This window comes from Theropithecus gelada, chromosome 9 (genome assembly GCF_003255815.1).
Source record: "Theropithecus gelada isolate Dixy chromosome 9, Tgel_1.0, whole genome shotgun sequence".
NCBI lineage: Eukaryota > Metazoa > Chordata > Mammalia > Primates > Cercopithecidae > Theropithecus > Theropithecus gelada.
In genome coordinates this window covers 64,010,457-64,297,543 of record NC_037677.1, presented here as the reverse complement: position 1 = coordinate 64,297,543, position 287,087 = coordinate 64,010,457, and the positions used below count along the sequence as shown (strand labels likewise).

General features: G+C 50.1%; 1 protein-coding gene and 1 pseudogene across 7 annotated transcripts; both read left to right on the top strand.

Moving 5' to 3' along the window:
• The first annotated feature begins 89,891 nt into the window (after window positions 1-89,891).
• Window positions 89,892-90,801, top strand: LOC112631939 (annotated as a pseudogene).
• Window positions 90,802-115,403: 24,602 nt separating this feature from the next.
• On the top strand, window positions 115,404-273,999 carry COL13A1 (collagen type XIII alpha 1 chain). 7 transcript variants are annotated; one of them, XM_025396670.1, is made up of 40 exons: window positions 115,404-116,279; window positions 135,937-136,006; window positions 181,602-181,609; window positions 185,953-185,979; window positions 188,845-188,880; window positions 194,192-194,242; window positions 201,439-201,474; window positions 202,283-202,309; window positions 203,401-203,427; window positions 208,431-208,457; window positions 208,554-208,580; window positions 209,429-209,455; window positions 211,677-211,733; window positions 212,898-212,963; window positions 216,925-217,032; window positions 219,119-219,145; window positions 219,935-219,970; window positions 231,455-231,499; window positions 232,398-232,430; window positions 233,157-233,183; window positions 235,982-236,035; window positions 236,820-236,906; window positions 237,870-237,923; window positions 239,060-239,104; window positions 239,915-239,983; window positions 241,202-241,225; window positions 243,095-243,157; window positions 244,192-244,236; window positions 244,544-244,696; window positions 246,728-246,772; window positions 249,799-249,840; window positions 251,145-251,171; window positions 252,025-252,105; window positions 255,402-255,437; window positions 258,537-258,590; window positions 260,092-260,145; window positions 261,728-261,763; window positions 267,719-267,805; window positions 271,801-271,839; window positions 273,533-273,999. In XM_025396670.1, exons 1-40 carry the CDS (start codon window positions 115,986-115,988, stop codon window positions 273,533-273,535), a joined length of 2,154 nt encoding a protein of 717 aa, XP_025252455.1. In that variant the 5' UTR covers window positions 115,404-115,985; the 3' UTR covers window positions 273,536-273,999. The 7 variants fall into 7 exon arrangements, with proteins under 7 accessions (XP_025252455.1, XP_025252456.1, XP_025252457.1 ...); XM_025396671.1 differs by lacking the exon at window positions 212,898-212,963; XM_025396672.1 differs by lacking the exons at window positions 211,677-211,733; window positions 255,402-255,437.
• Window positions 274,000-287,087: the final 13,088 nt, after the last annotated feature.

The window sequence follows — 287,087 nt, the reverse complement described above, 5'->3', positions numbered from 1 at the left end:
TGATAGGGGAGGCTGTGAACCTAGCCTAGCTTTGCACTGCCTTGTCCATCGAGCCCAGTATCATTTACAGAGCATCTGGAAGCCCTTCCAATAGTCTATATCCAGATGTTCCAGGTGTAGTCACAGTGGGCAACTCTGAATTCTCCTTCCACCCTCTCATATCTGAGCTCTGATCATTGGTTTCTTTCCCTGACATGTCTTTCCAGGGACATCCCTGTTCTTCCAGCTCTGCTCAAACTCTGCTGAAGGACTTTGGTTCTCTGCCCTTCACATCGTTTCCCTGAGACGTTGCATTCCTCTGCTATCACTCTGATCCTAATAGTCACAGTGAACAAGGTGGGATACACTTGATTGAGATGTTAACAGGTATTTTTCTCCTAGGGGTTTGCTCTGCACTCCCCATTCCAGCCACCGAGCCTGGATTAGGAAGAGGGGCAGGATAGACGGTGAGTGGAAACAATGGAGTCTGCCTGACTTTGTACCCCGCAAACCCCAGACCTTAGTAGATATGAGAGGTTGTAAGGGCTTATTGGAAACGTGGGAGCAAGGTCTGGAATGGCAGCAGGCGGTGAACATTGAGGAGGGGCTTCCCTGGAGAGTTCCGGGAGGCACCAAGATTGTAAGAGGGAAGGACTGGGTAGCAAGTTCAGGCAGACAGCCTGCCTGGCTTCCCACACCCAGGTGAGGCCCAGATCTGAGAAATAGCTCCTGGGCCTTGGCACTTTGCAGGGAAGAGGCAGGGGAAGGCAGGTATAAGGGTCAGTTTGGTGATGAGTTTCAGGATGTGTCCACTGAGGCATGACTCTGTGGGGCAAATGCTTCAGGGAGACATCAATGCCTCTCAGCACCTGAGGTTATACAAGCCCCCGTAACTCAGACTCCCCTTGGGGAAAACTGGGAGGTTGCCCCAAATTCAATGAGATTGTGTCTACCACCACAACTGAGTGGGGAGCTCAAGCCAGCCATTAAATTGCTGTAGAAAGATAAATTATTTTGCCTTGGATGGCTGAGTTACAGCCCGAGCATGGAACCCACTGCACTAACACTGGCAGGTCCTGGGCAGCGTGTTCTTTGATCCTCACCATTAGCTTCAGGGGGCACATGCTGTGATTCTTCCCATTTTACAGACAAGAAACTGAGCCACAGAGGCATCGAGCAACTTGCCCAGGGTTACAGAGTTGGCACGAGGAAGTGGTCCAGATGCAAGCCTGTGTCTGTTTGACTCCTGAGTCCGTGCTCCTCTCTGTCCCTCCCTGCACCACTCCACTTAGAAGGACACGAGGTGAATTTAAACATCTTAGTCACAGTGTTGGTGGTTAGCCAGTGGGTCTATGCACGCCTTTGTCAAAAACATGTGCTCTAGCCTGTGTTTTCTCTGTACCATCAATGTTTGGATTCTCCAGAAACCCAAGCCCAGGGTATCCCTCGTCATCTGTCTTTCTGCCCTCATCACAGGTTTGGGAGCAGATCCACACCACTACAGCTGTGACTTGGAAGGAACACAGCCATCATTGATGTCACCGCAGTCCCTGCAATTCTGTAGCACAGTGTTGATTTCATTGTACCACAATGTAGCTCTAGGAGGCAGGACAGGATTCGTGCCCATTTTATAGACAAACATGCTGGGGTTCAGGGCTTGACCTAGGCCCTATCGAGGATAGTAATATGGTTTGGATGTCTGTCCACTCCAAATCTCATGTTGAAATGTGATTCCCAGTGTTGGAGGTGGGACCTGGTGGGAGGTGATTGGATCGTGGGGGTGGATCCTCATGAATGGCTTAGCACCATCCCCTTGGTGATGAGTGATTTCTCACTCTGAGTTCACATGAGATCTGGTTGTTTAAAAGTGTGTGGCACCTCCTCTACCCTCTTGCTCCTGCTCGCATCAGGTAAGACATGTCTGCTCTCACTTCACCTTCCACAGTGAGTGAAAGCTCCCCGAGGCCTCCCAGAAGTCAAGAAAATGCTGATATTATACTTCCTTTATAGCCTGCAGAACCGTAAGCCAATTAAACATCTTTTCTTTATAAATTACCCAGTCTCTGGTAGTTCTTTACAGCAATGCAAACATGGCCTAACACCAATAGAGAGGAGCTGGAACTCAAAGCAAGTTCTTTTTTTTCCCCCAAACTTGGCTGAAGGTGCAAATCTCCTGGTGTGTTTCCTTGGGTCCCAATTCAGACCTTAAAATCAGGATTTGAGAGAAGAGGGTGCACAGTCCCTGCCTCTTCAGATAAAGCTCTCTTGCCAGAGATTTGCAAATTTATTTGAAGCCTTGGAACATTTTATTTCAAAAATCTTTATGCTGGAGAAAAAACCCAGTGGATCCAAGGGGTGGGTGACACCACCCTCCATCCTACTCAGAGCCCCAAGGGTGCCTCTGGGCCGAGGTCAAGCACCATGAACCACACTGTCATTCAGATTCCAAGTCTGCCACTCATCAACAGTGGTCCCAACAATTTTTGCCAACTTCCCTGTGCCTCAATTTCCTCATACGTACAATGGGAAAATAATGTTATCTGCCTTGCAGAATTGTGAGGATCAAATGGGCAAATGTCTGTTAAATACTGAGAATAGTGCCTAGTGCCTGGCATATAAGAAGTGCTAAATAAATAAATGTCATTCACTGGGGCACTGTGTCTTGGCTGACTTTTTTTTTTTTTTTTTTTAAGACAGTGTCTCCCTCTGCTGCCCAGGCTGGAGTGCAGTGGCCTGGTCTCAGCTCACTTCAGCCTCCACCTCCTGTGTTCAAATGATTCTCATGCCTCAGCCTCCTGAGTAGCTGCGATGACAGGTGTGCACCACCATGCCTAGCTAATTTTTTTGTATTTTTAGTACAGATAGGGTTTCCCTGAATTAGCCATGCTGGTCTGGAACTCTTGGCCTCAAATGATCCACCTACCTCCGCCTCCCAAAGTGCTGGAATTACAGGCATAAGCCACTGTGCCTGGCCTTGGCTGATTATTTTTTGAGGACTGAATCCATGTGTTGGCTGATTTAAATGGTTGCCTTGGTTAAAGGAATAATTAAATGGCATCATCCTAATGAATTAGAAAGAAAAATAGTCAAAGCAATTGTAAGATTTAATTGGTCTGTTTGGGGTGTTTTAAAATAATACTGATCAGTTTGCAGTGGGTGTGGTTGCTTTGCACGGGGTAACCAGCCACCTCTGCAGGCTTAAGCAGGCTGGGACGTGAGCAGATCTGCTTCCAGCCCCCACCAGGCTTCCGGGAGAAGTTCCCGTGGAGGCAGACAGACATCAGACGGAGGCCCCGTCGCTGGTGTTTCCTTGGTTGCTCAGGACCTCTCAGAGCTGCTGTCAGGTCAGATCCTGGAAACCCTGAGTGGTTTCCCAGCTGAGGCCTTTGAGTGCTGCTAGTTCGTTCTGCCCTGTTTCCTCTGGGGGAGCTGAGCAAAGGGATGGATTATTCACTTCCCTCCTCTCTTCCCCAATGGGGTTCTTTTTAGAAGGGGTGACTTGGTCAGTTCTGGGCAGGAAGGGTGATGAAGGAGGACAAGGCCAATTATTTTCCACCTCCCACTCTCTTTTCTGAGCGCCCTAAGAAGTGGCTGGAGAGGGGACATCCAGGACCTGGGGTGGTTCCAGGACAGAGGCCTATGGCTGCTGTAGTTGCCCTGGGGTTGGCTGGAGCCAGGAGTTCTCTGGAGAGGCACAGAGGGAACTTCACGGGAAACCACATTTACATCCAGGTGAAATCGGTTAGGCTGATCATCAAAGCGGTAGGATGGATCCCAGAGAGGAAATGAGAGATCTGTCATGTTGCTTAACTCCCTGGTCAGTGGCTTCTATTGCCTTGAGGATAAGGTCTCCAATCCTACAGGCCTGCCCTGCCTGACTAGGCTGCACACCCACCTTGTCATGTGAGGGCCCCTGTGCTGCCAGCTCAGCTCCAGGCCCCTCCTGGATGCTCCTTCTGCCTCAGGGCCTTTGCACATTGTTGCTCTTCCGACCCTTTACCTTCTACAACTCCTCCTCAAGCTTCAGGCCTCAGGTGAAAGTCACTCTTTGTGAGAAGCCCTCCCTGACATTCCTTCCCCAGCCCCCATCCAGACCAGACGAGGATATTTGCTCTTCCCCTTATCGTGTATACTCCTTCAATTTCTCCTTCAGGGCCTAAGCACAGTTGTAACTCTTTATTTAGTGTCCATCATTCCTTTTTTAAGAGGACAGTAGCCATGTCTGCCTGATTCGCCATGACATTACCAGTCCAATGACAAGGACATAGTAGGTATTTCTAAATATGTGGTAAATGATGGATGGGCATTTTGGCCCACCCGTTCTAACGGGTAACTTGAAGATGGCAGAAGTTACAGGGAACCAGCATATGGCTTCGCATTTGGAAGATCTTTCTAGTAGAGTTGGCCAAGAACCAAATGAATGCATTGCTTTAGGGAGTAGTGAGCTCCCTGTCGCTGGAGGAGTGCAAACTGAGACTGAGTGACTGTATGTGGAAACACTTAAGAAGGAATCTGAGTTTCTGGTGTGGAGTGAGTATAGACCCTGGAACAATCTTTCCAACCTTGTGAAGGTGAGATTCTAAGGTGGCAATGGGGTGATGGGGATGGACTGGCATCTTCTGAAGTTCCCTCTGTGCCTCTCCAGAGAGGTCCTGGCTCCAGCCAACCCCAGGGCAACTATAGCAGCCAGAAGCCTCTATCCTGGAACCACCCAGGTCCTGGATGTCCCCTCCCCAGCCACTTCTTAGGGCCTTCGAAGAAGACAGTGGGAGGTGGAAAATGGTTGGCCTTGTCCTCCCTCATCAACCTTCCTGCCCAGAGCTGATCAAGCCACCAGACTGGCATGGACTGGTTGCCATAGAAGTCCCTGGTTTTCTTTAGTCCAGAGAGGGAGAACTACCTCCTTGTCTCAGGCTTGTTCCTGAGTGACTGCCCAATCAGTAAGCGGGAACTTCTAAAGTCAGAGTGGCCAACACAGTACCCATAGGGGCCAGGCTTAGAACATACATAAGTGGGGATACCCAGGTGCCTAAAAATGAGGGTAAAGCACTGTGGCAAGGATACATGGTTATCAGAGAGGCTACAGGGTGTGGTGGGGACTATGGCAAATTGGAGGGCACAGACCCAATTTAAAGGGGTCACCTCAGGCGCTGGAGAGATGTAAACCTGATACTGTCTAGATATTTAGCTTTTTAAAGAGAAGCAGGACATATGATTTTTTATATAAAATCTAATTTACTTTCTTTCTTTTTTTTTTGGTTGAGACAGAGTCTCGCTCTATTGCCCAGGCTGGAGTTCACTAGCACTATCTTGGCTCACTGCAACCTCTGCCTCCCAGGTTCAAGCGATCCTCCTGCCTCTGCCTCCCTAGTAGCTGGGACTACAGGCATGTGCCACCACGCCTAGCTAATTTTTGTATTTTTAGTAGAGATGGGTTGCACCATGTTGGCCACGCTGGTCTTGAACTCCTGACCTCAGGTGATTCACCTGCCTTGGCCTCCCAAAGTGCTGGGATTACAGGTGTGAGCCATCACACCCAGCTCCAAATCTCCTAATTTTCTTTTCTTTCTTTTTTTTTTTTTTTTTAAGATGGAGTCTCGCTTTGTCATCCAGGCTGGAGTGCAGTGGCACGATCTCTGTTCATTGCAGCCTCCGCCTCTCAGGATCAAGAGATTCTCCTGCCTCAGCCACCCGAGTAGCTGGGATTACAGCCATGCATCACCACACTTGGCTAATTTTTGTATTTTTAGTAGAGATGGGGTTTCACCATGTTGGCCAGGCTGGTCTCAAATTCCTGACCTCAGGTGATCTGCCCTCCTTGGCCTCCCAAAGTGCTGAGATTACAGGTGTGAGCCTCCGCACCCGGCCAAAATTTCCTAATTTTCAAGTGTTGGCAACTTGTGAGTCAGACAAAATGCATCTAGAGGCTACATTTGACCCTCTGTTCTGATTCTAAGATTCTAAGATCTGGGGATGACTTCTCCTTGTCCTCAAAACAACTGAACAACTTCTCCTTTCCTACCAGATTCCCCTTGGCCCCTGCAGTCCTGAGTGAGAGGTGCCAGCTCACAGCTCTGTCTTGAGAGCATCTCCTCTCCTTCCTTCACTATTCGGTTCAGGGCTCTCGCCAGGTCTGCTCTGCAAGGCTGATCACCCATCCTCCAGCTGCTGGGACTCTTAGCTGTGGATGGCTCACAGCTGCATTCGGAGACTGCCTCCCTCTGGGTCACATCTGCTGCCATGGGTGACTACAACCAATGACAATCTGATAGTAGGATATGAAGACCCACCCCGTACCTCAATTTGGGACAATGCTGGAGGACCATCTCAGCTGCAGAGACTCCCCATAGGATGGCTGAGGCCTCAGGTGCAACCTCATCATGGTTCACCTCCTCCCTTTCCCAGTCCTGCCTCGCTTGGCTCCTTCTACAGGGAGCACCTACAGAAGGCCTAAGGAACCAAGTGAGGCAGGACTTGTTCTTTCTGCACAAATCTCTGCATTAGTATTTTCAAAGAGTCCCATCTAAAACACCCAGCCTACCCACTCTTCTCGGAGACCTAATTTTTTTCTTATCAAAGCTTCTCTCAGGAAAGGCTCTTATATGCTTGTTCACATGGAGGTATCCATGGTTGATAATAGCTCAATGGATTTCTTTTTCCAGAGTCATCAGCTATTTTGAGAATCCTATGTTCAAAGGGTGGATGAACTTTCAGGGTAATGAGGGAAGATTGGGGCATTTCTGATTTATCAGTGAACCGGGGCTGCACCACGCCAACAGCCTAAAGTAAGACAGGGTGATTCTAAGCCTCATAGATGTTGATTGGTGAGGCTGGCTCTTGAGATCTGCCATCCTGGGGCTTTTAAAGGGAGAATCAGCAAGGTGTGACAAATAGGGACCCGGCTAGCTGTGTGACTCCTCCTTTCTGGAGCTCAGTTTCTTCAACTGATTGATGGTAATACTCATTATAAAATTGTATCCATACATGAGCTTAATTAAGAAGAAGATATTAATATAGTCATTTTTGGACACACCGAAAAGTTCCATGTAAATGCCTTGGAATGGAGACTCCCAAACTTCCCTTTTCATAGCACCCTTAGTGTCACAGTAATTTGTTTTATTACGTATGTGCCCCCAAGACCAAAAGAAACACCAAAAAGATCCATTATTAAGTAGTTAGGTCTGAATAAATCAATGTGTATGTCTGTCCTAACAACTTTGTAGCCATCTAAAAAATACACATAAAGGAAAATATATTTTTATTCCATTCTTAACCACAGTTATTTTCTAATGGGATGTATAATATGTTGGGTACTGCACAGCTTCCCAAACCTTGGAATCACGTCGGACGCCATCACCTCATTTCCTGGTCCACAATGATTTGCACATGGTATTTGCTTTTTATCACAGCAACCACCAAAACACTTGGCAAAGATATGATGTCACTGAAAGGAATGTAGCAGGCCCTAATGCTGAAACTGGTAGTGTGCGGAGCATCCAGCAGGTGTCACTGTGTTTCCCACAAAATTTAAAATATCCCCGCAGCCACTCCGTGAACTGGCGATGGTGCCCCCGGGGGCCTCAGTGCAAGGTTTGGGAGTGGTGGCCTCAGGTATTCACCATGGCTGTATTCAGAGAGTAAACTTTTGGATAATCTTTACTTCTTTCTTTCTACTTTTTCCTCATCCCTTACATAACAAGCATCTAACAATACGTAAATAAGAGCCAAATCAGAGAGATGGTTGTGCAACATTGTGAGTGTATTTTAATGTTGCTAATGATAAATTTTTTGTCATGTATCTTCTCCAACAACAAAAAAAACTATTTTAAAAAATCAGAGCAGCCAGGCTTGGTGGCTCACACCTGTAATCCCAGCACTTTGGGAGGCCAAGGCGGGCAGATCACGAGGTCAGGAGATCGAGATCATCCTGGCCAACATGGTGAAACCCCGTCTCTACTAAAAACACAAAAATTAGCTGGGCATGGTGGTGCGCGCCTGTAGTTCCAGCTATTTGGGAGGCTGAGGCAGGAGAATTGCTTCAATCCAGGAGGCGGAGGTTGCAGTGAGCCGAGCACGCCACTGCACTCCAGCCTGGACGACAGAGCGAGCCTCCTCCTCAAAAAAAAAAAAAAAAATCAGAGAAAAGGTAAGATTTACATACTTTTTTAAACTTCGAACCCCCTCAGGGAAGTTGGATGGGATGAGGCAAGGGCAGGATCTATGAGCTGGGATGCTGTAGGGCATCCCAGCAGCCAAGGCTCTCAGCCTTGCATCCACCCAGCCCTGCACTCACCTACCCAGCTATCCACGCTAACTGGCTGCCTGCTTCCCAGGGAAACACTGGGTCTTCTGTCTCCTGCTTTGGGGCTATTTCCATTACTAAAGGAAATGAGATTCATGATGCTCCTGAAGTCCAGTCTCCTTAGGAGTTCCTTTTATGAAGGTTAGTGGAAACCTCAAAGTTTTTATTTACCTGAAATATATATTTTTGAAATGATAATTTTGGAAGATAATTTTGCTGCATATAAAACTCTGGGCTGATGATCAATCTTTTCCTCAGCATTTGGAAGGTATTTCCCCTTATGTTTTAGCCTCTCCCATGGCTGATAACTGGCAATCTAATTGTAATTTTTTGGTAGATGAGTGGTCTTTTCTGTCTGACTGCTGTTAAGATTTTCTCTTTATCTTTGGTGGTCTAAAATCTCCCTTCAGTAGGACATGGTGTGGATTTCTTTTTATCCATTCTATTGGATGTATGATATATATATGTTAGAAACGTATCTTCCTTTCAGTATGGCAATTCCTCAAGGATCTAGAACTAGAAATGCCATTTGACCCAGCGATCCCATTATTGGGTATATATTCAAAGGATTATAAATCATGCTACTATAAAGACACATGCACACATATGTTTATTGCGGCACTATTCACAATAGCAAAGACTTGGAACCAACCCAATGTCCATCAATGATAGACTGGATTAAGAAAATGTGGCATACACACCATGGAATTCTATGCAGCCATAAAAAAGGATGAGTTCATGTCCTTTGCAGGGACATGGATGCAGTTGGAAACCATCATCCTCAGTAAACTATTGCAAGGACAGAAAACCAAACACTGCATGTTCTCACTCATAGGTGGGAATTGAACAAAGAGAACACTTGGACAGAGGGAGGGGAACATCACACATCGGGGCCTGTCAGGGTGTGGGGGACTGGGGGAGGGATAGCATTAGGAGAAATCCCTAATGTAAATGACGAGTTAATGGGTGCAGCAAACCATGTATACATATGCAACAAACCTGCATGTTTTGCACATGTACCCTAGAACTTCAAGTAAGAAAAAAAAAAAAAAAAGAAATGTTCTTCTTTTATCTGTAGATCTGTGTATCTAATTCTCAAGCATTCTTTCAAAATGTTCCCTCTCTTCTATGCTTTCTATTGTCTCCTTTCAGGACTCTGATTACACCTGTGTCACATACTTTTTTATTCTATTGTCTACATCTCTGAACCTTTCAAGTATGCTCTTTCTCTCTCTGTGTTGTTTTCAGGGCTCTTTCTTTCTTTCCTTTTTCTTTTTCTTTCTTTCTTTCTTTCTTTCTTTCTTTTTTTTTTTTTTTTTTTTTTTTGAGACAGAGTCTCGCTCTGTTGCCCAGGCTGGAGTGCAGTGGCATGATCTCGGCTCACTGCAACCTCCACCTCCTGGGTTCAAGCAATTCTCCTGTCTCAGCCTCCCAAGTAGCTGGGACCATAGGTGGGTGCCACCACACCTGGCCAATTTTTATATTTTCAGTAGAGACAGGGTTTTGCTATGTGGGCCAGGCTGCTCTCGAACTCCTGACCTCAAGTGATCCACCTGCCTCGGCCTCCCAAAGTGCTGGGATTACAGGTGTGAGCTACTGAGCCTGGTAGCTTCTAGTAATATTAATATCTAACATAGTGTATTGTCAAAACTAAGACATTAAGGTTAGTAAAATATCATTAACTAAACTACAGAGTTTATTTGGATTTTCTGTTTTCAGAACTTTGTCTAATCTGCTGCTTAGCCATTTACTGTTTTGTCTGTTTGCTTTCAATACTGAGGGTGCAATTGTCATTTTGAGTGAGAAATGCTTCTTTTTGAAGGGCTGTCTTATAAATTATGAGACTTTTAGCATCCTTTGGTTTCCCCAACTAAAAGTCCGAGTTCAATTAATGCCCCAGACCTTTCCAAATAACATGAGGCGGGGGAAGGCAAGAAGTACCTACCACACTTGGTTGAAAACAATTTGAGGGAAAATAAACACTAAATTCAACCCAAAATGTGTTAGCTCAGACTGCCATAGCAAATACCATGCAGTGGGTGGCTTCACAACAAATTCATTTCTCGCAGGTCTGGACACTGGAAAGTCCAACAAGGTGCAGCAGTTTGGTTCCTGGTGAGGGCTCTTTCCTGGTGAGAAAGTGAGGACCAGCTTCTCACTGTGTCTTCCCATGGCAAAGAGGTCTCTCTCTCTTCCTCTTCCTAGAAAGCTGCCAGTCCCGTTAGATAGTGCCCCACCCACATGACCTCAATTAACCTTAATGAGTTCCTAAAAGCTCATCTCCAAATATAGGGGGAGACACAATTCAGTTCACGGCATAATGCAAATCAGAAGGCAAATTTTGGTATACGATACACGCAAGATTATATACCACCTAGGAAGGTGTAGACCTAGAGCTCCATTCTTAAATAAATAGATAAGTAAATAGGAGAAGGCACTGAATTTAAAACATAATCTCCAGGCCGGGCGCAGTGGCTCACGCCTGTAAATCCAGCACTTTGGGAAGCGGAAGTGGGTGGATCACAAGGTCAGGAGTTTGAGACCAGCCTGGCCAATGTGGTGAAACCCCATCTCTACTAAAAATACAAAAATTAGCAGAGCGTGGTGGTGCGCGCCTGTAATCCCAGCTACTCAGGAGGCAGAGGCGGGAGAATTGCTTGAACTCGGGAGGTGGAGGTTGCAGTGAGCCAAGATCGCACCAGTGCACTCCAGCCTGGGCAATAGAGTGAGACTCTGGTTCGGAAATAAATAAATAAATACATAAATAAAACAAAATATAATCTCCAGTCATCAGGGAGTTTAAAGTCTATTTGGGAAAACAATATAAAAATCTGAAAGTTCAAAAAAACAAAGCATTAAACAAAAGTTTGAGATCCTTGTAGAATAAATGCCACAGGGTACTCTAGCTTAGGGTGAAGAAACAGCAGCTTTCTTAATGTAATTAAAATATGAGCTATGGCATCTCTCTCCATCTATTCACTCTCTCCCCTGTTACACTGGGAGCTGATAGAGAATGCTGGAATATATGTGATACAGCATCCACCTTTGTCTGAATATGAGCTACCTGGTACATAATTTCATACTGATGCCTCCTCTATATATGTATTTAAGAGCTATACCTTATGTCTAAAAGCTTTTCATTTTGAAATAATTTCTAGATTTATAGAAGAGTTGAAAAGACAGTATGGAGAATTCTCTGTACCATTCTTCCAGCTTCTGGTAATATTAATATCTTACATAGCTATATTGTCAAAACTAAGACCTTAAGGTCAGTAAAATACCATTAACTAAACTACAGAGTTTATCTGGATTTTCTGTTTTCCGCTAATGTCTTTCTGTTTTTCTGTTTCAGGATCCAATCAATGACATTACATTGCATTTAATTGTCATGTCTCTTTAGGTCCCCAGTTTGTGATGGTTTTGCAGCCTTTCTTTGTCTTTCATGGTCCGGATGCTTTTGAGGAATGCTGGCCTGATGTTTTGTAAAATAGCCCCCAAGTTGGATTTTTCTGATGTTTTCTTATGGTTTGACTGAGTTATGGACATCTGGAGGAAGAATACCACAGAGGTAATGTACCCTTCTTATGGCATCCCACTAGAGAGTACATGATGTCAATGTCTTATCACTAATGATGTTAACCTTGATCACTTGGTTAAGTGGCATCTGCCAGGTTTCTCCTTGATCAGTGTTACTATTTTTCCTTTTCCCTAGCTATTACTTAGAAGAGAAACATAAATCCAGCCTGTCTCAAGGAGAGGAGAGCTAAGCTAAACTCCCATACAGAGGCGCATCAAAGAATTTGTGGACATATGTTAAAGCCCCCACAGTAATTAATAAGTATTTGAAGGGTGATAATTTGAAGCTATGCAAATATCCTCTTTCTGTAGTTTGCCCACTAATTTTAGCATTAGTCAATGGATCTTGACTGCAGAGGTCATTACTATCATCTTCTAATTGTACTTCTCTATTGCCCTCATTCACTCTTCATTTATTAATTAGAATTCTTCTTTAAGAAAAGGGTTCTCCCAGCCAGGTGCTGTGGCTCACGCCTGTTATCCCAGCACTTTGGGAAGCTGAGGCGGACAGATCACTTGAGACCAGGAGTTCAAGACCAACCTGGGCAACATGGCAAAACCCCATCTCTACTCGAAATACAAAAATTAGTCAGGCATTGTGGCTCACACCTGTAGTCCTAGCTACTGTGGAGGCTGAGGAACGAGACCCAATTGAACCTGGGAGGCAGAGGTTGCAGTGAGCCGAGATCGCACCACTGTACTCCAGCCTGGACAACAGAGCGAGAACCTGTCTCAAAAAACAAAAACCAAAACAAAACAACAACAACAAAAAAAAAAACAAAAACAGGGTTCTCCCTTCTCCAGCATTTATTATTAAATCATTTATTTATATCAGATTTTTTGTTGCTCAAATTGTTACAGCTTTGGCTATAGGAAGCTCATTCAGTGTGGCTCTTGTGCCTTTTGATTTTTTTTTTTTTTTTTTTTAATGTGAAGTACTTTCTGGCACAAGATGCTTTAGGTTCATCTTATACTTTTTCTGCCCTTGATGTAGCATCACACATTTTATTGAGGTTCCTTTTATTGGACATTGGTAATTAGAAACTAATACCTGGGCACGGAGTGTCCTTATTGCCCCTGGATGTCATTGCTTCTAGTTCCTCTCAGTGGACAGAGCTAGAAAATACCTGCATGTATACTAATCCATGTAAATACATACCTCCATCTACCAGGTATCTTTCTATCTATCTACTAGGATTCGAATGTTTGGCCTCTTCAAAACTCATGTTGAAACTTAATCCCCAATGTGGCAGTATTGAGAGGTGAACCCTCTAAGAGGTGATTGGCTCATGAGGGCTGCCCTCATGATGGATTAATTCACTCATGGATTACTAGATTAATGGGTTATCATGGGAGCAGTTCTGGTGGCTTTACAAGAAGAAGAAGAGAGACCTGAGCTAGCATGCTGTGCACTGCCTCAGGACTCTGCAGAGAGCCCACCAGTAAGGAGGCTTTCACCAAATGTGGCCCCTAGACCTTGGACCTCCCAACCTCCAGAACTGTAAGAAATAAATTTCTTTTCTTTGTAAATTCTGCAGCCTCAGGCATTCAGAACAGATAGCAACAGAAAACAGACTGAGACACTACTTCTCTCTCTCTCTTTCGCTATCAAAATAAATATGAGTTCACACTGATATCTCAGACTCCAACCCAACATACATTGAGTTCTTAATTTGGACAATCATACATTCTTTCACCAACAGTTCAGTTTGGTTCATTTGTAGTCTGTCACCCATTTCAAGTGTACCATCTGTTGAGTTTTGACAAATGTATATACACCATGTAACTGCCACCACCACAATCAAGAGAGAGAGCATTTCTATCACCCTCAAAGGATCCGTTATGCCATTTTCCAATAAATCCTCACCCCAACCCCAGACAATCATTGTCTTCCATCACTATAGATTAGATTTGTCTTTTCTAGAATTAAAATCAGAATGGTACCTATGTATTCTTTTGTGCCTGGCTTCATTTGTTCACTGTATTAATTTCCTAGGGCTGCTTTAACAAAGTACTACAGACTGGGTGGCTTAAAACAACAGAAATGTATTCTCTCACAGTTCAGGAGGCCAGAAGTCTGAAATTATGTTGTCGATAGAGTTGGTTCCTTCTGGGGGCTCTGAGGGAGAGTCCATCCCATGCCTGTCTTCTGGTTTCTAGGTTGCTGGCAATTCGTGGAACAGTTTGATCTGTGGCTGTGTAACCCTAATCCCTGTGTCCATCTTCACATGCTGTTCTTCTCTATTCCCATGTGCCTTTCAGGACATTTAGCATAACTTCATCTTAACCTGATTACATCTGCAAAGGCTATTTCTAAATAAGGTCACATGTCAAGTACCAGGGGTTAGGATTGCAACATATCTTAAAGGGGGACACAATTCAAAACACTCAGCATAACATATGAGATTCATACACGCCACTGTGTGTACACGTAGTTTGTTACTTTTTATGGATCAGTAGTGTTGCATAGCATGTATATACCACAATTTGCTTATCCATTCCCTTGTTGTGAACACATGAGCAGTTTCCTATTATGGCTTATTATGTTTTGGCCTGTTATGAACGAAGCTGTCCTGAACATTGAGGCGCAAGTCTTCATGTGGACACATGTTTACATTTCTCTTGAGTAAATTCCCAGGAATGGAATGACTGGGTTTTGGAGTATGTACACTTAACTCTTTAAGAAATTGTCAAACTTACCCCCAAGGTGGTTGTAGTACTTTACATTCCTACCAACAACTTATGAGAGAGTTCCAGTTGCTTCACATCCTCAACAGTGCTTGGTATTGTCAATCTTTCCATTTTAACCATCTGGGTAAGGCTGTGGTGGGAACTTAACTTGTTGTGATTTTAATTCACGTTTCTCCTATGACTAATCAAGTTGAGCAACTTTTCATGTGTTTATTGTCCATTTGCCTATTTTCTTCTGTAGGATACAGTAAATTCCTCTTCAAAGTTTAGCCTGGTAACTTCCTTTAAAATTCAAGAGGGAGAAAAAGTGCAATGAGTTCTGAGTTCCTCTTCAAAGAACCAATACATCAGTATGTTCAGCTTCCCTGTTGTTTGTTCTCTATTTTAAAGTTTGACTTCTTCGTTCTTTACCCTCGTTGCCCCTAGTTTTAGTAAACAACGACTTCCTAACCTCTATCACCTGTTCTGTCCTTAGGCATCCTTAGTCACCTGCTCTGTAACTGTCCTTCCCGCTGAAACTACTCACTCCACCCATACCCCTGCTGTCTTTAAAACAGCCAGTTGGAATTAGCTTAGACCGTGCAGTCCAACCCTAACCAATAGGAGAAAGACACAGCAACAGGGACTAGCTGCTTTAGGATGAGAACCCCTTCCCCTCTCTTGTCTGGTGTGCTCTCGCCATTGCCCCGATTTACCCAATAGAAGTAAATTGCCTTGCTAAGAAAACTTTTGCCTGAGTGCTATTTTCACTTTGTGGCACTGAGCATTTACTTCCAACACTTCCGTGAAGTGTCTATTCAACATTTTTACCCATGTTTTATTGGGCTGCTTTTCTTATTATGAGTTTTGAAAGTTCTTGATATATTCTGAACATAAGCCTTTTGTTGGATATACATATTGTATTTTTTCCCTGTGGGTGGCTTGCCTTTTCGTTTTCTTTCTTTCTCTTTCTTTCTCTTTCTTTCTTTTTCTTTCTTTCTTTCTCTCTCTCTCTTTCTTTCTCCTTCCTTCCTTCCTTCCCTCCTTCCTTCTTTCTTTCTTTCTTTCTCCTTCCTTCCTTTCTTTCTTTCTTTCTTTCTTTCTTTCTTTCTTTCTTTCTTTCTTTCTTTCTTTCTTTCTTTCTTTCTTTCTTTTCTTTCTTTCTTTCTCTCTCTCTTTCTTTCTTCCTTTCCTTCTTTCTCTTTCCTTCCTTCCTTCCTTCCTTCCTTCCTTCCTTCCTTCCTTCCTTCCTTCCTTCCTTCCTTCCTTCCTCTTCTTTTCTTTTTTTTTTTTTCAGGATCTAGCTCTATTGCTTAGGCTGGAGTACAGTGGCACAATCATGATTCATTGAAGCCTAGCCCTCCCAGGCCCAAGCAATCCTTTCACCTCAACCTCCCAAGTCGCTGGAACCACAGGCACATGTCACCACACCTGGCTAATTTTTTAAGTGTTTTGTAGAGATGGGGTCTCCTTATGTTGCCCAGGTTGGATCTTTACATTTTCTTAAGATATCTTTCCAAGAGCAGAAAAAATCCATTTTAATTAAGTCCAATTTATGAATTTTTTAATTTTATGGTTTATGCTCTTTTGTGTCCTACCTCAAGGGCACAAAAACTCTCTCCTATATATTCTTCTAGAAGTTCTAGGTTTTGTGCTTTGGTCTGTGCCTATTGAGTATTTTTATGCATGGTGTTAAGCAGTGAGGCAGAAGTTGGAATTTTTTTTTCTTCTATGGCTATCCAATTGTTCCAGCACCATTTGTTGAAAAGGAAATTCTTTCCACATTAAAGTATCTTAGAATCTTTGTCAAATCAATTTATTACCAGATGCGCATGAATTTATTTCTGGATTTTCTATTCTGTTTCTATTGATCTATAAAATATGTCTATTCTTATGCTAATATTACATGATCTTGGTTACCTTAGCTTAAAATAAGTCTTGAATCAGTTTAAATTTCTAACTTTGCTCTTCTTTTCAATACTCTTTTGGCTACTACAGATTCTTTGTATTTCTATATAAATTTTAGAATCAGCTTGTTAATTTCTACCCCAAAAAAGCCTTCTGGGATTTTATTAGGTTTACATTTTTGAAAGGAAAAAATAAATCTTGGGGCCCTCAAATCACTAAGCTAAAAGGAAAAGTCAAGCTGGGAACTGCTTAAGGCCAACCTGCCTCCCATTCTATTCAAAGTCATCCTTTTGCTCACTGAGATAAATGCATATCTGATTGCCTCCTTTGGAAAAGCTAATCAGAAACTCAAAAGACGCAACCATCTGTCTCTTATCTACCTGTGACCTGGAAGCTCCCTCCCCACTTCAAGTGTCCTGCCTTTCTGGATGGAACAAACGTACACCTTACATATATTGATTGATGTCTCATGTCTCCCTAAAATGTATAAAACCAAGCTGTTCCCCAACCACCTGGGGCACTTGTTTTCAGGACTTCCTGAGGCTATCTCACAGGCGTGTGTCCTTAACTTTGGCAAAATAGACTTCCTAAATTGACTGAGATCTGTCTCAGATATTTGGGGTTCACACATTAAATCTGTAGAATAGGGAATAATTGACATGTTTACAGTATTGAATCTTCTGATCTATGAGCACAAAATAATTTCCATTTGTTTGGTAGTTTTCAGTGTATAGGTCTTACACATATTTCATTCCATTTATTTCTAAGTATGTTTGGATACTATTGTAAGTGGCATTTTTCCACTTCAACTTCCAGTTGTTCATTGCTAGTATATAGAAATGTAATTGATTTTTATATAGTAACCTTGTATCCTGCAACCTTGCTCACCTCACCTATCATTTTAGTAACTTATTTGTATGTTTCTTCAGATTTCCAATGTATGCAATTGCAATGCTTGAAATAAAGACAGTTGTACTTCTTCTTTTCCAATCTGGATGCTTTTATTCTTAACTTATTGCAGAGGCTAAGACTTCCTGCAAAATATTGAACAGAAATAATGATGGGAGACATCTTTTTCAATAAAAGATGCCAAAATAATAGGATAGCTGTATGAAAACAAATAGGTAAAGAAACAAACAAACACACAAAAAAAACCCCCAAAGACTCAATGATTCCTAGCCTTGTGTGAGCACTGGGAATTCAGACCACTGAACTCTGAATTCTCCCACCCTGTTCTGCATTCCAGAAAATGCCTCCATGTGGAAAATTGGGGTAAGGTTGATCTGATCTGTTTGTATTCTTTCAAGTCCTGGGTTTTCTATTAAACTACATCTTAAAACAGTTGTTCTATACATTTCCACCCCAGTTTTCTAGTTGTTTACTAAGGGAGAAAAAGTCTAGACCTTGCTATCTTTTCATGGCATAGTCATTTTTGTTAGTCTCCTATTCTTTGCTTATTTTTTTGGTTCTGTGAACCCAGAAAATCTGAGACAGGTCTCAGTTAATTTAGAAAGTTTATTTTGCCAGAGTTGAGGATGTGGCCACAACACAGCCTCAGGAGGTCCTGATGACATGCGCCCAAGGTGGTCGGGGCACAGCTTGATTTTATACATTTTAGGAGACATGAGACATCAATCAATATATGTAAGAAGTACATTGGTTTGGTCTGGAAAGGTGGGACCATTGAAGCAAAGGCAGGAAGGCTCAAAGTCGGGGAAGGAGCTTCCAGGTCACAGATAGGTGATAGACAAACACATTCTTTTGAGTTTCTGATTAGCCTTTCCAAAGGAGGCAAATCAGACATGCATCTATCTCAGTGAGCAGATGAGTGACTTTTAATAGGATGGGAGGCAGTTTTGCCCCAAGCAGTTTCCAGCGTGAGTTTTCCTTAGTGATTTTGGGGGCCCAAGATGTTTTCCTTTCACAGTTCCATCTTGTATTTCTTTAAATATTTCAAACACAGTTATTTAATTGTCTATATCTGAGAATTCCAACATTTGTAGTCTTTGAGGGTTTAAATCTGTGGTGCCTTGTATCCTTATGTGTTTGGTAATTTGTGACTGTGACTTAGTCTTTGGGCGTCACAAGCCTCTCAGGTGGGAACACTTTCCTCTAGAGGTGATTTTTGCTTGTTTGGCTGAGAGTCAGAGAAGTACTTATGACCTGGAACCTCTGTCCCAGACTTTATTTAGGAGTGTCCGTTTCAGCTCCTCCAACTTGCAGGTGGCTCTCTGCTGTTGCCAATAGGTGTATTTACCCTCAGATCAACATCACTGATATGGACAGGAGGCAGGGAAATAGTGGGTAGAAGAGGGTGGGGTCCCTGGTGAGGGCTCCATCCTCAAGCCTGGACCTGAGATGAGATGATGCATTCCTGTTTTCCCACCTGAATGTTGCCTTTTCCAAAACCACCATGACCTGCCATGCCCCTAACTCTGTACCCATAAAAACACCAAACTCCACTGAAAGAGGAGCAGAGTGGCATGGCAGAGGAGAGAAGAGAAGTATCTGAATGTTGAAAGAAGAGGCAGCTGGACATTGGAGACTGTGGTTGGAGAGGAGTTCTTCTGGGGATGGTCAGAGAAGGAAGATTGTCTTCCCACTCCATCCCCTTTCCAGCTCCCTATCCCATTGAGAGCCACTTCCATCACTCAATAAAATCCTCTGCATTCTGTTCCTGTGACTCGATTCTTCCCGAATGCCAGACAAGAATTTGGGATGCACTGGGTGTGGAACCCATAAAGGCTGTCGCACTGACTCTTCACTGAGCTGTTTAACATTTAAGCAGTTCATGGACGGCAAAGCTAAAAGAGCATTGTTTGTAACACATGCCCTTTGGGGCTCCAGAGGTTGCGGGCAACCCCTAGACGCTGCCGGGAGCTGGGACAGGGTTTGTTCCTGCCAGCGCCCAAAGGCACTTGCCCTGGCTCCTGCACCCACTCACCTGTGTGCTTTCCTTAACTACAAGGGGTTTGAGGGTGATGTCCAAGTAAATAAGCCCACCCTCTCACAAATCCCACAAGGGGGTCAAAGGAACTCTCCCATCTCATCACCTTTGGGTTTCAGCTCCTTGGGAGTTTTTTCCTTTTTTGAATATTTCCCTAACATTCTGCAAGCTCAGAAATGTGTTTTACAATGTGTGTTATCACATATCCAGGCTCCAGTTCTTTAGCAAGAGGACCTTTCTAAATATCTAGTTTGCCATAATGTTGGAGTCAGAAGTCCTAGTCTTCCACTCTCCATCCATCCTTTCATCCATCCGTCACTGATTTTTCTCTGTATTCCTTACTCATTCTCCTTTAGGCACCCCTGTTGTCCCCAGTTCTTTAATGCTTCAGAGAAAACAGAAGATCATTCCCTTTCAGGAGTGACACAGTTGAGAAAACAACTCTAACACATTGACCCTCCCTAAAAATACCCTTCCTCACCTGCCAGCCCTCACCTCCTGCATAGCCATGCTTTATCCTGGCGTCTCAGGACCAGTGTTGGAGGAGCTTTCAGCAAGGAGAAAATGCCCTGCCGGCTTCACCCTATGATTGTGACCCTATGTCCTGGAGTTCATGGGCCCAGGGTCACTCTAATGGGGTTGTGGGGAAGGGCACAGAACCAGGGGTGGGTAGCACTAGGGTGGGGACATGCTGGGATGTTTGGGTCTTGAGAACAGAATCAGCAGGTGCAGCCTGGGCCAGAACAGTCCTGACAACATATGCTCCCGGTCTCTGGAACAAGCCTCGCTTGTTAAAAGAGGAAAACAAAATAGCCCATCCTTCTCTGCGTATGGTTCACACATGTTTGAAGCTGTGTGACTTCTCGAGGGTCCTGGTGGCGGCCATTGTGTAGTGTTTGGTCAGGCTGGCTGCCAGCCCATGCCCTGTCCCTGGCACCCCCGCCCCTCCATCCCAGTTTCTGTGGCAGTAAATCACTCACATGCTGTCTCTGAAGGGAGAGGTCTGGGACCTCCTGGGCTGGGCAGACAGAGGGCTCCTGGTACAAACATGCTCTGCTTCTTCCCACCAGCAGACAAGTGGCCTCTGCAGTTGAAAAGGATTTGCAGGACGGTGGGGGAGATTGTTGGGGTGCTAAAGGAAGAGAGATAATATGAAGCTTGCTCTGTCCAGAGGCCTGCAGGATAAGGTGGGAACAAAGGTCAGTATTTCCTTGGAAAGTCAGTACTTTTCAAACTTAAACGTGTACGGGAATCACCTGGAGGTCTTGCTCAGGTGCAGACTCTAATTTGGAAGGTCTAGGGTGGGGCCTGAGATTCTGCTGTTCTGAGAGGCTCCCAGGTGTTGCCCATGCTGCTAGGCCAGAGGCTGTAAGTAGCAGGGCTAAAGGGGCATTTGCCAACCTAAAGGGAAATTTGAGAGAGGCTGGGTGGAGCTGCACCATAGAATCACTGGGGACGCTTTAAGATAATGTCTGGCCCCACCCCAACCAACTGAAGCGGACTCTGCTTGTACTGGGACACCTGTGTGTTTTCTTTTTTGTTTTGTTTTGTTTTTTTTGAGACAGAGTTTCGCTCTGTTGCCCGGGCTGGAGTGCAGTGGCGCGTTCTCGGCTCACTGCAAGCTCCGCCTCCCAGGTTCATGCCATTCTCCTGCTTCAGCCTCCCAAGTAGCTGGGACTACAGGTGCCCGCCACCACACCCAGCTAATTTTTTGTATTTTTAGTAAAGACGGGGTTTCACCGTGTTAGCCAGGATGGTCGCCATCTCCTGACCTCGTGATCCGCCCGCCTTGGCCTCCTGAAGTGCTGGGAGTACAGGCGTGAGCCACCGCGCCTGGTCGTGTTTTCTTTTTTAATATTCCACTCCCCACCCACCCCAGGTGGTTTGAATATGCAGCCAGGATTGAGAACCACTAGGCTAGATTATGGAAGATCATTCCCCACTTTAAAATTAGAGATCTGTGACCAACTAATTTGCTGTCATGGTGGGATGGCTGGAAATGACTTAACATTATGCTCTTCCCAGGAGCAGCTTCATATTCACCAAGGGTTGGGAGGGGAGTTTGGCCTGGAAGGAATGACAATGGCGGACCTCCAGGGGGAGAACAAAGGACTGGCCGCGTCTTGCCGAAATGGCCATGCTATGTGATCTTGTCTCAGCAATTTCATGCCTTGAGCCTCCGTGTCTTGGCCCTGACCAGCACAACTCCTGTTTTGTTCTGTCTGTTCAGCCCGGAATTCCCAAAGGGCTTGGAGTTTTCTACTGCTCTGGAAGGTTCTCTTCCCCTCTCATCTCTTCTGAGTGAAAAAGGCAGCTGGGAGGCCCCCTGCCCTTCTCCCCTCCAGTGATCCCAAGCCATGGCTGAGAATAGTGGGAATGAGGTGCTAATGCCCCCGTCTTGAGTAGATTTCCCCCCCCCCACCCCGGCACACACATCTGGTTTCCATTTTCTTCTGCAGCAGGCCCCATTGAGCAGAGCCTTCCTCTTTGAATCTCTTGAAAAATCATGCCCAGAGGCCAGGTTCAGCCCCCATGCTGACCCCAGCCCTCAATGCAGCAGGAGTCCTTTCTCAGGGACCCTTGGCCCAGTCTTCCGCATGGTCTTTGGGAGGCAGGCGGGGCCCTCACCAGAGGGGAGAGCTAAAGGCCGGGGTGGGGTGGGGGACATTAGAGGAGTGCTGGCTCCCTGGAGAAGTGGGGAAGCAGGAAGGTTTGGGAACACCTGAAAAGAACAGGAGTACATGAGCCACCAGGAAAAATGAGTGCCTGCTGCCTCCAGCTGGGAGGACTGCAAGCTCTTCTTGCTCTCACCCAGACCCCTGGGCACAGAGACAGTAAGGGCCAAGTGGGGATGGAATGGGGACTCTTGGGGTCAGATTCTACCTTAAGAGATGTCAGGGTCATAAAGACAACACACTGGTCGTGCTCACTGACTGGGGAATGTCCCCAGTGTCCCTCCTGTCTTGCATAGCACACTGTGGTGGTCAGGGGCACTGGCTCTGGATAGCACAAGACTGGGCTGAATTTTGGCCCTGAATTCACCCTAGGTGGGTCATGGAACTTATGAGTCAGTTTAATCTTCTGTGAATTAGGAGTATTAGAGTAGAAATTGAATTATAGTAGATACACAAGCAAAGCATTCAGCCTAACACATAGGAAACAGTTAATAAATGGTAGCAAACATCTATTATCCATTTATTCATTTAACCACACGTTGACAATTTGTCTATCTGCCCGTCTATCTCTCTGCCTGTCCATCTCTCTGTCCACTCATCTCTTTATCCATCCATCCATCCATCCATCCATCCATCCATCCATCCATCCATATCTTTAACCAGACATCCAACCATCCATCCATCATCCATCCCTCCATCCATCCATCCATCCATCCATCCATCCATCCATCCATCCATCCAATCCATATGATGGCAGGGATATTAGGGTTCATCCGTTCCAGGAGGTCTCCCACCTGGAAAGCTTGTTAGCTGGGCTGGTCCTAGACCCTCCCTCAGAAGTTCTAATTTAATAAATCTGTGAGGACCCAGGAATTCACATGTTAAACAAGCTTCCCAGGTCATACTGATGCAGGTGGTCCTTAAGCCACTCTCAAGAAACACTGACCTAGCACCTCACCTCATTTTACCAAGGAGGAAATTGAGGCAGAGAGGGTGACTTCCTGGCTGGGCTTTCTCCCCTCCGCTACGGCCGCCATGAGTGTGGTGTGTGGGGGCAAGTGTGACCAAGAGCCCTGGGAGGGCAGCAGAGGGTGGCTGGCAGCCCACCACACGGCCCCCTCACCCTCTTGCCTGCCCCTGCCCACAGACACTGCCCTGACTCCCACACTGAGCCTGTCAGGGACCAGGGATTTATTCCTGCAGGCCAGCTTTTCACCCTTTCTTTCCTGGGTTATTTATGTCCCTTGCCTTTTATCTCCCGCCCGGCTGGCCCGCAAGGCCCATTATGTCGCTTTGGCTGTGGCCGCATCAATCTCTGGCCCTGGGAGCCAGGCCCCCAGCCCATCTCATCATTTATTTCCCAGGTCTCCCTGATGCTCAGCTGGCAGCTGTCCTGGTGTGTGGATGACCCTGGCTGGCGTCCTCCTCAGAGAGGACCTTTGTCGGTGGGTCTTGGGATTGTCGGGTCAAATGGGCCATGGGCAGCTTGTCTGAGGCCCCAGGAGTGCTGTGACCTTTCAGGAATTAGCATGGCGGTAGGGGCAGTGTTCTGGTTGTCAGGACTTCAGAGTCCCAGCCTGAACTCTGCCAGTGACTCCCTGGGTGATGTTAGACAAGGAGCAGTAACTAGATAGGACAATCCAGGTCGTAGCTTCCAATGCTTCCAGATGTGTGACAAGTGCTTCCCAAACTGTGTCTTATAAATTTTCTTCTTTTTTTTTTTTTTTTTTTGAGATGGAGTCTCATTCTGTCGCCCAGGCTCTGGAGTGCAGTGGTGTGATCTCGGCTCACTGCAACCTCTGTCGCCTGGGTTCAAGCGATTCTCCTGCCTCAGCCTCCCGAGTAGCTGGGATTACAGGCGCCTGCCATCATGCCTGGCTAATTTTTTTTTGTATTTTTAATAGAGACGGGGTTTCACCATGTTGGCCAGGATGGTCTCAATCTCCTGACCTTGTGATCTGCCCGCCTCAGCCTCCCAAAGTGCTAGCATTACAGGTGTGAGCCACTGTGCCTGGCCGTGTCTTATAAATTAATAAACATTTATTAAAAAGGCAGAGACAATTCCATAACCAAACTCTGGAAAACTCTAGCTTGAACAGAGGTGTCGTGAGTTGAATGGTGCTCCCCAAAAGATATGTCCATGTCTTTACCCCAGGAACTTGTGAAAGTGACCTTATTTGGAAAGAGTGTACTCACAGATGTAATCGAGGATCTCACGATGAGATTCCCCTGGATTTAGGGTGGGCTCCAATCCAGTGATGAGTAAAAGGTGAGGGAGACACGCAGGGTAAAGGGCATATTAGGAGAGAGGCAGAGACTGGAGTCATGCAGCCCCAAACCAAAAGATGCCTGGAGCCATCAGGAGCTGGAAGAGACAGGAGAGAATTCTCTCCTAGGGCCTTTTGAGGAAGGACAGTCCTACCTATTCCTTGATTTCAGACCTCTGGCCTCCAGAATGGTGAGAGATAAATTTCTGTTGTTTTTAGGACACCACTTTTGTGGTAATATGTTATGGTAGCCCTAGGAAGCTGATACAAGAGAGAAACAGTTTTGTATGCTGCAGGACTTGCCAGGGCCTTTAGTAGCAAATGTGCATTAGGAAGCACTAGGGCTGCAGCGTCAAACTGTGACATGAAGCACCTGGCTGGGGAGCTCCCCTCAGGACTTGTGTCTTGAAGAGCACATTTTGGGGGATGCTGACCTATGACTTGGTGGGAGAGGTTGGGGAAGAAGGGAAAGTGTGGGGGGACCTGCTTGGTCTAATCTTTTTGGAAACGAGGTGGGGGTCATAGGGTCTGGGGCTCTGTCCCAGATGCAATGAAGTGAGGGATTTAGGATCACAGGCAAAGGAAGTCACCTTGCAGCTCAATCCACTCCCAGAGGAAGTTTGGGTTAGAGGGGTGCAGAGAGGAAGCCGCTGGAGGAATCTTCCCAGCCCACCTTTCCAGCCTGCAGGCCAAGTCACCACCTGTCCTGAAATCCTTTCCCGCCTGCCAAGGATAGGGTGGTGGGGGCTCCTGCACCTTAGATGTCTCTATTCTGAAGAACCAGGCTTGTTTGCAAGCCCAGGGAGCTAAGGGTTAATAATAGTCGCCATAATGATAATTCCAGGTATGATTTATTGAGAGATTACCACTGCCAGACCCTGTGCTGAGTGCTTTATGCATATTAATTAATTAATTCCTCACAACTCTATTAGTCCATTTTATAGATGCAGAGATGGAGGCACAGAGAGGTTGAGTAGCTTGCTCCAAGTCACACAGCTAGTAAATAGGAGATCCAGTATTTAAATCCAGGTTGTCTGACAGTTCTCAACCATGAAGTCACACTGCCTTACCCCAGATGCAGGAACTGTGGGAGAGAATGCTCTTGCATTCATTCACTCAACATTATTGCTTGCCTGCACCCTGCCAATTGCTGGGCCAAGCCTTCAGGCCACAGCGCTGAGCCTGGGAATATTCCAGGACCCAGTGGGTCCTTACACAGCATGGTGGGGAGGCAGCCAGGACACCAAAGATGTCAGTGATGGCAGTGCTGGGGACAATGGCCACGGGGTGTTGGTAGGGGCTTCCAATCCAGCCTCAGCGCTCAGGGACTGTGCCCTGGACTCAGTTTCTCTTTTGTTCACTGAACTAGGTATTCATGGGCAAATGGGAGTCAGCCCAAAGGAAGGAGGTTCAAGCTGAAAGACGTGAGAAGGCTTCATCCTGAAGTAGCATGCTGTCTTCCAGGGGCTGCATCTACTTGGCCATAGCTAAGAGGATGGGATGGGGTTTGGGAATGGAGCCCTTTCCCACCGCCTGCCAGGGAATCGGGCGGTCCAGAAGTCTGAAGTGGGCACAGATGAGACACTCAGCCTCCAGTCTCCAGCATCACTCCCTCACACAAGGCTCTGCCGAGTGACAATAGCTCCATTTATTCACTCATTTTGTGCCAGACATTTTGCTAAGCGTGTTACATAAATGGCCTTCTTTAATCTTCACTGAAACTCCGTGGGGTGCAGTTACTGTTAACTCCATTTAACACGGGAGAAATCAAGGCTCCTTGTGGTTGTGCTACTCGACTGTGCTGGGGGTTGCACGTGGTCTGTTCGACAGAGCCCTAGATTTAACCAGGGATGACATTCAACATATTTCACACTAGGGGCTTTGGAGACTCTGACCCCTCAGTTAAGATGCCACCCAGAAGCTTGCCGGGGTGCACCAGCTGAACATCAACTCTACTCGTAACCAAAACAAGCACTTGGAATCATGCTGGGAATATAGTAAGCACCAGAAAAACGTAGCTATTCCTTTTCTTGTTTTCTTTATTAATCACCCTGTCTGGGATTATGGGGAAAGCAGACCATTCTGTTCCATCTCTCCTCCCATTTTTTTCCTGGTACATTTTTCAAAGCTCTTGTTTACAGGCTATTTTGCTGCTCAAGAATCTTCAATGGCTCCCCTTTGCCTACAGAAAAACTCTTAACTCCTCTGCCCAACAGTCACGGCTCCCCTTGGTTGGCTCCAAGCTCCCTGTCCAGGTGGACTTCGGCCTGCCCTCTAAGGATGTCCTTCTCCCCCAGGCTGCCTCTTGGCTAGGCCCCGACACGCCATGTGCTTTCCTTCCCGGGGCCCTCACTGAGCCATGAGCCCTCCTGAAATACCTCCTCACCCTCTTCATTGACCTAACTTCAAGGCTGCTGAAATTCTGCCTCCACCAAGAAACCTCTGAATACTCCGCCACTCAGAGGGCTCCCATTTTTAAATGTCCTACAGCTCTCTCTGTTCTGCTAACACTTGTTCGCATGCCACGTGGCAACTATTTTTGGTCTGCTTCCCGCAGCCCAATCACAAAATCAACCTCGGTGTCAGGAGTCAGCACTTCCCAGACTTTTATGTGCCATGAATCACCTGGGGATCTTGTGAAGCTGCAGCTCCCAGGTCAGGAGGCCTGAGGTGGGGCCCAAGACCCTGCATTTCTAAAAAGCTCCCAGGTGACGCTGTGTCCTGGGGCCACACTTGAAGCACAAGCCTGAGGCAATCTGGCAGGGCCTCTGTCCCTTGGTTCTCAGCCCTGGGACCTGACAAAAATACTTCTCCTGGGCCCTACCCCTAGAGTCTCTGCTTATTGGTGGGGAGCCAGCCAGGTACTGGTGTGTTTACAGAGCTTTTCAGGTGACTGTGAGGGGCAGATAGGACAGAGCCACTGAGCTGGCACCATCCCTCACCCCAACAGGTGTGTGTTTTTACGTGGTCCGGCATTCTCAGATTAGACCCTGTTGGAGGGTAGGAAGCTAGTTCCTTAGGCATGGGGCAGGCTGGGGCAACCAGAGCCCTACAGTGTTTTCGTGGGTGGGTGCCCACTAACCACTGGGGAACTTTGAGGGGATGGAGGGAGAGCATCCGCCCTGCACGGTCCCAGCCAAAGGCATATCTGAACCCACTGACACCATCCACCCCAAGGCACAGACAGGTGACCACTCAGGAAGGACCAGGAGGGGAGTCCCAGGAGCGGTTTGGCCAGAAACTCCCTCCTTCTGCCGGTCGGCCTGGCTGGGTACCCGGGAGCCGAGGACTCCGGTCCTGGCACCCAGGAAACCGCCACTGTGCCGAGTTAGAAGGCGCAGGACGCCCTCTGCTGGGAGGTTTGAGCATTTCCCCCCGGGACTCAGGTGGAATGGAAGAAATCAGGGGAGGGAAGGGAGAGCTGTTCTGTGTCTCTTCTTTGTCTTCCTATTTCAGGGTCTGCAGAACCAAAATCCAGTTTAGACGAAGGATCACAGGTTGAGACTCTGAAGCGTGGGACGGATTTGCTCACGCAGCCAAATCGCACTGAGGCTCTTTCTGTCCCTTTCACCCTTTCCTTCTCGTTATCATCACCGTCAACACCGATCCTCCTGCGCTGGCTCAGGCTTCGCGGCAACAGGATTGAAAACACAGCTTTTGTTCTGTGTCTCCAAGAAGGCTCAGCTGCTCTGAGCACCCACAGTTCCTGGTCCGGACTCCCTTGTGGTTTATAACGCACTTGAGTCAATGCGGGGTCAGTGTTAGGATCAGTGGTGATGAGAGTTAGAATTCAGTCTGGGGCTAGGGCCATCGGGCGTTCTTACAAAGTCAGGGATCAGACTGCATTCAGAGTCCGGTCACCAGGTAAGCACCAGAAGGTAGGTCCGGCTCACTAAAGGCTATGGCCAAACCTCTGCCCACAGTGAAGGAGGCCCGTGTCTGGGAGACCAAGGCAGAAGAGGAAGACCGAGAAAGCAGAACATGTCTCTGTTTCCTCCAGCTCCCCCAGGATGGCTGCTCTGAGCTTTCACGATGCTATGGCCCCGTAGTTCAGGGGTCAGCACGTAGTGCACCAACAGCCAGCCCTCTGGGCTTGACTCCATGGTGGGCCCACCCTGTGGCTTTCTCTCAGGGTGCAGTGTCTTACTGTAATATCTATCAACTTTGTCATAAATGCATGTTCTTAGCCCAGGGGAGGGTGAGCTATACTGAGGGGAAGGGGCCCAGCATTGTTTTAGGGTGGAGAGTCAACATATGAACACGTGTGGTCATTGATGATACCGTAGACCAGGGGCATGAAACCTGGGGCTTGAGGGTGGGCACTGCAGGCCACTGAGGGTCCACAAACCCACCTGGAATTGTGTGGGATTTGTGTGTGTCCAATTTTATGTGGTTTTCCATCAGATTCTCAAAGGACCATAACCAAAAAATTAGTTTAGAATCCTTGCCTAGGCCTATTCTTCCTTTTATTTTATTTACTTGGAGACAGGGTCTTGTTTGTCGCCCAGGATGGAGTACAGTGGCACAATCACGGCTCATTGCAGCCTCGACCTTCCGGGCTCAATCGATCCTCCCACCTCAGCCACCTGAATAGCTGGGACCACAGATACACACTTCCACACCTGCTGATTTTTGTACTTTTTCATAGAAATGGGGCTTCACCATGTTGCCCAGGCTGATCTCGAACTCCTGGACTCAAGCAATCTTCCCACCTGGGTCTCTCAAATTGCCGGGATTACAGGCATGAGCCACTGCACCTCGCCCTTATCTTTTTTTAAAAAACACTTTAAAAATAGCTTTATCGAGATATAACTGATAGAGCATAAATTGCATACATTTAAAGTGTTCAACTTAATAAAAAATGTTGACATATGTATACATTGTGAAATGATCACCACAATCAAGATAGTGAACATCCTTATCACCCTCAAAAGTTGATCTGCTTTCTGTCACTATAGATGAATTCAAATTTTTCTAGAATGTTCTATCAATGGCTGCATACAGTGTATACTTTCTTGGGTCCAATTTCTTTTATTCTGCCTAATTATTTTGGTGGCCATCCACATTATCATGTGTGTCAGCAGTTCATGGCTTTTTATCACTGAGTGGTATTCCATTGTGTGGATGGGCCACAATTTGTATTTCCATTCATCTGCTGATGGACGTTTGAGTTGTTCCCAGTTTTTGGTTATTACAAAGAAAGCTGCTATGAGCATTCATGCATACATGGGCAAATGCTTTCATTTCTCTTGGGTGGAAAGAAGTTGTTACAAACTGTTTTCTGTAATGGAATGTCATCTTACATTCTCCGCAGCAGCATGTGTGAGTTCCAGTTGCTCCATATGCTGGCCAACACTCACTAGAGTTAGTCTCTTTAAGCTGTTTTTAGACACTCTAGTGGGTGTTTAATTCGCGTTTTCCTAATGACTAATGGTATTGAGCATCTTTTCACGTGCTTATTTGTTATCCACATATCTTCTTTGGTGAAATGTCAGTTCAAATATTTTGCCCACTGGAAAAATTGGGTTTGACTGGGTGCAGTGGCTCACAACTGTAATCCCAGCACTTTTGAGAGGCCGAGGCAGGCAGATCACCTGAGGTCAGGAGTTCAAAATCAGCCTGGCCATCATGGTGAAACCCTGTCTCTACAAAAATACAAAAATTAGCTGGGCATGATGGCGGGTGCCTGTAATCCCAGCTACCCGGGAGGCAGAGGCAGGAGAACAACTTGAACCCGGGAGGCGGAGGTTGCAGTGAGCCGAGATCACACCATTGCACTCCAGCTTGGGTAACAGAGCGAGACTTCATCTCAAAAAAAAAAAAAATTAAAATTAATAAATAAATAATTTAAAATGGGGTTGTTTGCTGTTTGATTGAGTTGTAATAGTTATTTATATAGTCTAGACACAAGGCCTTTGCTGGATAAATTTGTTGCAAATATTTTTCCCAGTGTGTGGTTTGCTATTTCATTTTCATAAGCATATCTTTTTGAAGAGCAAACTTTTAAAATTTTGAAGCCCAATGTATTTATTTATTTTAATAGTTTGTGCTTTTTGCATTATATTTATAAAACCTTTTCCAAATCCAAGTCACTAGGGTTCATCCTATGTTTTCTTCTAAAAGTTTTGTAAATTTAGCTCTTACGTTTAGGTCTACATTCTTTTTAGCTAACTTTTATATATGGTGCAAGTTATGAATCCAAGTTCTTGATGAATTCAAGTTCTTATTTATTTATTTATTTTTTGCATGTGGGTATCTAATTGTCTAACTGCTCCAGCACCATTTGTTGAAAAGATTGTCTTTCATGCATTGCCTGGCACCTCTGTCAAAAATCAGTTGACCACATATAAGTTGATCTACTTTTAGATTTTATTACTTTCTCCCAGATACAGGTCTCCTTCTCTGTGGGCGGATGTTTGGCCATAGCCTTTACTGAGATGGACCTGTCCACTGGTGCTTACCTGGCGATTGGACTGTGTACCTGGGCTGCCTTCTGATTCTGTAAGAATGACTGCTATCTCTAGTTCCAGACTAAATGTCCGCTATTGATGTATTGTCTGTCTTCATACCAATACCCTATTGTATTGATTACTATAGCTTTTAATAAGTCATACAATCACCTAGAGTAAGTCTTTCAATATTGTTCTTTTTCAAAGTTGTTTTGGCTGTTCTAGATCCTTTGTATTTCCATCTAACTTTGGAATCAGTTGGTCAATTTCTACCAAAAATCCTACTGGGATTTTAATGGGGATTTTATTGATTCTATATATCAATTCGGTGGAAATATTGTCTTATAATATTGTCTTCCAATCCAAGAACACAGTATATCTCTCAATTTATTTAGCTTTTTAATTTCACTCGGCAATGCTTTGTAGTTCTCAGTGTAAGGTCTTACACATCTTTTGCAGATTTATCCCTAAGTATTTCATACTTTTTCATTCTATTGTAAATGGTAGTATTTTATTTTATTTTATTTTACTTTACTTTGTTTTATTTTATTTTATTTTATTTGAGATAGAGTTTTGCTCTTGTTGCCCAGGCTGTAGTGCAGTGGTGCCATCTCGGCTCACTAGAACCTCCACCTCCTGGGTTCGAGAAATTCTCCTCCCTCAGCCTCCCAAGTAGCTGGGATTACAGGTGCCCATCACCATGCCTGGCTAATTTTTTGTATTTTTAATAGAGACGGGGTTTCACCAAGTTGGCCAGGTTAGTCTTGAACTCCTGACCTCAGGTGATCCACCCGCATCGGCCTCCCAAAGTTCTGGGACTACAGGCATAAGCCACCAAGCCTGGCCTATGGTAGTATTTTAAATTTCAATTTCTAATTCTTAGTTGCTAGTATATTCAAAATACAATTGATTTTTGTATATTGATCTTAAATTCTATAACCTTCCTACTCACTTATTAATTCTAGTACCTTTTTTGTAAATTTTATATGATTTTCTTTTTTTTTTTTTCTTTGAGACAAAGTGTCATTCTTGTCGCCCAGGCTGGAGTGCAGTGGTGCAGTCTCAGCTCACTGCAACCTCCGCCTCCTGCCTCAGTCTCCCAAGTAGCTGGGATCCCAAGTAGCCTACAGGATTTTCTATGTAGACACTCATGTTGTCTGTAAATAAAGAGTTTACTTCTTCCCTTCCAATCTGGGTGTTTTAAATTTCTTTTTCTTGCCTTATTACACTGGCTATAACCCCAGTGCAATGTTAAGTAGGAATGGCAAAAGTGGATATCCTTGCCTTGTTTCCAGTCATGGGTAGCAGGAAAGTTTTCAAGCATTTACTCCTCCTTGGCTTTTATTGGCCCTGGCAGGGGTGACCTTTTATAACTGGTTGGAGGACCCCGATGTTTGCCCTGGGCATTGTGCCCTTCTTTCCAGTGTTTTGGTGCAAGCCCTGTTGAGCATGAAAGTGCCCTGGGGACAGGGATGGTATATTTGACTCCAGCTCTCCACACCGTGCCTGGCATGGTGCTCAGCTTGACAAATTCTCATTGCCAACCAGGGCCTGTTTGTACTGCTGTCCACCCCATCCCCTTTGCTTTCCTCCTGGACAAAGGCAGCCATCCTTCCCTCCTTTCCTTCTCTTCCCCTTCAGAAACCTGAATGGAAGGAGACATGAAAGGAAAGCACTCAAGTTGCACCAGCATCAGGTTCCTTCTATGCAGCATCCTCATTCGAAAATAAACCTGAGGGGGTAAGGGAAGGGGAGCGGTGACAGAGACAGGAGAGAGCTGTTATCATAGCTCTGCTTCCAGGCTGTATTTTTAGGGCTGGCATTTAGGTTTGGCCTGGGGACAAGGGGCTGGAAAATGCAAGGCATTTCCTCTTCCTGTCAGCTGAGACACAGTATGTGTGTGAGTGTGTGGACAGGGCCCTGCCATCTTCCCACTTAGCGCCTTCAGAATAGCAAACAAAGTACACTTCCTCCGCAGGCCTGCTGCGCTCCTGGTGTTGGCCTTTCCAGACCAGTCTCATCTTGAGACTGTATCAAGGCTCCTCCCCGAACTATGAGCTAGGCTGATTCCTGCAGGGAGAGGAGGAGAAACGCTTGTTCCCTCGGAGGGATGAGCTGCTGTCACAGTGCTAGGCAGCTTTCAGCCATGGGAGGGACGAGACTCTGAGGTCCTGGTGGGAATATTTTGGAAGGTCTCAATGACAACATAACAGGTTCATTTGTTGACTTGTTTATTCATTACTGCATACGTGAGCTACTTAACCACTCTGTGCCTCAGTTTCCCCACAGGGATGTCACTAAAACCTGCTTCATAAGGGCGCTGAGAGGATTCAGTGAGTTAATACTGGATGTAAAGTGGCGACATGCTTAAAACATCACTTGTCAGGTAGGAAGGGCTGACGAAAGGTTGGCTGTCATTATCTGAGTACTTACTGCACGCCACCCTTGAGCTTGGGCAGGGGCAGGGGCTTCAGTGGTGAATGAGACAGGTACTGTCTCTCACCTTTTGAAGTTTGCTCAGTTGGAGACCTGGCTGCTGCCTTTGAGAACTGTACGTTTTCCACCACAACTTTGGACCAGGGTCCTGGAAACACATGGAGTGAAAGGTCTTTTTTACCACTGCAAGGTGACAAACTAGTCAGAGATACGACGATGTTGGTGTTATTTGCACTTTGTGGAGCTCTGGCTGGCTTTGTTTCTTTTTTGCTCTGTGAAGTCGTTTCACATCTTGGGGACTCGTTTTCCTCACTTGTAAAATGGGAGGGAGAATACATACAGTGGGATATTACTCTGCCTTGACAAGGAATGAAATTCTGACACATGCTACAACATGGAGGAACCTGGAGGACATGATGCCAAATGAAGTAAACCAGTCCCAGAGAGACAAATACTGTATGATTTCACTTGTGGGTAACTAGAATAGTCAAATTCAGAGAGACCGAAGGTAGAATGGTGGTAACTGGGGGAGTTTTTGTTTAGTGGGTACAGAGTTTCAGTTTTGCAAGATGCAAAGAATTGTGGAGATAGTGATGATGGATGCATAACATTATGAATGTATTCAATACCACTGAACTGTACATCTAAAATAGTTAAATTGGTAAATTTGATTATATGCATTTTACTTTTTTTTTTTTTTGAGACAGAGTCTCAATCTGTCGTCCGGGCTGGAGTGTAGTGGCACGATCTCAACTCACAGCAACCTCTGCCTCCTGGGTTCAAGCAATTCTCCTGGCTCAGCCTCCCAAGTAGCTGGAACTACAGGCACATGCCACCATACCCAGCTAATTTTTGTATTTTTAGTAGAGACAGGGTTTCACCATGTTGGCCAGGATGGTCTCGATCTCTTGACCTTGTGATCCATCCGCCTTGGCCTCCCAAAGTGCTGGGATTACAGGTGTGAGCCCACACCCGGCCTACTGTAATTTTTTAATTTGGAAAAAAATGAGGAGAACAGTTAAAGTAGATGATTACTTAGGTCTGTTCTAATCCTTCCTCCTATAAACCAAAATATCTCTTTCTTTCCCTTCCTATTGTCTTTCTCTTTCACACACAGTTACCAGGGCTGCCCACTCCAGAGCACAGGTTGTGCACTGCACACCTCCAGGGAGTGCCCTTCCTCAAGACTGCAGCATGGGTGGCACAGCCTGTTCAACTGCACGATCCAGTCTGTTTCTGATCTACCTGGTCAGAAGGGGGTCTCTCGTGTCCATTTCCTGAGTTTATGCAAAGTAGAAAAAAAACTCAGCTTCAACTAGAAACAGCAAACAAAACACACTTATCTGATCTTCCCCCTTTGTATCATTTATTACATTTAGAAGATTGTTTTATGGTTGGTTTCTTCTGCCTGAGATTTAGCAAGTGCTTGTTGACATTCCCAGTCATTCATTTCACAAATATTTCCCAAGCACTCACAGTGTGCTGGGCACTGTGGAGGTGCTGGACACAGCTGAGCCTGGAGTCCCTCGTCTCATGGCACATGCGTTATAGTTCCAGGAGGCAGACCAGAAACAGGCAAACAAATAGGAAGCCAGCGTACAAGAGCGTTAAGTGCCATGTAGACAATGACTGATGGTCCTGGGCAGGATGGCGTGAGGGGTTGCTTTAGACTGTGATAAAGGAAGGCTTCCTGGGGGAGGTGACATTTGAATTGTCACCTGAATGACAGGAAGGAGCCAGCCAAGTGTATGTGGGGGCAAAGTCCTTTCGGGTCTCCTCACATCAGGCCTGACAGGGAAGGGGTGAAGCCACCTGTTGCTCTTGGCCTCTCTTCCTCACTCCTTGCCCCATCTTCTCCACTTCCCTCCACCTGAGGAAAAGTCCCCAGAGGCCTTCCATTCAGAGAACAGAGAAGCCTTTGCAGGAGGGGGCTCAGAAATCTCCATCCAGACTGGAGCCTCTCCTCCATCCTTCCCCTTCCTACAGAGCCAAGCAGAGAGAAAGGAGTCGTTCAGGTCTCTCTCCTGAGTAGATGATTGGGGTGGATCTCCTCTGTCAAGCCAAATGTTACAGGGATTTGGGAAGGCCACCTAGGAGGGGGAAGCCCGGCTTACTCAAAGGCTGCCCTGGCTGGGATGGTGGCATAACCAGGATCACTAGATCAGGCTGACAAAGAACAAAATTGCCTCCACCATCTACAAGAATGGTGGTGGGGGCACCCTGTTGGAGCAGATGGCCATGAGTTCAAATCGTGTCTCAGCCTCTTACTGGCTGGGTGACTTTGAGGAGGCAACTTCACCTCTGTCTCAGTCTCCTCATTTGTAATAGGGGTGCTGTGAGGACTAGGAGAGTTTACCCATACTGTGCTTAGGGCAGCATTTGGTGCACAAAGCACGTGCGTTCGGTTTGACGTCATTTTTCAGGAGGGTTTCTATCCACTGCAGAGTTGTCTTCCATTCGTCAGCAATCTCTTTTCCACCTCTATGAACACAGTCTTGGTACATTCACAGGAGGCTTGATCTGGAAGAGACAGAGCTACACACAGGTCAGGGGTGTGCCTGATGGGAGTTTCTGGTATGTGAGAGAGTGGGACAGCCTATGTGGGACAGTGTTTTCCTGACTGTGTGGACCGGTGTTTTGAGCTTGAATATGTGGGTATCTACATTTGCTTCTCTAATCAAGAAAGAGTTCCTTACTGCATTCTACTAGCAAAGCCCATCCCTCCATCCATCCATCCACCCATCCCTCTATCCATCCATCCATCCATCCATCCATCCATCCATCCATCCATCCATCCATCCATCCATCCATCCATCCATCTATCCATCCATCCATCCAACAAATATTCCCGAGCACTTATTTGTGCTAGCTTTGCAAAGGTAAGTACCTTATCCCAGGTTCCCCTGGAAACACGGCCTGTGGTCAAATTTATGTGCTAATGTTTTATTGTGGGGTGCAACCCCCAGCAGCAAGAGTGAGAAGGGAGAAAAATAAGGCAGAGGGGAAGGAAAGCAAAACCCAGCTGTTCCCTTGGCATGATTTGAGGGCTTCAGGGCAGCCATGGCTTCTGAAAGGAAAGTTTTGAGTTGCGCATGTCTTCTGTGGGGCTTTCTTTGCTTCTTTTTAAAACATTTATTAAATAATGATAAAATATACATAGACTAAAACTTAACATTTTAATCATTTTTAGGTATACAGTTTAGTGGCATTAAGCACATTTACATTGTTGTATAGCCATGGCTACCATCTATCTCCAGAACTTTTCCAACTTGCAAAACTGAAACCCTGAACCCATTAAACATTAATACCCCCATTCCTCCTTCCCCTCCAGCCCCTGGCAACCACCATTCTGCTTTCTATATATGTGAATTTGGCTACTCTGGTTACCTCATATAAAAGGAATCATACAGTATTTTTCTATTTGTGGCTGGCTTATTCCACTTAGCATAATATCCTCCAGGTTCATCCATGTTTTAGCATGTGTCAGAATTTCCTACCTTTTTAAGGCTGGATAGGATTCCACTGTATGGATAGACCACGTTTTGTTTATCCGTTTATGTTTGTTGGGTGGTTGGGTTCCTTCCACCTTTTGGCTGCTGTGAGTAATGCTGCTATGAACATGGGTGTACACAGATCTGTTTGAGTCCCCGCTTCCAATTCTTTTACTTCTACAGATTCAGAAGTAGCATGGCTGGACCATATGGTAATTCGATGTTTAATTTTTTTAAGGAACCTCCATCCTGTTTTCCAAAGTGGCTGTGCCATTTTATATTCCACAGGGCTTTCTTTTTTTTTAGACACAAGGTCTTGCTCTGCCACCCAGGCTGAAGTGCAGTGGTGTAATACTAGCTCACTGCAGCCTTGAACTCCTGGGCTCAAGCAATCTTCCTGCCTTGGCCTCCCAATACTACAGTTATGTACCATCACCCTCAGCTCTGTAGGGCTTTCTCTTAAGGAGCAGCTGTGTTGTGAATGTCAGATGTCCTTGCTACCCATTGTCACACTGACTTTGAGGTAGTGTCATTATCCCCCCTTTACAGAAAAGGACACTGAGCCCCAGAGTCTAAGGCGGGCAGCTGCTGGTCTGTCTGTTCAGCCTCCATTCTCCCTACCCCTGGTTACAGCTTCTCAATTTTCCATTGGGAGCCACTCCTCTACTCACAATGTACACCGAGTCACTGGGGGCTGCCCCCACTCCTTGGCTCCAGGGGCAAACCAGACATTCCATTTTCCTTGGACATAGTGCTTGGTTCAGTAGGAGTTTCATGACTCAAACCTGGCCAGCAGAGCCTATGATCACCTTCTGGAAATTAGCCAAGAGCTTGGGGAAGTGGTGTTAGCTTTCAACTGGGATTGCTAAGCAGATGGAATGTGAACCTTCAGCTGCTGGTAGCCACTTCTGCCACCCCTTAGGATAACTGAAACCGAGCAAGAAGCCAACCTAGAGACATGGAACCAAGAGCTGAAGAGATAGACTCCAAACAATGTCACCTGAGCACCTGGATTTACTGGTGAAGGTACTAGATATGCTCCTGGACTTTTCAATTACATGAGCCAGTAGCTTTCCTTCTTAGCTTAAGCAACTGAGTTGAAGTTCTCTCTCTTGCAGGATTTTTTTTTTTTTTTTTTTTTTTTTTGACAGAGTCTCACTTTATCACCCAAGCTGGAGTGCCGTGGCGCAATCTCAGCTTACTGCAACCTTAGCTGACTGCAACCCCCATCTCCCAGGCTCAAGCAATTCTCCTTCCTCAGCCTCCCAAATAGCTGGGATTACATTAACCACACATGGCTAATTTTTGTAATTTTAGTAGAGGTGGGGTTTCGCCATGTTGGCCAGGCTGGTCTCCAACTCCTGACCTCAGGTGGTCACCCACCTTGGCCTCCCAAAGTGCTGGGATTGCAGGTGTGAGCCACTGCGCCCGGCCTCTTGCAGGATTCTTGAAGGGAATCCTGACTAGTTCAGGGAGTTTAAGAAACTTGCTCAAGATCAGCCAGGAAATGGTGGTGCCAAGAACTCAAACCCCTAACAGAGTTTCCGACTTAGATCCGGATCCCGGCTCAGGATCAAGACTAACCGTTGTTGGACTCTTCTCCAGAACTCTAGGATTGGCATCCCGAGACGGGAGCTAGATCTTGGCTGAAGCACTGTAGGAACCAGTGCACTCACAAAGCACAGAACTCATGAGCTGAACCTATTCAGGAATTGGCAGGTTACTACCCAAGGGCCAAATCCAGCCCACCTGTTGTTTTTGTACAGTCCACAAGCTAAGAATTCTTTTTACATTTTTAAATGGTTGGAAAAAATCAAAAGAAGAATATTCTGTGGCATATGCAAATTACATGAAATTCAAGTTTCAGTGTCCATAAATACTGTTTCATTGGAACGCAGTCATATTCATTCATTTGCATGTTGTCTATTGCTGCTTTGTGCTTCAAGAGCAGAGTTGCGTAGTCATCGCAGAGACTGCCTAACATTTTAGTATCTGGCCTATATAGAAAAAGTTTTCCCGTTGCTGCCAAGCCCTGAGCTTCCCTCTTTCTGTGGCTCTTTTCCCAAGCTACTCATTTGGTCCTTTCCTGCTTCCCCTTCCTCCAGTCCTGGTTCTTAAAGAGGCAGGACCTCTGTGAAATCAGCGAATGCACGGGAAACTCCCAGCACAGAGCCTGGTGCACTGTTAGTGCTCAGTCATTGAAAGGTATTGGGAAGGAACCTGAGTCAGCTGTGCAGCACATATGTGCAACCTCTGCATCCTGTCTCTGCTGCTCACTCCCTGTGTGACCTTGGGCTAGTTGCTTCCTGTGAAATAGGAACAAGAATAGTCCCTACCTCATAGGGCCCTGGTGAAGATCAAATTAGTCATTGCATGTAAAGTGCTTCCAAGAGTGCTGGGCACACAGTAAACATTTGATAGAATCCTAATTGTAATTGTTTTTCTCGTTGGCTTAATCTCCATGGAGGATCTTGGGATCTGCCTACCATTGAACTGGGCCCATGTTTGGCCCAGGGCCCCCGAGAAAGGCCAAGGCTATGCAGGGAGCAGAGAGCTGGCCTCCTGATTCAGAGCCTTGGCAGGCTGGGGCTTCCTGACACCCCTAGCAGGAGGCAGCCAGGGGCTGAGATGGGGGCTTAAAAAGCAGGAGATCCTGGGCTTGGCCCTCCCAGCAAAGGGATGTGTGTGTCTATCTGTAGCTGGATGAGACACTCATTTTAGGGAAAAAAAGGGAAATAGGCCCACCCAAAATGGCTAAAGGCAGCCCCATCTGTGGTGGGCAGTTTCCATGGCTGAGAAGACCACAGAGCCACTGGGGCTGCCTTGGCCTCCGCCTTGAGGGCAGGAACCAGCTGAGCCCTCATCGCACTTTGCTCTGCCCACTCCTGTCCCAGAAGCTCCTCTTCTGGTGAACCAGGGCCTGGGACAAGCAGCCCAGAGAAGCCGGAGCCCTGAGCCAGTACGGCAGGCTCTAGTGGGGGAAGTGGGCAGAAGCGTGATGGAGTTGGGTGATCAGGGAAGAGCTTCCAGTTCTCAGCTCCAGGCTGTCCCCTCTTGTCCCCGTTCACTGGGTCTCTTAGGCTCCAAGCCTGGGCTGAGTGGAAATAGGCAGAATTGAAGGGTCCTGGGGCTTCTGCCCAGGCTCAAGGCCGCCCAGAGGTTCTGGAAGTCCTGTGGGAGGGGCACCTCCGTGAACCGGCTGCCTCCTGCCAGGCCTCAGCTTTGTCAAGGCCTCAGTGAGGGGTGAGCTGAGTGGCTGGGCTTGGCTGTCCCCCTCTCCCTCACCTGGCCCAGCCCTGGCACAGCCCCGGCCCCCTTCCCAGCCACTCACTGCAGTATGTTCCCAGCCAGAGCCCGGTTCTGCAGCTCCCAGAGGGGTATGAGCATCCACTCCTTCACCAGGAGGGCAGGACAGGCAAGAGGTACTTCCCAGGCCATGTCAGCACCTGTCCATTTTTAGGAGACACACTTCTAGACAGAGGCACTCACACTCCCCACCCATGCAGAGAAGCACACGCCCCTTAGCTGTCACACACGCAGGGCCACTCGGACACACGTGCCTCCCCTCACATGCACACGTCCTGCTGACACCACCTGACCTAACTGTGTCCGAAGCTCTCGGCTCACTCCTGGGCTTGTCTGAAGGCCAGAGCAGGCTGACGTCAGCCTTCCGGAGTGACTGTGAGAAGCAGGGCCAGGGGACATCACACAGAGGCCACCAGAAGGTCAACAGATTCTTATACATCATTTGGGCCAGTGGCTCCTGCCTCTTGAGGCACGCCTTAGGGGCCTCTGTGAAAAATTCTCAGGTTCAGTTCCCACCCCAGACTTGGTAAATCAGAATCTCTGTGATGATGGCGACTGAGGTGGGGGACTGGGAAATAACAGACTCTCTAGGGGTTCTGACGCTGGATACACTTTGTAACCTGATCTAGTCCAACCCCCTTACTGCTCCAATTCAGGAACTGAGGCTGAGGGAGGGAGAGTGGCCCGTCCAAAGTCACACAGCAGTTGCCTAGGCCAGCCAGGACTAGAACCCAGGACTCCCCACTGCCCAACCCCAGGCTTCAGGTCTGCAGAGATCCCCATGTCCTTCCCTGCTCCCACCAGCCCTGAGTGTCCCCCTGGCCTTCCTCCCAGTAAGGTCAGCTGGCTTTCATGTTCTGCAGTGCCCAGCAGGGCCAGGGCCAGGGCTAGCCTGCAGCCAGCAATCCTCTGGAACAGAGGCTGGGTGACTGTCTTCAGCCCCCTTCCTACGCAGAGGGCCCCTGCTCGGGAGGCCTGCTTTAGAGAAGGGGAAGGCTGGGCTCCCTGCAATCACATATGTTTGCCCCAATATGCTGAGCCCCCCACCCTACTCCTGGGGGAGGCCGGAAAGGCAAGTCCTCACGCTGCCCAAACATCTGGACTGTGCAGAGAGAGCCAAGATGCGCCATGCAGATGTCTTCAAAGCTGATGCCTGGTGTCAGCAGAGAATAGACATCTGGGTGGAAGGCCGGGGCTTGTGCTGGAGGGCAGGGTAGATTGCGTCCAGTGATGCAGAGCGGTGTTGGCACAAAGCTGGGGGTGGGAGTGTGGCCCGGTGACTTCACTCCCCCACCTGGTTGGCCTTTTTAAGCGGGAGTCAGATCCCCAGGGCGGCAGCCAGGTGATGTTAACATAGTAGCTACCACTTGTTGAGTACTCACCACATGCCAGGTACTGTTCTGCATTTTGCATGTATTACCTCATTTAACCCTGGAAACATCCCTGTGGGGCAGGTACCATTACTGTCCCCCTTCTCCAGGCCACTGAAGCACAGGGAGGTCATATCACTGGCCCAGGCTCACCCAGCAAGCCAGTGGCAGTGCCAGGCTCACACAGAAGCCCATGCAGGTCACCTCTGAACAGCCCTGCTCCATCCCATAAGTGACCCCCCAGTGGTTTCTGGGACCAATCCCAGCGTGCCCTGCTTTCAAATGATATTACATTTGCATATGGGGGCATTTTGCCTAGAGAAAATGGGTTTCTAGGGAGCGTCCCTTTTCCTGTGTTTGGAACTTAGGGAAAGGATCCCCTAGGAAGCCAAGCCAGGCCCTCCTCCTGGGCCAGTGGGCAGCTGCTGCCAAGTCTCCCAGGGCTTCTGAGACCAGAGGCTGCTTCCTGAAGGAAAAGTGAGCTCCCTGTGGCTGAGGCCAGCTGTGGCCAGCAGGGCTATTTATTTTTCTGTTCCTAAGCCTTTAAGTCATCTGTTTACATAGGCAGTAGAAGGAGTTGGGCTTAGTGTCCCTGCCTGGTGCCCTCCCTCCCTCCCTCTATCCTGGGCTTTGCAGGCTGAGCCAGGGACCCCCAGAGCCAGTGGTGGTAGTGGTGGGGGGTGTGGTGGGGAAGCTCCGGGGCCTAGAACTACAGGGCCATTGGGAGACTCTGCACTCAGGGCTCTGGCTGAGATGATGACCAGGCCTAGCCACTGCCTCCCCGGCTTCCCACCCTTTCTCCCCAGATCCCGTGGAAGTCCTCAGAGCCTGGCGCCTCACTTGCTGTGCCTCCTCACCCATGGCAGGCATCCAGGCTCTGAGCTCTCCGCTTCCCTCAGCTCAGCTGGCTCTCCAGAGCAGCCAGACATCAGCCATCCAGCCCATGAGAACACCCACCAGCCAGCCCCCACCTTGCCAGGAATGGGAGTGGGGAACCTTCCCTGGCTCTGAGTCCCCGGAGGAGCAGGCCCTGGCCCGCCCCCTCCACAGGCATGTTTTGAGGCCTAGAGCAGCCATGTTCTGGGGCAGGGTCACAGACACAGGGGAAGAAGACGAGGTTTCCATCCTGAGAGGAGCAGGGGAGAGGGATGCACGTGTGTAACCCCAGGACCCCTCACACAGGTGTCCGTAGAAACTTGATAGAAATGCCTGGAGGCCCTGAGGGAGGTGGTTTCTCTGAGCGGGTGACATTGAGTGACTCTACATGGGTGGGCGACTTCTCCATTGGAGAAAGCGAGCTTCATTGCATGCAGGAGGAAGGAGGCCCCCAAATCTATGGTGCAGCTGAGGGAGAGCCGGCAGAGCACGCAGGAGGCCACCGGGGTGTGTGGCCAGAGAGGTGGGCAGGGCCAGCGCACCTGGGGCCTGAATGTCCCCAGACAGAGGCCACTGGGAGCAACGGAGTGCTTGGGACAACGGAGTGACAACATTGCAATGCTGGTTAAGAAGGAAATCCACAGCAGCAAGGGGAGGGGCAGGAAGACCCCCCAGGAGGACTGAGAGTGAGACAAGGTGAGATAGGCCACGGCAGACAGGAAAGCAGACTGCAGAGATGTTCATGATGAGACTTCTCTCCCTCCAGAGGGGACTTAGGGAAGGGATGCAGACGGAGAGAGAACCAGGGCCCTCCTCTCTCTGTACCACACCTGTGCCCGTCTGCTCATTCAGGCCATGGGCACGGTTCTGACGCTTGAGGAATCAGAGCCCACACCCGGGTCAGTTGGGCAGCATGAGCTTCTCATTCTGGTTAGCAACTATGAACTAAACACCTGCTCTGTGCCAGGCCTGGGGTTGGCAGGGAGAGGGCAGTGGAGGGGAGAGATAGAGGGCCTGTTGGGGTGGGGGGGAATAAGGAGCTGAATGAAATTGTGTCCCCACCCACAGAAAGGCAGGACTAGGGCAGCCAGCCTTGGCCTGAGGCAGCAGCGCCAGGGTGACTGGGGACAGAGGAACTCGGGGTTTGGCCCTCAGCTATGTGCTGGATTTACAAGTAGAGACAAGGTGGGCAGCATTCCAGGGAGGAACAGGCTGAACAAAGGCCCAGAGGTAGAGTTCAGAGTGTGACAGGCACAGACAGATGCCACAGCCCCGCTCCTTCCCGAGGCTGGCCCTGGACCTCAAGGTCATCTTCTGGCCTGGGGCGGTGGTCATGGAGGATCCAGGATATCTAGATTCAAGTGCTCTCCCTGCCATCTGGGCTGCCTCCTTCCCATGGACCTGGGACCTGCCCTCCCAGACTCTCTTCCTTCTTGTTTTCTTTTGTCCCATCCTCCTCATCCCTCCCACATTGGGGCTGGGAGCTCATTCTAGGCCTTGCCTTTCCACGATACCTGTTCCCTCAGGGACACCCCCGGGATGAGCAGGACTTAGCTAGGAGAAGAAGAACAGAGCATTTAGGCAGGAGAAACAGCATGATCAAAGCCCCGGGGTGGGCAAGAGCTTGGCGAGTTGGAGGAATTGAAAGGCAGTGTGGCTGGGGTGTAGTTGGAGACAGAGACAGATCTCCAGGCTCTGCCATGATTCATTTCCAGAACATTCAGCCTCTCCACCAGCAAAATGTCAAGAAAAAGCAGCTCTGTCTCCAGAGAGGTAAACTGAGGCACTGAATGTGGTTGAGGGAAGGTGTCTCCCCTCATGCCTGGGGCTCGTCTCTTCTTCTGGGCACTGTGTTTTTTGGAGGAGTGGACTCTCAACTGAGGCTCAGAGAGAATCTAATGCCTGATGATCTGAGGTAGAAGAGTTTTATCCCAAAACCATCACCACCCAACCCTCCACCCCATCTATGGAAAAATTGTCTTCCGTGAAACTGATCCCTGGTGCCAAAAGGTTGGGGACCACGGCTCTAGAGCACAGTGGGTAGCGGGGGTGTGGCCTTTTCTGGAAGGAAGGGTCCAGGATCCCCTGGGTGCCCTGCCCTGGGGACTGAGGTCTGGCTTCCAGGGATATCAGCTGTCCTTTCAAGGGACCGGGTCACTGGTCAGGCCTATTGGCTTTCTCAGGAAGCCTGAGAGCTATGGAACATTCCCACTCTGTGAGGTCCTGCAGGGCAGCTCTCTGCAGAGGAAACAGAGCAGCCCCCAGCTTGCTGGCCAATCCCCCTCTTCCTAGGACCCTCTGAGAAGCAGAGAGGGAGGACAGCCCCTGGGATGCCCAGGAGCAGGAGAGGGAGCTGCAGGGAGGGGCTAATGGCAACCTTTGAACCCTACCCTCTGTTGGAAACTGCCCAGGAGGGACTCCAGACATTTGGCTTCCAGGGCTAGATTTAGTTCTGACTCACTGGGTGACTTTAGACAGCTCACGTAATCTCTCTGTGCCTGAGTTTCTTCTCAAGAAAATTGCAAGAAAAAGTCTTGTTTTTCTCTTCCTTCATCTTCCCAGTCAAAGGGAAGGTGAAATAAATGATGGGTGTTCCTGTTATCCTTTGTTATTATGCAAACGATTGGGTGCTACTAAGGGTGCAGGACAGACAGATAAATCCAAAACCCTTGAATCTGCCTTTGAGACCAAATACAAACACGACTGCATGAGTGCATGCAGCACGCACACTCACACACACACGCAGGCATGCACCAACACATGCACACACACGCAAACAGAGAGGCATGCACCAACACACACACACATGCACACACAGAGGCATGCATGAACATGCACACACACACAGAGGCATGTACCAACACACACACAAGCACACACAAAGGCATATACCAACACATGCAGACACACACAGGCCTGCATGAACATTCACACACACAGAGGCATGCACCAACACATGTACACACACATAGAGGCATGCACCAACACACACACACACATGCACACACAGAGGCATGCATGAACATGCACACAAACACAAAGGCATGCACCAACACACACATAAGCGCACACAGAGGCATATGCCAACACATGCACACACATACACACAGAGGCATGCACCAACACACACACATGCATGCACGCAGAGGCATGCATGAACATGCACACACACAGAGGCATGTACCAACACACACACAAGCACACACAGAGACATATACCAATACATGCACACAAACACAGGCATGCATGAACATGCACACACACAGAGGCATGCACCAACACACACAAGCACACACAGAGGCATACACCAACACATGCACACACACACAGAGACATGCACCAACACACACATGCATGCACACACAGAGGCATGCATGAACATGCACATGTACACAGAGGCATGCACCAACACACAAGCACACACAGAGGCATGCACCAACACACACCCACACACAAGCATGCATGAACATGCACACACACACAGAGGCATGCATCAGCACACACACATGCAAGCTCACACAGAGGCGTGCATGAACACACACACTCACCCAGAAGGATGCATGAACATGTGCACACACAGAGGCATGCACAAACACACACAGGCATGCACGAATATGCACACACACAGACATGCAACAACACACGCACACACACAGACGCATGCATGAACATGTACACACACACAGAGGCATGCATGAACATGTACACACACAGGCATGCACAAACACACACACAGGAATGCATGAACATGCACACACACAGAGGCATGCATGAACACACGCACACACACAGTCTGCTTTTCCTTCCACTCCAATTTTGCCAATTCAGTTAGATTTTGATACTGAGACCCAAGAAGAGGCTCCAGGTTAGGAGTTCCTGGTGCTAAGTCACAGCACTGGGTGCATGTGTGCAGAGGCAGTATATGACTGTTGCATCAGCCATGGAGGTGGCTGAATTTGTGGTAGTAATGGAGATAAAATTGTGGCTTTGTGGTTCCAGTAATCATCTCAATTTCACTTTTTTTAGACATGACTAATATCTTCTTCCAACCCACTCCTCCTAACCAAAGAAGCTCATTCATAAGTTTAGAGCCAAGGTCAAGGAGGCCTGGAGAAGTGAATTCACTTGTCCAGGGTTCCACAGTTGGTTTTAGGGAGGGGACAATGCGTCCAGGGCCCTTCCCCCACTTGGCTGCCCTGTGACACACACACACCTCTGTTGAGAAGCCCTGGAGGTGGCTCACTATGACCCAGGGTGTGTCTGAGACCAAGCTGGGAGCAGAAAAGAGGCTGAGACCAGGAGCAGGAAGTGGCTGGAAGCAGAGTGGGACTTGAGAGTGAGCAACTGGCCCCTAACTGGGTGACTATGCACTTGACAGTTCCTGGCAGGGCGGGGGCGAGCCAGCAGAGCAGCTGTGGCCTGAGAGCTGGCCTTAGACCCGACCTGGCCCTGGGAGGCAGACTGGCATGCCCCGGGCTTCCTCTCCAGCAGCCAGCCCTTTCCACAAAGGGCACTCTTAGCCCGACAGCTGATGACCAGGCCTTTGCAGGGTGAGAGAGCCCAGTGATGAGGCCAACCAAGTACCCTCTCATCTCCCTCTGCAGACAATCCACAGTGGCCTGTGGCCCCACACCTGTTCCCTGGAATGCCTGCAGGGGCCTGGGCAGGGCCTTCTCTCTTCCTTAGCCTCTCCTAAGGTAGGAAGAGTCCCCTCCACTAAGCACCATCATTCTCTTTCTGTCTCCCCGCCACATTGCCCCTTGATTTGAAGTAGATATTGGGAATGGAGACACTGTTCCTGATGCAGAGAAGGGCCTGAGGAAATACTCTCTGCCTGAAATACCTAAATTCATTCTTGCACTTCTATTGCTTTCAAGGATCTGCAGTGGCAGGACTCGATAACAGCAAAGCTGCCCATGGCTGTCCCTGGGACTCCCTTTTAAAACAAAGACCGGTTACTCTGGAGACAAGCACAGGTAAGCGGCTGGGTAATGAGAAGTGGTTGGCCAGTCTGTCTCCATAATATTAACAAGGTCATCACAACAATAACTCATTCATACACCACTTACCCTTTGCAAAACACTCTTCTTAGCACCTCTCACATATAATATATTTAATCCTCGTGACCCAATAAGGTAGGTATTATCATATTATTCCCATTTGATGGATGAGGAAAACAAGGCACAGAGATGTTAAGAGCTTTGCCTGAAGTCACACAGCCAGGGGTTTGGATACCAGTAGGCTGGCTCCACAGCCCTTGCTCTTAAGCACTTACGCAGCCTCTGGACTCAGGAGGTTCAACAGCCACATTGTGAACCTGTTGAATCCTTATTTGGCTCCAAAAACTCTTCCTGGATGGTACAAAAGCCCATGCCAGGCTGGGCACTGTGGGTCACACCTGTAATCTCAGCACTTTGGGAGGCCAAGGAGGGAGGATCACTTGAGCCCAGTCTAGGAGTTCAAGACCAGCCTAGCTAACAGAGCAAGACCTCGTGTCCTACAAAAAAATATAAAAACTTAGCTGGACATGGTGGTGTGTGCCCATAAGCCTAGCTACTAGGGAGGCAGAGGCAGGAAGATTGCTCGAGGCAGGAAGATCGCACCCGGGAGTTCCAGGCTGCAGTGAACTATGACAGTGCCACTGCTCTCCAGCCTGGGTGACAGAGAAGGCCCTGTCTTAAAAATAAAACTAAATAAAAAAAAATTTAAAAGCCCATGCCAGCATCGATTCACATCAGAACTCTTTTGTAAAAGTTCTATATAGTGGCTCCTTTTAGGCTTTTACTGGCCTCCCCTGCTGCGCCCCTGCTCCCCAGCCCTCCCTCTCCCAGGCCCCAGCCCTGCGTCCCCCACTGGAGCCATGGCACCCGCAGAAGCCTGGCTCTGTGGGGCTCACAATTACGCCCTCCCTGTGGAAAGCCACCCGCTGATTCCTCTCCCTACTCTGAGTCCTCCCCCTGCTCCGCATCCTCCCCAAACAGCTGAGCCTGTGCAATGTGAGAGGGGAGAGGACTTGCCAGAGGTTTCTGGAAAGTCTCCAGAGGTCACTCTAGCCTGGCTCAAGTAGGTTGGGTCCTGACCACCGCTCTGAATAGCTACTCTCCTGCCCTGGGTCCACTCCCTCAGCACAGAGCAGACTAATTGGTGGGTGGGGAGCAATGGAGGCATAGAGGCTGGTCTGCCCCTGAAGGAGGCAACGGAGGAGCCAAGCATTTGACTCAGCAACTGCCGGGTATCCAATGCCAAAGAGATGGAGTGGAGCATGGAGACTCTCTGGCTCAACCCTCCCACTCAACAGCTGGTCACCAGCCACACCCCCAACCTGCCAGCCTCCTATCCCTCCCATCCCACCACCAACTCACCCAGCCAATACCCAGCCCACCCAGCACTCAGCGTGCTCCCTAACCCCCAGCCTGACCCAGTACACTTACCCCACTCCCCTACAACCTCCTGGCCTACCCCACATCAACACCCTTCCTGGTGATCTCTGGTCTGCACCCACACCCCTGTCAGCAGTCCTACTCCTGTCTAGCCCCCAGCCTACCCACCCACTCGCTGGCCAGCCCACTCAGCACCCAGGGACCTCCCCACCATGAGTTCAGCCCCTAACTGCCCCGGGTCCCTGACTACTCACCTGCGACATCAGCCAAGTTCCAGCCCGCCCACCCTATGCGCAGCCTGCCCACATCCCCACTTCATAAACCAGAGGCGCTCTTTCCAGATCCGACTCCATCCAAGCTCCAAGAAAGGCAGGTTTGCCAGTTCTTCCAGGACTGTCCAAGAATTATTCTAGAAGCTTCAGACTTGAATGGAGATATTTTCTCCTCAGGTCAGGGAAGAGCACAGCAGACGGGGTGGGGGCACCTGAGAGAGCGTGCCTCTGTGCCCCTGGTGGCTCCAGAGCTGCCCCTCTGGGACAACACGAGGTAGCCTCCTGCACCTGCTAACCCCTTCTACTGCAAAACTCTTGGAAAAACAGGAAGTTTCCAAAACTAGGAGCCAGGCTGAAGGGGTCCCCAGCAGATGAAGTTCAAGAGGCCCCAGCAAGATAGGCAGCACTTCCAGCTCTGAACATGCCAGAAAAAAGAAGGCAGAGGGGAGCGATGGAAAGGTGCTGGGCAAGATCAGGAGGCCTGGAGGCCTCGCCTGGGCCCCGCTCTTGGGTGAGCCTGGGCCCTGGGCTGTGAAAGTCCAGGTTTCTGGGTTTAGACACTCACTGTGTGGTTTTGGGCAAGTCACCAGGCCTCTCTGAGGCTCTTAATACAAGAGTGTTGACTGAGAGGATCTCTAACCTTCCCAGGCACAGCCCTGCTGCTGGCCCTGGACTGGGGAGTCCTTGCCAGGAGCTCGGCCAGGCTCCTGGTCCCCTCTGCCTTGGGCGTTCTGGTTCCAACCACAGGGTTCCTGCTTCACCCACTGACCAAGCCCCGCTTGTACCTGGTTCCTGCATGATCCTTCGTGGCTGAGCAGGCAGGGAGGCCTCCCTGTGAACTTCCAGAGCTGAGGATGCAATCAGCAACATCACCACAGCCAGATTCTCTAGCCCAGGGAGGGCAAATAGGCTTTATTTCATGTGTCTGCACCCACTGACTGCCAGTAGCTGCCTGGGGCATAGTTCTGAGATCCTAGGCTCAGTGAGAAAGTGCCAAGGTCAACTAGTGATGTCTGCATAGGCACCTGAAGAGCGAAAGGGGTGTGAACGCCAGGAACTTGGGAGCCCTGAGGAAGGGCCAGGCTGGCCTCTGGGGTTCTTTCCTAGTGTTAGCCCCAAGCCTACAATTCAGCCTTATTTGAACGCGTCTTCTCTCAGTTGTACACAGGAAATTAAAGGAGAGCAGTGAGTCTACTAGATCAGATGCCAGTTAGGAGATAGCGCGATCTTCCCCACAAGATGCAAAGATGCTGTGGAATGTGGCCTTTTGTGGACCCTTTTTGTGCTTTTACACTTTAAAAAATTTATGTTTGTGTGTGTGTGTGTGTGTGTGTGTGTGTGTGTGTGTGTGTGAAAATGAAAGCTCCATGAGGGCAGTCTTGTTGTTTCCAACTGAATGAATTGCTTGCCATGGAGAACCTCGGTGTGTTACTCATCCTTCATTCACTCCTCCCTTCCTGCCTCATTCACTCACTCCAAAATCATTCACCCATTCATTCATTCATTCATTCATTCATTCGTTCGCTCGCTCTTTCATGCAGCAAACATTCACAGGGGCCCCATCTCACCCCCACTGCCAGGGGAGTCTCTGTTCATCCTTCTCAACGAGACCAGGGAGGATCTAGTGCTAGGAAAGTCTGGAGATATGATAAAAGGAGCCATCTCTGTAGGGCTAAGGCCCATCAGGGACTCACTGCGTGGGTGTAACCTTTTCGTTTCCTCACCTGCACATGGCCAGCGGACAGCATGAGAAGGAAAAGGGAGGCAATGTCAAAGCACAGGGCAAGCAGGACACTTCCTGGCCTTGGTAACATGAGTGCTGCTTCCCACCCAGAACCAAGCTGGGGGCAGAGGAGTCAGGCTGAGGCTTCAAGAAAACCTGGCCAGCATCCAGGGGCTGCAGCCGAGCTGGCCCCAGCTCAAGTCTCCAGGTGAAGAATGCATCCCGAGGACTTGGCCTGGCGGGGCACCTCCCGCATTGTTGCAGTGGGGTCAGTTTATGTGTGAGCGAGCACGTGCAGGTGCCTATGAGGGATTTGTGTGTTTACATGTGTGTGCATGTGTGTGCTTATCTGAATGCATATTCACACTGCACAGTATTCCCCAGCAGCATGGGCAGGCAGGGTGGGGGGGTTCCAGCTGGCAGACCCTTCCTTAAAAGGAAGCATTTGCCCTGCCCTTCCCACTCCTCCCCTACATCACAGTCTCCTCCTACACCCTGCAGTCCACCTCCATTTTTGGAGGTCCCTTTAGTACAGTAGCAAGGACTGAAACTTCCTGGGTTTGAGTGACTGGCCACATGGCCTCAGGCAAGTGAGTTTCCCCATAGGCAAAATGGGGGTCTTGGGTTATTCTGGGGACAAGGAAGCACAGTGCATGTAAAGCACACCACTCAGCGCCTGCCCCGTTCTTCCTGCCCTGGCGTTATGCTAAACAACAGGGTCTCCACTCGGCCAGATGGGGAGGGGAAGGGGAGGAGAAGAGACCCATTTCCCAAAAATATTGACTTCGACCTTGAACCCAAGCAGCTGGTCAGAGCTGGTGGCCTCTTTCTGGGATTGTTTATGTAGTTTTCCTTGTAAACACAAAGAATGGAAAACAAACCCCCAAATATTTAAAAATAAATAAATAAATAAGGAATTGTTTGTTGGTGGCATAGACAGGACCTGGGGCAGATGGGGGCAGCCATTGAGGCATTACCCTGGGATTAAATGCTTGAGTGCCCTGGGGCCCGAGCCCAAGACTCTCTGCCCCCACCTCCTCCCCTTCTGGTTACACATCCCTGTTGTTCCCACCTTCTGGGAGAGGCCTGAATCCTGCAGCACTGTCATCTGGCCACTTCTGTGAAGAGAGCAAAGGGCGTCTGCCGGGAATCAGCCTGGCTCTGTCCACCTCTGCGTGACCTTGGGCGAGTCACTTTCCCTCCGTGCGCCTCAGTTTCCAAGGATCTCTAAGGTCCCTTTAAGCAAGCATCGACATCCTTGATTCCCTCTGAGCTCAGAGCATGGTTATGACAGCACTTTGACTAGAGTAAAGAATCCCATCAAGAGATGCTCATTAGCACGATATTGGGGGATGGAAATAGCTCTGCTCTTGGCTGCTGGGAAGGATTCTTATTAGAAATCTTTGAACTTTCTGTTTTGGGATTGTTTGGGCCAGATCTGGGCCTGGATGCAATCTGAAATATTTGTTGGTGATCTGTGCAAGGAGAGGATCTGGCTCCTTCCTGCCTAGGGGACTGTGGCGCGTCACAGAACTGTGTCTCCCCCTACAAATGCACCCACCTCCACCGCCACACACACACCCAGGAGAATGACATTACTTTCTCTAGTCCTTCTGAATGCTGAGCTCGGGGGCTGGGAAGGCCACCCTGAGGTCTCTGGTCTCACTCTGGCCCAGAGCAGAGCCAGCCTGGGAGGGGAGGGCACTATGACCCTCTGTCCCAGTCAGATTTTTTCATAGCCTAGGCCACCTGCAACTTTGGTTTTCAAAGGCATGTTTCAAATGAATGATGTAGGCTTTGAGTCATTGCTCTGAGATGGAAGTACAGGGATGGGGAGAGTGTGGGCTTTGACAAGACAGCAGAGGGTGGGTAGTTCGGAGACATGGATTCACCATGTGTCCTTGGACAGGTTGCACTCCTCACTTCTAGGTCTCAGCATTCTCACTGTTCTTTGTTCTTTTATATATAATGCGTAGTTACTGAGCAACTACTTTGTACCAGGTGTCATGCCAGGCATTGTGGGTACATTAGTGAACAGAATTCAACCTGTGCCCTTGAAGAGGTACAGGGATAAGCACTCCATCGCACCTGTATTATCCCTCCCCACTCCTGCCTCCATTGCAGACATCACCAATCAACCACAGCATGCTTTAACACTGGAGCCCAGACATAACCTCAGGATCTCTTTGAACTAAGCACTCCAGTGTTTCCAACTACTACCAGGTGGGGACTAGACCCTGCTATGCCTTCTTCACAGGGTTGCACAGAGAATAAAAACAAGATTGTAGCTGGGTGAGGGAAATGTGCTCTAAAATCAGGTCCAAGTGCAAAGTTTTTCCCTAAGCCCTATAAGCATGGAGAGCAGCTGATAGGGCAGGAGGGTGCTTCCTTCTTCAAATATCCTTGAGAATTAAGCCAAAGGGCCAGGAGCAGTTTATATGCAAAGACCATGTCTGTCCCCAGTGTCCAACACACAGACTGGCACCCACTCTCTGTTCCATAAATCCTTGTTAGATAAATGAATGCATCTTCACGTCCCTGCCGAGGTGGGCAGTCACCTACCAGGGCAGGCGGCCATGTTTGCTTGCTCCTTTCTGGAATAAGTCAGCCCAGCCTACAAACAGACAACTCTTCAGAAGGCAGATCCAAGGCCCCTGGTGCAGATAACTGCAGTCAAATACACCCCACCCCCACCCCAGGCCTCGTTCAAGCTTTTCTTCTTTCTTGGCCTTAACAAGGTGGAGCATGTCTGTTTGGCACCTTCTCCCTTCTCACTCACTTGCTAGATAACCAGGGATTCAGGCTGACTGTGGAAATCTCTGGGGTGTCTGGGACCTGAGGCTGCTCCCACAATGTGACAACACCTGGAGGGAACGGAGGCTGGGGAGGGAGGCTGCTCGCCAGCCCCCACTGGCTAGGCTCCACTGGCCTGCTTCTTTCCAAGGCAGACAGGTGAGGACAGAGGAGGTGGTTTCCCCTCAGGGGAAATGGAGTCTGGGCTTGGTGGGGCCTCTGCTCTGTGTGTTATGAACTGGAATCTCATATAGGAATGTAGCTCTGCAGACTTTAAAGCCCTCTCCCATCCTGTAGCTGATGTGAACCGTATAGGGCCCCATGAGAAAAGCCATGAAACATTGTTACTGCTGCTCTGCCTATGGGGAAGCTGGCCCAGAGAGGCGAAGTGACTCACCTTGGGTCACACTGCCTTTCAAGACCAGCTGCACATTCATCATGTCTGCCATCTGCAGAGAAACCTGGAGATGCCATCGGCCTGAAGTCCATAGAAGGCTGCCCTGTAGGAGCATTAGGGCACTTTGCACAAGTGTCCAGGCTCTGGAGGCAGGGCTGCCTGGACCCAAATCTTGCTCCTACCACCCTCAAGTTGTAGGAGCTTAGACACATGGCTTAATCCATGAGACTCATTCTCCCCCTTCAAAAGCGGGGAAAATATTACCCACTTCACGAGGGTTTTGGAAAATTATATATTCCTTTCTCTTTCTTTCCACAAACATGTATTGAGATTTATTGTGTGCCAGTGAGGTACAAAGATGAACTTGTCACCACCTCTGCCCTTGAGCTTAAAGTCTACATATAGATCGACAAATAATAAAATATAATGTGGCTGGGGCCGTGATTTCACACACAGATCCGGAGATACTGAGGAAAGAGAGACTAACTGGGGTTGGGCACACTTTGGTACAGGGATGACCACTCCATCAACCTGTATTATCCCTCCCCACTCCTGCCCCCATGGCAGACATCACTAATCAGCCACAGTACAGTTTGACACTGAACCCAGTCATAACCTCAGGATCTCAAGGGGACTGAGGTACTGAAGGGTGAGTAGGAGCTTGCCAGGTAGACACAGTGGGTTGGAAGGATATTTGGGGAAGAGGAAACAGCCTTGAAAAGACACGGAGATGTGGAGAAACATGGCATGTCTTGACAATGGGGGAAGGTTTGGTGTGGCTGGTACATAAGCTTCACAGAGATAAGGCTGAAGGAGTTGTCAGGCTGGAGTGCGAGGGACACAGCAGAGGGGGACAGTGGGAGGATTTCCTGCAGGAGAAGGCTGGGAGGCTTCCAACCTGGCCCTCTTCTGAGGCCAAGAGTCAGGCCAGGAGCTACTGTAGAGATTCCAGCATCCTTGGGACATCAAGGAAGGGAGGGGGTCAGAGGAAGGACTAAGAACTAGGGTCTGATCCAGGAGCAGACACCAGGCCACTGATGGCCCTCAGTGTTAGGGTGACCTAGAAAACTCCCACTGCACAGAAGCAGCATGATGGGCTCAGGAGTAGCAGTTCACCCTGCATGATCTTGTTCCAAGGCTTCCATTTCCAGACATCTGGCCACCAAAGGAAGGTGGCCTCCTGGGTGGTGAAGACCAGAAACCTCACTTTCCAGAGGGGAAGCCTGGAAATTGAGAAAGCTCAGTGAGCCCTCCAATGGCACAGGGCAGATCTGAGGCCGAGGGCAGACGGCATGGAGGGTTTCCAGGGCTGTCAATGCTGGAGCCTTGGCCCTCATCTTGTCAGGGAGGACTGAGAACAGGGCCAAGGAGGAAAAGCCATTGAGGGGGCCTAATGGGCAGCAATGGGTGGCAGCACCCAAAGCAGAAGGTATTGGCCACCCAGAGAACAAGCTTTGGGGCTTTTGTTTGCAAAGCCCAGGCTCTAAATGGGTCATTGTGCTGATTACCTTGTGGGGTGGGAAGCGGGGTGGGACTGGAGGAGAACAGAGCAAAAGGTGGGAGCAATTGTTGAGGAGCAGATTTGGAGAAAGCCCCCTCCTTCACCCCCAGGCTGGGAAGAGAGGGTGTTTATGGCAACTGAGGCTGTGAAGACCAAAGCCCACTCTCGTGCAGGGCCTCTGAGAGACCCCTAAAATCTCTCGGGGGCCCTGCCTGGGAGTGTGCTTTCTTCCTCTTCCTGCGGAGACAGGAAGAGTGCACGTTAGGAACTAATGCCCCGAGAGCTGCCGCCAGCGACCCCTGGAAACAAATGAAGCAGCCACCTTCAATGGGTCATGGGAGTTGGATAATGAGGACACGTTCCAGATCCTTGTGATCCTAGAGAGACAGGAGCCCCTTAAAACATGAGCTTTGATGCCTTTTCCTCCTTCCCTGGGGAACCCAAGGTCATCTCTGGAAATAATGACTCTTTTTTAAGGCCTGTCTTAGTCCGTTTGAGCTGTTATAACAAAATACCACAGACTGGGTAATTTATAAATGACAGAAATGTATGGCTTACAGTTGTGGAGGGCTGGGAAGTCTGAGATCAAGCTACCAGTAGATTCAGTGTCTGGTGAGAGGTGTGCTCTCTGCTTCCAAGATGGGGTAGGGGTGCGATGCAGGGGCGGAAGGGAGCAGGTATGGGGTCAGCACACTCACATCAGTGCCTTATCTACCAGGCAGTCAAGTTGGTGTCTTCAAGGGCGGAAGTAAGTTGTAAAAGTGGCTCAAAACTTCAGCGAGCATATTTTGGGTTTTAAATCAACTGCTATGTCTTGAGGCAACCTCCTGGTGGGTGAGAGTGGGGCTCTGGAACTTCTAAGCACATAGTTAGATGAACTTACCCTGTAGGGAGTGTCTGGTGAAGAGGAGGTAAAAGGCTGTCATTGCATTTCTACAGGACAGAGTAAGAAGTGGGGGAAAGGAGGAAAGAAAAAAGAAGAGAGATGAAAAAATAATTAAACTATCTCTTAGAAAAATGGGGGTACTTGGTTATGTTATAACTGAACACTGGGGAGGCAGCAAAACATCACAGAAAGAGAATTAAACTTGATGTTTCATGACCTGGCTGTGAGTCTTTGCTCTGCTATTTATGTGCTCTGTGTCCTGGGACATACCTAGAGTAAGCAGGAATCACTGCTGCAGGGCTAGGATTGGAAGACAAGTAACATGCTGAGAAAAGAGCCTCAAAACACACACAGAAAAAGGACCAGATCCACAATAGATCTGGAATCATAAGTCAATAAGTGAAGGGTAAATGACGCAATAGAAAAGCAGGCAAATGCTCTGAGCATACAACATGAAGAAACACAAATGATCAACACGTACACAAAAGCAAGCTCTCCCTCATTAGTAACCAGGGAAATTTAAATGCAGTAGTAATTTTCATCAGATTGGCAAAAGGGCAAACTTAATTGTGGTCAAAGAAAAGTAGACAAGGGTGTGGGGTAGGGACCCACACACCTGTGAGTGGAAGTATAAACAGTCACTTTCTACGGCAATTTTGCTGTAATCTATTAAACCTGAAAATGGGCATAGCCCATGACCCAACAATCACACTTCTCGGAACCTATTCTAGGTGCCTACGCTGAAGAAACACTAGCACGTGTATGGGATTTTCATTACAATATTGATAGTAAAATAAAAGTGGAAAGCAAAATATTCCCAGGAGGAAATAGCTAGCTGAAATGTGACCTATTCCACAATGGAACACAATTCACTAGTTAAAAGACGATCCCTTTGTACCTACATAGATAGATCTCAAAATCACTGTTGAGTGGGAAAAAATACTGTCATTCCCCACTTCTCTGCAGTTTTACTTTCTGCAGTTTCAGCTACTCATGGTCAATTACAGTGTGAAAATAGGTGAGAACAGTACAATAAGATATTTTGAGAAAGAGAGGGAATACATTCACATAACTTTTACTGTAGTATGCTGTCATAATTGTTCTATTATATTACAATTTTATTGTTAGTAATCTTTTACTGTGTCTAATTTATACATTAAACTTTATCATAGGTATGTATGTATAGGAAAAAACATAGTGTATCTAGGATTTGACATGGTTTCAGGCATCCACTGGGGGTCTTGGAGGGGATCCCCCTGGATAAGGGGTAACTATTGTATAAATAGATATAATATAATCCCAAGTCAGGATTCCTTTGTACTTTAAGTAACCAAACAGCCAACCTACTATGGCATAAACGAAAAGGCATTTATTTTTCTCAAATAACATAGAGTTCGGAAGTAGCAATGGCTACATTTGGGTCAGCGGCTCTCCAACACATCTGTGATTCTCTGGCTTTTCTCTTTTGCTCGTTGCTACATGGTCATGAAATGGCTACTGCAACTTCAGACATCACATTTGCATTCAGTGCAGGAAGAAGGGGAAAGTGAAAGGATTTTCTCTTCTTTTCTTTTTTTTTTTTTTGAGGCGGAGTCTCGCTCTGTTGCCTAGGCTGGAGTGCAGTGGCGTGATCTCATCTCACTGCAACCTCTGCCTCCCAGGTTCAAGCGATTCTCCTGCCTCAGCCTCCCAAGAAGCTGGAACTACAGGCGCACTCCACCACGCCCGGCTAATTTTTTGTATTTTTAGTAGAGACGGAGTTTCACCATGTTAGACAAGATGGTCTTGATCTCCTGACCTCGTGATCCGCCTGCCTTGGCCTCCCAAAGTGCTGGGATTACAGGTGTGAGCCACCATCCCCGGCACAGGATTTTCTCTTTACAAAACTTTAGCTCTTGGGTAAGGGAAGCCCTTCCCAGAGAATTCTCCTTACATCTCATTAGCAAGAGCTGGGTCATCTGCCAACCTTCGGACCATTCTGTTAAAGCGGGGAGATTATCAAAATTCATTTAGATCAGTCGTGATTCATGCTCTAGAAATTAGAAGAGGGATTTACTCTTCCCTATAGCAGGAGAGTTCTGCCCACTACTTGAATATCCGTTTCTGTTAGCACAGAAGAAAGGGCTGCCCCAGCTGTTGGGTGGGTAAGGGATGGTGTTTACCGCAGATACAATTTATGTGGAAAAGAAAACACACCCACGTGTACAACATTACCTGTTTGGTTTTTTTTTTTTTTTGTCAAGTACATACAGAGGTTATCACAGAAGGAGGCAGTGGCAGTGAAACGGTGGGAGTGGGGAATGGGCTTGGGTGTGGTGCTCAAAGGGCCTTTGGTTTTATCAGAGATTCTTTCATTTTTAAAAGGGAGACTGTATTCAGGTATCACTTGGGTAACTAAAAGTCAGTTTCTAAAAGTCCTGTCAAAGACTGGCTTTGGCGTCCCCAGATTTGGCCCAATCCCAACAGAGCCCAACACTACAGAAGCAAAGACTTGGTACTCCAAAAAGTTCGACTGGGGAGGGGAGCCTGGAGAGGAGGGAGGAAATTGCCTGAGTAGCCAATCATGTAAGGCGAGCAGCCCTTTCAGCAGGACTGTCTTTGACAGACAGGAAGTCAGCCCACCGGTATTTCCTTGCAAATTCTCAGGCCTCCCTCCGGGGCTCTTCCCTTGTTCTTCAAACAGAAACTGCAGTCTCTGATTAAACCACCTGTCAACTACCCACAAATGCAGCTGGTGTCCTTAAAACCGCTTACAAGGCACTCAGGGGTGCAAGTGGTGGCCAGGATTGATGGGGCGCTGGCTGGACAGGCTCAGCGGAGTCATGAAAGAGCTCCCAGGGGCACTTGGCGTCACTGGGGCCACCTGGATGTGGGAGATCCGTGCCAGACAGAGCACAGCGCAGTCTGCTCATTGCCACAGTCCAGCCTTGTGCTTCCTATTACCCCATCTTACAGGTCAGGAAACAGAGGTTCAGGGAACGGGGTTGCCCAAGTGCACACAGCACGGAGGCTCTCAGAGTAGCTGCCAGCCCATAGAACAGCGCCTCCTGGGAAAGCTGGAAAGGGAAATGGGAGAAGAACCAGAGGGCAGTGGAGTTCTTGGGTATGAGCTCCTCCAAAGCCCACTTCTGTCACTTCCTCCTTATGACCACAGCACCTCACTGCTATCCCAAGCCCAAGGTCCTGCCAGAAAGATTTAACATCTAAGAAGGTCCTTGGAAATCAATGAATCTGGTGTGGATTTCCAGGAATGGATGGCTAAAAACCAGCTTTAAAAAATGAAATTAATAAACTGGAAAATATCAGCATGTACTTCTTATAATCAGGGTCCATATCATTTTGTGAAGTTTGTGTATCTATGTTTGTGCCCAGACAGTGGCAAAAGGGTTTCTCACTGTGAATTGAACCCAAAAAAGGAAAGTCACTGATTTGGTCTGTGTGGTTCATTTCACAGATGGGAAGACTGAGGCCTAGGCATGTGTATGGCTTGCACAGGGCCATGCAATCCTCTGGGGACAAAGCCCCAGGCACCTGAGGCCGAAAGTGGCTTCAAGCTGCTTCCCTGGTTATTGGGCTCCAGGCCTCACAGGTCCCCTGAAGGGTGCAGGGGTTACAGAAGCTCTTCTTGCCCCATTTCCACGTGGGAGCTGCTTATTTACCCAGCTCTGCTCCTGGGTCCCCAATTAGGTGAGTCCTGTTCATTTGCAGCTCTTGCTAAACACTCTTGCTATGGTGAGCACCTGGCTGAAGTCCTCACTGTTCTGTGAGGCCTGTAGCTCCCTCTCCTTACCTCATTCCACATACTTGGCTCACCCTGAAGCAACTCTCTTTCTTTCTTGGTCTTCTCAGAGTGGCTGGGTGTGGTCTGGCGCTGGCTGGTAAAGCCCTTGGCTAACAGGAACCAGGCCCTGTGTTTCCAGTGGGAGGGCATCTGCTGAGGCTGGCTCAGGACCCAGTAACCTGAGTTCTACGCCTACTGTGCCTCCACCGCACTCCATGACATTAGACAAGTCACAACATCTCTAAGCCTCTGTTTCCCTTTCTGTAAAATAACTTAATATACCCCACCCAGCACCCCTCACTGCAAGGATCAGATGAAATCATCTGTGATGTAAAAGTCTACTGTCTTGAACATCAGCTGTTTTCACCTGACCAGCATCCGTTCTTTCCCCTTCTCCTTTTCTGCTCATGGTCCCTGGTTTTCCTTTGGGGAACCACTTCTCTCAAAGTCAGTCCCTGAGGTGGCTGTGGCTGGCCCCCCACTCCTCCACTCCCCAGAGTCACACACTCGGCCCATGCTTGGCAAATCAGCATGCTCTACCCTTCTGACCTGAGGAGCACATGAAACAAATCAGACAGACAAGACTGAGTGACGGGACTGCTGCCAGCACTGCTGCTGGGGCTGCTGAGTTGATGAACGAGCTTGGAGCCTCGGAAGCTGTCATTTGAAGAGCAGACTTGATGCAAATGGGGTGCAGGAGACGTGGGAGTGGGAGGCTCTTGACCTTGCCTGGGCCTCTCCATCTAGATGGACCTAAAGCAAACCCTACTCCCAGCCTTTTCAGCCTCTCAGAGTCAGTGAATTCTCCTTTCGGTGTCAGCCAGTTGGGAATGAGTTTCTTTCATTGGCAATTGGGAATCCTGACTCATTTAGTGGCCAAAACATAAAAAGGGCTAAATTAAAAAAAAAGGAGAATTTCTCCCTTTTGGGCCTCTTTGGCCCCTCCTGGTCAGCAGATAGCCTCCCTCCCTTTCTGGTCAGGGGTCAGGGGATCAGGGGACACCTTCCATGCTGTGCACCTCCTTAGACCCTCTGCATTCACTGGCTGGAGAAGGGCCAGCGCACCTCTCCCATGAACCCATGCCAGACAGACTGGAAGGGAAGGTCATCAGCTGGCCATCATTGGTTTGGACATTGATTTCCTAAGTGTAGGACTCCAACCTACCCAGTTCTGCCCCATCCTACTATAAGTGATCCATTCTTTCTGTGGGAAGCCCACCAGTCCTGCAGTCCACTTTGACCATCTCAACCATGCAGCATCCACACGATGCCTCAGAAATTCCTCACACTCACCAAGCTGCCCAAGTCTGTGTCTGCTCTGGTCCTGCCCCCTCCTCTCTGCTTCTTTCCCCTCCTCCCTGACCTCCTCCCATCTCCCTCTGTGGGGTCTGTCCCTCCTTGCTTCCTGCCTGGCCCTATCTAGGCAGCCTCTGCTCTGGCTTTCAAAGGCCTGTCAGTGCATTCTGCATGGCACCCTTGCCAGTGCAGGCAAGGAGAGCCTTGTGTTCCACTCCGGCTGCTGGGACTGCCTGTTGGTGGGGACACCCTCTCCCGTCCCCTCCTGACAGGTGATGGCAATTAGTCATCCTGATCTTTCACACTGGATTCAAGTACTGTTCCCGGTGTGGACTGTGCTCCAGACTAGAGGTGATATCCTAACACCTCCCCTCCTGCGGGACAGGCAGACATCTCCAAGGCTCATTCTGAGATGGGCACAGGTTATGATCTCACGATCTGTGGCCAGCATCAGCTTGAGACACAGTCATGTGTAGGGTTGCCAAACTGTTGTCCATCTGAAATTAAAATTGAACTGGCGTCCTGTTATTTTTTGTTTTGACTAAATCTGGCAACCCTGGTCAGTCGGCTAACGCTGGTGAGGTTGCAGTCAGTTGTAGAGGAGGACTCCTCACCCACAAACCCTAGAACAGGTACCCATGGAGTTTTTACACCTGCAACACTTTTAAAAAGAGGATAGAAAGATGGATATTCTCGAAGACAAATTATTGTCTATTTAGAGGTGGATGAGCTTCCAGGACTCTCCCAGCCCTGAGCCCCATAACTCCAGGCTCTCACATCTGTGTTTTGGGAATATGGCTGTATTTAAAATACCGTGAACTCTGAGGTCTGCCCCAGGCCTTTTTTCTCTCAGGAGTCAAGCTCAGGATTTCACGGCTGCCTGTGAGAGCTACAGAAAGCAACTGGCAGTGACCCTAAATGCCAAAGGGCCTGGAGATTGAATGAGGTGGAGGGAAGATCGCAACAGACTTTAGCAGGGAGGGAAATCAACTTTAAGATAAGTTTCTGCATATTGAATCCTAATTTTTCATTCAATTTAATTGTTAAATTAGAGACAGATTCCTCTGGAGGGGAAATTTTGACTCCCAAAATGTAAGATGTAATGAAATGACTTAAAAAAAAAAAAAAGCTAAATCGCATATTTTAAGAGAAAATATCTTCCAGCATGATAATGGTAATATTCAAAATATATTTCCAAGCATAAACACAAAGTGATTACAAGTGTGTTTGGCCCATAGTTCCAAAACAGCCAGTGACGTCTTAATTGAGCAGAAGACTAAGCTCATAAACCTCTTTTTCTCAATTTCCTACAGCAGCAAACATTGCTGCGTTTCTTGGCTGTGTGGGTTGCATTTCAGGACACGCTGGGAGCGGCTGCCTCCAAGGTGTGATCCAAGTTTCTGTAAGCAAAGTCAGGTGGAGGTGTCAAGTTAGCAGTCAGGCAGCAGGTCCACAGGCAGCACAGGTGACAGGGCAGGGGAGCAGCTCTGCAGACAGAGCTCATAATGGGATGTGTGGCCGCAGGGAGGAAGGGACAGAGGGGCTCAAAGAATATCCTACAGAAGGTAGATCTCTAGGTTTTGTATTTAGAACCAGTCTCTAGATGAACAATAACACAAAAGCACATTTCTGTTCATTGTGTTTCTACATTTGGGGTACATCTATAAACAGGAAGACCAAAGCAGGAAGCTGTGGGCATGGAAAAGAACTTTGCAGCACCTAGCAGTCCAGGCTCCAAGAGGAAAAGAGAACTCCTTCATGACTTACTATCGTGTGAGGAAAATCTGTGCATAGAGCCAGCCTAGTCTAGGAGCCAAAGGAAGGCAGAGAGAGCGAACAGGCAGCTTTGGCCATGGTTTTGATATTTGCAAGTTTGGACCACAATATGTCTCTCTGTTTCTCTTTCCCGCCCTCCCTGGCTCCATCACCCCCAGTGTCCCCCATCTTTTCCACTTCAGTCTCCTCTGTTTCCAGCAGTCAGAGGACGGGGGTGTAGCCTGGGCCGCACCATCCCTTGGCTCTGTCTGTGTGGTGTGTGTGGTGGGTGCAGTGGGGGTGGGTTTGTGGCTCATGAAGATGAAAATTGTTCTTCCCAGTTTGGAATGCTGGCCTCATATGTGGGATGCTAAGATTTATCTGGAAACAGTATACTGTGAAGAGTTCTGGGATTTTGACTTAGTGGGAGAGAAGGGTTCGGGTAGGGAATTGGGAGAGGTTTTTAGGCCTTTCTTCTTGCTGTGAAGAAAAGATCAATGAGCAAATGACACACCCACCTCAGCAGAAAGACGGAAATAGAAGGATCTGGTTCATGGCCGAACTCACAACTGAGTATATAGATGATGAGTGAAGGGTCAATTCGGAAGAATTCTGGGAGGGAGGAGGAGGGAGATTATGGGAGAGCTGGAAGCTTCTGGAGAAAGGAGGGAGTCTGAGATTCTGGATGAGAAGCATGAGGGAGACAAGACTGTTTCAGAGACCAGGCAAGATTTTGAAAGAGTGATTCCAGGAGTCAGGGAGGATGGACACAGGTTTTGGGAGAAAGGCAGTGCCATCGGAATGGTGGGGGAGAAGTGCTGCAGAAGGCTCATGTTACCGGAAGAAGCAAAGCTTCCCTCCGACCCAGGACACAATGGCACTGCAGCCACGCAAGGCGGAGTTAGCCTGGTCTCCATGCCTTGTGGCGTAGACCAGCTCTTCATTCATTCATTCTTTCCTTTACTCATCAGAGTGCTCACTGTGTGCTGGGCCTTATGCTTCCTGCCCTCAGGAAGCTCCCAGGCTGGTGGGAGAGCCCAGCTTCAGTGAAAACTTCCCACAGTACAGAGTGAGGCAGTCTGGATGAATCAATCATCGTTCAAGAGCTGGCAAGAGAACCCAGGGTAGGCCCAGCCCTTGCAAAGTGGAGGACAGCCCAGTTAGTCTGTGAGCTCCTTCCAGGCTTGGGTGAGCTGGCCTGGACTCCTAACCCCTGTATGGCCCACCTAAAGATTCAAGGTGGGTCTTCTTGCCCACTCCAGGGGTCCCATCCTAGACACCAGGGCCCTTTTGTCCCTAGTTACCCAGGACTCCCCACCCCAGCCTTGTTTGTTCACAGTAGCATGTGCACTCTGGGACTTCCCCTCTGCAGATCTTCCCTCACTCTGCACAATCCTTCAGGTTTTTTCTGATTCACTAGAAACTCACCTGAAACACTCACTCCTCTTGAAGGCCGATAGTGGATGAAACCTTCACACCTGACCACTCTCAATCATCTTTGTTGTCATTGTCATCATCATCATGATGTGTTTTGCTTTACAAAACTTCTTGGCCAGGAGCAATGGCTCACGCCTGTAATCCTAGCACTTTGGGAGGCCGAGAAGGGTGAATCATTTGAGGCCAGGAGTTCGAGACCAACCTGGCCAACATGGCGAAATCCCATCTCTACTAAAAACACGAAAATTAGCTGGGCATGGTGGTGCGCACCCATAATCTTGGTTACTAGGGAGGCTGAGGCGGGAGAAACCAGGAGGCAGAGGTTGCAGTGAGCCGAGATCATGCCACTGCATTCCAGCTTGGGTGGCAGAGCAAGATTCTGTCTCAAAAAAACAAAAATAAAAACAAAAAAACTTAATAACTTTAGTTTCAAACAACCCAGTGAAGCAGATAAGCAGAGAATGTTGCTTCTATCTACAGGAGGGAAAAGCTGAGGCTCAGAGAGGTTAAAAGACTTGCCAACAGTCACACAACTGGAGTGGAAAAGGCAGAGTTTGAACCTGCATCCAAAGCCCTTTCTGATTCAAGATACAGGTGGTATGGCAGAACAGTGGGGAAAGTATAATGTTTTCTATAAATGGTGCAGGAATAACTAAGATCCATGAGTAAAATGTAATTTCTACCTAACACAGTAAACAAAACTACTCCAAGTGGCTTAAAAAGTTAAATGTCAAAAACAAAAATTTGTGTTTTTAAATAAAAATATAAGTGAATATCTTTATGATCTTGAAAAGTATGGAAGGATTTTTAAAAATAAGGCCTTAAAAGTACTAATATTAAGATAAAAGAAAGATTAAGTCAAGCACATTAAAACTAAGACTGTTCATCAAAAGACAGGCAACTGGATATCTACATGCAAATAAATAATGTTGAACCCCAAACTCACACCAGATGCAGAAATTGACTCAATGAATCCAAAACCTAAAGAACTAAAACTATAAACTCCTAGAGGAAAACATAGGTGTTAATCTTTGCGACCTTGGATTAGACAATGGTTTCTTAGATGTGACTCCAAAAGCATAAGCAATAAAAGAAAGAAACCAGATACATTGGACTGCATCAAAGTTAAAAAATTTGTGCTTCACAGAACATCATCAAGAAAATTAAAAGACAACCCATAGTATGGAAGAAATTATTTGTAAATCATACATCTGAAAAGATAAATGACTATATTGTGTAATATAATATATATAGATTATATTATATAGTCTAGATTGTATCTAGACTATAAAATAACCATTACAACTCAAAAACTAAAAAAAAACCAAAAAGATCTGAACACTTCTCCAAAAAAAAAGCTACACAAACAGCCAACAAGTACATAAAAAGATTCTCAACATTGTTAGCCTTCAAGGAAATGGAAATCAAAATCACAATAAGTTACCCCTTCACACCCACCAGGATGGCTATCATCAAAAAGACAGAAAATAATGAGTATTAGCCAGGATGTGGAGAAATTGGAACCCTCCCATACACTTCTGGTGGTTATGTGAAATGATGAGGCCATTTTTGAAAACAGTTTGGAAAACACTCAAATTGTTAAACAGAGTTAATACATGATCCAGCAATTCCACTCTTGGGGATATACCAAACAGAAATGAAAACATAGGTCCACACAAAACTTGTACAAAAATATATAAAGCAACATTATTTATCACAGCCCCAAGGTGGAAACAACCCAAATACCTATCAATTGATGAATGGATAAACAAAATGTGGCGTACTATACAATACATTATTTGGCAATGGAGAAGAATGAAGCGTTAATATCTGCTACAACATGGATGAACTTTGAAGACATCATGCTATGTGAAAGAAGCCAGTCATGAAAGACCACGTATTGTATGATGTGATTTATATAAAAGATCCAGAATTGGCAAATGTATAGAAACACAAAGTAGGTTAGGGGCTGCCAGGACTAGGAGGCAAGGACAGGTGGATAGTGGGCTGGGGGCGATAGGGTATAGAGTTTCTTTTTGGGGCGATGAAAATATTTTAAAGCTAATCATGGTGATGGTTTCATAACTCTGCGAATATACTAAATACTGTTGAATTATACACTTCAAATTAGTGAATGGTGTGATATGTAAATTATAGCTCAATTTTAACTTTTTAGTTTCAAAAAACAACTAAAGAAAGTAAGAAGACAGATCACAAACCAGAGGGAACCCTTTCCAGTTGGGGGAAACATCAGATCCCATGACATTGAGTGGCGATGTGCCTTTCAGCAGATGACTTTAGAGGACTTCTGAACCACACCATTGGGTGGTACCTAGGCCTGGCCTTCTCCTCTTAGGCCATTGGCAAGCTGCACCATGTTGAAAAAGTTTGGGGTTCATGGTATGCCCAACACCTTGGACTCACTTGTCCTTTCTTAGCAAAGGAGAGTCATTTCTAGGAAAGTGGAAAACCTTGATCAAATCAGCACAGAACAGGCCACTTCAAGTAGAGGTGAGAATCCAGCCGAAGGAGGCATTCAACTATAGGCAGAGTAATACTAATGGCTTGTTGAGTTGGCTTAGCTGATGCTTCAGAATCCTTCTCCTGAGCTTGGGTCCTAAGAATACGATTACATGTTGCTCTGAGGCGTGTCTTGCTGACACTGGACTGATTCCACTCTCAGCACCTAATAACCTGCCCACATACACATACTCCATCCATACGCCGAGTCATATGATGGGGCTTGGAAGTCAAAAGCAGGATGACAAGGGAGAGCAAACCCCTCACCAGGCTCTTCCGGGTCTAGCTGTGCCTTCCAAAACCTGTTGTGGTAACGTGTAACCCCTGTACCCAGCAGTGGACAGGTTAAGTCAGCCCTGCAAATACATCCAACAGGCTAGCAACCAGAGACCAGGGCACCAGCTCACACTGTCCTAGAGGCCCTGGAGAGTAAAGATGGGCATTCTTCCCCCAGAGGGGAAAGGCTGGGCAAAGGGCATTGCTGTCCCTCTCCCAGACTCATGCCCCCTGTGTCCCTCTTCTCTGCCTCTTGCATCCTAGTTACCCTGACATAGGCCTATCTGGAGCGAAAGCCCACACCCTAGCTTGCAACTGCTGGGCCAAGCAGGCAACTTGGGCATTCTGTGATCAACTCTCTGGATGCTTTCTAAAGGTATGCCCTCTATCTGTCTGTCTGTCTGTCTATCTATCTATCTATCTATCTATCTATCTTCATCTATCTATTATGTATCTATCATCTGTCTTTCTATTACCTATCATTTATCCATCAACAATCTATCTATAATCTATCATCTATTTTTCTATTATTTATCACTAGTATCTACTAATATCTACCTATCTATCTTATAAAGCTGGCCCAAGCAGGGGGAAAGATTCACCATGACAAAATAACATAAAGTAAAACCTGAGTATTCCTTCTCTGTTAAATTTGGCTTATTTCCTTCTAGGCTTTTCACTTAGTATATGCAGACACATCTAATATCTATCTATACATCTACTTTCTTTTAAAGATGGTGTCACTTTTTCAGAGAGAGTCGTTTGTTCTTTGCTTGCATTCACTGAATGGTCAGTAGCCACTGCTCTGTGGGATGGTTAAACCCAGGCCTGCAGACTTAACCTGGGGAGTGAGGGAGAAGAGGCAGTCCTGGGGAACAGGCCCAGACCTTACACATTCTATTGCTCACAAGGTTTGCTTTGCTTCCCCTGTCTGGTCTCAAGGAGACTCACCTCAGGGTGAGGGGAATACCAAGTTCATTTCCAGAAGCTCTTCCAGCTTTGGCTTCTCTGAAGTAGCTATTATTATACAATTTATACATTAGAGTAAACTTACTGTAAATTAGCCATTTAACTCCCATATGCCTATGGGTGGGTGCTGGTCCACTCCCATTTTGAAGATAGGAAACTCAGGCACAGTGAATTGGTTGACTTCAAAGTCATACAGCAGTGCAAGACACCATCAGGACCGGAACTTGGGTCAGAGTAGTGCATGCATTTAGCCACCACACCGCCATCAGCTCCTGATCACCAGAGCACAAGTCAGTGGCCCTGGGTAGGCACAGGCCAGGATGCAGAAGACAGGCTGTGCTTGGGCTGGTAAGAACCTCAGCCAGGGCCACCAGATCCTCGTCTACACAGTAAAGCAAGCCAGACAGGTCCTCCCAGAGAGAGCCGGGCCTGACCCCGAGGGTCTGTGTAGCTAGTGGGCAGCCCAACAGCTACACTCCCTGTGCTGGGAAGAGGGCAGACACAGGGCCCAGGCTCAGCAGCCCTCTGGAGCAGCATCAGTGATTTTAGTTCATTCAACACAGCGTCTGAGCCTCCTGGAGTTTCCCAGTGGGAGTGGAGGTCTGCCTGAGCCAGGCTGCCCAGCCTCCAGAAAGAGACCCGAAGACAACCCTCCTGTGGCTCAGAGGCTCAGACGAGGGTTCATTCCAGGAAGGAGTCTGTCTACCCAGGAGACTCCAGGTCAGGACCCAGCTGCCTCTGCTGGAAAAGCACCCCTCCCCAGAGACAGCCATCCCACACAGACCAGCGTGGCCCGGTGAACTCACCCTGGATCCATGTCTTCAATTATTTACTTACACCCCCGCCACCCCAGTTATCCATATCATCTGGCTGGCCTGAGACCAAGTCACTTTCCTCCTGGTCTTGTCTGCGGTGACAGGACAGGGAGAGGACATGCCGTAGCTCCGGGCACATCCACAGTGGGACTGGGAAGCCTCAGCCCGGGCTTTCTGTCTTCTTCTTGCTCCTCCACCACCACCAGCACCCCTGTCTGCCTGCAATTGAACCCAGATGCCAGGAAATATCTTGGTTGTATGGCTGAAGTGAAAACACATGGGTAGGGTGAAAACCCTTCTCTGTTACAGCTTCATTACTGTCATCCCCGGAAACTTGCAGATGCAGAGCGAGACTTCTGAGCCCGGTGTCTGGCACTGTGTGTGCAGGAAGTACAGCCTGGACCCGCCATGGGCAGTATGCACATGGCCTGCTGGCTGCTGGCACACAGCCGAGTTCAACTAGATTGCGGGAGAGCAGGGGGAGGGACAGAAACTCCTCTAGCCTCTGATCCCTATTTTTCTTGGCCATTCAAAAAAACTCAGGATCCCAGATCCCAGTCCTGGCCCTGACACTCACTGGCTGTGTGACTTCAGGTAAGTCACATCACTTCTCTGAGCCTCATCTGTAAAGTGGCAATAAAACGCCGCCTTCTCGGAGTTGCTGCAGTGTAGCAAAGGTAGTTTTGGGAGGAGAAAACCAGTCTGAGGGTATACGGGAGTTACAAAGCAGAGCTGCAGTCCCTAGCCCACAATGCCAAAACCCCAAAAGCTCTGAGAACCAAAGATTTTGTAGCTCATTTGGCAGCAAAACCTGAGCTGAACTGACATGAAGCTATTTATTGCAGGTATTTATCCCCCTTAGTGTAAATATTCATGTTTTGCTGCAAAAATATTACAATGTTTGATGAGACCTTGGTAGGGGAGGGATGTGTTTCTCTATAGCACATCTCAGTTTCTAAAGTTCTGAAAGCTGAAACACATCCCGACACAGAATAGGGTTTAACTAGGGAGCTGATAACCTGTTCTTAGAAATGAAGGGGAAATTTATTTGTTGTTTTAGAAGGTTAAAAAAAAAGTAGAACGAATAGAGTTAGGCCAGATTTGAGGCCTTTTTTAGAAGCCACCACCCTGTCAAGCTCACATGTCAGCTGGGATCGACTCAGGAATAATTAATAGTGCCATTTATCAATAGTGCCATTTATAGTGCATCAGATGTTGTGATGACGCTTCATAATTGTTGTCTGTTGTAAGCTCGCAACAGCCCTGGGAGGTGTTTCTATGATTTTTATTTTGAGACAGAGTCTTACTCTGTCATTCAGGCTGGAGTACAGTAGCACGATCTCGGCCCATTGCAACCTCCATCTCCCAGGTTCAAGGGATTCTCGTGCCTCAGCCTCCTGAGTAGCTGGGATTACAGGCATGCCCCATTACGCCCGGCTAATTTTTGTACATTTTTTGTAGAGACAGGGTTTCCCCATGTTGCCCAGGCTGGTCTTGAACTCCTGAGCTTGAGCAATCCACCCACCTCAGCCTCCCAAAGTGCTGGGATTACAGGCATGAGCCACTGTGCCTGGCCTCTATGTTCTTCTTGTTCTACGGATGGGGAAATGGAAGCTCAGGAAGGAAAGTGACTTGCTTATGCCTGCGAAGCTGCTGAGAGGCAGATTCAAACCTTGTCTGACTCGGGGGGACTCCAAGCTTGTAAAACAGTGGAGCAAGAAAGGGGATCTCTTTGGGACAGGGGGAGGACACCCCATCCAGATCACAGTGGAGGGTTCCCCTGTTAAGCCCGGACCTTCACCACCTTCCATCACGTCTGCCCCTCCCTCTCCTCCTACAGGGACCACCACCCCCAATTGTGCCTGAGACTTACCTCCTTTTCCCCTCTGTGGGATTATATGCTCCCAGATTCCCCCTGGTCCCACCCTGTTGGCTACAATTTTGAACGAGCTCATCCACGAAACAGGCCTCTTAACTTCGCAGGACTCTTGCACAGACCACACAAGGTCATGGATATAAGTGGGCCTGTTAGGCTTGGGGTGCCATGGACCACTGCAGGGGGATTAGGCAGCTGCCCTGGGGAAGCAACAGGAGACGCACCAGAGGGGTCTCCCAAGGTCTCAGGCTGACCCCTGGACCATTTCCTCCACAAAATCCATGCTTGTGACCTCCTGCCTCCTCTCCACTGACAGCCACCTGAACCCGGGTTGGCTTTGTTTTTTAATTACACAAGTGAATCATGAACACATTCTCATTAGAAAAAAAATACACAAGTACACAGGGTGAACAGTGAAAATTCAACTTTACCTCTGCCCTTTCAAGCCTATTCTCTCCCTGGGGTAACCACTGTTTACAACTGAGTATGTATCATCGCAGTCCATTTTCTTGGCGTTTATTTACACACATATATCATTTGGATTTGTTTTGGGCGTTTTATATACACACCTCACATAGTGTTCTGCAGCTGGCTGTTTTCTGCTTACCATATGTCTTGGAGATCTTCCCTCGTCAGTTCATATAAGTCTGCCTCATCCATTTTAATGGCTGCCTCCTAGCCGCCTGCGGATGCATGGGGGCTTCTATCACCATTTCCCCACTGGTGAACACACAGCTCATCCATAAGTGAACATTTGGGTGTGTCTGTCATCATGGCCATAGGTTGTCTGCAATGAACATCCCTTATGTAGACTGAGTGCCCGCTGGTGATTACTTTCTGGAAGAGGAACAGCTGCATCAAAGAGTGTGACATTTTTCAATGGTGGCTAGCTTTGCCAAACTGCTCTTTAAAAGGCTGGATTAACTTAGGTCTCACTAATTGCACATGAGAGTTTGGGGCAGCAGTTCTGCCGGTTGACTGGGTCCAGAGCTTCCTGGCAGGTGACTGAGATGGCTGGCACCCACTCTCCCTTGGAGAAGTCAGCTGGGGCTCTGGAATGAGCAGGCCCCTCTGCAGCAGCGTGTTGGGCGGGGGTGAGTGTTGCTTGTGTATGGATCATAGAAGTGGCAATCAATACCGTGATTAGACAGAGTGGGTAAAAGCAGAGGATTTGGAGCCAAACGGATTTCTGTTTGCGTCCTGGCTGCATCACCCGTGAACGATCTCCAACAAATGTGACTTCTGTGAATCATTTTATCTAAAAAAGTGGAGCAGCAATGACCACATCAGATTTATTGTAAGGCACAGAGCTATTGTAAGGCTTAACCGTGATGATATACGAAGAGCACTTAGTATAGTCCCTGCATATAGTAAATGGGAGTAAATGGAAACTGATGTTTTTATTATGACTATCATTGTAATTACTGTGAATATAATGGTGATGACTGTTAATATCCTGATTGTTAATATCCTGATGATTGTTAATTCCAGAAACAGGCCCCTTTCCTCTTGGTGGGGGGTCCTCTCATCCCCCACCCATGTGAGTCCCTGAGCCCTGTGCAAGCCTGGGCAGCCTGTCAGTTGGTTAGTGGCTGTCTCAGTGCCTGCTGTGTGCAGAGGTCAGAACCCACAAGGCATGGGTGATGGTACCCAGGAGGCAGGACAAGCTGTTCTGGCTTCCAAGCTAGAAGGGTAGATAGGACACAACCGGATAAACACCACTAAACAGAGGTGGGGAGTCTTACAAACAGAGGCGCGTGCCAATGCAGCTTCTCCGAGATAAACACATCAGAGCCAGCTCACTAGGTGGGAATGGAGGGAGTGGGTGGGTGCAGAGTGAATGGGTTGAAGGTGGAGGCAGGAGAGAGTGAAGCCAGACAGAAAGGCAAAATGAAGGGCTTAAGTGAGGTGGGGTTGGGGGAGCAGCTTAGAAGGTGGCCTGTGCTCTTGGCAGCAACTGTGGAGGAGAGGAAGGGGCCATGGACCAGCTGGCCATCAGAGTCTTCCATTCAATTCCCTGCTCTGCCTCTTGCCAGCTGTTGGCCTTGGGGAAATCTTGCTTCTTTTCTGCGTCTTGGTTTGAGCATCTGTAAAACAGGCCATGCAGGGGCTGGTTCAACTTGAGTGCTCGATTCAGAGTCCTTTTCTGCTCTGAGCACTCTCATGTTGAATTTGAGTCACTGCGGCCATCACCCTCACCCCTCCCAAGTACCAGCACTTAACAGTCTACACACTATATTCCCATCTGTTTCCTCATGCAGTCTGCCCAACAGCCTTGTGTGCAGGTGGAGTTGAGATTCGAGTCTCGTTTTACACATGAGAGACCTGGAGCTCATAGAGGTCACAGGAAGTCAGAGATGACTTCCTGGAGGCTGGAACAGAGTAGAGGGGTAGCATCTTGCCCTGCCAGGTGCCGTCCCAGCAACTGCCAAGCTGAGGACCAAGTTGCAGATGGTGAGACAGACTGAACCACTCAGTGTCCCCACATATAACACCCGTGGTTGCTGCTGAGCCTTGGCCACACGCTCCATGCCAGGCTCTTTGCCCACGTGGTCTTCTCTAGTCCTCACAGCAACTCTGAGGCAGGTATGGTTGTAAGGTCCGCTGTACAGATGAGGCGGTAAGGCTCAGAGAGGCTGAATAATTGCCCCAAATCACCAAGCCAGTGAGCAGCACAGCTGCCTTCTGAAGAGTCCCAAAGATTTACCCTTCCTTTGCTCCTGCCTGAAGGGAGAGCTCATGCCCTCACTAACCCCTGAGAGACCCACTCATCACCTATTTCATTCCAACTCATCTTCAAGGCCCAGCTCCCTTGCCACCTCCAAGAAGCCCTCCCTGACCACTCTGGCGACTCCCAGGCATTCACCCTTCTCTTTCCCCTGCACTCACTTATAGGACCTTCCTGTCTGGATCTCCCTGGTGATCTTAATCACAAGGCACTCGGGAGGAAGGGAATTCTCCTCTGTGGCTGGGGCTTGTCTTTCCATTATGGGTTTACCTCTTTCTAAATAACTATTTTTTAATGCAATGGCAAAAGAAAAGTGTGTTTATTATAAAAATAAAAAGTGGGCCAGCCGCGGTGGCTCACGCCTGTAATCACAACACTTTGGGAGGCTGAGGTGGCCGGATCACCTGAGATTAGGAGTTCAAGACCAGCCTGGGCAACATGGTGAAACTCCATCTCTACTAAAAATACAAAAATTAGCCAGGTGTGGTGGTGCATGCCTGTAATCCCAGCTACTCAGGAGGCTGAGGCAGGAGAATTGCTTTAACCTGGCAGGTGGAGTTTGTAGTGAGCCGAGATCGCACCACTGCACTCCAGTCTGGGCCACAGAGCAAGACTCCATCTCAAAAATAAATAAATAAATAAAAAATAAAAAGTGTACAGAACCAGTAGGCTAATGGTTTTCCTTTCTTTAACTCCACCATGTAAGGTAGGACCAATCATTCTGCAAACCTGAAGTGCTGTCTTAGAGTGGGCTCCCCAAGAATCCGACTATGAGATGAGAATTTGAGTGCAAGTCATGTATTTGTGAGGTTTATTTGGAATCGTTGACTGGTACTTGAGTGCGGAAGTGAGACAGGGAATGGAAGTTGCCCAAAAAAGAGTGTGTTTCCAACAGGTGACCACTGTAGGCAACTGGGGCTCAGTCTTACTGGGAGTTCTGGGAGGCAGCACTGAACACATACGTAGGAGGAAAACAGTTTTTCCTTCTATATTCTCAGCACCTGCAATGCCAAATATCTGGAGTTTTTTCCCCATACCAACCAGTTCTCCAACTTTCGGTATACCGACTGAGTCTCACAATTCAATTATGGCACTAGCTACCCAGAGTTAGTGCAGAGCCCATGGGTTAAGGGTTCAGTCTCACAAGATTTCCCCCCACTTCAGATGCCAACTGCAAGGTGGTCCTCAGGTAACCCATACTTCTGTCCCACTTGGCTCCAAATCGGGTTCCTGTGATCCACTCGTTGGGTTCCGTAATTTGCTATCGTGGCTCCCAGAGCCATCGTGGCTCACAGAAAGTGTTCAGAGAAAGGTGTTTACAGTTTATTATAAAGGATATAATAACAGCTACAGATGAACAGCCAAATGAAGGGATCCATAGGGTGAGTTCCAAAAGAGTCCTGAGCACAGGAGCTTCTGTGCCCATGGATTTGGGGAGCACCACCCGCCGGCACATGGATGTGTTCAGTGTCCTGGAAGTTCTCCAAACCCTGTACTTTAGGGATTTTTATGTAGGCTTTATCACATAGGCATGATATTTGAACTCAATCTCCAGCCTCTCTCCCCTCCCAGGAGGAGGGAAGGTGGGGATGAAAGTTCCCAGATTCTAATCATAGCCGTGTCTTTCTGGTGACCACCCCGATCCTGAAGTTATGCAGGAACCCATCAAGAATGGCCTTATTGAAACAAAAATGCTTCTAGCCCCAGGAAATTCTGAAGGATTTAGGAGCTCTGAGTCAGGAACTGACACAGATTACAACATTAGAATAAAACATTTTATTAGAATATTAGAATAAATATAGAATAAATATTAGAATATTATTAGAATAAAAGATGATCCTAGATTATTAGAATAAACAATGTTCCTAGCACCCCATCATTTAAGACATTACAAAGGTTTTAGGAGCTCTGTCCAGAAGCTGGAATGAAGCCCAAAATATTTATTTCTTATTATTTCACAATTTCATAGCATGCCTCATGGTTACCTTCCCCAAGGGACAACAGACCTGGGGTGTTTATCTGCCAGTTCCCAACAGTCATGGGTTGAGGGCACTTCCACGGGGGAATGGATTCCCTGGCACTTCTGGGCTGCCACATGGGCAGGGCAGGCTCCAGCAGTCACAGAGAACCCTGAGGCAAAGAGACAAGGTGCTGGAAGTTCTGGGGAGCTGGACACCAGCAGCATCTGCCACAGGTACCTGTGTGTACCAGGCTCATGGAGACACAGCAGTGAGAAAAGTCGACCAGGTGTCCACACACAGGGATCTTGTAGCCTAATGGGGCAAACAGATATTTATGAAACATGATGCAAGCATGTAATAACAGATATCATTATAAATGAGCTGAAGGAAACGTTTGTGGGTCTGGCGACAGATGGCCAGGACTGGACTCCCAAGTCTGCCACCAGTTTAGAACAAGTTACTTAGGCTCTCTAGGGCTCAGTTTCCTCAACTGTAAAGTGGGAATTATAAATGTAGCAACATCTTAGGGTTGTTTTGAGTTCATTTAAATTAATACACATAAAACTTTCAGCACAAGGGGGTCACAGAGGACACTCAATGATTGCTAGCTGGTGTTATGATCGTCATGATTGATGTCATTACACTTCAAAGAGCAGTTTGGCCAAGTCTGGGGCTGCAGGGGCTTCTATTGGCTTCTCATGGGGCCCCAGTGCCACGGAGCAAAAAGAGAGTGCTGGCTGGGCACGGTGGCTCACGCCTGTAATCCCAGCATGTTGGGAGGCCAAGGCCAGTGGATCAGCTGAGGTCAGAAGTTCGAGACCAGCCTGACCAAAATGGTGAAACCCAATCTCTACTAAAAATACAAAATTAGCCAGACGTGGCAGTGCACACCTGTAATCCCAGCTACTTGGGAGACTGAGGCAGGAGAATCACTTGAACCTGGAAGGTAGAGGTTGCAGTAAGCTGAGATCACACCATTGCACCCCAGCCTGGGCAACAAGAGCGAAACTCCATCTCAAAAAAAAAAAAAAAAAAAAGGAGACTGCTGAGGCCAGTAGGAAAATGGCTCTGTCATGGCACCCTGATGGCCCTTCACACATCCACACAGGCAAAGGCTTCGACTTCAATTAACCTAAGATCAACAAGAGCCATCATTTATCTGGTACCTTATGCTGGGATTTGATTGAGGCTTTACTCATTTAATTGTCACAATAACCCTATGAGGTAGGTATTTGCTTCAGAGGTTAAGTAACGTGCACAGAGAGGTTAAGTAAGTTGCTTAAGGTCTCACAGTTCATAAAGGCAGAGCTTGGAGTGAGCACCTAGGACTAAATGCTCAGCTGCTGATGGGAGGAAAAGGTGGGGAGAGGCATTCTCAGACAGGAGTCTGGTTCACTGTGGCCTGGGCTGGTCCTGCGTGGGTCTCGAGGTCTGCTTGGTCGGGGTGGAGAGAAGTATGCTCCATGTCCTGGCCCTAAGCTGGGCCCTTTCTATCGCTCACAGGAAGGGAGGAAGAGCCAGGGCCTAAGCCCACTTGGCCACACAGCCCTGCTCCTTGCTAACCCGGCTGACCCTAGAACCCAAGGCGAGAAAACAAGGAGCTGCCCTCCCCTGGCCCCATCTGCCGGCAGTCCCTGGTTGTGGTCACTGGTGGTCTCTGGTGGCTGGGCTTGCTGCCGGCAGGCAGCTCACACAGCTGCTGTGCACAGCAGCCAGACTCCCCCAGCAGCTCCCCAGGGCCAAGAGAATGTTCCAGGACAGCTTGGAGTCATTAGGCACTCTCTGCTTACTGCTCGTGGTGAAAGGCCGGCTTCAGATCCGGGACCTCTTCTGCTGCCCGCCTTTCTCTCAATCCCTGGAATAGCCGGCGAGCCCCCACAGCCCTGTGGGGAAGGGGGCAGGGATGATGTTCAGCTGTCCAACATCGCTCCCGTCCCTAGCTTTGTTCCACTCTGCTCCCCCATGGCTTCTGTTCCCACTGTCCAGTTTAAGCTACTTTGGCCCTTGGAAGACAATGAAAGGAAAGCTGGGCTCCAGTGTTGAGTCTGCTGTGTGACTTTGAGCAGGTCATATAACCTCTCTGGGTGTCTGTCTATTTTGCTTGTCAGCGGGAACTTCTGGTCCCTGCTTTCCCTCCCCTTTTGTGGAGATGAGGAAAGCATGTGAAAAACATTGACATGAGAAAACAGATGCTTGCAGAGGCTGGAACACATGTTATCTGAGGGTTCAGGCCTTGGTCACCTCAGAGAACGCTGAAGCACACGGCTGAATGAGTGCTCAGGAGCATCCACCTTATTTTAAAAGGGGGAAACTGAGGCCCAGTCAGTAACTGAGAAATCTGGGGTTGGAAGCTGGCCTTCTTTCCACTGCCCCACCTTGTCATTTGATTAAAGTGATGAGGAACATTTGCTTAGAAGGCATTGTGTGCTGGACAGTGTCTGCGAGCTTGCCATGGACTATGTCCACTAATTTTTATAATAAGAGGAGGGGATTAGTGGCATCTAGTCAGGAGTGGGACTGCAATGGTGGGCTGTGTTTACCTAAGTAGTAGTGTTTTCTAGGCCCAGGAAACCTAAGAGAAATCTGTCTGCTTTGCAGACATAGATGGAAAAGATTATCTTTCAGGACCTTGCTGTCCAGTTGGATGAGAGACAATATAAGGATGCTTTCTGGGACTGAAGGAGCACGTATGCCTTCTGGGCCCAGTGTGGCTGTGATGGGGCATGAAGGAGTGGGTGCTTCTTCCACACTGCTTCTCAGCTTGTGCTGGGAGAGGGGGTAGCACAGGGCAAGGTGGCAAAGTCTCCAGTTAGTGCCAGTCACAAACTTTCGCAGGGGAGGAGGCACTGATAGAAAGCAGGGACAATAAACCCAGGGAAATCACCAACTCCATTTTGAATCCCAGCTCCACCATTCACTAGCTGTGCAACTCTGGACACATGACATAACATCTCGAAGCCTCAGTTTCCCTACCTGTAAAACAACCCCTTGCTAGGATTTGCAATAACTAGTGGAAAGCATTGGACACTCAGCGAGCTGGGAGCTACCATGGAGCCATTGAAGCAAGGACATTGAAGTGGGTGTGGTCAGCTCAGTCTGGGGAAGGAAACGTGAGCTATGCCGAGGACGGCTGGGAAGGGGCAGGTAGCAGGTAGCAGGGCTCTTCCGGTCTCTCCCACACCCTCGTGGTGGGAGCTGGCCACTGCTCAGACACCTCTTGGCCAGGGGCTCCTGAGCCTAGTTCAGCCAGACAAGCTCTGGCAGAGACCCCACTTTCTCCTCCAAACAATGTCATTCTCCCAGCCAAGGGCAGCAAGTGGTGGGCCAGGAAACTGACAGCACCAGGTAGGCTTCCTGGCTCCCTTGCCCTGTCCAGCCCAGCCCAGCTCTCCATGTTGGGGTACATCCCCAAGTCTTGTCTGGCTGCCAAAAGTCTCTCAAGCAGAAACAGAGTTACACCACCACCGCCTCTCACGTCCTCAGCCTCTGGCTGGTCAGACTCTCGGGAGGGGCCTGGCAGCTCAGGTGGCTCTGCACCTTCTGTCATTGAGCTAACGGACCCTAAGGAAGGCAGAACTGAGTCACTCTCCTCTTCTTCAGGCAAAGGCCGGGAGCTGAGGGCTCTGGCCTAGGGATCCCTAGCTCATCTCTGAGGCTCTGAGACATAGATCCCCTCTCAGCATGGTCCTGTGAGCATGTGCATGGGTGTGTGCACGTGGACATGTGTGTTTGTGTGTGCATGTGAATGTGTGTGCGAGTGCGCACATGCATGTGTGTGAATGTGCATGTGTGTGCGTGTGAATGTGCACACAAGGATGTGGGTGTGTACACATGAATGCATATGGTGCAAGTGTGGGCAGGGAATCTGGAGACTGGAACTTCCAGGGCTGCTGGTGGCTGCAGCAGGCCGAGTGTGGTAAGCTGACCTCCTCTCACTCTCCTGGCATCCACTGAGTCCCAGAGCTGGGCACTGCCATGGGTGCCGCGGCAACCATGTGTATGAGAAAGCCCCCATCTCTCCCTCTTGGGGTCACGTTCTGGTGAGGGGAGACAGGAACACACAAATAAACAAACAACACGGTGTCAGAGAATAATGCAGACTGAGAGGAAAATGGAATGGGGGCTGTGGTGGGCATCCTGTCCTTTTCTTCTTCCTCCTCTTCTCTGATTTTGGGAGTGCAGGCGGGAATGAAAAGTGAGGAGTGAGAGCAAGGAGGTGATGAAACACTTAGGCATGGTGGGTGAGGGCTGTGTGAAGACCCACATGCTGACACTTCCTGGGCTTGTCAGCTTGTCCCCTGAGACGCTCCCCTGGGATGAAGGACAGGAAGCCCGGGTGTTGCCCCTGGGGTCTGGTGGCTCTCGCTCCCATCAGGCAGAGCTGCTATCCTTGGCTTGTCCGGAAGCCAAAGGCATCCCCACTCTTCCATTTCCGAGTCTGGTAGTTTGCTGCTGGGGAGAAAAATGAAGAAAAAAGGGGGAAAATCCCATTTCAATTCTTTGGTCAAAGCACAAGTTTCTCTTCTCCCTTTCTTCCTTTCCTCCCTCCGTCCCTTTTTTTTCTTTTATTTTCTTTCTGTCCCTCAAGAGTAGAAAGAACCAGGGAATATAAACAAAAAGGCTCTTAGAATGAATCAGGCCATCTTGTTCTGAAACCCCAGGAAACCCCTAGAAGCTGGGATCTGAGCAAAGGGACAAACGGAGCTGCAAGGCCAGTGGAGGTGGGAACTGGGCTGAGTCAGGGAAGGTCTGTGGGTTCCGCGCAGCCCCCGAAACAGCTGCCTCTTGGGGTCCAGATGTACTACCAGAAGGAAGGTCCAAGAGAGGCCAGAGGGGAGGGCCGAGGCCGCCTGGAGCTCACTGCGTTCCTGCCAGGGTGAGTCACTGCCAGGACGCCCTGCTGTGCCGATTTGCAGCAACAGCCTTGGTGTTCCAGGATTATTGGGCCCCCTCCAGATAGGTCCCTCCAACCCACAAAGAGCTCTCCTTTACACATGGATGCCCAAAGGACTGTCATAATCACTCAGCCCATTTATGGCTTTGTTTTCTTCCAAAATGTAGCCCCCTGCAAGGAAAAAGCCCCAGCCATATCGGTCACTTACTCTTTGATATAAATGAGTCATCCAGCCCTTTTCCAGTGGCAGGTTTGGATGAGAAGAAGAAACAGAGCATGAGGATGCTGCATTTCACAGAGCCAGGGTCTCACTTTCATGGAGGTTGGGGGTTGCGTGAGGGGGACGATCCAGAAAAGGCAGAGGAGGAGCTGGACACAGCATCCTCAGACTCAGGTTGGGCCAACACCACCCTGAATGAAACCAAGGCTTTGCAAGACCAACATAAACCAGAGCTCAGCAAGCTTATTTTCTCATGAAGAGTGAATTCTGTGAAAGACAGAGCTAAGTCTTATCAAGCACTGACTATAGGTACCAGCTACCTCCCAAGTGCTGTTCCTGCAGTAACGGAATTCTCACAACACCCAGAGAGAGAATGGACACTCAGAACCAGCTGGAGCAAGAGGCAGCGCTGGGAGAGGGACCCGCACCTGCCGCTTCTGGAGGGCTTGCCTTTCCCACCACACTCCGCAGCCTCTGGAACCAGATTGCTTGCAGCACAGGTGGGCTGATTCCAGGGCCTTATGACCCTGCAAGGCTGGAGGTTGTAAGGCTTAGAGATGGGAAATGAGCTGACCAAGATCGCACAGCAAAATACCATGTGGGCACCCCACAGCCTCACCGCTGCCCAGATTGGTATAGCAAGCATGCCCTTGTCTGGGTCACCAATGACTTGCTATTGAATGAATGAATGAACCAACGAACAAAGAAATGGGAACAGAGGCTCAGGGAGGCTCCATGTCTTACCCAAGAGTATATGTTCGGGATTCTCAGGGCAAGCCTCCTCAGAACCAGCTGTCCCAGTCCTGCCCAGCCTCTATACAGCACTTGGCTTCTTCTCCTAGCAATTCTCCTATTTTGTCCCATTTGAGTTCACAGCCTCCAGAGCGACACGGGGCCTTGACTTCCTGTTCCTGATGGGCAGGGAAGGTCATGCAGCTCATTAGTGGTGGTGAGGTTGATACTGTGTCTCCATCTCTAGCCAATCATACCAAACAGTGGTTAGTCTCTGTGACCCTGTCCCCGCCATGCCTGGACCCTGAAATCAAAGGGGTTTTCTTGACCCTAAAGGACAGCCAAGCCCGATTCAGGAAGAGTGGCTTGAACATCCACCCATTTCTCCACGCCGTGCCTCCCCTTTCCAAGCTGTATTTTAGCGTTGTGCACCCAGACGTTCAGACTTCATGGTCAGCTCATTAAGGAATCATGGGTGCAAATGGCCTGTTGACCTCAAGGGAGAAAGTAGAGGGTTTTCCAGGAAAGGGGTGCTGGTGAGAAGATCTCCCCCCACACTTGTGGCTCATCTTCAGTGAGTTGGATGCCCAGAGGCACTTCCTCTACAAGGTGTCGGCGCCTCCCTGTTTCCTGAGCTATGGCAGCTCAGAGGCGCAAAGCAAAGGTTTCCAGCCTAGAGAGCGCAACACTGCACCTTTGCCAGCCATAGCCCATAGCTGCTTATTCCGTCTCATCAAAGTGCAATCAACAAGCACTCACTGGACACCTACTGCATGTCAGGCACTGTGCTGGGCCCCCTAGATCCAAAGCTGGGTAAGACACCAGACTGCCCTGGGTCAGTCTTAGGTTCCCATCCTGATGGCAGGGACCACCTGCCATCTCTCCTAGCATCATGCACTGGGGCTGGACGGGCCTCTTGGGGGAGGCCAGTATAGAGAGGATGATGGGTTAGATTGCATTTATCTCCATTGTTGAAGGGATTTCTTTCAGACATCTTGAGTTCTTCCAGCCTAAAGCCTGGAGGTTTTTTTTTGATTGTGGAAGTGTACGGGGAGCAGGGTCTTGGAAGGAGCATGGGATCTTGGAAGGAAGAGACCAGAGAAAGAGCTTTCTCACTAGAGGCACAACAGAGAGGTTAGGAGGGCAGGCTGTGGAGTCAGACAACCTTATCTGAAACCGTGGCTTCTCATCAAGTTGTGTGGCCATAAGTGAGTTACTGAGCCTTGCTGAACCTTAGTCTTCTCATCTGTAAAATGTGGGCAATAAGAATACCTCCCTTATAGAATTGTTGTGAGCCTGAACAGAGCTAATATGTGCAAGGGCTTAGTTCAGTACCTGGCACATATTGAGGGCTGGATAAATAGGAGCTAGTATTTTCCCATCGGAATGGAGGAAATATTCCAGCTCCAATACCATCACTGGATATCAGACCTTGAGGCACCCTCTAAAGCAGTTATTCCATTATGGCCATTCTACAAAATGGAAGACTGATGCCAAGATATGGGAAGCAGCCTGCCAATGGTCACATGGGTTGGTAATGAAATGCAACATTAGGGACAAAATCCCAGTCTGCTGACTCCCCAGTTGGTGCCTTTTTCACTCTCTTTTGCCCAGAGTTTCTGGTAGAGTGGACTCAAAGAACCCCTTAAATCCACATCCCAGGCCCCTCTTCTTCTCCAGCTCCCAGCAGACTGGGGAGATCGATGGGCTGTGCCCCCCGGCCATGAGAGTCTCAGAAGCTGATTCCACTCGGAGCCAAGGAAGTCTGGAGTGTGCAGAGGTGTCTCTCCAGGCCCTGCAGCCGGGAGTGACATCAGCAAGGCACAAACATCAAGGAGCAGCAGCTGCCTGCCTGGAGCCCTAGTCCTGTCCTCTCCCAGCCTCCCTCTGGTCCATCCCCATGGCTGTCTGTGCTGGGATCCTGGGAGATGGGGGGAAGCCAGACGTTGATGGTGACAAGTGAGGCAGTCATTGTGCCTCCAGCACCTGAGCACAAGCTTCCCTCCTAAGATGAGACTGCGGAAGCTGGCCCAAAGCCTGGGTTCTGGACTGGGGGTCCCATCACGGGGCATTTGGCACCCAAGGGAAATGTGGGTACAGACAAAACATCCCCTCTTGCATCTGGAGTCTTGTCTCTGGCCAAACCTTTTTCCTGCTCCTTCTCCCTTGCCACCACCTCACATTTGTCAAAATTCCAGCTTGATGACATGAAATTCACACATATGGCCAAGGAGGAAGCAGAGGGAGACATGGTTATCATCACCCTGGCCCATAGGAAGTGGAGAGTCAACTTACTGTCTTGAGGAGCCACTAGCCCCGAGTGCTGGTGCAGGCTCTGCACAAATCCCCCATGTGGCCTGGGACAAGTCAAAGCTCCACCCTGGGACTGTCTCTGCAGCCAGCATTCCTTTAGTGGCTCTTCTAGGGCTGATACTCTAGTACTCTTTAATGATGCCTGCCAGGAAGCCTCAACTGATAACCAAATACTAAGCCCTCAACCCATGCTGTGTACCTACTAACTGCTTTACCCTGGTCTTCTGGTAGGATAGGTATATCAGCTAGCTAGTGCCTCAATAATACTGCATAACAAATGACCCCAAACTCAGTGGCTTAACACAACAATCAGTTATTCTCGAGTAGGTTCGCTGTGGCTCTGCTAATCCGAGCTGGGCTTGGCAAAGGGGCTATGCCTCAGGCTGCTTCTTGTTGCAGGTCTCTGGGTCAGCTGGGGACGTTTTGCTCCCAGAGACACTGTACCTCTCATCCTCCCAGGACAAGGAGATAGCTAGGACATACTCCTCTCATGGCAGCTATCGAAGCAGAAGAGAAAAGCAGGAACACAGGAAGCTTCCCAAGGAGCCAGTAAATTTTCACTTCTGCCCAGAGTCAAGAAGCAGACACACAGGCTCCACCATGATGATGCCATGGCGAGGCCTGGCTGGCGAGGCCTGGCTGGCAAGGCCAGTGAAGATCAGTGCCAATCATCTAATCTACTGCATGAAAATGATTCAGCCTCTTTGATATGAAAGTTAGATTGTCCTTTCCTTTTTTCTTTCTTTGTCGCACTGGAAGAGATGTAATACAAATACGTCCCCTCACTTCCTCATCTGAGGATTCGAGAGTTGAGTATTAGATCCTCCCTATCCTCAAGCAAAAGAAATGCGTTTTTCAATTTCTGGGAAGGTCGTCAGGTGAAAGAAGTGAACAGAGGGTTTAAGATAGGGAGGGATTTCCCCAGAGTCTAAGATCAGAGGTTGGGGAAAGTTTGGAACCCAATTGTGGGAAGGTTGCCTGAGAAGAGTCAAGTGAGCTGACTTGGCAGGAGGCTTCATTGAGAAATAATGTTTGAGGGTCCAGGAGCCACATGGGCTCTGAGACACCACCTGACAACCTCAGAGCAAGAAATTCCCGTCACTCTGGCACAGACCAACAATGGTTGACCCATGACTTTGTTTGAGTTCCTTATGAACTGATCATCAGTCCAGAGAGAAACAACCCCAGGACACTGGGCTTTGCTGAGCTCACGGCTGATGAAAATTCCATCACCCACCCTCTAAGGTACCCAGGAGCAGGCCTGCCCCATCACCGGTGGGGTTAGGATCAGTGTACAAATGGTGTCCCACATACCGTATGCTAGAAGTTTTCTCCTCACCATCTGATTCAATCTGGGAAACATCTGTCCCCAAGGGGTCTCCCAGTCCCCCACCTACAGGGGCAATCCAAGAAGGCTAAGACACGGCCCTTGCCTGCTCAGAGTCCTCCGCCCAGATGGGAAACCTAGCCTATGTTCAGGAAGTATCAAAAAGCCACATCAGAAGAAATGTCTCCTTAGAGCTACCGAAGACCTTCACAAGGCATAAGTGATCACCAGGGCACTGGAGAAGCAGCATTGACGGAAGCATAGGAATGTGAGGATAGAGAAACGGCTGCGCATGGAGCTCCTTCAGGTTATTTGTTCCACACCTACCACAGGCCAGGCTCTGTAACAGCATCCAGAGCCAGTGCTGAATGAGATTTGGTTTCTGCTTCCCAGATACTCACCATCTTAAAAGAGAGATCCAGGGAGGCTTCACGGGAGGAAAGGGATTTCACCTACATTTGAAAGAACAGGAAAAATTGGAGTAGACAGAGGGAGAGGTGGATGCTTTCCAAGCAGAAGAAAGCAATCCCTGGAAGGAGAGAGGGACTTCCTTCCACAGGAAATTCAGCTTGCAAGAGTTCCACAGGAAAGAGTGATGGGTGGTTAAAAGGAGTACCCCTCTAATGGTGACATTTTGGTAAGTATGGCAACTAGAGGAGAAGGGCCTATCAGATACCAACCATGCCGCCCACATCCGTAGTCACCCCCTTGCGTGGTTCTGGTCCCTGCTGATGGTCATGGCCTGGACACATGTTTCAGCGGCTTCTCAGCTCCATGTCATGCTCTTTCCACATTTTTTCCTCCTAAAGCCACGGTTTCTGCTTCTGGAAATATAATTCCCCTTCTGAGAGAAGTGCTATGGAAACCTCACCACAAATACACTCCCTTCCCTGATAGTACTAATTGAAGGAAAGGGCTGGTGGAAAAATGATTTTACGGAAACACAGTTTTTGTTATTTTAAAGTTAATCCACTTACTCGAGTGAACTAACCATGAGGCCCTCCACAGCAATGGTCTGTAGGGGACCTGCTAGAAGAGATTGATTGTGGATTCATTCAGTCATTCAACATTTTACTGGGCAGCCACCATGGGCCAGAGGCTGGGCGTACAAGGTTAAGTCAGTCTCAGTGTCTGCCTTTAAGAAGCTCAGTATGAGGGGGCGAGAGACACATTCCCATGAGTATCAAGCAGAGTGGTCACTATAGCAACAGCCCTGTGCATGGAGTATTACCAGAGCACAAAAGAGGAGAACTGAACAAGGTTGGAGGGTGGGATCACCAGGGAAAGCTTCCAGGAGGAGGAAAAGGGGAATTCATGCTTTTGGAGAAATAATAGATGCTTGCAGGAGAAAAGCTGGGGGGTAGGATGGAGCCGGCAGAGAGGTAACTTGTGCAAAAGTCATAATATGCAGAAAGGCCCAAAGGGGAGAAAAAGCAGGATGAATCAAGAAAACACTCCCAAATTGGAGCTGCTGGGATGTAACATGAAGACGGGTAGTGGCAATTGTTGGGTCTGGAGAAGTCAGCAGAAGCCAGACCCTGGAGGCCTGCAAGCCTTGGTAAGAGTTTGGACTTCATCATGTAAACATGAAAGGTTCTAAGCAGGGGAGAGATATAGATGATTTTGTGTTTTAGAAAGGGTGCTGGTGCAGAAGTGGCATGAAGGATGCGTGGAAGCTGGGGGATCAGCTGGGAGTAGGAGAGAAATGTCAGGAGCCTGTCCTAGGGAAGTGGTCTGGGGAATGGAGAGAAGGGAATGTATATAAGAAACACTTAGGGAGCTAAAATAGTAAGTCTTGGTGGTTTTCGGATATAAGGAGAGGAGAAAGAGGGAGAATTTTAGGATGACAACCAGACTTACAGCATGAGTGGAAGGTGCTACCCTTGACTGAGATGAAGAATTCTGGATGAAGGAAGTTTAGGAGGGGAAAACTAGGATCCTTTTCAGGTATGGGGTTGGAGGAACTGTGGGTAGGACTTCCAGTGGCAATGACCAGCCAGCAGGTGAATATCTGAACTCACCCCTGTGGAGGAAGATGCAGGCTGGAGTTAAGACCTGAGAGGCATGAACTTTAGGAAGCACAGAAGGGGATGGACCCACCTATGTGTTCATCAAGGTGATATAGGCTGCAAAGAACAGAACATACTCAAAAGTTGCTCAAACAATACGAGCATTTATTTATTTATTTCATTTGAATACATTTGGAAGTAGGTGTTTAATCCATTTGGAAGTAGCTTCTTCATCATCTCAACATGATATTGGAGACCCAGATCTTTACCTATTTCAGCTCTGCCATCTCAGTTCATCCGTAAGCATATGCCTTGTGCTAACATAGAAGGCAGATGACATGCCCAAAGGATGTGTAGCGCCAGGGGAAGAGGTTAGGAAACAATTTGTTCACAGATGAAATGCCTGTCTTTGGCTGTGTTTAGCAGGATACAAGAAAGGAATAGGCTCAGAAAAGAAATGGCTGGTTAAGAAGCAGAATTGAAAAGGGAATTAAATGTCCACTAGTTAGTGCTTGTGGGGTTGGAAGAGGCAACTGTTTCTTAGCGCTAAGGCTGATTTAAATTTATCCTGTGTGGACTTCTGCTGTGGAAAATGATGGAATAACAGATACTGGGACTAGCAGTCACCCGCCATAAACAAGTAGAACACTGGATAAAATATATGAAACAGCTGTTTCCAGACATTGACTAACCCTCAGAATGGGACTGTGTTCCCTGAGAGAAAGTAAACAAATAAGATGAACTCCATGATCAACCTGACTTTTTGCCTAGAGGCATTTAGCAGACCATGGCTCTAGGACGAAGAAGGAGAGCAGAGCACAGAAGCCTCACTGTTTTGAGGAGACAGAGATCACAATTCCGAGAACTGTGCAGCGGGAATTTGCGGAGCAGAATACTGAAGAGACATATGCAGAGAAAGAGCTTCAGAAACTGCATAGGAGGCACTTTGAGTCTTTGGCTAAAACTTAGGTGTGCATGCGTAGGATGAGATTCCACGAGGTTGGATAAAGAAGAAATATTGGAGAAAGAGTACTTATTTGGGAGTTGTAAGCTGAACAATGTTCTGTGCTCGGAGTTGGGAGATGTTCAAGTTCAGGCCAATCAGAGTGGAGAGACCTCAGAATATTTAATGGAAAACTCAGGAAGGCTGCACTGTAGGAGTAAAGCTAAACTAACAAGCCTCCATCCTAGAGTGAAGGCTATCCTAGACCCATCCTATGTTTAAAGACAAGTCTTGAAAGGACTAAACCAATCTTCAAATAAGTTGTGGAATAAAACTCAACACTCTTTAAAGAAAGATAACAGGCCAGGCGTAGTGGCTCACGCCTGTAATCCCAAGCACTTTGGGAGGCCAAGGTGGGCAGATCACTTGAAGTCAGGAGTTCGAGACCAGCCTGGCCAACATGGCAAAACCCCGTCTCTACTAAAAATACAAAACTTATCCGGGCTTGGTGGCACGTGCCTGTAATCCCAGCTACTCAGGAGGCTGAGGCAGGAGAATCGCTTGAACCTAGGAGGCAGAGGTTGCAGTGAGTCAAGATCATGCCACTGCACTCCAGCTTAGGTGACAGAGCAAGACTCTCTCAAAAAAATATATCTTTGAAAAAATAATGGCCAAACATTTTCCAAGTTTGATGAAAACTATAAACTCATAGATCCAAGACACTCAATGAATTTTAATCAGGATAAACACAAAGAAAACTATACCAAGGCACATCAAATCAAAATGTTAAAAACAAATGATGGAGCAAAAAACTTGAAATGCAGCCAGAGAAAAATCTTAGCCTGGTGGCAAGGATCAAATTGATGATGTCATTGTCATATCCATTATTGAAAATTGTGAATGGACTAAGAGATGAATCTTTTTTATTAGACATGCTGACTCAGGCAAAGAGAATGGAGGAAATGTGCTCACACTTAAGTCTGATAGGTTTAAATTATTTACAATAAAGTACCCCAAAACTTATTGGCTTAAAGAAAGTAGAGTTCCCAGCACTTTGGGAGGCCAAGGCAGGCGGATCACCAGGTCAGGAGATCTAGACCATCCTGGCTAACACAGTGAAACCCCGTCTCTACTAAAAATACAAAAAATTAGCCGTGTATGGTGGCGGGCGCCTGTAGTCCCAGCTACTCGGGAGGCTGAGGTAGGAGAATGGCGTGAACCCGGGAGGCGGAGCTTGCAGTGAGCCGAGATCATGCCACTGTGCTCCAGCCTGGGCGACAGAGCAAGATTCTGTCTAAAAAAAAAAAAAAAGAAGAAAGAAAGAAAAGAAAAAAGAAACTAGAGGTCAATGTGTACAAGAAAGAGGTTCAGAAAATTTTAAATGTATGTTTAAAGTTAAAACTATGGATGAGGCTACTGGTATATGCATTTGTCCAGAATCAGATAAGAAGACTGTTACATTTTAAAGTTAGTTATATTGCACCTCCCCCTCCCCGCAAAATATCAGGCTCTTAGACTTAAACTTTGTTCAAGATTTAACTCTTGGGCTTGCAAAATTCTACAGTTTGAGAAAACTACTCAGCCCCCAAGAAGGGCATATTTTCCATGCTTACCTTATCCTAGGAGGATAATGGGGGGGGGGGGGGAATGTACTTTCCAGAATAGCAAATTGTGTAGCTCCAAAATCACACCTGCATGATGACACTTAAAAGCTAGAAGGCAGAAGGAGAGTCTTTTACTCATCTCCCTCTTTTTATCAGAGAGAGAAACCTTTCTCAAAACACCCAGGAGCGCTGCTGGGCCTGCAGGTCTCTGCTGAGCCTCTGTTCCACAGGATGGGGTTTGTTAAAGTTGTTAAGAATAAGGCCTACTTTAAGAGGTACCAAGTGAAATTTAGAAGATGATGACAGGGTAAAACTGATTACTATGCTCAGAAACACTGGTGATACAGGATAAAAATAAACATGACACACCCAAATACAGGATGATAGTCTGTGTAACAAACAGAGATATCATTTGTCAGATTGCTTACTCCCATCTAGAAGGGGATATGATAGCCTGCACAGCATATGCACATGAACTGCCAAAATATGGCGTGAAGATTGGCCTGACAAATGATGCTGCAACGTATTGTACTGGCCTGCTGCTGGCCCACAGTCTTCTCAGTCAGTTTGGCATGGGTAAGATCTGTGAACGCCAAGTGGAGGTGACTGCAGATGAATACAATGTGGAAGGCATTGATGGTCAGCCAGGTGCCTTTACCTGCTATTTGGATGCAGGCCTTGCTAGAACTACCACTGGCAATAAAGTTTTGGGGGCCCTGAAGGGAGGTGTGGATGGAGGCTTGTCTATCGCTCACAGTACCAAATGATTCCCTGGTTATGATTCTGAAAGCAAGGATTTTAATGCAGAAGTACACCAGAAGCATATCATGGGCCAGCACGTTGGAGATTACTCTTGCTACTTAATGGAGGAAGATGAAGATGCTCACAAAAAAATAGTTCTGTCAATACATAAAGAACAGCGTAACCCCAGACATCATGGAGGAGATGTATAAGAAAGTTCATGCTGCCATGTATAAGAAAGTTCATACGAGAGAATCCAGCCTAGGAGAAGAAGCCCAAGAAAGAAGTTAAAAAGAAGAGGTGGTACTATGCCAGAATGTCCCTTGCTCAGAAGAAAGATCAGGTAGCTCAAAAGAAGGCAAGCTTTTTCAGAGTTCAAGAGTGGACTGCTGAGAGCTAACCCAATTTTCTATGAGAATTTTTCAGATAAAGACAATAAACTTATTGACAGCAACAACAACAACAACAACAACAACAAATCAATAACACCCGGCAGGCTACTCCTCAGGTCCCATTGGCGGAAATTAGATCGTATAACAACATTTCACCAACATTCATGGAACTTCACGTATAGGGTCAAGAAAAGGCAGTCTTACTAGCTCCTAGTAACAAGTTGCCCCAAAACGTTAGTAGTTTAAAGCAACAAGCATTTATTTTGTCACCACTTCTGAGGTTTAGGAATCTGGGCACAGCTTAGCTGGATGATTCTGACTCAAGCTCTCTTGTGAGGCTGCTGTCAAACTGATGGACAGGGCTGTAGTCATCTCAAGTTGGGGAGACTCCACTTCCAAGAGGGCTCACTCATATGGCTGCTAATTGGAGTCCTTCATTCCTCACTGGCTATTGGCTGGAAGACTCAGTTCCGTGCCAAGTGGGCCTCTCGAGACACTTGAAAGTCTGAGTGTTCTCAATATACGGCAGCTGGCTTCTCCCAGAGTAAGTGATCCATGAGACAGAATGAGAGAAAGACCAAGTGGAAACTGCACTGTCTTTTATAAGCTAATCTTGGACGTGACATACCATCACTTCAGTCAGATTCTATTGGTCACATTGTCCAACTGGTACAATGGGGGAGGTGGCTATGCAAGGTGAACTCCATGAGATGGGCATCTTTGGGGACCATCTTGGAAGTTGGCTACCACAGAGCTCTTGAAGGAGACAGAGAAGACAGCGAGAGACCTCAAGTGAGCCTAAAGAGCCTGCTATCACAAGCCACGGAGAGGAGCGTTCCAGAAGAGAAGCATTCAATACTTTTTAAAATTAACAGTGAGAACCAGCAGCTAAGCATTGAGAAATACTCATTGGATTTGTCAATCAGGATCATTACATTCAGAGCAGTTACGAGCAACTCCTGTTGACCAGTTTGCTGTGGACTGAGGTTTGAGTAAATGCTGGGCAAGTGGAGCACTGCAGGTGTAGACTACAGGCAACCCTTGAACAACATGGGTTTGAACTGCATGAGTCCACTTATAAGCAGATTTTCTTCCACCTCTGCCACCATTTAGAAAGCAAGACCCATACTCTTTCTTCCTCCTCCTCCCACTCCTCCCCAGCCTACTCATAGTGAAGATGGTAAGGATGAAGACCTTTATGATGATCCTCTTCCACTTAATGAATAGTAAATATGTTTTCTCATTTTTATGATTTTCTTAACATTTTCTTCTCTCTAGCTTACTTTGTTATAAAGATACAGTATATAATAAATATGACATACAAAATATGTGTTCATAAACCATTTATGTTTTAGGTAGAGCTTCTGGGCAACAGTAGCCTATTAGTGGTTAAATTTAGGGGGAGTCAAAAGTTATATGCATATTTTTGACTGCACAGCAGGTAAGCACTCCTAGGCACCACATAGTTCAAGGGTCAACACTACTTTTTAAAGAGGGCTGGATGAGAAGGGGAGAAGGGATATTTGGATAAAAGCTAGAGGAGGACAGGGGAAGATTTCATTTTTTGGATGTGAGAGCTCAAGTATATTTTTAGGCAGAGGGGAAGCAGCCAGTGGACTGGGAGAGTCCAGTCCTGGAAGATCCAGGAGAGGGAAGGATGACTGATTAGGTAGCCTCTTGGAGGAGGCAGGAGAATTGGAGGTCAGGTGGGCAGACACAGGTGGGCTGGTTGGCTTTGAACAGAGAGACACCTCATCCTCTGAGGCTGCAGGGAAGGAGGCAGGATGAGTCTGGCTGGGGCAAGACCTGATGGTGAGGATGCCTGGGAATTGAGAATTCATACCTGATGACCTCAATTTTCTTGGAAAGAGGAGGAGGTAAGGTTGTAGTGAGTTGAGAGTGAACAATGATGTCAATTACCATGGTGATTGCTTACATATGAAGGAAGGTTCAGAAACAGTCGGTTCTCATAAGCAGGGCAAGCCCTTCCCTTGTGATCTCATGTATACTTTCTATCTCTCAGCAAACTCATTTATCACAGCCAGTGATGTCTTTAGACAGCACCTGTCTGAGTTATCACAGGTATGGGTTAGCGGAATGGAAATGAATGAGGTGGAGGTATCAGAACTCAGTGGGTGTGAAGAATCATGACATCTTAGCAAGGCAGAGACCTCTGAGTTCTCATGAGATGTTCCATCCAAGGGCCTGTCTCACCATCAATAGTTCATCCATCCTCTGCATCATCATCCCCTGACAGTGAACTTGCTACCTTTAAGGAAGTCTTTCCTTTTCCAAACATTTTCAAATCCTTAAGCTTTTCCTTCAGTAGTGAAGTCTCACTCTCTGATTTCCTAAGGTCCTACAGGGAATCCTAGAGCAAGTCCTACCTGGAAGCCCTTCAGAGATCTTAGTCTCTTCTCTATAACAAATGTTCCATTTTTCCCACCCTCCCTTATCTCACAGGATTTCCTGACCCCTCACCAGAACCGCCTTCTCCCCCAGATTTCCTCCAGGGCAATATTGGTCCCCAAGATTCAGCCATGACCTGGCTCACCTGCCTTCCTCCGAGCTCCCCAAAGTGCTTGCCTGGCAATTCGCAGCCACCCAATGTTCATGTGTAATTGATGGAAACTTATTTGAAATTCTTACTCTCCCAGGATGGTTTGATCAGACTGGTGGTCTTGAAGGTCTTCTCATCATCATTCTCTGTCCAGACGTCAGGTTCCCTTGGCATCTTTGCTGTCAACAGCCTACCCAAGTGAGGGGTTCATTTCAGACCATGTGCTCAAATACATTTCTGTACCCAGACCCCTTCCTAAGCGTAAGTCAAATAGGTGATCAAAGACTGTATTTGGGCATGCAGAAAGAGGCTCCAGATTCTCATTTTGGATCTGTCTGTGACTGGTAGCAGGACTTCATAGGTCCTGTCTGAGTTTCAGGGGAAACTTGACAGAAGTTAGTGTTTGAAAATATTAACCAATGTTTTTCCCCTCTGACATTTCTCCTTTACACAGTTTGCCCCTTTCCTTCTCATCATCACCCAAATTCTGTCCTGTGCTCATTGTCTCAGAGAAGAGGTGTGACCCCAGAAAGCAGAGCAAGGAGTCTCTTGACTTTGAGTTGGAAAGTCTGGGGCCAGTGAGGCAGAAGAAAATCCCCATACCAGCAAAATCTGGAAGAAAACATGAGCAAGGCAATGCTTCCATCTCTCAGATTTGTAAAGGAGCCCCATCTTGGGGGTGGAGTGGGAAGTTGAGAGACGTCAGGAGCCACAGGAGTATAGATAATGGTGGTTTCCAGAAGAGGGTCCCAGAGAGAACTGGAGGACCTGAGAGGAGACGAGACCTGGGTCCCATTATCCAGAGAGCACAGGGAGGTGGTAAGACCCCAGGCAAGAGAAATAGCTTCATGGACTGTTCCAGCAGCAAAGTCCTAGTCAGTCCGCAGAGCTTTCCCAAACACTAGCATGGACCTGAAGAACAGAATGACCCCATTGCTCATAAGAGCAGTGTGGGACTAGACAAGAAGAGCAGATCAGCAAGGGCCCTGCAAAGGGACAACCTGCAGGGACCAATGAACAAGGACAGGCACAGTGATGGGCATCACAAATGACATTGAAGACCAGGTGCCTGGATGCCACTTGAGCCTCCAGAAAGTTAGATGCCACCATGGAAAAGGAGAGAGACTCCATATTGACAGTGATCATGTTTCTACCATGGTGGCAGAATAAGGCCTTGAAATCTAAATTGAGTGGCAAGAATAGAGACAGTCCTGCTTCTTCACTCCTGAGTTGGTGAACTGGAATTCATAACTGCACTATGTTGTTCCCATCATTCCACCCCCCTCACCCTTGCACAATGAGCACCTTGGCTGGCGGGAAGCAGGTGGAGACCTCACAGAGTTAGAGGGTGTGTGGGTCACAGCCAAGGAATGAGAAGAGAAACAGAAGCCAGGAGTCAGCCTTGGCAGAGTGGGTTGGAGGACAGAGGCTGGTGAAAGCGCCTGGCCTTCCACGTGGTGGAAGTTCTGTTCACACCCTTTCCAGAAACTGAGGGTAAGAGGCTTAGGCTGGGGCCATCTGAGCAGGGAGGAGAGAAAGCTCAGAGGTCGGGGGTGCTGGGATGGAAAGACAGGGGACACATGGGAGTCAAGTCTCTTTATCCTCTGGATAAAGGAATTGACTTTATCCAGGACTTGAAATAAAGAGTTAATTGAAAATTGATTTGGAGACACAAAGTAGATCTTTCTGTATTTCAGTGATGACTGAGTTGAGAGGCTCTGGGAATGTCTGAAGTACCCCGTTTTTCAGTCCCTCAAGCTCCCTTCTCCCTGGCCACGTTGAGATGCCTCACCTCTCAGACTCGTACATGGAGAGTGAACTCTCTGCCCCATCACGCTATGCTGCATATAATCCCCTATCCTTTGCTTCCCACTCCACCCTATTCCAGATCCCTCCTGGCTCCCCAGTACCTTTCACCATCAAATGAATTGTTTTTGCAGAATTGCCCCTGAGCAGCCTTATCCATACCTGGACCTGCTGTAGATGATGAGATTGTGGACTTTGAGTTGATGCTATAATGGGATGAGGCTTTTGAGGAGCTTAGGAAGGGGTGAGTGTATTTTGCACATAGGAGGGTCTTGCATCATTGCAGCTAGAGGGAGCACTATGGTAGTTAGCCTCCATTGATCTTCATATTCTGATATTCATGCCTTTGGTGGTCCTCTCCCACATTAAATCAGGACTGACCTCTGTGACCAATGGAACGCAGCAGAAGTGAGAGTGTGTGGCATCCAAGGGCAGACGATAAAAGACATTGCAGCCTCCATCTTGGTCTCCTGGATACCTTGCATTGGAGGTAGACAGCAGCCGTGTCTTGAGGATACTCAAGAAGCCTTGGAGCCCACATGGAGAGGAACTGAGTCCTGCCGTGAAACGCCATTGAGCCACCTTAGAAGTGGATCCTCAAGCCTTTAGATAAGTATAGCCTGGACTGACATCTGACTGCAGCCTCACATGAGACCCAAGCTAGAACTTCAGCCAAGTCACAAATAATTTCTGATGCATAGAAACTGTGAAATATCATGAATGATTATTTTTTGTTTTAAATCACCAAGTTTTGGGGGATTTGTTATGCAGTATTTAATCACTAATTCATCACCATCTGGTATCAGAGCTTCCAATGTTTTTATCCCTCCTAAATAAAGAACAGAGAAGTTGTGTGGTGGTCCCAGGTCACACAGCAGAGCTACCAGCTTCAATACAATATTCAACTTCTATGTTCTTATATAGAGTTCCTATATCCGCTTCACCTCTTTACCTACCTCTCTCCTTTTTAGACCATACCTTCGCTTAGCCCATGCTCCTATGTCCCCACCATCATCACCTCTTTTGGAAACAGGTTTATTTCTCCCCTCTTCTCAAATCCTTTGTGCTCAAAACCTAACCACCTACAATGTGGAGATGGTAACGATCACAGCTTGTGTCTAATGTCATCCAACATGGCCAATTTGTGACAGGTAGACTTAGTAGCTGCAATATTTGCTAGCAGTTTTTCACGTACCAGGCTGGTTCAGAAACCACCGTGATGCTTCAAGATACATAATTCTTTTTTTTAATAGACTTTATTTTTTTTTATTTTTTAATTTGTATTGTTATACTTTAAGTTCTAGGGTACATGTGCACAACATGCAGGCTTGTTACACATGTATACATGTGCCATGTTGGTGTGCTGCTCCCATTAACTCATCATTTACATTAGGTATTCCTCCTAATGCTATCCCTCCTCCCTCCCCCCACCCCACGACAGGCCCCGATGTGTGATGTTCCCCACCCTGTGTCCGGGTGTTCTCATTGTTCAATTCCCACCTGTGAGTGACAATATGCGGTGTTTGGTTTCCTGTCCTTGCGATAGTTTGCTCAGAATGAGGGTTTCCAGCTTCATCCATTTTCCTTCAAAGGACATGAACTCATCCTTTTTTATGGTTGCATAGTATTCCATGGTATATATGTGCCACATTTTCTTAATCTAGTCTATCATTGATAGACATTTGGGTTGGTTCCAAGTCTTTCCTATTGTGAATAGTGCCGCAATAAACATATGTGTGCATGTGTCTTTGTGGTAGAGGGAATCCTCCCTAACTCATTTTATAAGGCCAGCATCATCCTGATACCAAAGCCTGGCAGAGATACAACAACAAAAAAAAGAATTTTAGACCAATATTCCTGATGAACATCGATGCAAAAATCTTCAATAAAATACTGGCAAACTGAATCCAGCAGCACATCAAAAAGCTTATCCACCACGATCAAATTGACTTCACCCCTGGGATGCAAGGCTGTTTCAACATACGCAAATCAATAAATGTAATCCATCATATAAACAGAATCAAAGACAAAAACCACATGATTATCTCAATAGATGCAGAAAAGACCTTTGACAAAATTCAACAGCCCTTCATGCTAAAAACTCTCAATAAACTAGGTATTGATGGGATGTATCTCAAAATAATAAGAGCTATTTATGACAAACCCACAGCCAATATCATACTGAATGGGCAAAACTGGAAGCATTCCCTTTGAAAACTGGCACAAGACAGGGATGCCCTCTCTCACGACTCCTATTCAACATAGTGTTGGAAGTTCTGGCCAGGGCAATCAGGCAGGAGAAAGAAATAAAGAGTATTCAATTAGGAAAAGAGGAAGTCAAATTGTCCTTGTTTGCAGATGACATGATTATATATTTAGAAAACCCCGTCGTCTCAGCCAAAAATCTCCTTAAGCTGATAGGCAACTTCAGCAAAGTCTCAGGATACAAAATCAATGTGCAAAAATCACAAGCATTCCTATACACCAATAACAGACAAACAGAGATCCAAATCATGAGTGAACTCCCATTCACAACTGCTTCAAAGACAATAAAATACCTAGGAATCCAACTTACAATGGATGTGAAGGACCTCTTCAAGGAGAACTACAAATCACTGCTCAATGAAATAAAAGAGGACATAAACAAATGGAAGAACATTCCATGCTCATGGATAGGAAGAATCAACATTATTAAAATGGCCATACTGCCCAAGGCGATTTATACATTCAATGCCATTCCCATCAAGCTACCAATGACTTTCTTCACCAAATTGGCAAAAAACTACTTTAAAGTTCACATGGAACCAGAAAAGAGCCCACATTGCCAAGACAATCCTAAGCCAAAAGAACAAAGCTGGAGGCATCACGCTACCTGACTTCAAACTATACTACAAGGCTACAGTAACCAAAACAGCATGGTACTGGTATCAGAACAGAGATATAGACCAATGGAACAGAACAGAGCCCTCAGAAATAATACCACACATCTACAACCATCTGATCTTTGACAAACCTGACAAAAACAAGAAATGGGGAAAGGATTCCCTATTTAATAAATGGTGCTGGGAAAACTGGCTAGCCATATGTAGAAAGCTGAAACTGGATCCCTTCCTTACACCTTACACAAAAATTAATTCGAGATGGATTAAAGACTTAAATGTTAGACCTAAAATCATAAAAACCCCAGAAGAAAACCTAGGCAATACCATTCAGGACATAGGCATGGGCAAGGACTTCATGACTAACACACCAAAAGCAAAGGCAACAAAAGCCAAAATAGACTAATGGGATCTAATTAAACTAAAGAGCTTCTGCACAGCAAAAGAAACTACCATCAGAGTGAATAAGCAACCTACAGAATGGGAGAAAACTTTTGCAATCTATCCATCTAACAAAGGGCTAATATCCAGAATCTACAAAGAACTGAAACAAATTTGCAAGAAAAAATCAAACAACCTCATCAAAAAGTGGGTGAAGGATATGAACAGACACTTCTCAAAAGAAGACATTTATGCAGCCAACAGACACATGAAAAAATGCTCATCATCACTGGCCATCAGAGAAATGCAAATCAAAACCACAATGAGATGCCATCTCACACCAGTTAGAATGGTGACCATTAAAAAGTCAAACAACAACAGGTGCTGGAGAGGATGTGGAGAAATAGGAACACTTTTACACTGTTGGTGGGAGTGTAAACTAGTTCAACCATTGTGGAAAACAGTGTGGCGATTCCTCAAGGATCTAGAACTAGAAATACCATTTGACCCAGCAATCTCATTACTGGGTATATACCCAGAGGATTATAAATCATGCTACTATAAAGACATGTAATTCTTGGCTTCGCTTTGAGCTTGTCAGATTGGCTCAAAGAAAGAAGAGTCCTAACCAAAAACACAAGAACTTAATTAGGAAGAAGGGCCATAATGTGACCCATGAAGGCTCAGTTTCAACCCTTCACCCCCTGAGTATGATGTTTTCACAATCCCCTTTGAGTTTTAGAGGCAGAAACCCAGTGGTGGAAACATGGCCAGAGGAAGACGGGAAGAAGGGATAAACATGTGGCTTTGGATCATTCTGTGTCTCAGCTCCCATTGCCCCTCAGCCCAGAAATCTCGCATCCTCTCCCCAGAGTGAAGCTCTCACCCTTGAAGGGTAAGCCCCAAGCCACCCCTCACCATGAATCCTGCCAACCCTACCTCCCCACATACCCCTTTCCCCAAAATTCTGAAAACACAGGGCTCCAACCCCAATTCTCACTTGCCCTTACTTCTCTCCACCTTGTGTAATAGTTCATTTCTTTCATATCCTACCTCCCCCAACTCTGAGCTCCTTGAGAAACAAGAGCTGCATCTAATTCATACCATTGCTCACGGAGGGCCTGATCAAACCTGGGCCTGGCTGAAGATGTTCAGAAGTATCTGCTGAATTGGGCTCAAAGCTACACAGTGGAACAGTTGGCATGTGGTCCCTCGAGTTATGGGATTAATTTGAATTCTGTAGGAAGAACTTCTCTGTTGGGTTAAACTTGGCTGGCTGGGGCAAAATTGGGGCAGGCAGGCAGGCAGAGCAAATAGTATGTGGAATGAAAAATACGTAGCAAAGCCCTTTGGTTTATTTAGCCATTTGAGGAAGGACCTGAGTGGGAATGTGCAGCAGAGCCGTGCCTTCTCCTGGGAAACATTCCCAACAGCCAGGCCCAGTTTCCCCAGGGAGTAACCCATGCATAGCTCCCTGCTGATGCCCTCATAAGGGGGGAACTTGCCTGCCATTCTCTTCTGCCTCCCTTTGGAGCACCTCCTTCTCCAGCATTTCACAGTAATGACCATGTTCCTACCTAGGTGGAAGAGATCACCTGACCATATGACTTTGACCCATTATGGACAACTGGTTTTTTCTTCTTAACAGGCCCCATGTTTCAGCACCCCCAAGCAGAAGCATTTGGCAGGGAAACAGCTTTCTCGTTGAAAGCCTGAGCTTGGCACAAAACACATCAGGAGTTTTTAGGTCAGGCAAGGTGGGGGTGGAGGTAAGTCAACTGCCCGCCCTATTGTTAGGACTCTCTGGGTTGCCAGTGACTGAAAACCCAACTCATCAGGCTTGAGCCAAAAGAGAATTCATTGAACCATACTCCCAAAAAGCCCAACATAGCTCAAGCTTCAGGTGCAGCTTGTTCCAGGATTTCAAATTGTCACTAGGGAGCAGTCTTGGTCCATTTCTCAGCCCTACTCTCTTCCAGTTGTCTTCATTTTCAGGCTTCAAGTTGGGGTAAGATGGCTGTCAGCAGCTCCAGGCAATACCTCCCAAGGTCAAATTCAGCAAGCCGGGCTGAAGTCCTAGGTGGTACAGGCATATAGTTCCAGATACTTGAGAGAGTTATGTGGGAGAATCACTTGAACCTAGGAGTTTGTCAAACCTGGGCAACACAGTGAGACCCCATCTCTAAAAACAAAATAAAACAAAAAATCCAATTCAGCAACTAGTTTGGGGCAGGCTTTCTATTACTTGCAACCCAAAGCATTCTAACTGATTCACTCAGTATACTAGTGAGCTGCTTCCAAGTCTAGGCAGCCCGTGAAAATAGCTGTATAAAGAGATGCCTGCCCCAGGTGTGACCAATAGAAGGTGGAGGGCTACCCCCCAAAGAGTTCCTGGGAGGAGCCAGAGGTGTGGAGAGGCAGACTTTCCTTTTGAGATCCAGTGCTCCTGAGCATTTGAGAAGATGCTCAACATACAGCACTCTTTTAAGGTCCTGTGGCAAGAGGGTTAGACTTCCTCAGGTGGGCAGGTGTGTGCCTGCATCCCCAGGTGCCCTGTGGATGAAGTGTCTGGACTCTGATGGGGAAAGTGGGAAAGGGAAGAGCTTAGATGCAGCTGGTGAAATGCCTCATTTCTAAGCTTCCTGGTTTCTGTGGCCACCCATGTGATGGCAAGTAGTCAGGTGTGTACACGTGGGTCTGAGAGCCCAGGCAGGGACAGGTTCCTTTTTGTCAAGAGTCAGCTTCTGCTCCTGATGCGTCCTGCAGGGCCAGCTTGAATCTCAGTATAGTGGGTGCTGGAATGTACCACCCAGAGTCCCTCTGGGGTAGGGTGACAGCTGCTGATGGCTCATACATAGTTTAAGGGATCAGCTGCACACAAGACCACGCTCCCCCCTGGGGTAGCCTGCACCTTAGGACTCGTGCTGGGGTGTAGATACAGACAGCCAGTATTTACACAGAGAGCCAGAGTTGGGCTCAATCCAGGCCAACTCTGAAGGGCATCCCAGCTACGAGCTCCCCTCAGGGTTGGCTGAGACCTCTCTTGCTACCACACTACAATTAACCTTCATCCTCTGTCCAGGCCTTCCCATGTTCCCCAGTATATCCCCTGCATGCAAATCTCTGTGTCAGAGTCCACCTCCTCAAGAGCCCAAGCCATGGCACCAGGTGAGGCAGGCGGTGTGTGTGAAGCCTGATATGAGAGACTGGATCCCAATCACTTCTTTTCCTGAACTGATGGGAATAGTACTAAAGAAGGAGTTGAGAAGCATAGACCCTCTTGTTTATGTTTTTTGGGATTTGTTTTGTTTTGTTTTTTTGTTTTTGAGATGGAGTCTCACTCTGTTGTACTCCACTCACTCTGGAGTGCAATGGCATGACCTCGGCTCACTGCAACCTCCGCCTCCCTGGTTCAAGCAATTCTCCTGCCTCAGCCTCCTGAGTAGCTGGGACTACAGGTGCCTGCCACCACACCCAGCTAATTTTTGTATTTTTAATAGAGATGAGGTTTCACCATGCTGGCCAGGCTGGTCTCAAACTCCCGACCTCAGACGATCCGCCTGCCTTGTCTTCCCAAAGTGCTGGGATTACAGGTGCGAGCCCCCACGCTGGGCTTCTTTATGTTTTTATTAAAATTAAAAGAACTTTCTATTATTAGAGAAACAATGTATGCTCACTGAAAAAAAAAAAAAACTGGAAAATTCCAAAAAGCCAAGTAAATTAATCATGTAATTAAAAGACCCACATCCTTCCATGAAACACAATGATGACTTTGTGCATTTGAATTTGAAACTATGTATGGAGTCCTTCCTACATTCTAGGCCATTCAGGCTCCCAACAACCCACGAGGTAGACCTCATTATTCCCATTTTGCCAATGAGACTTGAGACACTTAGAACCGTGGAGTTACAAGAGGGCAAACAGCAAGCGGACAGAGCTTCCGACTGCAAGTTCAGAGCTTTCCCCATCGCACCCCAGACCACCAAGTTGATGTCAGTGTTTCTGAGCGTGTTCTTCAATGGGGAAGAGGGTGGCAGATATGGAAGAAAGTTCCTAGGCCAAAAAATGGGACCCTCCCTCTCGTCCCGGTTCTGCCATTTACTTGCTGGTTGATCTTAGGTATTTTCTCCTGAATGGGGCGTCTGTGTAGGGAAGGCTGTGGAGTCTATGCGCAATGTGTTGGGCACTATGGAAATGGATAGGGTTAGCAAGTGCAGTGGCTCTGGTTGCCTGAAGAGGGCACCACTGAAAAGAAAAAGCCCTAAAATGGGGGGGGTTGGGACACCCCTCCTCCAACAGAAGACAATATTCCCATAGTGGATCCCCCATGGGCCTCCCAGGGGCACTGGGGAAGGGGACTCCAGGGGCTGCAGGAGCCTCCAACAAAGCCAGAACCGTGACAGGGTGGAGCCACAGACCTGGAACCTGGTGCGTCTGTGTAAAAGGCTTAATTTATCTTTTGTAATTCTCTTTGGCCAAGGGAGACGACAGGGGAATGTTTTACTTTCTTTCTTTTTTTTTTAAAGAAAACTTTCCATTGTGGAAATGGCATGTGTTTATTTTTAAAAATCCAGCCACAGGGATATATAACTTCTGGGGGAGGGAGACAGCTCAAGGGCCAAGACTGACCCTCCTGCTGTGAAAGTTGGGTCTGGGTTTCTTTTGCCATTTGGTGCTTCCCTCCTAGGCCTCTTTCCTTTAAGCAGAACAGAAATCTTGCTCGTGGATGTGAAGGAGAATGATCAAGAGGAGAGGTGAATTCCAGATAATTAAAATATTACTACAATAATGGTGACTGACATTTATCAGGCACTTACCCTGCACCAGGCACTCGGCTAGGAGCTTTGCAAATTGAATATTGTGCGAAGTATTCATAATAGCCCAAGGAAATAGCTTTCATTGTCTCTATTTTACAGGTAAGAAAATCCAGTCTCAGAGAAGTAGTTACCAGTCCAGGCTGGTAATGCAAGAATTACGCACAGGCTTGACTGACTGCAAAGTCATAACTATAATCTTCTATTGTGGCAGAATCTTGGACCTCTGTGGTCACTACTGTCAGCACGAGCCCACTGTGTGGGAGGACAGACCGAACCCCAAGGAAGAGGCGGGGGCCTTTCTTCTCTCCACACGGGGGATGCTAGGACCAGTCCGCCCCCTAGCTTCTTTGGTGGGATGCACAGAAGTTTACTTCCTCTGTCTTGGCCGCAGGCCTTCCTATGGAAAATGCTCTCTTGGGTAGCAGGGGATAAAAGGAGGCTGCTGAGCAAGGGGTTGGATCAAAAGCCTTGCTGTGAAGGTGGGGGAGGCAGTTTCCCCTAACTGTGGTGACTTGGAGGTGGGATCCAGGGCCAAGGCCACTTTGCTTCCCACCCTCCCTTCCTAACAGTGTAACCTTGGGTGAGTTACATAACCTCTGTGTATCTGGGTTTTCTCATCTGTTAAATGGAGAAATAGAAATACCTACTCTTGTGGAGATTTCATCTTGCGAGATGATGTGTATAATAAAGCACTTAGAACAGTCCATAGTAATGCTTAACAAAAATTAGTTATTATTATTCTCCAAAAGTGACTCATTTTCACCAAGTAGACCATGGTGAACAAATGTTCACAGATATACACAGCTGAAGTATAAATGGTCACACATAAGACACAGTGCTTTTTTATGATCGTTCTTCTACTGACCAAAAATGCAGCCCCTACCCTCAAGTTCATCTTGCTTGTTGTTTTAACCTGGCTACTCCTCTTGACTAGAGGCACTTGGAATTCTCAAAAGAACCTGATGGGGTTAGGGACCCCAAGTCTCTCTGTTACAGAAGGTTTCAGTATAATTCTGAAGCTCTATGGGATACCACCTGTGGTCCTTCTACCCCTCCAGGTCCAGGTTTAGCTAGGAGTTACCCAGCTTAAAAAAGAACAGCACCTGCCATTTTGGAAGACTTTGTTCTCTCTGTCTGCACCCCCAATACCCTGCCCTTTCTAGATGGTCCTTTCTTGGGTCGTTTGAGCCTGTGTTTCTAGGCTGGCAAAGCCTTGGCATCTTCATGATCCTCACTAGCAATCACACCACCAACGTGACATCATCACCAACGTCATCCATCAATGCCACCATCTAATCTAAACCATGATTACCATCACTTCTTTTAGCAGCAACACCATCCCATCCCACAACCACCTCCATCACTGATATTGTCTTTACCATTTTCATCTTCCTTTCAGCCATTGTCACTGTCAGGATCTCTCTCACATGATCATCTTTGCACTTTCAAGATCACCTATGCTCAGGGCCAGACAGAACCCTTTGGTAGTAAGTGACAGAAATTCAAGTTGACTGACTTAAGAAAAGAGATGGAAAGGATTGTGGTTCACATATCTAAACTAGAAAGGGTGAGACTGTCCGAGGGATGACTGTGCCCAAGGGACTCAAACACTAACAGAAAGCTTTCATTTTCTCCATCTCTCATCTACACTTCTCTCCAGAGTCCATTTTATTCTCTTCTGCAGACAAACTCCTGTCTATGTGAGCTTCATGGATTTATACGCAGCTGCATAGTGACTCAAAAGCAAATGAATTTCTATCTCCCAAGCTCTGATTGAAAAATCCTAATGGAAGTCCCTGATTGGTTTCACTTAGTCATCCTTTGGGCCAATCATAGTGGCTAGAAATGTGTGGTTCTGTGATTGACCCTGCTTGGTCGTGTGCCTAGTAAAAACATGGCAACTGGGGGAAACTTGGTGAACAGGTGAGTACTCTACTTTATGTTAACATACATCCCATTCACCACCATCACCAGCACCACCAGCACCACCGCCATCACCACCATCACCACCCTCACTGCCACCGCCATCACCACCATCACCATTATCACCACTACCACCATCACCACCGCCACCACCACCACCACCACCACCATTATCTCGACTATTGCCATCACTGCTACCACCACCATCACCACTACCACCATTACCGTCATCATCACTATCACCACCACCACTACTGTCACCACCATCTCCACCACCATCACCACCACTACCACCATCACCACCACCATTATCTCCACTACTGCCATCACCACCATTACCACTACTATCATTACTATCATCACTATCACCACCACCACCACCATCATCACTAGCATCACCGCCACCACCACCCGCCATCACTGCCACTGCCATCACCATCACCACCACCTGCCATTGCCACCACCACTGCATCACCACCACCATTATCACCACTACTGCCATCACCACCACCACCACTATCACCACCACCACCGCCACGATCGCCACCATCATCACTCTTTTTCTGGGAACTATAATGTGCCCAGCCTTGAGCTTCACATGTGAACTACATCAAATTTGAGTTTGATGAAATCTCCAACCCTGCAGGAATTTGGTGTCTCTGGAAACAATAAAGTTGACTGGTTCAAGGAGCTAGACTTCTAGTCCTTGGCCACAGGATGGGAGCAAAGAGGGAAGCTGTAGGGACAGCATCTGACACCTCTTCAGCACTGGCCCTAAGCCCTGAACAGACCCAGAGTCCTTGGAAGCTAACAAGGCTGTGCTGTGATGGCCTGGCCACTTGGCAAATAGCTGCCTGTGCCCAGCCAGGAGCTGGAGTCATTCCTTCATACTCACAAAGTTCCCACCCCAGCCCACTGCCCTGTGCTCTACCAGAGCCCTCAGCACATCTTCCCTGTTTCCTCAGGGGCTGGGACTTGCTTTTGGCTCTATGCCCCCTACTCCTGCTCCACCTCTGAGCAAACATCTGTTTCCAGACATTGTCCTAGAGCCTAATAAAGTCTCGGAAAGGCCCAAGTTAATATATCCACAGACCTGCCTGTCAGCGGCTAGCTAATGTCAGGAACGGAGCACTCGAGGAAAGCAAGACCCTTCATTTCCTGATGGGGGTGGAGTGTACAGGAAAGATAAACAGGGCTTCCCTCCCCATTTCAGAAATGACCTTAACAAAGCAACAGTTTTTAAGAAAAAGAGAAAAGAGAAAAATGGCCTTTGTAATGAGGTTTACAGGAACAAATGTTTCAGGTGGTTCTGCCTTCACAGCTACTGCTGGGGAAAGAGCACAACCAAGCAGCTCTTTCAACTCAAGAGCTCAGTCATGAGTGCAAAGCCTCCTGTGGATTCATTGGCCATTGGCCACAGTCCAGACACTGGGCTGAGCCCGAACCTGGGGGCTATGAGTTGCCTGGCAGGGAAAAGACCTGCCCTGAGTGGCAGGTCTGGCAGGGTGACCTTGGACCACATTCTGCCTCTCTGTATTCAGTTTCTGCAGATGCCACATACTAGTGGAGCCTTGGAGGATTGACAAGGGTCCTTCTGGGCAAGGGGTGGGGGTACCCACACTTCAAACCAGAAGAGTAGCCCCTAAGATGAGATCTGACTACTGAGTTCCGTGGTCAAGACCAAGAGTTCCACAGTGGTGGGGGTGGGCAGAGGGTCGGGGGACAGGAAAGAGAGCAGAGACACAATGCTATAACTTGCATACCTCACCACCACCACTACTGTCACCACCATCTCCACCACCATCACCACCACTACCACCATCACCACCACCATTACCACTACTATCATTACTATCATCACTATCACCACCACCACCACCATCACTACCATCACCGCCACCACCACCCGCCATCACTGTCACTGCCATCACCATCACCACCACCCAAATAATCCTCTAGACAGATAGGAGGTAAGCGAGGATCTGGATCAGTAAACTAATTGGGCTCTTCATTATCCATCGGTCATCAACCAGAAACATCTGTCTCTTAAACCACAGTTGCCCACCGTTCTGACAGCTCTTCCTGCCTGTCAAGGAGAGCTCAAGTCCTGGGTTCCTTCTCTGAGCACGTAATTGGGGCGCCCTTCCACTAACTCTGAGGCCAGATTTTGAGCCCTTGTTTCCATGGACTGACAGCCCTGAGGGTCTGTGTTTTACTCTCACTCCTTAACTGATTGTTCTTTCTCCAAAAAGCTGCAAATGGGGCCCTAATGGCTGCATTTTCTTGTGGTTTCTGATGCCTGGTTGCAGCACCACCATCACCATCATCTCTTCTGTATTCTGCACTTGGTTAGGGTCTTGCACACATGATCTCATTTGAGTCTTCCAGCATTCCCCTAAATAAGAATTCATCTTCCCCTGCCTGGGCAGAAGGCTGACTTCCAGAGAGGTTAAGACATTTACCAAAAGGCACGCAATTTGTAGATAAAGAAGCAAAGCTTCTGGTGCTTTGTTTCAGCTCAACCTGAGTTAGCAAAATGGTTTCATCTCAAGTACTAATCTCAATAGATTGATAATAGCTTTCTGCTTTGAGGTGCATAAGGGATTGTGTGTGTGTGTGTGTGTGTGTGTGTGTGTGTGTGTATGGTGGGAGTGGTGTTCTGTAGTTGATTAGTGATGTCTGCCAGTGGTGTGGGAATGGAAGTATTGGCATGTATGTGAAACACAACTAGACCATACCACTTAAGAAGAATGGAAGGGCAGGTGTTTGGGACTATTGGGGTTCAGGAGGTCACATGATACATCCCAGGCAAAGATGGACCACATAACCTTGGAACTTCTGCTCTATTCTCCCAGTCCCTTTCTCTGTCTGGATGCTGCCATGCTCCAAGGACCAGCTCAGAATTCACCTCTTCCAGGAAGCCTTCCTGAACCTTCACTCCAAATCTAAGTCTCCACCCACTTCCCTTCTCTGAGTCCCAAGGCACTAATCATCTGCCTGCTTGCTTGGCCTTCAGCTTACGCTGCCTGGCACTGCAGTTCTTTCTTCTGCACACATAAGTCCCCACAGATGCCCCTCAGGACTGTGAGTTCTGTGAGTACCTAACTCTGGGTTTTGCTCCCACTAGGAGGCTCAATAATAAATGCAGACTGATTTATATAAGTGACCTAGACCGTGCAAATGGGCAAGCAGTAACCTTCCTCTGCACTGCCAGAACACAGGGCTTGAGAGGAGGCAAGAACCCCTGTTTGGTTTTTATTGTACATGCCCAGTCTCTACAGTCATTATAATGGCAAGTTTGGCTCCCGTAAACCTAGTCCTGACTCAGCACTTTGCATCCACTATTGCATCCAATCCTCACAATGACTCTAGGAGATAGGAATTCTTCTTCTTATAGTTCATACTTTAAAAAACAGATGCATAGAGGCCACATAATTTGCAAGGTCACATAGGTAGTACACAGTGGAGCCAGAACCTGAAACTACCTGAAATAGTCTTCAAGTGAATAGAAAATTAGTTTCAGAGTCATGTACACCAGACCTTGGAATAAGGCCAGGTAGGTGCCAGGTAGGAGACTTCTGCTGAATTATTTTCAAACCATCTAGGTCCAGAGGGATATGGGCTGCTTAGTACCTCCAGCTTCTCCTGGAAGAAGTCAACAAAAGACAGTGGGTCTGGGCAGCATCTGGGCACTGGGGTTGACAGCTGGGCATGGGCTTTGCTAACCACAACATTCCCCAAATCCTACTTTTCAGAGTCAAATAATCCTCTAGACAGATCCAGTAGCCCACCCCACCAGGCATTCATTCTTGCTCAGGTAAACACTTACGTCTGTGGACTTTACATCCTGGTATTCATGACATTGATTAGTTTCTTCCCACATGACTCTGGGCTTGGCCAGGTGACTTGTTCTGGCCAATGAGACATTAGCAATTGTCACACAAGCAGAGGCATGATAAGCAGTCTTGGAACTCTCCTCATGAAAGCCAGCCCTCATGCTGGCTCAGGATAGACTATAGCCATACTGCCTAGAGCAGAACCTTTTAGCTGAGCCCGGTTAATACACATAATCATAAGAAATAATAAATCATTGTTTAAGCCACTAAGTTTTGGAGCAGTTCATTATGCAGCTATAGATGACTGACATACTGTCGCTAGTTATGGCTACCATCATTCTTAGACATGGTTGGGGCCCTGACCATGCTGGCTCAGGATAGACTATAGCTGTATACCTAAAGCAGAAGAACCTTTTAGCTGAGCCCTGTCAATACACAGAATCATAAGAAATAATAAATCATTGTTTAAACCACTAAGTTTTGGAGCAGTTTGTTATGCAGCTATAGATGGCTGACATACTGTCCCTACTTGTGGCTACCATCATTCCTAGACATGGTTGGAGTGCTGACCATTCAGAAGCACCTACGTGCTCTTGTATATACATCTCGACCGAAGCAGATTACACACATAGAGCTCAGCACACATCCCTTTCTGCCAACGCACACAAACACTCATACACACACACAGGGAATGGCTTGGAGCTAACTCATGTGTACCTTGAGGCAGCCCTGGTCACCCACAGTATTTGCACTCCCCTACACATGCCTGCTTGCCTGTGCATGCAGAAATGTGCACTATCTTCTGTGTCACAAAATACAACAGCAGAAAATGCATGTACCACAAAATCTTACATTGATGGCAGATGGGGGTCACACACACATACATATGTGCACATGGTCTCTCACGGCCTGAAACCATAAGCACCCAAAGGTGCAGAAAACAGGAGAGTGGAGAGGCCTTCAGTCCTTTCCCTCTGCACTCCACATTTCAGCCTTGGTGAACCACTTGGCTTCCCCAAAGCACTATGCACTTTTTCACCTCCAGGCCTTTGCACAGGCAGGTCCCCCTGTTTGGCATGCCTTCCCTACACCCCATTCACCTGGCCACTCTACTCACCCTTCAGGTATTATGTCCCAAGCCTAGTAGGGGCTACTTTTCTACGCTCCCACTATTTCCTGCATGGTAGTTGGTCTTCACCACCAGCCTTGTTTCATTTATGAGTGTGTCTCCAGCACCAGCACAAAGCCTGGCACTAGACAGCACTCCATAAATATTTGTTGAATGAATGGATTTTTGAGCTGGGAAGGCCGTTAGCCATTCCACTTCTTCTTTCCTCCCTCATCCATCAATCTCTACATGTTATATAAGAAGAAGTAGATGCACAGCTTAGGTAACAGAGCTAGGAGAAAGCCAGAGCTAGAATCCATCCATTCATTCCACCCTTTGCTCACTCTTTCCTTCATTCCACCATGCCTTGGGCATCTACCCTGTGCTGAGTGCTGAGGATATGGGGATGAGTACAGTCATCCCTGCCCTCTGGGAACTCACAGCTCAGGAGGAGACAGATGCAAGTCACAGTTAGAAGCGGCTTAAGCTACAGCAAACAGACTCAGAATAACAGCGGCTCAAATGAACTCAGTTATTTCTCATTTATGTGAAAGTCTAGGCTTCTTTGGCAACTCGACTCCATGAAGCCACCAGGGGCCCAGGTACCCTTCTATCTTGTTGCTTGATGCAGGAGTCAGAAGCAGAGCTAGAAAACTGAGTGTCATGCCAGGGATCATAAAGCCTGGGACAGAAGTAAGAAACAGAAAGTCTGGAGCTCCTTGGGGAGGCGCTGGCAGGTCCCCGTCCACACCTCCATGGTTTTGCCTGTTCTGGCTACAGTATGGGAAAGTTGGGCTTGTTTTAAGACCTAGGCTTGGGCTGGGCACAGTGGCTTACGCCTGTAATCCCAACACTTTGGGAGGCCGAGGTAGGTGGATCAAAAGCTCAAGACCAGCCTGACCAACAGGGTGAAACCCCATCTCTACTAAAAATGCAAAAATTAGCCGGGCATGGTTGCACATGCTTGTAATTCCAACTACTCGGGAGGCTGAGGAAGGAGAATCGCTTGAACCCAGGAGGTGGAGGCTTCAGTGAGCCGAGACTGCACCACTGCACTCCAGCCTGGGTGACAGAGCAAGACTCCATCTCGAAACAAACAAAAACAAACAAACAAAAAACAAAAACAAAAAAACCTTAGGCTTGGGGTAGACAACAGAAGCAGAGAGGTCAGAGAGGAGGAACAGATCCGAAAAAAAGGGAAGGAGGTGGAATCTCCAGGACTAGTCCCAACTCAAGTGAGTGAGGGAAGAGAGGGCAGGGAGAAAGCAAACATCCCAGCTGAGCACAGGGTGATGCCATATATGGCACCGAGGGAACAAAGGGCAGGGAGGGTGTGGGGAAGCTGAGTGTGAGGTGGAGGGGAGGGGCGCTTCAAGAGCCATCGTGAGCAAGCTGTGCGTGGGACATGAACTGTGTGTTTGAGTGGGAGAGTTGTCCGCAGAGAGACAGAAACTGGAGCCTACGATGGACAAGTTCTCCCAGGGTGAGCGCTTAGTCCAGGCTCTTCCCTAGATGGACCTCCCAATCCCTCGGGAAGCTTTTAGAAGCAGACAGGAACCTGGATTTCCTTGCCATCTCCTCCTAACAACCACAAAGAGATTCTGACTCAGAAAGGTAGCCTGAGGCCCTATATGTGACTGGGTTCTTATACATGCAAGAAAAGAAACCCAACTCAAACTGGCTGGAGCAGAAAGGACTCTTGTCACCAGGCTTCTGGCATACTTTGATTGAAGGGATTCGATGATGTCTTCAGGACTCAGTCGCTCTCCACCTCTGTTTGCCTCCGTGTTGGCTTCATCCTCATTTATCAACAGTGGCAAGACAGCTGCAGCAGCTCCAGCTCATCCCTTTAGAAAGCCCTTCCAAGGAAATAGCTGTCGTTCCCAGTCACTCTAGTCCAACTCTCACTGGCCTGAACTGGGCCACATGTCCTCGCTGACCTAATCACAGTAGCCAGGGGAGATAAGAGAGGCCAACTGGTGAGGTTACTTCCTATTCATATGCCAGGTATGGAGTTAACCCCACCAGAGCCATATGTCCTGGGGAGAAGGTTCCCCAAAGGAAACTGAGGCACAGTTACTAGGAAAAGGGGGACTAGGCTCAGGGCAAATAAAGTGATGGGTGTTGGCTCCCCTGTGGCCTCTACAGGGGACCTGGGACAGGTCCTGGCCATGGAAGCTTTCCATGGGGAAGAAATGGGAGAGGCAGGTCAACAGCCATGGGCAGAACAGTCAAGCAGAGGACAGAGGACCTGCGGCCTTCTGGAGGAGGGCTGACCTTCGCTTTTGTCATGGGGAGCAGAAGAGGAATCTTTGGGGAAGCCTGAAAAGCTGGTGGGAGAGGCAGTGGGAGACAGCACAGCTGGGCCTCGGAGATGCCACGGTGGCAGTTTGGGTTTCAGGAAGGAGTTTGATGCTGTCAAAGCCACAGTGGAGGAAAAGAAATGGGGTTTGCTCAGTAAAAATGGGCTGGGAGCAAATGGTAGGATTTTAAGGTGTAGAAAACGGAAGAGAGAAGGGTGGCCTTCCTGGCAGAGGGTCTAGCAGGAGCAAAAAAGTGGAAAAACACAGAAAAGACTTGAAGAACAGTGCAGGTTGTATGCCTGGGGCATTTTTTCTTCATTTTTGTCTAGGCGTGTAACCAAGACCACAGTTCAAAATCAAAGTCTTTGGGTTAGCATTGGAGGCCCTCTCTCTTCTGACTGCAAACAAGAAAATCTATTTCCTGGGTGTTTTTCCTGAGGCATCTGAATCCCCGCCTTTCTTCTGGGAGCCCTGAAGCACCGTTTATGGTCTTTACATGTTTTGTGGATTTTCGCTATTTTGCCTTTTGTGGCAGTTTTATGTGAACATGACTTGTCTTCCTTAACCAACTGTTTTTAAAGCTCCTGGAAGGCACTCTTTTCACCTCAGTGTCCCCAGGTCCTGGCCCTCACCTATGAAGAAAGAAGGGTTCAAGATAAGCCACATGAGGCTGTAACTTGTGCCTGGGGTAGACAATGCTCTACCTGAAGGAAAAATATCCCAGGGTAAGAATTCTAAGCAGTGTAGGAAGAAGAAAAGAAGAAGAGGGATACCTGGGGATCAGGCCCCTCAACACAGGCTAACTCCTGCTGCTCACAAGCTGCTACTCTCAGCTATCAGTTGGGGGAAAAATGGAGGTTAACTGTGATCCATTTGCTTTCTCTGGGATGGAAACTTCTTCCTGTTTCACAACTGGGAGCCCAGAGCTAGCTGTGTCTGAGATGGCCCTAGCAGCCACGAGTTCCAGAGAAGGAGGCTAATGCCCTTCATTGAGTGCCTGCAGGGTGCCGGCACTGTGTTCACTGCTTTACATGCATTACCTCATTCAGTCCTTCCAGATGCGTAGATGCTTTTATTATCAGCCCATCTTATAAATGAGAAAACTGAGCCTCAGAGATGTTCAGCAACTTCCACATTGACAAAAGGGAGATTTACACCCGGGTTTCTCTGACTCCAGAGTCCCCCTTGAAGCTCCAGGGTTTGCAATGCTGGGGTCAGGTCAGGCTGGCGCAGCACCCTCCTCCTTCAGTTCCCAGTCGCAAGGATGCTCCAGCTCCAAATGTTTAGATTTCACTGCCTGAGCATTCCTGAGGGCCTCCAAAGTCCTGAAAGGGAAAAGATCAGTTTGCAGGATAAGGAGGGAATGAAACTAACTCCTCACCTCAGTTCCTCCATTCAGACTAGCCTGGGAGGGAAGCAGGGGAAGTCCAAAGTCCCTGAATTTCCGGGCCTGTACCTCCCAGTGCAGAAACTCTCCAGCGCCCCCTGGTGTTCCTCAATACCATCGAGTTCTCCCAAGGATTCCTCTGTAGAGTGGACTGGAACATCCCATCACAGGGATGGAGAAAACAGAGTGCCGTTGCCCTCTGAAGCCATCAGGGAAATCCTAGAACTGGAACTGGAACCCAGAGCTCCTGGCCACCGGCTCTTTCAGCAGCATCACCTTCTACTCCTGTTGTCCTCCATAGTGGCTGACTGGCCCAGCAGTCAATGTCACCTTTATTATATATGATCTAAGTACTTACTATATTACAAGTCCAATACACACTATTAAGTGTGCCACACTCTATTAGAAGCGCAATGATACTGTATTATATATCAAGTTCCATCAGGTCAATATAGAAAATGGGAAGTTTCTACTGGCATTCCTTGTTATTTTGAAATGGAATCCCAGCACCACTGCTGCCCCCATCTCCACTGCATATTTGAAAGCCCAGTCCTCTCTCCTCTGCCCGCTGTTCCCGCAAGATAGGCTTTCTCCCCAAAACTCAGTCCCACCACCTCATTCACAGGAATGTCAACAGGCACAAGGAGATAAAGTCTCTTGGGATACAAATGCTACTTAATGTGGGGGGTGGAGGAGGTGACAAGAGAAGAGAGAAAACTACCAAATGCCCTTCAGGCCACCAGTTTTTCTCTAATGGAGTATAGGAAATGACAGCAGGAGAGAGCCTGGTTAGCTCTAAGCCTCCCACAGGGATGGAGCCAGAGTTTATGTAGGAATTGCTCACCTTTGATGACTGTGATGATTGGGGCAGGCTGGTCTCACCACAAAGTGATAGACGGCCGGGGTCTCAGATTAGTGGCAGGCAAGAAGCGGAGATGTCAGGACTGGTAGGCAGCCCCACTGAGCCACCTCTCAGATACCTGGAATAAGCTCTTCTGCTCAGTTTTCAGTTTCTCATACTACCTCAGGTCTTGGTCCTGAAAGAGAGAAAGGGGTGTCGGCTCTGCTGCCCCCTGGAGGGCTGACTTTTCACCCCAGAGTAAAGATGTGGTTGGCCGCCTGGCACTGGAGGAGCTGCAGATCTCAGGAGGTACAGAGTCCGCAGGGAGTTGGTTGTGGGGGAGAAGGAGGGGGTAAGAGGTTGAGGGCTTGGGGGTAGAGGAGCAGTGGCTGAAGGGATCAGGTAGTCCTGATCAGGACGTGGAGATTCACCCACAAGCCCTGACAATAACTCAGCCAGGTTCCTGGAGGGTCTCAAGGGCTGGGAAAGGTGGAGTGGTGCCTGCCCCACTGCCTCCGTGGAAGGCCAAACGAGCCCTCGGTGTGAATCCGGAGAATGAGAAGTGCAGCCCCAGCTCCACTCCACACCCCCTTCCCGCCTATAAATAACCCAAGTGTCACTTCAAAGAGGACCGGGAGCGCGGGAGAGGGGCTCCCGGGCCGGCGGGCTGGGGCCGCCGGACCTGCTCACCACGCCCCCCACCCCGGGCGAGTTTGCATAAATAAACAAATTCAAGCCGTCGGCCCCGCGGGAGGTGGAGGAGGAGTGAGGAGGAGGAGGAGGAGGGAGGGGGGCGGGAGAGATTAGTTTGGGAAGTAGCACGGATTGCTCATCCGATCCGTGCAGCCGCAGGGAGTGTGTCAAGTTACAGAGGCGCCGGAATCGGCCCCAGCGCTCCTCGCCAGCCGCCACTACCCACCTCTGCCCATGGGGCCCTCCATGTGCGCCCCTTCGACCGGGGACTGAAACTGGCTGGCCCGGGAGACACGAGGCGCCCAGGAGGACTGACAGCGCGGCACCAACTGCTCTGCAGACTCTTGAAGGGAAAGACTGGGCGGAGAGAAGGAGAGCCGGTCAGATTCCCCTAACTTTCCTGGACTTGGAACGTTCTTCGAAATAACTTTTTTTCTCACCTAGGTGTACCCCAATTACCGCTGGTTGTGCTTTTTCGGCCCTTCCCCTCCTACTGCTAATTTTTCCGTCCTCTTTGCCGGGAGCAACGGAAAGGGACGTTTTCCAGCGATACAAGCCCTTTCCCCCTTGCCCCGCAGTTTGGATACAGCCTTTTGGCAGCAGCTGTCGCCTTTATTTATTCTATTTATTTATTTATTGGTTCTCAAGACGTGAGAGGATGGTAGCGGAGAGCACCCACAAAGCGGCAGCCACTGGTGCCTGCGGCCCTAGGGAGTTGGGCGCGCCCGGGACGGTGGCTCTGGCGGCGGCGCGGGCGGAGCGCGGCGCACGGCTGCCGAGTCCAGGGTCGTGCGGGCTGCTGGCGCTGGCCCTCTGCTCGCTGGCACTCAGCCTGCTCGCCCACTTTCGGACGGCGGAGCTGCAGGCCCGGGTGCTGCGCCTGGAAGCGGAGCGCGGGGAGCAGCAAATGGAGACGGCTATTTTGGGACGAGTGAACCAACTGCTGGACGAGGTCTGTGCTCTTTGTTGCTGGCTTTTATTCCTCCCCGCGGCGCCCCCTCGCGCAGCCTCCAGACTGTTCAGCCGGTGTCCGCGGGCGCTAGCTGTCTGCGAGCCCCGGGTTCGTGCGAGTTGCCTGCGGGAGGGGTCGGGGACACGGACAGACGCTGCCCTGCCAGGGATTCGGAGGACCTGGTGGGCAAGAGCATGACCCCGCGACTCCCGCCTCCGGCAAGCTCTCCCGGCGTTCAGCGCTGGGAGCGTCCTGGGCGCGCCGGGCAGGTGGAGGAAGGCTGAGTGCGCGGAGGCTAGCAAGCTCCACTCCTCCCTTTCGGGACCTGGCGGGGTGGTGTGACAGCCGCCCCGCGCCCACGCAGCGGGAAGCGCGCCCAGAGGCCCAGGCTGAGGCTTACTGAGCCCCGTGGCCCTCCCCCTCCACCCCTTAAGGACGGGGGTTTGCGGGAAGAGGGGACAGTTCTTGCAGGGGGTGGTGCCCTGGTCTCTGCTCACTGGCCCAGGCCGCTACGATCCAAGTGTGGGTCGCCTGACTCTGCTGTCCTTGGCCGCAAATTAGTCCACACCTTCTTGTTCCTAAACCAGGTTTCTTATTTTTCTGGAAAAAGGATGCTTTCTCCCATTCTCCAAATTTTCTTGATCCAAGTAGATTAAACGCTACTAGTGTATCAGGTAGCTATGGCAATCTTGGGAATACAGAAAAAGGCTGTCCCCTCCCCAGGAAGGAGGGACATGCAGCCTCTTTGTGCCACCAGAGGAAAGGCTGGGCCTTGGCAGGGTGAGGCCTGATAATCTGTGGGAATCTGGACAGCACAGGAGATCCAGGGCCCAGATGGAGAGGAGGACAGGCAGGTGGGGGCTGCAGCAGTCTGGGAAGAGGTCCTGGAGCAGGTCCTGACCATGGAAGGTCCTGACCATGGAAGGTTTCCATGGGGAAGAAATGGGAGAGGATCTCTTACTTAGCTGGAGGGAGTGTGCAACAGTAAAGACCACAGTGGTAGAGTCCAGAAACCCTGGGTTTTTATCTCCACTCTGCTACTTGGAAACTTGGGACAAACGCTCCAACCCCTCTGAACATGCAAAACAGTGCTGATGTAGCAAACACTGGAGCACAGCTCTACCTGTGGTGGGTGGGGTGCTGTGAGCATTTTGGCAAGATGTACCTATTCCCTACAGCCAGGCTCCTCTCAGCTGCCTCTGCCAGGCTCTCACCTGCTGGAGCAGTTCTCCAGGGTGGCCAAGGAGAAGGAGATTGCAGAGCCAGAGCAGAGAGGGCGGTCACAGGGCAAGCTTACTGGCGCTAGTGGTGCACCCATGACTGCTGCTGTCAGCTCATTCCCACGCCCTGCCAGCCTCCAGGGAATCCGGAGAGCTCCATCGGGTCGCCCATGGTCCCCTGGGCCTGGGGTGGAGGTGGGGCATCTCTGGGCTCAGGCAGTGTGAGCCCAGACTGGCTGGGTGGTGAAGAGGGTGTCAGGGCAGTGAGAGCTCCTCCAGGTATCTTGGGGGTCCTGGCTGCTGAGGGATAAAGCGTCTGATTTTCAGGGTTTAGCGCAGCCCCTCTGTCCATGCTTTCCCCTTCCCAGACCTTCCTGCTGGCCTGACCATGCCCTGGCCTTTCCTAGCTCCTTGCTTCCGCTGCTTCAGACTTAGCCATGCCAAGTCGTATACTCTAGGGGCCTTGGGGCTATATGGTGGATACTATTGTATCCAACATGCTCACTCCTTCCCTCCAAGCTGCAGCTCCCTATTTACCCTACTGAATGTAATCTTTTCAACTACTAGATATCAAAGTTATCCCAGAGAACATCTGAACTGAACCCCATTTTTAAGGTGGGGAAATTGAGCCCAGAGTCACATAGTGAGGTCCAGGACTAGAACCTCAGCCTCCTGGCCCTGTATACAATGTTCTTTGCACTGTATCCTGCCACCATTTTTTTTTTTTTTTTTTTTTTTTTTGTCTATTCTCATTCATTCATTCAGTAAATGTTTATTGAGAGCCTGCTGTGGATCAGGTATTGTGGGAGACACTTTTGCCCTCCTAAACTTACAGGGAAGTAGTGCACAAAGAAGAAAATGGGTAGTGACCATGTCGTGTACAAAGAAAAAAAAAAGCTACAATAGTGAAAGAAGAGAGGGGCCTGGGGAATGCATTACATGCAGCATTATCTGATGGTGGTGGCAGTCATGGCAGCCTTCCTTAGGGAAGTGATTTTCAAATGAAGAACTGAAGGATGAATAGGAGTTTGCCAGGCAAAAGTGGGTGAGTGAAGCCTTGTTCTAACGGGACAAAGGGAACAGTCTTTGAGGCTGGAGGCCAGAGGGAATTGGGAGAAGTGCGGGAAGTCCAGGACCCCGGAGGACTGGGAGGGTGAGGAAGTAGGAGATGTGGCTGGAGAGAGACGGGCAGCTCAGGTCAAGAGGGGCCTTAGAGAAAGTTAGATCGAAATAAGAGTAACAGGGAGACATTGAAGGGTTTTGAGCAAGGCAGTTATGCCCCTAGAGTGAGTGCTTATGGCTGGCAAACCAGTAAGGCCAAACAGGAGGCTGCTGCAGGCCAGAGGGGACAATGAATGGGGGTGAAAGTAGGATCAGAGAGGGGTGACTGGAAATGGTGGCTGAGGTCAATAGGGGAAGATGCTGGAGCCAGATGAAGGGAACTGTGCCACAGGTGGATGGTGTGAGTGGCCTTATCTGTGGGTGCCTTCTCTGTGCTCCTGGAGGGACACCCTAGTGTTGGACTGTCCAATACAGAAACTGCTATTCATATGCAACCTCATTACTTTTAAACAAACTAAAATTAAATAAAATTTAAATTTTAGCTTGTCTGTTGCAACAGCCTGGTTTCAAGTGTTCAGTGGACACTGCAGCTAGAGACTATGGAGCTGGACAGTAGAGAGAAAGAATATGCACATCCTCGCAGAAAGTTCTATTGGCTAGTGCTGTGCTATGAGCAGCTTCCAGGCCTGCAAAGCAACTTGAGGGGACCATCCTGGGCCTTTCCCTGTATAGGTGTGTTCTCCCAGGTCTGAGCAAAGGGCAGAGGAGAGGAATGGGTAAGGCAGAGAATTGGGACAGGTAGAAACCTGCCACGGGAGAGGAAAATTCAGAGACAAGAGAGGGGAAATGATTTTCTTACAAAACAATTCTCCAAAATGGAGGTGCAGAAGGTGCCTGTCCTCACGGGGCACACAGGCATCTGATGAGTCTGGGGGCCAAGACCAGGATTCTAGCTGGGCTTTGCCAGTCGTGTGGCCTTAGGCAAACCATGCTACACTCCTGCACTTCGGGTTCATCTTCCATAAAATCTAGGCCCTGCCTCCCTCCTGGGATTGGGGACAGATCGGAGACTTCACTAAAAGATGCCATCACCAAAGACCATGCACAAGATGAGATGAGTGCTCAGGGAGGGCTCTTAGGGACCTGGGGCAGGCAATCGTTGGAGCAGGCAGGACTGGGCCACTTCCTAAAGAATGGGAGAAGGACACTGGGGAGGGCAAGCCTGGTGAGGCACACGGCCTGTGCAATGAACTGGGGGTGGGGCTCCAGGGCACACGCATGTCACCCATGCCAATGGGGAAAGCAGGTGATGTGGCAAAGACTGTGTCTATGAGGCAGAAGGAAGAGGGAGCTGCAGGGAGGGCCGGCCAAGGGGACCCAGGAGGACAGGAGGCCTGAGAGGGGAGCCAGAGGCAGATCCGAGGGGACCAGCCCACGACGGGGGTTGTGCAGAGCCGGGACTGGAGGATGGCGGGAGCCGGCTCTGTGGGGAACCAGGAGTGTGCTTTCCAGACCTCAGGCCCCAGCTCTTCCCCCATCAGTGCCTCTCTCCTGGTCTGGGACCGTTAACGAGCAGTCCAGCTGCCTGTTATTTGATTTGCTTGCTGTGAGAAAGAAGCTGGAATGTCCCAAATGGAGAAAATCAGATGACACCCAGGACTGGGCAGCCGTGTGCAGTGAATGAGAAAGGAGTGGAATTTAAAAGAGCCAAATGCTGGGCCGGGTGCGGTGGCTCACGCCTGTAATCCCAGCAGTTTGGGAGGCCAAGGTGAGTGGATCACCTGAGGTCAGGAGTTTGAGACCAGACTGCCAACATGGTGAAACCCCAGCTCTACTAAAAAATACAAAAATTAGCTGGACATGGTGGCGGGCACCTATAATCCCAGCTACGCGGGAGGCTGAGGCAGGAGAATCGCTTGAACTGGGAGGCGGAGGTTGCAGTGACCTGAGATCGAGCCATTGCACTCCAGCATGGGCGACAGAGCAAGACTCCATCTCAAAAAAAAAAAAAAAAAAAAGCCAAATCCATTTTCTAGGCCCAAGGGGAAGCAGAGGAGGGTCTCAGCAGCCACTTTTAAGGTGAGTTTTGGGAGATGCCAGTTAGACTCCTCACCCCCAATGATAACATCATAAACTGTACTAGAAACGTCCCATAGTTATAGGGTACATACAGGGGCCAATGCTATGCGTGTTACCATTATATCTCTTTCAATCCTCGCAACTTCCCTAAGGGACTGACATTCACACCACCCCGTTTTACAGATGAGAAGACTGATGTCACTGTACCTCCCTCCCACTATCTCTGATTCATTCCTTTGAATGTTAAAGAATCTCCTGGGAGAGGAAGTGGTTAAAACTTCCAGACTAAAATGTTGAGGAACCCCAGGCACACTCCTTCATCCCTAAAAATAACAACAATTATAATAACGTGAATCATGTTTATACGGTGTATGATTTGGTGCAAAAGTAATTTCAGTTTTTGCCATTGAAAGTAATGGCAAAGAGATATAGGGGACAGATATAGGGGAGGGATCAAAGCAGCAGCTGAAAGATTGGGGCTCTGGATGGGGTCCTTTAGGACTGAAATGCTGGGATGAGGATGGGAAGAAACTCTTAAAGGGGAAGTGCATGTGTGCTAGGGTGGGTAACCTGTGCACAGTGTCCTGTGCTGACCACAGCTGCCTGGACCTCAGTATATGGACAGACTCTGGATCCAGGTTTCCTCAAATGCAGCCAGCACAAGATGGTACCAGAGGAGTCAGGGGTGGGATCCAGCGCCCAGCAGGCATCTCTCCTCCACCACACCTTCCCCTTTCCAGACAATTAACTAGGTCAGCAGTGGCCCATACATGGCTTGGGTGTGCACTACTCCCCATCTCAGGGCTCTCAGCAGACATTATTAATCAATTGCTGTACACTTTTCCATGGAGCTTACATGCAACCTCAGAATCCTTTTCAACAGTGTTCCAGGAAGCTGCTACTTACTAATGAGGGTTAGTGTTCAAGATGAAGAGCTATTTCATAAGTCTAGATTTCGTTTTTTTAATAACAGGTGCTTGCTATAAAGGCAGGGAGAGTTATTAGAGCTCTGCAGCGTCTCCAAAGGCCTTCGAACTAGGAGATAACTCTGAACAGACTGAGGACCTCAGGAGACAGCCAACCCTCATAGGAAGGTGGTGGGGAAAACCAAAAGCACCTCAAACACCATTCCATCTGCCCTAAGCACAGCTTTACGGTTGGGTAACTCCCAGAAAGCTGCCTTTTCCCCTTCTTCTTAATCACTCTAGACTTGCCCCACTGCCCTCTGGAAAGCCTCCTCGAACCACTCCAACCCAATATGGCTTCCTCCCTGCTCCCACTTCCTGTGGCTCTTCCTTGGTTGTGCCAGACATTTAGCTCAGAGAAGGAAAATAGACATAGCATGTGGTGTTGCTTTCCTTATCCCAAACCATAGAAGGTGCTACTCATCACTCAACCCACTCTTTCCCCTTCAGCCTAGGTAGGCCTCAGAATCCTTCTCAGCACAGTCCTCCAGTGGCACAGAGAACGGCAACCCAGGCTGCCACTCCTGTCCATTAGAGTCAGTGCACAAGAGGAAATCCATTTGCCATTCATGGCTCAACCCAACCACATTGTACAACGGTCTCTCTATGTGACCACACAGGACCCGATGACAGCAATAGAGGCATGCAGTCTTGGGTCCCTTATTAAGTCTAGCCCAGGACTTTGCATATAGTAGGCAGCTCTCACAAATTAGCTGTTGACATAAGGTCCCCCTGCTAGAGGCTGGGGAAGGTTTCTTAGTCAGCCTTCCTCGCAATGTCCCCGGCCGTGGACCCAACTGTAGGCTCAGCATTTGCTCCAGGGGTGTTTCTCAGCAACCAGCAGAGGATGAGATGATTGACTTCTGTGTGTCCAGGCTGCAAGATGCATCCTGGCTGGGAGAGCAGAAAAGGCTCGGTGATGTGTTCCCCACTGGGCAGAGAAGCTGGGAGCACCCACCCCCTCCCATCCTCTACTCTCAAGGTCAGGAGCTTCATTTTTACCTGCCCCAGCTGCCTGCCAAGGTTTTTCTTTACAGAGTCAGGGGGTGGCCAAATGGTGAAGCAGACAACACCATGGCATTTGAACCCCTGCCACTAACTGTGTGACCTGAACCTCAGTACCCTGATCTGAAAAATGGAGATGATGACATCCTCCTTACAGGGTTGTTGTAGGATTAAATGAAATCATTTGGCTAATGGCAACTGTAACCATTGCCACCTCTCTCATCATTGGAGGAGATAATATGGGGCTGCATGCACCTTGTCCACAACTTTTATTGGTGGCTGATATTTATTGAGTTTACACTGTGTATTGAGCTTACACTTACACTGTGTACCAGGGACTATTCAAAGACCTTTACATCTATTGATTCACTAAATTCTCACAATAATCCTATGAAGTGGTTACTACTGTTACTATTCCCTTCTTACAGAAGAAAGAATAGAGGCACAGAGAAGTTAAGCAACTTTCCCATGGTCACACAGTATGTGAGTAGCATAACTAGGCCTTGAAATCCGGCAGTGTGGCCCAGAGCTGGCATCCTCAGCCACTAGGATATACTTGTCTGTATGAAGTGTCCTACCTCTCTAACTCTGCTGAGGCCAGTCAAACCAGCCAGGGGCTGGGGATCTGTTCAGTTTGGCTCCCAGAGGCAGTGTTTACTGAACTGCCTTGGCGTCAGGGCTGCACCACCATCTTTGTTGTAGGAAAGACATTGTGAGTGTTGCTAATTACATCAGGCCTTGGTGATGAGCACCCTGAGGGAAGCCCTTGTCCAGCCTTGGCCTCTGGAATGCTTGGGTTTCCCAAGATGGATGGGTTTGTTCTTGTCTCTCAGACTCTGACCTGGCCACTAGGAAGTTTAGCAGCAAATCTGGGGTTCAGCCAGTGGCAAAGGCTTTTGTATGAGCCTTGATCCCAGATCCTATTTGATCACTCTGCCTTTGCTGTTCTTCTACCTTACTGTATAGTGTCTGTCTGTCTTTGTATCAGCTGCCTGAAGTCTCCCTTTTAGAGCCAGAGAGGGGTAAAAGTTCTGAAGTAACTAAACATTTTAAAGTTACTCTCCCCTCCTTCTCTGATCCAGATGTCCTGAAAGGCTTGCACTTGTACGGGTGATGCTGGTTGCACTAGAATCGCCTGGGGAGCTTTCAAAACACGCCAGGTCAATTGTTCCCAATACCTGCTACAGATGTCCATGGGTAGGGCTTGGCCGTAAGTGTCTAACGAGCTCCACGGGTGATCGTGTTCTGCGGCTGGGCCTGGCAGGCCCTGAGAATGAGAGAGAGAGAGAGAGAGAGAGAGAGAGAGACAGGGTCTGTGTGGCCCAGTGCTTGGAGCTCCCTGTTCAGTGAAACCCAGACCTCCTTACGTGGGTCCCAAGCAGTGCTTGAGGGGCTGAGGGGCAGTGACGAGGCTCACGGTGAGATGTCAACAAAAGTCTCCTTGTGCACTGGGAGGTTTGAAGAAGGGCAAGCAGCAGGCTTTTCACTGTTGTTTCCCAAAAACAAAATCAACTGAGGTTTGCCCTCCAGGAAGCCTCAGAAATCCTTCTTCCACCTCTTTGGGTTGGGTTCTGCCCCTCCCAGAAACAGTCTATTGAGCCCTCAGTCAGAGGAAGTCAGCAGGCTTCTCCAGGGGAAACTGAGGCCTGGGTCTGGGGAGGCTAGGGTGGATGGGGTCACCAGCTGCGCTGGGTGTTGTCTGGGCTGCTGGCAGGCCCCAGCAGCAGCCCCTGCTGACACTCCCGCTCTCCCATCCACAGCCCTGGGTGTGGGGCCTCCTTGCAGAAATGCTGCCTGTGGCAGAAGGGGTGGGCCTGCTGGCAGGGGGTGCTCCCCTGGTCCTTCAAAGAGCAAGGGCCAGTCGAGCACAAAGGGGCGGAACTGCCTGCCAGAGAGCCTGGGCACGGCCTTTGAGGGGACACTGGGCCCCTGTCTCCCTGCCTGGCAGCTATTGTGGGTTTGCCTGAAACACCACATGGCTGGGGTCCATGTAGGCTGGGCCTCTGCCTCCTTGGCCCTTTCCCATCCTCACTCCCACCCCAGCCTTGCCTGCCTCCTCAAGTCTTGGTCATTCTCCTTTGAGCATTTGTCCAGGCATTTCCCTCTGCCCACACTCTCCTTCCTCCTGCCCGCCCCACCCTCCCTTCAGGCACTTTGGTTTTTTATCTGTTCTTTGGGTTGCAGCAGAAGAACCTTGCTGCCCCTAAAAGCTGTTGTGGGACCTGAACTTCTGCCATAGAAGGACTTTGCACCTGTGGCCCTCTGTCAGGCTGCAGATGCTCTGTGAAGGCACCTCTATAGCACCAGGTCGTGCTCTGATAAGGTGGCCTATAGGGCAGGTCAGAAAGGTTGACCTCTTGGGACAAGGATGCAGAAAGGGGGCTGGGTTAAAGGGGCATTTGCCAGGGCTCTTCCAGGAATAGCTTCATCCACCTCCCCTTGAACTGGCATTTGAGGTTTCCTGGAGTTGGGGGAAGCTCTGTGACACGGGAGGTCAGAGGGTGCTCCTGACACCTCCAGCCTCAGCCAACTCCATAGAATTAGGAAGGGCCTTCATAAGTCAGGTGCTGCTCTAGGAATTTCCTACAGCAGCCTTGGTCCTCAAGCTTACACCTCAGTGACGGGGAGCTCACTACCTTATATGGCTGACTGTTCCATGGTAGGACATCTCTGGCTCTTAATATCATCAGAGCCCCAGCCAATCTCTACACCCACCAACCCGCAACTCCAGCATGTCTTAAAAGCACCTCAAACTCTACCTGTCTAAACTGAGCAGGAAATCCACCCCTCACCAGCATCCCTTCATATGTGAGCACACTGGCCTCCAGCCACACCACCGCGGCCCTCCTGTCCACACCTTCTCAGCTTCTGCAGACCTGTCCGCTCCTCTCCATCCCTGCCTGCCCTCCCCAGCCCGACTCCCTAACTCATCTGCTCTCACCCATGCTGTCCTGACTCTCTTATCCACACAGCAGCCAGAGGGGACCTTTTAGAAAACTAAACGCAATGATGCCATCTCCCTGATTGAACTCTTCAGTAACTCCCTGTTGCTCTCAGGCTAGAGAACACATTGCTAAATGCGACCCATGTAGCCTTCAGGTACAGCCCTTATTACCCTCTCCAGCCTCATGGCTCACCTGCCCTTGCTTCTGGAGTCCAGCTACACGGTGGAGCACAGATTCTGGAACCAGGTTGCTGGGTTCAAGACCAGCTCTGCCAATTACTGACGATGCGACCTTGGGCAAGTTATTCAAGCTCTCTGTGCCTTAGGTTACACCTCTGTAAAATAAGGGTTATGATAATAAGAGTACTTTTATGAGGGTTGTTTTTAGGATTAAAAAAAGTTAAGACATAAAGTGCTTTGAGTAGTGACTGGTACTCCAGTAATAGATCATCCAATCTCCTTGAAAGAGCCAAGTTTCACCTCTCACAGGCCTAGAGTCAAGGTGTGGGCTCTGAGCCAGGCTTCCTGGGTTCAAATTCTGCCTCTGTCCTTTCAGGCTGTATTCTGTCTTGGCAGGTTACTTGGCCCCTCTCTCTCTTAGTTTCCTTGCTCATGAAATGGGTTGCAGTGAGTGCTGGGTGAATAACATTAAGCTGGTGCAAAAGTAATTGCTTTTAATTGCTATTAAAAGTAATGGCAAAAACTGCAATTACTTTTGCACCAACCTAATACATGCAAGATGCTTGCCTGGCTCCTAAGAAGCACATTATTGGGTTAGCTTTCAGCCACTCCCGTGTGCCTGGGCCCCTCACCTGGTGAGTTACTGCTCAGCTTCAGATCTTGGCTCATGTCTCACTTTTCTGCCATAACCCAGACTAGTCCATGCCCCAGCTGGCTCTCAGCTCCTTGCCCCTTTTGGCCACAGGTCTCATGACAACGGCTGCTCCACATTGATGTGTGTGGTTTGTAGGCTTTTCTGTTCCCCTCCCTAGAGGATAAACTTCGTGGGAGCAGCCTCAGTGTCTGCTTTGCATAGCAAGGTTCCCAACATTAACCGCTAGCACATCGTAGATAGTCAATACCCACTTGTGAAAGGCAGGAAAGGAGGAAAAAGGTCCCCAACATTCACCCCAGGACTCTTACTCTCTGCCCTTTCCTTCTTTGTGGTTGGGGGCCCCTGCCTCATCCTGCATCAGGCCCAGAGATGACCCCTGGACCCCTGAGATCCTCGAGGTCCTGAGCCCCTTGCCAATCTGCCCCCTACGCACACCATCAGCTCCTTGACTCCCTGTGGCAGCAGCAGGGTCTCAGGTTAGCTAGAAGGAAGGACTTCCTCATATGAAGGCTGCAAAGCTCACATGGGGTATGTGCCTCCTGTCCCTGACTTTTTTCTGAACCGTAGAACCTGGGGCCACATCTGTCTGTGGTTCTGGTGAGACAGGGAGGCAGAGGGAGACAGAGGCAGTATGTGCTATCCGGAGGACCTGCAGGCCCCTGTTTCATGACCGGAGTCTGTGATCAGGCACCAAGTCCACTGCATGAAGAGAACTGTTGAGGTAGGGAGAAGACAGCTCCTAAGGCACCCCTGTGGCACCCCCTCGCTGTCCCCAGCACACAGGCCCCTGCAGCAGCCCTGGCAAGTTCAGTTTTGGTGGTTGTGGGTTGGATGTCTTGATTTCCTCCGCTTTGATTTCACCCTGCCAAGCTGCCTGTGCCCTGGGGCACGTGGCTACATGTGGGCTCGTCCCTTTAACCCCTTCTGTGGAGACATCCCTCTCCTGCAGTCCCTGGGATGTAGCCCATGGAGCCAGCACTGAGCAGCCAGGTCCTGCCTCTATAACTCCTCACGGGAATGCCCTCCCTACCCCATGCCCATTTATCCCAATTCTGCCAAAGCCCACCTCCTCCTGGGACTACAAGGATGAGTCCTAGAGGGCTGACCTAAAAGTAAGTAATTCGGTTCGAGTGTGGATCGAGACATCTGACCTGGGCCCGTGACATCCGAGGGCCAGCTCAGTCTGCAATGGGGCAGCCAGCCCAGCAGCAGTTATGCTGCAGGATGATCAAAAGGCCTCTAGCAGATGGGATCAAGCCCCCGTCCTGTGCCAGGCATTATGATCAGAGTGCTGGCACAGGGGCTGGAGCTTTGCCTGCTGTGGTAATTTCAGTGGGCAGCTCCTCTTCCTTCAACTCCTAGTTCTCAGGGTCAAAAGGCAGGGCTGCAGGTCAGACCCTCCTCACTCACCCTCCCTTTCCGGGAGAGGGGCTCTGAGTTTCCCAGGAGGAGGAGGGACGTGGCAAGTGGGAAACTTGACCACTTGTCGCAGAGGTACACGCCATGGGGCCAGGGCAGCAAGGGTCAGGCCAGCCTCATTACAGCAGGTGGGAGGAGGCAGGCCCGGCACTGACTTAAGAGAGAAGTGGCCTTCACCTGGCCACCAAGCAAAACAAGCTGGCAAAACAGGTGCTCACCCTCCTCACATCTGGATACCTCTGCTTGTTTTCTAGCCTCATCCCATTTTGTCCTGCCAGCTGTCTTGTGTAGTCTAGCAGATCACTTAGATTATCCCCATTTTATGGATGAGAAAATCAAGGTCCAGAGGGGTTATAGATTTTGCTTAATACACAGTTAGTAGGAGAGTTGGGACTAGGCCTCAAGGCTCTGGCACTCCCAAGTGTAGTCAAGCTGATATGATAAGATTTCAACACTGCCAAGCTCTGCCTACAATAGATGCTTCACTGGAGTTTGGGGGCCATCTGTGCCAACCCAAAAGAGAGTCCCACTCCAGTCTCCAAGGGAATAGGAGGCATGCACTAATAATATCAAAAATCAATCATTCAATGATAGTTTCCTCCTAAAGTGCTTAGCACAGTGGCTGATATATGGAGTTCAATGTGCATAGCTGTTATAATTAATATTAACTCTTGTTTAATAATTCAACCCAAAATTGATCAATACTCCGTGGTTTCCAGGCACTTGCCTCTGTGTTGTCTCATTCAGTCTCCACATCAGCACTCAGGAGGCCGGCAGGGGGTGGTGGGTCATATCCCTATTTTGTAGATTCCCCTGAAGGGAGGTGCCAGGCTCAAGGTCACAGCTGCAGGTCTCACCTGGCTTCTCCATCTGGGCTGTGTCTATCCCACAGCTTGGACCACTCCACATATTGCAGAGGCCCAGGTTGGGCAGGGACCCTTTAAGATCCCTGAGGCAGGGAGGGAGTGTCCCCTAAACCCAAGGCCAGGCTGGAGCCACATTCTCTGGGGGGAGTGAGTAGCCGCCTGGCATTTTCCCTTTGATACTGATACAGGCATTTTAATAGCTGCGACCGATCAGGCGGGTGATGTTTCAGCCCTGGCCACACAGGGCATTCCAGGAGGCCCTAGCTGCCAACAGGGGCAAAGCAGGAAGGTTTTTCTACCCAGCATAGCTAGGGGTCCACCCTAGGGCCTCATCCTGGGGACGTCTCACCATGGGTCTCAAAGTCAGATGTCAATGGGGGCCAGGCTAGTGGCCTAAGTAGGTGAAGCTGGCTTTGGAGAGAGAATACTTTGGTGGCCTAGATGGCACATATCCATCTGAAAGGGGCAACCATCACGCAGCATCACCTGATTGTACATGCTCAGTGTTGCCAGGTCTCCCATCATGCAAGAGAGACCAGAGATCAGAACTGGATGTGAAATCCCCTGATGTGTGAACAACCAATATTTATTGAGCACCTACTATGTGCCAAGCCTTGTTTTAGGTGCAGTGAATAGAACAGAACAAAGTATCCAGGTCCTTGTTGAACTTACATTCTAGTGGTACAAAGAGACAATAAGTAAGATAAATAAGAAAAAAAAAAAATCCTAAGGAGGAAATAAAACAAGGGGGTGTGCTGGGGGAGGAATAATTTTTGGGGAGGGGGTGCAGGAGGCAAGGAAGGCCTAACAGCATGCCTGGTAGGTAGCTGGGAAGAGAGGTAGCTGGGAAGAGAACACTCAGGCAGAGAGCCCAGTAAGTGTGAAGGCCCTGAGGTAGAAGAAAGCCCAGCATGTTTGAGAGCTTCAGAGGCCTGTGAGATTACCCTGGCTGCCATGTTGAGAAAGGTCTGCAGGGGCACTGGCAGAAGTCGAGTATTCATTAGAATGCTATCACAGTAATTAGGCCAGAGACGACGAGCTTTGGACCAGGTGGTAGTCATGGAGTTGGTGAGAAGGGGTCAGATCTCAGACGTGTCTGGCAGGTAAAGAACTGGAATTGCTAGTAGAATGGGTGTAGGGTGAGAGAAATAGACATCAATGATAATTGTGAGGTTTTGAGCAACTGGTGGGATGGGGAAGTTGATGGTAGGGGCAGGTCCAGGGAGGAGTTGGGAGAGTCTATGAGAAGCTCAGTTTTGCCAGGCTAATTCTGAGATGCCTATGAATGGCCATATCAAGCCGGCAGCCAGATAGATGTATCTGAAGTTTTGGAGGAAGGAATAGGTTGGAGGGCATCATCCTGCATAGATGGCTTTGAAGCCATCAGACTGGATGAGGTACCCTAGGGAGCCAGTGTCTAGAGAAAGAAGTGAGACCCTGGATATGAACCCTGTGATCTCCAACATTTAGACATCAAGTAGATAAGAAGGAATCAGCACGAGACTGAGAGGGCACAGCCAGGGTGGTAGAAGGGAAATGGGGAGAGTGCATGTCCTGGGAGCCAAGGGCAGGAAGTGCCCTGAGGAGCAGGAGGGGTGAGCAAAGGCTGCAGCCTGACTGAGAGGAGGCAAGAGGACTGTCCACCAGATTTGGCAACCCGGAGGTCATTGGCAACCTGCAGGAGAGTTCCTAAGGGATGGCAGAGGAAGAGCCAGGTAGGAGTGGTCCAGGAGAGACGTAGGAGGCAGCGAAGGTTGTCATCCAGGAGTTTGTCTAGGGAAAGAGCTAACCAGAGTCAACAGAGGATTATTCTTCTCTTTTCCTTTTTTATGCTGGGAAGAACAACAGCATATTTGCATAATGATTCCGTGAGAATGGGCTAACTACAGCTAAATCCAGCTTGCAGCCTGTTTTTATAAATATATATTTTTTATGGGAGCACAGCCACACTGATTTGTTTCCAAACTGTGGCTGCTTTGGCCTCCGATGGAAGAATGGAATAGGTGTGGCAGAGATCATGTGGCTCACACAGCCTCAAATATTTACATTTGCCAGTCCCTGATGTAAATGATCCAATCTAGAGGAGGGGATTGATGAAGCAGGAAGGCAGGGGACTTGCTGGCTACAGGAGGGGTTGGCCCTCGTGGAAGCACAGATGGGGAGCTCAGGAGGAGAGAAGGGTGCTGGCAGGCGCAGATGCAGATGGACGGCACGTGTAGTGGTGGCTGCCTCTGGAAGTCCTCTGCTGCTTGCTTTTCTTCTCAAGGTCTTCAGTTGACAATGAAGTTGGGGGAGGGGGTGTTGGTGGTTTGGGGAGAGGAAGTGTGAAAATTCCTAGGACAGTGCAATGGTGAAGCGTTGAGGGAAGCACAGAATGATTGCTGGGCTTCCGTTTGAGATCTAGATCACAAATTTAAAGTAAGATCAGTCAGCGAGGTTGTGTGTTTCTCCCACTTTACCCCGCTGCCTGTGTGCAGGGGTAGGGTAGGAGGAGATGTTGGATCTAGCTAGGCTTGTGGCTTAGTGAAGGGGGAGGGTGTCGAGGCAGTGAAGGGTGCAGACAGGGAGTGGTGATAATCACTGTCCGCAGAATTTGAGCCGGGCGCGGAGGGAAGTGACACATGGTGGTGATGGACAGTAAAAAGCTGGTAGGACCCACAGGTTGAAGGTCCTGTGGGATTTGAGGGTCCCTGGGACTAGGGTGTTAGGTCCTTGGGAAATGGAGATCCGTGGGCAGAGTGTTGAAGCCTAGACTGTGGCTGGGTTGTGGTACTGTTGAGATTCAATACTCTTTCAAAATAAACTCTGGGCAGGCCAAGAAAACACACCCCAATCTGACCTTGTTTTCTAGCTGTGCCTGTGGTAGCTTTGCCTGCTCAGATGTCTCCATTCCTCCAGTCAAGGCTCCCGACTTCCAGGTCCACCCTTCCCACCTGCCTTCTCTCCCAAACTCCAGAGCTGCCTGTGCCTACCCCCGCTGGGCTCCACAAACTTGCCAACTTCCCACAACCTGCTCTTGCTTCTGTTATGTCCCAGGGGTGGCATGTTGGCTGCCCAAGGCAGGGCCTGGCTCCCACCACCACTCCAAGTCCATCCTGTGCCTAGTTCCTTCTTCCTCCCACGTCTCTTCATTGGGTGATGACTACGACATCCTCCAGAGAGGACCTCAGCCCCAACGGTCTCACTGGTCTATACTCAACGGGCTGCTGGAGTGACCTTTATATCACCCAAATTTGACCACATGACCTCCTTGCTTAAAACCTTCGAAGGGTTCCTCCATGCTAGAATCCTTACCTGGGCACATAAGACCTGGTTATTAGTCAGGGTTCTCCAGAGAAACAGAAGCAATAGGCTGTACATAGATGCACAGAAAATGAGTTATCAGAAGAGACTGGCTCATGTGATTATGGAGATGAGATGTCCCTCAATCTGCCATCTTCAAGAAAGAGGCCCAGGAAAGCCAGTGGTGTAGCTCCACTTAAACCTGAAGGCCTGAGAGCCAGGAGAGCCAATGGTGTAAATTCCAGTCCAAGTCTCAAGGGCCAAGAACCAATTGTGGTGCAGGGGGAGTCGATGTTCAAGGGGAGGAGAAGATGGATAGTCCAGCTCAAGCAGAGAGAGCAGTCTTCCTCCCTCTACCTTATTCTACTCAGGCCCTCAACAGATCAGATAATGCCCACCCACTATGGTGAGGACACTCTTCTTTCCTGAGTCTACTAATTCCAGTGTTAATCAACATACCTAGAAAGAATGTTTTCCCAGCTATCTGGGCATCCTTAGCCCAGGCAAGTTAACAGATAAAATTAACCCTCACAGCCCCCACTCTCCACTCAACACCCAGGCCCTCCAAAGTCTACAGTCCCCTGGACACATCTGAGCATGCTTCTCCCACACCAAACTCAGCTGTTTGCTGATGGACTGTGTCTCATTCTCTATTTTACTCAGTCTCACCAATAGTAGGCACTCAATAAATATAGGAGCTGTTGAACAAAAGCATTGAACTTGAAGTTAGAGGACCCGGAATTTAGGCCCTCTGTGGTTTACTTGTTTAAGGCAATTGCCTTTCCCTTTCTGGGTCTTAGTTTCCAGGATTATACAATGGGGCTGACTTCTGGCCTGCCTGTTGCACGGGTAGTGATGAGGGTCAGGTGAAGTCTCAGGAAATGTGAAAGTCACATGGAGGTCTGCCTTAGGTTGGGTTCCCAAGGGAACAGTCTCCAAAGTGGAGGTCTATGAGTAGATGACTTACTTATTTGACTTATTGGCATCAACATAGGAGGGGGAGTGAGGGAAGTAGAGTTGGGCAGAGGAGGGGCTGAACTGTGATACAGTCATGACAGAGGCCCCAGCTGGTCCTGTGGGAGCTCCATAGCTGGGGTGGCCCTAGAGTCAGTCCAAATTGAGGCGGAGGGGCCAGGTCTGCGTTCCTCCCATCTATCAGTAATTAAATATGGATTGCCTTTGGGGGACGGTATGACCCTGATCAAGGCTGCTTCCTTGGGCTAAGAGCAGCTCCCAGAAAGAGGCTCAGCCATCAGCAGCCAACACTCCCAACAGCTAAACCACTGGTCTAATCCTGGGAGACTGGACGGCCCACCACAGCACCCACAAGCTGTGGTGCTTTATGGCTGTCAACAAGCCCGGAACCAGTGGCAGGGATCCATGTTACACATTCAAAATCTCTGCCCCTGCCTTAATGACCTGCCTTCCTGCCCCCCACATTCCTATCCCCTGTCCTCACTCAGATCACTCCAGCCACACTTCGCCCCTTCCTGTTCCTCAGATGCTCCATGCACAATCCTGTCTCTGGGCCTTCGCCTCTGCTGTTCCCTCTGCCTGGAACACACTTCCTCCGGGTACCAAAGGATTCATTTTCTTACTTCCTCCAGGTACTACATGACTCATTTTCTTACTTTCCTCTGGGTCTTTGCTCAAAGTCCCCTCAAAGAGAGACCTTCCCTGATCCCCTGGTATGAAAAGACCACTTTACATAACGCTCTGTCCCCTTGCCTTACTTCATTTTTCTCCCAGCATTTATCACTGCCTGTTACATATTTTTTGTTTTTTTATTGATATTTTCTTCCAAGAGAAGTTATGCCCCTCTAGGGGTGTGCCCCATGGGGACGGAGCAGGGGCGCCACCCACTCATGCCACAAGCTCTGTCTCCAGCCCAACCCTGTGATGGCAGCTTGCTTAGTGCTGCTGCTGAGTGGGTGACATATCTGATGGTTACAACCTTTAGCCAAAATGCTGCCGACTCCTCTGGTCTTGGCTTGTCAGTCATTGACTGGTTTTGTCCTTGAGCAGACCTGTGTCATGCACCTTCTGGGTGCCAGGCCCCCAGGTGATTGGTGGGGAGGGATGTGGAGGCGGGTTCATGCAGTCCCTTACAGGAAAGCAGCATTCATGAGCCAGGCTCAGAGCTGGGCACCAGAGGGGCTATGAGCAGGCTTTGTCCTGGGGGCTCATTTGTTGGCCCCACGGCTGCTCTGTGCCCACTTGTAGTTTGGCTTCAACATCCGTCCACCTAATTGTTACTCAGCCTCCCCTTTCTAAGTGAAGGTCCCCACTTTGGGGTGTTTCCCTTCTTCTGGTTGCCTTGATCTTGACCCCCTTCTGCTCTCAGAGCCCCCGCCTCCATCTGTCACTGTGTTCCCTCCCCAGGCATTTGCACTCACCTTCCTCCAGCAGGTGGAGCGGGCTTTGTGCCAGGAGGCCAGAGTTCACACCTCAGATCCTCTACATCCTGACTGTACGACCCTCAGTAAATCACTCCGCTTGCTCTGAATCCTTGTGAAACTTTCTGACCTTCCCTCTCCATCCCCAAACCAGAGGTGATATCACCCTTATGACACCTCTCATATTACTTTCTTCACCTCCCTTGTGGCCCACACTGAGTGGCAAAATTGCACAGTAGTGAGGAAGCAAATAGCTCTGGCTGTCACCCTAACTGGTCAACATTGTCAGGGTGGGGACTACTGCACATCACGTGCAGTCAGTCCTGGCCAGCCAGAGCACAGGCTTCATGTGGCCAGATCTCTCAGTTAGTTTTTCAAGAGAAATTACAAATGCAGATTTGCACATGAAACCACTCACTTCAAAATATTGGCAACAAATTCAATAATAATAACGATTTAAAGTTCACTGTGGGAACCAAATAAAATACATTGAAAGTCCTATTTGACCCTAGGGCTACCAGCTTCCTATGGCTTCATGAGCATCAGAGTGTGGGTTTGAATCCCAGCTCTGTTCCTTACTTCAACCTTGACCTTGGCCAGGTGCAGTCTCCTCTCTGTGCTTCAAGTTCCTCACCTGTGAAATGAATATGGTAATAGCTAACATTCATTGAGAACTTCCTGGGTATCAGGTGCCATTCTTTCTATGCATTAATCTTTCTAACTTCACAGTAATCCAATGAAGTGAGGACTCTTATTAGCCCAGAGTCTGAGAACTGTGGTTAGTCCAGTCAGCCTGGCTCTAGAGGTGTCCCTGTTAACTGCTAGTCTGGCCAACTTTGTTGCAAGGATCAAGTAAGAGTCCTTACGAGACCCTTGTTACATTGCCCTGTGCAGCGTAAGCCTGCAGAGTTGACACACAGGGGCATCCTGCATGCATGGTCATTATGCATGCTCCTCTCCACTTGCCATCATGAACATGACAACTCCTTGAGGGTTGGGATATTCTACCTCTTTGATGCTCCCACCTCTTTGGAGCCTTCCAGGTTGGCTCAGTAATTTGAAGGGAAGTGAGGAAGATATTTGGCAGAGGGGTGAAGACAGCCTTGCCATCCCCCTACTCCTGTACCCCTGCCCAGTCTGCAAATGCTAGCTTTGTAAGGGACACCAGAAGAACAGAAGGCACTGTCCCTGCCCAGGGGTCCATCAGGGGCCCAGTCCAGGGCAGGAAACTCTTAGCAGAGAGCTGAGAAAAGCATGTCATTGTACACATGAGCGTGAGGTGCGGGAAGATGCAACTGGTTTTTAGGGTCCTGTGTTTGGGGTTAATTTCTTTAAGAGTGCTCCAAAGACATCAGACATTGTGATTACCAGGATGGGCTTTCTTGTCTCCTTTTTATTACCCAGTTGTACGGAGGCCAGTGGAAGGCCATTAACTGCCTGTCTTTGATCCAGGAAGAGTTCTGCCAGCTCCCCCTATGTGACCCCTTCCCCCTCTTGCTGCCCTCCTCGTCAGCCCACAGCTGCTTTCCAGGGCTTGGTGTCTACGAGCTCCTGGTGACTCCTCTTGTCTGTCTCCTTGTACAGAAATGGAAGCTCCACTCAAGGAGGCGCCGGGAGGCCCCAAAGACATCTCCAGGATGTAACTGCCCGCCAGGTAAGCAGCCCTGCAAACAGGTGACAGTGGGTGTTCCCAGGACTGAGACCAGAGGTTCTTCCTGGTGGCCATGCTCTAGCCTCACCTCACTCAGGCCATCACTTTTCATTTGAAAGACAGGAGTGACAATATCTGTGGCTGCCTTCCATCTACTCACTGATTGGCCTGCCTGCCCGGCATCCATCAGTCCACCCACCATTCGTTTGTTCATAGAGTCTTTTATGGGCCTGACACTCTTTGAACCAGGTTGTGGGGAAGTCAGATAAGATGATGGGCATGGCTCTTTCGAAAGTTATGAAGTGCTATGCAACGTCACAGGGACCATCAGCCTCCCAAGGGGCGGCACCTTGCTTCCTGTATTCATCATTGTGTCCCCAGCTTCCCAGGTATGCAAAAATGTTTGTTACCTGAATGAATGACCCCATAATTGTGAGACCTTATTTTCTATAGCTAGCTGGATTAGGGCAATGCATGTTCACTATATGGCTTCTAGGCTACATGCAACACACACGTGCTTACATGCAAGGAATGAAGGCACAAGCCAAAGGTTGCAAGACAAGGCTGTGTAATACAGTGAACTGGTCTAATCTAGAACAAAAACCTGCTTTTGCCACTTACTAGCTCTGTGTGGGCAGACCCCTGACCTGGCTATTCTAGCACTTTCCTCTGTATCCTTGGGCCTGCTCCTCAACTATGTCTATTCATCTGTGTAACAGCTATGTACTAAGGACCTGCTGGGCACCATGCAGTGTGTTGGATTCAAGTGCATTGTCCACCGTGAATGCAAATGATAAGTTACAGCTCATGAGAACTTTTCTAGGTGCCTGTTACTTTTCTAGGTGCCTGTTATTGTTAAGCCATGAGAATAACAGATGAGGAAGTTTCACTATTTCCTTGAGGAAGTAGAATGGGCTGTACCTCTTTGGCGGTGGGGAAGGAAGGCCTAAAGAAGAGTTGGGGAAGACAAGGTATCACATTTAAGTAATGGCAGAGAGTTCTGGTCTGCTACCGGCCTCTGCCAGCTCAGCGTGTGGCCTCCTCAATATCCATGGTGGCAGGTGGCATTTGCAGGGTGCTCACTAGGCTCTCTGGCAGGCCTTCCTCTGGCCCCAGAAGCCAAGGGGCTCAAGTAACCCTCATCAAGGTCCCCAAGCCAGGGAAGAGAGGCCAACAGATGTTAAGCATATGGGAAACGAGGGACCGCATTTGCTGGAGAGTGAATGGGCTGTGGTGGGAGTCACAGTTACAGGATGCTGCCCTGGGAGACAAGGAGACTGTGAAATGATTCAGCTGGACCCGGTGAGAAGAGGGTCGTCTGGGTTAATTAAAAGGGTGTCCAGAAGCCCTGGGAAGCTCCCTCCCTCCCTCTGGGCCCTGAAGATTGGGCCCGGGGGTCTGGGAAAGCTTTCGGGAGAGGAATGCCAAGATTAATGAGATGGGGTGGAGGTGAGGGTTGGGTGATGGGGCCTGGGCAGAGAGACCATTTGCATCAGGGCTGTGGGACAGCCCATGTTTCCAAGGATCGTGTCTGTTGCCCTTATAACTCTTGGACAATGACAACCGATTTTTGCTCAGCATATAGAATGCTGGTTAAGGGCAGGATATTTGGAGCCACAGAAGATGTAGGTTTGAATTCCATTTCCAACATGGACCAGGCTTATAACCTTCAGAGAGTTATTTAACCTCTTTGTGCCTCAGTTGCCTTGTCTGAAAACAGGGACAATAGACACCGGCAAGGTAGAGATTCCTCGAGATAATCCTGGAAACTGCTTAGCATCTTCTCTGATTCCTAGTAAGCACGATTATTGTTATTTTCTCAACTGCCTCTCGCACTTCAAAGATGCAGAGAAATCCTTATCAAATGCCATGTCCTAGTGTTGGGGGCACATTTGTGACCAGGCAGAGGCTTGTCTTTCTCCCTTCCTTGCCTCACTGGGGAAAGCACATCAGTTATCTGGTGACCTTCAAGTGTCCTGTCCATCATCAGAGTGGGTGGCTTTCAATAGGTTTCAAAATTGTGCTTCAGAAAGTCGGGCTCAGGTAGTCCTGGGAGGCTGGGAGCTGGGGAGGAATGTGGCAGGAGGGGCAAGGACTTGGAAGAGCACTTCTCTTCTCCCTGCCTTCTGGGAGTCTGTGCGGAACCCATGGGTCCTGGGCAGTGAGGAGAAGACCATGAAGCAGCTCAGAGGGTCGGGGGAGGAGGAAACGCCATGGGGAGAAGAAAGGGCTTGACACTGGTCCTCAGCAGGGACTGAGTTGGCCAGGCGTGGAGGGAGAGTGAGCAGGGGCTCCTGGGAGGGATACCTCTGCATGTTGAGAATTTCTCAGAAGGCAGTTTGACCCAAAACATACACCAGAGCCAGTGGGCAACACCCGAAGAATTTAAACAGAAGGCCCCAAACTCAGGCAAAATCAGAGGGAACTAAGATGCTCTTCCAGCCTTTTGTAACTGAGGAAGGGAAGGACTGGAATGGCCACACGGAAGCATCTCACGTCATGGAATCGCGGCAAAATCTCCTAGGATGGGCTGGGTCCTGCTGGGTCCCCTGCCCTGCCTCTCTCTGACCTGAGGCTTCTCATGCCTTGGTATGGTAACCTTCTCAACACCAAACCCAACCTATTATAAATAATAGCAGTTACTGCCGCTATGTCCCACTTGAGCACCTACTATGTGCCAGGCACAGGACTGAGCACTTCATGTGCATCAGTAACCCTCCTCAAAATACTAAAAGTAGGTAGAAGGGAGTTCAGTTCTGACACTCTGGCATGTTTGAACATCCTCAAATTTGCAAAGAGAACGTCACTGTCGTTCTTGCCCTTACATCATGCATTTCTGATTATTTCCTGAGGGTTGGAATTTATAAACCACTTTAAGGCTCCTGATCCTCACAGAAGGACTCATACAATTGTCAAGTGCCACATACAAATTCAAAGCTTGATTCACTTGTGTTTTGCCAGCACCTAATACTGTACCCCATACATAGTAGATGCTCTGTGAATATTCAATAAATGAGCATCAGTAGTCATTGCTGATGACTGGCTGCTTCCTGGTGTTCTCCATCTGCCATCAGATTGGTTTCAGACATCTTATCCCCCACCCCACCCCAAATCTTGCCTGATGCTGAATTCACTGCTATTGGGACAAAACAAACACACTCTTCCTGGCCACTGTGGTTGCTGAGATGGAAGCCTGGATCCTCAAACCGGTGCCTGCCCTCTGTGGCCAGCTAGGCCAAGCCGGAGTCCTGCGGTGGGTGTGTTCTTCCTTGTGGCAGCCTTGGGCCCCTGGGCGGCACCCAGAAGTCCTGGGACACATAATCATGGGCAGAAAACCTGCCTCTTTCCCTTTCTATCTGACCTTGCCAGCATCCTCCTGGGATCCTCCCTGTCCAAAAATAGCCATCTACTGGCTAAGATCTGGCTGCATCCTGCTTCTGGGCTGCATGCGCTGTTTGCCAAGGGAGTGATGGGCTTGCAGGCCTGAGAGGGATGCCAAAGGTCAACCCTCAGTTAGGAGGGTCATGGCTGCTAGAAGTTCAGAGGAATAGGTGTGGGCCATTTGCAAAGCATATGGCCTGGTGGGACAGAAGAAGGGTCTTGGGAACAGATATACATACCGTGAGACTTCCTAGGCCACTTGAGAAAAATACAAAGACCAAGGAAACTTTCCCATTCTCTGTCCCTTTTCTTATTAACAAACGAGGAGCAGGACATTATAGGTCTAGCCAGCAAGGAAGCAGCTACTTCAGGCCCGCCGCGCTGGGGCTGGGTGGGGCTGGCCTCTGTCAAGTCCAGGGTGGGGCAGGCAGTATGAAGGATGACACGTTTTTGCACCCAGAGGGAAGAATGGCTGGCTCAGCTGCTAAAGGAAATCACTTCGCTGTCTGAGCCTCATCTCCTAGGGAAAGGGTAGGCCAGAGTCATACCCTGAATGCCAGGCCAAAGGGCTTGGACTGCAGCAGTGGTGGCATGGGGGTGATGTGGTCAGGCTTGTGCACTAGCGCCACGACCAGCACTGCAGAGGGGATGGATGAAAGCAGAGAAGTCGCCTTCAGCCAGCCTAATGGGAGAGGCCACAGCTGCCTTGCGGGTCAGTGAGCTGGTGAGGGGTGCATGAAGTGCCCAGGAGCCAAAGGAGCTGGGGGCTCTGGGAAAACTTCACCAAGGAGTGGCCTTGGAGGTTGTTCATAAGGATCAAATAAGCAAGTGGGAAGGCGTATCCTTAGGGCATCATAGACTCCCTATGGCGTCCGCATAGACATCATAACAAGAGACCCCCAAATACAAGGACTTAGACAAGGCGGAGGTGGAGGTCTTCCTTCCCTAGCAGGCCAGGGCTGAGAGCTGGCTCTGCCGTGTTGATCTTGTGGCATCCTCCTCTGGCAGGTGCTTCGGTTCTCGCCACCCCATGACCAGCACGAAAGGGGAAGGGGACAAGTGGAGTATGTGCTCAAACCCTCAAGAGCCAAACTTGAAAAAAGAGACACCGATCACTTCTGCTCCCATCCCATTGGCCAGAACTTAGTCATGTGGTTACCCCCAGGTTCAAGGGAGGCCAGGCAATATTTTTTGTGGGTGGCAATATGCCCAGATAGAACTTTATTACAATGGTGGGTGGGAGAACAGATATTGAAGAACAACTAGCATACTGCGCAGAGGATATTCCAGGCTGGCTGAGGGACTGTCATGGACAAAAACTCTGAGGAGCGAGATAAAGGCAGTAAGTTTGGGAATGACATGCAGTTGAAGAAATCTGGAGCACAGAGCAGTAACGAGAAATGAGGGTGGGAGGAGATGTCAAGACTGCAAAGGGCCAGGCTGAGGCTGCCTGGCTCTCTCTGTCCAGTAGGAGGCAAATGATTTCATCCAGAGGGTGATTGATTGGTAATGGCTGACAGATTGACTGGGGGACTGTGCTGAGTCAACTTCTGAGGCTGTATCCAGGTTCAGCAGAAAATGTGGTAATCGCTTATTGATGTCTGCTCTGCATGCAGGAGTGGTGGAGAGCATTGCCTCTGCCCTGGCTGTGCTGTCTTCACAGGACATGATGTGGATGATGTGGCATCAGAGAAGGTTTGGGAAGCAGGGATGTCACCTGATCCAATTTGTATTCTAGAACAATAACTAGCAATGATGTGGAGGCTGGCCTGGAGGGGAGAGCAGCCCCTTCCAGCAACGAAAGTCTGCAATCCTATGCATAGGGCTTTATTTTCTTATGAGCTGCTATTTACATTCAGGTTGTAATGGCCTCTCCAGCCTGGGTTGTTTTTCCATAGCTGGTGAGAGCTGATGCCCACACATCCTGAACCCTACTCTCTGGCTAGCCTTGCCCTATTTTCCCTGGCACCAGACTTTGCCCCCAATAGCATCATGACATTTACATGGGCAGGACCTGTAGCCAGAGCTGTGGTCACAAACCAGGCTCCTCTTACCTCCCCTGTGCTGCAGCAGAGCAGACCCATAACCCCCTTCTTTGTGGTCCTTCTTATTTCAGACTTGGCTTATTTCAGATCTCAGGAATCTGCAGACCAAAGTGTCCTTTGTTTCCATCAATGAAGAAAAGATTCAAGAGTTGATGGTTATTTTAGGGAGAATATTTAAACTAAAGATATGCTGTTTCAGGTAGCTCTAAAATCCTGCTTTACATGCAAATAATTGATGGGCTACTTCGGGGTCATTCTTGCTATTTCTTAAAGCAGATCCCCTGGGGCTAGCCTCCTAAGACACCCTACTGTTTGATTGCTGTTATCGTCAATATTCAGACTCCCCCTTGTTCTGCTGCAGCCAGAGGGGTGTGCTTTCCCCTGCGATGTTAGCCTCAGTCCTCCCCACCCCCATCTCTTCCTCCTGACTTTGCAGCCCCGCCGCATGTCCCATCTGGCCTCCCAGACACCCAGGTGCAAACCCACAATAGCAACATCAGTGCCCCCTTCACCTTCATCCACTGCACTCCATCAGCCAGGTTCTGTCAACTCCACTCCTTTGCTCAAAAACCATCCATGGCTCCCCAGTGCTCATACCCCCCATCCCAAAGATAAACCCACTTTGGCTCTCTAGCCTGATCTCTGACCAGTCTTCTGCTGTCCTCCTTTTCTTTCAGTAAAACTGGGCTGCTCCCCTGCCGGACCCTACAGTGTCCCACTTGCACACATCAACTCATGCTATTCTGGTATCTTTGTTCTCAGTTTCTACCTGGTGAACTCTTCACTCCTCCATGTAAGCTACATCGTCCCTGCAGCTCCTTCCATCCTCTCCTCCCCACTTGGCCTTGGCCATGAGTTCTGCTATTTGATGAGTATGTTAACATAATGCCTGGTGTATGCTCGACGTACAATCCAGGCAAAACCGCCTACTGGGACAAGTAATTTGTCCTAAAATGAGAAGTGCAAACAGACCAAGATGTATACACCTGCAGAGGTTTCTCCCTGGCTGCTAGCATTAATCATTTGCTTTAGACGGTGTAGGTGCTGGAGAGCAGCCTGCAATATGAGTCGCTTACACAGCGAGAGTAGCTTTTGTGGGTTTCCAGCCAGGGAGAGTCTTCCCACTTACAAATCACACTGGGCAGCTTCCTTGCCATCTCTGCCTGGATCCTCAAAGGGCCCACGATGAAACCCAGCACCTTCCCCCCACCTGGCCCTTTCCAACATTCCTGACCTCTCCCAGCATCTAAGCCATGACCTGGGCATCAGGCTGAACACCACCGTTTCCCTCACACCCCGTCAATCACCAAGTCTCATTCATCCCACTCCGTCAATTTCCTCCATCTCCACCATCATCACCCTTGTTCAGGCTACTGCCACCTCTCACCTTATTCGTTGCTGTGGCCCCCAACTGACCTCCTCCAAACACTTCTTTACACAGAAGCCAGAATGGCATTTTTAACATTGATACATAACTCCAGTTAACCAAAGTACTTCAATACTTTCCATCACTCTTAGGATAAAGCCGTAAATCCCTAACACAGCTTATTACTCACCCTGACCCCCCTCACCATGATCCCTTCTGCATTCCCAGCAGGCCCCCTGGCAGCACTGGTGCTGCTGGTTGTCTGACCACATTTAGAGTGACAGACCATGGCTGAAGGGAGCCCTGGCCAATAGAAATCAGCCAATCCATAAAGCTTAGACTCTTGGCTCCAAATGAAGGCCCTTCCTTCGCCGTTGTAGCCCCGTTTCAGGCAACTGGCCTGCTCCACAAGGAAGATTGGCCGTCACCTTGGAGAGAGCCCTGGGTTTAAGGAGCACCCCCCACCCCTCACAGCCATGGCTCTCTATGCCCCTCATGGAGTAGAGGGTCAGGTAATTGGCATGGGTGAGGCCAAAATGACCACAGCTGCTGGGAGACCAGGTGCTGCGCGGCTGCTAAAATGCTCCACCATCTGCCCCTGGAAGAGCCTTTTCTCTCAAGGCCCTCTGGCTCTGCGTTTCAGAAATGCCTGGAGAATTCTCCAAAGTTCATTTCTTCCCCATTTCCTCCCAAAAGCACTTCCAGATCCCCAGCCCTCCTGGACGCTGCTGATAATGTGTTTCTCCTAGATCCGCTCTGATAACACCGGGGTGGTCGGCTGAGATTTGCAGGGAAATAAAAATAAGGAAATGGAGGGTTCCGGAAAGGCCAGAAGAGCCCTGGACTGGGAATCAGTCCCAGACCTTGAGGGACTCTGAGCAGATTGCTCTCCTCTCTCTGGGCTTTGGTTTCCTCGCTGATACAAAAAGGTGAATGACTGAGAAATCTTTGGCAGTATCTGGTAAAGATTTGCGTCCAATAGAGCAGCTCCCTTCCTAGGCACTTCTGAGAGACACACTCATCTGTGCATAAAAGAAGAAGAGATACTCGCTGCGACACTATTTGTAGTAAGAAAAAAGGAAAAGAGAAGAAAAGCCTAAATATTTGTCAGCAGGAGTGTGCAGAGATATGTTGTGCAGTATTAAATTGCAGTACTTTCATCAATGAAAATCCACACACAGTAAACAGGATACACGAGACCTTGAGATCCAGCAATTCCATGGCTGGATCTCCTCCTCTGGAGGGAAAAAAGCAAATGACAAGAGAATATTTACAATATAAGGCATTTATCTAAAGTTAAAAACATAAAGACAATACAATACAATCTTCAATCACTATATGCATATATAGTGCACATAGTAAACATGTAAAGAAATGCATGGAAATGGTAAACATCAAATTCAGCAGGGAGGCAGGATTGGGTAGAGATTGGGGGGCTTAGGGAGGTTCAGCTCCATGGGTAGCTATTAGGCTGGGTGGTGGGTACACCAGGTTCAGTGTACATTTTTTATAATAACTTTATTGAGATGTAATTCACATATACAATTGGTCAATTTAAAGTGTACAATGTGAAGGCTTTTCATACATTCACAGAGTTGTGCACCCATTGCCACAATCAGTTCTAGGACATTTTATCGTCCCAAAAAAGAAACCCCATTCCTTTTAGCAGCCATCCTTCATTTTCGCCCGCCCTCCCACCCCCAGCCCCATGCAAGCGTTAATCTACTCTCCATCTTTATGAATTTTGCATAATGTTTTTAAGGTTCATCCATGTTGTAGCATGTATCAGTACTTCATTCCTTTTTATTGCCAAATAATACATTATATTGCTTTTAAACCTCTCTCAATGTCTGAAATATTTCAAGATAAAACATCTTTAAATCATAGAGTTAATGAACGGATATTGTTGAATTAGGGAATGTTGAAGGAATCCTTCATGCCTGCCTCCGTACCTAATTGGCAGTCTTCACCAGCAAGGATGTATCATTGCTCTGCTGCCTAAATCCCGTGTGTGTGCGCCCTTGGCCACCTGTGGGCTGGCAGCAATGGTTCCAACCCTGCCAGGACCCAGATCCAGGGAGTCAAGCCCTGCTCAGCTGGACTCCAACACCTGACCCCCTCTGTGGTGCTCTGAAGTGCCCTTTCTCTTCCTCTGCCGTGGTCAGTGTCAGTTCCTCTGAGATGCCTCCCCTGAATCTCCCCGACACAGCTGGGGGCCCTTTTTCTCAGTTCCTAGAGCTAGAAAACTAACTCACCATGGGGTGGCTATTTGGTCCCCTGGTGAGAGAGCAGCAGCCAGGCTTACAGCCCTGCAAGCTCCTTAAGTTTCTGAGCATCAGTCCTCACCCCAGTAAAATGAAGATGTTGGTGCTTGCCTGATAGACTGGAGGTGGTAGGGAGATAAGTTATGTATGAACTTTTCAGGGGTGGTGAAGGATTTGCTTTTATGCCTCTGACCCACTCATTGGACAGGAAGATTGTCCTGGGCACGAGCTGTGCTGTCTGCAGGAAGGAGCAATGGACTGGCTTCAGGAGTTGCAATACCCACTGCCCTGGCAGAGGCAGGCTAACCCGGCAGTTACAGGTGTGGGCTCTGAACTCCAAGTAAATCCCAGTAGTCCCAGTTCCACTCCTTATTAGTCACGGTACTGTGGATGGGTTACTCTTTTGACCTCATGTAAAATGGGAATGACAGCACCTACCTTATCAGGCTGATGGGCTCAATGTGGGGCCCGACACACACTTGGCTGGAAATGATTGTTAGTTGCCATGATGATGGTGATGATGACACGAGTGGAAAAGGGCTTTGGGTGACATGGGGCTGTAAGGAGAGATCATAGCCTTTGCCCAGTTGCATTCAGTCATGTGAGGTCCCGAAGGCAATGCCATGTTTGCCACTGAATGCAAGGAGGTAATGTGGCATGGCTGCTCAAAGTGTTGGCTTACTCCTACTTCCCTGTCTGCCCTGTGGAAGGCTAGGCCCTTCCAACACTACGAAAAATGCTGGATGTCCTATTTATGAGACACTGTGCTAAGGCACGGCAAGAGATGGGTGAAAGGTATACCCGCCCTTAAGGATGTGATGTGGGATTTGTCGCAAGGTTAGAGGCCTTAGTTGGAATCCCAGCTCTGTCTAGCTCTCCAACACTACAAAAGCCACCTACCCTCTTGGAGTTTTCACTTGTTCAACTCTTACATGTAAATAAGGATCTTACAGGGTTATTGTGAAAGTTCTTGGTCAACCATGGAGATACAAATAGAGGATATTTGGCCGACCTCGTGGCACAATGGTAGTGCGTCTGACTCCAGATGGAGGATATTATGGGAGGGGAGTTGGACTGGTGCACAATCCAGTTATTTTGTGGAAGGTAGACCTTGTTGAGTGCTGTGGGATATAAACAAAGGGCTGTGGACAGTGCAGGGGAAGGGTGAATTACAAGTGCAGGTGACCATTGATTCTTTGGAGGGGACACTGGAACTTGCTGGTGATACTTAGTGTTGGAGGGCCTTGGAACCCCCAGTTTATGAAGAAGGATTCGCCCTCCTTCGCCCCACTCCATCCAACCACCATGCAGAGCAGGAGCTTCTGGAGAGTGGGACATGCCTTAAAGGCTGTGTTTGTGCCCCCTCTCCAGACAGAGTCGAGCATCCTCTCTCCGCATCCTGAGAGGGAATGGGCTACATTTGTAGCAGCTGTCGTTGGGATGGAAGTGATTCTGGATTTTGCAGGAACTCCATTGTCCAAGGAACTCTGCAGGGAGAGTCAACAGGAGAACATGGGGCAGCTGCAAGTGCCTCGAAGGTAGACCACAGCATGCACTCTCTGGTCACCTCTCCCTGTCTGTCAGACTGCCTATCTCAGAGAGGCCAGCAGAGGAGAGCTGGGGAAGAAAGACACCATCCTGTTCCAGCTCCTGAGGGCGTCATTCACTCCTGCGATGATTCCATGTGTTTGTATCACATCCTCACCCATCAGAAGCCTTTCCCTTAACACCTGCCCTGTGAGGGTGGAAACTGTGGCCAGAGGAGTTAAGTGAAGAAGGACTGCCCTTCTGGGCAGTTACAATAACTGGAAGTTGCAATAACTGGATTGTGCACCCCCACCTCCCCGCTCCTCACCTCAGCCCAGGCCAGGAATCAGCAGCCAGACTTCTGGACTGGCTATGTGCTCTTTAGAGCTCCAGGATAAACATGGGCTACATCAACAAGCAGCCCAGGTCCACCTCTGGGTAGATGACTGCTCCAGGCCCTGTGTTCAGTGCCGTGGGTTGCAAGATGATCAGGCACAGTTCCTCAGTCCAGGACTGGGCAAGTGCTAAACGAAAGCATAGCCATCTCATTTGGAAAATGCAAGACAAGAAGTGACTACTCCTGAAGGGAGGAATCAGAAAAGGCTGCATGGAAGAAGTGGCATTTGAAGGAATCCCTGAATGGCAAGTAAGGTTTCAGTAAATGAGAATGTACATAAGGACATTTTAAAACAATGAAACAGCACAATAAAGAATAGAGACCTGAACAACTGTGTTTGTTCCACACACACCTCCGCACCCCACACCCCACTCTGGGAAATGAGGAATCATCTGGAGTGGTTGTAGTAAGCTCACGTGGAGGGATGGAGTAGGAGGTACGGCTGGAAAGAAAAGTTGGGGGTTGGGGAGGCAGACTGTGGAGGGAGTTGGACACCACCCCTCCACAATCGAAGGCCAGCTTCTATTCGGTGGGTAGCAGGAAACCACGGAAGTTTTCTCAGAGGGATGTGATGTATCCAGCTGTGTATAGCTCAGTGTAGAGGGTGAATTAGGGGCAGGAGAGAAGCTGGGAATGGGCAGCAATCGCCTCTCTAAGGCAGCAATCCCCAGTCTTTTTGGCACCAGGGGCCAGTTTTTCCATGTACGGGGATGGGGAGATGACTTCAGGATGAAATTGACCTCAGATCAGCAGATATTAGTTCGATTCTCACAAGGAACATGCAACCTAGATTCCTCGCATGCACAGTCTGCAATAGGGTTTGTGCTCCCATGAGAATGTATTGCCACTGCTGACCTCCTGCTGTGAGGCCCGGTTCTTAACAGGTCACAGTCCAGTCCTGATCTATGGCCCAGCGCTTGGGGACTCCGCCCTAAGAGAAGACACAGAGCAGCAGAGGAAGCAGGTGGGGGGGTGACGAGAGTGAGGTTGCAGAGGTAACATTAGCAAGTTCTAGCTACCTACTAGGTGTGGGCCAAGGAAGGGTTGAGGCAATTATGAGCCTCTGAGCCCAGGTAACAAATAATAACCATGGCATATATTCGACAGATGACCTTGGACCTTGTGCTTTAAATACAATATCACTTACATTCTGATCAAGCAGCCTGTGATGTAAGGCTATGGCTATCTGCATTTCAAAAATGAAGAAACTACGGCTCAGAGATGTTCAGGGGTTGCCTGAGGTCCGCGGCTAAGGGACAGAGGCAGGACTTGAACCCAGGACTTTGAATGCCAGCGCCTTTGCCTTCCGGACAAGGCAGAGCAGAAGGGGGGTGGGTTAGAGAGGAAGGGTCAAAGTTCTGTTTGGGACAAGCTGGAGGTTGGGAGGTGGGGGATGCAGGATGCCTCGTGGAAGTGCTGAGGGCCCTGGAATGGCTCGTCCAGAGGGAGAGGGGTGAGAAGCCCATTCAGATCTTGTGGACTTAGAGAAGAAAGACCTTACCTGTAGCCATCATCCAGGGACAATGCTCAGGGAAGATGCTTTACCGGTAGCCATGTGACACTGCTCACAGAAGAGAGAGAACAGGGTTGCATCTTGCTGGAGAGCTGGCCAGAAGCACCGAGGTGGGAGACTTTCTGCCCCACGACATGCCCAGAGCCCAGGGCCCTCTGCCCCTTCACCCAGGACTCACGATCCTGCCCACAGCACCCATGGGTGCTGTGCAGCTTGTCCCAGGCTGCTGGGGGCAGAGGAGCTCCCTGCCCTAGACCCAGTGGAGGGTCCCTTGATCTTGCCACCACCAGCTCTGCCCTGAAGGAGAAGGTTCTGCTATAGTGATGCTAAAGGAATGCCAGATGTTCCTTTGGAGGAAAGGGGCAGCAAGCAGGAAGAGCCCACGACCTCTGCTTGGGCAGTTGTAAGGGACTAGAAGGTGGGACATGCCACACCCATGGATGCAGTCCCTGGCTCTTCCTCCTGGACCCATCCAGGCTGCCCACTCTCTCGATGTCTACCCCCACTCTTGTCATAACCCAGTCAGCCTCTCCCTTGTTCTCCTGCCAAGTTCCTGTTCAGCCACTGAGGCGACTTGGGTGGCCCCTGCTGGCAGTGGCACTCTTGTCCCCACACACCTGGCCCTCTTCACTGCACCCTCCTACCAGCTGTCCAGGTTACGACTCACACTGCCTCATTCTCCTGATGAGGACCCTGAAGCTCAGAATTCTTTGCTTGAGGATATCTGGTTAGGCAGTGGCATGGTTGGGACTGGAAATAAGCTCTGAAACATCAGAAGGCAAATGCCCCCCCAGGGACCTGAGTGCTACCCTGGAACACAGTAGGAAACCGAGGACTCGGCAGTGGCCGTGATGCTTGTCCAGGGAGTGTGGAGTCAGATAAGGCTGGAGGACGTTAATTAGTAATGATAACAACAACATCTATTAAGGACTTACTCTGTGCCGGGCACTGTGATAAGCACTTTATTGCATTGTCTCATTTGATCCTCATAATTACTTTATGTGGCAGGTACTATTATTATCTCCATTTCCACAGAAGACTGGGGCCCAAAGAGGTTCTGTAACGGGGCCAAGCCCACAGAGCTAGTGTGTGTTGAAGCCAGAATTTAAATAGTCTGAGTCTGGGCAAACCAAAGCAGCATCAGAACGTCCCCCCGCCAACCCCTTGCCATCTCTCTCACTCCCTCACTCGCCACCAAACAGTTCTTGAGCACTGGCTCTGTGCCATGCCCGATCCTCAGGAGACAGAGAAGAGCTCACAGTCCAGGGAGGGGAACACGCAGGTAATGCAGTGGCTGCTGCAGAGACCCAGGGCTCCAGTGGGGCCAGGCGGTGCCCAGTGTGGGCTACAGTCCTAGGGCTGCATCCTCTAGGATTCCAGCCCTGTGAGTCTGGCCCCAAGCAAGGCAGAGCCAAGGCAGGGACACAGGTCTAGAACCTGTGTGATGTGACAGTGGCTTGTGCAGCTGGCGTTTGGCCCTGAGACGTCAGATCTGGGACTCAGAAGGAACTCCACAGCTCAGCTGACTCAGCTTCCTGGTGAGAGGCACCCCCACCATGCAAAGGGGAGCTGGCTGTGCACATATAGGCAGGGGAGGGAGGGAAGGGTCAGAGCTCCAGTTGCTCGTTCTCTTTCCAGCTCACTTCACAAACTTACTTCCTCCCACCCCTCCAGACTGTGGCAGGTACGCCAGGCAGGGCACGGTTGGAATATCTCCAGTGGGCAAGGTGTGTGGCTGACGGAGCTGGAGATGGGCAAATCTGGGGCACACCGAACTCCATCCTTGGTAGGCTGGCTCCTCAGCCTCGTGGAGACCTAGGGAGCCTCCTGGAACCTAGAATGAGGACCAAGCATGGGCAAAGTCTCCCTCAGTGCCTGCCTGCCTCTTTAAACCCCAACTGGGGAGGAAATGCCAGCCACAGAAAGATGCCCAGCAGGCGGTGGGGGTATAAGTGAATGCCAGCTCCCCACATAGTTATGTGAGCTGTCACGGGGTGACCTGGCATACCACGACAGGCCGGAGGGAGGGTGGGGCAGGTCCCAACCTCCCAGGGGCAGCATGTACTGGGCAGCTGTGCTGTGTGTTTCTGAGACCTGCCTGTTTGTGGGCATGGAGGAGTCTCCATGCCAGGGCTCCGGCTCCAAGGCGCCCACGGCGCAAGATCTTTGACAGCCTGAATGTCCTCTTTGTTGTCCTGTAGGCTTAGAACCTGGATGTGAGTCCTTCTCAATGAAGAACTTACTTTCCCTCAGGGTGTTCGGGAATCTGGACAATGAGGGCCCATCTACATCCCATGGGGACCTTACCAATGATTCTGGCTGATGTCAGTTCTGATTGGTGGGTCTCTGTACAGTTTTAGTTCCAAATGCTTGACCACATCAGCTCCGGCTGTATCATTCTTCGCTCATTGGCACTCAGAGGCACTGGTACGTCAGCCAACGCCACAAGCTCCTGACGCCTTCTGAGGCTAAGAGCTCCAGCCAAGCTGGGCACCTGGTTCCGGATTCATCTGTCCATTAGACAGCCTGTCCTTCCTGACAGGTGACACCACTGCTGTTCATTAAAAGAGAGCAAAAGATGCTGCCACATCCCTGAAACTGATTGGACCCCGAAGCCACCACCCACCACGCAACTATTTCTAGGGATGAAGTCAGATCCAGCCTCTTCTGCACTTACCCTGGGGCATTTTCCCCTTGCCTCTTCTCCTCGCTTCTGTGGAGGATGGCAGAATCCTCGGGGAGCTGGAAGTGGGCCTTGACCCTCCCTCTTCGTCATCCTCCATGCTGTCCCCCTTGTGGAGTGGCCCCCTAAGGCAGTGGGATCATGTTCCTGTGGAACAGCAAATCCTGCCAAATAAATAAATAAACGCAGAGAAGCAGCCAGATTTCATTATCCAAAGGAAGCTGAAGCTGGGGCCAATTTCTGATGTTCATTTTAGTGGCACTGTAGTGGGGCTGGATGTTCCTCAGAGAATTTGCCCACTTTAAAAGCCCCTGTGATGTGATGAGCCACTTTCTCAATCTTGGGAAGCTCCAAGATCTCCCAGCCCTTCTCCATTGCCGTGGCCATCCTGGTCTTGTCATCCGGTGAGCACAGGAGGCCGGGGCCCTGTGGGTTGGTCGCCCCTGGACATTCCACCCACAGTGCCTTGTGCAGGGCAAGGTCTGCCCCTGCTCCAAGGCATCCAGGCAGCCCCTCCTCATGTGGCAAGGGGCCACAGGAGACAGCAGCAGCCGCAGCCTGGTGCCTTCCCGGTCCCACTTGTGTCCAAGCTGTACAGGCCTAGACAGGATCTGGTAGGAACCTGGGCTTTAGAGACAGAGCCTGAGGCCGAGAGAAGGCAAGGGTTCTTCTAGGGTCACCCAGCCATTACTGGAAACACCTAGCCTAACAAAGTGGCAGGATTATCTGCTGGCTGAGTTCTGGGATCCAACTGTGTTACAATGGGCAAGTGACTTGACCTCTCGGAGCCGCAGCTTTCTTACCTCTATCTAGGATGGGGATAATGACAACCTGTACCTCCATGCACCATCCTGAGATGAAGGAGATGTATGTAAAGCACATGGTACAGTCCCTGGCATGGGGAGGAGTTTAATCACTGGTATTGAACTGCTGGTAGTCAGCTTTCCTGAACCCCTGGCCAGGACTCTCTTGACCACACACCTTGCCCTTCCTCCTGAGCCTCTGAAACACCACTGCCCTGGGGACTGGCCCTTTCCAGAGGAATTTGTTCAGACAGGGGCTCCTCTAAGCTGCTTTTTGAATGCAGCAAATGCTGCTACCTCCACTAAGCCTCTGCTGTATACAGAGCACCAGGCACGCGGGTATATACAGGCCTTTGTACAAGGGTTCAGATCCACCTTGGGAAATGGGGTGAGGCGTGGCTTCTGTGCACACTGTGTGGCCCTGAGTCTCTGGGCCTCAGCTCTCATTTCTGTAAAATGGGGCTGAGACAGCCTCACTGAGTAGCTCAGCGAAGCTAGTGAGTTCCTGTGTATGAAGCTCCACTGAAAGCTCGAGTGGACCGCTATCTGCTACACATATGCCAATGGTTATTTTTGCATTTACACGATAATGGACAAGACCCGACCCTGTGTCTAGAAACCCATCCCCTGATTGGGCCTCTGAGCAGTGTCCACAGGAAATATTTCACCAGTTATATCCTGCAATCTGGATGTGTCAGCTGTGGTGTTTGGAGAATGCGATGGTCTTCGAAGCCTCCAGGGGAAAGGTGACCCATTATTCATTCATTCATTCATTCATTCATTCAACAAATACTTGTGGAGTGCTTGCCATATGCAGGGGCACCGAACTCTAGTGATATGAGGACCAGCTTGACAGAAGTCTTGACCTCTTCATGCTTCCAGTGTAATGAGAGAAATCAACAAAATAAGCACATAAAGAAATAAACAAGAAAATATCCACCGATTATTATGAAGAAAATAAAGATAATTTTAAAGGATTTCCGCCCCCCACACCCAGCTTTACTGAGGTACAATTTACAATTAAAAACTGCATATATTTAAGGCTGACCATGTGATCTGGGGGATATTTTCGATAGGGCATGATGGGGGGCAGTGTTATCTGTGAGAAGGTGACATCTGAATGACAAGGGGAGCCTACCACACAGAGCTAACAGATGATTCTGAGCATGAGAAGTGCTGTGCCTGAACTTGTCATAGCATAAAGCACTAGAAGAGTGTCCATGAGATAAATTGATGAGATAATTAAATCAGAGGATGGGGAATGAGCGTGCTGGTTAGCAGGAACAGCTGGTGCAAAATCCCCGAGGTCAGAACGAATTTGGCATGTCTGAAGAAGAGAAAGGTCAGAGTGGCCAGGTGAAATGAGTGACAGGGAGAGAGCAGAGAGAGAGAGCTCAGGGAGGGCACGAGCCAGTCCTGTGGCGCCTTGTGTGACTCTGGCCTGTGGCATTTGTACATTTCACCCTCAATGAGCCAGGAAGCCACGGGAAGGTTTTAGGAGGGGGAGCCACAGGCTCTGGGCTACATTTTCCAGTCCTCTTGGCACTGGCAGAGAATGGATTATAGAGGCAGAGTGGAGAGGAGCCAACAGGTGTCCTGGACAATTGTGGTGTCCAGGTGAGAGGCGGCGGTGACAGAGGAAATGGGGAGAGTGTGCAGACTTGGGGTATGTGCTAGAGGTGACTCTGGCAGGCCTTGCTGATGGGCTGGCTGTCGGGTGAAAGACGGAGAGAAGCCAGCCAGAGCTGAAGGCCTCTTGACTTGAGCTGTTGACTGGGTTGGGCTGTGAAGCCACCGGAGCTGGAGAATGCTTAGCCCAGGTGCTGGGGGTCAGGGGCAGGTTTCCTGGAGAGATGGGGACAGGGCTGGAGGGACAGAGAGTGGCATTGAAGGAGCCCGGTGACTCAGGGACTCGGGGTCCTGTAAGTTGTGCGTCCCCCAGCGTGGAGTCCACTTGCTAGAGTGAACAGTTTGTTTAATTGCTGGTTCCCTTTCCACTTCACCAGCTCCTGCCCAGCATAGGAGCGAGAGGGGCTGGATGGAGGAGGCAGAGCCTGTGGCCTGTCTGCCTGGCTGAGGGGGGCCCTCTGGAGTCAGATGTCCTGAGTTCCCCTCCCCACCTCAGCAGCTTCGCAGTGCATTTCCTTGCTCACTAAATCCTGAAATACTAGGATGATGGGGCCCCCTTTGAAACTTGAGTGAGGTAAGTTTAGGACAAATTAAAGGAAGTCCTGCTTCTCACAGCAACTTAGGACCTCAGGGGACTCATTACCCTGAGAGGTGGTCCAGGCTGGGAATGTCATGGGATTCCTGAGGGATCCGGGCAAAAGAACAAAATGAGGGGCCCTCAAAGGCCCCTGAGAGGAAACCTGGGATCTGTGTGACCTTTAGGTTGACGTCAGGGAGGGAAACTGGTCTCTTGAGGCTTTTGCTGGCAACAGAGTCGGGAACCATCCTAATCCAATCCAGTGTTCCCCTGCCCCCTGGCTCTCAAACCCTGGGCGCCAGAGCTGGAAGCGGCCCCAGGCTCTGCCCCATCCAGTCCTCTGTCAGGAGAACACTCCTCTGTCTCCCCTCAGCCTGAAGCCCTGCAGTGGCGCCAGTGGCTTCACGACCACATCCAGCACGCCCCATCGGGCCCCATCCCTCCCGACTGCCCCCCTGTCCCACCTCCCTGGACTCCCTGCAGCACAGCCAGCCTGGGGCTTAGGAGCAGAGCTCTCATCACTGGGCCTTCGCCCCTGCTCTTCCCTCTGCCAGGGGGATCTCCACCTTTGCTTGTTAACTCTCCCCTACCCTTCCGATTTGGCCTTAGTTGTAAACTCCTAGATAGCCATCCCTGATTCCCACCCCTGCCCCCACCTCCCCAATTTCAGGTCACCTGCCACAGCCAAAAGCTTCCTTAGAGCCAGCCTGGCCTCCAAGCATAAACCTATCCCGCTGTGTCATCGAGGACTAGTTTCACATCTGTCTCCCCTCTGTACAGGTAGCTCTGTGTCTTCCCAGCACCTGGCATGGAATAAATGCTCTTCAATAATCATTTAAGGTGTCAGGCTCAGAGAATGGAATTGCCATGCACAAAAACACAGCATCATTCATGTATCATTCAACACATATTATTGAGCACTCACTCCATGCCATGCCTTTGCTAGGTGCTGGCAACCCAAGGGTGAGCAAGACATGCCCCCTGCCCTCATGGAACTTACGGTTCAGTCAGGGAGGCAGCCTCCACCGATTGCCCCAGCAAATGTAAAATTGCAATAGCGATCAGCACCACCAAAAGGTAATGCAAGGTTTTATGAGAAACTAGAAAAAAATCCTCAGTCAGGGAGGCCTAGGGAGGTCTCTCTAAGGAAGCGTCCTTGAGCAGAGAGATCTGGCAAGGGAGTAGCAATTGACCAGGTAAAGGGCAGGGAAAGTGTTCCAGGCAGAGGGAACAGCAAGGGCAGAGACCCTGCAGTGGGAAGGGAGGATGAGGAACTGAGGCAGGAGCAGTGTGGCCTGGCAGGGAGCTTCGGGGCAGAGACTGGTATGAGATGAGATTCAGTTGGAATATGCAGGGCTTTGCGGACCACGTTAAGGCTTTTGTCTATTCTAAGAGCAATGGGGAACCACCAAAGAGTACTGAGCAGGGCCATGACCTAACTAGACTGGTATTATGAAAGCTCAGACCAGTTGATATGGTTTTGCTGTGTCCCCACTCAAATCTCATCTTGAATTGTAGCTCCCATAATTCCCACGTGTTGTGGGAGGGACCCGGTGGGAGATGATTGGCTCATGGGGGTGGTTTCCCCCATACTGCTCTTGTGGTAGTGAATAAGTCTCATGAGATCTGATGCTTTTGTAAGGGGAAACCCTTTTCACTTGATTCTCATTTCCCTCTTGCCTGCCACCACATTAAGACGTGCCTTTCGCCTTCCATCAGGGTTGTGGGGCCTCCCCAGCCATGTAGAACTGTGAGTCCATTAAACCTCTTTTTCTTTATAAATTATTCAATCTCAGGTATGTCTTTATCAGCAGCGTAAAAACGGACCAATACACTGGCTTCTGTACAGAGCAGGAACAAGAACCAGGGGCTCTGACACTAAGTCCTTATAGGATGTCCATATTCTGTAGCCTCTGTAGCCCTACTCCCTACCCCAGGTCACTACATCTCCAAGGACCTCCCCTACTCCAAAGCATTGATCTGCCCATGCTCATTCTGGCACTGACATCATCCCCACCCAAAGGCGAGGGCTGGGCTTCAGTGCGAGCTTTCCTGGGCATTTGGTACAACTGTGCTCCATGAGGCTGTAGTGTACACTACACGCTTGTCTCCAGTAGCCAGGACAGGCTGTGCATGCCCAAATGCTGGCCTCAGTGTGCTGCCAGGGGCCAGAGTCAGCACCAGCACCCACTGGATGAGGACTTTTTCACCCAGAGTTTGCTCCGTTGAAGAGCAGAGAGCCCAGCTCCCTACCAAGCCTGCTGGGTTCCACTGTGTGAGGGTTTCCGACAGGGTCCCACAGTGGCCCAGCAGCAGCATTTATGCCAGAGCAGCAGCCTTTACATGCCTCGGGTCTACACTCGTGGAAGTTGGCGTCAGGACCCAGTTAGGTTAATCCTCCAGGTTGCCTGGGCTGCAGAAACACAGTGAGAGTAAACTGTTTATGTTCTCCGGCTGCTGAGCCTGGGACTAAAGGCCTTCTGCAAAGAAATCATGGCTCTTAGGCTGTCAGTGCTGGAGCGGGGGCTATCTCTTCCGGCATCCACTGTCACAGCAGGAGAGGGGGCCCAGAGAGGTCAGATTTGCACCATGTCATGTTGCTCAAGTGGTCAGAAAATTCAGCTTCCACGTGGAGGCCGTCGGTCTACATGATAGCTGGTGTGATAATGTTAAACTCTTACCCCTCCACCCACAGCCTTGGAGCGAGAAGAGGAGGAGGAGTTAAACGGTGAGAGTGCAAAATCTGGATTTCAGATCCCAGCAACCCTGGGTTCAAATCCTGCCTTTGTTACTTGTCAGCTGTGGCCCCTTGGGCAAATTTTTCAACCTCTAGGGTCTTTTTTCATCTACACTGCAGCGTTCATTATGACTGCCACTAACCACACGTGACTCTACATTTAAATTAATTCAAATTAAATAAAATTTAAAATGCAATTCATCAGGTACCCCAGCCATATTTCAAGTGTTACTGTGGCTAGTGGCTACTATATTGGACAGCACACACATAGAACATTTCCATTATTGCAAAAGGTTCTATCCAACAGCTTTGAGCTGTAAAATGAGGATAATGAGAAGGTTTGTTCTATGGACTGTGGTGAAGATTAAATGAGATAATGTACATAAAGCAACCTGGCGTAGCACCCAACATATATTAAGTGCTCAGCTAATGTTTGCTATGATGGTGATGGTGGTGATGGGGTTGGTGAAGTCCATTTGCTTCTGTGTACATTTTCAGTGTCCTGCTGTGTCCACGATGAGAGGTGCTACAGCCCAGTAAAAACGTGCTAGAGTTAGGCAGCCGTGCACCTGGATTTATGTATCAATAAGAAGGTGTTGATCATCTGCTGTGGGCCAGGCACTGTGATCACACACGGTGGGCCAGGTGCTGTGGTAGGTTTGTGATATGTCACAAAGTCAAACAAGACATAGTCTTTATCCTCCAGGAGAGATGCCCACAAATAAAGTATAGAATGCAGAAAACACCCAAGGAGAGTCTGAAGAAAAAGGAAAGGAATAGCAAGCCCTGAGGGCTTCCCAGAAGAGGTGGCATTTGCTCTAGGTCTTAAAGGAGGTGTAGGATTTAAGCTGGAGAGGGCAGGAGGACATTGCAAACAAAGGGAACAGCATGGGCTGTCAGGAAGGGCCTGAAAAGTTCTCTGTGCTTGGAAATGATGGCCAGCTCAGAGTGGCTGTCTAGGGAGGATGGGTCATAGGCCCAGTGCTCAGCAAATGCCAGACACTCCGTAAGTATTTGTGGGATCCGCGAGTGGAATGAAGCTCATAACTGTAACTCTGGGCAAGTTATCTGACCTCCCTATGCCTCCTGCCTGCTCACACTTCACCAGCTTCTCACCCTGGCCCCAGCAAGCCTGTGGAGATACAGAGAGATGAGACGAGAACATGCTTCCATCACAAACATAAGGTGGTCTGACTTTGTGCCTCAGTTTCCCACCTGTAAAATAGGATAATAATAGTAGTCACTTCCTTGGACCATTGTAAGGATTAAAGGAGTTAAGAGTGGCATGTTTAGAACAGTAGCAAGTACAAAGTGACCCTAAAGAAGGATCAACTAGCAATGTTGGCATGGCGACGACAGATATCCTTGCTTTTGTCATGGAGAAGGGAAGTGTGGGCTGACCCGTTTGAGTAGGACTTAAAAGTTTCTAAAATCATGTTGGCCCATCACACCTGGCCTGCCTTAAAGGATTTTTGAGACCATAAAGTACATATGCCAGGTGAATGCAAACTGGAGAGGGTGGTGCCCCAGACTGTCAATTACAGCAGCAATGGGGAGGCAGATGGGGTTGAGGTTTGCTCCTGAGCTGATTTACTGTCTGCAGTGGTTTTGCTCTGGAGAGCCTGGGCTCTGTTTTGGGAAATCCAGGAGGTGACTTTTCCTCAGGATCTTGAGAGATGAGTAGGAGCTTGCTGGAAAGGCCAGCAAGAGAACCATACTATGTTAAGGTCCTGTACCTAACTAGTTATAGGATTCTCTATCCGATAGAGACAAAACCCATCCAGACCTGCCTTGCTTGACATCTGACACCCTCAAGATGCCTCCAAGACTTCACTGTGCTTTCTTGCTGAGCCTTGTCCTCTTCTCTTTTCTCTTTTTCTTTTCTTTTATTTTCTTTTATTTATTTTCTTTTATTTTTTGAGACAGAGACTTACTCTGTCACCCAGGCTGGAGTGCAGTGGCATGATCTCCACTCACTGCAACCTCCGCCTCCCAGGTTCAAGTGATTCTCCTGCCTCAGCCTTCCAAGTAGCTGGGATTACAGGCACCCACCCCCATGCCCGGCTAATTTTTGTATTTTTCGTAAAGATAGGGATTCACCATGTTGGCCAGGCTGGTCTTGAACTCTTGACCTCAGGTGATCACCCACCTCAGCCTGCCAAAGTGCTGGGATTACAGGCGTGAGCCACCACACCAGCCCTCGTCCTCTTTTCTTATACCTCCTGAGTACCCCCACCCCTGCAGCTGCAGCAAAGTAGGCATCCCCAACCCACTAGCCTGCGTCATTACTTCCCCTCCCTCAGCCTGCAGCCCCTCCGCAGTGGGAACCAGATTCAGGTGCCTCCCTGGGAAGCGTTTCTTGCCTCCCACAAGGCCCCTGCATCACCTCTTAGCAGTAACCTTGCTCCCTGATTTGGAAAAAGACATTTCAGCCTTTTTCCAAACCAATTCTGACCTCACCTGCAGCGGAATCACCTGCTCAAATGAAAATGCAGATGCCCAGGTCAGACCTACAACATCAAAATCTCTAATCCTGTGGTCTGCAAATCTGCATTTAGATAGCAATTCAGGTAATCCTTTTGCTCAATGAGTTCAGAAAGTCACTGAACTGCTCAATTTCACTGTAGCATATCTTTTTGTTTGCATCTTTTTCCCTCCACTAGACAGGGGTTTCCTGGGGGCGGGGACAGGGATAGTGCCTTGCTGTCTGTTTCCCCAAGGCCTGGCGCAAGGCCAGTGCCCAGGCAGTTCTGAATGAACCATTCCTGGACATGACACGGTTCCCGTGCCCTCCCTCCTTCCAGCCCATGCCGGAAATAAACTTTTATGAAGGCTTTTGTGAGTAGTCTGTGATCTCTCTGGGAGGCCATGCATGTCTCTCTTAACCAAGAGAGGAACCTAGAGGAAGAGCAGCCCAGCCCTTGGTAACAAGGGACTAGGGGTGGCCCCAGGACAGGGTCCTGGATGAAGAAGGGTCTGGTGGCACTGGAGGGGCTGGGGGAGAGTGTCCTGGTTCTTAATCAACAGGAAGGGCCTCTGCCTCCAGGATCACTTTTCAGCCCAGCTGCTTGGACATAACCTGAGCTGGGGTTGGGGTTGGGGGGAGGGGCGGTGACAGACAGACAGGCTGATGGGGAGGCCAGCACTGGGACAGACGACCAGCCCAGCACGCCTGCCCGCCCAACTCCCGCACACCCCCACTGCCCCGGGAAGGTGCATCCAGGGAGAAGGCTCAGCTGGTGAGCTCAGAACACCCTTCTGCTCCCCTCCCCCACCCTGCCCTCCCCTTCTTCTGCTCTCTCCAAGCTCAGGGACATTCAATCCTTCCTTTGATGGACAGCCAAGAAAAGACTTCTTCCACATCCTAAATTTGTTAGCACCAGCTAATCGTCTTAACCTTCCTCCCTCCTGTGCTCCCAATAGGCGCCTCCTTAAAGACACAGGGTGCTTTCTGATTCTCAGAGGGTAGCACCAGGAGGGACCAAATCCCCACAGGGGCAGAGGAAGTTTCCCTGGAGGTCCCTCCTCTGTCGTGGCTGCTGGTGAGCCGCGGTGTGCAGGCACATGGGGCAGGAGCAGTGACGGCGGCTGCAGCTGAACCTGAGGCTTGGCAGCTTAGAACCCCCTGATTCAAGTGGGGGTGCTTCCCAGCGGCAGTCACTGCCCTCATTAGGGGCTCACCCCAGGGTGCTGCTAGAAAACTGAAGTTAGCCAAATCCCAGGTAAAGCCCAGCAGAAGGACACTCTTTCTTGACCCTCACCTGCTTCTTCATCTTCTCTATTGTGTCTCTCTGTAGCCTCTTCCTTCTCTTCCTCCTCATTATAGCTTCCATCTACTTTACAGGGTGCCAGACGGCATGCTTAGGGCCTGACCGCAGCTCCTTCAGAACCCTAACAGCTAGAAATTCTTATACTCATTTTGCCGATGAGAAAATTGAGGCTCAGAGAAGTGAAATGATGTGTCTCTGTATATAAGGTAATCCCATATGAGTTAGGGCTGGGGTGTGGACCACCGTCCACAGTGTTGCTGTTGACCACCATACCATTCTGTCTCTAAATCACACATTTCTGAACTGCTCACACATGCACGCACATTAGATAAAAGTGACCTACTGCGATCTATTAAATTAGGTCACCCCATAAACATCTCTTACAGGACCAGGCACATAGTAGGCCCTCAGCACGAGTACCCCTTCCTCCCTCCCATCCCCTCATCTCTCTCCCCATTCTGTCTCTCTCCTCCTGCTTTTTCTCCTTGCCTCCAGGCTTATGACACAGGTGAGAAGAGCCAGGACAGAAGGGAATGTGGCTGTGGCCTACAGACCTTGTCCTGGCCCTAAGCCTCCCAATAAATAACGAGGTCTGTATATAAGCCTCCGGCTCTGCAGCATCTCAGCTTGGGAGGAATGGCGTTTGCTGGCGGAGGGATTAGGAGTCCTGGGAGGAAGGGACAAGGGCCTCCCTCCGAAGCAGCAGGGGAGAGCCTCTGATTCACTCTCTTTCTCCTTTCCATCTGTGGCCCCACAGAAACAGCAAAGAAACCTGAAGAAAACCTAACAACTTTGCCGTCAAGGTCCTCAGTGGGTGTGGGGCTGGTCTGGGAGGGAGGAGTTCCCCTTCCTCCAAAGGGCTGGACCCTGACCCGAAGGCATAAGAAACCCTTCTGAGACCCAGCATGCTCAGAACACAGGCAGGAAACTGCACTTCTTGCCCCCTGGCCCACCTCCTTCCTCTTCCCAGCTTGTCTGGGTCCCTAGAATGGGGGTTGTCTGGCCAGATAGAGTCTCTAGTCATTTGCTCAAGACCTCTGAGTCACGGAGGTGAAGAAGCCTCTGGGACCAGCTGAGGCTGAGGGGCTCTGGGGGAGGGGTCAGTACAATTGCAGAGGCTGCCAGGAAGATGGATCAGATGGCCACATCTGATCTGAGTGTCGCAAAGCAGTCCAGCTGAGGTTGCTGGCGAAGTGTGAGCAAGCTGCCGGCCTGAGCTGAATTAAAATCATCCTATACCCGCAGGGTGGCTTAGTAATAAGAAGCAAAGCTGCCATTTCCCAAGCACTTATTAAGTGCAAGACCCTTACGTATGTGTATATGTTTCCAACAACCTTGCAAGCTGGTACTATTAATTCCACTTTATAAAGAGCCTGAGGCTCAGAGAAATTAACAGAAACTTACCTGGGGCTCTGCAGCTATTAAGAGTTGCTGGGATCTGAACCTAGGTCTGTTTGGCTCCGAAGCTCATCCCCAAGGATACCCCTGAGAAAACCTGCGATACAGAAGATCACTCAGTGTGTAAGCAAAACACTACTGAGTGACAGCAAGAGCAGCCAACAGGTGTGGACCCACGCACCATCCTCTCACCTGTCGCCTGACTCACCTGCTTTCCCCATGCCACACTTCTGCTGTGTCTTTCTGGAGGCAAATGGACAAGGATGTTTCTTGGACCAGAAAGGGATGCCCTCCCCTTATGAAAACAAGTGGAAGCATTCCCCACAGAAGAGCCAGCTGGTACCAAGGGGGTCACTTAAGGAAAAGTGAGGGCCTAAGAGTCCTCTCCACAACTCACCTTCTCCTTGTGGCTCAGGTGCTACCTAGCATGGATATTTGCATAGCCAAGGGCTGCAGCCTGCAGCCTGCCTTTGCTTCTGTGGTGCTGTCCCCATGGGATTTCCTGCCGCTGCCTCTGTACTGACACCCAGGGTGCCTTGATACCCCCGTGCTCCACCTGACCCATGTGGGCAATTCATCTCCACCTCCCCTCTGGCTCAGACAGGCTGGAATTCTCTTAACAAGTTTACCAAACCCAAAGAGAAGTGTTTAAACCATTTTTTAAAATGTCTTAGAATTTTCAAAGGTTCTGACATCACAGTGCTTACAGAGAACAGGTTTCTGACCCTAAACCGGTAGAAGGTCACTTCCAGGTCTCAACTCCATTATTCTGTCCCATCAGAGACAGAAGCAGCTGCCCTTGCCTTCAATCCCTTTCCCGCTTCCTCCAGGAGGGTCCTGGGGCTGTCATAGAGGCCCAGCTGCCTAGCCTGGTGCAGGGGACAGGGAGCGGGGGTGGTGGGCGCTTTGGCAGCAGTGCCCCCTGATCATTTCCCACTGCCCCATCATGGAGGCCCATGGTCCCAGTCGCCAGCCGGCTCGGCAGCCTCTCTGCTCTGTCTTTGGAGAGAGTGGTCGTATGATGCCCACACAATGGCATGTTTTTATTTTTATTTACTTTTAAGAAAAAGAGAGGATATTGTTTCCTTCTTTCTCACATCTCCTTTTGATCTTAGCTCTGGCCCTAATTCTGTGGGACTCCCTGACCCTCACAACATGTGGTGCCAACTGTGTGTAGCCTTCTGTTGTGTTCAGGGACTAGAGACAATGATGGCAGCTCCTGCTGTCTTGCCAGGCTGCCTCGACCTGTCCCAGGGTAGACCTCTGCTGCGATTCCCTTAGTGACTCCTTTACAGGTATTTTTCTCATCTGCAGAAGTCACAATGTCCCTGGCCTTTTTCCAGGCCTCCCCACCCGGTGTGGGCTGCCCAGGTGATTCCAACTTCCCTGAACCCAGTGCCTTCTGGGATGGGGCTGAAACGGGGCCCCATGGCCAGCTCCAGAGTAAGGTCAGAGGTCAGGAGAGTAGGACGAGTTGGTCATCCTGGGCTCCTCTTAATGATTTATTAGCCACTGTTCCCATTAGGAGCTGTTAGCACATCAAAGCAGGATTTGCAGATCCTGGATGCATAGCGACTGTGACAGACATTAGCTGGTGGCTGCCCTGGAGCCATAAAACTCCCACTGGGTGAGCTGGAGGTGGAGGGAGGCGCTGATCACTTTGGTTCTCAACTACAGCAAAGGCAGACGAGATCCAAATGTCCACGGCTGAGATCTAAATGTCCACGTTTCTAAAATGAATTTGTATATTAACTCATGAAATCACTGAGTTTGGCACTCTAGGTAAGTTTAGACTGTGTGACACAGTACAATACAGGGCAAAAGGCAGATTCTGGAATCCATAAGATCTGGGTTCAAATCCCAGCTCTGGCATCAAGAAATTGCAGGAAGTTGGGTTCTCTCAAAGCCTCGGCCCTGTCTCTAGTGGCATGAGGATAACAATCCTCTTAAGAGACATCAGGAGAGGACCTGGAGCCACATGTTAAACTGCCTGGCATGAGGTGACACTCGAGAAACAGAGTTTCTTACCCCACGGCGCATGTCTAATGCAGGGGCCTTCCAGCGGCCTCCTGCGTCTGAAGGAAGCCACCTAGTGAGAGGTCTCTGCCATCCTGCTCAGGGTACCGCTCTTCTTAGTGCTGTCTTTTACCGATGGGCAAAGGGTGGGCTGTTCTCCTTGTGATGCTGAGGGGGGCTGAGGCAGACCAGGTTCCCTGGGAAGCTGACTGTCAGCTAACCGACTCTACGTACACACCATTGAAAGGGGAGGGGAAAAGAGAGAAGTGAAAGGCAGCAGACCTGGGCAATGGAAGACAATGAGCTGTGCCAAGTCTCAGTGATGGCCTCAGCCCACCCAGGTAACTCTGGAACTGGGATGGCCCCTCAGAGTTGCCCCAAGGGGGCGAGGCCATGAAGGGGGTTCTTGGACAAGGTGGCTCTCTTTAGCCAAGGCACTCCTGCAGAGGACTGACGCCTGAGAGCTACTGCAGGCAGCACCCTAGCACATGAAGGGACAAGTCCTTCATTCCCTAAACGGGAACCTGGATGGCACGGCACAGCAGGCACTACAGGGGCCTTTCTACAGGGACCAGCACATGGGCCGGGGGTCCTGAGAGCAGAGCTCCATCTCCGCCTTCACTAAGGGGAGCCAGGCACCCCTCAGGAGAATCGAGGTCCTGGGAGTTTCTGTCGCATTCCTGCGTATGCTTCACAACTGTAGGTTTGAGAAAATGGGAGTGTTGGGCTCAATGAAGACATCTGTTCAACTTTGACTCTGATTTCTGAAGATTTCTCAGGTTCAGAGAAGTGGGAGAATCAGGGAAATCAGGAAGGGAGCTCCCCCTCCACCCCTGAACCAAAATAATTTTGCCAAAGTCTGGACACCCCAAAGGTTTCCCAGTGCCGTTGGGAAAAATGCCAAGCTCCTCCCTGCCCTGGCCTTCAAGATTCCCTAAGGTCTGGCCCCTGCCTGCCTTTCCTGCTTCATTTCATGTCCGTTTCTTTTCTTCTCCTGAAACTCCAGGGCAGAGCTGCTTAATAGAACTTTCTGCAAGGACAATATTTTCTACCTGCGCTGTCTAATACAGTAGCCACAGCTATGTGTGGCTATTCAGCACTTGAAATGTGGTTAGTGAGGCTGAGGAACTGAACTGAATTTTTTATTTTATTTTAATTTTATTGTGGTTTTGTTTTGGTTTTTGTTTTGAGACGGAATCTCACTCTGTTGTCCAGTCTGGAGTGCAGCAGTGCAATCTCAGCTCACTGCAACCTCCGCCTCCCTGGTTCAAGCGATTCTCCTGTCTCAGTCTCCCAAGTAGGTGGGATTACAGGCTTGCACCACCATCCCCACCTAATTTTTGTATTTTTAGTAGCGGTGGGGTTTTGTCACGTTGGCCAGGCTGGTCTCGAACTTCTGATCTCAAGTGATCCACCCACCCAGGCCTCCCAAAGTGCTGGGATTATAGGTGTGAGCCACCGTTCCTGGCCTACTTCAAGTTTATTTTAAGGGCCACAGGTGGCTGGCAGGTACTTAATAGACATCACAGCTCCAACCACAGAGGATTTTTTTCAGTTTCCCACCCCAGGGCCTTTGCACTTGCTATGCTGGTGTGCAGTGACCATCCCTTGGACTCTCTCGTGCTACCTCCTCATTATCTAGGTTTTGACTCCAATACCACCTCCTCGCAAAGGCCTTCCTCAGTCATCCAGGCTAAAGCATTTTCTCAAATTCCAGCCCCCTCCACTCTATAGCAGTCATCAGTGTGTACATTTTCCCATTTATTTATTTCTGTTTATTGTCTATCACCTACAGCTAGAAATAATAATAATATATAAGCCAATATTTGTATGGTGCTTATTATGTGTCAGGTACTGGTTTATCGCTTCATGTATATTATCTCATCTAATTCCTTTAACTCTCCTGTGAGACAGGAGAGTTGCTGCTTTGTCCCCATTTTGCAGACGGGGACAGTAGAGCTCAGAGGTGGGCTTGCCCAAGGCCACCTGCTAGAAGATGTCTTTTCTACCTCTGTAGTCCCAGCACCAACATAGAGCAGTGCCAGACATATCGAGCAACGGCTCAGTACGTGGCCCTTGACTGCCGGTCTGGCTAAGACTCAGCAGGGTGGGGTGGCTGGGCTGGTGTGGACCCAGGAAACCCTCTGATCTTGGGCGTGGGAATCAGCCTTGCAGCCCCATGGAACCCCTGGTTGGGATAATAGGCTGGGGGCAAGGACAAGGGCGGTGCCGAGTGTGGCCTGCAGATCACTTGTCCCATTTTGGGAGACCCCACTGGGCTGGGAGGGGAGAGGAATGGACCTCGCTGGGCAAAACTGGCAAACCCTTCTCCCAGGCAGTGAATGCTGCTAGTGGCCAAGGTGGACTCGGCCCATTGCTGGGGCTGGGGCTGCGGCTTTCCCAGTGCCTTAACAGAAAGGGACCAGAGCTGTGGAGACCACCCAGACTTTTCATCTGCAGAGAGTTCTGACATCCGCCTGGCCTCCCCAGCAGAGCCCTCGCCTGGGGCTGTCCAGCTGCAGGGGGGCGTGGAAGGAGTTCTGTGCAGCCCAGCAGTGGGGAGATATCTTCCTAGCGATCAGCATCTGATAACACGGTCTGGTCTCCCCGGGGTGCCCCTGCCTCCTCTAAAAAGCATCTTCTCTTAATTAAAAAGTCAGACAGGGCCTTCTGTCTGGAAGGGACATTCCATGAGGAGGGGAAGCCACCAGAGAGGTCTCACCCTCCTCTTGGTCCTGCTGTTTCCATTTCCTATGGATACTGCACCCCCCATGTCCCATCCCCCACCCGGCACCCCAGGCTTCTAGGTGTGAGAGAGCTTTGCACAAGGAGCCTGAAACACAACTGCCATTTCCAATGAGGCCCCTTATCTGCTGGGTGACCCAGACTCAGCTTCTTAACCTTCTAGCCTCCAATTCCTCATTCCTGTGAGGGAACACATGCGCCCCTCTATGATTGCCATAGGATCTAGGGAAGTACGATGCTCTCAACTTTCAAGACTTTATACATGTGAGGTTAATGCAAGTATAAAAAACCATAATGATGTTCATACAAAGGTTTCATATAGGCTTACTCCCTTACGCTCAGAAAACAATTTATCAAAGGAAAACTGCTAGATGCATAAAGATATTCACTGCAGCATAGAATATAAAAAACACAGAAACTTCATGATCTAGTAAGCAACTCAAAGGTAAATTATAGGTAAATTATGGTATATGATCTTTAAATGCAGCCATGTTAAAGATGTCATTTCCAAAGCTGCCCTGATGCAGGAACGTGTCTGCCTTGTCATGGTAAATGAAGGAAGCAGCGGACCATATTCTGTGCACACCGATTTCTGCTCTGTGAACATAGGTATGCGTGTGGATGAGGATCAGAGGGGGGAAGAGAAAATGGAAACAGTTGTGTGAGAGTGGAGGTGGGGGATTAGGGATGATGGCTTTTCTTTCACAAAATGTCCTTTAATGTTCTTACAGAGCCATTTGAACAATAAATATATGTCAGAAAAACAAACCAAAAAAATTCTTAAAGCAAAGCCAAATGTAAAATCCAAAGTGTTTCCACTCTTCTCAGCTCAGATGGATCCAGTTTCTGGACTTCTTGGCCTCCTGAGCACCCCACATCCCCAGCAGGTACACAGGAGGCCATGCAGCTCACTGTGCGGCCCGGGCCTCAGTCTTCAGCCTACATGGTCTGGTGTGTGAGACATCAGAACTTGGCTTCATCCTTTCGTTTTCCCTTTGCCCCTTCTCGTACCACATGCTTAAGGCCCTTTCTGTTCAAAAGACAGTGGTTTCAGCCCGGTGCTGTGGCTGGCGCTTGTAATCCCAACAATCTGGGAAGTCGAGGCTGGTAGATCGCTGGAGTTCAGGAGTTCAAGACCAGCCTAGGCAACACGGCGAAACCCCATCTCTACAAAAAATTTTAAAACAGTAAATTAGCCGGGTGTGGTGGTGTGCGCCAGCATTCCCAGCTACTCGGGAGGCTGAGGTGGGAGGGTCACTTGAGCCTGGGAGGTTGAGGCTGCAGGGAACCGAGATCACGCGACTGCCCTCCAGTCTTTTGAAACCCTGTCTCAAAAAAAAAAAAAAAAAAAAAAGTCACCAGACTCTGGTTAGAGGTTCTACATCCTCAGTTATGAAAATTCTTTCATTTGCAGTTGTACTGAGACCTTCTGAGGATACCAAGTACGTTTCCTCACAGGGACCAGCTGTGATTGGTTGCGGTTGCCAAGAAGTACAAGAAACAGCGCTGAAATAGATCAGTTATGTCTGCCATGGGCCCTAGATAGAGGAATGGTATATGTCCCGTGGTATCTGCCATTCCAGAATAGACAGGTACTCAACGCAGGGCTCGGACTTCTGGGCTTTCATCTCAACCCTGCCAGTGCTTTCCTGGAGAACCTTGGGTACCGTACAGCTTTGTCATGTGCGTAAGGAAAAGCGGAGGCTCCCCGTTCTCCAGGCCGTGTGCTGGTCTGGAAAGAGGATGGACTCTGCAGTCTCATAGACCCAGGCAAGAATCCCAGCTCCACCGTTTACTCGCGATTTGACCTTGGGCAATCTGTGTAACCGAGGGAGCCTGGGTGTTTACCAAGATAGGCCGAGTTATAAAGATTAGAAATAGTAAATAGACACAGTGCCCAGTCTACTGCTGGCACACAGTAGGTGTTAGGATAGCTGTTATCCTGGCCATTTGTGACATTCAGAGGGGTTGGTGGTGCTGTTCAGCCAGGTGGCATGGAAGCAGGCCATGGGGCTGCCAGGCTGCCACCCATGAGGCTGTGTGTTTCTTTATTTCTTCCTGGCCCACAGTTACACATGCACGCCTTCACCATGCCCTCCCGGACTAATGACGCAGCTGCCTGAGACAGGATTCATTGAGAGACAGGGACAAAAATGATGTTTCACTTGATTGTGCTATTATAAGTTAAACACTCCATATTATGATGAACTTATAACATTTGCGAATTCCTAATTGCTGTGTATGTTTTTAATTGTGTCCAATTTAAAGTAAGGTTTAAGAAAAATAGATATCCAGGGGTGATTAAGTACCTTACTAATTGTTAATTATGCCCTGTCCCTGCTTCACGGAGTCCTGCTTTACCTCCGGGCCTGAGGAAAGCAGCCTCCTAACTCACCTGGCATCCTGGGGCGGCGGACTTATGTGGGGCTTGTCTTCAGCTCTGGGCCCCATGCCCAGTAGAAGGAGGGAGGCAAGAGGGAGGGATGCAAGCACGCTTGAAGGTGGTGTACCCAAACAATTCCACTCTTGGTCAAACTAACTCTCACGTACTAGTTCAGTGTCCAAACACTGTTATGACATTGCTCCTTCACAGATCTGGAGTCAGGTGATAGCCAGTGGGCCCACCCATCTGTTCATTTAATTACTCAGTCATGCATTCAGCAAGGATTGACTGAGCCCACCCTCTGGGCCAGAAGTTCTGGGCTGTGGAATTGGAGCAATTCAGGCCTGGAAGGTCCCCAGAGATTGTGTATTGCAAATTAGCAGCTTAAGGACCAAATGCAGCTCTTTCACAGGTTTTGTTTGGCCTGCAGAGTGGTTTTTAAATGTTCTTAAATTAGTATCAGCATTTAGAAATAAGATTTTGCAGAAAATATCTGATTCTCAACTTTTCTTGAATAGTTTCAAGATCTGCCAATAGTAGGTCTACATCCTCAACTGGCAATACTTGGTTGCAGCTGAGGGGTATCCAATCCATTGTAGGCACACAGGCAAGCCCTTAGCACTTTGCCAGTCTCCACCATGCCCTATTGCACGACACCTGGCCTACTTCATTCATTTATGTGACCTGCCTGGCTCCTTGTAGGCACTGGAGTTTGTGGCACCTAATCTCCCTCAACTCTTCTTAGAGTAGTGACTAAAGAATTAAGGACTGTGCCCATGATAAGTCTTACAGTTTAACAACAGACAAGGTAGAAAAACATGGACATGGAACATAGAACTGAGATCTACACATAGAAATGAGAATAATTCACTGAATATTTTGATGTCATGGGGTTGTGGTAAATCAAAGCCAGCTGAGTGAGGAAGAGGATGTTAAGCCGTGATGTGCATACTGCAACCTCTGCTGGAGAACTGTGGATGCCTTTTGGATGTGGAAAAGGGAGCAAGGCTTGCATAAACACTGATTTCCTGGGAAAGGCCTGAGGTGAGAGGCTGGGGGTGGAGCAGGAAGTCCCTCCCCTTAAGAAGATATCTCTAGGTCCTGTGGGAGGATCTCACTGTTTCTGGGAGACTCAGTCAAGGATGACAAGTTCAAGTATGGAGACTACAGATTGTTATCAAAATAGAGTTGAGGGGTCAGAGCCAGCACAGTGCAATGGGCTAGGCCCGCCTCTGATTGATTTCCACCTCGCCCACACAAGGGCTGACTTGAGAGAGAACCTTTCCACCTTCCCTGGGCCCACGGTCCCTATCTGTGTGTGGCAGCCCAGCCCCTCTGCCCTGTGCTGGAGGCCTGGCCAGGAAACTGTTCAGCCTGAGAACAATGCCTGCCCTTGGCCTGAATCTGTAAAATTGGGACTGCAGTCTCTACAAGCAAGACCTACCCCAAGGTTTCCACACTCAGGACTTAATGATTCTGACCCCAACCTGGAAGTGACAGGGGCCCAAGGAAGTAAGAAAATGTGCAATTTGTCCCAACAGTTCAAAGCTGATGGTTTAAATCTGTACTATTTCACTCACATGGTCACCCAGCCCCATCCAGCCTGCTCTGCTTTGCTCAGCACACCCTGAGCCCTGCCTGTGTTCTTTGCGGGTTCCAGGATTTTAAGGGCTCATCTGAGAGGCAGGGCAACAGGGTGATTAAAGGCCTGGTAGGAACCGGGCCACACAGCAGGAGGTGAGCGGCGGACAAGCAAGCGAAGCTTCCTCTGAATTGACAGCTGCTCCCACATTGTTCACATTATGACCTGAGCTGTGCTCCCGGTCGGATCAGGGGAGGCGTTAGATCCTCACAGGAATGAGAACACTATTGTGAACTGTGTATATGAGGGATCTAGGTTGCACAATCCTTATGGGCCAAGGTGGAACAGTTTCATCCTGAACCCATCCCTCCCACCCCAAAAAATTGTCTTCTAGGAAGCCAGTCCCTGGTGCCAAAAAGGTTAGGGACTGCTGCCCTAGAGTCAGCCTGCCCCTCACCAGCTTGGGATGCAAGGCAGGAGATGCTGCCTCTCTCTGTCTCAGCCTCCTGATGTTCACCTTAAAAGGCTTATAAGCGTTACATATGGTAATACCTGTGAAGCATTAAGATTGACGCCTGGTTGACTGGGCGCAGTGGCTCACGCCTGTAATCCCAGCACTTTGGGAGGCCAAGGCAGGCAGATCATGAGGTCAGGAGTTCGAGACTCGCCTGGCCAATATGGTAAAACCCTGTCTCTACTAAAAATACAAAATATAGCCAGGCATGGTGGCGCATGCCTGTAGTCGCAGCTACTCAAGAGGCTGAGACAGAAGAATTGCTTGAACCCAGGAGGCAGAGGTTGCAGTGAGCCGAGATCGTGCCACTGCACTCCAGCCTGGGCGACAGAGCAAGACTCTGTCTCAAAAAAAAAAAAAAAAAAAAAAAAAATTGGTGCCTGGCACATGAGAAGAGCTCTTATTAGCCATTCTTCTGGTTAGAACACAGAGGGCCGTATCATATGCTTCTGGGATTGGATGCCGTTATTTCTGACTTCATAACCATAACAATTGTCATAGTTATGTTTATTGAGTGCTTACTCTAAGCCAGGGATGGTGCTAAATATCTTACTTGTATTCTTTCATTTATCACCCAAATCCAGTGAGGTAGATACTCTTATTACCCCCATTTTACAGAGGATACTGGTCTCAGAGAGGTTAAGCAGCTTGCCCAAGGTAACACAGCTAGTAAGTAGTAAAGTAGAAATTCGAACCTCTGGCTGTTTGGCTGCAAAACCTGTGTTCTTGTCCAGGATTCTGGGCAGTTCCCCATTCCTTCTAAGTAAAAGGAAGAACAGTGAAACTATGAGACTGTGTGCATGTGTCTGGTTGAAGTTCCTCCTAAGATGGTCAGTGTCCGGATGGGGTTCGTGATCAGTCCTCAATGGGGGCCTCTGGGAGCCAACTTCAGGCAAGAGATGAGCGTGGTCTGAACTTTGCCCAGGAATGAGGTCACATGGTCCTCAAAGGAACTTGAAAGGACCCATTGCAAGTTTTCCTTCTCAGCAGTCTAACCATCTCCCCCCACCACTAAGTCTTGTTGACTCTTAATTTGCTTTTGCAGCTGAAGCAATAAATGTAAAGGTTAAGAAAGAAAACTTTAGGGTGTAGCTGATTCCAAATGCGGCTCTGCCAATTTACTAGCTGTGTGACCTTGGACAAATTACTTAACTTCTCTGCGCAGCCACAAGAGCCCCATCTGCAAAACGGCACATAATAGTACTAAACCTGCCTGTCAGGGCAGTGAGATGATGCATGTCTTCGGGGCTAAGGGCATGCCTGGATTTCAATTGTATGACTATGGGCCAGAACTTTGACCTCTCTGTGGCTCAGTTTCCTCCTCTGTTAAGTGTGGACAATAGCACACCTTGTATAGTTACCTTATAGGGCTACTGGGAAGAGAAAATTATATGATGTGTAAGGAGCTTGGCGCTGGTTAGAGGTTAGCATGATGCCAAACCAAAATGGGTTATTAATATTAGGTTGATGCAAAAGTAATTGCGGGTTTTGCCATTCCTTTGAATAGCAACATAATAAATGTGACTTTAAAATCAGAAAGCTCGTCCTTCAGAGATACAGGCCTAGTTGTCAAAGCAAGACCTATGAAGCCTGCAGCCCCTCCCAGGCCTCTGAGGGGTGGCGTTCGGCATGAGTCTGACCTGAGCTGTGACCCTTCGCCAGCCCCTCCTCTCTGCTCCTCCGGCAGTCGCCTGGCAGGGCCCTGGCCAGCAGAGCCATGATGTGACGTTTGAGCTTCCCCAGTCAGGTCCTTGCACAGGAACACTGGCGAGATCCGGTGTCAGGAAGAAGTCCCGGGTCAGAGGTGTGATGCCCAGAGACTTGTCTTCCCTTCAGGGACCTGAGTGACACCTCAGTGGAAGAAAGCAGCCCTGACTTGGGACTCAAGGGCTGGGGCTGGCGGTCAAGGGTCTTGTAAAGGACCACTTGCCCCTCCCAGTCCAGTCACTGGTCACAAGGCCCAGAGCCACAGGCGGGGGAGCTGCCCAGAGGGCTGCAGCCAGAGGAGACTGGAGTTTGGGAATTCCAGACAGCACATTTCCTTTCTGCATCTCAGTCCCTCACTCAGAAAATGGGGCTGCTGACTCCTGCCCCAGCCTTTCAGGGCTGTTTTGTGACTCAAATGAGAAAAGGTACAACAAAGCCCTGAGAAGGAAGAAGGACTGAATGTCAGCCACAGAATGCCCCCAGGCAGGAGCTTGCTTGGGAGTGGAGACCAACATGGGGCCAGCCTCACCCCAGAACCAGCTGCACTCCCGGCTCTAAGCTGGATGGAAGGCAGAGTCAGGGGGCCTGCACCTCGTGGGCAACTTGGGGGCTGCAGTCTCACTCTGGGGTTCCTGGCCTCAGTCTGCAGGAAGCAGTAGGCGTGGTGACCAGCAGATGAGCCATGCTCCGGGGAAAAGCTGCCACAGTCCCCCAGGATGACGTGTCAGGGGACTCAGATGGGGCGGTCTCCTGAGCTAGAAAAGAAGCCCCCAAGGTCAGGGCCAATGGGTGACCTTTACAGCCTCTTGCACAGCAGCCATGCATAGCTGGTGTTGAGCAGGTGTTGAGAACGGGCAGGAGGGAGACACAGCTCCAGTGTGCCAGGACACAATCTTCTTTACCCCTTCATACTGCACTGAGCCATGCTTCCAAGCGCCTGCCTTCTGCTGAAGAATGAGAAAAATAATTCTGGGTAACTCAGCCACTTCCTGCTCAACCCTTAGCCTTTCAGGTTCTCATCATTCCCCTCTCTCCCTTTTATTCACCCAGAATTACAGCTGGGTGGGGGAGGGGACCAGCTCAGGAGGGGCACAGGGGTGGCCTGGCGCCATCTTCTGTCTGGGTTGTCCTTCCTCTTTCCAGGGGCTGGGCATCAGCCTCTATCCTCCTGGGCAGAACCCTGCAGCCAGGTTCCCCATGCCCTCCTTGCCTGTGGCCTTCTGCAGCCATTTTCCTGAGCCCCAGGGCTGCTAGCCCCCATTCCAAGGGATGTGGGACTCTGGCATCAAGGGAGCTGCAGGGGTGGTAAGGGGACCTCCTGTCCCTCTGCCTGCTCAAACCATCTCTCACCAGAGCCATCTCCATGAGGCCTCCTGGCCCCAGGCATGTACCCTCACCCGTTGCTAGCTAGGCTGGGGAACAGCTTCCCTGGAAACACAGGACTGCATCAGGAAGGAGAGGAGGCCGGAGGGACTTTAAGGTTCTGTTGGGAGGAGAAAGGGAGAATGGATGCAGAGGAGGTAACCAAGAACGTCTGCTACCCAGGCACACCCTCCCGTGTCCACAGAAGGAGTCGTCCCAGGTGTTGGGCATCTGAGCCTCCCCCGTCCCACCGGCCCTCAGGCACTTGCCAAACAGTGCAAGGAGCAAGGAAGTGAAGGGGGCACCTCCAGATTGAAAGCAGGGGTTAGCCAAGGGAAGAGTGTCAAGAAGACCCTGGAGCCGGACCAGAAGACCATGGAGCCGGACCAAGTGCCCCACCAGGTTGCCAGGCGTGAAGTCCACTTCCATGGAGTTTACAGGAAGGTGGCCACTCAGGTTGCCCTCAGGTGGCTCCAGGGGTGGCAGTGGCACAGCTAGTAGTGTGGGGTCCTCTGAGGACCTCCTGGGGCCAGGGCATGAACTAAGCTGGAGGGGATCTTACTGGCTCCTGTCCCTTCCTTGCTCGTACCTTCCAGTCTCTCTGCCAACCTTAGCAGCTGAACAGGGATGGGAGAGAGGGTTGCAGTCAATGCTAGTCCCCACGCCTGGTATGAGATGTGTCTGGGGAGTCCAGGACACCCAGCCTCTCCACCTCTGTCTCTGCCACTCCCCAAGGCTAGACCCAGTCCTGCCTGATTAGTTAGAAAAGGGTCCTCCTGCTTCACCTACTTGCTTCCCGAGTCTCACCTCCAGATGGCTCTAGTTTCCAGGATGACTAATAGGTTCCATATCATGTGCCAATTTCTGCTGATTGATAGTGGCTGTGTTGCAAAGAATTGTGAAACCTTGTCTAGGCTCATTAAGGAGCTGTGATTGATTATCAATGTCAGCCATGAGTGCCGGAAGAGAGACTGTAGGTGTGTGTGATTTAAACTGCTGCCTACTTCTCCCAGAACCTGTTACACCCCATCAACCTGGGCTGGAAAGGTCTGTGGGTGTCTTGTGGCTGAGAGACGTCATTATAGGACAGATGTGAGCTGTGGCGTGCTGGCAAACATTTAGTAAGTGGCTCTCGGGGTAAGGTGGGGCTGCTGTGTAGCTTTTGCCAATTTCTGTGGTGTGAATACTCCCACCACGGCCAATTTCCAGCGCCAGTGTGAAGTCACTGGGCGCCAAGTTAGGAAGAGATGTGCACAGTTGGCTTTTGCAAGACTGCACAAACTGGCTCTGTCTGAATAGTCAGACGTTTTTCCTAAGAAATGTAAAGCTTCTCAAAGCTTTGCTAATGGTGGGCTGTTCTGGGAAAAGCACTAGACCAGGATTCAGGATCATTTACCAGCCATGTATAATAGGCAAGTTACATCCTTCTCAGAGCCTCAGTTTTCTCATCTATAAAATGGGAGTTGGGTTGTGGTGAACTGTGATATAATGAAGTGCTTTATCAGTCACAAAGCATGGTTTGTCAGCCATGCTCCCGGAACATCAAATAAATTCAGATGGTCTACCCCAGAAATCTGCCTCAGGCCTCCCTAGAAAGTCAGGGTTTGGGCTGTGGGGCTGTACAAGACAGGGCTTGGGTGTTCTCTTTGAGGTTAACCCCAGAAGACAGAGGCTGCCTTAAAGGTCACCAGTGTCCCTTCACAGGCCATCATGCCTGCCCCTGACAAATTGCTTTTCATGGTTTTTAAAGCTACTTGTGTTTCCCTTCTTCACTGCTCTTTGAGGCAGAGGCTATTCCTTTTATTTCTCCATGTGCCTCCTTCAAGCTTCGGGGGCCCATGGTCCTGGGAGGCAGGCAGACCTGGGGCCAAGTACCAGCCCAGTAGTGCATGTGTTCTGCAGCCTGAACACACCATAAACTCTCTGGGCCTCAGCTTTTCCATCTGCAGAGTGGGAACAATAACCATCGATACGTCACTGGGTTGTTGGGCAGACCGAGTGAAATAAGCGTGTTAGCATAGTGTCCGGCACAGAGTACATGTTCAATAGATGAATAACAGACAAATTACTATTTGTCCTGATGAGGTCTTGGGTGGAGGTGGAACAGGCCAAACTATAGAATGGGAGCTGAAGAGTTGGCAAACCACAGGTCGGTGAGGGCTGGGCCATGGGTGAGGGTGTGCATTGTGGGGCCTGAGGCACAGGGAGAGCCCCGAGGCAGGTCTGGTGCCATTAGTCCAGCGTGGGTTTCTCATCCTCAGCACTCTTCACATCTGGGCCTAGATGAGTCTTTGTGGCAGGAGGCTCTGTGCGCTGTCTTTTTAGCAGCATCCCTGGCCAGTACCCACTACAGACCAGTAGAAGCTTCCCAGTTGTGAAATCAAAATGTCTCCAGACATTGTCAACTATCCCCTGGGGAGCCAAATCCCCCCGAGCTGAGAACCCCTGCTCCAGCAGGCAGAGTGTAACCAATATCATTAGTCACCCAAGGTCTGAGGGGAGCCCATGATGCAGAGCACCTGTCCTGGCAGAGATGGATAGGTCGGGCATGTGGCAGAGCTGGTGGCAGGTGGTCAGCTGCAGGTACCAGGAGGCATAGGTGGGGGCTAGGACCCCAGCTTCTGGGAGCCCAGCAGTCAAGCAGGGTCAGAAGATGGCTCAGATGGCTCAGAGGGCACCCTGCCACTCTTGATGTCGCCTGTCCAGGACCAGGACTGGATCCAGAGACTGGATGGGACCATGTCCAGGGTCGAAGGGGAGGGGACTTACCTGCCCACTTTAGAAGGGGCTGAGGGCCCAGCTGCCCCTTCCACCCGTGAGAACTTCATGACCTCCAACCAGGAGAACACAGGCTTTGCAGCAAGAGAGACCAGGTTCAAATCCAGGCCCTACTATATGGAAGTAAAAGCTAAACAATAAAATTAGGCCAGGCATGGTGACTCATGCGTATAATCCCAGCACTCTGGTAGCCCGAGGCAGGCAGATAGCTTGAGCTCAGGAGTTTGAGACCAGCCTGGGCAACATAGTGAAACTCCGTCCTTACGAAAAATACAGAAATTAGCCAGTGCTCTGTTAGAGCTAGTAGACAGAGCCTACTGGCTCCTAACAGAGCCAGTAGCTCTGTTAGGAAAACCCCTCGAATTGTGCCTGGCACCTGATAAGGACCATGGAGGACTATGCAGTGACAATGGTGGTGGCAGTGGTGGTGATGTAAAAACCCTCAAAATCTTCAGTAGAATTTATATCTCCCAGGGGTAGACCCAGCAAACTGCTCCTCCTGCCATCCGGCTGAGTGTCGAGTCTTGTCCCAGCTACCTGGCTGCATCTGGTGACAGCTATGCAGCTGAGACTGCTAACAACAGGCAGGGCTGCCCTCAGTGAAGAAGGTGTGTGGTCTCAGCTACTCAGGAGGCTGAGGTGGGAAGATTGCCTGAGCCCAGGGTGGTTGAGGCTGCAGTGAGCCGTGACTGCACCACTGTACTCCAGCCTGGGCAATGGAGTGAGATCCTATCTCAAAAAATAATAATAATTAAATTTTTAAAACTTTAAGAATCAGATGCCATCATCTAAGAGCAAGGTGACCACCTTAGGCAGGTTGCTTAACCTCTAAGCCTCAGGTTCCAAGTCTATGGAAGGGGTGACAATGCCAACCTCACAAGGTTGTCGTAAAGACCAAGTGCGGGGTTATAGTTCCCATACTTAGCACCGTGTCTATGTCTGCCGCATAATGAGCACTCAGGACATGTTGATTGAATGAATGAAGGAATGAAAACGTGAATCTTCCTACAGCAAACCTTTCTCGCTTAAACCCTCATGTTTGTTTTAGTTCGCATCTCTGGAATTTCTCCAGCTTTCTAACATAGGAAACTGTTGACTTCTCAGCAGGAGGAAATGAGTTATTCATCTCTGTATCATCAGAGCTTTGCATCAGGCCTGGTAGATAATAAGTGCTTAAAAAATGAAGTTTTCCTTCCTCAGAGGACAATGAGTATACTTTATTCATGTTTAGAGAGCCATAGCCCAGCACAGTGACTCACACACAGTAGGCATTGTTAAGTGTTTGTTGAATGAACGAACATACAAAAAGTGGCTGGAAAAAAAGGCACGACCCAGAATGCTACCCCAGAATTCTTCATGGGGGTCCATCCCTGTGTATCCATTTTGGGGGAGCATGGCCAGCTTGCTCAGAGGAGGTGGGTCAAACCCCGGGGGAGAACGGTAGTGGCCTTAGCAGGAAGCTGAAGCAATGGGTGACAGACATCAGCAGGGAGGTCTCAGGCAGAATGTCCCCACCTTGGATGGCTGCTGTGATCCTCCCCTGACAGCCTGCTTGCGGGCTGCTCAGCCCACCTGAGGGGGCAGGGACAATCTTCATAGTTCTCCCTGCTGCAAGAAACAGGTGTCCTCCTGACGAAGCAGCAGGTGCATGGGCGGAGTCCGGGTGTCTTCCTCCTCTCTCAAGATGTGGTAGTGTGGGCTGTAGCTCAGCAGGATCAGCATGAGATATGGTGTGCTCTGTTAGGAAGACCCCAGGATGGGGAGTCAGGAGACTGAACGTCCCACCGCCATTACCCGCCCACAACGTGGCCCTGGATGGTCACGAAGCTCCCTGGGCCTCTCTTTCTCCATCTGTACTGTGGGGACTTGGTAATGCCTTGGAGTGATTCCATCCTTTGGTGCCCAGCCAGGGTAATGGGCACAGCCAAGTGGCCCACATGGGAGAGCAACTAGTGACATCCAGGCACTGCTATATTTTGCAAAGCCATCAGCTCCCCAGCATCTTAGAGCTGCCAGGCATTGAACACAGCATCAGGGGAAGCATCTGCTTGGAAACCCGGGGCTGTCCCAGTGCAGGCCTGTTTGATGAAAGTTGGCAGGGGCAGGATGGCAGTTGGGTTTTCCAAGGCACCTGAAGATTTTCCAGGGGGACACATGAAGACCATCCTTAACAGGGGAAAAAATGGTTTGTGAGAGAGAAAGCCTTATGTTATAGCACCCGTATATCTCTTCCCCTTCCTATGGCACAGCATTAGCTCACAAAGAGGATTTTCCTGTTTCTGAAGTTCCTGTAAGGGACAGGTATGGGGAGTGGCAGCCTGGCTGAGCTTGGCAGAGCCAGATTCCCTTGCATAGGACAAAGGTGCCTGTGAAAGACAGAAGAGAGGGTTGAGTCTAGAGAAGGGGGCTGGAGGCTGACCATGACAGGCATCCCAGGGGGAGGCCTGGAGAGGACTTGGTCTGCAGGCAATAGGGGGGTCGGGGGTAGGTTGCTTTCTGAGTGAGAGACAGAGAGAGAGGCACTGTAGAGAAGGGTCCGGAGCTCTAGCATTTACTAGCTGCATGGGCCTGGGGAGTCACTCAACCTTCCCGTGCCTCAGTTTCTTCATCTGTAAGGTGGGAATGATAGAACCTACTGCATAATGGAAAATCCCTCGAATTGTGCCTGGCACCTGATAAGGACCATAGAGGACTATGCAGTGACAATGGTGGTGGCAGTGTGGTGATGTAAAAACTCTCAAAATCTTCAGTAGAATTTATATCTCCCAGGGGTAGACCCAGCAAACTGCTCCTCCTGCCATCCGGCTGAGTGTCGAGTCTTGTCCCAGCTACCTGGTTGCATCTGGTGACAGCTATGCAGCTGAGACTGCTAACAACAGGCAGGGCTGCCCTCAGAGCTCCAGCCTGTGTCACTGGGGGCCTCACCAGAGCCTGCCACAGTGGGAGCCAGGGCCCCATCGGGCCTGGCAGGCACAAGGCATCTGCACTCCATGTGGCTGAAGCATCCCGAAATTGCCACAGGCTGAATTTTGTCACCAGCCTGCTTCTCATGCAGAGGACATCTCCCCCAGCCAGGAGGAACAGATTTCCCAGCTGGGCTGGTCCCTCTGGCTGGCTGGGCTAAGGGGATATTTTCAGATTCTGGGTGACATTCTTCTGCCACTCAGCCTAATGGCTCCCAGATGCTCCCCCTGCCCCGTGCTCCCTCCCGCTTGTTCTGGGCCCTGCATGCAAGGCCCGGGCCTGGGGCTTGCTCACCCAGGCTCTACACCTCTTGACTTTTTCTGTTGCTTTTAATCTAAAACATTTTGTCCCGCTTAACATGATGGCTTGACAGAGGCCAGCATGAAAGAGGCTGTTTCTTCCTGGATGGTGACCAGGGCAGAGAAGCGGACAGATGAAGGAGGAAAGAAGGAAGCCGGCTCTGGGAACGGGAGGAGCACGGGGAAACATAGGAGCCTTTATTGGCTGAGCATAAAAGAAGCAACAGGAGTCGCAGCTGAGTTAACGTGGCCAGGGCACTAGGGGCTGGGCAGACGCACCAGGCCCAGCTGGGAATTGCCGGGAGGGCGGGGTTTCGTGGCTCATGTTCGCAGAAGTGCCTTTCCTTCCCTATCCTTCGGGGCTGCTTTTCTAAACCTTCCCTCCCGCTCCCCAACCCTACTCCTTTTTTCTCCCTCTCGGAACACTTGAATTTGTCATTCTTGGCTGTTGCCAGTAATGAGATAGGGCTGCTGCTGCGGCCGTGGGAGGGAGGTGGGGAGTGGACACCAGAAAGAGAAAGGAACAGAGAGAGGCATGGAGGAGGTGGGGCTGGAGCCTGAGAGGGGACTTTGAGAAACAGGCTGTGGGTGGCAGACCCTGGAGGGGTGAAGTGCCTAACTCACTGTTAAACAGAAACTAGGATGGGCCGATGGGCCGATGGGCCGATGGGCCTCAGGCAGGGTGCACAGTGGCCATCCACGCCCACCCCTGCCTGCCTGCTGGCCCTCCCTGCCATGGCCCAGTGAGGACACCGGCATGCTAACAATCCTTATCTCTGCAGGATCTGTTATTTCCACCTTTCTCAGTGTGCCCACTGTCCCGTGTTCTGCAAAGCAGCCTTGTACACAAGTTCAGGCAGGTCACAAAAAGCCCATTTTGTGGGGTGGGAAGCTGAGGCAGAAGGGCCACCAGCAGGTCGCCAGCAGGGCTGAGCCTGGGGCCCAGATCTCTGGATTTCTCATCCAGTTATGAAAATATGGAGATGAAATAAAGGGGGAAGAGATTATATTGGTGAAAATGGGCCAGGAAAAGACAAGCTTCGAAGACCAGATGGAAACCCCTCCGCTGAGGAATCCTTGGACGCTGCTCCCAAGGCAGCCTCCCCACCGCCCCTGCAGCAATGACACTGACCCAGGCATTTTCTCTCTCTCTTTCAGGACCTCCTGTAAGTACTCAAGCCGAGGGTCCCATGCATCTGAAAGGCCTGTGTCACTTGCTGGTAATGGGGTTCTGGGTGGGGACACTGCAAGCTGGGCCCCTGCTGTCTTGGGGAGGGCCTATGCGGGCTCCCGAGGAGTCCCTCCAGAAGGCTTCTTGTCGGGGGGAGGCTACCATCTTGCTTTTCACCCACCTCTGCACCCCTCCAGGGCAAGACAATGGCTGCCCCCAGGGCAAAACAGGCCCCAAGTTTCAATCGAAAAGAATGGCTTTCCCTCTAATTAGCTCAGTTCTTTTTGTCCCCCAAAGAAGCTATTGGAGTCAAAAAAAAAAAAAGAAAAAAAAGCACCAGACATTAGAAAGAAGAAAAGAGATCATCTCTCCTCAGTTCTCCTTGAAAAGTCTCAGAAAACAGGTCATCGAGCTGGCTCCAAGCATGGTCTGCTCCAGAGGACTCATGTCCACACCCCTGAGTGGGCAGCTCTATTCTGGCCAAGTCACTTTGGGCAGGTGGTGGTGGTGGTGGTGGCAGTCGTTATGTAAGAGAGAGCGGTGTCAGCCGGTTAGACTGGGAGACAGCACATAAGTTATAGGCAGCACGCCGCATTCCTTCCTGGCCTTGCTAGGAAGCCCAGGGTGGGGCGCGGGGTGGAGCCACTTCCAGAGAACCTGAAAAGAGCCCAAGGAGACTGCCTCCCTGAAGTAATGGATCCAGAGAACAGGAGCACCAGTCTTTGATATCCCAACAAAAGACCAGAGGGCGCTGGGGGAGCTGGAGATAGGAGTTGAAAGGGACCAGCCCTCACATCAGATCTTTCTCAAGGTTGCTGAAATCAACCCTATCATCATCCCTTCCTTGGAGAAGTCATTTCCATAGTTGTTTTCCTCTTAATGTGTACCTGTGGGAGCTGCCTGCTTAATTTTTAGTAAAGGCCATTACTGAAGACTCCATTTGTGCCCTGAAAGGCCCTTGCACCCATGCTGAGGATCCCATGCCCCCTGACACATCACAGTGAGGTAGGATCTGTCATGTCATTGCTTGAAAGGAAGGATAATTTATTAAGGCGTGTTTGGTGTGTCAGATCTTAATTCCCTTCATCCATCTTCCAAAATAAACTCTGCCATAGAGAGCTTTCACCTGTTGGAAATGTACTGCTTTTCCCTGTCTTATTCCCAGGAAGCCACAAGAGCCTTCAACTGCTCCCACCCTGCCTTGGGGCCTCCTGCACACACCTCACCCCCAGGGCCGGGATGCCAGGACAGCTCTGAGTCCCTGCCTGACTTGAGGGTCCTTCCCTCAATAGTAATTTTGCATTCTGAGAGCTGGTGCTGGCCCAACCCAGGGACTGTTCCCAGACCCCTTTGGGTCTGTGCTGAAGGAGCCCATGAGGTGGAAGGGGTGAGTCTCCACTCAGTCTCTGTCCACAGAGTGAAGGAGAAAGGCCCAGGTAGCTTTCCCCACATTCTGAGCCCAGCGCAGAAGAGGAGCCCTGAACCTTTGCCCAGGGCTGGCTGAAACCACAAGGCAAGAGGAGGAGGAAATGGGAAGCTGACCAGGGCAGGAATCATCTCCTCAGCCCTGTTATCTCTGCTTCCTGCAAAAGAAGAATGCTGGTGGCCAGAGAGAAGGGCTCTGAGATGCCTGTCTGCTGCCCTCTGGGTGTATCCTGGGGGCTGGCTCTGTCCTCCAACAGGAAGACCCAGGTTCCTGTGGGCACAAGGTCAGCCAGTGCCTGAGAACACAACCATGCAGGATGGATTAAAGCTGCAGCAGGAACCATTTAGGTGGAAGCAAATTTGCAGCCACCACTGCCCCACCCATCATGCCCTTGGCAGACATTGCTAATCAATTAGGAGGCTTTTTAAACATAACCCATTAGTCTGTTACTCCCGATCCATTGGTGTCAGTGCTCGAGCTGACATCTATTGGCCATCCCTGGATTCGATTTAAGGGAGAATTTCTTAATACTGGGAACTGTGAGACTGAAAACAGATGACCAAGGGAAGTAGGGATGTATCTTTCTCTGAAGGAATACAGCGAAATATTTGCCAGCAGCTGCCAGGCCTTGCTGAATATGATCCTTGCTGAAATAGTAGCTAACACTTACTGTGTGTTAGACACTGTTATGTTTTTATGGAGGCAGTGTAACATAGTGATTATGAGCATGGGCTCTGGGGCCGGACCAACTGCAGTCAAATCCTGGCACTGCCACTTTTTGCTTTGTGACCTTAGCAAGTTACTTAACCTCTCTCTGCCTCAGTCCCCTTATCTGTAAAATTAGAACAGTAATGATATCTGCTTCATATGGGTGTTGTAAGGAATATGTATGTGTGTACTATATATCTATGTATATATACACACACACACACACACATATATATATATATATATTTTTTTTTTTTTTTACTTAGGACATATTAATTCATTTAATCCTAAAAGCATAAGGCTTCCCTCAATGATGCCCAAAGATTTTTTGCAAACCTTTAATTTTTTTTTCTTTTTTAGAGGCAGGGTCTCACTCTCAGCCAGGTTGGGGTGCAGTGGTGTGATCATAGCTCACTGAAGCCTCAATCTCATGGGCTCAAGTGACCCTCCTGCCTCATCCTCCCAAGTAGTTAGGTCTACAGGCGTGTGCCCCCACACCTGGCTAATTTTTTTAATTTTGTTTTTAGAGACAGGGTTTTGCTATGTTGCCCAGGCTGGTCATGAACTCCTGACCTCAAACCATCCTCCTGCCTCAGCCTCCCAAGTGGCTGGGTAAACCTTACATTTTAAGGAAGAAATTATGATTTTGTGAATTTTTTTGTTAATGAGTTTATTATTTTATTTATTTCTACCCCATCCCATTCCAAGAAACATTTTAGGAGGATTTACAAGCTATCTAAGGAAACAGGAGGTAAGGGGTGGAGAACAGAGGCAGGAAAGCAAGGGGAATCCAGAGCCATGGTACTGCAGCATCCTGTGCAAATGAGCCACATACTCGGCTCTGAGCTTCTCGGTGGTCAGAGCAAAGAGGAAAGCAGAGCTTTGGCAAGGGTTGGATTGCAGTAAGGTAGGAGCGCGCCTGATGCTTGGGCAAGGCACAGCTTTTCCTGAGAATGGGGCCTGAAATCAGTTTCCCTCATGTGTCCTCGTAAGGGTGGCACAATATGGATGGTGTCGATTGTAAGGACACAGCAAGCAAATTGCCCCTTCTGTTCCTATTCAGAGTAGACCCACTGCATGAGGTTGGGACCCTCCTGACCTGGGCCCCTTCCCTTCCCTGGGATGGGAGGTCACTGCCTCACTTCTCAGCCCACTCTGTGACATTAGGGGACAGGCAGTTTAGAAGCACGAGGAAGAGGGCATTGGTTCAGCACTAAAGCTCTGGTTTAAGGGACGCAGTGCCTGGTCTGTCCTTGTGGGGGCCTGGGAAAGCAGGGGTGTTGCCAGGTTCCTGGTATCCGCAGGCAGATTCATTCATTCGTAAATGTGTCTTAAGAACTACTGAGACCTCCACATTGCTGAGGCACTGGGGACACATTCGTGAATGAAACAGGAAAGTCCCTACCTCAGGGGCTCACATTTTAGTGCTATGGGGCAAAACCAGCAACATGATGGCGACAAGTCCTGTCCCCATGAAGTCTGTAGCCCCACGTTCCCCAAGGACCCCCCTCCCCCGCGACTGGCGGGCGTCACTGCACCACCACGGAGGGGATGTCCTCAGGAACAGAGGTTAGAAGGGGTGACTTACTCCTGGTGCTGCCTGAACTTTTCTCAGCAGCCCTACAGGGACTTGTCTCCCAGGGAACACCCCAAGACCCACTCCTGGTTCTGCCTTCAGTTTATGGGAAGAGCAGGACGTCTGGAAAGAGAGGAACTGTATGTGACAGCAGGGTCTCTAGAGGGAGAAACCAAGGCCAGCCCCATGGCCATCTCTGGCCTGTCCTCTTCTCTTCTAATAATCATTGGTAATAGCTGCATTTATTTAGGACTTGCTGTATGCCAGCCGCTGTGCTCAGTGCTTTACATACATTCTCTCATTTGATCCTAACAGATAGGTAATGATTATTCTTCCATTTTCAAGATGAGAACATTGAGGCACAGGGAGACCAAGGCACTTGCTGAAGGTTACCCAAGTAGTAAGTGGCAGAGCCAAGAGGTGAACACAGGTGGGCTGTCTTCAGAGCCAGAACTGGAAGGAAGCTTCATAAGCCTTAGTGATCAAGCCTCCCCCTTCATTTTGTTCATAAAATAACAAAGGCATACCCAAGTGGCTTGCCAGGGTCACACAGCTGGTTGGGACAGTGCTCAACAGTTAGGTGTTGCAATACCCTGCCTGACCTATGGAAACTTCACTCTTCATTTAGGGTCCCACTGGAAGACCTGGACTCCCAGTAAGTAACTTTTGTTTCTTCTTTCCTTTGCATCTCTTTTACGTGCTGTTTCGCAGTCTGAAGACTGGCTAGGTTGGGTGGCTGGTTTTTCTCCACGTGTATCTGGGTACAGGCCACTCTCCAGAATCCCCAATCTATAGCTTAGGGTGAAGTCACCTCAGCTCCCTCCTCCTTTGAGATCTAGAGAGGACCCTGCTGGGGCATCTTTAGCTGCAGCCCTTGGTGACCCTTTGCCCGAGGGTCAATTGCAGCATGCAAATCCTTCCAAAACTGCGGCTGACTTCTAGACTGATGACCCTACCATGGGCAGCTGCAGGGATGGGCAGCCCACTGGCACACTGACTATCCCCCTGCATACCAGCTGACATTCAAACCACTGTTTTCCTATGCCTGCTGGTAAGAGAGCAGACTCAGAACTTTGTTTTCCCTCAATTACCATGTCCCAATTCTAGAAAGTTACTGTGCCAAGTAACCACGGGGACTTTGGGACAAAAAAGATAGCCATCTTTTATTGAAACCATAAGAGGAGCCAGGTACTGCATTTATCACCTTTCACACATTCAGCTTGTTCAACACCTCAGTGAAATGGGGATGATTTTAAACCTGTTTTATACATGAGAGTCAGGAAGGTAAAATAGTTTGTCCATCTGTCCAAGCTTCAGGTGGGGACCTGTTAGAGGCCCGTATCATCACACACCATTCCGTACTGCTGTTGCTTGTGGTCTGTGCTCCACCTTCAAAACCCACCTTTAAAGTATTCTAAGACATTGCTCTGTGGAGTCTAGCCCAGGGCATGGATGAGTGGAATACTGGGTATGTGTTCCATGGACCCTCAGATGGGGAGTGACCCAGGCAAGATGCTGCAACCTGTCAGGGGGCCGGAATCAGGTATGGAGAGCACCCTGGCCTGGGGCTGGCACCAGTCTGCCCTGTCTCCCTGTACCAAAGGTCACATCCATGAGATTCCAGACCCTTATGTGCCTCCCTCTTACCTAATGACTCCCCTTTTAGACATGGATTATACTGTAACCTTTGGACTAATCCAACAGCTTCTAAAATTCATGCCTAGCAGTGGCTTTCTTAATGAAATGCATGTGGGGGAATGTTCAGACTTGCAAATGGAAACTCTCCCAGTAAGAGCCCCAGCGCAAAGGAAGACGAGTGGATCGGTCCCATGAAATCCAAGGAGGGGAAACATCAGATGACCGAGGGGAATGTGGGCAGACTTTGTTTTTTTCTTACAACATCCACCTTTAAAAAGCATTTAGGGGGCAATTGACAGAGCAGGGGCTGCTGCACATAGTTTCCAGTCCCTGGCCATTCCACACCCATCCCTAACCCAAGCATTTTATGGCCAGGACTGCAAAGAGCATTAGTTTTAAAAAAGAAATGAAAAAGAAACCAAAACACACATCCTGAAATATCATTCAAAAGCCCAAGAGTGAGTGGACCATGGGGCTGCCACAGTCGACGACCAGCCCTGGCCTGGGGTCCTTCGCAGGCAGAGCCAATTTTGGATCCACATGTCATGGTCCTGTTGACGCTTCCATGTGAAGAGACCTAGGAGTAACCCTCAAAGAGACTATGGATGTGAGCCCCTGGTGTACAAAGCAAAAGGTGTGGAGTACAAACATGCTGATGAAATTCACCTGCCTGCGGCTGTGGTAGGCTTTACACGAGCAGATGCCATTTACTCAACACCAAAGGCCAGGCACTGGCCACATGCTTCTCAGAGACAGCATCACGTGCCATCCTCCCAGCAACTTCATGAGAAAGAAGCTCTTATCACCCCCACTCCACAGAACTGATGCTCAGGGAGGTTAAAGGAAGAGTCAGTGCTTCTAATCTGCACTGCTACCCTGCCATTCTTTAGCAAAAGTGGAACATTTTACTCAAAGCCACCATTGGTCTTGACCTTATGTGTTAATTTTAAGAGCCTAACTTCAGAAATAGTTACTTCTTTCAGGTGTGCCCCACATACATTGTGGATGCGCATTGTTCCTCGAGGCATTGTGCCTCAGTGGGGTTAGCAGATGCAGAGTCACCCCAGAACAGCCCCTGCAGTCCCCTCCTGTCCAGCAGGCTGGAAAACCACCTGAGTCTCCGCACCCTATTGCTTTCCATCCGTCCAGGCTCCTAGCAAACTTTAGGCCCCACCCCAGGTTTTATGATGTCTGCATGCATATGATGGCAAAAAAATATTTTCTACCAAAAGGGGGAGGAACAAAACTTAATAAGCAGATTTCCAGAGTGAGAAGATGTAACCCCTGGCTACAAAACAAAGCATTTCCCTTGGAGCATCTGCAACTCGTGATTCGGCTGAATCCACATGGCTCGTGGTCCTTCCTGTCAGTACTGGAGGTGGCTGAGAGGAGGGAGGAGTGGAGAAAGACTCCAGAGGTTGCTTTCTCAAACCAGGGGCTAGGGTGGAGCACTGCTCTCCAGCCCTGGCAGAGACAGACCGAGGAAAGTGATTCACCCATCTGTCACATGGGAGCTGCCAGTCACCCTGCTCTGTGCCTTGAAGTTGTGCGTGATAAAGATGAGGCACATCCTGGCCATTGCTGGAATCGATGCAACAGTGAAGTCTAAGGGAGTAAAGGCCTTGGAAAGGCACAGGGAAACTGAGGCCCAGGCTGGGACCAGACTCCTTCAGTGCCATAGCGGTGGCTGCTTGCTGAATAGTCCTTGGGAGGTGCATAGGGAGTGCACCTACGTGATGCTTGGGCATCATACAGGATGTTGTCCCCACTGCAAACCGGGTTAGCTGTGCCCTAAATCAGGTGCACAGCTTGCCTATAGGGTCCTTCACATGCTAGCCTGGTTCCAACCACATCTGACTGTTTCTGCCTCCTTCATCATCAGGGGGACAAAGGTGCCATTGGGATGCCTGGACGTGTGGTGAGTTGGCCTATTTGCACCTGCTCAGGTGGCCATTGCTTGCTTCTCCGTGCTGGCCTGTCCTCTAAACCATGGCAATGTGCTGTCTGCCCCAGGTTCAAGGAGAGGGTCAGCTCTTTCCCTTCCCCAGGCCCCAGTATGCTTCAGGGAGGGACAAGGAAGGAGAAGGGAAGTTGTATTCCAGTCCTTCAGACCTCACAATATGGCTTTACTCTCCAGAGAGCTGCCACAGCAAAGGAAAAACCCAACAAAGTTGCATGAACAAAGCCCTTTGCCAGTTACCTGCTGGGAATGGGAGGAACAAACTGAGCCTCGACATCAGAAGGACTCCCACTCCACCCTCCAAAGCTGGCAGCTCACCCTCAGATTCACAGCTGCTCCTGCAAACCCCTCGGGGGAGCCAGGGTTCCCAGAGGCCTTCTCTGTAGACAGAGATGCACTAAGAGATGGTGAAGACAGGGCTTGGCCCCGGGTGGTGCCTCCAAGTCCTCACTAGGAGGCCGAGAGTTAAAACATTCCCTGTTTCCTGCTGGAAAATGAGGATGGAGAAGGGTAGATGAGAATGTTTGATGGAGAGGGTGTTTCCCAGAAATGGGAAGGCCAGCAGCAGCCCTTGAGTGTCTACAAAGGGCTAGAAAGGCAGTAGCCTAAGGCAGTGATGGCCATGCCCCACCCTCACCACTCCCCAGCCTGGGCTGGGACAGGGCCTCAGCCGCTCTCCCCATGTGACTCCTAACTTGCCATCAGCCTCTGCCTCACCTGGCTCCCCAAGACCCCTGACCACCCCCATGTCATTCTCAGCTTTGCCTCAGAATCTCATGGGATTGGCTGTAGGAGTGGGTCACACATCCTTGTGTGAATTTGCATGCCTGGTGTGAGCCTGCCAGTGCTCGGAGGCTGAGAAAAGGCATCCAAATGAAAGCTGACCCTTGCTAGTTCTAACTGCTTGCTGATGTTGTGCTAAGAGCCTTGTATTAGCTTACTCAGACTTCACAAGAACTGCATGAGGTAAACAACAGTTTCCACCCCTACTTTTCCGATGAGAAAACTGAGGCTCAGAAGCTAAATGTCCTTCCCAAGCTCACACAGTCAGGAAGTGGCTGAGCAAAAATCTGAACTCAGACAGCCCAACTCCAAACCTGCACTCTTGATCCTGACATTATTACTACTCCCCGCTCACCACCCACCCCCGCTGGCCTTGCAGCTCTGAGGAGGGTCTGATCCTTAGCATGAAGCCCCCGAGGCCTGGGATATTTCAGAGTTCAGGGAAAGTTCCATGTCACGGAGCTTTGCTCTCTCCAGGGCCCACCCAAGGCCTGTCTATGGAGGCATGGAGGCTGGGAGCGCTGGGCTGCCCCACGTGAATCTCCCACCACTTCCCAGAGCAGAGCATGGTGGAATTGCTGCCTGGCTCTGTCTCTTTTCTTCCATTCTCTAACTCCAGATCCTGAGTCCACCCAAGCCGTCACAGGCTCTGAACAGAGCGGGGAAACATGATTCAGCCATCCTTTCCCGAGGGCCTGAGCATGTGGACCTGAGCCAGTCACCTGCGTTACCATAGCCCTCTGAGCCCCTGTCTTCCAAATGAAGATGTTAAGACTCACTGCACCCGAGATAGGGTGGAGTTGGGCTTTGTACCCAAGCCAACTGTGGGACCCCAAAGTCCCTGCTCCCAGGGAAGCTTCAGGAGCCTCTCCCGAGTGCAGAGACCGGCCACAGGGAAGGCTGCAAAATGCAAAGTGGCAGCTCTGGGCCTCCCCGCCCTGTCCGTACTGTCCTCCTTCTTGGACCTTGTGGACACCTTCCCCCAGGAAGCGTCCACACTTCTCCCCCATAGCAGTGGAGGAAGAAGGAGGGGAGCTGCAGGAGGTCTCCCCACTTCCTTCTTAGGAAGGAAGCCACTCTGGCTGCTGGTGCTATTTTAAATGTGACAATGGGCCCATTTGTTTGCCCAGTAGGGGTCCTGGCAGGAACCACCTGATAAGCAGTGAGGTGGCCAGTAGGTGTGACATGCCTGGGTCATCCCTGGGGTTTACCAGAGGTGGCCCCACTGGCTTGTCCAGAGCAGGGTGGATTGGGACTGCCCATCTACTGGTCACTGTGGTTGCAAGGGATCCTTGGCCGCCTAACCAGCCTCCTCTGCATCACTGACCCATGCTCCATCCTTCCAGAGATGTGTGTCCTGCCTTCTGGCCTCCTGTGGTTCTCCACGCCCCCTCCCTCCACCTTGCCTGGCCAGGCCCAAGGACTCCAGGCTTGTCTAGCTTGGCAAAGCTTTGTTCTTGGTGTTCAGCTGGACCTGCAAACCTCCTAGACACCAGCATCACAACACAGTCCTGGGGCAATTCCCCCCATCCCCACCCCAACCTCAGAGTGTCCTGGCCAGCTGGGGCCATGGCTTCTGGGGAAGACTTCCTGACTTAGGTGGGATCTTGTTATCTTTTCTCTCTCTCTGTCTCTCTCCAATTATCTGGCTTTCTCTCTCTCTCTCTCTCTCTCTCTCTCTCTCTCTCACACACACACACACACACACACACACACACGTGCCTCAAGAGGGCCTCTCACAGCCCCAGCCTCTGTTCCTCAGTTATCTGGAGCAGCTGCACATTGCAGCCGCTGCCTTCCACATGCCACATGCTGTGCTTGTTGGACGTGGACCTGTCATGTGTCAGCATCTGTGTTTTGCTTTGTTTCTTATTTCACAGTGATTTCTTCTGTTTGATTGTTGTGCCATGAACATGGATTCTTGTGTGGGTGCCTCTTTCTCATCCCCTCTTTTTTCTCTCCCTCCCTTTCCCTTCTTGCACCCTGTGTTGCATGTGGCTGCCCCAGGGAGTAAAGGGCCAACCAGGCGAGAAGGTGAGTCCACGCTTTCCCCTTCTGCCCTGCACCCAGCCTCCTCCTCCAGGTGGACTCTTGACAGGGAGACTCTTAGCCCTCCTCCCCCGATGAAAGCCTCAGCAGAGGGTGCTGGCTGGGCCTGCTGCCCTCACAGCCTCTCACGGCCCAGTTTCCTAACAGCTTCCATACCATCGGGCAGCTGTCTTGGGATTCCTGGGCGGCGGTCCCAGCTTTCCCGGCTGAGCAGGTCTCCCCTGCCCTGCCCTGCCCTGCCCTGACAGCATGAGGCCGCATCACTCTGGCCAACTGCTCTTTTGTGTAGCTGGAACTGCCCAGGGGGACCCCCAAGGTTATGGAATAGACCCTGGGAAGTCAGAAACCCCGAAGCCATCCTGGAACATCAGCCCTGTGGGGTTCTTGAGAGATTTCTGAGAGCAACACTTCTTTTATTAATTTTTTTTTTTTTTTGAGATGGAGTCTCCCTCTGTCACCCAGGCTGGAGTGCAGTGGCGAGATCTTGGCTCACTGCAACCTCTGTCTCCTGGGTTCAAGCAATTCTCCTACCTCAGCCTCCCAAATAGCTGGGATTGCAGGTGCATGCCACTACACTCAGCTAATTTTTGCAGTTTTAGTAGAGACGGAGTTTCACCATGTTGGCCAGGCTGGTCTCGAATTCCTGACCTCAGGCGATCCGCCCACCTTGTCCTCCCAAAGTGCTGGGATTACAGGCGTGAGCCACCATGCCTGGCCAAGCACAACACTTCTAAGGAGCTCACTCTGCAGATGAGGAAACTCATCTGATGCCCAAGGAAGGAGCAGGGCTGGCCCAAGATCGCGCAGCAATAGTGATGAGCGGGGGTTCCAAGCCAGACCTCCCAGTGCCCAGCTCTGTACTTCCCTGTCTGTAATGCAGTATTTCTGCAATAGTTTTCTGTCTCCAAAATAACAATCTCAACAATTGTAATACAGCTGCCATGTATTAAACACAAACTGTGTCAGGTGCAGTTTTAAATATTTTGTCTGTTTTCCCAACTAGCACTGACATAACCTTTTCAGGGAAGCTTTAATATTCTCATTTATATGAGGCACAGAGAGGCCAAGTCACATGCCCCAGGTCACACAGCTAGAATGTGGCGGAGCTGGAGAGACGCCCCAGTGGTCTGACTCCAAGGCTGGGGCCCTAGCTACCATACTATTCTGTCCCCAAGATGGAACCAGACTGTCAGCTCCACATTGGCATGAGGCTAAACTGCCTAGGAGAAAGACACATGACCCTTTCCATGGACCAGGCATTGTTTTAAGTACTTTACATTATCACGTGACATCTTCTCATCCATCCTATGAGACAGGTGCTATCTGTATCCTTACAGACGAGAAAACGGGCACGGGGACATTAAGTCGCTTGCCCAAGGTCACACAGCTGGTGGGTAGCAGAGCTGGGCTTCAAACCCAAGCATTCTGGCTCTTAACCGTGACACTACACCTCCTTGTATAAAAATTATTGTGTCATTTCCATGACATAAACAGTTACTAATTTGAAATCACCCCTCGCCCACCTGTGAGGTATGACATTTTCCAAAATGCGTTTCCCATAAGGGCAGCAGAGCCGCTCTCAGAATCCCTGTTCACAGAGGAGGTATGTGGGCTCGGAGAGGTTTTGTAACTTTTCCTGGCAGAGTAAGACCTTGAACTTGGGGACACACACACACACACACACACACACAGCGCTTGTCTAACTAGCTTAGCCACCCTTGACAGCACTTCGAGCTCCTCATTCAGCAGCAACTGCCTTCCTCTCAGAGCTGACAATTCTGCCCCAGGCTTCACCCCTCTGTGTCGTTCTGAAACCGGGACTAGGGAATTTGAGGCAGCTCAGCCTTTCAGGGTCAGGGTTGCTAAGTTCACACAGCACGCATGTTGCTCGTGTCCCCACCCTCTGTTTGCACAGCCCCGTTCTCGGGCAGGTTCAGCAGTTGCAGGGTGTGCAACCATATGGGTATTTGCGGAGGGGGCTGGAAAGCACCCTGGGCTGGACGGGGGAGAGACTCGGGCCTGGGCAGGCTTGCTAAGTCTCCCCTCTCTCCCTGTGTCTCCCTGTTTCCTGTCACTCCAATGGATCGGTTCTTCTTGCTTCCCCGGCCTGGGGTCCCACCACCTTGTCTCCCCGGAACCCCCATGTCCTGTGTTCTCGCTGACACCTCTTCTCCTTTCCCTCCTGCTGCTTCCCCCTACTACCTGCCCTTCCCAACCCATCCCAAATGCTCCCTCCTTGTCCCTGTGCCCTCTCTGTTGCCTCTGCTGATCCCTTCGTGGCCCTCCACGTCCCCGGCCTCCCTCTCCTGTCCCATGGGGCCGGCGTCCTGCTCCCGGACCCCTGCCAGCTCCTTCCCTTTGGCTCCTCTCTTTCCCGCTCCTCTTCTCCACACCTCCCTGCCCCTCGCTCCCTCTCCCCCTTCGTCTCTCCCCGCAGGGGTCCCCCGGAGATGCTGGGCTGTCCATCATCGGCCCCCGCGGCCCCCCTGTAAGTTGTTTTTGCTGTTCCTCGGGGTGTGGGGGGTATGGGTGAGTTGATGAAAAGGGCTTTCAGTTTGGGGATGAGGGGGCAGCGAGGACAGCTGTGCCCCTGGGTGGGGAGGCCCCTGCATGTGATGTGGTCAGGCCAACCAGGCCTCGGGTGCCGATGTTGATGTTAAGGAAAGTGGCTTGGCTAAATATACCTAAATTACAGCCCCTTGGGAAGGTTCTGAGGGACCTGCCCTCTAGCCACGAAACTACAGCAGCTGCGAGGCGGCCCTGCTGTTTACAGACAGAAGGGAGAAAGAGTTTGCTCTCCTCCGGATGGGGTGATCCGGCTTTCCCGGGAACCAGCCTTTGTTTCTGGAAGCCCATGGAGCAGATACGAGTCCGGGTTCACTGACGCAGGCACGCAGTACTGGTCTTGCCAGAAGCCCAGCCCACACTCACCCTCACAGATGCCTCTGTGTGCAGTGCGGGTTCCTGTGTGTTCACTAGCACCCTCCAACCCGTGGCTGGGAGCTTGAGAAAACCAGCGAGGCTCCCCTCACATGTGCTTCCTTAGGGACCAAAACGGGGGTGCGGGTGATGAAGCCAGCAAGATATCGAGGCTGTGGGAGGAAGGCTTGTTATTTTCCCAGAGCCCTGAACCACGGGGCTTTAATAAAATCACCACATGTCAGGGTGGAAAGGATCCCAGGGATGGTCTCATACAGCCCTCTCAGAAGGGGAAACTGAGGCTCAGAGAGGAGGAGGGGCCTCCCATGTAGAGGCTTGGCAGGATTAGAACTGAGGAGCCCCGGCCTCACCACAGCAGCAGGCTGCCAGCTCCACCTTCTGCACTTTTCCTGACCCGCCATGCTCCGTGAGGGATGGGAGCAGAGGGCTAGCCTCTGGAGGACTGAGACCCACATTGGAGGGAGAGGGGCTGGAGAACAAATGGCTAAGTTACATCCAAGGGAGGGGGCCCGCAGTGAGCTGAACAGCCAAGCGAGGGGTTGTGGTGAGTGTGGGGAGCTGAGAGGTGGAGCCAGTTTGGGAAGGAGAGCAGAGAGCAGGGGCAGGAGAGCCAGGCTGGCAGGCAGGTCAGGGGCCAGTTCGGAGGCAGCACTTGAGCAGCCCTGGACTGAGTAGACATGGCCTTTACAGCAAGGTTTTCTTCTGGGCTCAGACCACATTGACCACGCTTCACACTTCCTCTATGGTGGTCTTATCTTAAGACTTTTACATGTATTCACTCACTTAATCCTCACAAGAACCCCATGATGTAGGGACTGTGATCACCTCCATTTTACAGATGAGGAAACTGAGGCACTGAGAGGCTGAGTGACTTGCCCAAGGCCATAGGGCTGGCATGTGGCCACACTGGTAACAGATCATTCAGCCAGGCCATCTGGCTGCAGTCTGCTTCTGATTCCTGCTGCTGTCATGGACAGGACAGGCCTGATGTCACTGTCACATGTGCTCCTGGGCTTACATGGTGGCTGCCCCGATGGGCTTCCAGCCTCCTGTGTACTGGAGGAGGTGCAGCGCCAATGCCCTGGCCGAATTGGCCCTGATGAAGGTGGTGATGGGAAGGTCATAGAAACAGAAGACAGTCCTCCAGGTTCTAACATCAGGGACCGAGCCTCGTGTGTTAAGAGGACAGGGGAGTAACACAGCATACAGGGCCTACCCTAGGCCGCCATCTCTGTCTGCCTTCTGGTCTGGCTACAGATGTTCTATTGCATGGATCCTGCTGGTCCTCTAACACCCTTTCAGCAAATTATGTCAACAGGCTACCAAAAAGTTATTGAAAAACTCCACTGCTGGAGATGTGTTCAGGGCCAGTAGAGCCTCTGCCCCTCCTGGCCTCAGCCCAGCACAGATAACCTAATCAGAAACATACCTACTGCACCGGATTTGACTCCAATAGTGAAAAGCACCTTCTGTTCAGGTAACAATGAGAGCTTTTGTCTCCCAGGCACCCGTCACAAAATAGGTCTCCTTCACAGCTGTGAGGCAGGCTCCACCAGCCCATTTTACAGAGGAGAAAACAGTTTCCTAACTCGCCTGTGGTTGCCCAGCTAGTAAGTTCTAGAGCTTGGGTTTGACCAGGTCAGCCTCATCCCAAAGCCTGCATTCTTGCTTCAACACCCTGCTCCATGTTTGAAATGCTACTGTTTAAAATGATATTTACTGCAGGAGAAAAAAATCCTCCAGGTGGGTGCCTACATTGGCACCAGGAAAGGTTTTATCGTACCAGGAGTCTTAACCAAGCCCAGCATCCTCTAACTTTGGCCCCAATCACCCAGTGGCTCAAGCCATCCCTGCTGAGTCCCCACTGGACAGCAGGGGCAGCCCACTCAGCTCCTCCCAGGAAGCTGCCCTGAGCTAATGGGAGCAGGGGTGGGGGAAGACAAAGGGTCCATTTGTCATTAAGTGGTAGAGGTCAAGTGCGCACCCTTGGTGGCAGCCAGGGATGATGGAGAACATGTGACTTTCCACTCAGCCAGGAAGGGTCCAGCAGAGATGCTGCTAATAAGAACCAGCCTTGCCACTCTCAGGGGCCACCTGCCTCCCCTCTTGGAGCTTGATAAATGGTCCAAGCAAAGAGGGACCCCCTCCAAACACTTTGGAGGAGGGTTCACTTTCTAATGAATCACGCTGGAATACAGTGTTGGGGCACTTTGACTTTAAGGGAGCCTCATTAAATCCAGGGGGAGGCTGGATCCCCAAAATGCTGGCTGGCCCAGCAGGCCCTGGGCAGCGGATCTGCCAGTCCTAGGAAATGCCCCATCTCAAAGTGTGCCCATTCCCTCTCTGAGTTCCCCAGCTTCTCTTCTGGGGCCAGGAGATATCTGAACTTCCAGTCCTCATCCACTAGGAGCCACCCCACACCAGGTAGACACACCTACTGAGTGTGTCTCAATTCACTCCGTTCATATTTGTTAAGAGCCCAGTGCCTGCTAGGTGCTGCCTAGAAACCCGACCTCTGTCAGCTTGCCCTCTGGGCACATGAGCTAGTGGGAGAGACCAGCGATCACATAATCCATGACAATGCAGACAGCAAGTGCTAAACCAGGGGATGGTTAGAGAGCTGTGGGACAAGGAGGAGGCACCAGCCTTGGGGAAGGAGGGCAGGCAGGGAAGGTTTCCTGGAGAAGGGGATAATAACTGCAATCAAGGACCCGTGAGAAGCCCTTACATTATGGTCAGGGGTTGGGCTTTGTCCTGAGGGTGTGAAGAGCTTGTAGGCTGTGTTAGGCTGATGTGGGACATGACCAGATTTGCAGTTTGAAAGGTTTTAGAAGGTCCAGCATGCAGCATGTTTAGAAGAGGCTGCAGTGGGAGGCTGGCTGGAAGGCACTTGCAACAACCAAGGCCTGGACTGGAGCAGAATCGGTAGGGCTGGCCAGGAGGGCTGGACTTGCAAGCTATTTTAGAGGTGGAATTGAAGGATTTAGTGATGATAAAAAATGAGGATTGAGGGAGAAGCAGGAGCTCAAGATGACACCACATTTCTGATTTGAGTAACACAGTACCCTTTCCCAGAAGGAAGAACAGATTTTGCCAGGGGAGATGAGTTGAATTTGAGCGTGATGCATTAGAGATGGCGTAATGTCCAACGGGAACTGTGATCCGCTGCTGGAGGTCAGAGCAAGTGGTCGGCTGGAGCCAGCTTGGACGGCTGGCAAGAGTGGACCATGCACACCTCGCCTCCTCCCAGCTGCGTTCAGTGACCTCATGTTGGTAGCTTGAAATCAGCTATGGTGGGTGTATTTATACCACAGATATTGGCAGATGCTGTACGAGGCAGGGTTCTCCTCTCCACCCTCTCCCACTCAGCTAATGGTTAAACATTTGCCAGCATGGAGTCTTGTTGGTGAGGGAGGAAGAATGAGGCGGCCCCTGGGCAGAGACACAACTGACCATCTCTTGACGGTCAAGTAAGAGAAGGGAGACTTCCTGGTAGGCTTTTTCCAGCAAGAACCTTCTGTCTGTGTATTTGCAAGTAGGAGAAAGACAGGGAGGAGTAGACACAGGGATCTGCTTTCAGAAGTGGGGACCTCCTTCGGCTCCCTTTTCACTCTGACCTTGAACTAAGGGAGAAGGTTTCAGAGATCAATGTAAAGATTATTTGCTTGGTTCTGGTTCAGAAGGATGTAATATTAATCCATGAATTAATGTACAAATACATCTATTTTTTATACATTTAATGTGGTCCTAATCCCTGTGCGTTTTTTATGAGGTTGGGACTCCAACAAAATTCTACTAGATACAAAAATGTATTATAAAAACAGGGCAATCTAAGAAACATATGAACAGAACAGAATGGGGAGGCCAGGAATAAAGCCAAATGCATGTGTCAATTTGGTACATGATCAAGGCTTCATTTCACAATAGCAAGAGAAAGATCAATTGTTCAAGAAATGATGCTGGGGCAACCGATAAGCCACTTAGTAAAAGGTAAAATGAAAGACGGTTGTTTGGTTTTTTATTATTAAAACCAATTTATTCATTATATCAGAATAAATTTCAAATGAACAAAATACTTAGATATAAAACCTGAAACCATAAAATACAAGGACAAAGCATGAGTGAACATTTTATAATTCTGAAACTGGGGAAGGCCCTTTTAAACATCACACAAAATCCAACAGCCGTAGGAGAAGATTAAGTTTGTCTATATAAATATAAAACATACCAGAAACAAAATAAATGACAAATGCCAAATTAGAAAGAATAGTCATCACTATTCATGACTATTGAATGTTCGGATATCTCCTGGCCCCAGAAGAGAAGCTGGGCAGCTCAGAGAGGGAATGGGCACACTTTGAGATGGGGCATTTCCTAGGACTGGCAGATCCGCTGCCCAGGGCCTGCTGGGCCAGCCAGCATCTTGGGGATCCAGCCTCCCCCTGGATTTAATGAGGCTCCCTTAAAGTCAAAGTGCCCCAACTCTTTGATGCATGACTATCAAAGAGTTATTTTTCTTGACAAAGTGCTTCATTCAAATCAGCAGGGAAAAAACAAACAACCTACTAGAAAACATTGGTAAAGAGAAACGGGCAGAGAAATATTGGAAGAGATGTCTAACCTCAGGATATAATTGAAGAGATATAAATTAAAGTCCAGTTCCAAGTCTCCCCACATGCCTTCCCCAGGCCCAGCCTCTCCACAAAGTGGCGTCCCAGTTTCCACTTGGTCCATGACAACATTCTTCCCCAGATCTCTGAAAAAGCCTTGGTTAGCCCCGCATTTGGTCCTGGTTGGAGAGATGCATCTTCCTACCAGGGCAGGCTCTGTAATTAACAAACTGTGTGATTATCCCTACCACGTAAACATTGTCCCTAGCAGGATTGAAGATGTTTCTTGCCTCTCCTCCTGACCTTTGCTTCAGTCCTCTTGGTGTGCAGAGTAGTTTACAGAAAGTTTACACTGGGAGGTTTCAGAGATGACATTGGATGGTTTCCGGGTTTTCTCCTTGGTTTATTCTTAGCATCACTTATCCTTGAGAGGAAAAAAGCCAGGGGCCCTTCCGATAGATGAGTGGAATCTCCTCCCTCATGCCCTTTTGGATGGCTGCCACAAGCCCATCCTAAGCCTGTGGCAGACTTCAACTCGTTCGCTGTTGAACCAGCGCACCCACCCTGATGGCAGGGTGCCCACCCTACCCAGCTGACGTGTTCCCTGAGCACAGGCCACTGGGCACTTATGTTCGCGGCTTCAAGGAGGACCCTGGCAGCCTGGAGATGCTTTAGGGTCATAGCATATGAATCCTCACACCAGCGCTTGGAGCAAGGCATGAGCCAGACGCCCGCTGAACAGGGACAGGGGGAGCCTGCTGCGTTGTATAACAAAGAGAAATCTTCTGGAGAGGTCTGATTCTAAAACTGCTGCTTGACAAGGACAAACTTTCATTGATCACAAGACATATTGGGCTCAAAAGTAACCTTGCTCTATTCTGGAGCTTCCCTGTTCAGTTCAATTCAACAAGTGTCTGATGATGGCAGCTACCATTTCAATAGGCTTTACAAACATAATTAAATGTAATTTGATGATCCTATGAGGTTATACTGTTATCTCGATTCTATAGATGAGGAAACTGAGGCTCTGGGAGGTTAGACAACTTGCTCAGGGTCACACAGCCATAGTTGGAGGCAGGATTTGAATTTAGTTTGCCAGTCTAGAAAGCCCATGCTTGGGAAGAGATTCTGGCTGCGTCAGCCAAAGGAGACCCCAAGCTGAGAACTGGGCATATTTGTTTGGTGAACGGCGGGTGAGCCAGTGTGTCTCAGCATAGAATAGATGGAAAGATGTGGCGGGAAAGGAAACTAACGTGGTTGATGGGGATGGGATTGAGGGCTGGCCTTGAACATGGTAGAAAGGAGCCCTTGCTGGTTCTTGAGAAGGAGAGTGACAAGACTCACATTTCTTAGCTCTCCATCACCCTTGACTACCTGGCCATCCCTCCTCAGCCTGCATCATCACAGCCTTGTGCTTCTTCTAATCTCATCACATCCCCTTTGTCCTGAATCTTGATCATAAACCATTGGATCATAAATCACTGTGGCCAGTGAACCTGCTTCTAGTCTCCACCCTAAATATTTATTTGTGTTGCACTCTGCACTTCCAGGAAAATAGGCATAGATTGCTCTGCATCCCACAAAGATTAAGGAATGCTCAGAGATTGCCCAACTGCTAGGAGAAGCCTGCTGGCCAGGGTGAGAGGAACAGGAGCAACCTGACCTAGTCTAGCCTGAAAATACACATTTTGAAGGTCAGATTCTGATATCCAAGCCATCCTTAGATAAGTGACCATGAGCAATGACTGTGTAAATAAAAAAGGGCTTAGAGGATCGCAGTCCAGGAGTTCCGCGTGCTCCGCTGGCCCCACTGTCCCATGCGTCTGTTTACAAGCCACGCATACACAGTGGTGAGGAGCTCTCCAGGGGCTGCTTCCCAGAAGTAGACCCAAAGGACGCTGGCCCCTTCCTGTTCCATTCCCACCCCCAGCACCCGCAGGAGATTTCCTATGATGTTCCATTTCATCTTTCTCCATCCTCCCTCCCAGCCCACTAACCACAGTGAGTGTCCCCCAAGGACGATCACACAGAGTGAGAGTCATGGAAGCAAAAACGAACCAGAGGGCTAGGGATTGGCTGCATCTCCTCCTTGCTCAATCTCACTTGTCTCTTGTTTGTTTTTTTTTTTTTCCAGGGTCAACCAGGCACTCGAGGTTTTCCTGGATTTCCGGTAAGTGGAGAAGGCTGAAGTTAGCTATGTCCCAGGTGGTCTGTAGGCCTGATTGGGTTAAACTTCATCTGAGGTCAGCCCTGGTTCCACTCTTTCTCTCCCAAACTCTGGTCATTAAGGACTTGCTTCTACAGCCATTCATGGACCCAACTCAGGACAGTAGCTTGGCAGTCAGGTCACAGTGCAAGGAATAAATACAGGGAAGCAAATCCACAAATTAAGAGGCAGCAGAACAGGCCCCAGGTGAGTGAAGTCACAGGCTGATAAACCCCAGCATGACCTGGGAATACGGAATGGACGATGCCCTGTGGGAGAACACCTGCAGCTCAGCCTGTGCCCGGGCTTTGAGAGGAGATCCAGCGTGGGGAAGGCAGAGGGATGACCACCTGGGTGTCCTTGACCTCTGCCTATGGGGCCTAAGACAGGTTCTGACAGGCAGAGCAGAGGGAGAAGTTCCCTTTTCTCCCAGCCTCAATGCAGGCCAGCCCCTGATTTCCAGGAACACACCACCCACTCTGCACTCAGGGCAAGGGTGAAGTCTTTGACATTAATGGGGAGGCCACCCATTGGGTTTTCTCTTGTGCTGTGTACCTGGCATCCAACATTCTATTATGCTCAACCCCATTTCAAGATGGGAAATTGAGGCCTAGGCTTACCCATGGTCACATTAACAAGTATGTGGTCAAGCAGGGCCTTGAGCTCCAACTTATCAGAATCCAGAATCTATGCTTTTCCCCACCGCCCAGGCAGCCTCTTTGGCAGGAGGCTTGTGATGCTCGGTCTTTACATCTGGCCTTTCTGGTTTCAGGGTCCCATTGGGCTGGATGGCAAACCGGTAAGTGGACCCGCTCTCAGGGGAGGGCTCCTCCCCCTCACTGCAGGTCAGTGATCCTGGATCTCTTGGTCCTTCTGAGAGACCCTGACTCCGTGGAAAATGCTTTACTTAGAAGGAAAAGTCCTAGGGCTGAAGGTTGTCACTACTGGGAAGTGGAGGGGGCCATTTGAGTCACCCCTGACCCCAGTGGCCTTCCCCAGGGCACAGGTCCCCAGCTGCCCAGCCTGGCTTTCAGAATCCAAGCAAGACGCATCCCTGGGTGATTCTGGGTGGGGTGGGGGTGAGGTCAGTAGGCAGCGTGGAGAGTGGAGGGTATGGAGGTCAAATAGCTGGTCTGAAGAGCCTGGCCACTTGTGCACACAATTGCCCCTGCTCCTCAGCACCTGTGTCTCCCATGGCCCTGTCCTCGAGGTCAGGGTCTCCCTCCCCGATTGAGACCCGACACGTGTGCTCAAGTCCACGTGGAGACTGCTTCCTACCATAGCGCCTCTCTTCATTCATTTCAATCCTTTGGACTTGGTTCCCTGACACAAATGTTCTTGGGGGAAAGAAGTCCCCTCCCCAGTCCTAGGAACAAGTCAACTGGAAGGGAGCATGCCCCACCCAAAGCCCTCAGGGTGGATGGAATGCAGCCCCACTCACAGCCACACCCGGCCCCACCACTCGCCTCTCTCAGTTGAGGGACCCTAGCACCACCCAGTCATTCCCCAGCTGCAGGCCAGCGAGCTAAGTGCAGCTCAGGGGCGCCAGCAATCATTTCCACTCATGTCATGGGACCAGGCATCCCCCGAAGCTACCCTGGACATGTGGATGAGGTGAGAGTCAGGGTCTAGGGAGACTACCCCCACCCCTGCTCTCTGAAGGGCAGGCAGCTGCTAGTGAGGCCCAGCGAGGGGCAGTGAGCAAATGACCTTGTCTTAGGGACAGGGTGAAGGAGTGCACAAGCCAGAAGGTGCAGATGGAGCACAGGGGACAGGGAGGAGCACGGGGGGCAGGAAGGAGCACGGGGGGCAGGGAGAAGCACGAGGGCAGGGGGTGGAACTTCTGGGCTGCAAACAGTGCACCTGGTACTCACCCTCTTCTCCTTCCAGGGCCACCCAGGACCAAAGGGCGACATGGTAAGAGCCCAGCTTTCCTGCCTTCCCAAGATGGGTAGGGGGTTGGCCTAGCCTCACAGGCACAGCCAAGCACTGCAAAGTGGGCCCCGCAGGGACAACAGGAGTGGCTGCCCGTGCTGGTCACTCCCCAGCTGTGTAAACCAAATGCCCTGGATCCTCACATCAATATGCAGGGAGGCGAAATGGGCAGGGGCTTCTCCATCTGAAGCATGAGGCTGGGAGATCCAGAGAGAGCGCATACCTGGTCGGTGGCACACAGAAGTCGGTGTCCAGCTTAGTGCTCTCAAACCACACTCGCGTGGGCCTTGGGAGACAAGGTTTCATCCGCACTCACAGGGGACACTTTCTGTAGGAGACACCATTTCTACTGAGCCTGAGGTCCCTCAAGGCCTCATAACCCCTTCCCAGTGCTGGCTGTGCCCTGAGCCACCCCAGGACTCCAGGGGTTACTGCCCCACTGGGGCAGGGTGGTGCCCAGTGGATCATCTCAGCTGGGGGTGCCACATGCACCATCCCAAAGACCCCTTCTCCTCTCCCCACGCCTTCCTGGGAGTTTCCGCTTGGATGTTGGGCCACTTGGCAAGTCGAGAGCAGGAGCGAGGTCTTCTCTTCCGTGTCACAGCATCCCGTGGCCGCCCCCCAGATGGATCTGCCCAGGGGAATTGGAGTGCCTCAGGCCCCGAAAAGGTGGAGAGACAAGCTTTGCCCCACCTTTCTCCTGGCCCCTACCTTCTGCAGAGCTTTGGAAATAAATTTGCTGTCTCCACAGACCATCCCTTCCAGAAGGCAATGAAGGGCTGCCCACTCTCACAGTGGGCCAGGTCTCAGCAGGAACTGATGGGCCATTAAGAGCAAATGGGCCCCTGCTCCCACACTGTAGAGTGTACTTTGGTTTTCAGTAAAGCCCTGCTTAAAAAAAAAAAAAAAACAGCCCTGGGCTGGGATGCAATTTCTGCCTCCTAAGTCCCAGGTCACACCTACACTGCGAGGGACCACCTCCTGCTCCACAGGTCAGTGGGCCAGGCAGGGGTCTGGCTCATGCCTTGCTCCAAGCGCTGGTATGAAGACAACCCTTGACCCATGACTGGGGCACTGCCAGGGCACCGAGGGAGGCAGGCAATCTCGTGGATGGAAAGGGGGATGGCGGAGTGTTGGCTGCAAGGCCTGGGCTCCAGCCTAGCTCTTCCTAACTTGCCAGCTCCCTCTGGGCCCCAACCTGTCCTCTTGACTCAGATCCAACTAACATTTATTGAGGGTTTGCCGTGTGGTCGGCACTGGGCTAAGCACTTTGCATGACTGTCTCAATCCTCAGCGTAACTGTGCTCCAGGTCTTACTAGAATCCCTTTTGGCAGGTGTGGAAGCCAAGTCTCAGAGAGTCTAGGTAACTTGCCTGAAGTCACACAGCTGAGTGTCCAAAACAAGATCAAAACACAGTTCTCAAATTCCTTCCCTCCACGTTTCATTACCTTCCTGCCTTTCTGTTTCCCTCACTCTTTGTCAGCCTTCCTGCCACCTTCCTTCTTTTAATGCATTTTTTATGGAGTATCTAAAATGTGCTGCGCACTACTTCAGGTGCTAGGGATACAGACGGGAGCAAGAGAGACTGTCTTCGCCATCTGTAGCTCACAGTCTACCAGGGAGACATCCTTTTAAATAATCACTCACGTAACTAACAAGTTGCTTTGCAATGAGTGCTATAAAAAGATAATCCTTAGTGCCCTGGAAACCTTGGTATAACAAAAACCTCACCCAGGCCAAGGGTCGGAGATGGCTTTTCTGAGAAAGAGACTTTTGAACTAATGCCTGAAGAACGAGGATTCAACCGAGAGAAAATAGAAAGAGGGATGAGAATGTGCTTTCTGGACATGGGAGAACAGCATGTGCAAAGGTCCTGAGGTAGGAAAATCCTTGACATGTCTGCAGAACTGGAGGAAGGGCACTAGCGGCAGAAGGCCCCTGAGGCAGTGGCAGAAGAGCTGGTGCTGGAATCCAGGTCCCCCAGCAAGGTTTCCTCTCCATCACAGCTGCCTCCGCTGCAAATGCATTTCCTCCCGCCCCTACCCCGTTCCTAGGCGTGCTGTGCACATGTATGGAATAGTGGAAATCGAGACAGGAATAAACTGCCATGCTGCATTGTTAGAGAGGCATAAAGGGTTTGGGGTGCTCATCCCTTCAGTCCCAGCTTCTTTTCCTCTCTGGCAGCCTTATGCTACCATAAGGTAGCCCATGGCCCCCCAGAAGTAATAATAATGGTCATCTTCTAGGCAGCACTCTGGCATCCTCATAACAGCTTATCATCCCCACTCCATGAGAGGGGAAATTGAGGCACAGAGTGGCTAAGTACATCGCCTGAGGCCACAAAGCTCCTAAATACCAGAGCTGAGATTCAGACCCATACTATGGGGTCTTACCCCTGGATCACACCTCCTCTCAGCTGCCAGCACTTTGTCCTGGAGGAAAGGGACCCTTCCATGGGGCCCCTCTTCCTGCCCTCACTCTGCCCACACCATCCCTCTGTCCCACACACTTGACCGCCTTTCTGTTCAGGGATGAGAGCTAATTAACAGAAAAGGCAGGCCCACCCCCTCTCTCGTGAGCCCACATCAGTAGGATAGATCACCTATCTGCCTCATCAAATCTGGCAGGCCACAGAGCCATCTGATTCCTGTTTGCCTTGGCATGGGTACCCGAGCTGTTAGTTGCCAACCGCTGTCCAGCATCATTACCTTGGCCCGCTCTTCATCTGTCTGTCTCCCGCCCCAGATGCTATCCCCTCTGCTGGCGTCCTACTGGGGCACTGGCACTCACCCTCATTGTTTAACCTGCATCCTTACCTTCAAAAGGGGGTCACCTCTGCCCCACCCACTTCACATTATTCCCAATAACCTGAAATAAGGTGTTGAAGTGTTGGGAGGACACAGTTGTACAATAGTGCAGTTGGGGGGTGGACAAGATTGGGGGTTCTGAGACTCAGGAATGACATAAGGGCTGTAAAGCAAGACCTGGACTGAGTCCAAATCTCACCCACCACCCACAGGGCTGTCGGAAGAGTGAGGGGCGCCAGGCACTCACAACACGCCTAGCACACAAGAAGCGGACAGGCACCTTAGCTATGCTTCAGTAGCAGTTAGCAGAGGGCTGGTGGCAAGTGCTGAGCACGTCACCCGGGGCCATGGCTCTTAAAGGGGCAGGCGCTGCCCGGCTGGAGAGAACTGGTACCATGTGTTGTTGGGCCTCGACATAATTAAGAGAAACTTGAAATCCAGATTTTTATTTACACTCTGCTTGCTCTTAAGTGTTGGTAACTAGTTGAAATAAAGCCATGTGGGATACACGAAATCCCTATGAAGACCACGACTGTCCCCTGGGCCACCATTTGGGATGTCTGGTCTCAATTGTCCAAGTCTCTGCAGTCCTGAAACTCCGCCTGCCCCTCCCCCATCACACTTATATCTCTGTCCTGACAGAGGGTGACCTGGTCACCTGTGGGCTGGGCCCGGGTTCCCTGCTGGGTGAATCATGTGCTGCTGAACTTCATTCTAAACACTCTGCCAGGCCAAGCGTGGTGGCTCACACCTGTAATCCCAGCACTTTGGGAGGCCAACGTGGGCAGGTTGCTTGAGTCTGGGAGTTTGAGAGCAGCCTGGGCAACATAACAAAACCCTGTCTCTACAGAAAAAAAAATAGAAGAATTAGCCAAGCATGGTAGTGTGTGCCTGTAGACCCAGCTAATTGTGAGGCAGAGGTGGGAGGATCACCTGAACCCAGGAGGCTCAGGCTGCAGTGAGCTGAGATCACACCATTGCACTCCAGCCTGGGCAACAGAGCGAGATCCTGTCTCAATAAAACAATAAAAGATAAATAAACACTTGGCCAGCCACATGGGCTGGGAGGGCCACATGGATGGTCCCAAAGGCCACTTCTCCCTTCCAGTGATGCTCTTGGGAGTTTCCCAGTTTGGAGGTGGCCCTGTTGGCAAGTCGGGAGCAGGACCAAGGCTCTTGCACATCACGGCATGCTGCTGCCACCTCCCGGAGGGACCCACCCATGGGGATCCACGATGCTTCAGGCCCCAAAGAGAATGGCTCTAGCCAAGTCTAGAAGCCCTGACTCCCAAGGTCTGGCCCAGTTCTCAGCATTCGGCAGAGTGGAAACAGCTGGACCTTGGCCATCAGACAAACCTGGGCTCCTGTCCCAGTGCCACCATTCACTGAGCCACGAGGCCTTGTCTCTGTCACCTCGCTCAGGAGCTGGAGTGGATACGAGCATGTCCATCACAGGCACACACCTGAAGAGCCTCAGCTCATAAGGCGTTTGTTTTTTCCTCTTCCCTGCACCAGCCTTGGTGCAGCCTCCTAAGAGAGTCAGAGCATGCTGGGCCCTCCTCAGACAGCAAGGGTCCCTCCTGACCCCAGCTCCTTTCCTAGACCTGCATGGACAAGACAACCTTGAAGGAAACCTCAAGATCCCTCGTATTTCTTAGAGAACTCCAGAACATGGCTTCAGTTGCCAACTTCCTGCTCGCTCTCTTTTGCCGAAGGTTTCTCCAAGGCCCCCATTGTCTGAGGCACCGGCCCAGCCCCCCAGGCCAGAAGCTTTTCTGGTTCAGTGGGCTTCACTGCAGCCTGGGAGGCAGGAGGTGGAATGTGCTAGTGTCTCCCAGAGGCTTGGTGCATGTGAGGCAGGGGGTCCCATGGAGCAGAAAACTCGCTGACCTCTAGGTGCAGCCCCTCCATAGCTGGCCCATGACATGCTGGTGGTTGGAGGAATGGATGAAAGATGCCATCTGTTCTTCATCACAACCCTCGTCCGGCCCACTGTGGGGTGAAGAAGCTGAGACTCTGTGGATGAGACCACACCACCTTGGATGTGGTGGGCATGGGAAGACCTGGACATGGCTGGCCCAGCCTTCGGGATTCAGCCCCAATCCCCACCCAGGCAGGTGTCCCTGATTGCCCGTCTTCTGTCTGCCCACTGATCTGTGTATGTTTGCTTCCCACAGGGTCTGACGGGTCCCCCAGGACAGCCGGTTGGTACCTCATCCTTCTATTTCCCAGCAGAGAAGCTTCAGGTGGTTGTGACCTCAGCTTCGGTTTCTAACTCTCTCATCTCCGTCTCTTTATAGGGACCTCAGGGACAAAAAGGAGAAAAGGTAAGAGCAGTGGAGGTTTCCTAGAGTCTCCATCTCAGGAAACGGTCTCCCAGTCGGTAGAAAGGGGTCAATAGTGGTTATTTTCAAACTTCAGTTTTAATTGACAGAACCAGGAAAGCCCCCGAGGTGCCGCATAATAGATTCAGTTGACGCTGCTCCAGGTGACATCCTTTTCTTGGAGTGAAGGGTCCTCCTGGAGCCTGGCCTGGGTGACATCCTTTTCCAGGGGTCCTCCTGGAGCCTGGCCCTCTTCAGCCTGTTTCTGGGCCCCTCCCAGCTGTCACCCCATGGTGTTCCCTGACGCCTCTGTGAGCCTCTGGGATTCTGAGGCATCAATCTGTCAACCACTGGCCTGGCCTCCTGCCCTCTCTGTCTTGTTGAATTTCTGATAGAGACTCTGCTGTGCTTGCTTTTGGGCCACTGGTACAGGGGCCTGGTGCTCCCAGCTCAGAGAAGGTGGCTTGGGGGCCCCCATGGTGCCAGCTGCTCCCATCCAGTGGCTTCTGTTCAGGGCTGTCTGGTGGGCCTGTCTAGAGGGTCAACCTTTAGCCAGGCATGGGGCATAACTCCCGACTCTGCCATTATGGCAAGTGGTGTAAGGCGAAGCTCCGCCCCTAGGCTCCATGGGGCAACTTCCAGACAGGCCCTGGAAGTTTCTTCCCTGCTGCTAGCCAGGGGCAAGGGAGGGACTTAGTTCTCCTGCCTCAGAGGGCTCAAACGAAAGCTAGAGCAGGAGGGCTGGTGAGTGCTGAGATGTGTGACATGTCCTGAAGTTCTGGGGGTGCCCTGAGAGACAGGTACCCCCAACAAGTGCCTAACACCCCCTTTCCCTTCTCTCTCCTTCCCAGGGTCAGTGTGGAGAGTACCCACACCGGGTAAGTGAACCCCTAAAATTGAGCAAGGCCCTTTGATCCATCCCTGGGGCACAGCCCCCAGCTCAGCCTCATCTCCCTGGGCTCTCCAGTTCCTAACGGATCATGGGGGAACAGGAGCCCCCAGTGCCCTCTGCACTCAGCAGTCAGAAAGAGGGGTTTGGGGTGGCAGTGCGTCTGGTGGGAGCAGCTGATGTGTCTCTCTGGCCATGGGCTGTATGGAGCTGTTCATCATCCGTGCATGTCTGTACATCTGCCCCTTTGTACGTACGGCCGACTCAGTATGTTGGAGTCTCTTGCTTCGTGTGGAGCTCTGTGGCTCCTCTGCACGTGGCCCTCTATGGCAGCGTGGCTTGTGTGAGTCCGACTCCCCACCCATCCAGCATGTGTGTGCAAGTGGGTGGGTGGGTGTGTGTGTGTGTGTGTGTGTGTGTGTGTGGCGGTGGGGGTGATGTCCGGCAGCCTAGCCATGGCCAAAAAAGTGGGACTTTTCGATTAGTCATTGTATCAGATGATGGTGTTTCACATCCAAACCTCAATGATGGGAGATAATCAGGGACTGACTGTAGCAATTGAAGGATAAAGTCTCTCCTTGGCCTGTTTGAGAACAGAGGAAGCCCTTCTCCAAGCAGGCTGGGGATTTCAGGCTGAGATGCTTCCTCTGCCCACCCCTGCCTCCTCCTTCCTTTTCCTTGCTCCACCCCAAGAAACAGAACCCAAAAGACTGCTGTTGTCCTGTTAGGAATCTTCAAACTTGTGTTCCAGCAGCAGGGTCGATCTTGGGACAGGGGAGAGCAAGATACGCACAGCTTCCTCCAGCAGGAGCCCCAGTGAGCTAGGCCCAGAAAAAAAAAAAAAAAAAAGCCCCTCATTTTGTGGATTGGCCTCGTTGCTCCCAGACCTGGACAGCAGGGATGGAGGATGAGCATCTTTAGGCCTCTCTCCCCTCTGTCATGTGCCCCATGGTGCTCAGCTTCCCTGGCTGCCCACCCCTGCCATGCAGGTCCAGCTGGTGGGATTTGGGGAGTGGAGACAGACATAAGCCAGAGCTCAGCGTCAGCTTGACTCTAGAAGGCCGTCAGGAGGGCCATGCTAGCAGGGCCCAGCCTCTGCCCAGACCCTCAGAAGGCTGGAAGGCAGACCTGAGGTCTGGGTTCCTGGGCCAGGGAACCACTGTGAGTCTGGTACGTGAGAGGCTGGGATGGGTTTAAGGCTGCGGCGGTGCTAGGCCCGGGCTGAGGAAGGCAGCCCGTCAGCGGCATGTGCTCCAGGGATGCAGGGGCCCTTGTGTTCCGGCCAGCTTGATCCTGATACAATAATAGAAGGTCAGCTGTGTTTATTTGAAACGATAGGCTCACAGGATTGTTATGTTACCCGAAAGAAAGACATCCCCCAGCACAAAAGACAACACAACTGCAGACGCTTTGGTAGTGTCTCACCCGTCCTCAGTGAGCACTTGGGGTGGGGTGGGAGCAGGGGTCTCTGCTTCTCAGCCCAACACAAGGAAAGGGAAGGGCACAGTGACAGAAGGCTGCAGAAGACCCCTGGCCACAGGGTGCAGTGAAGCCTGGCCTCATGACAGTGGCATTCTGGGGAACATGTCAGGCATGGGGTGGGGGAGTAGATTTGGGGTCCCAGCTGAGGGGGAGAGCAAGTTTATTTAGAAGAGGGTAGAAAATCAGGGGGCAGCCGGGCGCGGTGGCTCAAGCCTGTAATCCCAGCACTTTGGGAGGCTGAGACGGGCGGATCACGAGGTCAGGAGATCGAGACCATCCTGGCTAACACAGTGAAACCCCGTCTCTACTAAAAATACAAAAACTTAGCCGGGCGAGGTGGCAGGCGCCTGTAGTCCCAGCTACTCGGGAGGCTGAGGCAGGAGAATGACGTGAACCCGGGAGGCGGAGCTTGCAGTGAGCTGAGATCCGGCCACTGCACTCCAGCCTGGGTGACAGAGCGAGACTCCATCTCAAAAAAAAAAAAGAAAATCAGGGGGCTTCTAGAGATCTGTTGGCTTTCCAAGGGGTCTGCAGGCAGGGTTGGGGTGGCAGGTCTTGAGGTCTGGAAGACACCAAGAAATCCAGGTGGCCCCTCCTCCACTCCAGCCTGTGGCTTCCCCACGGAGGGAGAGGAGAGGGGTGGGGAGGAGGGGAGCTGGTGTCTGTGGGCTCTCCCATCACGGTCCCTGTCGCCCTGTCTCTGCCACCTCCATCCCCTCCCAAACTAGGAGTGCCTAAGCAGCATGCCAGCAGCTCTGCGCTCCAGCCAGATAATTGCCCTGAAGGTTTGTAGGTTCTGGAAGGTCTCCGGGCCCCTCTCCACTGAGAGGCTTCCTGAACATACAGCCCAACATTGCACATCCCCAGGCCCCGGCAGCGGGAGCGGGTGGAGGTCTGTGTGCAACTACTGTCCAAGAAGGCAGCAGCTGTGACCTGGAAAGGCCACACTTGGCCTCCCGATCCCCAGCTGGGCACATTCGCAGCCCAAACAGCTCCTGGTTCTTAACACTCATCCCAGGAGTCTTGTGTGATTTAAGTACTTTCAAAAACAAGCGGCTGATGACAGTATATGCCATCTTTGTTTTCACATGGGCTCTAAGGGCCTCCTAAAACCATGGGTTGCTCAGCTTCAATGGGTAGAGGGACTAGAAGCTGCAAGAATTTCCAGAAATGAAAATCACATTAGATAATATGACTGCAATTTGCCTCCCGCAAAAACATGGTTGAGCGTTCTGGAGATATCTTTGCCCAGCCTCTATTTTCCAGGCCCTGCAGCCCCAGGGTGAGCCCTCAGCAGCACTTAGCATGTGCCCATACTGGCCGCACCCTCAGCCAGCTCAACTCCCGGGGAGCTGGGCTTGGCACTGTCCTTGACCACCCTCCCCAGATGCGCTGACACCAGCCTTTCTTGCTCAACCAAAAAAAGAACCCACCAGCCGCACACCAGCCCAACTTCAAGTACCAATTTCACGGGCCCAGTGGTTCCCTGGCCAGACCCTCTGAGTTGGCTCCCTTCTGTCCACCAAGCAGGGATGGGTGGGGCTGGCAGTGCAATTTTGGGCTGCATGTCCAGCAGCCTCTGCAGCCCAGCATGGCCACGGAGGGCAAGCCTGGCCATGGGGGGCCATTGTCCCATTCCGGGGGCTGCTGGTCAACACCCCAAACTCTGACCTGGAGGCCGAGGCCGGGTGTGGACTGAGGGCCACAACTCCTCCCAAGGGACGGCTGTGCCATCCAAGGGCAAGCTCCGCTCTGCACCCTCAAGCCATGAGAGTGCCCTGTCCACTCCTTCCCTCCCACTCCTCATGTGCACGCTAATCTCTCTTCTCTCTTCCTCTGCTCCGGTCCCTCTTGGCCGCCCTGCCCTCCTGGCGACTTTTGGCATCGATCTGAATACCTGTGATCTTTGGCCTTTGCCCTCTGGCCCTCCAACTCATCTTTCTCCTCAGCTGCTGCCTCTCCTCAATTCAGTGCGACTGGCTCCACCCCCGGTCATAAAAAGGCGGACATTCCAGGTAGACACCTCCCGTTTGTCCAGACCATGTGTGGCTTTCCCAAGGGGCCTGGCAAGCCTGCTGGGGCTGCAGACAAAGCCAGAACCTCACTCTAATTCAGCAAAATTAAATTAGACAAAAATAGGCCCACGTATACCATAGACATGGAAATACACAACACACAGGACCCAGAAGACCCACAACTATCACCACACAATGATTACTCACAACAGCCACCAACAAAAGCTGTCAGTGTGTGCCAGGCACCCTGTTACCCAGTTCGCAGGCCTGCTTATATTTCATTCACCAACAGTTTTATGAATTAGGCATGATCATCCTTATTTCATAGACGAGGAAATCAAGGCTCAGAGAGGTTAACCAAGTTGCCAAGGTCACACAGCCAGTACATTGCAGAGCAGGGATTTGTACCCAGTCTCTCTGCCTGTTACTAGCTGTGTGATTTGGGGAAAGTCACTTGACCTCTCTGTGTCCCAGCTTTCTCATCTATAAAATAAGGATAATAACAGTGTCTATTTCACAGGGCTGTTGTTGATATGTAAAGCACTTGGAATAGTTCCTGGCACAGTTTAAGAGATATAATTGTTAGCCGTTATTATTACTATTATCCATATTTTGGAGACAAGGATGAGGCTCGGAGAAGTGAATTGATTTGCCCAAGGTTATACTAACAGTAAGAGGCAGAACTGAAACTGGCCTTGAAGCAGAATTGAAATTGAAGTCAGGTCTTCAGACCCCACATCCAGGGCTCTCTCAGCTGGACCTACCTCCTCTCTGCTTAAAAATGCAGACTGCTTAGCATCTGATCCCTCGTAACCTGAGTTTGGGGAGCAAGGGCATTTGTGGAGGGAATGTAGTCCACAACCCACATGGTGAGCAAGTGCTTCCTTCTTTCTGCCTTCCTAACCCAAGGGGGCTGGGATAGGAGCAGATCACAAAGAACAAAGCCATCTGGCCTCTGCTCTTCAAGAGATCACAGCTTGATTCCAGGCCAGGTGGCCCATGGCTGCCCCCCGTGCTCCTCACCTTTCTCATGCTGCACTGGGTCCCCCGCCCGGCACAGGGATGCTAGCAGTGGCAGGGCTCTGAGCCGCTTTCTACAAGCCTGACCGTAGCGCCTTGAGCAACCATCCGGCCTGACTCAGGAGTCAGGAGCCCAAGGTCCTGGATGTTCAGGCACCTGATTGAACAAGGCTGAAAAATCCCTCCAATTAACGGCTAAAAATACAGAGGGACACGTGACTCCAGTGCCACCCAAGCCTACAGGCCACATATCACATTACACCTGGCCAAATCCTCGAGAGCCTCCGTGTGCCCGAACACTCACCGGAGCCTGGCTACTCAGGAGGCCCACTGGCAGCTCCGAAGCACCAGGCCCACCTCTGTCACCCACCCCAGCCTGTGCCGGACCCCATTCCAGGAGAGCTGAGTCCACACTCTCAGAATAGCCATTCTCCTGGACCCCAACAGCGACCGCCCTCCCCGCCTTAGTTGTATCAGCTGTTCTTTGTTGAGCCCTCGCTAGGTTCCAGGCATTGTTGTGAGAATTCTATGCAAATTATCCCATGCATTCCCCACAAGAGCCACCTCATTATCCCCTGCTTTGCAAAGGCAGAAATCGAGAGGGGTGCAGGATCCCATCCAGACCACTGCATGTTACTGCCTCCTTTTCAGGAGCAAGAGGTGGTTAAGCCAGAACTTTTTGTGCTACCCTGACCTGGTTTCCAAAGTAGAGAAAGAAGAGGAGGCACCTCTGAGCTGCCTGCTGCAGATTCTGCCTTCAGAATCAGGTTTTTGTATGCTCTCAGCCACTATGGGACATAAAAATGCTTGTCCATTTTCTATCAACAAGCCAGTATTGATTTTACAGACTCTGCAAGCCGCTTAAACATCGGGACTAAGAGTCATTGAAAAAGGAAGCTTTATATGAGATACGATGTGCTTGGCAGATGGTGCTGGAGGTCATTTCCAACATGCAGAAAGAGTAGACAGTGAGCCCTTTTTGCTGGGGGCTTACTTGGAAAGAATAGGAAGAGTCTGCTGTTCCAACTTTGGGTCCTGGCGCCACCCTGAATTCCCATGTGACTTTGATCAGGGAATTCAACTTCTTGGAGTCTCAGTTTTCACTTCTGTAACATAAGACTTCTGACGTTGTGAAGATTCTAGAATTTCACAGTCAGAAAGGACCTCAGGAGTTTTCTTGAGACTAAGCTTCCCCCATCTTGTGAATGTAGAAAACCCATGAAAAATATAAACACACAAAGTACAGGATTCCGAGGAGGTTCTGGGACCCAAGCAGCGGAACCAGATTTAATGTGGTTGAAAAGGAGGCTGCACTGGTCCCCTCTTAAGGCCTGAGGCTTAGTGAAGCCTTTCTCGGTTCAGAAGAAACACTGACACCTGAGACTTATCGACAACCAACATGCAGCTGGGTGGGGGACCTGCAGTCACGGCAGCCGCCAAAGTGATTTCAGCACCTGCCTCCTCTGTCATGGACACCCTGAGCCCTAAAGTGGCTTCTCAGAGGGTGTGGCAGGATAGGGCCCAGGCCCCAGAGTGACACTGCGAGATGCCATCCGCCCACAGGTTTTCCAGTCAAAAGATGGTGCAAGCAGGTCTTGCTGAAAGTTTACGTTTCTCATTCCCAGGTTGTGCTCTCCTATTTATGACCACCACTTCCCTCTAGAGTTTGCAGCAAGCGTCATCAGCTGCCTTCCTCACATGGGGAAGCAGGAGTCCCGGTGTGTCACAGGGGCTTGCTGAGATCCTCTGAGAAAGGTGGGCCGGCCTGGAACTCTGGCCGCCTGCATCCCCCAGCCTCTACCCTGGAGCTCCCACACCTGCCAGGAGGTTCTGCTTCAGCCCGTCTGCAGGGATGGGCCCCTCCTCACAAGAGCTAAGCCCAGATTGATCCCAGAGAGGTCATTTAGAAAATAACAAACCAAGGAGCCAGGGTTGGTTTAGATCTAAGATGACTTTGTGTTGCCCCAGCCCTGAGATCTGGGTCACGTGCACTAGGCCGTCTCCTCCTCCTGGGGGATCATGATACTATCCCTACCTCCCTGGGCTCACAGTCCATCCTGGGGACAGGTATGGTGGGAAGGCTGGGCTCAGAACAGCCTCCCCACATAGCATAAAGCATTTCCACACAACTTCTAAACTCTTTCAATGAAACCAAAGATTGCAGGCTCAACTGCCCTCCGAGGCCAGGCAGATCACCTAAGTAACAGAAGCAGGCTGTGTGAGAGAAGGGCTAGGAGGGAGAGGACAAAAGCAGCCGGAGAACTCAGGCCCCACTTAACGGGCAGCCACTCCCTGGACGTAGGAATGTGGGCCCAGCACAGCCAGGGTTCCCAGTGTTTCATCAGAAGCCACCAATTCAAATTTTGTACGTAAAGTCTCTTGCTCCGTTGTTTAGTGAGCCAAACAAAATTCCATGGGCTTTTGACCTAAGGATCCCATTTGATCCTCTGGGTCAGACAGTCAAAGACAGCAAAAAGCTGAGACAGGAAACGGGGGCTATTGTTTCCATTCTACGGCTGAGAGGCTGGGGCTTAGGGAGACCTGTGCCTCGCCACACAGGGAGGGTGACACAGGCAGGCCCAGGCTGAAGATTCAGGCTATCTGGCCAGGCTGGGAGCAGGCCTTTGGTTGGGCCAGGGGCTGTCTCCCACCTGCTCCTCTGCCTCTGCCCCCACAGAATGTCTCTCCGCAGCCAGTCCTCTTTGGAAGCCCCATCTTCAGGGATCTAACATCTTGGCGTTCTTCTCACTGCCACCAGCTGCTGCATGTCATCACCACTACCACAGCATCATCACCAACATGCCGCCCCCTCCTCCCCCCACCACCACTGCCTTCCCAGCAGAAATCACAGCAGGCCTTCACCGGGTGCATGGCCTGAGGGTGGGGGCTGGTCTGCAGCTCTGGGGGCCTTCCCTCTAACATTTGTTTCCATGAACCTCAGGGTGAACAGAGCCAAGCCAGCATCCAAGGTCCTCCAGGGCCCCCAGGCCCCCCTGGACCAAGTGGACCTCTGGGGCACCCAGGACTGCCAGGACCCATGGGGCCACCCGTAAGTATTCCCTTCCTCTCTCCTTCAAGACTTGTCCCAAGAACTCTCTGGAAACCTCCAAACCTTGAATAGGCAGTGGGTCCCCTACAAAAAGCAGAAATGCCTTGGCAGGGCCATTGGATGTGGGTGAACCATGCAAGGGGCTATTCATCCCCAGCACACTCACCACCCGTTGCACTCTGGCTCTGAAACACAGCCTGGGCCATGTCCGCTGCCTTCCAGGGAGGAGACCGCCAACGACCTGCCCCGTTCCCAGCCCCAGCAGAGAGGAATTTGGAAAGAGAATTCCCAAGGGCACTTCTGATGGCTATGCCTGAGCCCCTTAGGAAAACCTGAGTCAGGGGCAGTGGGTTTTGAAGGAGATAGTGAGGGGTCATCCGACTACCTGGCACCCCAATGAACAAGACTTCCAGGGGTGTGTGCAGGTTTCACACTGCTGGGCCACCTGCCAGCTGAGCTGAAGGCCCAGTCAGCCAAGAGCCCTGCGCCAAGCCTGAGGATGCATCAAGCCTGCAGGGCCTGCAGGGCCACTGCCTGGAGGACTCCAGAGAGGCCAACTGGCACCCCTCCAGGCTGGACCACATTCAAGTGACAGGTCAAGCCCAGTGGTCACCAAGTCACCCATGTTCAAGCCCTGGCTAAGACTCCACTCTTTCTCAGCCCAATTTATACAACAAAGCCCCAGGACAGAATAATTCAGTGGGTACCTGGACTTCAGAGAAAACGGGTCTTCCTCCCACCCATAAGACTAATGTTATTGGAGAGGCAAGTAAAGGGCAAAATGCTTTTTAAATAATGTTTTTCCCATGTGGTAGAAAAACCAAAACAAAACCTGTTTTTCCTTCTTATGACAAAAGCACCATAAATTCATTGTGAAAAGAATGGAACATAGACAAAGAAACATAATGTTTGTGCGCATCTCTGATAGTTTTGCTGGAATAGAGTCCCAGAGGTGGAATCCCAGAGGCCAGATGTCCCCAACAAATAGCACTCCGTGTGTACGGCCACATTCTAGATGGCCTGGTTGCATGTCTGGGCCCCTTGGCTGCCCAGCTTTCAATCTCGAAGCTTGTTATAGGGTCTCCCTGGGCTGGGCCATAGCTATGGCTGAACAGGGCACCCACCTTGGCTGGGAAGGCCAGCACAATGACCCCTGCAATGCTGACCCCTACAATGAATTTTTAATTTTTCCACAATTTCTCCCCAGCACCCCACAGAGGGGGGATTAGTCTTATTTCCACCAGTTTTCAGATGGGAAAACCTGAAAGGAAGGGAAACTTAGGAAACGGAACCAAACTAAGGCAAGAAAACCAAAAAGCGCTCAGAATTCACATTTTGCTGACCACTGCCCTTTCCACCCACCCCGCTGCTAACACTTTGGGCTCTCACTCACTGAACCCAAGCCAGGTGGTTTTCTTTGTTAGATTGTTTATAACAACAACAACAACCAAAAAAAGAAAACCAGAGAGCATGTTTCTTAAACCAATTGCAACAGACCAGACTCAGGCATCATGGCTTTCTCCAGCCCACGTTTGCTGTCCACACCTACACCCAAGGCTGCGGTGGAGCCAGCCTTCCCTGGCCTCTCCCTCGACTCACACCACCTCACTGTGGCCAGCTGCCATGCCCACAGCACCCTGGGCAGAAGGAGACAGAGGGCTCCTCCGCCGGCAGGCAGGACCAAGGGCAAAACCAAGGCTCTGCTGGGCAAGGCCAGCTTTCTAGGGAGGGGTTCCAATTAGGAGGTGGGTGAATGAGGATCTGGACCAAACCACACTGTCAATTTAGCATGATGCCGCTGACCTACTTTCCATGGGCGAGCACAGCAGAGTTGCCCACGGCGCCCACATGGCTGCAAAGAGGGACATAAGCCTGTTATCCCCACGTGCCCTCAGCAGGTTTCAGATCCCCTTCTGGGGTCCGCTACCGCTGTTGGCTAGCATGCCTATTCTCTTGCCATAGCTACTGGGGGCTACTCTGCCCCTAGGGTCCACTGTAAGTATGGCTAGCCCCAACCATTTACCAGTGGAAACCAGCTCTACTCACCTTTTTTTTTTTTTTTTTTTTTTTTTTTTTGCTTTCACAGGGCTTACCTGGGCCTCCTGGACCAAAGGTGAGTGTCCTTCTGGGTGATGTGTTGAACAGGTGGGAGAATTCCCTGACTGAGGCAGGAGCAGAGAGGGATCTCAGCTGAGAGATGGATCAAGCTTGACCCATTTCCAAAACACCACCCTCCTCTTAGGAACTAATTTGATTTCAACAAGAATTTCACTTCTTGTGTGCCCAGGCCAATGAAGCAAGTGCTACGGGCCTGCATTGAAGGCACAGTCCACCATCTGAGGAGCATAGTGTCTAGCTGGAAACTCTAAGCTCATGCCCAGAACACCGTCACAATATCCAAATAAAATAGTGTTTTATGAGGTGTCAGAATCGGAAGAGACCTCTAGGGTCATCCAGTCTCCAGAGAACCCTCACCCAGAAGCCCACAATGTCAAACAGGCTCTCCCTTTGAAGCTGGGGACCCTGGGGCTCTGGGGACAAGAAGATGCCAAGCACTGATTGTGCCCAACTATTTTATACATGCAGAAGCTGAGAGCCCTGGGGGAAAGTGGCTTGTCCATGTTCAGTGGAATCAGGTCTCCTGGGTCCCTACCCAAGTGACTCTTCCCGCCATTCCTCAGCCTCTGCAAAGTGGAGCTGGTTCTCAAGAGTAGAACAATCTATGTTGGCCTCAGAGGAAGCTAAGAGCTGTTGCTCCTAGGAAACCTGGAGATGAGTGTTGAAGGGGCAGTGGGGCTTGGAGTCATTGAGAGGAAGAGGGATGGTATTGCATGGGGAACGGCACAAGTCAAAGTTTGGCAGTGGGAAAACCTCTTTAATAGCCTTCTCTTTATTTCCCCAGGGAGACCCAGGGATCCAGGGCTACCACGGCCGGAAGGTAAGATGGAGGAGAAGGATCCAAGTGGGGCAGGACTTTGGACAAAGCAGTGGCCTACTGGACCTCAAACCCAAGAGGGTCTCTCCCTTCCAACCTAGATGGCTGTGCCTGTACAGAGGCAGGCCAGGTTCTCACTGGCCCCCCGAGGGCCTGATAAGTGGGAGCCAGATTACTGGGATCCAGCTAGGCAGAGTTCTTTCTGTGCTGAGCAAGGATGTAGGACATGGAGGGGTCCAGCTCTCACGGGCCAGAGAGTCAGAAGCACTCCTGCACAAATAACCCCAGTGAAGGCAGACTTTATTAAGTGCTACTGTCACAAGGCATGGCGTAATTAAAGGAGATGGAGAGACAAATTTCAGATTGAGAGAAGTTTGGGAAATATTATGGGAGAAGACAGCCTGAGAACTCAACCTTGATGAATGGGTGGAGGTATCAGTTATCTATTGCTGCGTAACAAACCATTGCAAGTTTACTGACTCTCTGTCACAATTCTGTGGATTGACAGTCTGGGAATTCTGCTATTCTCACCTGGGCTTACTCATGCAGTCACACCAAATGACAGCTAGAAGGATGGGAGGGGACAAGATGGCCCCATTCACATGTCTGGTGGTCAATGCTGGCTGTGGGCTGGGGGCCCCTGTTCTCCACATGGCCTCTTATCCTCCAGGAAGCTAGACAGACTTCCTTACAGCACAGCAGATCCAGGGCAGCATTCAAAATGGGCAGGTCCCAGTGCATAAAGACTTGTCACATATCTGCTTGTAGCACATTTTCTAATGTCTTATTGGTGTAGGAAGAGTCTTAGGCTCTACTTGTTCATTGGAGGAGTAGAAAGCATTTGTGGCCTTGTTTTTTTGTTTTTTGTTTTTTGTTTTTTGAGACAGAGTCCCACTCTGTCACCAGGTTGGAGTGCAGTGGCGCGATCTCAGCTCACTGCAAAACCCGCCTGCCAGGTTCAAGTGATTCTCCTGCCTCAGCCTCCTGAGTAGCTGGGACTACCACCGACTACCTGGCCCACCACGCCCAGTTAAATTTTGTATTTTTGGTAGAGACGGGGTTTCACCATGTTGGCCAGGATGGTCTCAATCTCTTGACCTCGTGATCTGCCCACCTCGGCCTCCCAAAATACTGGGATTACAGGCGTGAGCCACCACGCCCGGTTGTGGCCATTTTTAATCTACCACTGTGGGCCTTCAACCAGAAAATATGAATGGAAACAATATTTTAGATAGGTAAACAATTTGAGCTAAGACCCAGAAGCAGTCATTACCATAACTATAATAGCAATAATAATTTTATGGTAGTCACTACTTACTGAACACGTACTATGGTCCAGGCACTGTCTTTCAACACAAACTGCATTATTTTTAGCCCTAAAAGCACTCTGTGAGGCTGGTATGACTATTCTCCTATTTTAAAAATGAGAAAACTGTGTGTCTTGGTCCATTTCATGTTGCTATAGCAGAACACCACAGACTGGGTAATTTATAAAGACAAGAAACTTATTTCTTACCATTGTGGAGGCTGGGAAGCCCACGGTCAAGGAGCCCATATCTGGTGAGGACCTTCTTGTTGTGTCATCCCGTGGTGGACAGTGGAAGGGCAGGAGAGGGCGAGAGAACACGAGCAAGAGAAGGCTGGGCTTGCTTTTATAACAAGCCCACTCTCGCAATCACATACCCACTCCCACAATAACTAACCCACTTCCACGATAACTAACCCACTCCCACAATAACTCACCCACTTCCACGATAACTAACCCACTCCCACAATAACTAACCCAATTCCATGATAACCAACCCACTCCCACAATAACTAACCCAATTCCATGATAACCAACCCACTCCCACAATAACTAACCCATTTCCATGATAACCAACCCACTCCCACAATAACTAACCCACTCTCACAATAACTAAACCACTCCCATGATAACTAGCCCACTCCTGCAATGACAAACCCATTCCCACGATAACTAATCCACTCCCACAATAACCCACTCTTACAATAACTAATTCACTCCCACAATAACTAACCCGTGATAACTCCCACTCCCATGACAGCAACATTAATTTATTCACGAGGACAGAGCTGTCATAATCTAATCACCTCCTAAAGGTCCCACCTCTCAACACTGTTGCACTGGGGATTAAGTTTCCAACACAAGAGCTATAGGGGATACATTCAAACTACAGCACTGGAGATTGTCCAAAGTCTCCTGGCTCATAAGTGGCAGAGCAGGAGTTCAGTTCCAGGTCTGGGTCCTTCCCATGGTGCCACCTGCTGTAAAGAACACAACCCTGCCCTCCAGACCCTGGCTGGGAAGCTGCTAGAGCCTTCCAAGAGGAGAAAAGAGGCAGGAAGGAAAGGCAGCAGCAGGAGAGGGGCAGAAATGTTGGAAGGGGAAGAATCACTCCCTGCAAAGCACATTCCTCGCACGCTGCAGTCAGGAGGTTGCCATAACCACATGGCTTTATGGGTGCCTGGTGAATGAAATGGCAAGACCTGAGAGATCTTTAATTAGTTCTATATAAACTAAGACATTTGTATTGTATCAGGAAGTGGAAATCAGCCCCCGCAGTTGCCTCTATCCACTCACACAGACTCATAAAATTTACTGCCTCCTGGTGCAACGCGAGGTCGGTTTTTCATTAGCAGCCGGGCCAGCTCTTTCAAGCTGTGAAGGAGTTGCAGGGCAGCAGAGGGTCTCCAGGCATCACGGCGATGCCCTTGGCTGGCATTATACCATGACAGGTGTCTGCATTCTGCTGCAAACTGCAAGACTGATTCATCCAGAGAGGGGCATGGGGTCTGCTGTCCTGAGTACAAAGAATCCTCTGCTTGGGGTTAGGGTGTCCTGATGCTAGAGGGCCTGTCCCGGGAGAGTGGCGATCCTAGACTCAGACTGTAGGAAGAAACATTTAACCTAGGCTACATTGAATTTGCAGAGAAGATCAGTGTAGCCCTGCTGATGGGGGAGCACTTCCTGTCCCCAGGACGCGGGAGATTTCCTCAGAGCCTCCCTGCTCTAGTGCGGAAGGAGGATCATACTTCTTTTGCATGACTAGAAGTAGAGCAAGTGCCAATGAATAAACTCTACGAGAAGAGCAATTCCAGCTCCAGAAGAGGGAGCTTCCTAATCACCAGATGCCTTGGGAAGGTGGGAGGGAGTTCTGGTCACCAGAGGTGTTCAATTAGAGGCTAGATAATGACTGGTCCAGGATGTGTTTAGAGAAGTCTCTATATCAGCTGGGAGACTGGATTAAAATCCCTGCCGGCTCAGGGAAGCCATAGCTTCATGGGGACAGAGGTGGCTTCATACCCTTAAGAGAGGAGCAGCTCTGAGCCTTGAGCCCTGACCTTGAGAGGAGGCTCTGTCTCCTTGAACCTTCGTCCACGCCTTTTCTCCGTCCACATCCAGGGCTTGTCAGAAGCATCCCCACTCCTAGGTCTCACGAGGCACTGAGGAGAAGACCCTTCCCCTTCGTGCTGGACTCTTGCCTCCCAGCCCTTCTTTCTCTGCCAAACCACCCTCTCTGCTCTTCTCCAGTGGCCTCTTCTCATGGAATCTGGAGGGGCTGTGAGGCCATCATGCCCCATCACCGCCTCTCTGGGTCACTAGAAGGTTCCCATTGCCTCCACCGCTCCCAACCTATCACTGAGTCTTTTCAGTAGGTGCCACTGGAGCCACTAGCCTTGCAAAGCCAACAACCCATGGCTGGTCTGGGCACCCTTTCCTCTGTGCTGGCCTTTATCTGCTGGGACCCTTATCTTGCCACCAACTCTCCACTGCCTCCAAGTCCACCAAAGGCCAGAGGGTTGGCACTGGGAACTGTGACCAGCAGCAGACGGCCTGTCACCAAGGACTTGAGGTCATTCCTTGGGAGGCTACAAGTGCCTCTCCCATTGCCCCAGCCTCACCGGGACGGCAAATGTCTTGACGCTAGTGATCACCATGGTCAGGCAGAAGTTTGTTCCCCTCTGAATCTTGTGATGAAGTGACTTTTCATCTTTGGGCAGTACAGCAATATTTCACATCTCTACTTTAGAAAGTTCATTTTTTCAAACTTATTCAGTTCTTACCATGGCTCAGTGGTTAGAGCTCATTATCCTGATTGTATAAATGAGAAAGGTTAATACTTGGCCCAAGGTTGCGCAGCTGGTAAACAGCCATGCTGGAATTAGAAACCAGGCCTCATCAGTCCAAGCCCTGTGGCCAGTCTGTCTTTGCACCCTGGTGCAGAAGTTGAATGTCTGCTCAGGGGACTCACCCCAGGCTAAGCTAACTGCACAGACCAACCCTCCCAACCTCCGCCTACTAATGGTTTCTCTGGGATGTGGAGGGCTGTTCCCCCACCTCCCTTCTTTTGCCCATCAGTCCTCTCTTTAATTCTTTCTTCCATGCTGTGCTCTCTGCTTGGAGTAAGGCCCAGGGAGGAGGCACTAACATGAAGGGTGGCTTGCTCTCAGGGACTGGGAAGATGAGTTTGGCCTCCCCCACCACCCTGGGGAGGAACAGTGCCAGCAGCTGGGGATGCCAAGCTGAGACAGGGGACATGTGACTGCCTCTTGAGGTCAGGATGTGAGCAGGACCTGTGGGGTAGCTGATGGGCCCCAACGTGAGCTTCCTTGCTTCACCCCAGAGATCTGACCCACTTGGAGGGACGGACACCTTTCTGACACCATAGGCTCTCAGCCTATGAAGTTTGCTAATGTCCACCACCACCCCCAGCAGCTGGACTGGGCCTGGCATCCTCTGAAAGGCCAGCCAGACCCACAAGGTAGGCTTCTCCACCAGTTCCTTGAGATAAAAGCCCAGTGTGGTCAGTGGCCCCTGTGCTACCCCCATGCCCCAGTCGGAGCCAGCCCTCCCGCCTAGACACTGAGAGTATTGTTGTGCACCCATGTGGTATCTATTTGATCCAAATTTATGACACCGATCTACTTTAAATATGTTGCAAGATGCAAAGCGTGTTTAAAACATTACAACCTTGGCTCTCTGTCAAGAGGATTGACGAGTATTGTCAGATTGTATGTGGATCACAAAACCTGGTGAGAGCTTATCTCTAAGTACATCAGAGCTGGTCTGTTTGTCTCACTTTGGGGGCGCGTTTGATGTCTGTGGTGGTCTGGATGTTAAGCCTCAGGGTTTGCATGAAGGACCATGGCTGAAACACACATTCCCCTCTTTCAGGCTGTGGGTTTCAGACCAGAGGAGGAACATGAGGGCTTCAGGCTAGAGCTGCTTGCAACTGCAGCTACCCCTCCTGGAGGCCAGTGGGGCTCTCCAGAAACAGGGATGCCCTGGGGAGGTGATGGGATGGGCCCTATGATGAGATGGCTAGAGGGCTGGGGAAGGGCACGGGGACAGAACCCATGCACCCGGCCATCTCAGCCTTCATTCTGTGGCCGTGCTGGCCCTTCTCCTTGCCCCTTCTCAATCCTTCAGCCAAAGGGCATGAGGATTCTGATCTGCCAGCCAGAGCAAGGGCCCATATGGTGGACACATTTCTGTAGAATGATAACTCGTGCAATTGTAACTACCTTACTGGCCTCTTCAACAAGCCAGGCTATGTACTAGGCACTTTGCATGCATGAACTTATTGAATCCTTGTAATGACCCTGTGAGGTAGGTTTCACTCAATTCCCAACTTATGGACCAGCATACTGAGGTTCACAGAGACCATTTTCCCCAAGGTCCACAGCGAGGAAATAGAGAAGCCAGGTCTGTGTGATCCCAAAGCCTTGCTCTGAATGACTTTACTATCTGCCTCTTAGCAGCCCTTAGGGACGCCATGGTGATTTCCAGTAGACCTTCCCCCAGACCCCTCCATGAATGGAAGGAAAGGATGTAGCAGCTGAGCTGTTTTCGTTCTTGTAAGAGAAGGCTGGATTCAGGTCTTTCTCTGAGCCTGCAGGCTCTCTGGGAGCAGTGTCTGCAGAGTCCGCGGCAGAGAACGGGGTGTACTTGGTGTGTTGCTCTTGCCAAAGAATTAAGGAAGTGGAGTGCTTTGCCCATTGGCACTGACTTCACCCAAATGAGTCCCCCAGGGAGTTGGAATGGTTTCAGGACTCCAGTAAAGCCTGGAGGAGGCAGTTTGCCCCAACCTTCCACGACAGCTATTCCTGAAACCTTCCTGCACCCCTCCTGCTCTTGTAGGACCTGAGTAGCCCATGCCGTTCCCACTCCCACTGAGTGCTCCGTGCAGATGGAAGCCATAGATGCAGGAGCCTGCTAGTGCGGGGACAGCATTTTCTTTGAAAGCTATGAAATCCTAGTGGGGACATCCAGACTATTCGCATAAAAGATAAGAAAACTAAGATCTGGGCCTCTGATCCGAGACCTTGTGGAGACTAAAGTGACCCCAGCCCCCACCCTGAGCACTCTGGGCTCTGTTTTTCATGCACTCCAAAGTCCAAGATTAATTAGAGCTGACTTTTCTTTTTGGAACTAGCTACAAAATCAACCGATCTCAAATTGAGATTACAAGCCAGCTGCCCTTCCAAAGCCCTGGCCTTCAATGGGGCACCCAACCCCGGTAATTCCCCGGATCACTTCCTGCCGGCCCTAATTACCAGAGGACCTGGAATTTCCGCAGTTCTGGTCCTCTCTGGTGTGGAAGCTGGCTGGAGCAGGGAAGCGGGAACTGAGCTGCCTTTTTCCCGGAAGGAAGACCTGGGAACTCTTTACAGGGAGAAAACCATTAGCCCTCCACACCTGGCTTTTCTGGCCTAGGGAAAAGACCCTGGTCCAGGCTTCAGGCTTGAGCCGTCCGCCGACCACCATCCCTCCACCCCCTCCCTGCAAACTCCCCACACTCTCAGGCAGGCCTTCCTCCTCCGTTACAGAGAACAAAGAGCCTGTGCCACCAGATGCATTTGCTCAGGGCCTTCCAACCCAGACCTGGCTGCAGCAGAACCCAGGCCTAATCTTAGAGAACTTCGTTTACTTCCCCGTGCTTCCCTGGCCTGACTTTGGCTGGGAGCTGACCTTAAAGCCCCCTTCCTTCCTCTAGACTGTGCTTTCTTGCCAAGTCGCTGCCCAGCTTGTTCAACAAACAGTAAATCGCCAATTAAGAGGCTACTCCCACAGGAGCAGAGCATGGCTGGTTTATGCTCCAAGGAGCTCCCTTCCGTTCCATCATCTCTGTAAAGGACGCATCCTCCCACCTGGAATCTGGGACCAGAACAGAGGACCTATCAATGCTGTGTGGTGTTCAGGGGCAGGGCCCAGCTGGGGAGTCTGAGTGGCAGCCTCAAAATCAGGGATGGGACAGGCCTTCAAGGCCATTCAAAGCAAATGCCTCTCTACCCACTTGTGCTCCCCTAGAGCCTTCTCAGGCACAGTGACTACAATCTACTCCTTCCTGCATTGGTTCTTGGCACTGAGGTTAAAAAGCCAGCCTTGCAGTGGGGTGGCTGGATGTTGGCCCGGGAGTCACAGCTTCTGCCATCACACCATGCACATGGCTGAGACCTTTTGTAAGGCTCAGAGCACCCACTTCTCCAGCCCAAGTAAGGCGACTGAGAGCCCCCAGAGGAACCTCTGAGTCCCTTCTGGGGAGACAAGAGGAGGCAGAGGTAAAGGAGGTGAATCGAGGCCTGTGGGCTTTACTGGACTAAGTGAGCCAGGCCCTCCAAAAACCAAGACAGTGATGAGTAAGTGGATGGAAACTGAGCACAGTTACTAAGACACTTTTTAAACAGGAAAACCTAGGAGGGGAATTAGAAAAGAAGGAGCCCCTAGACAGGCTTGCACAAAGACATGCCCCAAGGAACAGCCCTCTGAACAGAGGTGAGCCACCATCCTCCTCGGGCAATAACCACCCCCACTCCCTCCCCCTGCCTCCTGCACATGGGCCCCGGCCACAGCGATGCTGGAGTCCTTGATAATGACTCTCACCTCACCATCTTCCAGGAACCAATGTTTCTGGCTTTAGGAGAAGCCCCGTTCCCCAGTTCAGAGGTCAGGCAGGGGCAGATCCCTAGAGACAAGCCCTGGGGAGTGAGCCTAATGAGAGTGGAGTGAGCAGCAGAGCGAGGTCAGCTGGGGGAGGCCAGTGGGGGCGCCCCTGCTTCCTGCCAAGCAAGGGGGTGGGAGGGACGGAGGCCCTGCGATGGGGATCAAGGAAGCCTGGGTCATTTGCAGAATTAAGAGAATTGACCCAGAGAGGAGGGAAGGGGCGAAGGTCAGCCACCCTAACAAGGAGGGCTGCCTCCCGAGGAGGCTCCCGGGGCTCTGATTTCCCCGAGTGCCTGATTGTGTCTTTACACACTCACATCAACAGGGGCTGAGGACAACCCCAATTAGCCTGGAGACTCTCACACTCTGGGGTTTTGCTCTGCACAGTTTCTTCTGGGATTGGAGACAGAAGCCCAGAGACAAGCTTGAAGCAGACGCCACCTCCTCCCTGCAGGAGCACCCCTGTGGGTAGGAGGAGGGGAGAGCAGAGACCCACTGAGACCGCTCCTAGAGCTGCATTTTTAACCAAAGCTAAGAGTCCCTTCCCACTCCACAGGTCCTTTTTCTGGAGCTACCAACCAAGCCAAATGGCACCTCTCCAGCTTTGGCCTCTCTCCTTCCAAAGGGCGTGCAGGGGAGCAGAGACAGGGCTGGGGTGGGTGGGAAGAGACAGGAGCACCAGTGGATAGGAGGTATCTGATCTAACCTCACTTTGCAACCAAGAACCCTGGACCAGTGGGAGAAAGTGGCTTATCCGTGGTCACTTGCACTCCCAGCCCAGCTCCCCGAATTGGAGGTGGGAAGAAGAGGGCAGGGGCATTGGGGGGAAAGCAAGAGAAAAGATAGAGAAAGTGGAAGAGAGGGATGACGGGGGCCTCGGAATAGTCAAGGACTCCCAAGCTGACCTCCCACCTGCACCCACACCAGAGGACTGTGGAGGCCTCTGTACTGAGTCAAACTGGTTTAGTCATTCAGAATGTTAGCAGGGGGCCCTCCAAAGGAAAGAATGACAGGAGCCCTCAGCTGGTACTACTGAGAGGGCTTGGAGACCTCTGTGGCCGGAGTAGCCAGACTTCAGATGAGGTACTGTCGCGCCCTCTGCCGGCCGCAGAGCAGCTGTGCACACAGGCAATGAGCTTTTCTGGGCATCCTGCGCTGAGCTGCCCCCACACACCGACCCCTGCACTCTGATGTGCCACAGACCTAAGGAACCCCCTTCCCCAAGCAAAGAGGGGCTCTGCTCTGCTTTAAGGCTGTTTGATGGAAGCAGACAGAACATCAGTCCATCTGATATTTGGGTTGGCCAAGAGAAGTGAACACCTTGGCATACGGACAACAAACTATCCAAAGCCCTAGGCTGCACGACCTTGGCAATCTTACCTGGCCTCTGTGAGCCGCGATTAGCTTACCTGTGAAATGAGAATAACATCCATTCCCACATTGGAAGGGATTGTTGGAGGTGGAATAGAGGAAGGTTGTAAAGCTTTTCAGTCCAGGGCAGACACATGGCAGCTGCAGTAAGTGGCTGTGCCCTTCTCTCTCAGTCCCACAAGAAGGAAGTTAATGTCTAGGGCAGGCCTTGGGCTCTGGATTTTCAGCTGTGGTAACTTCCTGAGTTTAGCTCTGCCATCCCACCTGTGGTTCAGGGGTCACTGGTGGAGTCATTCTGAGAGAGGGCTCTGGCATTGGGAACTAAAGATTCTAGGCCTTTTGTAGAATTTAGAGACTTGGCCCAAAGAGGATAAAAGCGAAGCCATCTCAGGCAGATGTAAATTTGTGTGTGCAGATTACAAACGCTAAGTGGTCCCTGCCGCATTGAGGATGCAGCACTGGGTAATAGGGGATAGCGAAAAGTTTCATAGAAGAGATAAAAGGGCCCCACTCCCATCAAACAGCCTCTTCAGGCTGAAAACAGGGCAGAGCCTCTCTCTACTCAGAGGCCCTCAGATCTGTGGCCCCTAGGGGTGCAGGAGTCAGTGTGCGAGGGCAGCGCAGCCCAGGGTTCTCAAGCACTGGCTGCTCTGTCAACCAAGAATCCAAACGATGCAGGGGTTTTCAGTTGAAGAAATGGCAGAAAGACACAACTGTGGAAACGGGTGGTGTTTTCAGGGACACAGAAACTAGTTGATGCACCCCATGATATCAGGTGATGAGGCTAGGAAGGAAGCGGGGATCAAAACGTCATGCTCAGGAACCTGGTCCTTTTCCTACTGTCAACAGCAGGCCAGGGATGTTTTAAGGCAGGGGTCTCGCTCTCCAGCCTGTGTGTTAGGGAGGTTAACTGGACACTTGCATGGAAGACCCATCACCGAGGAAGAGGGTGGAAGTACTCTAGCCTTGGTGAGGAGAAGGAGGGACCAGGACCTCCTGTAAGATGGCAGGAAAGGGAGAGTGTGGACAGCTGAGAAGGAAGCCAGGGAACACCAGATCCCCTCTGCCTTTAAGCCTATGGGAACTGCAGCCTGGCCTGGCAGCCACAGCAGTCACACCCAATGGGGCAGCTGGGCCGGGAGCAGGATTGTCATACTCTGTGTTGCCCGTCCACAGTGCTGGCCTTCAGATGGAGGAAGTGGCAGCAGGCTGGCCGCAGTCACCTGTTGCTGGACACCATCCCGGGCCCCAGCTGGGGCTTCGTGCTCAGGCACTACATAGGATTCAACTGGAACCAGGCACTGCCCCCCCCCCTCCCCTGATGTAGCCAATGATAGTCCTGACTTACCTGCTCTTGGCCTCCCATTTGTCCCCAGCTGTCATCTCCAACTCCAACTCCTTGTGGTGTGTCGTTCATCCTGATCTCACCCTACTCTCACAGATTTGGCATTTTCCTGGGGAAGTAAAGATGTTGAACATAAAGGTAGGGTAGTGCCAAGATGGTAGAGCAGCCCTATGCTCTCCCAGAGAAGCAATAATGGACAGGTGACCCTACCTGTGCCTCCAGACGGGTAGGGTCAGAAATGGGTGTGGATAAATGGGCAGGGACACATGCCTTTGGGAAGAGTTAGACCCAGAGGACTTGGAAGGGAAAGGAACCCCAGATGAAAAGAGAAGAGAGCTCCTGTCTGGCTCAGCCAGAAGGTACCATCCTAGCAAAGCTGCTGGAGTGAAAACAAGGCAAGAAGTCCCAGGCAGGGACCAGAGGGAAGGTGTGCAGTAGGTAAGCGGCCAATGGGTGGCTCCTGCCCCTGGTCCTGTCCCACAGCCCAAGTTCCAGGTACAGCTCAACCACCGAGTGGTAGGTAGATCTTGGGCCAGTCGCTTCCCTTGCTGAACTTGCATTCCACTAAGTGAGCCTCTCTCTCTGGGGGCCTTTCCTGCTCTATGACCTGTAACTTGGGCCCTCCTGCAAGTTCACATAGCTGAGGGCAGGGGCCCACACAGCTGCCACCAGCAGGGTCCTCAGAACTCAACATGAGCGGGACAGCCATCCCAGCCTCCAGACGAGCCATTCTCACCAATGTCTTTGCAGGCTGACAGGCCCCGAGTCTGGTCCTCTCCTCATGCTTTCTCATTTCTTCCTCCAGGGAGAACGGGGCATGCCAGGGATGCCCGGCAAGCATGGAGCCAAGGTACCTCCCCCTTCCTCGCTTCCAAGCAGCCCCAAGGCCCCTCCCCCAGCGCCCATCCCTCTCTCCCCAGCTCCAGGGACACTCTGGAGTCCCAGTTCTTTGGGCCTCCTTCCGCCTGCCCTGGCTCTCCCAGCTGCAGCACTGTGGTCTCTCATCAGTGCGCCCTGATGTGGGCGGCCTCCTCCTGGGTATCTCTGGGTCATAAAAAGCCATTTCAGGTACCCCTAGCTCCACTGCAGTCCTAAGACCCAAGTGGAGAGTAGGGACCCCCAAAAATCACCTCCACTTGAGATTTGCTAAGGGGCACTTTGGGCATCATATATCTCTCAAAGTAGGTGGCCTTGGGCTGATACGAAAACAGGGTTCACTCCAGCCACTCCCCAGTCTGTGAGGGCAGAGATGCGCAGAGCTGACTGTGAGGGTCATGTCAATCAGACAGTGGGGACGACTGTCCTGGTGAAATCAGCCCCTTTACTTTGTCATCTACTCTGCCCCCCTCTCCCGTGGCTTTCCATCCTCCTGCCCTCTCCCCTCCCATCTCCTCCTCCTTTCATAGTCCAATGAAGCTCCCCCTTCCACCCCAGGGACCCCCTCCCAGCCCCATCTAGTGCCCCACAGTCCCCACTGTGCCTCCTAGGAGAGGCCAGGTGGTTGGGAAGCCCAGGGAGCCCTGCAGACTAAGCTGCACAAAGCCCCTTCCTCAGGGTCCATTCTCATGGCATCAGCTCAGCACCCCCACCTCCCAGGCAGGGTTGGTGGTTGCGGAGTTGGGAGGAGTGAGCGGTCCTCCTTCCCATCGCACCATGGGGAGGCTGTCCACTGCACCGCCCCCCCACCCTCCGCCACTGCCCTCTCACTGAAGAATGTCTTCAGACCTTTTTTTGTTTCTCTTTGCCAGGGCACTCCTGGAATTGCCGTGGCTGGGATGAAGGTCAGTGGACTTTTGCAACCAACACATCAGGGACAGGGTGGGAGAGATGTGAGCAGGCAGAGCTGGGTATCTTAGGCTCAGTGGGGTGGCTGGCAGACCAACGAGGGGGCATACGGGATTTGGAAACATTTTTCTCAAAGTAACATTTGTGCCAGGTGCATAACCTTGAGCCAGATGTGTAACTAAGCCTTGCAAGTAAATAGCGAAGGTTTCCTGCCTCAACTCACTAGCCTGCCAAGGCACCAAGGCAGCAGGAAGGCAGCCCAGATCTTTCCTTTATGCTCTATAATTCAGTAGCTATATGCTTCCAAAGCTTCAGAGAGAGCAGGAGTTCATCTCCAGAACCCCCACCCTAACTGCAGATGCTAGGATAGCCTGGAAAAACAAGTGCTCAAATTCAATCTTCACAGCAGGTGCACTTCCAGGGGGCACCATGTCCAAACCAAATACCCATTCCTTCCTCTCCTTCCTCCTGGGCTGTCTCACTTATGCTCCCACCTGCCACGCCCCTCACCTGGGGAAGAATAGAACCTTCTAAGGGTCAGTAGCCTGATAGGCCTCCTTTGGCCTGGGACCTGATGCCTGAACAGAGAAGAGCCGGGGCTGGCCAGATGTTTCACTAATCCCACCCCGACTGCCCCCCCACCCCACCTCCACCAACAGGTGCCTTGCTTATTTGTTTCTGCTTTTTCTGTGTCTCACATTTGTTTCTCTTTTTCCACACAGGGCGAGCCAGGGATCCCAGGAACCAAGGTACTGATACAGAGAGAATGTTCTGGGCTACACAGAGCATTGGTCATGGGCAGAGGTGGGAGGGGCTGCTGCTGTTTTGCTCTTGGTCCCCCTGAGGCTGGCCTGGGGCTGGGGACCTGGCTGAGCAGAGAAGGGCCCACTGGTCAGGAGCACACTGCAAATGCCTCCCCCTCCCTGGGTCCTGGCCTAGCGGCAGCAGGCAGTCACTATTGTCCCCTGCACCTACAGGGTTCTTCCCTCTTGTATGACAATAAGAGATGTGACAAGAAAAAAAGTTGAGAAATACTAGGTTAGAAATATTACACAGGTTTCTTTGCTGCAGACCTTCTCAGAACCTTTAATTTGCTACATGTGCATTGAGGAGCTCTCAAAAGGAAATATCTTATGTGGCATTTTCAAAATTTTTTTGACCAGAACACCCTTTTTTAAAGAGGAAGAGCTTAAGGGACAAGTATTCTGGAAATGCTGGTCAATGATCACTGCCCATCCTACCCCTCACTCCCTGCCCCATCTTCTTATCAGTGACTTTCTCTTCTTACCCCAAAGGGAGATCCAGGAGCAGAAGGGAAGCCGGGGCCCCCAGGTTTGCTGGGAAAGAGGGGGCAGAGGGTAGGATATCGTGTATTTGAGTGTGTGCCCCCTCGTCCTGGCCTCACCAGTCCCCTACTCCCTGGCCTTCCTCCGTGGCTGGTGTGTCGCCTGCAGCGTGCTGTTGGTGCATGTGTCCCAAGATGAGGGGAGTGGCAGGATGGCCTGGCCAAGCTTCAGAAACGACCTCAAGAGCACACCCACTCTCCTGGGCAGCCTTGATTACCCAGCAGAAAGCCCAGCAGAAGGAGGAACCTGCCTCCCTCCACCTCTGCTCCCCAAGGATCTCCATAGGTCAGGACCCACATCCTTTCCTTTTCCACCTGGCCTGCTTCTGAAGGATGCCCAGACTAAGCACATCTGCAGGAGCAGCCCAGGCAAGACAGGGCAGCGGGGACTCCCTCCCACTGCCAGGGCCTCTGCCTGGCCCTCCACAACCCCTCTTGGCCAGCCTCAGGCCACTTTGCCATTCAGCTGCTACCCCGGGGCAGGTGCCAAGGAGAAGACACCCAAAGACTTGGTGTGGTACCTTTTGTGGCTCCAGCTGGAATGAATGTTCATTGAGACATCTGACCAAATTATAAGCCCAGAGCCCTCAGCTCACATTATTACACATGAGAACTGCCTCTTCCCAGGGCCATGGGTAGCAAAGCTTCTTGTGCTGACCTGATACCCCAGCCCTGCTGGTGGGGTGCTCTTGGAAGCTCACCTGATATTGGACACTGCTATGCACTGAATATGTCCCTCCCAGACTCATATGTTGAAGCCCTCACTTCCAGTGTGGCTGTATTTTGATAGGGCCTTGGCCTTGGGGAGGTCAGTAAGGTTAAATAAGACCATAAGGTTGAGGCCCTAATCCAATAGGATTGGTGACCCTAGAAGAAAGGGAAGAGAGAGAGAGAGCTTTGAGAGACCTTTCTCCCTCTCTGCCTTGTGAGAACACGGCAAGAAGGCCATCATCTTCAAGGCAGGAAGAGGGCTCTCACCAGAACCTGGCCATACTGGCACCCTGATCTCAGACTTCCAGCTTCCAGAACTGTAAGAAAATACATTTCTGCTGTCAAAGCCACTCAGACTTTGTTATAGCCACCTGAGCTGACCAAGACAGCTGCTCTGTGAAGCCTTTGTGTCCCAAAAGGCAGAGCAACTGGGAGACAGGGGCTCAAGCCACCTCTGCCGCTGACTTAGTAAGGGGTTGGCCACCAGTCACGTAACCTCCTGGGGCTTCCCCCGCCAAATCTGTGAAATGACAATGGGGTTCAGTATCTCTAAGGGGCTCTATGATTCATGTCATGGGGGAAAAAGGAGTTCTTCTGTACCGGAAGAAGCTGAGTAGGTAAGTGTATTATTTTGCTAGGGCTGTGGTAACAAAGTACTACAGGCTGGGTGGCTTGAGCAGAAGAAATTCATTGTCCCACAGTTCTGGAAGCTGGAAGTCCAAAAGCAAGGTGTTAGCAGGGCGGGTTCCATCTGAGGGCCAAGGGGGTGAATCTGCTCCAGGCCTCTCTCCCGGCTTCTGGTGCTTGCTGGCAATCTTTGGCATTCCTTGGCTTATAGACGCATCACCCCAATCTCTGCCTCCATCTCCACATGGCATTTCCCTATGTGCATGTCTGTGCCCAAATTTCTCCCTTTTATAAGGACATCAGCACATTGGATAGGGGCTCACCCTACTCCAGTGGGACCTCATCCTAACTCATTACATTTGCGATGACCCTATGTCCAAATAAGATGAGCTGGTTATAGCTAGAGGCAGAGAGGGGGGTGTAAGAAAAGACGGAGGGCCCTTAGTTGCTAAGCATTAAGAATCTGAAGAAGAGCAGAGTGGTGAAAAGGAATTGCTTGCCCAACCACTGGCGTTCTGAACTGCTCACCTCTCCCAGGAGACCCCCAGGATAGACTAGATGCTTCTGGCCTTTGTTATGATCTGTGGCCCGTGTGACTTCTCCCCAGCATGAATGACAAGGGCCCGGGTCACATGGGAATAAGGAAAGCAGTCATGCAGATGTCACCAATGCGAAGTGGCCCATGGAAGTAGCCAGCCGGGATGGGGGCCAGGAGGAAGTGGAGCCCTTCGGAAAGCCAGCCAGGGGCAGAAGCAGGGAGGCAGGAGCAAGGGAAGGCAAGGCCCTAAGCTGTGGGGCTGGTGACTTCCCAAACCTGCTGCAGAGACAGTTCCTAACTCCCCCACTGTCTGCATCTCCCTGCAGGGTGAGAAGGGGGCTGAAGGCTCCCCTGGGCTTCCTGGCCTCCTGGGGCAGAAGGTAGGTGTTACTCTGAATGAGGGTTCAGGTCCTTCGTCACCCACATCCCATACCCGGCCCTGCACATCCACATGGGCCCCAGCATTGGATGTGTGTGTCTCCCAGACTGCAGGAAAGGCAGCTGGAACGCAGACAGATTCTGTTTGTTAGGGGAGAGGGGCCATAGGCAGGCCCTGATTGGCAAAAATAAAATGTCTAAATGTAAATAATTCGGTAGCGATGACCTGGTCAGATTTCTTTGTACCGGCTCTGCAAATGCATCCCACAGTTCATGAGCTCTGTAAGATATTTAATTTAAAAATTAAAAAAAAAAAAAAAGATAAGGCCAAAATAAGTTAGGGGAGGTGTGCATAATCAGATGGGCTCCTGGAGAGTCACAGTGCTCCTCAGCCTGTTAGAAGCTAGAGCACCCTGCAGTGATAGGGTCTGCAAAGCCTTATTTAATGCTGCATTGCTTAACATAGTTTGGCCACCAATAACAATGTTATTCCCCATTTTGAATATTCTCAACCCACTGAGCAGTGTTCCGTGGAATACGCTTTGAGAAACACTGCTCCAGACCCAGTTTTGAAGGGTCCCTTGTATCAGCTCTAAACCTGTTGCCCTTCAGTACACACTTCCAATCTCTCTTCAAATCCCATGGCTGGATCAGACCAGTCTGGGGTTCTGAAGGCCCCTGGTCGGTCCCCAGACATCCTGGGGCCCACACTCCATAGTGTCCCTCCAGTGCTCAGCCTAGACCTTCCTCCACACCAGGGACGCTAACTCCACCTTCCACCCTCAGGGAGAGAAAGGCGATGCTGGCAACTCCATTGGAGGAGGCAGAGGGGAACCTGGCCCTCCAGGGCTCCCTGGACCCCCAGGGCCAAAGGTGAGTGTTCCCTGGAATCGGTGTCGGGGAGGCGTTTACCTGGGGACTTTGTCTTCAGCCTGTTCTCGGGGACTTTACATCCCGGACATCCCAACTTCTCTAGCCTTCCCCTGCTCCAGATGTGTGGTTTTCCCCATGGATTCCAAAAAGGTCATTTGGACCCAGCTCCTGCTTCCAAGCAGATAACAGTTGGACCTTTCAGAGGAGATGTCTTCCCTGGGGCAGATGGATAGTCCCAGTGACTCAGATGACTCTGATGTAACTGAGTCAGGGCGCAATGGCTGCAGGACCTCAATGGCTATGCTGTAACTGAGCGAGGGACCGATGGCTTCAGGGCCTCAGGACAGCCAAGAAGCCCCCCACCTTGGCTCTGAGTAGGTTGCAGGTCAACTATCAGCTGGGCCCCACCTGGTACCAGCACATCTGGTAGGTGGCAGCAGTGGAGGCAGCTGCAAATGGAAACTGCCCTCACTTTCCTTTTGCTGCTTGAAAAGTGCAATGGTAAGATTTGGGTTTCCCAAAGCAGATGCCTCCTGTGTTGCTTGGTTTACTTTAGCAGCCCTGAGAAATGAAGGGGGTCTCTTTCTTAGCTCAGAAGGAAAGTGTGAATTACTCTACATGACCTGGGGCAATACACTCATTCATTCCACCCGCATCCACCTGCCACGGGCTGGGCTCTGCGTGGGCCTAGGAGGGCCTGGCAGGGCAGAGTGGACACCAGTAAAGGGTACAGAATGCAGGGGAGGAAAGCAGGGGTGGGCTTCCAGAGGAAGCAAGACCTGGGCTGGGCCCAAGAGTGGGTAGGAGTCAGGGAGGTGGAACAGTGGGAGGTGCTGAAGCCATCGGGGAAAGAGAGGCCCAAAGGCAACACCCAGGGCATGAGCGGCAAGACCATCTTTTCCCCCAGAAGCAGCTGTCCAGGTGCCCAGCATGCCCTCATCCCAACTCTCTCCTCTTCCCCAGGGAGAAGCGGGTGTCGATGGCCAGGTCGGCCCCCCAGGGCGGCAAGGAGACAAGGTACAGAGACCCTCACATCCCAGAGCTGCAAGATGAGGGTCAGCTTGGGAGGTCAAGAATCGTCCCAGCCGGCCCTCAGGGTATCCCTCAGGACCCAAGGCTGACTGGCCATGACCCCTGGCTTCCCTATTTCCTGGTTGGCTTGGGCTTTAGAGAGCCATCCACTGAGACAGCAGTCATGCAAAAGCCAGTCTAGGATGGGACGCTTGACCAGGGAGTGACACAAAGCTTCCCAAGCCACTGGTAAATGAGGGGCTCTTGCTTCTCTCCAGCTACTCCCTATGAAAGGCTGCTGCATCCCTCATGAGTTCACAGTGGCTAAAGTGCTGTGGCAGTGGAGGAGAAAGACAGAGGGTTACCCAGAGGCAGCAGTGGCTCCACGTCCCATGAGCAGGGTCATCAGGAGTCACACCAAAGGGTTCTTGTTTCCTTTATTTTTACTTTCTATCTTGGTTTTTTCAATTGTCTTTCATTATCCCAGAAAAATTGAAACTGCGCTTGGTTTTTCACAAGTTACACCGCTTTTTCATCTATTCCCCATGGCTCTGTCCTGTTTGCAACAGGAACAAATCCTTCTACCTGCCCACTCTGGGAGGTGGGTGCTCATACACCCATGTCCTCCTGAGACCCTCCTGGCACTCCACGTTTCACTCGGCATTCCGGGTCTTTCACGAGCAGAGTGGGCAGCAAAAGAACCGTTTGGGCTCTCGATGGCAACTGACACCCAGATAATTGGCAAAAAGTTGCTGAGCCCTGGATACCTGAGCAGAATAGAATTAAAGAGAAGCAAATGTCCCTGTTCCCACGGAGGCAACTGACTCAGGGGACTGGGGAAAAGGTGCGAGAGAGACAAAGGGGAGTCACTAACAATGAACACAGAACAGAGAGAATGCCACTGAGTCTGAAGTGGGAGGAACTCAGACCCAGAACTCAGAACCGAGTCCCAGAGGGACTCAGAGGGGCAGAGGAGTGTGGGTGGGTGCTCCCTGGATGTTTCCTGAAAGGGCGGAACCTGCACTTCTATGAACTAAGAACTAAGAGGAGCCTCCTGGCCCTTATTACATGGCCCATCTAGGGACATCAGGCTCTCTGTACCAACTTCATCCCCACTTCGCTCCAATTTTGTCATACAACAGGGGGAGCCTGGAGCAGCTGGAGAACAGGGACCAGCTGGCCCCAAGGTATGTGCCTCTCTCGCCTGGAGTCACAGTGTGAAGCAGCTGGTAAATCAAAAAGCATCTGAGACAGGTCTCAATTAATATTTAGAAGTTTATTTTGCCAAGGTTAAGGGCACATGCCCAAGAGACATGTCTGTGCCTTTTGCCAAAGATGATTTTGAGGGCTTCGATATTTAAAGGGGAAAAGCAGGCTGGAGGGGAAAGAGGAAGGGTATGGTAATTCGCACATTGCAAGGAAAAAGGAGCAAGTAGCAGAATAGTTGATTATGTATTAGTCTCACGCTCAGTAAATCGGCACTTTACGTAAGCTAAGGTGAACGTGGAGCAGCTACCTGTGGGGATATTGAACCTTTTATCTGTAGCTCTCTGCTTCGGAACAAAAGGAAAGGCAGCTTCTTGCATGACTCAGCTTTCAGCTTAACTTTTTTTTTCTTTTGGCCGAGTGAACTGGGGTCCCAAGTTTTTATCTTCCTTTCACAGGCTTGACCTTGGGGTCTTGACAGGGAAGGAGGGGAAGAGCATTCTGGCCCTCAAGTGGGAGGTCTAACTGGCAGGACAGGTGGACCCAACCTTCCCAGTTCGGCCTAGCCCAGACTTCTCACATGGAGTCCTCCATTTGTTCTGCAGTCCCCGAGTATCCTCTGAGAGTGTTCGGAATCCCCAGGGCCCCGCTGGCTGTTCTGGGTCCACGTGTGTGCAGCCAGGTGCAGCCAGTGTGGGCGGATAGAGAGCAGGCCACAGTCGCTCTCCAGGCCCTCCTCGTCCAGGCCCTCCTGGTCCAGGCCCTGGGTTGAGATCTCATTTGCCTTCTAGGGCTCCAAGGGAGAACCAGGGAAAGGAGAGATGGTGGATTACAATGGAAACATCAATGAGGCTCTCCAGGTGAGCAGGGTCCAGCCCAGAGGCCAGGATCCTCATGGACCTCAGGGCTCTGCACCATGCCCTGATCGGGGGCCCTTCCACACAGCTGAGTAGGGGCCCTGCCCTCAGGCCCTCAGGCAGCACTTCCAGGAGAGCTGCTTCCTCACTTTCTCTCCTTCGACCTCCCGCTGTGTAGCTTCCTGGCAAATGGCCCCATTACTGGCATCCAGGTGGCCGGGTTGTCTATCTGGGCCCAGCTGGCCAGTTATCCTGCCTCTGGGCCCCTGAGTGCCACAGTGGAATTATCCTGGCACCCCACAAGGTATGGCCCATCCAGGGTACTGGGGCCCCATTTCTTTAACGTATGCATAACCCCCTTTCACACAGCAGAAAATCTTCCTGGAACGCATCTCCTTTCATGTCAGTTTAATCCTGTTTCCAGTTCATGAGCTCCCGCTCCCCACCCTTTAAAGCAGGGTTTCTCGGCTTTGGCACTGTTGACATTTGGGGCTGGAGAATCTTTGTGGTGGGGGGAGAGGCGGTCCTGTGTGTTGTAGGATATGCAGCAGCGTCCCCAGTCTCTACCTGCTAGATGCCAGTAGCACCCCAGCCTCAGCTGTGATAACCAAACTATGTCTCCAGACATGACCAATTATCCCTTGGGGGAAGAAATTGCCCCTGCTCAAGAACCACTTCTTCAAAGGAGTCTGTGTCCATGTGTGACTCCATTTACAAGGTGTAAAATTCTCTTTTAAAGCCAAAAGTCATCTCTCTGATCTGTTTTTTGAGTGGTTCCATATTTTGCTATCCTGTGCCTATTTAAAGGGAGGTGCATGGCAACTTTGAAATCTGGGTCCTGGGAGAAGAGGAAAGAACACGAGAGGGTCCTCAGATGGTGACTAGAAAGAATAAGAGGTGGTGCTTCCTTCCCTTTCAGTAAAGTGAAGTAGAGGTTGCAGTCCATTCAGGGTGTGCCTGAGTCCATTGTAGGACAGCCTTAGAGTATAATCATGCTTAGGAGATGCTGCATATTCTCTGTCCAGTGATTACAAACCTCATCGAGAGGTGGGGGTGGGGGTGGTGTGAGTCTGGGGACCATGGAGCCCACCTGCGAGGGTCCCCCTCCACCCATGCTCCTTTGAGGGGCCCAGATCCCCTGTTTCCATGACTGTGTAGTGAGAACCTTCCAGTTGGCTCTTGGTTTGCTCTTCAACTGATTGCCTGGTGTTGGTTTTTTAGGAGATCCGGACACTGGCCTTGATGGTAAGTCTTGCTCCTCCTGGCTTTCCTTGGGCACTGGGCTGGGGGCTGGGGACGGCAGCCTGGAAGCAAGGACTTGATTTCTCCCCTCCAGAAAGAAGGCCCTGGGCTGCAGATTAGGGTTGACCCAACAGGGCTGGGGCAGACGATGATCTGAGCTGGAGGTGATGGGTCAGGACTGGTAGGTGGGCCTCAAGGGTTGCCCATGCCCTGGGTCATGGCTGTCCTCCATGTAGAGGCTCTTCACCAATACAGCTGTGCTCTCTGGTGACAATACAAATGCTGGATTCTATTTACAGCTATGTCAAGGAAATAGCAGTACTGAGGAGGATGTTTCTAATGTTTCTCTTTTTTCCCAACTTTTAGCTAATTAAATCCATTACCCTGAAAAACTAGTAGCAACCTCCCACATATCCCCCTTTCCTAGAAATCAGTTTCATTATCTGCACTTGGAAAACCAGGGCATTTCAAGCCTGGGTTTTGTACAGGTGCCTACTGGTGACAGGCTATTGGTAAATATTTGTAGTTAAAATGACTACCACCAAGTCTAACTTCTAAGGTAGAGGACAGGAGGAGAAATCATGTGGTTCTCTGACTACTGAAATTTCAATTCACCTAATATTTTTTCATGGCTATGAGCCACAGAACACACTTAGGGATGGCACAAACTCAAAATCAAACACCACTTCTCTGACGTCCCAATCCCAGAAATTGCTATCAATGACGTGGTTCTGGAATCAATGAGTTTCATTTGGATACATTAACATATATTATTTGGCAGGGCACAGTGGCTTATGCCTGTAATCCCAGCACTTTGGGATGCTGAGGTGGGCAGATCACTTAAGGTCAGGAGTTCAAGACCAGCCTGGCCAAGATGGTGAAACCCTGTCTTTACTAAAAATACAAAAATTAGCCAGGCATGGTGGCAGGTGCCTATAATCCCAGCTACTCAGTAGGCTGAGGCACAAGAATCCCATGAACCCGGGAGGTGGAGGTTGCAGTGAATCGAGATGGCACCACTGCACTCCAGCCTGGGTGACAGAGTGAGACTCTGTCTTAATAATAATAATAATAATAATAATAATAATAGTAATGTGAAATAGCTATTGGAAATAAAACTTTTCCAGAAACTTTTTTTTTCTTTTAAAATCAACCTTGAAGTGTAACTTAACACATAATAAAAGGTACTCATTTTAGGTGTAGAGTTTGATGAATTTTGATAAGTACATATACCCAGGTATCCACCACCCAATCACTCTAGAAAATTTCTTCATGTACCTTGGGAGTCACTCCCAGCCCCAGGCCACCACTGCTCTGCTGTCACTTCTGTCACTGTAGATTAGATGTGTCTTTTGCCTCTTCTAGAGTTTCATGTAAATGGAATCACACAGCATCTGTGTCTGGTTGCTTTTGCTCAGCAAAATGTGTTTGAGATGCACTCTTGCCATCAGCACTTGGTTCTTTTTCCCTGCTGAGTAGTATTTCATTGTATGGACATACTATGCATTCCCCTGTTGATGGGCATTTGGGTTGTTTCCTGGAGACATTTTTAAGTCATTATTGGGGAAGGTCAGACTTAGCTTCTTGGAACCCAAAGGGTCGCCAGAGGTGCCCTAGAGAGAAGGAGGAGAGGGTATTGGACGTGGCTCTCCAAACCCCACCTCCACTTCAACCCAGTCACACTTGGTGCTTATATGTTTTGCATTTTGGGTTCCCCATGTTATTTTCTTTGCAAACAAATGTGCTTCTATCACTGGAGAAAGGTTTGAAAACAACTTATCTCTACAAGCCAGCCTCCACATACAGCCCTCGGGAGACAGGCTACCCTCCTCAGTGGGACAGTTCTCCATGTGTCTTTCCTTTCTTTCTTAGGGGCCTCCTGGTCTTCCTGGGCAAATTGGCCCACCTGGAGCTCCAGGGATTCCAGGCCAGAAGGTAAATCTTGTCTTGACAAAGGGGGTGAAGACCTTGCAAGGGCAGCGACCCCAGGGCTTCCCCTCCTCCTGTGACCCTCTCATCTTCCCAGCACCACCGCCATACCCTCCTGCTGCTCCAAAGCACCAAGGGCCCCACTCACCCACCTCCCAGCCGCTGTCGCTCTTCTGTCCTCCCCTTGCCATCTGCTTGGGCTCCTGTAATTCACAGAGCTTTCTGATGCGGTGGGGTCTGGGTCTAGACACACCCCTGCCCTTGCCCCACCCAGACCCACAGCAGGAATGAGGACCCCATCAGGGACCTCCGCATTTGAGCCCCTCCCCAATCCTCCCACCTCAGTCCCTGCCCTTGCTTTCCTTTTACACTCCACCCACCTGTGTTTTTCTCAGAAGGTCTGCCCCTCTGTCTCCCACTCATGATGTCCTCTCCCCTGCAAGTCTCTTTCCCTCTTCCCTTTCTTTCAAAGCCCTTCTCATCTTTCAAGCCCAATTCAAAGACCACCTCCTCTTTGACGCCTCCCCTGATCTGTCAGGCAGAATTCCCTGCCCTTTCCTCTGGGTAGGACCTACATCTTTTTGCCACCTCCCTTAACTCCCTACCTGACCCAAAGAAGGGGCTTGGCTTGTGTGAAGATGAAAGGAGCACCCTGTGGAGCAGCCAGGGCAGGGGTTCTGCATTCAGGGAAGACAGGAAGGCAAGAACCCTTCTGCAAGGGAGCTAAGGGCACCTAGGGCTCTCAGAGGTAGCAGTGGGAGGTTGTGGCTAAAACATGGACATGGAGCCAGAGTGTCCAGACTGGGATCCTGGCTCCCCAGTTCACTGACTGTGGGCCTCAGGCACACAACTCTGTGCTTTGGAGTCTTGTCTACTGAAGAGCGGCTGCAAGTGCATACCTCCCAGCAACACAGTGAGAATTAAATGAGCAAACTCTATGGGAAAGTGTGGAGAGGGATGCCGGGTGCACTAAGCAATGTGTAACTGATGGCTGCTATGGTCTCTGCCCTGAGAGTCACCTTTAGTTGTTCTGGCTACAGGGGGAGATTGGACTGCCAGGCCCTCCAGGACACGATGGGGAGAAGGTATGAACAGACATCCTCCAATCAAACCTCTGAAGACAGTCTTGGCCCTGGGGGCAGGAGGCGGGGCAGGATGGCGCTAGAACTGGCCCTGGTGTGAGCCCAGTGGGCAAGGGGAGATGGGGAGGGGCAGGGAGAGGGACCCACCCTGCAAGCCCCAGGAGGAGCCAGGCAGACCCAGGCTGGGCTGTCTCTGCCTGCCCCAGTCAAGCACCAACGAGCCAAGGCCTTTGGACTTTTCTGTTCTGTCTCCCTCTCTTCTCTTTTCTCCATTAATGTGTCTAAGAAGCGTTGTTGGTATTTTCTAAAGGGACCTCGCGGTAAACCAGGAGACATGGGCCCTCCTGGTCCCCAAGGCCCCCCAGGAAAGGATGGACCTCCAGGAATGAAAGGAGAAAACGGGCACCCAGGGAGCCCAGGAGAAAAGGGAGAGAAAGGAGAGACAGGACAAGCAGGCTCGCCGGTGAGTGGCACGGCTGGCTGCCCTTCCGTGCATACGCCACTCCCAAGCATGATGCGAGCTTCTTTGCACTTTGCATGGTGCCAGCTGCTGCCTGGGCTAGAAACCTGGGGCCAGGACTTAGGGGTGGGGGATTCACTCAGCTTCCCCTCAAGTCACTCACTTTATGAAGGCCAATTTCCCGACTCAGGAGACCTAAGTCCTGCTCTGTCAGCTGTATCCTTGGGAAAGCCACTGAGCCTTGCAGAGCCTCCGTCTCCTTATCTCTAAAATGGCAATAACAATGTCTTCCCTGGATACCTCACTGGATTGCTGGGAAGGAGATGAAGTCATGGTTTAGAGTTGCCTCTTTGGAAAGTGTACAGAAGCCCTATACGCAGGAGAGGCTGCATGTACAGAAACGGGGCCTTCGCCCAGTCCACTAGGCTGCCAACTTGACTTGGGAGCCTTCTCTGGGTCTCAGGCGTTTCCATCTGTGAAATGGGTGCCATCCTAGGCACCTACCCTTGAAGCAAGGGGGCCACATCTTGTGCATGCCACAGTTGGTCACACTCAGCAAGACCACCTTGAGCTCCACTAACAGAAATCGTTGTCATTTTGTAGGGTCTAGACAGCCCAACTGGGGAGAGAAGGAGAACCTGGTGGCCACAGCAGACCGGAGTGGCAGAATTGCCTAGTCCAGCTGGGCTTCTGAGGTTTACAGTGAGGCCAGAGGGCTGGGTGTCAAGGTTGTCTGCAGGCAGCCACAGACGAGGGTCCTCCCTGCGGCCACCAGCCTAGCGGGCACCTGGCACTGTGATGAGGCTGCCCTAACCCCAAGCCTGCCTACCCAGCCTGGGAGCAGGCAGAGGGGGTCCTCTTAACAAGTAGCTACCGCATTTGAGTGTAAACAGGAGTTGCAACTTCCTCGGCTCACAGTATGATGGCCTCTAGAAGCACCAACCTAGTTTGAAGGTGCTAGAAGCTTGGTCTCAGAACTCTCCTCTAGGAAGTGGAAAGAGCCTCAGAGGTCAACCAGTCCCGAGTCTGACCCAGTACAGGACTCGTCACTCAGCTGGCACAGGCAGGCAGCTCACTGCCTCCAGACCTGTCCACTGCGCCATGGGGCAGCCCCAGGATGGAGGGAGCACTCCTGGATATGGTGTGGAAGCTCCCTCGTCAGCCTCCCCCGGGTGACCCCTCAGAGCCTCTGGAGCCATATTTATTATCTATTGCTGCGTAACTGATCACTGCAAAGGTAGCGGCCTAAGACAATACACATGTATTGGCACATAGTTTCTGTGGGTCAGGAGTTCAGGCACATCCTAGTTGGGTCCCCTGCCCGTGGTCTCATGCGGCTGCAATTAATGTGTCAGCCAACTGCATTCTCATCTGGAGCTAGGGATCCCCTTCCAAGCTCACTGGTATTGGCAGAATCCAGTTCCTTGCTGGAACAGAACTCAGCTCCTAGAGGCCACCTACAGTTCCTGCCACCTGCGCCCCCGCCCTCCCCACCCCCTGCACAGTAGACAGTTCACATTATAGCCACTGGCATCTTCAAGGCCAAGGCCAGCAGTAGGGTCTCCCTAGTGCCTAGTGCTAGCAAGACAGAGCTGTGTGCATGTGTGTTTGTGTGTTCATGTAACATATTTGTAACATAATCTTAACATATGTTATATGTCACCATCTGTATGGCATGTATGTTATAATCTGCAATGTAATCATAGAAGTGAGGTTCCATCACCTTTGCCATGTGCCTTACTCCATGGCTAAGAAAAAAAGTCACAGGTCACCCTAAGGCGTGTCCGCTGCACAGTCCATAGAGAGTATCAGCCTCTCCTTCCTGTACTAGAGCCTCAGATTCTTCAAGACCGTGATGACAGTCCCTGCCCAGTCTTCTGTCCTGCAGGCTGACACCTCCACATCCTCCACAGTGTTCCTTGCTGACCCCTAGACTAGTCGCGTCCCAGTCTAGTTTGTCACGGATGTGAGGGTACGTCTGTCCCAGCCTTTCCCAAGGGCTGGCATTCATGCAGTGGTGTTCTGTGCCCACAGGGAGAGAAAGGAGAAGCCGGGGAGAAGGGCGATCCAGGAGCAGAGGTACATGAGAGATAATCTGATAGAGACCCATCAAACGACAGTCTCTGCAGAATGCACAGTGTTTCTATGCTTTAGAATGAAGCTTGCAACTGCCTGACGTTTACGTTTACTGAGCACCACCGTGGGTCAGGCACTGAGCCTCTGGACTGCTCCAGTCTTCTCAAACCACATCTCTCAGCAACCTTCACAGAGCACCTCCTGTGCTTCCGTCCTGGTGCTAGAGTCTGGAGATATGAAAGTAAACAGAACTTGCCAGGCACAGTGGCTCATGCCTGTAATCCCAGCAATTTGGGGGGCCGAGACGGGCGAATCATTTGAGTTCAGGAGTTCGAGACCAGCCTGGCCAACATGGTGAAACCCCGTCTCTCCTAAAAATACAAAATTAGCCAGGAGTGGTGGCAGGCGCCTGTAATCCCAACTATTTGGGAGGCTGAGGCAGGAGAATCACTTGAACCCAGGAGGCAGAGGTTGCAGTGAGCCAGGATTGCACCACTGCACTCCAGCCTGGGCAACAGAGTGAGACTCTGCCTCAAAACAAAACAAAAACAAAACAAAAAAAAAGGAAGAAAATAAACAGAACCGTCCCTTCGCCGTTCACAGTACCCCATAATGGGCACTAGCATGGGAGCAACTTAGGGAATCAGGCAAGCATCCCCAAAGACGTGCTATTTGGGCAGAGTCTTGATGGCTTTGTAGGAGTTTGCCACAAAGTTTCAGAGGTAGGCTTTCCAGATAGAGGCATTATTCTTTTGAGAAGTGAGATGGTGAAAGGAGGAGAAGATAGAACAACTGAGTGAGAAGTAGTCAGGATGGAGGCAAGGTTTTCAAAAGACAGCGGAAAATCAGGCATATTTGTAGACTCAGGGGCAAGAACCAGGAAAGCAACAGAGATCAAGGATGTGTGAGAGACAGGATGTTTGGTGGCAGGGTCTGGGCAACCCAAATAGCACCTCAGACCCATGGGAGGGACCACTAAGCCTTCTCAGTCCCCATCAGGGTGGGTTCACCTTGCCAAGCCCCATCTGAATGTAGTGAAACAGACCTGATTGTACAATGTGCATGGTACTTGTTTCGAAATGGAGAGCCTCCTAAAGAAATGATCCTAATTCAGGAAAAGCATTATACGCCCACTGTCCCTCCCGGAAGTATTTAAAATAAACATTGGAAACAGCCTAAATTTCTATCAAGAAGGAAAGGATTAAATAACTTATGGTAATAATACTAATAGTAGTAATAGTCACCACGTCTGAGTGCTTTCCTCGTGCCAAGCACTGCACTAAGCCCTGGGTATGTAACAACTCATTTTCACTACACTCAATGAATAGCACAGCACTATTACCAGGAAGCTGGTGGGGAACATATAAAAAATGGAAAAATCAGTTTCACATTAAGTGAAAAAGAGTAGAAAACCAAATTTTATATATATATGAAATCATAAGCATATACATATATGTATATACAATTATATGCTTATTATATATAAATATCAAAAGTATACACATATATTCAAGCACATCTGATATATCAAGAAAGTGTTTAAATTTTTGAAACCTTTTTATTGTTTTTAAAATTACCACACACCTGTAATCCCAGCACTTTGGGAGGCCGAGACGGGCGGATCACGAGGTCAGGAGATCGAGACCATCCTGGCTAACACGGTGAAACCCCGTCTCTACTAAAAAATACAAAAAACTAGCCGGGCGAGGTGGCGGGCGCCTGTAGTCCCAGCTACTCCGGAGGCTGAGGCAGGAGAATGGCGTGAACCCGGGAGGCGGAGCTTGCAGTGAGCTGAGATCCGGCCACTGCACTCCAGCCTGGGTGACAGAGCAAGACTCCGTCTCAAAAAAAAAAAAAAAAAAAAAAAAATTACCACACAGGCAAAACTTACTTCAGGAATATGTCCAGTTCTGTGAATGTTAATGCATGTAGATATTTGTATAATCAATACCATGATTAGGATACATAAACCACTTATTTATAATAAGAATTAAAATGGTAAACTTTTATTAAAAATGAGAAACTTTTTTTTAAGAAGGCAGAGTTTCCAAAGATTGTGTTCCCTGCAAGGAGACTGTGATGGAGTGACAAAGTCCACAGGTCCAGGAAACAATAGGGACCTCCTTTCTGCCCAGTGTAGGGGTGCCCTCTGTCGTGGCCTGGCACAGGAGTCACTCCCCTGGCCATGCTCCAGGGAATTCTGCCCACGGGAAGACAAGGCACCTGAGGAGAGCCCCGAAGCCGAGGCGGGGTGAGAAGCTCAGAAGGACCCAGCAATGGCTGCCTGTGGACAAAAGGATGTCTGTGTTCATCAGAGACAGAAGCTGCAATGGGCACCACCCTCCATAGAGGAGGTAGTCCTGAGCTCCTCCATCTTCACTGTCCAGTCAGAATCTCCTCTACCACAAGCTGCATCTGCTCTCAAGGGAAACAGAGACCAGCAGTCCCCATCCTGTCTGTAACAAACCTTGGGGACTTGAGGAGCAATCTTTAGGAACAGCTCAGTCTCCCCACATTCCAGATAACCAATCTCTGCTCCTCTAAGCCAAGGGTCTCAAACTCAAATGTCTACAAGGGCCAGGCATGCAAAAAAATGACTGCAAGAGCTCTTGGTCAAAGACAATAGGGAGTGGTGGGGACTGGAGTAAACTGAAGATGTCATGCCCCACCTAGAGGGGAAAACTCTTATTCCACTCCAGGCAATTGTTGCCATGCATGAGCAAGAACCTAGTGCTGCTAGATCTTCTGGTGTTTTTCTTTCTTTTTTTCTTCCAAGAAAAATCAAGAAGAATAGATCTTTAGGGACATTACCTGGAAATTTTTTTTCAACATTGAGCAGGCCACTGGGTTGCTAAGAGTTTTTGATGTGTTCTGGGCCTTTTTCGGGGGATACTGTGCTGGGCAGTCACTAGCTGACCTCCAGTGGGCAACCATGTCCTCCTCTGGCCTTGCAGTCTCCAGCTGGGCCCTAGGCCCTGTCAGGAGGGAGGGCCACTTCAAGTGTAACAGGGCTCCCCTTTGGCTTTTAGGTTCCTGGGCCGCCAGGGCCAGAGGGGCCTCCCGGACCTCCGGTAAGTTTAGAGGGCTTGTCAGTGGCCAGTCCACTAATGTCCCTTCTCCATGGCAGTCACTGGGCTCAACCTGATCCTTAGTCACTATCACCTCTTCCTCCCAGGGAGGGATTTCCTAGTCTACAAACCCCCCTCCCCTGTCCTTTTCCCTCCCATGTTAAACAGCACCATCCTGGGGGCACCACATTGCTTGGTTTCCTGGAAATAGCTGACTGGTAGGGCAGCCCCAGGATCCCTTGTCTATAAGCTCTGCCCAACATTTACCTCACCCTTTGCCATCAAATGTCTGCTTCTCTCAATCCTCACTTGAAAGTGACCCATCGGTCTGGCACAGTGGCTCATGCCCGTGATACCAATCTGGCACTCTGGGAGGCTGAGGCAGGTGGATCACTTGAGTCCAGAAATTTGAGACCAGCCTGGGCAATATAGTGAAACGCTGTCTCTACTAAAAATACAAAAAATTAGCTGAGTGTGGTGTCACACATCTGTAATCCCAGCTACTCAGGAGGCTAAGGTGGGAGAATCACCTGGGCCCCGGAGGTCAAGGCTGCAGTGAGCCAAGTTCGCACCAGTGCACTCCAACCTGGGCAACCAGAGTGAGACCCTGTCTCACAAAAAGAAAGAAAGAGAGGAAGGAGGAAAGGAGAGAGGGAGGGATGGAGGGAAGGAAGGAAGGAAGGAAGGAAGGAAGGAAGGAAGGAAGGAAGGAAGGAAGGAAGGAAGGAAGGAAGGAAGGAAGGAAGGAAAGAAAGAGACCCAGCCCCACTGGATTGACTTTCCTTGGCTACAGAAATATAACCACTGGACCCCTGTGCATTGCCCCTAGAGGATCCCCAAGCACCCTGAAGCAACAGATGCTGGTCCATGCCTCTGTGTGGTTAGTGGTCCCCAAGGCACTGGTGTCCTCTGTTGTGGATGGTAGAAGTAGCAGTAGGAATAATGATAGTAGCCAATGTTTATTGAAACTTACTGGATGCCAGACACTGTTCCAAGCACTTTGCATGTATTAATTTAATGTTTGCTGTGTTACCTCTGCATCTTTCTTTCATGAGACTCTGGGTCAACCATGAGGACCACAGAGAAATTTTCTGTGAGCCCTGGCTGGAAAAGACTGGCTCAGACTATTCCCTAGGAAGCCCCAAGCATGACCTCCACTTAGCATTTCCTTCTACCTCTCATGGGCAGGGACCCCAAACCACACTCTGCACCCAAAATCCTTGCTCTTCTGTGTTCCATTTGTGGACAAGGCAGTTGTGTTAACTAGAGATGCAGTTCTAATGCACCTTGTTTTATTCCAAATGCAGGGGCTCCAAGGTGTTCCTGGACCAAAGGTAAGGAGAAGTCACATGACAGGCGCTATGTCAGTGCTAGTAGAAAAGAGGGAAAATGCACCCGAGACCAGCTGACCCTTCTTCCTAGAAGGCATTATGTGACACTCCAGCCAAGGGGGTCCAGTCAGGGCAGGGGGAAGTCCTAGGTTCCCTTTAGCATCCATCATGGACACCTGGCATGCTTTGGCTTCAGAAGCTTCCCATCCATCACCCCACAAAGTGACAGGTTAGATTCTTAGCCAATGGTTAAAATCCTTTTCCTATCAAACCTGCCCCAGCCCCTTCACTTATGCTGAGTAGAGGTGGGAGAGAGACAGCAACATAGGGTGGGACCCCTCCCCGGGTCAAGCTCGGGGGAACTCTGCACTGGGCTCTCCTGGCCTCCCCTCAAGCATTTCAAATGGATGAGGGGGCTGAAGGCTGTTGGTGTGACAATGGCCCTTTCCTCGTGCCCCAGTATTCAAGAGACTTTGGAGCAGTTTGTTCTCCCGACTAGGCTGTGGGCCTCAGGGCTCTGGGGGTAGCATCTCAGGCAACTGAGCAAATCTCTCTAAGGTTCCCGCTTTCCTGCCATGCAGTTGGGCACCTGTGCCAAGGCCTGACCTGTGGGTTAATCGCCCCACCACCTAGTCCTTTTCTCTGTGGGGCTCTCAAAGCTCCCACAGGATACATGGGCTACTCATTGAGGCGGGAGTAGGCTAAGAATTCAGGGATTCTTGGTATCCTCAGCCCACCACCCCTGACTCCTCCCTCCTCTACAAATGCCACCCCAGTCTCCAGGACCCCAGAATGTAAGAATGAATTGTCTGAGACATGTCCTTGTGTGATCTCATCCCCTCTCCCTTTCCTCCAGGGGGAAGCAGGACTAGATGGAGCAAAAGGAGAGAAAGGCGTCCAGGGAGAAAAAGGAGACCGTGGTCCCCTGGGACTACCCGTAAGTACCTTGGACCCAGCAAGACTGGTGGGTTTGACGGGCCAGGGGTGTGGGCTGGAACCGGGAGACAGCCACTGGAAAGCTAAGTTTCTAGAGTCTGAGCATGCAAAGCTCCACATGCTTTGGTTTTCCCACCTGGGCAAGACCGCAGGCTCTGATTCTCTTCCTCCTCTGGGCCCAGGCCCCACCTTGGTGCTGGGGAAAGGCAATGCTGAAGAAGACAAGCTCTGCCACCCCAAGGGGCACTGAGCTGGTAGGGCAGCTTCAGGCCCTGCTTGAGCCTGGTTCAGAAGCAATCAAAGCCTGCTGCCTTTATGGGAACCAAGCTTGGAGGGTTTGGAAGTAGTAGGACAAGGAGATAGTCTCCATTACAGTCATTTTCCCAGAGGGACCCCAAGAGAACTCCTGCTTTCCCCTCCTAAGCACTGGTCATGGCAGAAAGGCACAGACAAAGTCAGACTTTGTGGTCCCAGCAGGCCAAGGCCATTCATCTCCTGGGTTCCTGGAGATCTCTGATATCAGCCTGCCCAGAGCCAGAGGCCTCAGGTCAGAAGTGGGCAGCTGCTCGAAGGTGTTCACATGTCATGATATGGGGCTGGGCTGGTTAGGGCTGATGGCCTCTTCACTGCCTCACCGGTGTACAGGTGAGCGCATCCCACCACCCTCCCTGGAGCCGGGGTTCCATGCCCCCGAACCCTCCCCTGAGGCTGGCATTCTTCTGGCATTCTTCCAAGAGCTGGAAGGGATGTTAGCAATCCATCTCATCATTTCACTGATGGTCCCAGAGAAGAAAGTGAGTCACTGGGGGTCACATACAAAGTTGGTGGCCAAGCCAGAGGCTGCTCTGAGGCCATGGCCTTGCAAAGCAACTCCTTCCAACCACTCAGGCTTCCTCTGTCCTGGGCTCAAGGCCAGTTCCCACCCCAGGTAGCCATAACGAGCAGAGAAACAATGGAAAGCCCAGTTACCCCCACTTGGCAGAGCTTGAAGGCCTGGTTAATACAATCACAGCAACCAAACAGCAAATGCAGGAGGTATAATTATACCCTCATGAATGCATTCGAGGTAGGAATATTTAAGAAGCCAATTTGCTTGACAGACTACAGAAAACTGATGACTTTAGCAGGCATTTTCCCATGTCTTACGCTGTGTCTGGAATGATTAAGTGCTCTTTACTATTAAAGAGCCTCCTGCCCCACTCAACCACACCTCTCCTTATCCACATTCACAGCCCCGACGCCCTTGATGAACACTGGAGAATTCAGTCAGGGGTTGAAATGCAAAAGGCACGGAGACCAAGCAAGTAATATTAATATAAACAAGGAAAGTGCCAGATGAAAGACAAAGTATCTACTCTATCATTAATTTTCTCACTTTTGATAAAGGCATGGGTACAAAGAAGTATTTTTTTTTTTTTTTTTTTAGTTTAAGTAAACAACAGAACAAGCATATTCATACAAGACAACTAACACAAACCTGAGGGAGACACTAGGGAATGGAGGGGATTGTGGTACACTAGAGACCGTTTATCCCTTTTTAAGGGGAACCGTCCCTTCTCAGCTCAGCTGACTGTTGCCTTGGAGGAAGGCGGAGCTGGTATTTCTGGATCTTCCTATTTTTCAAAGGAAGCTAAACATCTGGTGTTTTATGTGAAATCTTTCCATTTTCTAACATTAGATCAAAATTATTTGCAACACTGCAGACCATACAAAATATGTCAGTGGCCCACATATGCCCTGAAAGCCTCCAATTTGTGCCTTCTGCTCCAGACCTACAAGACAACTGAGTTTTAATGCTGCATTTTTTTTAAAGTACATGGATATGTAGCTACCATTCTGTTTCCAGGTTTCACCTGAATGTTTTATTCCACGTAGTAGCAGCCTGCTTCTCCAGGCATATCCTGGAGTGTTCCCCCATTTGCCCTGCAGAAGCAGTTCTCAATGCTGGCTGCACACTGGAATCCCCTGAGAGCTTTTCAAACTTACCATCACCCCGGGCTTCGCTCTTGGAGATTTTGAATTGGATCGGGCTGGGATGGGGTGGGACCCAGGCATGTTTTACTTAACATTGCCCCCAAGAGATTCTAATGTGCTGCCAGGGCTGAGAACCACAGCTCTCTAGCCCAGTGAGTCAAGGTCGGTCCCAGAATCGTGTGGTCCTAAATGTGAGAAGAGTCCCTGCAGAGTCCTTCTACCCAACACCTTTTCCATGAAGAAGCAGCTCGTTGCCTCCCTCTTCTAGGGACTTCCTTTTCATTTGAAATTCTGAGGCTGAGGCTCAGTTGGAAGCAGTTTTCAAGCACTCAGTCCTTACTGGGCCAGAGTATTGCCGCTGCCTTCTCTCTGACTTGTCACATTGAAATCATTAGAAAAGGGTCCCTGGGTTTTCCTGGGTGGGTTTCAGAGGCAGCTTCATAACCCAGGGTTGGAACAGGAGCGCCCCCCGCCCCCTGGCACCACCACCAACCATGTGTTTCACCGGACAAGAGCGAGCGAGGGTGCTGATAGCGGGTTGGTCTCATAGCTTCCCACCTGCTGCCCATTTGCTCCGGGAAATACATGGCCTTAGACCTCTGTCCCAGTCTGCTGCCTCCAAAGCCTTTGCCTACACAAGAGCCCTTGTGTGGGAGCATATGAATGGATCGAGTTTGGGTTGAGCGTCTCAGATTGTAAAGTGCCAGTGAAATGTCAAGTGTCATTTGTAATATCATCTAAGAGCCAACTCATTTCCCCAGGCTGAAGGATAAGCAGACCAACTCCTACCCAGATTTCACAACTAGGTGCTGTCACCCAGGGTTGAGACCCTCAGGGGCACCACAGCATGGCCTGATCCAAACAGGAATGCAAAGAGGATGGGAGAGCCGTCCTCACCTGGGGCCCCTCCCCAGTGAAACCTGTCCTGGGAAGGGTGCACAGCTCTGATTCCAAGACATCTCTCCAAGCATTCCTTTCTGTATCCCTTGCCCCGTAACACTGAAGGGAGAGGGGTTCCTGAGAGGGAAAAAAGGGAGAAAGGAGAGGCGGGAGTGGGAGGAGCAGGTGGCCATCCGCGCCGACCTCCACCCAGCCTGCTCAGCAGCCGGCCACTGCATTCAGTGTCTCCATGTTTTCGTTGGTTTCCATGTGAATACCATCCCCTGTCCTCCCAAGCTTATTTCTCCAGTTGTGTTTGATTACCAGCATTTATGTCTGTCCAGAGTCACTGCTTTACTCACCTCTTCCCTCCCCATTGTTCCCTTTTTCTCCCTCCCAATCCTCTCTTCCCCTTCTTTTGGTCAAACTGTGCCCTTCGTCCAGGGAGCTTCAGGTTTGGACGGCAGGCCTGGGCCACCGGTGAGTGTCACTTCTCCATCACCCCTCACCCCACCCCACTCCACACCTGGCCTGTGATCCCTTTTGTCTGTCCCACTGTGACCTCATTTTCCCAGTGAATCATACCTTGTCCCACCTCCGACACCAGAAAGGTGCCATCGATGCTCTGAAGGGCCTTTTCCGACCTCTTGACCAAATATGGCTGGCCTTCATCTGAATGCCCCAGTCCACAGAATACACCCAGGGACCTCAAACCTGCCAGGTGTGGGGTGGGAGGCCACTCCAGCAGCACCGCTCCTGATTCCAAAGGAATGCTGAGTCCAGCCTGGGTGCCCAGCCCTGGAGGTTTGAGCCATGGCCTCTCCCCACCAAACACACCAGTGTCTGTGTGTGCCCGTCATGCTGTGTTGTCTTCATGCTGTGAGCTCTGTCCATCTCCTGTCTTCCCACGAGGGCCTCCTAGTTTTGTGCAGCCACCAGTCTGGTATTTGTGGGGTATGACAGCTTCGAAGGCTGAGGACAGAAGTAGCCTGTAGGAGCACAGAAGCCAGGCCCAGCTCTGTGTCTTATGCACATTCTGACCACTTTGCACTGCCTATGACACCACAGCTGCCCTGCAACCCAACAAGGTGGTTCATTACAGAGCAAGTGAGGCACACTTGGGTCCTCTCTTCCTCCATTCTTTCTGATTCCAGAAAACAGGCATCATTTACTCTTGACCAGAAAGCACCTGGCCCTTCTGCTTATGACTAACAACTGAAGGATCGGAGGAAACATCCCTCCTGTCCACCTTCGGGTCCCTCCCCTGAGCGCCCTCTGAGGTCAACCTTTGCAGAGTGTTGAGCTCACTCGCCCTCAAGTCTCGAGTCCCTGCTCGGGCACCATCACGAGAGCTCTGTGTACCCAGCCGCTTGCTTCCAGCCAGGGAGATCTTGCTCTGTCCTACAGAGGGCTTTCCAGGCCATGTCTGCCCATGGCCTGCATGCAGTTGTAGTTAGCTGGCTAGAGCCACCCTCAGGGGAGGCGAGACCTTGCCAGGGTTCGTGTGTGGAGCATAGGGGATGCGCTGAAGCACAGGCTCACAGGTCTTCCCAGGGGGCCAGGGGCACTTGTAACTAGCACCAAGAGAAGCCCAGAGCTTTTAGAGGTAGGGGGGTCAAGAGTGACCCCCGTGAGAGCCCCGTCTTACTGAATGCCTATTCTGTGCCCTCATACATAGGAGGTGCATAGCTTGCCTAAGATGACAGACTTCTTCAGAGCCCCCCACCTCCCTGCACTGATGGAGTTCACACCCTAAACCCTTACATGCGGAGAGCATGCCCCGGCTTCCAGGCGTTATTGTGGCTTTGCTCCTTCGCCACAGTCCCTCCGTCTCCATTCTTCCCCCACCTAGCATGCCTGTCTCAGGTGTGGGGCAGGGCTTGGGGATGATCTGTGGTTGCAATCAGAGAAACCAAGACTTTCCTCTCAATGGCTTCTCCCATTTACGTTAGACCGAGGGAAGAAGTACAAATTCACACACTCCATCCCTTTGGAACTGAGGCTTTATTTTCCTCATAAAATCAGTATCCTAACTTTAAGGGAAAATGTGGGGGAAAAATAAGCCTTCCCTGCCAATATTAACATTTACTGGGCACTTCCTACACGTCAGGCTCAGCACCAAATGCTTGCTATGCATTCATGCATGGAAACCTGGCACGGTCGAGGAGGCAGACACATGTGGTACAGACGGGGAAACTGACATTCGGCAAGGCTAAGGAGCTTCTCCAATACCCAGGAATTTGTAGGCCTCCGAGGCAAGGCCAGCCCGGTGACTCCGTGGTGCTGCACTGAACCGCTGGCCTGAGCTGACTCCTTGTTGTTTTTGAGACAGAGTCTCGCTCTGTTCCCCAGGCTGGAGCGCAGTGGTGCAATCTCAGCTCACTGCAACCTCCACCTCCAGGGTTCAAGCAATTCTCCTGCCTCAGCCTCCCAAGTAGCTGGGATTACAGGCACCCACTACCATGCCTGGCTAATTTTTGTATTTTTAGTAGAGTCGGGGTTTCGCTGTGTTGGCCAGACTGGTCTTGAACTCCTGACCTCAGGTGATCCGCCCATCTCAGCCTCCCAAAGTGCTGGGATTACAGGCATGAGCCACCGCGCCCGGCCTCCTTTTACTTTCTGCTGTGCCATTATGGATGCCTACAGCCTTCCTTCCTCCCTTGTGGTTGGAAAGGGGGCCCTGAGGTCGTCTTACTCCCCTCTTTGTCTCCTGTGAAGTAAGTCATGCCCCACCATTCGCAGATGCATTCAGAGCACCGGAAACTGCCCACAGCCCAACCCATTCCTCCTGTCCTCATCTGAGGCCAATAGGAGATGCTGAACTAAAGACTTGGTCTGGCCAGGCTGTGAATTGGGTACCTGGGAAGATGTTGGATGAGGCCAGAGCAAGCCCTGATGCCCCATGCCTAAGCCACGTGCTCCAATGACTCCAGCGCCCCCAGCCCCGGGCTGGCAGAGCTCATGACACACCCCCCTGCCAGGCCAGTGTCGGTGCAGACATTGAGGCATCCTAATTCACCCCCAATCCAGCCAGTTCCGCAGGCCTGCGAGTGGGGCGAGAAGGCCCCGGCCAGAGGCTGAGGCCAGGGCTGTGGGTCTGCGGTGGGTGGGTGGGGTGGGCGTTGGCTGAACCACCCTCTATAGTCTGCCCCTGTGTGTGCGTCCGCATCCGTCTCTGTGGCATGAAGACCCTCCCGCTGCATGTGGAGCTGCAACAGCAAAGAGGGTGCCAGCCCCCGGCCCCTGCCCTGGGATGGGTCCACTCCCTCCCAAGTGCTTCTGGGAGCAAAACTAAGCAACCATTCTCCCACCGTTTTCAGCCTTGGCAAGCTTGGTTGTGAAGCAAAAGGGTTTCAGTCCACGCATCTGGCTCTGAGGCATGGGGAGGTGCTCTCTCCCCAACAGCCCCTGAACCCAAAGAGGATCACAGCCCAGTCGAATGACTGCCCTGAACGAGCCTGGCCTCGCCAACCCTGAAAACTGGGCCTTGGACCTTGCTCATCTCCAGGCATCGGGTGGGGCACCCAGGGCTCCCCAGCATGTGGGGACCCTCACCTCTGCTTTCTTTCCCCTCCCCAGGGTACTCCAGGACCAATTGGAGTTCCAGGCCCAGCAGGACCAAAGGGCGAGAGGGTGAGTGTTAGTGAACCACAGGGGCCCAGGCGGCCAGGAGGGAGGGGCAGTGAGCCAGGGGCCCAGGCGGCCAGTAGGGAGGGGCAGGTCTGGGACCCAACACCAGGGGTCTCAGCCCTCATGCCTTCCTTCTTACATCTCTTCTTCTGTCATCCTCACAGCAGCCTGGGACAGGGGGGCTGGTTGTGTAGTTACGAGTCAATTAGACTTGGAGCGATAAAGGAGGTGGAGAGGCCGGGCATGTTGGCTCACACCGGTGATCCCAACACTCTGGGAGGCCAGGGTGGGAGGATCACTTGAGCTCAGGAGTCTGAAAGCAGCCTGGACAACATAGTGAGACCCTGACTCTATAAAATTTTTTTTTTAATTAGCCAGGCATGATGGTGCGCACCTCTAGTCCTAGCTACTTAGGAGGCTGAGGCAGGAGGATCAGTTGAGCCCAGGAAGTGGAGGCTGCAGTGAACCATTATTGTATTACTGCACTCCGGCCTAGGAGACAGAGCAAGGTCCTATCTCTATTTTAAAAAAAAAGAAAAAGAAAAAGAAAAAAGAGGAAAAGAAAAAAAGGAATTGCAGAACTTCCTCCACTTTGGCTTCTAGCCACCTTGTGTCCATCTCAGGTTCAGTCTGGCAAGGCCCTGGGTGCCATTGTCACTGGACATGCCTCAACTTTGTAATGATTTAGAGAAACAGCATGGAACAGAGGGCCAGGTGGTGTTTAGATCATTCCTGGAGGACAGCAAGAAGTCAGGAGGCCAGAGCCATAGGCCAGGCTCCCATGGCCGCTGTCGAGGGACATTGGCCATGTCATAGGACTTGCAGTTCCAGGCCTGTCCTGCTGAAATGGGCATGCCCGAGGATGAGGGTGGAAGGCGTCGGCTTAGTGGAGGCAGGGGAGTTGTATGTCTTTCTATATCAGCTCTTCCCAGCCAGCCCCTGGGTTCTACACACTCAGGGCTGAGGTCCCTGCGTGGACATCCGTCGAGTTCTCTGCCTGCATGGGCAGTTCCCTGCACTCCCCATCTGCCCATCTTGCTGGCTGTGTCTCAGATGGTGAGGGCAGGAGCTTCTGCAGAGGGCGCAAGCTTCTCCGTGACCACTAGCTTGGGGAAATCAGGAGGCTGCTCTGAGGGGTGACCCTTGAGGCTCCGGAGAAGAAGCAAAGCTCTCTTTCTCTTCCCTTTCTCTTCCCCTGCCTTCCTGCTCGGCTTTCTTCTCCCCTGCTTCTGCCTCAGGCCAGCCAGGCCCGGGACCCCACTGGTCATTCTGGGGGGCCTTAGGGGATAGGCTGTGCTGCAGGGAGAGTGAGGGGGGCTTCTGAGCCCCCTCCCCAAGGCAGTGTTCGCATCAGCAGCGCCCCACCTTTCCCACAGCCCTTGCTTCCTGGAGGGCTCTTGAGGGGACTGGAGAGGTTTCTTGTGTTTCATACCAAAGTAGAAAATGGCAAGAAAGATTGTTACCACGTCTGGGAGGATTCATGCATTTCTTTCTCCCGTTTCAGGGCAGCAAAGGAGACCCTGGGATGACAGGACCAACGGGAGCAGCTGGGCTTCCTGTGAGTCTCTTGGGATCAGAGGTTCCTCTCCTCCCACCCCTGCCCCCATTAGAAACACCCAGGGGCGGTTGGGCGCAGTGGCTCATGCCTGTAATCCTAGCTCTTTGGGGGCTGAGGCAGGCGGATCACAAGGTCAGGAGATAGAGATTATCCTGGCCAACATGGTAAAACCCCGTCTCTACTAAAAATACAAAAATTAGCCAGGTGTGGTGGTGCACGCCTGTAATCCCAGCTACTCGGAAGGCTGAGGCAGGAGAATCGCTTGAACCCAGGAGCTGGAGGTTGCAGTAAGCCAAGATCGCACCACTGCACTCCAGCCTGGGTGAACGACCAAGACTCCACCTCAAAAAAGCAAACACACAGACCAAAAAAAACAAACACCCAGGGCCTGGAGCAGCACAAATCCAGGGCCGAGGGAGAACTCTCATTTCCATGACAGAGGAAGCTGCCAAGAGGCAACTGGTGATGGGCTAGCATGCCCTGCTGGGCACTGTGCTGTGAGAGGACCAGGGCTCTGCCACGTGGACCCTATAATGGGATGTGAGCCCCTCCCACTGTGTTAAGTGCAGCCTGGCCTCAGTAATGAGTGTGCCACGGCCCCTGCCCTCAGGAGGGGCAGAATCAAATCCAGACCCCTGTGATAGGAGAGGCTTCATGAGCGGAGCAGCTTCCCAGGGGAGCTGGGCCTTGCAGGGGACACCTGGCCTTCCATCGCAGCACGCTTTCCTACCACTGTGTTACAGAAGTTGGGTGTCTGCCTGCAAGAGCCCATACCTTAGTTTCCCATCCACTGGAGGCTGTGTGTGTTGGCCAGGTACGCACATCTGGGCCAGGCTTGCCTCATGCTAAATTCCCCTAGCTATAGAATGAAGAGCATTTTGCACCTTGAAAAGAGGGTCTAGCAAGAGCCTGGCAGGAATGCCTTGGGAACTCCCCTCTGCCAAGAGCATTCCTGGCCCCCCCGCAAGTGCATCCTCAAAACTGACCCCTCACCTGAGGTAGTGACCTCGGGAGAACCCAGTCACAGTCCAGGACCTGGGCTGCAGAGGCAAGAAAACCAGAACTGTGTTCTCTCTTTTTTTTTGAGATGGAGTCTCACTCTGTCGCCAGGCTGGAGTGCAGTGGCATGATCTCAGTTCACTGCAAACTCTGCCTCCCACGTTCAAGCGATTCTCTTGCCTCGGCCTCCAGAGTAGCTCAGACTACAGGTGCCCACCACCACGCCCAGCTAATTTTTTTTGTATTTTTCGTAGAGACAGGCTTTCACCTTGTTGGTCAGAATGGTTTCAATCTCTTGACCTTGTGATCCGCCTGCCTCAGCCTCCCAAAGTGCTGGGATTATAGGCGTAAGCCACAGCGCCTGGCCTGAAGTGTGTTCTTGGCTTTGCCCAGAACTCATCATTTGCCTCTAGGTCAAGTTTTCTGAGCGATTTGCTTCTCTGTCCCCTTTCTGTATAATGGGAATAATTAAACCTGTCTCCAGTGAGTGAGGCATCGGGAGTTTGATGAACCTGGAAGAAAGCACTGTACAGCCGGCCTGTGTGTCCTCATTAACATGCCTTTGTTCTCTGATCTCTTGCAGGGTTTACATGGACCACCCGGGGACAAGGGAAACCGAGTGAGTCTGAGCCCCCACACTCGCACTCTGGTTACTAATGTCTTCATGCTGGGGTGGAATGATCAATCGGTGATTCCTGACCAACATAGCAAACAGTTTTTCCTGATAAGTCATGCTAAATTGAAAGGCTTTACAAGCAGGGCCTTAACCCGTGGCATGTATGGAGCCCAGGGCCTGATCCTCACATGGAAGCACGTATTTTTCCACACAGCAAGGAGAGACTGAATCCCACGGCAGCCACAGCTTAGCATTGCTATCCAGCAACAAGAGCCATGTGTCCAGCTCTTTCTAGGTTGCCCTGATCGTGAGCCCCTATATGATCACTTTAGATCCATTGCTACCTTGTCCTTGCCTTCTGAAACTTGGTTTTGCCAGGCATTCCGGGCCACTGGTGAGAGAGAAAATAAATTCCAGCTCCAAGAACAAGCAGACAGCTGTTGGAAGCAGCCAACCCTTTTTAAAAATATTACAGCCACTATTTCTCTTGGAAAGAGTCGGCAGGGCTCTGAAAGGACATGTGCCTTCTCAGACTCTTGCTGTCCCTTTGGTTTCTGCCATCGTCGCCAGGACACACTTACCAAATGCCCATGGCACCCACAGCCATGTAATGGGCTATGGCACCTGCCACGACCTTCAGCATTTGGGCCCAGCAGGGAGAATTTCACTACATTTGACCAAGAGATGGCCTTTGGGTTCCCCTCTGGAGGATCTCATCTGCTGCCGCATCGTGGGGCTTCCTGGAGTTGGGGGCACACCCCCTACAAGCCAAGTATGTCTTCTAGCGGGTCCTAAAATCCCAGGCGCTTAGAGGAGAAGGAACAGATGGAGAAACAAGGCCCAGACGATGATTATGTGTTCTGGGTTCCCATGGAGAGTTAGAGGCAGAGCACACGGTCTCCAGAACCCAGGTCTTTTGGCTGATCTTTGCACACTGACACCATGTTCATGCACAGAAAGTGTGCAAATGCCTATGCTCATCTGACGAGTGAATTCCATTCTCTTCAATTCAAGATCTATTTACTGAGCACTACCATTTTCCTAAGTGCTCTCCACTGGCAGCTGGTCAAAAGCAACTCAGTTTGTCCCTCATCTTCTATAAACAAGAGGGAGCAGCAACGCCACCCCTGCCCATGGCAAGACCAGGTCTGGAAACCACCAGAATAAACAGACCTGCTTCCAGATGCTCTAAGGCACGCTGTGAAGGACTTTCCTTAGTGTGACATCAAAGGATTTAGGCTTCTAAAATCTTTGATCATTCCACCTCTTCATTGGCGTCCTAACTTCCTTTCAAATGTCTTTCTGACGTGTTCTAGTTTTCTTTATTAAATTCAATTAGTATTTTCTAAACCTCCTTCTTCAGACTTTTTCAGTTGGCTGGAGACAGTGAGCCATCTGAAGGCTGCAAAATTGGCCCTTCGAGGGACGGTGACCATGTTGCTCTACAGGTGGAGGCAGGACAAGTACCCTTGTCACACACAGAGGGAGGGAGGGGGCTGGCGGCTCTGATGCTGCAGCAGCTGAGGTTATCGAGTCATCCGTGGAGGCCCCAGGAATCAGTGGGAAAGTATGTCTATTCCCCCTCCCCTTCCTGATGTGTGACACACTTTCCTCCATCCCCTTTACAAATTAGGAATGTGTCACTTAGTAAAAGTCAAGTTCAGAAAACAGTGAGGTGGCACACACCTTTCTTTCGAGCACACCATGAAGAGCCAATTGACCTATTCCCAAAGAGCAGGTTTCCAACTCCAGGGCAGCTTGTTCTCTTCATTCCAGGGATTTGGCTCTCAGGATGCCCGAATGTCCTGAAAGAGTCCCCTCTCAGTCTTGCCTCCCCGTTCTGACCTTTTTTTCTTTTTCTTTGAGATGGAGTCTTGCTCTTTCACCAGGTTGGAGTGCAGTGGCGCGATCTCGGCTCACTGCAACCTCCGCCCCCCAGGTTCGAGCGATTTCCCTGCCTTAGCCTCCTGAGTAGCTGGGACTACAGGTGTGCACCACCACACCTGGCTAATTTTTTTTTTTTTTTTTTTTTTTGGATTTTAGTAGAGACGGGGTTTCACCATGTTGGCCAGGCTGGTTTCAAACTCCTGACCTCAAGTGATCCGCCCGCCTCGGCCTCCCAAAGTGCTGGAATTACAGACATGAACCACCACGCGTGGCCCTGAGATTTGTTTTATCTTACAGTGAACCAAGATACACCCTTAAAAGTATGCTTCTCCATGTCCCACCAAAGGATGGCCTCAGAACCTCTTTCCTGTTTATGGAAGGAAAGTCCTTGTCATGATGGGCAAAGGCCCAGAGCCCCAGACCAGGAGCTTTCTAAGGACACACAAGCCAGTGGAAAGAATATCCTGACCTTGTCACTAAGGGTGCTTCCCCTTTCCCCTAAGTAGCTCTGTGAATTTGGCCCAGGAGCCACCTTTAGGCTAAGAAATCAGTCAAAGGATAAAGGGTGGCATGAATCTGGCAATAAAATCATTCAGGAAAATTGGGTGTTACTGTGGAGCTGCCTGCAAACCAGCCAGCTGAAAAGGTCTGTGTGCATGCAGTGAGGCTGTTTCTGCAATCTGAGATGCCCAACTTTGGGGGGTGGGGGGGTGCATGCATGTTTGTGTGTGTGTGTGCGTGTGTGTGTGTGCATGTGTGTGTGTGTGTGTGCATGTGTGTGTGTATGTCTCACTTCCTAAGCCCGTCTTGTCTCCTCACCTCTTCCTCCTCCACTATCTCTTTTGGCCTCTTCCTTTACTCCTTCACCCCCCAGATATGTTCATTCCATTATAATAATCCCACATCCTTCATCCTTTCCCCTCCCCCTCACCAGCTTTCAGTTTATCTCCTCCAAAGTCCACTGTTAGACATTTACTTATGTTTTTAAGAAGCCTTTGCCCCTTGACTTTATTTGCCCCTTTATTCCTTACCAGCTAGGGTTCCCTCTTTGCAATGGGTCTCTTTTGTGTCACTGTCTGGGGGTGGCAGGCAGGGAGAATGCAGGTGACGTTACTACTCTAATAGCCTCAAAGGACACCGGATTTGGGGCAATTGTGCAGATTCTTAGAACACAATGTCCCATAGTGTCCGTTATCTGTTGTGAAAGTCTGGAACGCGCCAACCCTCTGTTACACCCAGGGTATCCTGGACCTGGGATCCCCCACTCTGGCAGATTTGCCGACTTTCTTCATTAGGAAATTGCTCATGACCCAGAGAATGAGGGGCCACCCTCCTGAGAGAGTTTGCCAGGGGACTTCCATACCCAGATAGCTAGTGGTTTTGCTGGTCTACCATTTGGGGATGATTTGTGCCATGATGTTCTTGCTGGCAGACAAAACTTCAGGCCGATGGGAATATACCCAATATGTGCATACATATTTAAACACATGTCATTTTCTAAGTAACGATTTGCATTTTCAGAACATTCATTTAGAATAATGCACTGGCAATTGCAGACAACCTCCGAAATAGAGAAATTTGAATAATTTCTGAAGATCTGGAGAAACATCAAAAATATTATTTTGTTTGCTTGTTTGCTTGAGACAGAGTCTCGCTCTGTCACCCAGGCTGGAGTGCAGTGGCACAATCTCGACTCACTGCAACCTCTGCCTCCCGGGTTCAAGCAATTCTCCTGCCTCAGCCTCCCAAGTAGCTGGGATTACAGGCTTGTGCCACCACACCTAGCTAATTTTTGTATTTTCAGTAGAGACAGGGTTTCGCCGCGTTGGCCAGGCTAGTCTCGAACTCCTGACCTCTGGTGATCTGCCTGCCTCGGCCTCTCAAAGTGCTGGGATTACAGACATGAGCCACCTCGCCCAGCCAAAAATATTCTTATCCTCTGCCTTCCTCTAATGAACATCTACCCTGCAGCCTTCCACTGCAGGAACACTGCACATGACAACCTCTGACCCCAACCTTTGGCTCCTATACTGGCTAAAAAGAAATCATAACCATTATTATCATTATGAAGCAGCTGTCATTTACTTTGCACATACTATATGCCATTATAAAGCATTTAATGTGCACAAAGACCTCACAACATTTTTTTTCAGACAGAGTCTTGCTCTGTTGCCCAGGCTGGAGTGTAGTGGTGCAATCATGGTTTACTGCTGCCTCGAACTCCTGTCCTTGGCTCAAGTGATCTTCCTGCCTCATACTCCTGAGTAACTAGGCCTACAGGGACATGCCACCACAACCGACTAATTTTTTTATTCTTTGCAAAAATGAGGTCTTGCTTTGTTGTCCAGGCTGGCCTCAAACTCCTGGCCTCAAGTGATCCTCCTGCCTTGGCCTCCCAAAGTGCTGGGATTACAGACATGAGCCACAATGCCCAGCCTCACAACAAATTTTTGAGGCAGGTATTACTGTATCCATTTTACAGGTAAAGAAACTAAGGCTCAGAGAAGTAGATTCACAAAGTCACACAGCTAACTGTCAGAACCAACTCTGACTTCAAGCCTTTGTTCTAATATGCTGCCCAGTCTTCAATGTCACCCTGCAGCGACACTGTTGAAGTCCCCAAGCATTAGATAATCCCCCTTCCATAGAGGAGGGGAGGTCCCAGGAAGACTCCCTAGGGGCACACTGGGCCCCCTTTTTAGGAAACACACATATAAAAATGCAAATGCAAATTCATTACAGAGGTGATGCTTCCCTTTTAAAAAGAATTCCCCACAGCCCTTCTTTAAATAGACTCTGACACATACAATACAGGATTCAATTTAGAAAAATGATGTTTACTGTAGCTTTTCAGAAACAAATGAATTCCTTAAACCAACATATTCATATACAAATAACCGTCTGACTTCAGACCAGGATGAAGCAGAGACACACATAGAACAGGAGAACCCAGCTGAGACCCAGGGGCCATCCGTGAGCTCTGGACACACACATACATATGTGCACATGGACACACATGTGTACAGGCACACACATGTGTTCATGTGCCCAAGCACATACCCAGACACACTCAAACGTGTGCACACACACATATACACAAGCACATACCTGTATACTCATACATACATATACACACATGTGCACAAGCACATACCCAGACACACTCAAATATGCACGCGCACACACATATACACAAGCACATACCTGTATACTCATACATACATATACACACACGTGCACAAGCACATACCTGTCTACTCATACATACACATACACACACGTGCACAAGCACATACCCACACTCAAACGTGCACACACACACATATATACAAGCACATACATATATACTCATACATACATATACACACGTGCACAAGCACATACCCACACACTCAAACGTGCACGCACACACACATATACACAAGCACATACCCATATACTCATACATACATATACACACATGTGCACAAGCACATACCCACACACACTCAAACGTGCACACACACACATACACACAAGCACATACCCATATACTCATACATACATATACACACACATGCCCAAGTACATATGTGCATACACTCATACACGCTATGTTGACACACATCCCATGGCTCCAAGCAAAATCACCTTGCCTCCTAGTAGAATGTCAAAGGGATAAACAATAATTGGGGGGAAAAAAAAGTTGTCACCCCAAAGCCTTTCAAAAATAGACCCTCAGAGAGAAGGAAGTTGGTCCCTAGCCACTATGTTCAGCACAGACCCACCCTGGGCTTAGTATTAGCAAAAGTGGCCACACAAATCTTCCATCTGTGGTTCCCTCCACCTGCAGCTCTGAGCCCTCTGCCTGTCCTCCCTTCCCCTCCCACCCACCTTAGCCAAATTCTCAGGTTCCTGCGGGGTGGGGAGGAGGTGAGTATTCACTCCAAATCCTATGGGGGAGAATATCCTAATTTAAAGTCTCTTTTTCCCTTTTTAACTTTATTTATCTTTTTCTGTCTCTAACCTTAACACATGAATGATCCTAAAGTTTTGATGTTTTTTTTTCCCGGACTAAACCATTATTTACAGGGGGAGAGGGGGAAGAAAGGCTCTAGAGGGCCTAAAGGGGATAAGGGAGACCAAGGAGCGCCTGGATTAGATGCCCCCTGCCCGTTGGTATGTTTTTGTTTATCACTTGCATTGTTCTGGTTTTTGTCCTTGAGGTTTGCAAGTTGGAAACAAAGAAGGCAAATAAACTAAGATGAGAACCAAATGTCTACACTGATGCTACCAAAATCTGTTCATTTGACCGGTGAAATTCTGCCCACTGTTGGAGTTGCTTTATAACCACAGCTGCAAGTAATTCTGGCTAAATCCTTGCCTTTGAATCCTTTTCCTTTGAAGATGCAGAGCAATTGATGTGTGGAAGTGAAGAAACCACTAGGAAAGGGATTTTCAGGGAAGGCCTCAGCTCTTAGCTCCAGGATGGCTTTGGAAGCCAGTGTAGCATTTGTGAGCCACGGATTTGCCTTCTTCGTTTCATGGCCATCTCTGTGGGCCAGTAGTTCAAGCTGTCTGAATCCTCACTTGGTCAGGATGCAGGACACCAGAGTTAGCGTCTCCTCAGGGCCACTGATGTCAAAACTGGGCAGAACAAAGCCAGATGAGGGGCTTCTAATGCACAAGCTACCAACACTCACCAGCCATCCAGCTAAAACCTTTAAAGCTGCAGACCAGAGTCGGTAGTCAGACACCCCATGGGAAGCCTTCTCAAAACAGCCAACAATTAATGATGAGGCACATCTGCTGGGTTTCTCAAGTGCCTTTCAATCCATTTGAAGGTTCTAAAAAATTATGATGCACTGAAGTTGAAGTTTGTCTGTGTTTACACTAAGTGAGTCTATAAAGAGAGTGGGATCAATGGAGAGGGGGCAGGTTGTATGTGTGCAAAGCTGAACTCTCCAGAGCACAAAGAGAGCACAAAAGCTGGATTTGGGAGGTGGGGGATCTCCTGGGATTTAGCCGCTGTTTGTAGATGCCTCAAGGGTCCTGCATCCTGGCCAGGGTAGGACTGGGCCTCTCCACTCCATGGTTGGAGCGGGCCAGCCTAGACCTGAATAATCATCGTGGTTGGTTTTGTGAACAGGGACACCGAGGTTTTAAAGGAGAGAAAGGGGAGCCGGGGTTACCAGGGCTGGACGGACTGGATGCCCCATGCCCATTGGTATGGCATTGCCCTTGCTTGCCTGCATGGCCGATTTGGGCTTCCCCACGTGTGTGATTCATACTGCGTGCCTCCTCAGCCACCCTCCACACTCCTCCTCCATCCCCCCCAGTATCCACTTCTCGCTTCTTCACTCTGTAAATGCCCAGGGTCACCCCGCCTTGGCTAGTACTCCGGGGTCTCCCAGCCATGCCACCCTTTTGCATGCAAAGTTTACCAGGATGTTTCCTGGCTTCCTGCTGCAGCTACTTCTAAAGCACATCCACCTGATGCGAGCCAGACCTCCCACCCTGAAGTTGGCTTTGCTGCCTCTGATACTTATCTCCAAGCTGATTCTAGAAACTGCCACCAGAGACCAGCTAGGAAAGTGGATTCTCTGGGACTGGTTCTCAGAACCATGACTTACTTCTTTTCCTTCAGGCAGTGCAGTTAGTTCAGAACGCACGGGCTGAACACGTAGCAAAACATGTGAATGAGATGCCTGAGTCAGCCCTGTGTCCCCTGCCCCCTCCATCACATGATTTGGGGGACAGAATGGCATGATTACAGCATAGATTGAGAAGCGCTAGAAGTGAGGTGGAGGAGGGGCCACCTGCCTGTTCTTCCAGGTTGGGTTGTGTGTCACTGCCCAGGTGACATCATCAGAACTAGGGGATGGTCCAGGATTAGGTTTTTGGATCCTAAAGGGTTTGTCCTTTTTGCTTAAATCTCCAAAGACATTACCAGACCCTTCCTTGTCCCTTTCTTTCATGGTCGGATGGCTTACTGAAGAGTCTGGGAGAGATGGAAAGGTCGAGAGTGCAGTTAAGGAGGAGGCAGGGAGACAGCTAAGGGCTCGTCTTCCAAGCACGTCCCAGGCGAAGTGGTAACAGTTTATTCCTGCCTGCCCGGTCCCTCTCTAGGCATGGACAGTCTAGGCCTCCATCCTCTTACTGCAAAAGAAGCTGAAGGGAACACTTCACTCCAAGGCTCAAGGGGTTACTGCTCTCCCCAAATTTCCCCAATAGGTTTGGAGTTCAAGAGCTATTCTATCATACCAGTAATAAGAGAATTTGGGGCCTCACATCCCCGCCCTGGGGTCACGCAGGAATTCTCTTTGAACAAAAGAGGAAAAGATATAAGAAATTATGCTGTGTGACCCTGACAGGGGGCCGTAGAGCCCCTTGAAGGGCAGTAGGGACTTTTTAGGAGGAGCATAGGCAACAGAAGGAGAGTGCAGAGCAAGCAGGCGGTAGCATGCTTCCTGTCCCTGCTGGTCCTGCCAAACCCCGCTCTTGCAGCCTGCACAGCCACCTTTCTCAATCGGGACCTTCCACCATCCACACAACAATGGGAATGCTGCTCTGGCCCACAGAGGCTCCCTTGAGCACTAGCCAGGTCTTCCCTCGGCCACAATCCCCCCCCCCCGCCCCCCGCAATCTGGGTACCTTTAGTTCTGCCAGCAGCTGCCTTGGCCTCTCTGTTTCTCACCATACATTACTTTTCATTCTCTGCCTGCCCTGCCCTCCATACCCCGCTGCCACCATCCACACACCAATGGGAATGCCGCTCTGGCGCGCAGAGGCTCCTCTCCCTCCCAGCATCCACGTGATGTGTGTCATACCGCACTGTGGCAGGCTGGGGAAGGGCACAGGGTCACCCTGAAACTGTGGAATGCACCACCTCCCCTTGCAATCCCCTCCCCAACCCAGAGGGGAAAATGAAGGTCACCCTGATTATACATCCCATATCAATGTGTCATTTTTCTATTAAGTTTACTGGGGAAGTGTCTTCCCCTTGTTGTTTCTCACTCTGCCTCCTCCTCTGTGTTATGATGGACTTGGGGGGCAGGGGTAGCTACTACTCATGACTTTCACTACAAGATAACCAGACTTCCTAGGCCCTCCATATTGGGACCAATCCCTGCCCAATGCCAGGTGATGAGAGGTTTCAGCCCCTGGCGTGGGTGGATGTCATTAGACCAGGACAGCAGAGGACTCTCATTCCACAAGCAGCCTCAGGACTGAGCACTTGCTCTGGTCTCCTGAAGCCCCGTGTCCATCTCCTTGTCTGCCCTGCCTGTCTAGCAGACTTGGGCTGAAAACTAGATCTTTGCCCTTGGCCCAGCCTCGCCTTCCCCACCTGGTCTCTAGATTTCTAGATTCCCCACAGGGTATGCCAGCAAGGAGAGGAGATGAGGGCCCAAGAAAACTCAGGAAGGTTTGTATCACCAAGGGCAGAACATGAACATCTTGAGGCTAAAGGGGCTGCATGGTTGCTACCAACAAAGGAGACTGACAGTGTGCAGTTGATTCCCATGTTGCTACTGCACTTCACCCCCAAATTCCCAGGAAGGTCTAAGGCTTCGCCAGGAACACTTGTCTTCTTGCCAAAGGCATCTCAGAGCCGTGCTGCAATACTCATGAGGTTGCCTATCCCTTCATGCCCCTCACCCCCACCCAGGATTGATCATCAAAGAAGGACTGTCCACATGTCCTCCTCCCTCTGCTTAGGAAAAGAGACAAATAAGAGAATGAGAAGGCTGGGAAGGCCCTTAGAGGTCACTTCAAGCAACTGCTCTTACCAAGGTTTTATGGAGGAGGAAACTGAGGCTCCCTTGTGCTGAGTGGCTTGCCTGTGAGCAGCCAGCACTCCACAGGGCCACAGCAGAGACTGTTCCTTCATGACACACAAGGACATCTCTGCTTGCTCGTCCCACAGGAGAGGACAGCCCCTATGGGCCTTGCACTGTAGCTGCATGTGACCTTAGCCAATAGGAAAATAGACGGATTTGTTTCCACCTCCTGCTGGGGTTCTGACCTGGAGTAGAGCAAAGAAATAGACAAGAGTGGGTGGACCACATCCTGATCAGCTGCCAAAATGTGTGTGGCCCTCGTTACCCCGGTCCTGCCCGCTTGGTGGACCACTGCAGGGAGTCTGAGCCCTCTGCCTTCCTTTCTCCTTGCAGGGCGAAGATGGCTTGCCAGTCCAAGGCTGCTGGAACAAGGTAAGGCTTCCCATCGGTTTGAATTGGGGCTCCATTCTCAACAGTGCCATAAAGCTTCCACAATTTCCATTCTGCCTTGCTACAGATGAGGCAGCAAGACACAGGTCAAAAAGTCACTGTCTCAAAGGCAGGGTGCCCATTAAACATCCCATACACTGCATGCTGTTAAAGAACATTTAAAAATGCTTCTTAGAACATCAGCAAACCCTACGCGGGATGTCCATGCAGCCACACAGGTGACCTCTTTATGCTTTGTGTGTTCAATGTACATAGTGTCTTTCCCCCAAGGAAATTCCCCAAGGAGTTCCAGACCATCACTCATAGAGTTCCTCTGAGGTCGTTTATGCCACATGATGACATGTCTTAGATGTAGGACATCTCAGTTGCTTACACTCTGAATTCACATGCCACTGTGAGCTTCCCATTGGCTACGGTCACATGCAGCTACAGTGTAAGTTCATAGGGGTTGTGCTACTCACCACTTTACCACTCCCCTTGCATTTAAGCTGGCAGAGTTTCATGCCACAACACTGTGACCTGCAGCCCAATCTCTCCTGGGCTCCCCGAGTTCCTACTGACAATGAGTTTTCACTGATTCACACTGGCCTTAGCATTTGCCATCATTAGAGCAGTCTGACATCACAGGACTGTGCCCTTGCCTGTGATCACCCCATTCAACTATGGCTCCCCAGAGCACAGGGCTGCCCAGGCTGACAGGGGCCATCTGCTTGCTAACTAATCCAGAAGCCCCACCTTGGTCCCCAGCAACGGTGGCAGTCGCTATGCTGCCCCATACCGTCTCCCTCCACCCTGCCTCTCACTCCAAGTCTTCTCACCAACCCCCACCACCATTGTCTCAAGGTTCATCCTCATAAAGGGTTGGAGACTCCAACCTGTTCAAGAATCTGTGCTCAACGAATCCAATGCTATTCCAGTGACAGCAGAGTCACACTTACAATGAGATGAACAAACTCCCCTGTACTAAGATGCCAGAATCTCATTAGTGCACTGGGTTGGGTAAAAGTGGTGAAATCAACAAGACCCCAGGCCAACGCTGACCACCTACTTGCCCGGATACCTGAAGCGCCCCCTAACCCAAGAAGGAAGAGCTCAACACGCAAGAGAGATGCCTCCCCAGAATCCGTCCCTGGAGCCTGGCCTCGTCCTCCTGCCAAGCTCCACCGAGACCTAGTTAAAGCACCACAAAAGCAGGTCAGAGGTGTCATAAGACCTCTGGACCCTTGCCCCCTAAAAAAAATTTCCTTTTTAAGGTTGCTGCCAATCGTTAGGAGATAGAAATGGTTGAGATTAGCAGGGGAAGAACAGCCACTACCAAGAGCTGCAATGTCTTGGAGAAGCAACCAGAGAGCTTCAAGACTACTCATTTACACTTTAAGTCCAATCTGGGACAAGGCAGGGGTTACAACAATCAGGCCTCCAAAGGCAGCAGAGAAAGAGAGTGCCCTCTAGTGACCACAAAGGGGATTCACAGAGAGGTGAACTTGGTTTCCTCCCTTCAGGGAGCTAAGGTAGCCACCAGTTTCTTCCACCTAGGGGCTCAGGGTTCCCACAGTTCCCCTGTCCAGAAGTCCCACCCAACCTCGGACAAGATTTCCCTCCCTTCCCACAAAGGAAATAAACCTCTGCAGACCCACTGAAACTAACAGAACATTGTTTTGTTTTTGTTTTGCAGTGATGCCTCTAACCTTGGATTGGCCTGTGTGTGTGTTTGTACATAGAATATTTATTTTTATACAGTTTTCACTTTTTGAAAATGCCAGAAGGATGATGCATCTTACAGATTATTAAAAAAGAAAGAAAAACCTGCATATTTTGTACAGAAAATATCAACCTCTTCCCTTTTCCCTTTTGTTTACAAGATGTTTTGTATAAACCTGTGTCTCTAATACACTTTTTGTTTGTGAGTATGGTCGTAATGTCTGCATGATATTTGTGCACACTTATTAAGTATTGAAGCTTAATAAATTATTGTGTCCTGGTGCCAAAGGGGGCCAGCCAGAACTGAGGTGCTGGCTAGCTCATGTGTGAATTCACATAAATGTAGAGGTCCATGATATTTGCTAAGCTAGGTGTGTCGAAGAGTATTTTAAACCCTTATGCATTTTCATTATTAAAAAAAAAATGAAACATGGCAATTCATGATCCTGATTAATCATTATATTAAATACATTCTCTCCTGTGAAAGCAGAAATTCCCAGAAGTAGGGGTTCTCAGAAGTATGGAGTAAGGTTTTGAAACGTGAAGTTCAACAAAGGGAGGCAGGGGGACTTTATTGAGCAATATATGTTGTTACAGATCCCAAGTTTATCACAGTGCTTGCTGTGTGAGCATTTAGGTTCAGTTGTGCTAAGGGCCCCCAGAGTTTCAAAGGAGCCATTTGCTCTTGCTGTTGGGTTATGGTAGGTTTTTGCTTGTTTGTTTTGCTTTGTTTTGCTTTGTTTTGTTTTGAGCGACAGTCCCTAGTACCAGCTATTGCTAATCATGGCTGTTGACTTGATATGAGTTTGTGGGTTCATTCACAACTAGCATTTGAAGGAGCTTTGCCTCATCTGACGTTCCACTCCAGCAAAGGGCATTCAGAAAACATGCCTAGATCGGGGCTTGGGCTGGGCCAATCTGAAGTTGTTTTTATTTTTTTAAGAAATAATGTTGTATTGCTTTCCATATTTAGTGCATTGCTTAGAAAAGGTCTCAGGAAACTAGTTTTAGTGACTAGTTAAGTCTTACCTACGGTGTAGCATACAGGTTTGTTGTTAACTGTTTGACAACATAAATTCATGCTTCTAAAAGCTTGAAAACAACAAATTCCTCCAGTAGTTTACATACATCCCCATCTGGTTTACATTTTGCATTTTCTTTATACATCCTTTCTTCCTAGACAACGCAAGGGGAAATTTAACCTCAGACTCCGTCCACATGCTGTCATACAAAACTCTAAATTAGTGGGCTTCACAGTCATTAGACAGCCCCTGCCATGTGTGGGGATGAGGTCACACTCACAAGCGCTCATGGTAATGAAATCACATGCAGCTCAGACCTAAAACATCTATACCGACACTCTTACTCTAAACGTCACTAGGTTAGCTTAAAACTTGGACAACTTCCTCCTCTAAGTCTTGGCCAAGTTCCTCATTTGAAAAGTGAAGCAAGTCTGGGCAACATAGTGAGACCCTCATCTCTACAAAAACATTTTTCAAAATTTAGCTGAGTGTGGTGGCACTTGCCTGTAGTCCCAGCTACTCCGGAGGCTGAGGTGGGAAGTTTGCTTGAGCCCAGGAGTCTGAGGCTGCAGTGAGCTATGATCGCACCACTGCACTCCAGCCTGGGCAACAGAGTGAGACCCTGCCTTAAAAGAAAAAAAAAAGAAGAAGAAGAAGAAGAAGAAGGAAAGAAAAAAGAAAAGTGAAGCCATGCAGTAGTGAACAAGAGTTGATCTCTGTGGACACAAGGCGGGCTCATGTGAACCCAGGGATGCTTCTTGCCCTGGGCCAGATTCTCATGGCCCTGTAGCCCAGGGACAACTTCTCCAGCAGCCACGGAGTACTTTTAGAGGCCACAAAAATATTTTAATTCTTAACCTTTTTAAATGTAGGAAAAAAAAGTGAATATATAACAATGAATCCAGCCAGGATTGTTTTTTGTCTTTCTACCAACATAATTGTAAAATATAATTTTTTATATTTTTTTAATGGAGGAAGACAAAACTGCCCAGGGCCACCAAAAGTCATAATGCAGCCCAGCCCACATCCTCTGCCCCTTAGAATTCACAGTCACCCTCACTGCAGGTGTCCCCATCTCCAGGCCACACTCCTCCCCTCCCAGGCGATGTCCCGAGCAATCAGGGTATGACCCCATTCTTCTAATCCCCTCCCTGATTCCCTTTCAGGCTCTGGCCAGGGAAATCACAGCTCACTGATGATCTCAGAATAGAGCAGAACATTCGCTGGAACCTGGAAAGGGGAGATCCGGTGTTAGCTGAATATCCTGGGTAAATGGGCAAAGAAACCTCTTTTGTTACAGTCCTGAGGTTATTCATTTACTTATGACACTTCAGCTACTGCCACAAAGGATTCAAAATCACAAGAATCTATGTAATAAAATAGAAATGTGTGTAAAGAGAAGTTTAAAAGTCAGAGTCAAGGAAAACAAGTAGAGAGGAGACAGCGGTGGCTGGGAAGCCCAGGGGATGGAGAAGGTCCTGGCCATAACTGAGGCAGGGTCACACACATCACTTCAGGCTACCTAGTGGTCACAGGAAAAAAAAAAAAATGGCTCCGCCTGGTTTCAGAGCCTACACTGCCCTGCCCAGTGGGTTGCAGCCTGCTGAGGTTTAGCCCTGTGTGTGTAAACACATTGTCCCCCCACACGGTTGTTGCTGCCATAGTATTCAGCCAGGACCCCACCCTATCACTGGTCTGCACCCCGGGCTCCTGACTTCAGGCCTCTGCCCCCAAGCCTCTCCACTTGAATCTTGGCTGTGTGTCAAATGCAGTACAGGGAGATGAGAAGTAAAAAGACACGTGGTCAAAGGGTTTGCACATAGCTGGGAGTCCATACTAACGCCCAGCAGACCAGGACAACCAGGCAAGAAGGAACAATCCAGTGATGGAAAGGGAGATGCAGGTACGTTGCAGGAGGGACCAGGGAAAGGCCAGCCTTATGGACAGGGGCCACAGAGGGCTCACAGAGGAGAAAGACATGCTCTCTGTTTTGGGGGACGTGCGGCACCTCCTGGTGAAAACTGCCTGCCCAGGGAGCCAGAGGTGCGCCCAGCCCTGCCCACTGAGCATGTTGGTGAAAGTTCTTTGTAAATTGTAAGGCACTGGGTCTTAAGGCCGTTTGTGTCCCGTGGTTCCTCTCTCGTTCCAGTGCCTGTGGCTCTGTGCTCTGGCACAGCAGGACACATGCCCAGCATCGTCCACCTGGATACCTGCAAAGAATGAGCCAGTACCTCATGGGTGACAGTGTGACTGGGTCATCTGGGCCCAAATGGTGCCTCTCCCCAAGGCTGAGATTTATGTAGTTGTGGTTATGTGGGCCAAGGGAAGCCACAGCTTGCTGAGGGAAGTGGCGGCTCCTTCCACATATGTCCACCCCGCTGCATCTCAGCCCCACCCAATGCTGGCCTCCCTTCCCCAGCCCTGCCTTCACCTGGCAGAATGGGATAGGATGGAGCTGGGGAGGGTTGCCATTAGCCCACAAGAGGAGGAGGGCACTGGCCAACAAGTTCAGAGACTCAGCTTCTAGTTCTTTCTCTACCATTACCTTGCTGTGTTGCCTTGGGCACCTTACTCCAGGTCTCAGTTTCCCCAAGCGTCAAGTGAAGAAGTTGGACATGGGTGACCTCCATAAAACTTTCCAGCTCCGACACCCTGAGGCCCTCTGGCCCCACAGGCAGGTCACCTCCTGGGAGGATTGTGGAGGCTGGAGTACTCCGTGCCCCCCACCACCTAGGGTTATTTGGCTGTGACAGTATTATGCATGGCATTGGTTTTGCAAAACCGTGTGTGGCATGTGTGTGCTTTGTAACCCCGAATAACAAAACTCGGAGTAGGCCTGTGCCATCCAGGAGTAGGGTGAGTGGGGTCAGCTCGCCTTGGGGCAAGAACAGCTGTAGGGCTTGTTTCTCACATTGGTCTCAACACTGAGGATGTATCAGAGAGAAAGCAAAACAGCACTGGCCACCTGACACACGCGGGAATCCCCAAGGCCCCACAAACGTTCAGGGACACTGCACTGGCATGGGGAGGCCCACCCACCTCCCTCCTTTCAGGCCCTCTGTGTCCCTCCCATGCACCACCCCACACACTCCCCCAGCATGTCTCTCCTCTTGCCCTGGACTTGGACACATTGTCAGCCAGCTTGAGACGTCGAGCACCCAAGACGCCACATCATTTCAAAAAAAAAAGAGCAGGCTCCCTGTGAGTATTCAGAAAAGAGGACACCACACCAAGATGTGGAGCAGAGAAGGCAAGCAAGGGCAGGAGCAGCTGTTCACCTCTCAAAGGAGCAGAACTCCCAAGGGGTCGCTGAAGCAGGGTGCCCCTCACTGCAGTGAAGGAAGCAGGAGGATGGTGCAGGGAGGGGAGCCATGTCTTAGCCACTCAGGCAGAATTCGGTGCAGTTCATATGCAAGGTGACCTCTGTCTGCTAGAAAAGTTCATCTCTGAGAATAGCCAAGCACCTGTGGAAGGAGACTCAGAGAGAGGTAGAGAGCCACGGCCCCCTGCACCCCCTGCACCCCAGCGGGCCCACCAACTTTCCAAGGCCTGCCACTCGCCCTGCGCACGCACTCTGCTGTCCTTCCACACGCTTGCCCGAGCCAGACTCTTACCTGCAGATGCCATTGCTTCTTATCTGCCTCCTTTCAAGGCCCAACTCAGATCCCATGACCCTGGAAAGACAGTTCTGGGCTCCTCAGTTGGTGGAGTCTCTCCTCCCTGCAACTGTCTGGAACTCAGTGTTCTTTTCTTCCTCCACTTTATGTGAGAGTGTGCAAAGGGGTTCTTCCATTTTTGATAGTGAACTCTTAAAGGGTAGGAACTTTCTTACACCCAGGCTCAGAAGGGACCTAGCTCAGTGTTTCCCCTACAATCCAGCCATCGATGGGGGCTCATACACATCTACCACCTGCTGAGTTATCAGCCAGCTTCGTGAAGCAGCTGCTGTGTGCAGACACTGTGCTTCCTGCCAGGCTGGGAAGGAGAGGGAAGAGGCCCCTAGGACTGTAAGACCCAGCTCCTCCAGGAGTTTCACCAGAGCACACCAAAGAGCACACTCATCCACCCTCCAGGAGCTTCACCAGAACCACCAGGGGCACACCCATCAGGGACGAGTGTGCCAAGTGAGGGGTGCAGCCAGCTAGGGCAGGATTGCTGATGACAGAAGCTCCTGCGATGGCCAGTGTGGATAGAATGAGCAGAGGACCGAGTCAGCCGGGAGGGGTGTTACAAAGCAGAGACGGAGGAGCTGGTCCTGCATGCAGGCAGTCTCCACCCTGGGCTCAAGCTCCTTTCCTCGATAGAACCTTCCAGTGAGCTCGAGCCTGGGCCATGTTCGCTTCTCAGGTAGGGGAGGACAAGTGGGATGGTGATGGAAGGAAGAGGGTAGAGAGAGTACCTCCCAACTCTGAGGGGCTGGGAGTCTGGCAGCCAGTGGCTGGGGGCAGGGGATGTCCTGGTCAGGGAGGCACCCCCGGACGCGCCGATCACCAGAGAGCTTCCTTCTCAAATGCCCCTTCTCTATACCTCCTCAAGGGCCAGAGTCCTTGGTTAGTCGCCAAGAAGTGAAGCCAGCAAGCCCAGAGCCTTGGGGAAAGCGCCTTGCCTTGGAGGAGGGAGGTGGAGAAGCTGCCCCGGACGGAGGGTTGCCGGCCAAATCCTTCCAGGGGATACCTGGTTTGAGGGAATGATCAGAGTGTGTTGTGACCTCAGGAGTGCATGGATGGGCCTCTGTCCTCTCCTAGGGCTAGAGCTCAGCCAGGAAAGCCAAGGCCCCCGCATCCGCACACCTCCAGCTCTTGTGGCCTGCTGAGGTGTCTGCTGCAGTCCCAGCCAGGGCCCTCTGCTGTTGCTGCAATTTTGAGGGCTCTCAGACTCCTCTTGCTCATGAAGAATTGTGGTTCTGTGAGCAACCTCTCTGCAGAAGGGGATGTCAGCACCATCCTGCTCTGACTTGGAAAGCCTCCTCCCAAGGCAGGCTAGGCAGCTGTCACCTCTCCCACCTCTTCTCAACAGAGTTCCTTCAATTTCCTTCGGTGCTGCCACCATCACCCCTGTTACTTCCTGGGCTCTTTCCAGTGTCATAAGCGGACGAATGTACCAAGCTGGAAAAGCAAGGAGTGTTTGTCTTAGAAAGGACGGAACTGCAATACAGCGGAGGAGAGAAGCCCGGGAGCGAGACCGGGTGGCCATGCTGGGCGCCTGGGCTGGTCCTCAGAACCAGGAGCCTCACACATCTAGTCCGGTGCCCAGAGGTGCCCTAGCCAGTACTAAACTGACACAGATGGAGGCAGCAGTCTATGTAGTTTCAGGAGGGTCTGAAGTAAGCCCTCTTCCTTTAGGAAAATTGTTGAAGGAACAGTGACTGGAAATTAACCACCTTACATCTCCCTTTGTCATGACACTCAAACCAGCTTGCTGCCTGCTTCTTCGATGAACAGAATGACCATATTTTCTTGTTCTATCCAGGACATTTTGCAAGTAAGAAGGGCCCTGGTAGTCATTAGGCTGTGACAGCAGATGTCAACCTGGCAAAACAGCAGGTGGTCACAGTAACAATGACCCAATACCCACGTCATCCTCCAGCCCTTCCAGGCCAAGCTCTGGCAACAGCTCAGTCCCTCCTGGTGCCTTGTAGCTGCAGCCATTCACCAATGACCTCAGGTGTCCACAGGGCCAGATGGACATTGTGTGGAGAACAAAGGTGAACATGCCCCTGTTCTCACCTCCATGCACCTCAGGGAGTGGGATATGATCAGAACACAAATGACAACTCTCACCGAAGGCAGGACAGACAGGCCAGGGGAAGGCAGAAATGAAGGGCAGGGGACATTCAAAGGAAAGAAAGATCTTGAATAAACAAACATTTGGAGGGAAATTTTCCCCGAGACTATTTTAAGATGGAGAGGCTGGGTCGCCAGGGTTACCAGGCCATTCTGGTGATTTGACTTTAAATTTTGGGATTCTGACTTTAAATTCATAACAGCATCTTTCCTCGGCCCTGGTGGGTTAAAGAAAATACTTTAGAGCAAATTTAGTATTTTCTCCCATTCATAGTATCTGGCCCACAAGGCTTGTGGGTTAAAGTACACTCCTGATCTTCACTTGATAACCTCATCTCTCTCCTCCCTTGGTGCTTATTGTAAAGCAGGAACAGCAGCCTCATTACATGGGGAGGAGCAGTATGTCCGGGGCTGCAAACAAATTGCACAGGTCCATTGCGGCCCCATTAGGGTCAAGGGCACATGTGTATGACTGGATGTGGCAAAAGTCATAACTAATACACCCACATGGTGATCCAGATGTGATGTGAGGCTCAGTGGGTACTTAGAAATTTTTCACAGCCAGGTTAACCAGTTGCCCAACCCTCCTGCCCTTCCCAGGGCATGGCAGAAATAAAAGGCATCCCTATTTAAAACAACACACATGTGAATGGGTTTGAGGATGCCAGATGACTCACAGGATCCTGTACATTTGTATATAGTCAAATGGTCTTCATCTCCTGCCATCAAACCACCCTGCTCTAAACCTACGACAGTCGAGGAAGACAAACCCATTGTGACCACCTGCTAAGAAGACACAGCCCGGTCCAAGGGCTCACTGCAAGATCACAAATGCAGTGAAACTGCTTTTGCTAAGAGACATTTTTCTTGTGCTCCACTCATTCCAAAGACGAAGCATTTTATTGCAAAGTCTGCCAAAATAAATGTGCCTGCAACTCCCCCAGCCAGTGGGAAAGCACTCAGGTTGGGATGGGAGTAAGGAGATCGGGTGCTTGCTCCGGCCGCAGCGCGCTAGCAGAGTGACCGTAGGAGAGTGCCTCCCACGCTCTGAGCCTCCAGTCCCTCATGTGTGACCTGGGGCAGGCACTACCTACCTCCCAGGTGATGTGAGGGCTATCTCCGTGGAAGCACTTGGAACACGGTAAAGAGCCATGCAAAGGCTAGACAATGTGATTGCTAGTGTTTGCTGTTCAGAAAAAAAAAAAAAAAAAATCTTGCTTTTCATAGACAAACCTCAATTAAATGAAATCACTTGAGGAATGGTTCATTAAAATTTCTGGTACAATTAGGTTCAAAGAAAGAGGCCCTCCTTGGAGGCGTGAAGAAGGCCTGACTGACAAACATTGTGGACACTGAGTAATGAAGATGTGGAAATGGTGGCCACCTTGGGGAAAGACATGAGGATGGATCTAGGAAGTTGCTTTTTCAAACTAAAGTCCATAAATGTTCATAAGGGATTTTTTTCCCTTTCTCTTAGAAAAGTCAGCAACTTAAAACAAATTATTTTTGCTTTAAAATTCCAGTTCCCCATATTGTTGGTTAAATGAGGTTTTTTCTCTTCAGAGGGCTCCAGCCTGTGATGTTTCCTCCATCCTGGTCCTGCCCCCCAACTCCCTCCTTCTTTCTCCTGCCGCCCTGTGCCCTTGGAGACATGCTGGGCAGACTCCCCATGTGATCAATCTGACGTCTTAAGTTTAAACGTCATTACCTCAGTATATCAGTAGAAAAAGTTCTACTTCATTGTATCTTGTGGCAAAATTCAGTCCAGTTAATGGAGGATTTCGTATACTTTTAAAAGTAAGTCAGGCTGGGCGCAGTGGCTCATGCCTGTAATCCCAGCACTTTGGGAGGCCAAGACGGGTGGATCACTTGAGGTCAGGAGTTTGAAACCAGCCTGGCCAACATGGTGAAACCCTGTCTCTACTAAAAGTACAAAAAATTAGCCAAGTGTGGTGGCATGCACCTGGAGTCCCAGCTACTCGGGAGGCTGAGGCAGGAGAATCGCTTGAACACAGGAGGCAGAGGTTGCAGTGAGCCAAGATTGCACCACTGCACTGTAGCCTGGGCAAGAGAGTAAGACTCTGTCTCAAAAAAAAAAAAAAAAAAAATATATATATATATATATATATATATATATGAAAGTAAGGCAGAACCTAATTTTCAGAATTGCATAATTATGGTCACAGCTGATCCAACTGGTTCCACAGATTAGACACTAGGGAAAAAAGATTTTCCAGAGTAATCCCTAGATGATGAAAGCACAAACTCGTTACTTTTTTTCTTGTGGTAGTTATTTTTGCTAAGGACCTGCCCATACTGCAGGCAGTGGGTCTTTTGTATGGAAGAAGAAAGCATTTATCTGCATATAGTTTGCTGAAGTTTTTTTTTGTTATCATTTCTGTTTCAATGTAAAGGCAAGGTATCTTCATTTTGCTAACTGCTGTACATTTCCTATGACTTTTAAAAAGTTGTTTCCCCTGAACTCTCCTTTGGGACCGAAGTGCCCGTGGTGAGGCCATCTGGCGCTAAACCCCCAATGTGAGGCCTTCCCAGTTTTTCACCTAAGGTTTCCCAACCACATATACGCCCAACCTGACCCCTGCCACAGCCCCCTGTCCACCCTCGTGCCTCTTATCAAAAAGAAGTTATTTCCCAACACCCAGGCACTTTCCTGGGCCAGCGGGTCAGTCACCATCTCTGTGTGTGCCATGTTCACATCCTTAGGGAGCCCCTGGCTCACGTCTCCTGGTGGTACCAAGCAGACGGTGGGAGAGCTTCAGAGTCTTCTGCCTTCTTGCTGCTCTTTGGCACGTTACCAAATGGCCTCCAAAGCTCCAGAGCAAACTCGGACCCCTCACAGAATCTGACCCCAGCCCTTCAGCTCTGATGGTTCCTTGGCCATAGCTCTCCCTAGCACAGTCCCGTTTCCTTTCAGTGTCCCCTGATGATTCCTCACGCCTTCTCTTGCATCTCCCCTTGTTCTCTGTTTTCTTTATTTTTCAATATTCTCTTATCAGCTCCTCACCCCTAGACCCCGTTGGCTCCCTCCCCTGTTCCTGTCTCCGTCTCTTTTTGTCTCCATTCCCATCCCCCTGCCCGTTCCCTCTGCCCCCAAGGCCTCCTGACACTTCTTTCAGCACCGCCCATTTATCACTACCATAGCTCACCTCTGCAAAACCACAACCAGGGAGAAAACATCGACAATGTTGTCAACCTGTGTGACAGTTTTGTTTTCCTGTCAAACACTCCTGGTGTTTTTCATTTAAATAGATTCTTTGACAGATATATCTTAGTAGGTTCCCTTTCAGAGGAAAAATGCACATTTTTAAAATTTTTAGTTTTAGTTTATGTTTTAAGTCTGATAAAACACTGTTATTAGGTCCTACGGGTAAAGAAATGTTTGGGGTTTTTTTGTTTTTTGGCTTCATGGTCATAAGCAAAGTGTCTAGGGTTTCCTGTTGGTTTCAGGTCCGACATGTCACAGCAGACTCCTCGGCACAGGCCTGTGACACACTCAGCTCAGGAGAGGGCAGCAGCCAACTACAGTGCAAAGGGATGGACTCCCCTTCCCGGTCTTTAAAATCAAAGGGGAAGACCAGGTGTCCTACTTTGTGCTTCTATCATTCAGTAACTTTTCTGTTGATTTCAGTAAGTCATACACACTTTTCCTTATGCTTATTGGATTTTGTTGATTTAAAGAGATGTTCTGGCTCAGGCTTGAGTTGATACCCACCCTTTCCCCACTAAACCCAGGCAGAAAGTTACAGTGAACAAAGAAGGGCTACAGTTCCCCATGCTGAGAAGACCAGCAAGTGCTTCCAGAAATGCTCTTTCCTTTCAGAGAGGGAATCCATTTGGCTTCCCTTCAGTGCATGGCTTGCTGGAATCTGGGATTAGATTCCCAATAAGCAATGAGACATCCAGAGAAACAGAGTGCCTGGTATTTATGGCAGAATATAGAAGAGCTCATCTTTTCTTAAGCAATTCTTTAGTTTATGGTTTAGCCAAAAGTAAGCAAGCTGGTTCCATGGCCAACCAAGACTCTGAGAGAAGATACCCCACCAATATTTCCCATGAATGATCAGGAGTCTACAGAGTTTCCATCACCGAAGCCATTTGAGTTCAGTGTATACGCTCTGGAACGATCAGTGTAAAAATGTCAATCTCTAAGTGGTTCTGTTGCCAAAAGAGTTTATAGGTTGTGTTGAAGAGAAAATTGGCACCTGTGTTTTCTGTGGTGTTACTGCAGGATTCAAGTGGAATGGAGGGATGTCTCTGGGAATATGGTTGTGCAGGGATCATGTTAAAAGAGGTGTCACATGAGCCGTCACCCAGCAGGGGTAGAGACAGAACAGAGCAATGTCCTACTATATTAATTGGCAAAAAAAAAAAAAAAAAATGCTATTAACTGGCACACAAACTCACAGGAACTGGCTGCTTCTATACTGAGACACAGCCTCCAGGCCGCTTCTATACCGGGACACAGCCTCCAGTCTCCCTATCAAAACATTAACTTAATATCAACCGAAGAAGTCCTTCCCCACTTGGAGAGGAGCCCTCAAGGAAGTCTGGTTTCTCCAGCTGTTTTCTGAAATAGCCCCTTGTGTGGGTGTCCTTCCAGGTCCTGAAGTACTCACATAGGCTTCTTCAAATACGCGCGGTGTTGAACGTCAGTGCCCATAGCCCTCAGCCTGTCCACACCATGCTGCTGACCATAGGAGGGAGAAGCCCTCTGCGGAACCTGGTGACCCCAGAGTGGCACTCCACTGGGTGGTGGTAATCCCAGACCATAGTGGTCTCTGTGGGCCTCCCATGGCCCTGGCCTCACATGCAGCCTCTTGGTACTGACCAAAGGGACCCCTCCTGTGCAGAATACCTGTGCCTTCAACCACAGTTTTTCTCCAACAATCCAGAACTACTTCAGTCTGTTACGCCAGACTCCACCAAGCACAAAATCATCCCGTGGCCTCTTTGGTTGATAATCCAAAAAGGGGGCTCCAAGGAATTTTAATTAGTCTATAATTTTGGGAGCTTTCTTTATAACAAAGAGTACAGAATCTCATATCATATTTCAGCAATTTAGTAAAAATAGCATTTTGCTGGGAAAAGAATACTAAGGGAAGGTACCTGGTTCCCTTCTTCTTAATACTTCCTTTCTGCCCAACTGAACATTGCAAACTTCCACAGCAGCCCAGGATGATCTTGCCTGTTTATTAAAGCAATTGGATTTTATACATTTGATACTTTAGCTCTTTTGTTTAAATTTTTTTTCTTGTTATTTGGTGTACAATATTTAAATGTACAATAGTTTATCTCTGTAATTAGCTTAATTATAGAACAGAGTTTCTCTTCCTTCTCATAGTCTTCAGATAATTCAGAAATGTTTAAATCTTTGCACCCACTTTATATATGTTGTGCTGTTTCTAACTTCCTATATGTAAATATTTTTTGACATACTTTGGTGTTTCAAGTTCTGTCTCTACTTTTATTGTGATCATTATCACCATGATTCTGTTCTCATTCTTAATGTTGGATTTTTTTTTCTGGTACACTCTATTTTTTTAATCTCCTTGGATATTTTGAAAGTATTTTAGTTATTTGTGTATGTAGACATAGGAAAGTGCTTTGCTTAAATTAAGCTGTAAGCTCTCTGATGGACAGATATTGACCTTAAAATTTGGTCCTCTTAAATGCTACCGATATGGTTTTCTTCCAATTAACAGGTGCTATTTCAACAAAACTTGTTTCTCTGCTGAACTACTCTGTCCTTTCCACTTCTGACTTTCATTTTTAATTGCCTGTGATTCGGTTTGCCAATGCCTGAATATACCAAGCCAAAGGTAGATATTTCCCTTGACAGTGGCATCTTCTCTCCATTTTGCTAACTTCCAGGCTGAGAATGAATAGCAAGAAAAACAGCCCAAGTGGCCAGGGTTTGCTAAGAAGCTACTGAGCAGACAGCTTCACAAACGCCTCCTCAAGTGTTTTGGCAGTGGGGACAGACTATCCAGCTAGCCCATAGCCACATCTGTTTGAAACTTCTTGCTTCCCACTTCTCCACCTCCAAGTAGACTTCAACCTGGAATTCTAGAAATATTTTTTGACCCAGGCCCTGCTCACCAGTGAGGCAGCACACACAGAGACAGGCAATGTGGTCTCAGTTCAGAAGAGACCTTTCTCCCTGACCTGAACACATCCATCCTGGGCAGTGTGACACCAGGGTGAGGTCCCTGCATGGGGAGACAGATGACCTAGTTTCTGGTTCCAGTTCTGTCACTGGTGCAATGACAGCCTTTCTGGTTCTTGGTCCTATAAATACAGGGCTAGACTTACAATGCAATGCAAATATTCTGTATGGAAAGACTTAGCCGAACAAATCAGCCTGTTCTTTGAAATGTAGCTTTGCTACTGCCCAGATGTGGAGGATTTTAGCAAATGAACACAACTGCTCTTTTAAGTAAGAGGTCCTACCCACTGGGAACCACAGGGGCCAATGACTTAAACCACAGTAATGTAATAGGTATCCTAAAGATCAAAGGTGAACTCAAAAGAGTGATGTAGGAATATCAATTACCAATTTCACTAAATAAAGGCTCTTTTGAAAAAGCCATCAAATGAAAAAGATGAAGCAGGAACTGGCTAAATTAGCAAAATGGTTAGACAACAGCCTGACACACTTCAACTTACAAGGAAAAAAAAGGACAGATAATTTTTTGCTGAAATT

Excerpts from the sequence above, each read along its gene's own strand:
- COL13A1 (XM_025396670.1), top strand. The coding sequence starts at position 115,986 with ATGGTAGCGGAGAGCACCCACAAAGCGGCAGCCACTGGTGCCTGCGGC. Across the intron at positions 116,280-135,936 it reads TGAACCAACTGCTGGACGAG|AAATGGAAGCTCCACTCAAG; the intron begins GTCTGTGCTCTT and ends CTCCTTGTACAG. Across the intron at positions 236,036-236,819 it reads CTGGCCTCCTGGGGCAGAAG|GGAGAGAAAGGCGATGCTGG; the intron begins GTAGGTGTTACT and ends TTCCACCCTCAG.